Below are 236,036 nucleotides of genomic sequence, written 5' to 3' on the forward strand. Positions count from 1 at the left end.
GGCCGGTCCTGTCCATGTCGTCTCCTCTCTAGCTGTCACATCTTGCACGTGTGGTGCAGCCCCAAGTGCATTAAGCACTGGCTCCTGCTTGCAGGCAAACTGGAACACAATGTGCATCTGTGACCCTTCCTCCACACCGGTGTCTCTGGCAGTTTTTGGTGTCCATGTGCTTCTGTGTTCCTTTTATCTGCAGAAGTGAAATTGTATGCTTGCTTCTTTCTATTGCCACCGCTTCCTTGGTGGCCGAGGTCCCCTGTGAAATGCCTCTGCTCTTCTAGCTGAGACTGCAAGGGGCTGCAGATGGGTGATGTGTGTGTGGGCAGAGGGGCAGGGGCAGCATAAAGAACTACTGTTCCCTCCCTGAGAGGTATAACGTCAAGAGGTTTTCTTACAAAGCATGCTTGCCCTATTCCTGCAAAATTAAAATTAGTTCTAATTAAGTGGAGGTTAACTTCCACTGTGCATGCTGCAAATTAATGGAATGTGTGATTACCTTATCTTGTAGCACTAGAGGTTCTTGAAAATTACTTGGAAAGAAGTTTAGCCCTGTATGTGGCTTGAATTTTTAATTTATGTTAATAGTTCAGGTTTGACTTAATTAATTTCAAATGAAGGACCTTTGATTTTTTTTTTAACCACTCTTGCGTCTCCAGCTTAAATATATCTTTCCAACTTTTCTCCCTTTGTAGTGAGATGAATTGGACAAAAATATGTAATACGATTAAAAATGTGCTAAATAGACCCTGAACCACAACTATGGTAAGACTTGTCTCTGTGATGCAGGGGTGTGCTGTGGGGCCATCCCAGCCGCTGCTGGTGCCCCCTCCAAGGGGAGGGCTGCAGCAGGATCCAGAGGTTCAGGGGAAGACATCGGGTATTATCTTGGCATGATTTCTGAGGGTAAAACCCATCCTGTGGCTTTTGGCTTGCTTTTGGAGGTGGTAATTTGGGTTTGCAGTCATGTGTTTCAAACATAGCTTCATTTTTTCTGGACAGTCATCTTTTGCTGTGTAACTTTCCATGTTGCAATACCCCGGTGAGCACAAGCTCGTCATGCTCCCATTCAGTTTACCAAGCCAGGGCGGACTGAAGCTCCCCAGCATGTTCAGGAGGACAGGGAGGCAGTTCAAAACTCTAACAGTGATGTGTTGGAGCAAAGACCATCCCCCAGCGTGGGGTCCCCCATGGTGTGGTGGCACATGGTTCCTGGCTGTGGCTCAGCTGGCGCTGGCCTCACCTGCCTGTTTTGGGGCTGGGGCAGGGGCTGTTGGAGGTCCTGGGGCCTGAGGAGGCAGGATGCTGTGCTCAGCCCTCTCCAGCCAGCTGGAGGGGCTTTCCTCCAGCCTCGCAGGAACCTACCTGACCTTTAGTGTAGATTTGTTTCTGCATTACTTTTCCTTGTAATACATGATTGAAAGCAGGCTGTAGGGGAGCCGGAGCCTGAGCTCTGTAACTGGGCTGCTGGGGTCAGTCAGGAGCATTTTTTGAAGAAAGAGAGGAGAAAAAGATCACGTAGAGGGAGCAGATTTTGTTAGTGGTGATGGGTTGTGCCTGCCTCTGTGGAGGCTGAGGTGCTGCTGTACAAGCTTAACATGAGGGTCACAGCCCCTCATGTCACCATTCAGTACAGAGGGCTCGGGAACACCCCGTGGTCTGGCACCTGGGGGGGCTTCAGAGGCGGTTGCCACAAACCTCGCCTCCTGAAAGTGCTAGCTCTCACCTCTGGCAGTTGCCTTGCCCATGCTGGCTTGGTCTGCTGGGGTGGCTTCTGCGGGACTGTGGGAACAGTGGTCATTGGCAGGGACAAACTGGTATGTGTGATCTGAACAAGGGTGAGTGGCAAGGGGATGGGGCAGGCTCTCTTCAATGGTGCCCAGCAACAGGGTGAGGGGCAATGGGCATGAACGGCCCATTGCCATTAAGCACCATTGCCGTTAAGCACGGAGTTCTTGGTTCGTTAACTCTTAAGGAGTTAAGCACAGGGAGTTCTTGCTGTGAGGATGACAGAGCCTGGAAGAGGCTGCCCAGAGAGGCTGTGGGGTCTCCTCTGGAGATGTTAAAAACCTACCTGGACGTGACTCTGAGCAACCTGCTGTGCTCTAGGTGAACCTGCTTTATATGGACTAGATGATCTCCAGGGCCCCTTCCAACCCTGACCATTGTATGATTCTGTGATCCCTGGGGCTGGTGACCAAATGGGCATGGGAGCCTGCCGTGGCACTGGCAGTCTGTGTCCCCATGTGCCTGCTGATGCTGTATTGTTTCAGTGTGGCAATGCTGCCTTACTAGTGTTTTAGCCAAAGTTTTATGAAATATTTGTATCTTAAGTGTACACGACCTATCCATTTATCTTTAGGCATTAGGCAAATACAGAAGCATATTGGATAAAACACTACAAATATTTGCAGTTCCTGGAGAGAAGAGCTCTGTGAAACTTGAGATTTCGTGTGATGTGTGGTCCTTTCTTGCTCTGCTCTTCAGGTTCCAATCTTGACTTGTTATGGCAGAGAGACAAGACTGGCCTTTCACAGCCAGGGAATTGAAGGGCTTTGTCACCTCTGCCAGTCCTGTGCCCCACACTTGTGACTGTCTTGCAGCCTGCATGGTGCTGGTATCTGCCCGTGATGTGGGCGCATGTGATGGAGTCTAAACCCATCTGATACTGCAGCCACGTGTGGACTCTAGTAAAATCCTGGCAGCCTGGCTGAGTGCTTTGGGACCTGGTGCAGGGATTTCTGTTCTTCTGGACCCTCCTTTGGGATAGGACACCTGGTAGGAGTGTATACAGGAGTGGTATATAGAAATACTGAGGAGTTAAGCATGCTCTCAGTGTAAAAAGGTTGTGTGATGAAGTGGAGGAGTATGTCTTTCTCAAGGGCAGGGATGGTGTAAAGTATTTGGAAGCCAAGTTTTCCTCTCTGTAACGGAGAGCATTAGAGAAAGCCCCATGCCTGTCTGTGGGCTCGAGGGGAGGGGAGGTGCTGGTACACAGTGGGTGTGAGCGCGCTGCTTCCGCCCTGCTTGAGGTACCACAAGCTGAAACCCAAGGAGGTTGGCTTCAGCCACTGTTCATTGACTGACACACCTGCTGCTGTGAATTCAGTAGTCTTTCCATTCCACTCCTTTTTGAAACATGGAAGAAATTTTTCTGTGCATCTACACCAAGCAGATGGGGCGAGATGGGGAATTCCCAACAGCTGAGACAAGCTGTGAAGGTTGCTGAGGGATGGTGGTGTGGGGTGCAGTTGTGTGCTGCTTCATTTGTAAAACCCAGACACTTAAAACCAAGGAATCGTACAGTTTAAGGACATCGTAAATCTCACCTCCACTCATATCGCAAACATGAAGTATATATTTCATACCCAGTGCAGGGAAGATTACAGCTTTAAAGGATCATAAACTCTTTTTTTTTTTTTTTTTTATTGAGACATAAAAATTCATGCACAACTAGAAATCCTGCTGCAGAAGTGTTAATTGCAACAGGTCTGATCCTGGGAAAACAGTTTAAGTGTGAGTAACTTGGCTTGATGTAATCAGAGGGATTACCTGGGGCCAAATCCAGTGACAGCAAAGTTGCGGGCTGGAGGGGATGTCTTGCTATGGACTTAAATGGGTTTTATGAGTAGAGTGGGAGTATGTGCCACGTGTGTACATAGATGAGCTCAGGATGTGCTAACAGTCTGGGATCCAGCTGAGTGTATCTGAGGATGTTCCCACTTTCCTTTCCCTTCTCCTGTTTGAGCTGCCCGTTTGACCTCTCAGCTGAGCCTGAGCTGTCACTTGTTCACTGTAAGTGATGTGAGATGGATTTTCCATACCCTCAGAGTCACAGCTCAGGTGCTACAAGGTGTCCCAGCTAAGCTATGTTTACAGAAACTTTCCCAAGAAATGTTTTCTGGGATGGTTTGGAAATTCAGTTGTCAACAGAGGTATCAGAAATATGTTATTATATTATTTCCTCTATTTCCCTTGAAACAATGACAGCGTTTCCAAGTGACAGAGCACTGCGGTCCTCCAAAGCTGGGAACTGGCTGCCATCCCCACCGGGTGGCCCTGGTGGCCACCTGCAGAGTGGTGGCTGTGTCCCTGCCTCATGAGGCTTTGCTGAGGTTACGGGGCTGGCATCATCTGGGGCTGCCCTGGGCAACATTATGTCAGCATCAGCCAGTGGCGTTGGGAAGAAAACGGATCCTCTGTGTGCATCTCCAAGGGTCCCATCCATCTTGTTTGGTTAGTGTCATCCCTACCCGTTGGGCTCATGCTGGGGCTCCTCCGTGCTGCTTCCACAGCTGCTGGGGTCTGTGATGAACGTGTGATTTCAGCTGTTCAGGAAAATTTCAAATGTCAGCATCGATGAAATTTCCTAAAATAGGGTTCAGGTAGAAGTTTATATTTGTGTTTCCTCAGTATGTTTTCAGACATGTCCCTCAACAGACACATGTTAAGCTAGGACCTTTGGTCCTTACAGCAAATATCCATGCTGTATTTATATCCTTACCCTTACAGTCTTCTCCCTTCCCCCCCCCCCCCGCCCCGGGGCCCCTTGCTGGAGGGTGCTGATCATTGTGGTGAAATTGATACAAGACTGCTGTTTTGGCAGTTCTCATTTGGGTTTAAAAAGCATTATAAGCTTTGAGTGGGACCTTTGTAAAACCATGAGGTCTCACTAGCTTTCAACAACCATCTTTGAAAAATGTAGAGATTTTTTTTTTTTGTTTCATTTCTTTTTGTTTTGGATTTCTTCCAGAGTGCTTTGGGGTTTTGTGAATGTTGAGAAGCAAAGGTGTCACTTACACTGGGATCATGGAGTGTTTAAGCAAAGCCGCCTGGTGAAGCTGTTGCTGCAGCAATACTCCAGCACAGTCTGTGGCAGAAGCGTCTGGCTTTGTTTGCTGCACTGCTCTCACATGAGGGTGGGTAGCAGCTGTTTGCCCAAACCGTGGTTGGACTGTTGGTCGCAGCAGCAGAAGCGTGAACTGGGAGCTTTCAACCAAAGGATGCTGTGCTCTTTGCACAGGACTGAGAGCGCTCTGAGGCTGGTGGGGCCAGCAGCCAGACACATGAGAGGTACGTGTGTGGGCACCACTCCCTCAAGCTCCACCAGCCAGCTCCCGTGGAGCCTGGCCCAGGTGCTCTCTGGATGCTGGGCTGCCCCTGGAGAGAGACTTGTATGTGCTGGTGGTGCCTGGGAGAACAGCACCCTTTGTCCCATGGGCTTGGTGCCCCTGCAGGGCTCAGCTCTGCTTTTCTTACTGATGGCGCTCAGGCACTTGGAAGAAGGGGCTTCTAGGTATTGGAAAGGGGGTTGTGTGATAGAGGGCAAAGGGTAGGCTGCATGGTCATCTTTGGACTGTTGAGGATGGAGAAGTCAGTTATGGGGTCACCTAAGGACTGGTCTGGGGGCTCCATCAGCAATCTGAAAACAGGAGTGAACAGTGACCCGATCTGGGCTTACAAAATTGTGAAGGTGGTGAGTCAGATGAAGGTACAGCTGCTGCTTTTCTCATCTCTCAATACTAAAATGAGAAAGTGGCAGTGAAACTAGTGGATAGTTAATTGAAAGAAGATGAAGGAAGGTGCCGCTTCACTGAGCAGGTAGTGAATGTGTGGAGCTCGGTGCTGCGGGAGCCTGTGGAGGCAGATGGCTCGTGTGAAAGGCACTGTGCAGATTCTTGGCCAGCAGGTCTTTAGATGGATCCAGAAAGGACTTGTCCAGGATATACCCACTGACATTGCTGGGAGAGTCCAAGGGAATGGACGATGGGGTGCCCAGCCTCCTGCGCTCTCCCTAAACAGCCTGTTTGGAGAAGGTCGGGGCAGAACAGAGGGAAGCCAGGTGTTTCTGATAGTCTATGTGGGGTGCTGAAACCTGCTAGGGGATGCCCCAATATGCCCAGTGCAAGAACTTGTACAGTCTTTCTTGAACTCTGCCCAGCTGTAAGATGTGTCTGTGGGCACTGCCAGGCTAAACTTTCTCTACTCTGATAAGGTTTTCCTCCGGTAAGGGCTCTCGGTTGTAGGCTGTAGATTGGATGTCTCTGCTTATTAAATGAAAGTACTGGGCTGCAGCAGGTTTCACTCGAGGTGTGCAAAGGTACTTTGGGAGCCCAGACCTCACTCCAGCAAGCAGCCTCTCTCTTCCCAAGGCCAAGGGGACCTGTGCAGGGGGCTGCTGGTGGTCCCTACCACATAGGCCTTTGCCAACCTTAGTCCTGGGATGGGTAGAGTGTTGAAGCACAGGAGAGGAGGTTAGGGGAACAGTAGGAGATCAGGCCCAGGAGGAACGATGCTGTTTACACTGGTTGTGTTGCAAGTCAGTGATTCGTTGCCAGCTTTAATGGTTGAGCAAAGCATGTTTACTCAGCTTGTTTGGATGATAACAACTGCTGGATAAGAAACTGTCAGATGGGAATCAATTAGAGGCTTCAGCTCTTCAGTGAAAGATCCTATTTGACATCTGATGCCCTGTGAAACTGAGTAAGGACAATGCTGCTATTTGTACGGCTTTTTTCCGGTCCCTTCCCTTCTTCCCCATCATCTTTGCTCTAATATTAGAGCTTTGACCCTCTGTGTGTTGCTCCCAAGGCAAGCACTGACACCAACCCTTTCACGTGGTTCTGTGAAGAGATCTTTGTGTTTGCGAGAGGGGTGTGTGTGGGGGTGGGACAGCAGTGCTGGCAGGGTGTTACATCCCTCTTCCCTTCTCTCCCTGCGGATGAGGCAGTGATTGCAGAAGGCTGACTTTCTGCTGGGGAGAGCCCAGTGCAGGTACCTGTCTGTGCCTTGCAAGTGGCTGTAGATGGGGTCTGAGTGGCAGCTGGAGCCCCAGCTGCCACACAGTGGGGTCAGAGGGGTGGTGCCTGGGGGCTGGCTGCTGTTTTAGCTCTGGTTCTGCTGCTTTGGGTGGTGTTGTGGCCTTTTACTCCTCTCTACTTGGTTCCTTGGTATGTTCAATGGTGACATGACTTCACCTGCTTCTGCTGGGAGCCACCTTGTCACAAGAGCAGATGAAGTAATCTTCCTGTATGATGATGGTCCCTGGCAGCGTATGCATGGTGTGAAGAGGTGGGAGAGGGTGCAGAAGAGCAGAGGGGGGTCTGATGGTTATTACAAGAACCCTCTGCTGTCCTGGAGGCCCTGCAAGGCTTGTGTTAGGGGAGAGTCACTGTGAGTCTGTGTCACCATGACATCTCCTTGCCTACGACTCAGCCAACGCTGCCCAAGTTGCCAGCAAGTGAGTCAGCAGGCAGTGACTCAATAAGGTCACTGGACTGTATTTACCCTCCAGGCAGAGAGATTCCTGGTTGCATTTGTGATACAACTTGCTTAAAAGCCTCTTCACTAAGTGGTGATGCTTACACCCTTCCCCCAGGCCTCTGGGCTTGGGTACTGGCAGGCTGCCACTGCCGGAGCAGTGTTCAGTGGGGTTCCCAGGACTGTAGCTCTCGGAAAGAAAAGCACGTGTGAACCTTGCCTCTGTCCTGGAGAAATGCCCCATCTTAAACTGTGAGCATCCATGCAGAAACATGATGCTGTGGAGGAGGGGTTTGGAGTGGGCTTGTCTCTGTCTCGCCTTGGTACCACATGAACTGCATTAAAGAGCATTTCCCTTGAATGCACGCAGTCTTGAACACAAATGTTCTTGTGATGAAAAGCTTTTTAGTGAGGTAAAATAATTAATTTGCTTTTCTTACCTTGGGACTTAATTTTGAGGCTGGCTTGAGGCTCACAGAACACACGCTTGATCTTATCTTGGCTTCTTTCTCTCCTTTTCCTCATTTTAATGACAACGCAACAAAGATTTTCAACTACTTTTGACTGTTGGCTTTCTAGATATGCTTCAGTGGAGGTGCAAAATCCAGTAGGAACTTCTTAGGCATGTAGGTTGTTCTGTAGCACATATGGAGCTGTGGTGGTGTCCCTCATACATCCCTTATAAACAACTTTTAGGTTGGAAGGGTCTTTGGTCTACAAGCTGAAACATGCTCTTCTAGTAGGGGTGTGCTGTTAGGTTTGGCAGAACTGGGGAGGTCAAAGCCAACCCTGCCTTCTCCATGCCTGGCTTGCTGGGCTCTTCCTTCATCCCCCTGAGCACCAGCAAGGTCTCTGTTCCTGGAGCTGTCTGCCCCGCTGCTGGCACATCACTGGGCAGCGTGTCCGCCCTGCTGAGCTGGGGATCAGCCTTAGTGCCAGGCACAAGCACTTGTGCAGCTCGGCTCTCTGCAGCACATGGATGTGTGCTTGAAAGAGAAGAGGGGCAGGTGAGCATGCTTCAGAACAGGTCCTGTGCTGGTAGAAATGAGCTGTTGGTGGCAGGCAAAGAATGGCTGGAAGTTCTGGGGCTCAAAACCAGCAGAGCTGACTTGCTTTGCAGTGGTCCGGCCCCTTCACAGTATGGCTGGAGCTGGTGAGTCTTTATAGGTAGAGCACCTGGGAGAGGCAGCAGGACCCTACTTGGCTGGGCCACTCGCATCACCCCTCTGTGCCCTGCTCTGCCCAGACCAGGAGACCTGCCCTACCCTCAGTGTGGGCAGAGAGGGGCCAGCGATGAGCTGGGTCTGCGGGGCAGGCTGCTTGTGGGTCAGAAAGTATAAAAGTGCTTGTACCACTTTTCCCTCCTCCCCTGAATTTGAACAAGGCTGTCCCTGTACAGGAATGTGGATACCTGGCCAGGCAATAATTAACTGGGACAGGTATCCTAGTAATTACCTCTCCTGGGTGCTGTTATGCTGCCTACACATAGCTTAATGTGTGGGGCAGGAGGGGTGAGGGCTGGGTTTTGCCTTCCTCTGTGTTTTCCAGGGAATGCCGAGGGTGTCCTGGCAGCAAAGGTGGGTGCGCACTGTCTCTGGGTGCTGTGGTTTGTGAGGCAGCCACTCTGCTCTCTTTCCTGATCTGCCGGGAGCAGGCAGTGCTTTTGGAGAGGATGTCTGCCGCGGGGTGACAGATGTCCCACAGGAGTGCTGGCTGTTCTTGCTCTCTTGGCTCATCCCGGGGAGCTGGGTGAGGAACGGAGGGGTGGGAGGGCAGCTAAGGGGTCACATGGCCTTGTTGCATGGCATGGTTGTGAAGCTTTTCTGCTCCAGATGTGCACCCCGAAGCAGAGCAGTGCCTGCCTGTGCCTGGAGGGGTTTGGAAGGTGGGATCTTTCTAGGGAGAACGCGTCTGCTCCAGCACTGGTGGCTGCGGGAGGATGTTGGGCTGGTGGGACAGCCAAGACCTGCCTTGGCAGCACTGCCCACACCCAGCCCTGCCCCGGCGTGCTGTCCCTGCCTCCCCTGGCTGCTGGGAGCCACGGCAGTGCTGATAGCTTTGGCAAGTTTATGCTGTTGGTTTTGCCTCTAATGCCAACATGAGGAAGCACAACTGAAATGAATTAAGATGATGACTGGAGGAAAGCCAAAGCCTTTCCACAGCTCCTGCTGGAGTCACTCGCATGGGAATGCTTAAGGTGTGGTGTCCCTGTTGTGCCTCAGTCGGCTCTGGGCCACCAGTCAGGCTGAGATGGGTGCTGACAAGATTCCCCTGGGCTCCCAAGTGATGTGCCTGGAGTAAATCAATCCACAGACTTGTAAAATTGTAATTGCAGAACTTTTGCATTGCAGTTTATCCTGGCACAACTGAGAGATAAGTGTCATAGAAGTTTACAGCCATAATAAATGGGTCCTCCTGTAAGGACAGAGTTGTTCTTTCACACCGCTGCTGGTCGGTTTTTAACTGGGATGTTAAAAACCATGGGTTTTCTTTAGCAAAGGTTACAGTCTGCTTTAAAGCTCCTGGTTAACAACATCTCTGCTCCTGCCAGCTCTCAGCCTGGCCCTGGCTGCCAGTGCATCCAGTCCAGGCTGGCAGCGGTCCCAGAAGCACAGGCACGGCCAGGTCACGTCCCTGCGTTAGTCCCCCCGTGCCACAGCTGCTGTTTGGTTTGGCCCCGGCTCTGTGCCCAGCAGTGCTTCCCAGGCTCTAGGCTTTCTGTAGCGAGCGTGTGTGCTTTGCTGGGGATGAGCAAAGGTGAAAGCTGGCTGGCTGGGCACGCAGGGCTTGTGGCTTGCCTGGCTTTCACCCTCTGCTCAGCCCTGGATGGCTCCTGGAGCTTGCCCTTCTGCAGGGGAGGATGCTGGATGCTCGTTACTCAAACAGCCTGTCTCTTGCCCACGAATTTTACTGGTGTGGCTTGGTTTTCTGGCTCATAGGTGAACTAATGAGCAGCAAAGCTATTTTCCTCTCTTCTTGGTATGTCTTAGAGTTGCTTTGTGGATTTGATTGTGGGGTTTTTGTGTGGTGTGAAATGGCAGCAGGTCACCAGAGCTGATGTGCAGCCTTCAAGAGCTGCTGAGAAGAGGCAGTGGTTGGATGGCTGAGGAAAATGAGCCATTCTGTGTTAGACCCAGCTGTCGGTAGAAAAATGCTGAAGGAGACAAGGGGGAGGTTGCACACTGCTGAGTCCTCAGTCTGTGATGGAGTGCGTTGTCTGAAGCAGCAGGGATGGTGATGGAGAGCCTGGGGCAGGGAGAATTGCAGAGGGCAGTGCCAGCCTGGGCTGGGGCAGGCAGTGGCTTGCACCCTGTGGAGACCCCACAGTCACTGTCTGACACATGTCTGCACATAATGTCTTTAATCATGATTTTTTTTGTACTCTGGTACTCATAAATTGTTATGTCTGCAGTTGTAGAGGCCTGCTGGGCTTTTTGGGGACTGAGCTGTGTTTGGAGAGGGGAGACTCCCCTTCCCCCAGCTGTGCTGAGCTGCAGGAGCATCACACAGTGCCCTGTTTGCTCTGAGGACTGCATCCAGTCTCAGGTCACTGTCACTGTTCTGGGGAGGGGGGTGGGTGGAAACAACCAAGCAAACACATTATGTGTAACTTGGTAGCCAGGAATTGAATGGTTTGGGAGTTAAGGGCATTTTTATCAGCAGGCTTTGCTGTGTGAATTCACAGGCTGGCTTATTATGCAGGGCTGTGTTGGTTTGCTTGTCCAGTGGTGGTTTTGCACTTAATTACTCTCCAGGGGTAATCGGGCCCTGGGGAGGATGTTTGCAATGATGAGCCCTTTTCCTTTGCTTTTTATATTTTTCTTATTTTTTTCTTCCCCCTTTGGAACTGCTGTAATGGTGCTGGGGCTCTGTCAAACCGATTATCTTTTAATGCATTTGTCCATATGCAAGGTGGAGAGCAGGGGCCTATCCTGCGTGCTGGTGTGCAGCAGAGCACATGGCTGGGGGAGCTCTGGGTTGCCAAAGGGGGCTGGCAGCGGTGCTCCACTTGTCTCCTGCCCCTCTGAGTTGCTCCTTGCCTTTGGGATGGATAACTCCCATCTCCCAGGAGCCCAGCTGCTCCTTGCATGTGCCTGAGGGGTGAAGTGTCCTTAGCAGCCTGATGAAATATCCCGTGGTGCTTTCCTCCCTCAGAGGAGGGTTAGAGCACTCAGATGGGGAAAACAAATGTCTCCTTTTTTTTTCTTTTTTTTTTTTTTCTTTTCTATAAACACTGTGGTTTTTGGAGTGGACAGGTTAAAGAAATGGTGTTAATAAGGGTGCAGAGGGAGAGCTTTGCTCTGGGTAGTGAGGTCAGTTGCAGCAGGGTTTAGCTTAGATGAGCAACTTTATAAATCAGGGAGGCTATTTGAAGCTTTGGATCATTAATATTGGATTTGCTCCTTGTGCAGGTCAAAAAAAATAAGATAGTTGTGTTTGTGTCTCATTACCCTGCAGTTTTGTACAGCAGCTCCATGGTAAAGGAAGAACCTGAACAAACAATTGGCAAAGTAGTAAGATACTTAGATTACGACAGCTGCCGGGTGAGGAAGTTTGTGCTTGCTTTTAATCAGTGATGTTGGCTGTGTGGGGCTGGTCAGGGCTTGGCCTCATCAGGCAGCTAACGCTGCCTGCCATGGGACTTGTCAAGAGGCAATATTCAGAAGCAAAAAAGTAAGATACACATCCATATCTCAATCTTCCTTTTTTAATATGTATTTTATGTGTTAAAAAGACCACTGCCCTGGCTTTCCTCATGCTTTGGTGCTTCATTAAGGGGAGTGATGTGGCTTAGACAGAGGTTTCCTGTGCTTTGGGCAATGTCCTCCTTCTCTGACCTGCAGCAGAGGGGAAAGCCATTAGCTTGGCACAGGCAGGAACCCAGGGTGGGTAATTCTCACCATTGCCCCCGTGAGCAGCCTTCCCTATCCAAAGGTCTGTGGGACACCCACCGCTTCTTCAGGACTGCTCTGGTCTCAAGGGAAGCTCCCAGAGGTTTGGGAAGAGGTCCCACAACTTGATCCTACCAGAGAAGTCTCTCTGACACAGCAGAAATGAAAACAAAGAGCTCTTCTTCATGTTTACTTTTATTTTTAGAAGACAATAAGTGAGCGGACCGAGCTGCAGGCGGAAATGGTGTCTCTGAAGTTCAGGCTCCCCCTCCGCCCTCGTCAGGAAGCGCATGCTGCACGTGTGCCTGGCTGGGATGTTTGTAGACAAAGAGTTTCTTGATGCTTTTTTTTCCCTCCCCCCCCCTACAGTTCCCTTGCCCATAGGCAAAGAGGATTTGGTTGCTGACATGCTGGAGTCTTGCACGGAGCTGGGCTCTGAGCGCTGGGGGAACACAGCTGTGCCAGGCTGTGTCTGTTAGCAGCCATTTGCATTGGGTGGGGGCAGAGCTTCCTGAGTTTTCTGTTTTCTTGGATTGGGGAATTAAATCATTACTGATGTGGTGAAGAGAACAGGAGGCTGAGGTGGCTCGTGGGTCCCTCCATCAGGCTGTCCTTCTTCTGTGCGACTGACTTGGACGAAGCTTGTGCTTCCCAGCTCTGCTGCAGCCTGGCTTGGTGGCCTGCAGGTCCCCTGGTGCAGAATGAGTACGTAGCCCTGTTTCTTTTGCTCCTTCACTGTGTGCCCTTTGGGGTGCCAGCGTGTCCCTGGTGAGCCGTGGGGCTCTGTCACAGCGTGTTGTGGCGATGGATGTTTGTGTGTGGCTCGTTTGTGCCTGCTTTGGCCAGAAATCACTGCTGGCTGCTGAGATGCCCCTTTTCTCCTTTCACCAAAAAGAGATGCTGTAAGAGACCAAACTGAAAACCGATGAGTGTTTTTCTCCTGGTCATGCTGGTGTAATGGGGATGGGGTTGGACCTGGGTTTGTGCTTGCTGGGCAGATCGCCCAGCCGGCTCTGCAAGAACCATGCACTCTGTCAGTGAGCCCTGCTCTGCCCCGGGACTCACAGCTTCCCGGGTGCCTTGTTCAGGGCTGTGAGTTACAGTGCTTGCTTTCCTTGGGGGCTGTAGTTTTCTCTCTGTGGTGTCTTCTATTTCTAGGTTGTGGGCAGGTCTGACGTGCCAGATGCCCTAATGATGGGCAGATGCTCCTTGCAGCCACCGTGACTGAGTGCAGGGGCCATGTTCTGCCGTAGTGCTGGGGACAGGGCTGTTGCCAGAGCCGTGGCTAGGAAGTGGACAGAGAGAATTTATGTTCATGCACAAAACAGCATGCAAAGGCTCTGTTATACAGCTGTGACTGTTCTAGCGTGGCACAGTGATCTGGCTGCCCTGAAGACCTCCAGCTGAGGTCCTCCAGAATGAGTATGTAGCCCTGTGTCTTTTGCTTCTTCACTGTGTGCCCCTTGGGGTGCCAGGGTGTCCCTGGTGAGCCGTGGGGCTCTGCCTCCAGCTGAGGTCTGCAGCCCCTGGAGCCAGCTGTCAAAAGGAAAGGGCTGCCCACCTTTGCGAGGGGGAGGCAGGCATGTCTGCCACCTGGGAATGAAATGGAAAAGCTGCTGCTGTTTTGGGGAGGCAGCGATGCAGGCCTGCCTGCCTGCCTCTGCCCGGGGTGTGACCGACAGCACATCCTCATCCTAGTAGACTGCTGAGTGCCTGGGATGGCCCGTTCCTGCCCTGCCTTGCCCAGGGAGCGCCTGTATCTTGCTTTAATGAGTATCTTCCCATCCCCTCAAGCTGGAAGGGAAGGGAGCAGCTTGTTTCTGAGCACTTGCCAATCCTAATAGCATTTTGCATGGGCTTTGTGGCGATCCCACTTCCTGAGGGGTGACGGCGTGGAGGGGAAGCTGGAGAAGAGCAGGGCTGGAGGGTGTCAGGCAGCCCTTGCCTGCTGCTGACCCTGGCTATCGGCTCCCACCTGAGCTCCTCCAAACACCTTTGCCTCCAAGGGATGTGGGGTTAATTCCTTTTTCTTGGACTTTGGCTTGGGATCCCCTGTGCTGGCATAGCAGGTCCTGCTGGTCTGGTGCTGCCTGCTCTGTTCTTGGGGAGTTTAACCCATAGTGATCAGCAGCTTTCTCAAACCAAAGCACCCTTTGCTCATACCCTGGGGAGCAAAGCCCAGCCTAAGGGGGAAGCGCTTTAAAGGGTCCAAGTGCATTGCTGTCTGGCTGATGTTTTGCCTTTCTGCTGTGGGTATTAAGCGGGATGTTGTGTTGTGCAGTCCCATGAGTAGTGTGTCCCTGTCTCTCCCTATGGACAAGTGCATCTCTGCTTCCTCTCTGACTTGGGGGGGACTCTATAACCAGCCACAGTCCTCATCTGCTTGATCCCCACCTCGAGCTGGCCTGTGGCTATGGTAAGAGTTTATGGCATTGCTCTTATGCCATGTGAGGTGTTCACCTAAAAGTTTCTCCTTACTTTGCTTTAATCCTTGTCTTTCCCAGCTGCCTGCTATTGGAAAGGGTAAGGGCATTTGACAGCCTGGGTGGCCCCTTCAAGGGCTGCAGGGCTGTGCAGTGCGTGGGACATCAGCCCTGTCCCTGCCCAGGGGCATGGGGCCGCTTTGCTGGCTCTGTTAGCATGGGAGGTGGGGTTTCCCCTTGCACCTGATGTGGCATGAAGCTTTCCCTTCTTAAGTGGCTTCCACCAGCAAAGGGGTGGGTGGTTGTGGGGGGGCAGGCAAGACGAGCTTGGCCAGTGTGCTGCTGGGGGTGGAAAGCCCTGCCCTGTGCCAGCTCCTGCCCGCTGGTCTGGGGCAGGCTGGTTGCAACGGCTGGCTTGGCTGTTCCTTCCTGTTCCCAAGTATGAATTGGTGTGTAAATGCCTGAGCAGCGAATGCGTAACTCTCGCTTCCTTCTCATTAAGGTGCTGGTTTGGTGGCACATGCAATAGTCAAGGGCACAAAACTCTTTCAGTGGCTATGAATTAAAAGCAAGAGCAGAGAAACAAAACCAACCCAAGCTCCCAGGAATTCCTGAATGGTCTGTATTTGTTCTTGACAAAATGGGATTTTCTTTTCTTTGAAGGAACCTCCTGAAGCTGTTTATTTCCGCACTCTTCTTGGCTGTGACTATTTTATGCAAAGAAGTCAAAATCATTAATGTGAAAGTAAATGGTTGCTAGGCCAATGATCCTCATTCTGCAAATATTGCATGAGATTTGCCTAAAAATGTAGTGACTTGAAACTGTGTGAGTTAAACTTTCTTTTGAGAGAAGACAAGTGTGAATGTTTCTGTAAGGCATCCTGTGTGGGCTGTGGGTTTGCATCTCTGGCCATTGGTGCTAATGTCCTGGTGTATGAAATAATCCTCCTCTAGGAAATGACGGCTGTAAGACCACGGGGCCAAACCTGCAACAAGTATTCTTTTGGTCCTGTGCACGTCCGGAGTGTTTTACTTGTCTAATCACAAGATTCCCCAGGTCCTGTGGCAGAGTTGGGAAGTGGAAAGAGTAACTTGGGTTTTGTCGTACTTGGAGCTTTGCTGCTGTTTGGCTCCTTCATGCAGTGGCAGTGTGCTGGTGGCAAAAGAGAGCCTTTCCCAAGGTCAGTTTGTGCTTAAGCATTCTCTCTGCAGAGGGGAGAAGCCAGTTGGCTCTCAGGAGTCAGAAGTGTGGGGGTTTGTAGCTCCTTGAATGCATCCTCCTCCAGCTCCTGGAGGGGAGAGGAGAGTCCTCTTGGCCCCCAGGACCATGGTTGCTCACTAGGCTGTGCCTGAACGAGTTCCTGAGAGCAAACCCACAGCCAGAGATGCTGAAACATGCTCTTGGCAAAATGAGAAGCAGCATCCCACCACAAGCTCCTTCTGGGTCTGACCATAAAGGGTAAAAGCATTTTATCTCTGCCCAGCGAGAATTTCAATTGTAGTGTCCAGGCAGTGGAGGAGATGTGTTGTTGTGATTAAAACTGGGCTTTGCATGGACTGGGGAGGAGGGCCAAGAACCTCTCCTTCCAGCCCCCAGGTGGTACACTTCCCTGCCCACAGCCACAGGCGGGTTTTGAAGTGTTCAGCACCCGCAGAAGCCTGATGCATAGATAGGGGGTCAGCTGCTCACGCTGTGGCAGAGCACCCTATGTGTCTGTGTCACTGTGTGTGCAGCAGCAGTCAGAGGTTTGGCCCTCAGGTGGCTCCTCTTGGGGTTCCAGGATAGAACAGAGGTAATGAGCACAAACTGAAACACAGGGAATTGCACTTAAACACCAAAAATGCTCTTTTACTGGATGAGGCTGCCTAGAGAAGTCGTGGGGTCTCCAGCCTTGGAGATACTCAAAACTCCAGCAGATGCTGTCCTGCGCAGCTTGCTGTAGCTAGCCCTGCTTGAGCAGGGGATTGAACTGGGTGATCTCCAGAGGTTCCTGCCACTCTCAGCTGTACTATGATCTTTATTCCTGAAACACCAGATGAAGCTGGTTCCTTTGGCTGCCACTGTTTAAGGAGTATCTCCAGCTTTCCTCACCTCTTGCTCTTTCTTCTTTGCCTGAGGTGGGAACCGAGGCTGTAACAGCTCAGCAGCCCAGGTCCCCAGTGTCTGCTGTAGCTGGTGCATGGGACATAGGTGGTGATGTGATGGGAAACTTTCTTCTCTGCAGTGAGAGTGGCTGGATGAAGCTCTGCCTGCAGGAGCCTGGCAAGAGGGAGGGACTGTCACAGGGCACCCAGTTCCCTTCACTGCTGTTCTCTGCCTTACAGCCCTCCCTCCCTCCCTGGCTGTCAGAGCAGCACAGGCAGGAGAGCGGAGCAGCTGGGAGGGAAGTGATAGCCAGTCTTCTCTTTGGTCCTTGTCAGGATGTCCTTAATGGCAATGGGTGTTAGATGTGTAGTCTCATCCCATTTGCTGTACTCTTTGCCTGCATGTTCCCTCTTAGATTCTCTGCCATCTGCTTGACTTGAATATGAAGTAGTTCTCTTTCAGACTTTCTTCTTTGTAAAAAAAAATTTCCTGCTTCCCCTGCACCTTGCGAGGCCAGGGATGCCCTAGCTTTGGTTTAGCTTTCCAGGCAAACCAGGGAAGAGCATCCCTTGGCCGAGAGGGTTTAGAAAGTAAAGAGGGGAGACAGTTTTGTAATTTAAATACCTAACCCTGTCCTGCATTCTGGATGCCAGTTGTAGTGCTGCTGTGTTGTGAGGATGACCAGGAGAGGCACGTGTGACACTTCTCTGTAGGTCATTTTAAGGTAAATCTAAGAGCTGCTCCGCAGGCTTGACTTTCCAGTACCTAATTTGCCCAAGTGATTCTTAATGTTGGGTAATGAACTGGAAGATTTTTACAGTACTTAAGGGCAAACCCCATTAGCTGTGTCATAAATAAAATTTCCCTGGCATCTTTCCCCATGTCAGGCACAGCGATTAGAGCCTTAACTACTTGGCTGAGATTGCAGTCTCCGATCTACAAGCGGAAAAATATTTCTTAGCTGAAACTGGGGTTTCTAAGCTTCCACCTGACAATTGTCCTGGATTTTGCAAGATTTTCTGAGGGTAAAAAAAATCTGGCCAGATGCTTTCTGCTGCTTTAGCAGTCATGGCTGGAACAGGAGCAAGGAAATGCAGTTCACTTGGTTGTGTGCATTAATACGAACTCAGAGGTGCAGTCCTGGCTTGGTGAGAACAGGTTTCCTGATTAGCAACTGTGACTGAGGATGTGGTTCAAATATTTCTTTTGCATCAGTGTCCAGCTCTAGTGAAGCAAAATAATGATTTGCAAATAATGTTCTCTGTGGTGTGTTTTGCTTTGAATATAAATGCTGAAGCAGACAGCAGTTACGCAGTGGAGACTAAATCCAGGCAGATATTTGTCTGAATTTCAGTGATGCTGAAGACTGGCAGCCACCTTTTTCTGTCTATCACAGGGTAAATCGGCAACAGGCAGCTTAGTGATATGCACATTAGGGTTTGGAGGCTAAAAGCAAAGGTGCTCTTAGCTGAAACAGGTGAAAATGGAGCAATGTTGTGATATGGCAGAAAAAGCACTGTGATGCCTTTTTAGTGGGGAAGTTTTTCCTCTATTATCCCTAATGGAGGAAGACTGTCTCTCCTGATAGCTTTTTGTACTTCCCTGTCCTCCATGGTTTTTGCTATTAATATGGCTGTGGAGATCAGCAGCGAGCATCCTCCCAGGCCTGGTGAGCAGGGAGCTTGTAGCTTGTCATGCCACGAGAGGGGTTGAGGGCTGTGCTGTGGGAGGGAGTCATGGCTCCCTCAAGGCTTGCGTGTGCCATGGGTCCCTGTGTGTTAGCTGCTCCCCTTGGGCACCAAAGGCTTCACCCAATGACAGTGTTTTCTGATGGTCTTACCCCATTTATTCCTTTTCCTTCCTATCTCCATGCTGTCCTCGGCAGCGGCAGGCTAGCCCAGAGCCAGGACAGCCTGTTATCGTGGTGTTTAGTGGGTTTTCTGCCCCCGTAGGGTGACCGACCTACACCAGTTTTCTGCTTCTGGTGGAGGGTTCCTTTTCCCCCAGTTCATACTTTCTTCTGCCTTGGCTTCTGGATGGGGCATCTCATCTCTCTTACCATACCAGCTTGCAGACTAATGAGAATAAATCCATGTAATGAACTAATGTCAGTGTGGCAGTCAGTAAATGCATCGGGTGTTCTTGCCAAGCCATGCATATTTACTGAGGTCAGGAGGAAGCACTAATACATTTTGGCTACTAGTGCTAAACAGCAGAGGAAGGATATATGAAAGCAAAAGCCCATAGTTCTTGCTCGCATATCTGCTTTTTGCTGCCAAACAAAAAATTAGTGTAATCTGTTAGCTAATATAATGCATTATCAATCCAGTGACTGATAATCATCTAGAAAGAGGAGAGCACATCCTAGTTCCATGTTAGAGGCACTGAGCAAATGAAGGAAGGTTTGCATCCTACAGAGTATGCTTTTACACCAGCGTGCCCAAGCTCGTGGCTGTTGAGATACCTTAAACTGAGGTAATTGCTCAGGCCTGAGGGATGAGATGAGCCAAAGGCACTGGGTGGGACTGTGTTGGGCTGATGTCTCTATGGTTCTGGGTGCTGTTTGGGTGGGAAGCGCAACCATGCTGGGCATGTGGTAGTCCCCCTCTGCAGGGCTGAGGGTGTTGCTCAGCTCTTGGTTATGTGCTGAAGATGCACTGGGCTCTGTCCGTCTCACTAACGGGCAGGGTCTTCATCTCTCTCTCCCTTCCAGCGGCACAGGGTGGCTAGCAATGGCGGAGCGTGGAGGTTTGCATCACAGCGCATGATCTCTCGGTCGCCTGGAGCCTGGGAGGAGCTGCTGTGGACCCTGAGGCGAGGGGAGGGATGGAGCTTGCCGAAGGGTGAGTCGGGGCTGTGCCATGCTCCCTGTCTTTCGCTCACTGAGGAAGAGGTGTGCTGGTGTCTGGGGAAGCAGAGTTGATGCCTGACCCTCCAACATCAGCGTTCGGCGTGCACAATGCCGATGTCTTTGTTACATTTTCATGTTGCAAAATAAACCTCTGCCTGCAGAGAGAGGTTGTGCCTCCCCATGTGGGTAAGCAGTAAATGCCATGACTGAGGGCTTGCAGCCTTCCCCTGCTTTTCCCTGTTCTCATACAGTCCAACAAATACCTACCAGTACCACAACAGGTGCAGCAGTCATGGGTAGTGGGGGGTGCTGGGCGAGTGTTTTATTTTTTTATTGGTGTAATGCAATGTGAACTAGCTGTGATTAAGGAAGGTGTGAATGACAGGGTTTGTACCAGTAGTGAAAACCTGGTATGTGCGTACTGTCAAACCTGATACTTTCACTGTAGCAGTGGATAAATATTTGTATTTAACTTCAGTCCATTATGTCAGCTTTCCAGAATGAGTGCTGCGTAAAGAAAAAAAAACTCTTTCTGATTCCCTTTATATTTGGTCTTGTTTTCCCATTAACTTGGAGGGAGGATTTGTCTTTTTCAGGGAGGTTCCCCTGGGAAGCATGTGCTGGGCTGAGCTGTCTTGGCTGTGCATAAGCTGTCGGTGGCCACTGCTAAATGCTTCTCACCTTAAGATCTGTACTGAGATCACTTGGGATCAGGATCACAGGGGTGTGGAGGTAAACGCAGCGCATGTGCTGGTTTGCACTGTGGGCTGCAGGCAGGAGGGCTGCTCTCATCCTGGAGCTGGGGAAGGGAGAAAACAGGAGAAAGCCTGTTGTCCTTGGGGGCTTTTTTTTTCTGCACATGGAAATCATTGCTGGCCTGGACATGAAGTTCAAGCACTGGGAAAGGACAGGATGGACCAGGTCAGAGGGCAGAAGTACAGACCCTGCTTGGCTTATCCCTGGGGGGGAATGCTTTTGAGCCCCCAGCTCTCTGCTGGTCTAGGGGCAAAAGAAATGCGGCTGACAAATGGATTTAAGCTGGAATGTGTCAAACCACTCTTGGCTCATTCTTCCTGTTGCTGTGAGTGGGTTTGTGGACTGGTGCTGCGTGCTGAGGGTCCCTGCGTGAGGTAGGACCTGCAGTGGGACCCTCAGATTGTCTTGTGAGTGGGGCAGGCAAGAGAAAGACAGCCTTGGAGACTGCTGCTGTCATCTGCACGTGGGTTAGAAACCTCCAAGTGGAAAGCAGCCAAAGCACAGACTCCAGTCATTGAGCTATCTAGTCTTTTCCCCAAAGCTAACTTTGCCTTTGCAGATACAAAGGCTGGTTTGTCTCCCCCGCATTGGCAGGGCTCGCCATCGGCTAACGTTGTCTTTGTCTGCCACAGGCTCGTGGAGCCACAGATGGGCTGGGGTGAGCAGCCTCTCAATGCTGGGATTGTTTGTAGCTGCCCCCACCTCGCCTGGGGGACAGGCAGGGTGTGCTTGCCATCCCCCCCCCTGCCCCAGCCTCGCTGCTGCCATGGGCTTGCTCTGGGTCCCCAGCACGCCAGGAGCCAGGCCATGCCCCAACAGCACAGACCGGTTGTGCTGGGTCCAGTCCGGCTGCCTGCCTGTCCCTGATGGTCCCTTGCTGCCACAGGGAGCTGCCTGCTGGGTGTCCACCTTCTCGGGGAGGAGGATTCATCCAAGGGGCCTGTGGTCCTGGTTGGTTGGAGGTGCAGTAACCTCAGCCTTTGCCATGTGCACTTTTTGCCACATGGGTGAGAGAAAGGGATGCTGGATATCCATGCTCCAGCAAGGCTTTGGTGCTTTTGCCATGGGACAGAGGGATGGAGCCCCTGGGGGAGTCTGTAGCCCACCAGCTGGAGGGACCAACCATCTGCACTGCTGCTCCTGAGCTCCATGCCCTCTTCTGGGCTCCATTTGTCCATGTCTGTCTTAAAGTGCGGAAGGAGACATTGGAAAAAACAACCTCTAAGTAGTAAAGGGACAAGCTGGGGGTTCTGGAGCTGGGACAGGGTCTTGGTGGTGGATGTGGTACCTGTGTGCAGTCTGTCCTCTGAACACAAGTGTGGACTGCAGGGTGCTGGGCAGATTAAACTGGAGGAAGAGATAAGGTGGTGTGAGGGAGAGCTTCTGAGCAGGCTGCCTGCAGGGGACATGGTCTTTGTGACTGGCACAAGAAGAGGTCGCACAAAGCAGCAGAGTAAGCAGTGGGTGCAGCATGGGCTGGTTCCCTTGCCCAGTTTCTGCCACCCTCCCTCTGAGTCTGCTTGTGAACACTTCTCGGGGCTGGACTTGTTTCCCAGAGGTTGTAATAGTGGTGGTCAGGGTTGTTTTAACATGTGTGAGCAAGAGGGACAACAGCTTTCTATGGGATCCCTCCACCCCAGACTCTTGGCAGGAGCCTGGTCCCTCTGTATTTCCTTTCTACACATCCTGGCTGGATGGGGATGGCTGCGGGGGTCCTGCAGCCATTGCTAGAGCCCTCTGCCCCCTCTTCCATCCTCCCACACTGGTGGTATTTCTGGCTGAACTTTTTAACCGAAAGGTGGGAAACTGCAAGTGCTGACCCTGTTCTCTGATCCCCCACGCAACCCCCTGCTTCCCAGATAGGGGTGGGAGGAGAGGAGGGCAGCACCACAGGGAACAGTGGGAGCAGGACACAGGCTGGTGCTGGGGGGGGTCCCTGTGGGACCGTGGGTGGGTTCCCCACAGTGCATGGGGTCAGAGACATAAGAGGGGAATGCGGCACCATGCTCACCCAGCACCCCCCAGCTTTGGCACTCGCAGGAGTGGGGTGCACTGCTGGTGCTCCCTCACCTGCGCTGCTCAGCCCTCCCACCCTGTCCTGAGCCCTGGTACCATCCTTGCACCCCAGCTCTGTGCGTGTCCTTTCCACAGTCCCAGGTCTTTTTGGGTGGCCAAATACCTATATGTATCGCAGGGAAGATCCATTTTCCTAAATTATTTACTCATTTATTTTCACAAAGGTTGTCTCCTGGGAAGGACAGACCTAGAGCTGTGCAAGCATCAGATACAGCTTTTGGCAAAGGGAGCATCTGCCTCCCAGCACCTTGTGGCAGTTGTTGCTGTCTCTTGGCAGGACACCGAGACTGGAAACCTGTCTGCCCCTTGTGCTTCTGGGCACGGAGACAGACTGTGCCGCAGGAGTGGGCTTAGGGGCTTCACTGGGGGCTGGTCTTGCTTGCTGGTGCTGTGAAATGTGATGCCTCTGGGGCTTTTCCTGCTTGCTTCATCCCTGGGTTACAGGTTTGGGAAGAAGGGAAAAAAAGCCCTCTGCAGAAGATGGCAGTTAAGATGTCAAAGGCATTGAAGCAAGAGGGACATAACAAATATAATTGTCATAAGATGCTTTCCTCTCTGCTTTGAAAAATGAACTGTATGAGATGGAGAGAGATGCTTTGCACAAAAATTTGCTCTTTGGTGATGTCAGAAGGCAGCTGTGGTGTCAGCCCTCATCAGGATGACAAGGTGTGATTCTCATCCAAACTCTTGCTTTGGAGGTGCTGGCCCTGGCTGCCTAGGTGAGGCAGAGCAGGGTGCTAATCCCTTGGAAATGAACAGGAGACAGCCCTAAAGCTCTTTTTTGATTTCCAATATTTTCCACCCCCCAGCCCTTCTTGTAGTTCTGACCTAGAAATTCCTCACTGCATTTGCTGAGTTGGCTTAGTTAAAGACGTACTAATTTCTGAAGGATTAATTATTCAGTGAGTAAGGGGAGGGAGGGCGATGTCTGCTCCCAACTCTGCAGGCAAGCTGGGTGCCTGATGCCCTGGGGTGCCCGGCCAGGGGATGGATGCTGGCCCTTCCCTGGGGAGCCCTTACTGCAGCACTTGCCCTGGACTGGTCACATCTGCTGTGCAGGTGGCATATTGGGGAGCACATCATGATGCATTTCTCTGTGTTGCTCGGGTCCTTTGCTTGTTTTCACTCTGTTTAAGCAGGAAACTGAATGCTGACCTTTTGGTCTTCAAGTGACACGTTTTCAGCTTGTACTGCTGTTCTTCCCTGGAAATCCTTGTGACTGATGTCCCCAAGGCCCAATGTCAGCTGCCCCATTGCTAGCCTCCCTATTCGAGGTGGGCATCTCCGCCTTGGCCAGGGCTTGACCAGAGGGCCTTGGCTGCGGGGGTCTCTGGAGTCCCCTGGAGAAGGGCTGTCAGCAGTAGATCTGCAGAGATCTGATGGTAGTACTGGGGCTTGGAGGGCATCCTCAGCCTCTGTCCCTGTGGGGGGGGATCCTGCTGGCCCTCCCTGCAGGTGTGCATCCTGCTGTTTGGCTCATCTGGGGCCACCTTGGAGGAAGTGTGCAACAAGCTGCAGTTTGGGTAGTACTTATTCCTTTAAAGCCATGCTGTTGTGCTCAGGATAATTCCTCAGATGTGCAGTGACAGCAACTGTTTTTCAGGTTGCAAATAGCTACATGCCCTGGAGAGTGTATGAAGGGATGTATTTTCTTGATCTCACAGGCTCTTGATGTGCTGGTGAAAGTAGATTCCCTGTTTAACAGCAAAGCAAGAGCAGCTTGGCAGTTTTTCCTTTACGTGCTCTTCTGCTTTCCCTGCGGTGTTTTGGGAGGAAACACTGTTAAGAGGCTGGCAACTGCAGCGCGGCTGTGTCAGCCAGTGCAGTTAGTGCTTTTGGACCCAAGCTGCATCACTGTGGGTTTGCTGGGATGCTTGGCCCTCTGCTGCAGCTGTGGGGAGATGGGGGTGCAGCTCACAGCCTGGCTGGACTGGCTGCAGCTCTGCCATAAAGTGCCTGGAGTGAATGTGTGCTCCTCAGGAGAGGGCTTGCACAGAGTCATTTTGCTGCTGTCCCTCTGTGTTAAGGGGTTTGGCAGGAGGCAGTGTTTGTCCTGAACACCTTTGCACCTGTGACAGGAGGAGCCTGGGCCACTGTCAGGGTCCTGTAAACCTGCCTTGTTAGAAGGTAATACCCAAAACTTTTGTTTCCCTGACCTGTTGTGAACTGCCAGGTTTGCTGGTAGCGACCACAATGCTTTTTCTTTTTGCTTGTGTTTTGGCAGAATCATTGCAGTAAACAGCAAATTATTTCATTAATAACCTGCAAATAGCTGCTTGCCAGCTGAGCCATGGGATCTGTCTGTGCTCACTGAAGGGAGCTGCCAAAAAGCACCAGCTTTCAAAGCTGACAAGTGTAGCTAATAAATACTGTGGACAGAGCAGAAGCATGCAGCTGCTGCTGCTGGCTCCCTGGGCTGCAGTGACCCAGCTGCTGAAGCTCACCCCCAAAACAGGCTGTTTTCCCAAAACTGGCTCCCTTTGCAGGGTGCATGGGCAGAACGCTGCACTGTCGGGTAGGCACTGTGGCTTTGGGAAAGTGTTTTTTTGCTGGAACCGTGGCTGATGCTTATAGTGGAAAACTACGGGAGCTAAGGAGTGCTCTGCCTGCAGCAGCCCTTTGTGAGCTTTGCAGGTGCTGGGTGGGGAAACCAGGGGATGTCAGTAAGCAACTGCTATCACCCTGGTCCCCTAAAGGCTCCAGTGCAGTGCCACCAGCCAGCCTGTGTCTCCTGCACAGACTGCAGGAGCTGGCATTTCAAACTAAGTTGTCTTCTCAGGCTGCCACAGACATCTCTGTTTTCTACTTGTCCGACTTTACTCACTGTTGGAGTTTGGAAATCTGTGGGTATCCTTGCTTTGATCAGAGCAGCTATGAATTTTAGCTTTTATTTTCTTCTGTAAGTCCTCCTTCAACTGGGTCCTGTGGGAGCTTCTACATAAGGTTTCAAGGGGGTGAGGCAGGGTTGGGAGAGTATGTGGATGGTTCAGCTTCACCCTTCAGTGGGCAGCTGGGAAGATGGAGTGGGGCAGCAGGGGGAAAATGTGAAGGACAGTCTGTGAAGCAAGGCCCTGTTGGTGCAACACCTCTGTCGCAGGTCACCATGCAGAACTGCCGTGCAAACTTTTCTGATTGAATGCACAGTTGTGTGTACCTTAATGCACATGCCACACTGCTGGGGTACGTTTATGGAATGGAGCTCATGGGCTGACCACGGGGACTGGTGCCATTTGGTTGCATGGCATGTTCCCAGAGCAAGGCTGAGACTGTGGAATGAACTTCCCAGCAGCGAAGGCATTGGAGGAAGTTGCTTCAAGGCGCATGCAGCATGTGGGAAATAAACCCCACCAAAGCAGTTCCCTGCAGTGGGGTGTTACCCCACGGTAACATGCTTGCTGGGGGGAGGGTGGGAGAGCTCTGCAGAGAGGTGCCAGCCGCCTGCCCTGTGTGTTTGTGAAGGTTCCTGGATCTCTGTGGCATGGAGCCTGGCACAGCACCCAAACCAATGGATTGCCTTGGAAAGGAGTGGGAATTGGCAGCTGTGAGTCCAGAGAGCAGCACAGCAGTGCCAGGCGTGCAGGTGGCTGCTCTTTCATGGCTAATGCTGTGGGGCACGCTCAGGACCTGGGAACTCTCCCCACATCTGTGGTCCACACTGAATGAGTTCAGGGGTCTCAGCTCAGGTTCCCTGGGAAAATTGTCTCCAGGTGCATCTTGCTGGGTGGATGGTTTTGCTGTGCAAAAGGGCTCTGTGGATACTGATGTGAGCTCTGGTACGTGAACTCTTTTCCCTGCATCTGTTTCCTTTGGTCAAGTCTGATGTTTTACTGATCAGACTCCATTGTGGTGGAGATGCTGAAGACTCTGAGGGGATGTCAGAGCTGAATTTAATGTAACCAGTGCTGCTGTCTGCAGCACAATACTTCTGCTTAGAAAGAGGCACTTGCTACACCCTGAATAATGCTATATTAAACCATGCTTATCCACCAAAGGTAATAAGATGCTTTAGCATATGGTTTTCCTGTTGCTGTGACAGCCTGCACTCCAGTACTGTTGGCCCTGGGTGAGGACCTGGGGTTAATGCTTGCTTGTGTATCAAGAGAAGCACTAACTAATACTTTGGGTTCCCAGAGTGCTGAGGTGCTGCCACCTCGGGGGAACACACACACGACCGACTGGGGTGCGTCCCTTTGCTCTTCTCTGGAAAGCAAGACCTTATGAGGTGTTGAAAGTCCCCTGGTGCTCCTGGCCCAGGGCTGTTTGCCCTGCTTCAGCAGCCTCCCAAACCCCTGGGTGCCAGTGGGAAACAGCGAGTGATTTCTGCCAAGCACTGTTTTACTTCTTTCCTTGGAAGCAGGGACTGTCTCGCTCTCCACAGGCACGGTATGGCTGTGTCTGCACATTTGCTTTACTGCTAATAGAGCTGCTGCTTTACCCATTGGTTCCTCTATCCAGAAAGGGCTCATGAGAGCAACTGCAGCTTTCCCTTTGCTCTACAGAGCCTATTTAGTTTGCACGTATTGCTGCAATGATTGCTGGATTTCATCAGATGAGAGGTGCATCTTTCTTAATAGCCTGTGTAATTTCTTCCAGAGGGACACATTGCATTAAATCTTTAATCCAGCAAGCTGCTAAGGGAGCACACTCAGACTCTGTGTGTTTGCTATTGATCTCTTACACAGCTCTAATACTACCCCAGAGGCTTTACCCTTTGGAGTAACTGGAGCTGGTGCAGTTGGAGCCTTTGGAGGGGAGCTGGGGTGGCATAGGGTTGTGTTGCTCCTTTGCTTTCTCCCTGTCCTTGGCTGTAATGCCATGTCCATAGGGTGTCAGGGAAGGCAGGTTGCTCTCTGTGCTCGCGTCACATCAGCTGGGGCCTGTGCAGTGTGAAATAAACTGCATAGGAATTGAAATGTGGTGTTGCAGGACTGCTACCAACACCCTGTTCCAGCAGGTCAGTTCTGCATTTGATTTCTTTTCTTCCCATCCTTAAAATCCCTGCTTGCTCCATTTTCTTAAGAGTTTCAGGGTTTCTGACTGTTGTTCTGAATAGCTTTTTTTAAATTTTTTTTTTTTTAATAAAAGGCCTTTTGAAAATCAGCTGGTGTGTTGCTGAGCCTGATGCTGCCTGTGCTGCCCCCTGGGCAGGGTCCAGTGTGCCAGGGCAAGGAAGTCAGAGGGCTGTGCTGGTCCAGCTCACACTGCCCCATCCTACTTCTGAGAATTTGCTTTTATGTTGTGTTCTGCCACATGCCCTTGCTTGCTCTGACCTTTTCTTCCATCCTCTCCCCTGTTTTCTGTCCTTGAAGCCTTCTCTGCAAGGTGGGAGTAATTTGGGAGGAAAGCCTCATTCATTTTTCATGCTCAACCACCAGTACAGCTGTTGACTGTGCTGGCAATTGCCTTTGATATACATTTACAGAGACAGTGACCTGTAAAAGAGTAAATCAAAGACTTGAAGCCAGTGCCTGGGGTGTACCTTAATAGGGTATAATCTCCCCTTCTGTTCCTCTGCAAATAGTAGGCAGATAACAAAGACACATCTGCAAATCGGGCAGAGTCCAGCCACCGGATGCAGCTTACCTGAGAGGAGGTGGTTGAGGATGGCTAGAATGTTTTCGGGCTTGGGGGGTTTGAAGAAGGCATATTGAGCCTGGACTTGCACGGCTTAGCTCCTGTAGCTGTAGTTCTGCATGAGGACTCTCTGTTGATGAATATGATGGTTTACATCTTTGGATTTTTTTTTTTAATTTTCCTGTTATTTACCTTTATTTGCATCTTGGTGCCTTGAAAACGTTTTAGTTCTCAACATCTCTGTGTGTTCATGTGGCTGGGCTCTTGGGATGCCAGAACCCAGTCTGGGGCCAGAAAACCCCTGTCCTTGACTCTGCTCCAGGGCAGAACTCACTGCTCACTTCTTGAGGGGATTCAGAGAGATTTGGGCTGTGACCAAACCTCAGAAGCAGTGGTATCCAATGCGGCAGATCAGCCCCACCAGTGATGTTTGGTACAGACATCAACACTCCAGTTCTCTGGGCTGATGAAGTGACTGTGATGTGAAAGCTGCTTAAATTGCCAGAGCTGCCCTATTATCGGTTAATCTTATTCCTGAGCCCTGTGGGGCTTCTTGTGCTGTTACAAGTGCATTCATCCATGAGTCTTTCACAGGTCTGGCTGCTCTGATCACAGCTCACATCTCCATGTATCTTGGCCAATATTGACCTGCCAGCAGATGTGTGCAGTTAAAACGTGGCCCATTTGATATCCTCTGGTACTTCCCACCTTCCCTGCTTGCTTTAAATTTTTCTGCTCCATGCACTAGATGCAGAGTGACCTTTTAAAATATTTTTTCCTGGATGCACGTAAGGATTTTTTTTTTTCTTCTTCCTGAAAGCATATGTGGAGTGCCTGCTCTGCATCCCTGGGGGTGGTTTTTTCTTCTTCCTGAAAGCATATGTGGAGTGCCTGCTCTGCATCCCTGGGGGTGGCAGAAAAGATGCCAAGGCGTTTGCAGTGCACTGGGGAGGGCGTGGGTTGCACTGGCTGCAGGACGAGAAGATCCTTCCCTGGTACATCATTCCTGCTTTAACCTGCTGGAGTAGGGACCAGGAGGACGCCTTGCTCAGTGGCATTCCTGCATGGTTGCCCCATGGGCTGTGTGTAGCATCGATGAGACCAGCCCAGCTGGGTAGGGAGACCTTTCACAGCAGCAGCTGGTGGGATACCCTGCTACAAGCACCAAGGAAAATCTAACCCATGATCTTTTCAGCCCTGTCCCACTCTGTGGTCAAATCTCTTGTTAGCAAAGAGGCCCAGGGCATGGGATTGCCACTTGCCACTGCGGTGCCTGTCCTGCCATGGCCCCCGTAGCAGAGAGGAGCACATGCTTCACTACAAATGAAGGAAAAAACTGGGCTTTGTTTGGAAAATGAGTGGCTGGAAAGACACAGCTAAGTTGGAAACATCACCCAGCTGGGGCAGAGCCTGGAGATGTTAGACTGAAAAAGTACCAGGTTGCTTCTTGTGACTTGAATGCTGCAGAGTGACACAGGGTGGCCAGTGGCCATCGTGGTTGCTGGTTGCCCACACTGTGTGGCCCTGCTTTGTTTGTGCTCCGCAACAGCGGATGCAAGGAAACCCTGAGGGTTTGCTAGGCATCCCAAACTGCTGCCCCAGGTGTCCTGTGGGGATGCTGCCTGGACCTGAGCCAAGGGCAGAGCTGCTGTGGGACCAGTCGAGATGAGCCACACGAGGCCACGCTGCACAAAGGACACCCGACTTTTGCTTTTAAACTGCATCTACAGTGCCTCACAGAGGCACTTGCTCCTTCCACTGGAAGTGGAGACTGAAGTAAGTTTGAGGGTCTGACAATGGTTGCCACCGTGATGTGACAAAAGGCTTGGTCCAGAGTGCAGAGAGCTACTGCCTGCAAGCTGGGGACCAAAGTGGAGGCATCCAGTATGGGGACAGCAGAAGATGCAGTGTGTAAGATGCAATCTTCCTTTTTCCCCCTCTTTTCTTGATGAGATTTCACAGCTGGGGATACCTCTTCTGTGCCCCTGAAGCAGGGGCAGCCCATCCTGCAGATGGGGAGCTGCTGGGGCCAGGGATAACCTTGCAGCAGGGGAGTAGCCCAAGAGACATTCTTGAGCTCCTCTTGGGAGGGAAAGCAGCACCTTGAGTTTTATCCCCAGGCCTATGGGAGAGGGCGTGATGTTCCCCCCACAGGTCTTCAGGTCACAACTTTGCATTGCACAGCGCCTGGTGGGCGCTGGGGAAAGGTCTGGATGCTTGTGCCCCTGGACCGAGCCACCTCCCTCCACCCCCCTCGTATCGGGTCCAGTGGCTGCGTGGCTGTGGGATGAGTCAGCTCGCTCTATCGCTGAGTGCTGAGGCAGTGTGGGTGGCCTGGGTTGTTTTTTCGTTCATGCCACAGGGGCTCAGCTGACTCATCCCAGGTCCTAATGGCATGGTTTCTGCTGATGGTGTCTTGAGTTTTCTATTCCCAGGTGAGTGGCTGGAACCCAGGGTGTGACAGAGATGTCTGTCCCATCAGCCTGCCCAGGCACATCCCCAGGGTTTTCTTTCCCTCTGCCAGTAGCAGGGCAGCAGCAAGGTAAAGGTAGGAATAGAGCATCGGCTGGGAAGAGCTGATGTGGGCAGAGGGTGCAGAGTGCTGACGGGATCTCCCTCCCTCTCCTCACCATTTCTCCTCAGCAGCAGAAACCTTGGTCACACTATGTGTGGTTGCAGTGTTGGGCTTGGAGCAGGTGTTCGCAGCATGGGTATACTATGAGCATGTGGAAGAGCGGTCTGGGAGCCCCGAGGCTCCTCAGGGCTCCTGCAGGCTGGCCTGATGTACTGGGAGACGGGGGACTTCCAGGGAGCCCAGCATGTGGCTGCCCCACAGGGACACAGCTAGTCCCACCAGCTTCCAGGGCTGCAAGTATCACGGAGGTCCCAGGGGCTGAAAAAGCTGATGTCTGTCCCCTGAGCTGCTGTTTGATCAGAGGTCTTCCACCACTAACTGTATGGTGAGGATCTGAGCGGGGCAAGTGGTGACTTGGAGCTGTATGGGCAGTGGGGATCATCTCGGGTGAGGAGTCTCGATATGCGACTTCTCATTTTGGTGGCATTGGCCATCTGTGTAATTGTCTTTGTTCTGCCCGATGAGGGCTTTAAATATTTTTGTTTATATTGTGAAGTATACGATGTGATCTGGTTTGTCAGTCTCTTTGTTTTACTGAAATAAGTTGAAATATTTGTTTTCCCTTGGGTGTTATTTGGGTTCTGTACTCTGTTTGGCAGTCCTAGAGGTTTTAATTTTACAACTAGCATTTTGGAAGTTTGAAAGGTTTGTTTTTACTTTGTTTTAATTAAATTGCTATAACCTGGGGGAAATCCTTTGGCTTAATTTAAATGGAAAGCCTTATGCTGCGTAAATCCAACATCCCCATCTATCTGACGATGGTGCTGTTCAGAGTTTTGACATGAAAAGTTAAAATTTGACTCCAGGCGTGAAAGTTTGCAATCATTGACTGCAGCAAGCACGGCCAGCTCTGTTGTAAGAGGATTACTTTAATCTATTGTTTGGGAAAGAAGCTGAGATTTTAATAGACTCTGTTTTGATGCAGAAATGGGATCATTACTGGGTGAGAGAAGCTGGAAGTAGAAATGTCCTTCTCTGATGCATGTGGGTGCCTGTCATTGGACCCTTGGCTCATGGCCACTGAGGATGACTGTGTCCCTCTGGGACATGCACCTGGCCCTGGGGAGCCTTGTGCCCCCCTGAGGATGCTGTGCTTATTTGGTGAGTGGGGAAGATGCAAATTCCTGTGGGATCTGAGCGCTGCCTCCTCCGGGGCAGCCGTCCGCTGCTGGTTCACAAAGGTCTGGGCCAGTTTGGATCACAAAGCCCTGGGAAGGGGAGCTGCTCAGGACCATGCTGCTGTGTCTCTTCGATCAGGAGAAGGACTTTGTACAAAAGTCTGAGGGAAGCTCCAGGTCACGGATGAGTAATTTCCCAGCAGGGTGGTTGTATTTATCTGTAGTTCACTTCAGAGCAGGCCACACAGAGTGCTTGAGGGGAGCAGGTCAGAGGCTCATTCTGTCCGTTTTGGTGCTTATGAAGGTGCCCTCCCTTGCCTGGCAGTTAATGGCATTTTTGCCAGCTCCCTTTCCAGCCTGTGGCCGCTATGTGCTACCTCCTTGCCCCGGCGAGCTCCCAGGAGGGCTCACCGCCCAGCCTGGCTTCGGCTTGGGCAGTCTCCATTAGTCACAGACACGTTAGGAAGTCACAAGCAAAGTGACCAGGGCAGAGGAAGGCACGGTGAGCAGCCCCAGCAGCGTGCGCACCGTCAGGAGCAGCAGAGAGAGCACAACACCAAGTGAAAACCATGCAGCCCAGGTGTCTTTGTGGGTTGGCAGTGAGGCACAACCTTTCCATCCCTTTTCTGCCTCTTCTGTGCTCTCTTTCTCCAACTAGAGCACTGCAAGTCCTGGCACCTTGCCAGGTGGGGAGAGGGGCTGGGTGTGGGAGGGGGCTGCTCCTCCTCAGCCATCCAGATAGGGACAAGTAGTTGTTTATGGATACAGGCAGCTGTATTGATTGTAGTCCTGTGACTCTCCCAGCCTGGAGACTGCTCGCTCCATATTGATTATTATTTTTTTCTAAAGACTGACAAAGTTTCCCGGGCTGTAATTGCAAGAATTACTTTCTATTTTCTGAAATACTTTATCATGTTAGTGAATTTTCCAATTTTTGCTTAGGGTTTCGCAGGGCTGCGGGAAAAAGAACTGGTAAGTGCTGAGCTGTGTCTGTTCCCAGGCTGGCTGAGGGCATGGGGAGGGGGATGGCACATGCCTGATTTGTCCCACTTGAGCAGAATCTGGGGGTTTTGTATGAAATAATTGAGTTTTGGGTGGAGCTCCACTGGTGGTGGGGGGCCAGAGCCGAGGTGACCAGGTATGGACACAGGATGGCAGAGGCAGCACCCCTTCCCTGTGGGATAGTCCTGCCAGCTCTGGGTGTCCTCAGATTATTCCATCTTTGTTTCTCCTTTTGCTGTGTTTCCTCCCATCATGTTACTGGTTCTGTTTTATACTTTCTTCAGCCTTTTTGAGCTCAACAAACCATTTTTTTTTTTAGCAGAGACCAACCCATTTTCTCTCTTTTACTTCTTAGCAAGTATATAAAAGTCCCTGTGACTGCTTTAGCTGGCTGTGCTGCTGTCTGCTTTCTCCTGCCCTTATCTTTCCCTTGCAAGCCTGAGCCAGGCTTCTGTGCTGCCATCAAGGAGTAGGCACCAGGGATGTCCCTGCTTTAGGATGTAATTGTCCCTGTGTGCGCTGTGACTTAACTGCACAGTGTTGCATGTGGGGAGAACTTTTAAGTGGGATGAAACAGCATGGCAACTCCCATCGATCTAGGGGGGTTAGAGAGGGAGCTGGATTTCATGAGCATGCACATCCCATGCTGCTTTGAAAAGGGGCAGGTGCTGATGAGCTGCTGAGGTGAGTGACTGGATCAGCACTAGTGTCTCAGTGGTGGGGGCTGTGGCTGCCTCCATGCTGCCCACCAGCCTGGCTTTTGGCAGTGGTTACACTTCTGCTTCCTGGGTGCTTCTCTGTGAAGGCAGATTTTGAGCTAAACTCGCCTTGATACTCACTTGCACCAGAGTGCTTTGGCCTCCGTGCGCTTCACCCTGCGAGGCGAGGAGTCGGATGCTGGGTTCCCTGCTTTTGCAGGGCAACAGGAGGGATTTTGGCAGGCTGGAAGCAGGGTGCCGCCAGCCAGGCTACCAGCACCCAGGGCTGTGTTTAGATGTCAGGTGCTGCAGTGCATCTTAACTCTTTAATGTGGCTAATGCTGGCCCTTGTCTGTGTTTGTGCGCAGGAAAGTGGCCCAAATTACAAGAAGAACATGTCTTTGAAGTCTATCCCTATGAAGTCTATCCTAATTCAATGCTGTTTACAAGAACAAAGATATTTTAACTTTAACTTGGGCAGCACATCTGGATTTGCTGCTGGAATGAGCGTAATTGTGCTAAACGAGTTCTAATACAGTGATACATCAGGCAAATTACTAAATTGATGCGGTTGGTTTATGCTAGGTATCAGCACTGAAATTTCTATGTAATGCAATATAACTGACAATTAAAGCAAAGTGCCTAGTTAGAGTGAAATTATACAGCCTCTTGTATACTCTGCTTTTTATTACAGCTGTATTAAAATGTAGCACTTCTGTAGGATTTCACAGCTCTGCCAGTAAGTGTGTGTTAGTCCCAGGGCTGCACCATTTTGAGGAGCTGGCTTCCAAAAGTCTCAGGCTGCAACAGCAAGGACCCAGTGTTTGTGGTGCTGCTGTGGGCTCTTGCTCGCACACAGCCCAGGCACATCTGCTTGACTTAGGCTGCAAGGATGGTGCAAAAGGAGAAAAAAATAATATCTTAGATTTGGAGCTAAGAATTGTATTGAAAAGTTCTCTGACCCCAGCCTGGTTTTAACAGAGGGGTGTGTGCACGTGTGTCTTCTGTCTGATGCTTTTCTATTCCCTCTGTTCCCCAAGGCTTATTGGTATTGCTGTGGGTGTACGCAGAGATCAACTGTGAGGATGCTCCAGGAGATGGATCTCAGGGGAAACTGTGGGACTGACGGTGTGCCCCGGCTGGTGTCCCTGCAGGCAGGAGGGGTGGGCTCACTGGCCCTCCTGCAGGGAGGCAGACCCACACCTGGCCTGCTGCACCCCTTATTTAGCTGGGGTAGGTCTGAGGCTTCACCAGCACCTGAGGAGCCAAGCGTGAGTGCCAGCATGTAGGATGAGGAAGGGAGCACAGTGCCACACATCTGGGCACCTGAGCTGTCACAAAGTGCTTCTGTCAAATGCTGCCAGCACCCAGGGAGGGACTGTAGCACTTGGGTGTGTTCAGCGCTGCCGCTTCCAGGAGCGGGGCTGAAGTCAGCACCACACAGCTTCACCAAAATGCTTGTAGTGATGCTCTGCAAGCTTCCCAGGAGGCGATTCCAGGCTGAAGATTGTGTTTCAGTTAGTATAGCAGCTCTGCTGCTGCATCTTTGAGTGTCCCCCTTGACCAGACAGCTGGTGGGGCTGGGAGCAGAGGAGAGGGGCTGAGCTGGGAGGCTGGAGGGAGCAGGTGGAGTGGGGGAAGGTCCTGCTAGTGCTGCTGGTGACCAGCCTGTGCCTTGGGTGCTACGGTGGCTGCTTTGGGCTGGTCCAAGGCAGCGGTGGCCTGACACCCCTCAGTCCTGTTGCACATTTCTTCACTGGTAGCTTTTAGGTAGGGAGTGCCTCACACAACCATGTGCTGGTAGTGGGCTGAAGTGATGCTTTCTGTACCTTTGTCCCTTGAAAAAGGGGTCACCAAAAGGGTTTTTATATTTTCATTTTGCATGATCTCTGTGTGCTGCACTGTGTCACACCAATATTTTCTTCTGGTCCAGCTACAAATAGGATGCTTATAGAATTATTTTAACCTCCTAAAGACCTAAATGACTTGGGACCTTGGAGCTCATGTGTAACTGCAATGCAATGTTCTAAGAGGGGGAAGTGTGTGTGTGTGCTTTTTTGGCCTTTTGGGACATTTAATAGTTGCTAGTAGTTTCTTGTGCATCTCTCTTAAATCAGTTCATATTGGCATCTAACATATTTCTTTGTGTGCACATGGTGATGATTCCTTTTGCTCATCCTGTGAAATAATGTACACTAATTTTATTTTTATAACATTTGATGGCACTTCAGTACACTGATTGTGGGAAAAATGGGGCTCAGTCACTGTGGGTGTATTTCAAACAGGGTGGAAGAATTTTATTTCCTAAACCCCAAGATAAGTGCTCAGAACTTACCTTGCCAATCACCAGATAAATGGTGTTTATCAAAATTATTCACTATTGGCTTCATTTACATGAGGCTTAATAGGGGACTGATGTCAGATGTCAGTGGCCAATTTTCAGCAGTTTGGAAAATTCCTGCCCAAAAAAGCTTTACAAATTCCTGTGGTGCTTTCAGCTACTTCCAGGTAACCTGGGGAAGCTGGTTCCTCCCCAGCTGGCACTAAAAGAAGGCTCATGAGAGATCCTCCTCAACCTGATCCAAAGGCACAGCTGTTCTCTGGGGGATCAGGAAGCTTCCCCTCAGTTTTAGGACCTCAGCAGATGTTTTTTCCCTCTGGCTGAGAGGGACTCTGACCACAGCGGATGGGAACTGGGTTACCAGGACCCACAGAGTCCTCCCTGCCCTGTGAAATAGTGCTGAGAAATCTTGCCCTTTGGCTCTGGGATGTCTCAGGATGAGCAGGCAGAAGTGCCTTCTGCTTCAGGCTCCATCCCTGATCAGCTGCTCGGGCTTTGGCTCGGCTCGCTGCTTTTCTAGACTGTTCTGTTGTCACTGCTTTGATTTCCAACCTGTTGTTTGGGACTCCACTTATGCATCCTGCTGGATTCCACCCTCCGCATTGCTGGAGGACCTCAAAAGAGGCAGCAGTTGCTGCTCTCTACTATCAGCCAGACTGGGAAAGGCCAGGTGGAACAGCCAAGGTTTTGCTTGTAGAAATGGGGTGGCTATTCCCAGTATGGCTTAACTCTGTTTTACCTACTTCCCTTAGACACTGGGAGGGCTGGTACTTGTGAGCATCACCTGTGCTGTCCTGAGGGGAGGGACAAGCTGCTAAAAGCAATGCTGGAGGAGAAGCAGGGATGGGCAGTGCATCAGCTGACTGGTTTTTAGGGAAGCAGCTCCCAGAGGAGCCAGGGCTGGGGGAGCAGGTATGTTTAACTTGTCTTGGGTGGTCTTGGCATGGAGGAGTGGAACTGAAGCCCTGGAGAAACTGGGCTGGAGTCCTCCGGCACCGTAGGAGCAGACTGAGAAGCTGTCAGCTCTGAAGAACCCCCTTTGCTTTCTTCCCTGCTTTTGCCCAGCCATACCCGAGAAGTTTAATCAGAATAAAAGCTGCCAGGGGAAGGCACAAAGGTGCAACAATATCTGGTTTGATCACCCAGGGCTCAGGAGCATGGTGACCTCGCTGTGTGGAGACTCCTGGGGATGATGCAAGGGCCACTTTCCAGTGCCATCCAGTGTGTCTCACCATGCTGGCTGGGGAGGGGACCTGGCAGAGATGTCTTCCTGTTTGTCCTCGGGCAGCCCTGGAACTTGTGGTGCTGGAGGTTGTTGTGAGTGAGCTGTTAATGACTTTTGCCTGAAAAAGTGTGGAGGTGGTTTGCAAGCTCGGATTGGTGCCAGTTCCCATGTCTGCGATGGCTTCACAGTGTTTGGGGAGTTTTGAAATGGGAAGTGCTGGTCTCTATGGCCTGAACAGGCACTTGTACAGGAATGTATGAGATGGACCCAGACAACCACATGGTTGTGTTTATAACTTTTTTTTTCTTCCAAAATGTCTGCAGACAAAGGTGTGAGATGCTTGTACAAATGTCTTGGTGATGGTTGCGCAGGACTGGCGATGCGTGTAGCAGTGCTCTGCATTACCTCAACCCAGAAAGTCCCAGCGCTGTACGGATTTTGATTTCTGATTTAACAGTCTCCTCCACAGCTCCTCTTAAAAATCACTTTGTCTCCTCCAAATTAAACTACTGTTTCACTTATAAAGTGTTTCATTCTGCTATTAAGTGAAAGTGGGAATCTGACTTTCACATCACTGCGTACATGGCTGCAAACCCCAGCACAGCAGATTGAAATATCTCCAATTTCACATTAACAGCAATATCTCAGCAGATTGCCTCTGCTGCTTAATAAAAGGCACGGAACTTCTCTGGGAGGCAGGCTTGTGTGACAGCCCTCTCTTGAAGGGATGACCATGTCATTCCTTGAGCAAGGAAGGATCTGAGGTTTGTTCCTTTGCCTTGGAGGAAAGGAGACAGCCTTTCCCTTGCCCCAAGTCACCAGAGACTAAAATGCAGAGGAGAGATGTGGGAGCTTGGGCTGGTTGTGCTTCCAGCCTGATGGCTCCCCCCGTGAGCCTGGTCCAAGAGACTGGGATGCACTGGTGGGGGCTGTGGGGCAGCAGTCCCCTCTGGAGTATCACTTTTTGATCACAGGCAGAGGTGGTCTCTGAGCTTTCAGGCACTGGTGCCTTGAATCCCACCACTCCCAGCTATCCAGACGTGGGGTTTCATGAAGGCGCGGTTTACTTCGGTTTTGCAAGTGCCAGCACTGTTGGGCTTATGAAGTCAGCTTCGAGCCTCGCAGGAGGTCTGACTCTCCTGTGAAGAGCTGTGACTCCTACCTACCTCCTTCCCCAGAAGGGGACTGCAGAATTGTGGGGTGTCCCTGGCCACAGAGGTGTCCCCCACACAGCTGGAGTCCTGGGGAAGACTGGCTTGCTCCTCGGAGTGTGTCCCTCAGTCTGTCTGATCCCCCTGCTGCTTTTCCTACAGTATTCCAAACTGCCCTTTTGTCCCCGAAGAATTCTGCCTTGCAAATGCCAAAGAGGATCCCTGGGGCAGCATTGCTGCTCCTCTGCCCTCCCATCAGGTGGTGAGGAGGAGAAGCGAGGGATTCAAATTAACCCTGCTCATCCTCGCTGCTGCTGCCCAGTGCAGCCCCTCTCCTGTTGCCTTGGCGTAGCTCAGGAGCAGATATCATCTCTGCCAGGTAACTGCTGCCGTCCTCCTCCGAAGGTGCGTGTGTGCCTTAACCCAGCTGCCTCCCAACAAGCCGGCATCACTCTCTTCCTCCAGAGCAGGGAAATGGGAGTTATACCCTTCTGTTTCCCCCTTGTCTGGTCTCCCCCTGGGCTGCTTTTCTGCTGCCCCCTGACAGCCCCCTCCACTATTCTCTGGCTCCCCTGACCTCCTTTGACGTGTTGTGTTTCATGGCAGGTAACGGGGAGCCGATGGCAGATAAGAGGGGTGACAGTGTTACTGGCTCATGCTGTGCCTGAGTGGCAGCGGGCGGGGGCTCTGCCTCAGCCCTTTCTCTGCCGATGCATCGATGGTAGGGAGTGCCCGGGACCCCCCCGGCCGCGGTGGAGCCCATAAGGGAGAAGGTGGGAGGCGAAGGGGGGCGGCTGTGCAGAGCAGCGGGTGGTACAGCTTTATTTTCCCCAGCTGTGAGAGGGAAGCAAGCTGGAGCTCTCCCCTCCTGGTGTGCGAACGGGAGGGAGAAGGTGCCGGGGGACCGTGTACCTGCCTGGTGGAGGTGCTGGCAGGGTCCCCCCGCACATTGCCAGCCCCCCACTTTGTGTGCAGGTTTGTGCCGATTCGCTGTGTTGCTGGGATGAATGTCAGTGCCTGGAGTGGGGAGGCAGGGAGCAGAGATGGTTCAAACAAATTAACCCCCCCACTCCAGAAATGGCAGGCAAGGGTGGTGGCGGTGGCTCTGAGTCCCCGCCAGCAGTGGGCGGCTGCCTGGGGGCCAGTGGGCCGTGGGACTGTGGGACTCCTGCTCTGTGGGGTGCACCCTGCTGCTTCAGGCATTCTGTTCGGAGCGGGAAGCTGAACCAGAGCCTGGAGGAGAGGGAAGAAAATAAAGGCGGAGGAAAAGCAGGCTTGGCAAGGCGCGCGGCAGCTTTCGGCAGCGGATGCTCGTCCTTCGTAGGCTACGTGCAGCGGATGGCTCTAAGCAGGGAAGTAGCGATGAATGGGATTTTGTTTATTTTTTAACACAGCATCCACAATGGAGGGATCAAGAGGACGCAAAGGTAGCTTGCTGGTCTGCCAGTTGAGTTAAAGCCGGTTTTCTTTGCTGTTTCCTTGAGGGTCTCTTGGCATGGCTGTGAGTCGCTGTCAGACAAACCTTCCACTGGATGCGCTTCACTGACTTAATCTGGCTTTGCTCTGTGGGGCTGTAGTGCGATTTTATTTTTTTTTTTTTCTGAAACCCTTGTTTTTCCTCCGCCCAGCTGGCGTCAGGCACTGAGGATGCAGAGACAAGTGCTCCTGACTAGGAGAGGTTTGGCAGTAGGATTTCCTTCAGGTTTTCAGCGTGTGTTTTATCTGCTGCCTGCTGTAGAAAGGCTTTGTGCTGGAGCCTGGGGGGCAGAGCCCGCAGGTGACCTCTAACTGATCAGACTTGCTTGCTTTAAGTGTCTGTCCTCCTTTTGCTCAGGTGTTTGGTGACAGGCTGGAAAATCGTTAGGTAGGTGCTGCTGGAGGCTAAGGGGTGTCTTCTGCCTTAGAAAACAGGGAGGGAGGAAACCTGGTGAACTCTGAATAGCCACAAGAAGAGCAAGCGGGGATCCTCTCCACCTACTGTGCTGGTGTCTGTGTGCCGTGAGAACAGACCTTTTGGAAATCCATCTGAATGGCTGATTTCTTGGGATTTATCATCTTCTGATCCAGACGGCATCCCCTTGCCTGGCCGAGGGCCACTACAGTCACCCTGGGCCACGTCCCCAGAGGCCAGCTCCCTCACCTGCCAAGTGGGCACTTGCTGTGGGGACTCACAGACCTGTGCCGTTGCTACTGAGGGATCCTTTCCAGTGGGCAGCATTATTCCACCCCTTCCTCCTTAATTCAGCTCTGCAGCATCACACTAAACAGGCATGCAGCTGCCAGCCGCTCTCGTGCAGCCTGGTGCCTGCGGCTGGCTTCGGGAGGCAGGGCTTAATACCATCAAAATCTGAGGGATCGGCTGTGGAGTGCGCTGTGGACTGTCCAGCAAGTAATTCCTGGCTAAACTCCTCCTGTCTCTCTCTCTCTCTCTCTCTCTCTGACTCGCAGCGCTCCCTTCCCGGTCCCGTGGGCTGATGGAGCACGCGGGGTAGCGAGTGCAGCTGGGGTGTAGCATGCATGAGCGTGCGGTGGTACTGGCACCCAGGGACACAGGCGTGCGTGCACTTGGACGCCGCAGGGGCCATGGCTTCGTTCGGGAAGCTGACGGAGTACTTCAGTCTGAGGAAGTCAAGGACGGAGCTGCGCTCTGGGCGGCGTGGCCGGCGGAGCGGGAGCTGTTGCTATAGTGTCATGGAGTGCAGGTATGGGGTGGCAGTGGCCCGTCTGTCCTGGTGCCTCTGTGTGTGCCCAGGGGGCTGTGGGGTGGGAGATGCAGTCCTTGCTGCTTTGCTTTCCTTTTATCTCTCCTGAGGCTGGGGAGTGGGCTGGGAGCAAGCCAAGAGCCCTGGAAGCGTCACCTTGATACTGTTTAGGGCTCCTGAGCAGCTTATTGCCACAGGACACCTCTGGCAGGCTTTGTGCCCTGGCATCTGCCTTTCTGCCCAGGGCATGTCCCAGGTGTCGATGTCACATCTCGGATGTCTGTTGGGTGACTGCGTGCACGTGTACCTGCTTGTCTGTGTCTTTTGCTTTCTGTGTTGTGCTGCTGCACTGTCTCCATGTTAGAGGAACGAGATTATTGTGCCGCAATTGCCCTTCCCTCCTGCTGCTCCTTGTGCTGCTGCATGCAAAGTCCTCCACTGCACGGGCAGCAAGAAGTGGCTTTGCAAGTGGACTTGAACGTGCGTGTGTATGCGGGGCTGATGGAGCCTCTTGGCACGCAGCCGCTGTAGGGGGGTTGTGTCTTGGTTGTGCTCGGGGACAAGGTGCAATGGTGAGGGGGCTCCTCTGGGCAGACAGACATGTCGTTCATTATCAGCTTGTTTGGGGTATGGATTGATAAGGGGAACGTGCTGTGGAGGGGTGGCATTGGGCTGGCTGGAAATCCCTTGGGAGCATGCCGCTGGTGCTGTGCTCAGGGTCATGGTGGGAGGCAGCAAGCCCAGCCCCAGCTTTAGGGTGCGCATGTCCTTGTTTTGCATGTAAACACAGTTATTGCAATTAGGAAAACTGCTTTGTGCCTGGGTGGCTTATCCCTCCTTGGATGTTACAAGCAGCTTGTAGGACATGGCTAGTACTTGATGATGCTCTGGGCTTTTTTTCCCCCTCTGTGTGGGCTCACAGTAGGGCAGAGGGTTACCAGCTTGAGCAATGTGTCCCCAGATTCTCTGGCTGACCTGCACATGGTGCCTCTCCACTTGAGGGGCAGTGTGGGTCTATGTGGGGACACGTGGGAGGAGGGGAAAAATAGCACCAAGATACCCACTCACCACCTTCTCTGCTTGTTGAGCATCTTGTACTCTGTAAGGGTTATTAAAGCATCTGCAGATTAAAAAGAAGTTGGAGATCTGTTGCTTGGGCCCCTCCTGCTGCTCTCTGCGATGCTGCTGAGATGGTAAGGCGTGATGTGCTGGTGCTGTCTCCCCTCTTCGCTCGGCGGCTAAAGGAGATGGTCGCCCTTTTGCCGCTCACTCAAAGCACGCTGCGGTTTCTCCGGAAACGCAGAGACATTCGTGGCTGAGCTGGGAGCTTTGTTCTGCTCTTTTTTGGCACTGTGGAGAGAAACCCTGGTTTCTGCCCTCAGGTTTTTGCTGTGCTGGTGCAGAGCTGGGTGTGAGGAAGGTCGATTCCTCAGGTGCTGCGGAGCGTGACATGTCCCTGGGGTTTGCTGGTGTGCAGCCGAGCGCCACATGAGAGCGAGCGTGTGCCACGTCTCGGGCATGAGGGAGATTAGGAGATGCTCCTGGAGCTCCGCACCCTATCGATCTCCTGCGCACAGGGTGCTACAGTCCTGGATCTTGTGTTTTGGGATGAGCCGGGGGGTTTCCCATGTAATGGGAGATGTCACGGTGCCTTCCTAGCTCTGGGGTATTAGTCGCAACAGTGGTGTTGCTGGTGTAAAGCTCATGTACCAAATTTTCTGGGGGGATGCTGGGTATGGATGTATTTTGAGTGCTTCCCTTGTGCAAGAGAGTGGCTCACTGTACGTTGGTCGTGGCTGCTGCCTGTCAAAGCTCAGCTCTGTGTGGGGCTGGTGGATGTGCTTCCCCCAAGAAGAAGCTTCTCCAAGTGCCCAGGTGGTCCAGTGTGGCCAAGCTCAAGATGCAGGGAGCTGTGCTTTCCCTGCTCCTTAGCGTATTTTGCCCCCCGTGCCATGCAGGTGCTCCAGGGCAGCTCCTCTGGACTGGCTCTGAGCATGTAGAGAGTGTTCCTGGTGCCTGGTGCCCCCAGCTCCCCCAGCGCCAGGGCTTGAGTGCACCTGCAGATACTGAGCCTGTTCCTTTGATTGCATGCAGTTGATTATGGAAGTAAAAATAAGTGTTGATTGAAGTATGGGATGCTTTTGAAATCAGTGTCACTTTTAACCCAAGCTACTTGAGATGTTGCCTGTTTCCCCCCCGCCTCCGCCCCATGCCTGTACATTGAGAAGCCCCAGCTGACACCCCTAGCCTCAAGCTGAGCTGGCTGCTGGCATCCTGAAAGCCGAACGCTTCACGGCTGGGATCCAAAAGCAAACAGAAGGCAGCTGTTGCCATGTCTGACCCTGTCCTTACTCTAGAGAGTGTTTTTTCTAGCTCTGTTAAGCAACTTTGTGGTTTTATTTCATTTCTTCATGCTAATGTGGGCAAATTAAACAAGGAAATATGATGCTCAGACCACACATTTCCATGTGCACAGAGGTACTGGAGGTGCTGCATCCCAGGCTCAGCAGCTTGATGTCTAACAGACCCCACTACCTTCTCATGGCTCAGGGCAGCCAGGCTCCCACTGCTCTTTGCCAAAGCCATGCAACCCCCAGGGATGACAGCAAATGAATGGAGGCAGGTCCTCAGTAAAGAGGATGCGCTAACTGGAGTTATTAATATCTAAATGTAGTAGTCCCACGCATTCTCATAGGACCTAACAGGTTAGCAGGGGTGTAGTTATGGTCTTAAGTAATATGCCTGCACTTTTAAGCTACACCTCCAGATAAAGCGATGCATACGAGGTGGGTTGAGTAAGCCTGCTGGATTTGAGAATTCGTGGGCTCAAACTTCTATGCAGAAGCATTGTCTCTTGGCAATAGCATTGTCTCTCCCCATGTTCAAGTGCTGCTAGGCAAAGGTGCTGCTTACAGGAGCTCTTGGGCCTCTGGCGCACGCCGTGCCCTCCTGCTCTGCTGTGACTTATGGCACAGAGCTGTGTTGTGATTTACACCTTCGCTGTTACGTCAGCTGGAGGCTTCTTCAACCTGGGACTTGCCAGCTGTGCTCAGCAGGAGGATGGATGTTCTGCAGAGCTGTGGTGTAGTTGCCTCGTTATTAAATCAATTGGACAGTCAGATCTCCAGGGGCTGAGAGGCTCCAGGTGTAACAGGCTGGGGATCAGTGTCCCCAGCATGCAGCTTGTACTCCTGTAGTGATTTCATGTAAACATACCAGCCAGAGCTGATCTTGGGAAAGTCTGTAAGTGATTTATTTGCAGTAACTTTTTTCAATCTAGGTGAAGCATTGATGGATGAACCAAGTGCTGAACTTGACTGGCTTTGGAGCTGTACCGCTTTGTGCAGGATGAAACCCTGGATCATCACAGGGGTTGATTTCTCTGCAGCTCAGAGGCTGCAGTGCTGGGTGCAGGTGCCTGTAGGAAGATGACAGGAGGGGCTGGGGGTGCTTGCTGGGGTGTGTGGGGTTAGTTCTTTGTATTATCTTGCGGTGCCAGCCTCAAGGTGCTTGTGCCCAGCTCTCTGCATGTTGGTAGGCAGGGCAGAGAGGATCCGCTTCTGGCACGGTGGAGTAATGAAAGGAAAAGGCAGGTTATACAAAATAGCTCATCTATTTCGTGAGCTATTTTTAAACTGAAAGGTCTGGATAACTAATTCTGGGTTCCTGCAGCTTTTCAAAGCGGATCAGAAAATTGAGGAAGGCTATTGTCTTGTAACTGGGCTGAGAAACTGGTCTTGCTCAGCTGTGAGTGTGCCAGGGGAGGCTGCAGGGTGAGCTGGAGCTCTGGGGAGCAGGCTGGCACCTTCCTGGGCTCAGCAGCAGTTGGCCCGGCAGCCCAGCGGTTCTGGGAGAGTGGGGATTTGCCGTCATCTGACAGAGTTAATGGGTTTTGGAGAAATTCTCAAGGAGGCTTGGTGGTGGTCTCTGCCTGAATGCAATGCTGGCAGCATTAGCTGACCCGCAGCAGTAACAAATGATGCATCATTAAAAATCCCAGATACTGACTTTTGGGGTGGCTTTTGGGGAGGCGTTTTGTCCTCTAGGCAGGAACTTGGAGGCTGATTGATTTAGTGGCTTTCTCTCTTGTCCCAGTACTGTTTTGTGAGATCTGCTCACCTGGCTTCAGGAGGCTGATGCACATTCCCTCTTTGATAGCTGCCACCTCTCTGCTCCTCCATGGTCCCCGGACCCCCATACAGTCCTCGCAGAGGGGTTTTGATGTGCATATCTGGAGGTCTCTGCCTAGTTATGGAAAAGGAGATCTTCCCTCCGTTGTCAGGATGGGGGAAGAGGAAGGAGGGATTTGTGCTTGGTTTTGGATCTTGCATCCTGCTGGGGGAGCCCTTTGGCCCTAGAGGCAGCAGAACTGAAGACCCCTAAAAATTTGGAGGGTGGAGAGCCTACATCTTCAGTGGGCTGCAGGAGCGGAGTTTTTCCCTGGCTTTGAGGGAGGCAGTGGCTCACCGGTGGTGAAGCCCAAGGAAGTTAAGCTTGGGAAACGGGGAGAGAGGTGGCTGGTGTTTGCACCAGGGAGCAGGCAGGCAGGGTGTTAGCTTTAGAGGTTCAGTGCCTTTTTTCTCAATACCCAAATTGGTGTTGGAAGCTGGTGTTAATTGACAATGAATTAAATTATATAAGAATTACATTACATAAAAATTTCAAGTTGCCTGGTGTGTTTCACCCATGTCATTAGATAATCTCCAGCTGAGGGAATGATGTTCCAGGAGTTGCTCCACCTTTGCACTTGCAGGGAGAGCAGAGGTGGGTCTGGGTGTCCCTGCTGCTGTCAATCGGAGCCTACCCTGAGCCTCGGGAGAAGCTGGACCAAGGACCTGCTCTTTGCAACAGGGAGCTGTTACCTCCCCTCCTTTGTGGGTATTTTCCACGCTGATACCCTGATCTGTGTTCCTTGCTGTGTAGCTTGATGGGCTTTGAGATGGGTGAGTGGGGAGGGGTAGTGGGCGATGTTTTCCTGGCAGGATTGTGCTTAGTTGTTTTAGGGTGTTTAAAAATATCTCTTCAGCTCTAGCAGCACGTCTGTGTTTAGGCATGCTGGTCATGATGGGGAAGAGGAGGAACTGGCAAATTTGGGGGCTAGAAAACTGCACTGAAGGAGCAAATCCTGTGTTAAGCTACACACAGCATGAGACATCTAAAAATGGTAGCAGGTCTTTCACCTCTGTGATACAGCTCAGCCTTGCAAAAGTCCCCGTCGCTGGAGTGGGACTGCCCTGTGCGTTGTCCTGGTACTGTTGGCAGTGGCACAGAGTTGCCTGATATCACATCAGATGCGGTGCTGGGGACTCAGCCCCCTCATTCCAAGTCTGAGTCCGGGGGTTTGTAGTTGTTGCTGGCTGTTTTAAGCACCTGTAGGAGTTGAGAGCCAGTAGGATGGAGCCAGTCAGGGTGTGCAGAGTGGTGGGGCAGTGCCCAGAGCTCCAGGGAGCCTCTGTCCATCTGCCAGCCTCACTGCGTGCTTGGGGGTGTCTGGGGTACCCACCTGCAGCATTTAGTCTTTTGAATGTGCATGGACCATTTTTCCTAACTACTGTGTCCTGCAGCTTGAGCTGGGTGAGAAGCTTTTAATGTGTGGTAAAACTTGTCCCCAGAGGGGCACCGAGGATCTCTCTACCTTGGCTGGTAGTTAAAGTGGCTCTTCCCACTTTGTTTTTGACATGTTTTGAACAAAACCATTCTGTTTCCAAATGGATGCATCAATATGGAAAAATATCTGCATTTTAAAAAACAAGGAACTTGGAAGTGTTTTGGGTTGAGACATTTCCACCTGCAATTAGTCAGTAAGGCAATTGTGGCTCTTGTATTTCAAACTTACCAGCACTGACACCTTCCTTGCCTGCTGAGAGGCCGGCAGAAAAATGTGTGCGGGTGCACGGATTTGCATTTTTGCTGCATCAGATCACTGTAACCTATTGAAAACAAAACACATTTAAAATTTGATGTCCATCGCTGCTGCGTGGAAGTGCTCTGTGCTGATGCCTAACCAGGCTGAGCTGGAAATAGCCCTAAATCCAGTGTTAGTGACTCAGACCATGACTTGCTTTGCAGAGGTGCTGAGCGCCTGTTAAACCTGTGAAGTGTAGCAGGCAGCAACACTCAGCATCTTAACAACTCGACCAGTATTGTTTGTGTGGCCGTGCAAGAATGTGAGAAAGAGCTTTGCGAGGTGGAGCTCAAGACTTCAGCCTTTTTCGGATATGGAGAGATGCTGGGTCGAGGAGCTCAGTGGTGGGTCTCAGGTTGCTCTCGGATGGCACAGCTGGGTGGATGGCTGTCCCCAAGTGCCGCTGGTGTGCTTTTAGGTGAGGCTTGTTTGAAATTGTGAGTGCTGCTGCTGTGCTCTCCCACCTGGTTTGACAGCGTGGCGCTGTGTGGTTGTGGCTCCTGGGGTCACCGGTGCCTCTCAGCTCTTGCATTTCACAGCTGCCTCCTTTGCCCTCTGCACTGGTGGTTCGTGGTGAGGTGAAGGACTGAGTCTGCCTCCCCTCTCCTCTGCGTCAGCTTTTCCCCAGGCTGTGTGAGCGCTGCATCCCCAGTGTCTCACAAAGATGACAAACTGTCAGACATAAACGGTTCTGTTTTGTGAGCAGAGTGGCAGTGCCACGGGAGGAAATGACATTTAGCTTTTGTTGCTTGATTGAGCTGCCTGGGCTTTGCATATTAAACCTAAAGAGGCTTTTTAGCTTTGCTCTCTCTGGTTGTTTGCATCACTGTGGCTGTTATCTATCAGGAAGGGGCTTGGGAAGCAGCACTGTGAAGAAATCTCTCCCCCCATCAAGCCTGTCCTTGCAAGGGGCCTCTCCACTAGAACGTGACACATCCTCGTTCTCCGTGGAGGTTTCTGTGCCCTGGGGAACACCAGGGTGCATTTCCAGTTCCAGTACCCAGTAGTTTGGCCACCGCTGCTGGTTTCAAAGCGGGCTGCTAGCTCCATCCTCTCCCACACTGTCGTGGTACTGGCCACCAGCACGTCTGCAGGGGGAAGGGATGTGGATGGAGCCAGGCATGCCTTGCTACTCTGGTCCTCCCTGCCTCTTGATGCTCCTCAAAAATCTGCTCTCGTGGCTGTAGGCAGAGATGTGTTTAATATCTCTCCTGTGTAAGAGCATGCATGTGTGGGCCTGGGAGCTGGCTGGGAAAATCAAACGTTCTGGATTTGACAGGCTGGAAAAGCACGTCTGAGCTCTGTCTTATCTCTTTGGGTTTTGGGGCCATGTGTTACCTAAAGACAAGTGATGTGGTTTACACCCAGTGTTCTTCCTTTATGCCTAGTTGCTGGCCTCCTTTAAAAGCTGATCTTTGGGACTGGAGGCGAGGTTGGGAGTTGACTATTTTTTGCACAAGCTGAAGCTAATCTTTGCCTGGATTAGACAGAAAAAAAATGGGTCGTCATCCTTTCCTTTTGGAATGGTTGTTGGATGTGGGGTAGCAGGAGGAAGGGGAAGTTATACTGGTATTAAGGGGAATTACATATGTAGCATGACTGCAGAAAACTTCTTCAGCAGAAAGCCTTGGCCTGTGAGTCACAGTTGCTAGAAAGACTGTTTAATTCCTAATTCACCCACTGTTTTGGCACTGAGTCACAGCTGGGTGGGTGCGCAGGTAGGAAACAGAAGCACCAGCAGTACACACTGGGACTTGTGCATGGAGAAGAAGGAAGTGATTTCAGACAGAGGATGTGTATTTTAACAGCTTCTAATAAAAGTGGTGGCTGGCACGGGAAAAATTTCTGAATGGAGGTTGTCCCTGTTTGCCCTTCTCTCTCTGCTCCTGCCGGCACAGGGCAGCCTTTGGGGTGTGTGAGGATGCCAAGCAGCCCAGCTCCGGGCTTGTGTGGCATGGGGGGCTTGTCTTACTCTGCCCCTGGAGTTACTGCTGCTCTCTGGCTGGGAGTGGGTTTAGAGGGGGGCCCTGCCAGGCACAGGGGAGCTATGGGATGTTGGCTGCCCTGCTATCAAGATACCTAGCTGCATCGGCATCCTTGCCTTTGGAGGTGAAGGGAAGGGGCTTTGTGCCCTTGCATGCCTCAAGGAGATGCTGAGCTGAGTGGTACACAGGGAGCCTTGGAGGAGTGTGGTGGAGCCTGTGGGGGACGTGGGCAGAGCTCTGGGGGGAAGAAAGGAGATGCCATTGTGATTTGGAGAGGTCTCAGCACAGACTGTTATCTATCCATTGCCTCACTGCCACACTCAACTCCCTGGTGCAGGAGGCTGAGCAGGGGATGGAGGACCACACTCGGCATCCCTGGATGCTGAAATACCTCCTAAAAGGGACCAGCCCTGAACTGTCCCCTATGCGAGAGTGGGAAATAGGAGGCAGAGCAGCAGTGTGCCCAGCTTGGCACCCTTCTGTGGGGAAATTTGAGTGGGTTATCTCCTTCAAGTCCCTTGCTGGGGGAACAGCCATCCCAGTGGAGAGGGCTGTTCTTGAGAGAGCATCCAACCGATGCTTTCCTGCAGGAGGTGGGCTGACATGGCGCTCCTGAAGAGTTGGAGAGGAAGGGGAGCGGTGATGGCTGGACAAAGGGTGCTTTTTCCGGACCCAGGAAGAAACATTTCAAACAGAAAAGAAAAAAACAAACTTTTGTTTAGAATATTTCAGATGGGAAGACCAGAATACTTTCTTTAATAATTAAAAAGTTACTGCTTTTTCCCTTACAAAATTCTGTGTTTTCTCCTGTAGGAATAGTTGGCAATTATACAGATTTATGCAAAATATTTTTAGTTTGCATTTTTTGATGGGAAAGAATATGTGCAGGAATAAGCAGCTCCTTCTGGTTAGCTGGCTATGGCAGCTGCTGTAGCGTGGGGGGAGCAGAGCAGAGCCCTGACCCTCACCCCACACTGAGGCAGCCGCTGGGTGCGGGCACTGCTGCCTGGAGCACCCATCTGCTTCCATGGACATTTGGTACTTGAAGCCACTAGGGCTGGTGTTTGTGCCCGCTGGCTGCTTCAGGCCCGTTGGTGCCAGCCCTGTTCACAGGATTCAGGTGACTGCTTTTGTTACCTCTTTTGGTTTTTTTTAATTGTTTTTCTTCTTTTCTTGGATGTACATCCATGTTTATGGAAAAACTGGAAAGCTTCAGTACATTTTCCTGTTGCTTTAAAGAATAAATAGCTAAAAGGTAGATTATGGGATGACTCTGTTCTGGTGCATGTTACAGAAGTCTCCAGGTGTGCACCCACAGCAGGCATCCCCAGGGTTGCAAAGGGCTATCACTTGCAGCAGAAACTCAGAGGTTATTTATTCCTACCACCTTGATGACTTGCTGAAGGCATAAGAATGAGCATCACGTTTATAATCAGGAGGTACAGAGGCCATTTTTGTCTGGGGAAGGTTTGCTGCTGAGAAAGTTCCACATCCATCGTTGCCTGGGCTGGACTGCTTGGGATTTCATCCTCCTATGGTGTCCAGTGCAGGTGGCTGCAGCCTGCTCCTGCGCCACCCACCCAGCAGCCAGTAGGAGAATATTGTCGGGAAACATATGGAGAAAATACATAGCGTAAAAGCAATTCACACTAACGGTGCTATTAACCCCTTGTAGTGCTGTTTGATGCGGTACAGGTAGTGGTGGAGCTGTCCAAGCTTATAATAAAAGTAAGTTTTTCGACCAAATTAAATAATTATTTTTTCCAGGTGTTAGTAGTCTGACAGTCCGGCTTTGCAGTTGTCAGCCTGAGGTGCTGGAAAACTTGGTCATGCTGCAGAAATGATAGGATTTAAAACAAACCAAGCAGCTCTGACTGATGTCTCAATGCCTGTATGCTTTAGGTGATGAGCATGCAGAGTTCGTGCCTGGAGAGTCTCCCCCATGTTTGTCAGGAGCAGCAGTGTCCTTTCCAAGATGATCTCAGCGTCTTTTTGTCTCCTCCGTCGTGTGACTCGGATTTTGAAGCAACAGGGGAGACCAGCCCTGTGTCATGAGACTGGGAACAAGATCAGGAGTTTGACAATGCAGCCAGTGGGCATGCTTGGGGGGGCTGTGATGGGTTGGGGGGGCTGCAGTGAATGTGCACTGTGGCTCCAGTCCTGCCTGGGTGATTTTGTGCTGGTGCAGGGCTGGTGAGAGAAGGGGGTGTGTGCTGGAGTTGGCTGCGGTACTGGGTGCCACACTGGACCCCCCTTTGCACCCTCCCTGAAAGGTGTTTGCAAATATAAAGCATACAATTATGTATTTATCTTGCAAGTTAACCAATCTTTTAAAATTTGAGCCATTGTTGTCCATGTTACTTGTGCTTCATTAGCTTTTGTCTCTGAAATTTTTTGAGGGCAAACAGGAGATGTGTAATCACTGCAAAAGAAAAGCCAGGAGCCAGGGCACAACCTCTATGGTTCAGTGTCTTGTGAACCTGGAAAGGGGGAGGTTTTTGCTCTGCCCCAGCCTTTGGCAGGTTGCCTACTGCCTTTCCATCAGAGCTTCCCCCACCTTTAAACATCAGTATACAGTTAATAATGGCGTGGCATTGCAAGCTTTGTCATCCAAAGCAAGGAACTGCATTAGTGTGGGCATTGCTCTTCTCTGAGCCAGCTTCTCTCCCCTGACTTAATGCCTGTTGTGCAGCAGCTGCATCCCAAACATGCTTCCCTGTCCCTCACCTGCCTTGGCGCTGCCCCTGTTTCTGAGTCATTGGAGTGTCCCTGGGGACACAATTCCAGTGTGCAAATTCTTTAGGTGAGCTTCCTAATTAATCTAAAATACCCTGCTTAATAAGGTGGGGAGGCAGCCTTAGTGCTCTCCTCTGCAGAGTGGTCCATGAGCCTTTTGCGTTGGCTGCGGAGCATCCCAGGTGCCTTCAGCCATCCTCTCCACTTCGGGAGTGCCTGGGTGGCAAAGCCTGGCTATGAGCATGGGGACCCTGGGGCGTTTGCAGCACTGGATTCCTGAGGATGCAGGTCACGCTCTAGAGCTGCTGGGAGGAAGGATGCTCGTCAGCTGTGCCGGCGTGCGGGGATTCATGTGTTCACCTTCATCTGCCCTTTTCCCCCATTTATCAGAGAGAACTCCGTGAGCAGGATAAATGTTCACACTCCATAAGTGCTTCTGCTTCTTTCCCTGGCCCTGGGGAATTTCTGTCTTTGGATTTTGTTTTTGTCAAGGAGGTGCAACTCCAGCAGGTCTAGGCACAGAGCCCTCCCAAAAGGCCCGTGTGTGGGTCAGCTTAGCAGGTGGGCAGGAGAGTGCATGGGGGTCTTCTCCCCTGTGGGATGTGGAGGGGGTGATCTTGTGGCATCATAGGGACAGAGCATGTCTGTGCATTGGCATCTGGTCAGGGGCGTGTGGCAGCCGGCAAGGCGCGGGGTGAGCCTGAGCTGGGGAGAGCCCTGCGGGGGCCTGGGGACAGTTCACCACTGGCTGGGGATTTGATTTGCTGCCTGCAATAGAGCCAGAAAAAAAAGTTCTTTTAACAAAGAAACCAACATACTTTGAATAAATGAATAGTAGTGTCTGGCCCCAAAGTATTTCCTTTTCCCTTTTTAACAATTACATTTAAGTAAACGTTGAAGTGGAAGCGTTGCCATAAAACACAGCCACGATGCTTGGGTTCAGAAGTGCTGGTGTGAAATGTGGTTTTTTACCTTGTTTCCCTGAAGCAGCGTGTGAGGCGGGGTGGCCAGGGGTGGCTTTGCCTGTTGCCCAGCTTGGACTGATGGGATGGTGTCAGGGTGCGGCGGGGTGAGAGGCAGGAGGTGTTTAGCATGGAGTAACTGCCTGGTGTTGTGACGCCAGGGAGCATGCAGGGCTCAGTGGGCAACTGCTGCCACCAAAAGGACTTTTGGTCTTTTTCTGGGATATTTGGTGACTGGTCCCTAGCTCAGCAGGGTGGGTGCTGGGAGCAGGGTCTTGGGGCCATGGCTGGACTCCTAGCGGGCAATGGGTGCTGGATGCTTCTCCAGGCAGCTCTGAAATGTTTTGCTGAGATCCTCCCTGTGTTTCCTGGCACGTGGGGTATGCACCCTTGTCTCCTGCACCTCCTGACAGCCCCTGAAGCCTGTCTTACCCATCCTAATTGAAACACAGTTTTGCAGGAGCAGAAGCAATTTTTCCCCTGATGCTGGGCGATGGTTTGTTCAGTGCTTGGGCAATGGCCCCTGCTGGAGAGATGCACTTCAAGCCTGAGAGGTGGCAGGAGAGGACACTTTTGCAAACCAGCTGGTGGAAATCATGGTATTTACCAGCTCACAGCTGAGCTTGGGAAGGTATTTTTGTAGCTTCACAATTTTTTTTTCCTTGCAAGCTGAATGCTGTTTTGGTTTTTGTTTTGCTTTGAAACTGTTTCACAGCCAGATAAAAGATGCTCTGTTTTCAGCTATCATCCTCTGCTCTTCAGCCCCTGTTACCTTTCTAACAGTATGAAGACAGTTTTGTGGAGGCTTGGCTTGAATTGAGAAGAGAGATGTCACATGGCTGAACTCCCCCTGCATGGGGGACACCAGCTGTGCTTACAGCAGAAGGGGTTACTGCTGCCTGCCCTGCGCTCCCAAAAAGCAAGCGAGGTTGTGTGATCCCCAGTGCAGGACTAGGACTGTCAGAACTTCTCGTGCCCCAGGGGCATTCTTGGGACCAGGGGAGGACATGGCAGAAGCACCTTACAGGTGATGGAGAGGAACTGCCCGGCAGGTGTGCAGGGTGAGGAGGGGGCTGCACACAGGGCTTGGCTGTCCTGTGCAGCGATGCTCAGGCTTCTCTTAAAATGGTTGCCTCCGTTGATGATGTTGACTGCTCCTCTCCTGCTGAAAATGCGGTTCTGTGCGACAGGGGTCCTGCTGCAAGGAAGTGGCAGATTGTCACTGCTCACTGCCCGTGAGATGAGAACTGGTGTGGGACTGTGGCTTCTCGGTTGGCTGCTGGGTAGTTAACTCAGGTGTGTATACTGGGCAGTGAGAAAAGAATTTCTGTTGGGGTGTTTTTTGAGTGCAAAGGGAAGATCTCAGTGATTTTCTCTGGCTTTACAATTCACAGGGTCACTCGATAAGTACCAGTGACTCACGGGTTTGCTCACAGTTGATAAGGTTTCCAGAGCAAGCTGTGGTGGTTTTGAACATGTGCAGGTGCCCTGTGAAGGCTACACTCTTTCTAAATCCTTGGGGTCTGGTTATCAAGGCCACCCTTGTATTTTATCCAGTTGTATCACTTGCTCTCAGACTTCTTCTCTAGGCTTTCCTAATGCTTTGTGATCCCCTTACACTTCACTCCCTGCTCTCCATGGGGCTCTGCTGCTGCTTTGGACCACAGTGACTTGCATCCCAGAGGGTGCTGCCACTGTTGCCTTGTGCTTCTGTCCAGAAATTACTTCTAAGGCAGTACTGCTTCACCTCTCCTGCTGCTTCCTTTTGCTGCGAAGCCCCTCTGCAGAAACCAGCTGCAGATAGGTGTTGTCTTGTCTCCTGCTGCGGTCTGGGTGGGGATGGAGAGCATCGCACAAATCACTGCTCATCTCCCCCCGGTGGCACGCAGCCTCCCCGTAGCAGAGCTTGCACCCAGTGAATGCCGTGCACTCCTGGGGTGCTGGAGGCACAGCTGTGCCTTGCTCTGGGAGCTGGGCTAGCCATGGCCTGCATCCTGGGCTGGTGGGGCATCCACAATCCAGTTCTACTCCTGGTTGCTCCCTGCAGGAGCAGGCTCTGCTTCTCCCCTCTGCATGGACAGAAAGTGGGGTGAGGCACCATGGGGTCCCCACCCCCCTGTGCTGGTCACCTTACACCCAGCTGGGTCTCTGCAAGCTGTTTCAGGGAATGGATGCAGGTGTTGTATTTTTTTCCATCTTGCAGCCACTGCCTGTGGTAAGAGGCTGTGTGGTTCAGGCTGTGGAGGAGGTGAGGATGATGCAGGGACCGGAGCGTTCCCTTATGAGGGAAGGCTGGGAGAGCTGGGCATGTTTAACCTGGAAGAAGAAAAGACTGAGAAGGAATCTTATAAATATCTACAAATACCTTAAGGACGAGTGTCAGGAGGATGGGGCCAGGCTCTTTTCAGTGGTGCCCAGTGACAGGGCAAGGGGCAATGGGCACAACTGCAGCACAAGAAGTTCCATCTGAGTATGAAGAAAAACATCTTTACTGTGAGGGTGGCAGAGCCTGGAAGAGGCTGCCCAGAGAGGCTGTGGGGTCTCTTTCTCTGGAGATGAGCAAAACCCACCTGGGTGTGACTGTGCAACCTGCTCTAGGAGGAGACCCTGCTTTAGCAGGGGGTTGGACTAGATGACCTGCAGAGGGCCCTTCCCAACCCAACCGTGGTGTGGTGGAGGTGCAACACCGCCTTTGCCCTCCTCCCCAAGCAGAGGCTCATCTGCCCTTGCCCCAGTCCAAGAGAGGGCTGTGGTGGGCAAATTCTTCTCCTGGCTCCTAGCATCTCTTGTTTTCCTGAATCCAGCTGAAAGCTTTGCTGAGTTTTTAAGGTCAGGTTGCTAAGTTACACCTCCTTGGAGGAGCAGGCTGAGTAGAGTGTTACAGGCAGGAGCAGCCACCAACACGGAAGATCTGGGAGCAGTGTCCCTTTGCAATTACTGGGCTCTCCTGGCCCTTGTCCCTGCCATGCTCTGTCAGTCCTGGGTGAATCTCAGTACCTCATGTAGCTGTTCTTTCCCAAACTTTTAGCTTTATAAACTTCTTTTGGTCAGCAGATCTAGCAAACTAATTGACTGAGGGTGTAGAGGAGCTACCCACAATTACTGGTGAAGTGCTGTGGGAACCTGCAGGAGGAAGAGCAACATTTGGCTTCTCCATCTTGTGTTTTTGAATCCTTATTTGCCTTTTGGGGCTGTGAGCTCTTTGGGGCATGCACTGTACCCCTTGGAGCTTGGAAATGGCCTTGCATGTCAGAACATATGGCTGTCACCAGGTCACAGCTCTGGAGCAGGCAAGCGAGGTCTGGCGCCACTGGTGTCCTGCTCCTCTGCCCCTCTTGCTGTTTAACCTTGCTCCCGGCTGAACCTCCTTCTCTTCTTCCCATTTTCTGCAAGCAGCCTGGCTCTGGGAAGACTCAGGGGAGCTGGATTAGCACAGTGTGTGCTCGGGTTTGTCTGAGAGCTGCTGGGACTGAGCACTGTGGCAGGGTGAGGGCTTCCCTCTTCCCAGGACTGGAATGTCTTGGGAGGGTCACTGTCCTCAGGCATTTCCAGGAGATGTGCTGGAGGTGTAAATGGGTGAGGTTTACTGGGCTTCTTTTTGGGTTGTGTCAGTAGAGGGTTTAGGGTTATTTTTTCCCTCCTGCTTGCTATCTCTGTTGCGTTGCTGGATTTTTGTGCTATGGCTGGCATGGTGACTCCTCCATCCTTCCCCTGGGTAAGCTGGGGACTCTGTCCTGTCTAGGTTGGGCTGGGAAGTGGCCTCTGGAGAGCAGCTTCTCCCGCATTGAAATAAGCATGGAGGGCAGGCTGGGTGTGTGTGTACAGGGGGGTTGCAGGATCTGGCTTTCCCTGGTTTAACTTGCATTAACCTTTTCTTTATTCCTCCCTTTATCTCTGCTCAGCCCTTCCCCTCTCTTTCCCTGGGGTGATGAAGAGGCCATCTGGTAAAGACATCACCATGGGGAAGGTGCTGGACATGGCACATCTTTTGAGATGTGTTCCGCCTCTGTTTCTTTGTGCCCCCCCCCTTTTTTTTTTTTGTCTGTCACAGTGGCTTTTTTGTTAGCCTGTTTGATTTCAATAAAAGCCTGGAGAAGAAGCATCCATGTCCTCTGTGTGTCATGGGCTGTGGCTTGGGGGGTGGGATGCTAGAGCAGTCATCTGGGCTTGTGGGCTTGCACCCTGCCTGGCACAACCAGCTTGTGGCCTGTGGCTGTCCCCAGGGCTGGTGGCAGGGGACCTGGCCCTGGTGACTGTTCTCATGTTTTTTCCATCTGGCCGTGGACTGGGAGTGATGGAGCTGTCACTGGGCTCCTGCCTGAGCTCTCGCATGCAGCCAGAAGGATTTTTCCACCCTTACCAAGACTTCATTATGTGCTCTCCTTTCTACCAAAATGCTGAACAGTAGCTAAATACAGGCTGTAACAGCATCGATTGTGGCTTTTCTAATTGAGCTTTACACTCCATCAGGGATCTTTACTAATGGGATGTGGTATCCTTGATAACACCTAGCTGTGGAGCCTGCCTGGGAAGCATATGTAGACTTCCCAGTGGTACCAGGTCCCAGCTGCCAGTTGCAGCTGAGGCCTCTGGAGTTGCTCATGGGATGGTGGATCTGCAGAGCCAGAGTGTGCCTGGCAATTTGAGTTCAGATTTCAGATCTAAACAGGTTTCTGACTGCTTTGCTCTTTCTGATATAAATCATTGTCTGCAGCTATGCAACTTAAAAATTGCTCCTCTAAGGGTGTGAATTCTTCTCTTTTTACCCCCGTGTGATTTGTGTGAGTGGCACTGTAGGCACAAAGGGATGTTGATGCTTAAAATGCTAATGCCATTCTGCAGGTGATGGAGCTATACACAGGTGCATTTAAAAGAACTGAATATTACATGCAAGAAAAAAAAAGAACGTTTTGAACTCCAGCAGAGACCAGGACTCAATTATGCAGCACAGTGATGTGTTAAGTTACATCCTTGTTGTCTTGTGCCAGTGAGATGTGTTACAATGAGAGGTACATACGTTTTACTGAAATAGAAACAACTCCGGGTGCTAATTCTGGCTTTGTATATCCTGGTGTATCTTGTTTTCATGTCGACGCAAGTGAAGCGTGGGGCCATGCGCCTGGTGCTGCTATGGCAGTGCCTCTGCAGGGCTGGGGCACTGCTGTCCCTGTTGAGTGCTCAGGAGCAGCTCTGTGGAGCAGAGCAGCATCACCTGGGAATAAAAAGCAAATGTGATTACCACAGGAAGTAATACATTTCTGAACCATAACATCAAAATGCACTCCCTGACCTTGCTCCTACAGACACATCTGTCATCATCTGGGTAGGAGGCCCCAGCAGCGAGTGTGGTGGCCACCCGCCTCCCGGCACCTGTGGCTCCTGTCCTCTGCCTGAGCGCTGCCTGCCCATCGCTCCATGCCTGATGCACAGGCATTGCCATCCCACAGGAGATGGCTTTGTGGCACCGCAGCTCTGCCACGGTCCCCATGTTGCTGCTCGCCCGTGGACTACATCGAACGTCGACACCAGTTGGGAGCTGCTGTCACATCTGTAAAGGGAGAGAAAAGTGATCATAATAAACGTAGCAGTGACAGGCAGCTGCCAAGGGTCAGGAGCTTTTCAATGATAGGCTTTCCCTGCATGACCCTGAGGACCGGCTTAGTGGAAATAAGATACAATTTAGTGCTGTGATAGAGAGGGAGGCAGAGCACTTGCCCTGCTGCCTGCACTGGGAGCTCAGCTCTGCGTGGCGCTCTGGGGTGGGTGGAGGGTGCCAGGTCTGAGCTGGAGGGGGAGAAAGCAAAGGGTGTGGAAACAACCATGGAGAACGGAAGCTCATTTTGTGAGAGGAGACAGAAAGAACTTGCTTTAATCAGCCTAGGAAAACATGGGCCAAAAGGGGCTGTGAGTGCGGTATGATGGAAATTAATCTTGGGAGCAAACACCAGAGAGGGGGAATAATAATTTAATCTAAAGGTTAATATTGGCACAAGAACAAATGAGCATAAACCAGCTAAGAATTACATTTTGGATGGAAATCTGAAGGCTTCATACAATGCAGCGTGAGGTTTAGCAACAGCCTTGTGTGAGGATGGACTCTTGGTCAAGCCCCTTGGGGGTGTGCTGGTGACCTCGGTCAGGCTCAGGTGTGGGCTCTGGAACAGCGGGGCCAGGGGAACAGCTTTGAGGTGGTCCCAGTCTGTAGTCCTTGGCACAGGGTGATCCCCCTGCATCCTTCACACCACACTGCTGCTAGGCATCCTTTCTTTTTTATCCCATTTCTGGGATTTTTGCAGCATGATCTAGGCTAGTGTCATCCCTGAGGATGGCATCTGAGGAGCATCCCTTAAGGGAGGTGGTGGGGTGAAACAGGAGAAAGGGGACCTGCTCCCATGTCCCACTGTGAGGCTCTGCATGCTCTGGGGTTTTGGAGGAGGCAGCAGCTTGTGGTCATGCTGTGAACACATTGACGTGTGTCTTGGTTCCCCCTGCAACTTTTGAGCCTCATCATCAAACTCAGTTGAGCTTTGACCTCGTGGAGATCTTGACCTTGTGTTTCTATATGTTTCACGACACCTTTGTGACTGCTACAGTGCCTGCTGTGTGAGTCTGTCTTGCTGTAGTCTGGACCTTCCCTATAGCACATGTCCCTGGACCTCTGAGTAACCTGATTTCCGCCACCAAGAGCATTCTGGTGTCTCGGACAGTGCTAAGTAGGGCAATCTGTATCGCTTCAGTCTTGAACCCACTGGTTTGTTTACTTGCTTAATTCTGTTTGTCTGAGTTTTGAGGTGGGGTGGGTCCTAGAATGCTTCGTGTGCTTTTTTTGCTGGTTATGGCTTGCAGCTCAAGATACAAATCCTAACTAAAATACACTATTCAAGGGAGAAGGCTCTACTGAAATAGCAGCAGCTTTGCAAATGAAGGGTGCAGTGTGGCGTTGGGAAGGACCGTGTGCTCTCAGGCTGGTGGCAGCATGTAATGTGTGTTACAGAAGGGTTCTGGCTTGAAGGAGCTACTGAAAGGGGTATGCCCTGTGTTTTGTCCCCCCAAGGTCTCTGGACAGAAAGCTGCAGCGACCACTCCTGGGGAAGTCCCGAACGCTGCCCAGCATCCCGCAGTCCCCAGTCCTGAGCAGGCTTCCCCTCCTCGACTCCACGGCGTACAGGGAGGAGATGCCGGAGCAGAAGCCTTACAAGAAGCACTCGGCCTCTGACCACCAGAAAGGCTGCACGGTCCCTTCCACTGGTGAGTGTTGCCGTGCTGTGGTGAGCTTCCACCCCTTTCTGCCAGGCGCCTGCAAAATCCTAGCAAATATTTCCTGCTTCACCAGGGGCACAAATAACAAAATAAATCCAGCTGCAGTCTGTGTGGGGTTTATCCTGCTCCAAAACCAGCCTTTCTTGATGAGGTTTGGGGTGTTTTGCCCCTCTCTGAGCCTTTCTTTGAGCCCGTTACTTAAAGTTCTCTATCTTTCATATTACGCTTGTGAAAAAGCAGAGTTGGCTCGTGGAAACCATCCGGTGTGGGGAGGTGATGCTTGGAGCCTTCTGCCTCTGGGTAAGCTGCATCTCCTGGCTATGCATGCCAGGGTGAGCTGCTGCCTTAGTGGCTCTCCGGCTTTTGCAACAAGCCAAAGTGCTTTTCTATAGTGTGAAGTGGCTTCAGGGCACTTGTTGCTGGTGCCCATCGGGAGCAGTGGCATGGAATGACACTACTGTGCCCTTTCCGTCATCCTGGCCTGGGATGGGGGTTTGCTGTAGCAAACGCTCCCCAGCCTGGTGGTGTGTGTTGACCTTCAGGTCAGCTGAGGGTTTTTATCATGTTCTTCTACTCTTATGCTGATCCTGATGAAATACTAATCTGGCTGGGCCAGCTGCTCTGAACAAGTTTATTGGCAGAACTGCTGATGGCTAAAGCGTTTCAGTGCTTTTGGTGCCAGCAGGATTGCACTGGGGCCATAAGAATGATGGGGAAAGGGATTATTAGCACTGAAACAAAGATAAGGCCTGCAAGCCAGGGCTGACAATCTGGTGCTAAATAAAATCCTTATAAAACAACTCCCTTCAAATGGCACCTTTGGTTTTTTTAAATTTTCTTTTAAATCTAACCTGCTCACAGATCACTGTGAGCTACCCAGTAGAGCAGCTGTCCAAACCCTTGAACAAATAATCCTAATGCTTTGCAGGCTGTGTTTCATTCCCTGGTGCTACTCATTCTCCTAAAAGGCATGCACAGAGAGCATCTTGGCACTTCGCTGAGCCTGTCCTGCCACACTCATCGCAGCGGTGCTCCTGGGTGTGTGCAGGACCCATGTGGCCGTGCTCTGCTGCATGCGGGACCCGTGGTTTTCCTTTCAGCCCTCTGGTCCAGCTGGAGGATGCAGCTGCCTGTATCCCCTTGGAGAGATGGGGGAGAGACCAAGAGTAATGAAATCCTTGGGAAATTGTGTCAGTGAGATCAGATGTGACCCGGTTGGTCTGTGGGGCTTGAAACCCAACTCCTTGTCCTTGGGAGAGGTGTCCCACACAGAGCAGTGGGTACTGCGGGTGGCTGTCCCTTACCTGGTACCCTGGCAGGTGGGCTGCATCCAGCATGCATCCCTGGCCCTCCCTTGCCTAGGGTGGCAGAGCAATGGGGGCTGTGTCTGGGCACGCCGTGGGGCTGGGAGAGGATGCTCTAGGGGACAGAGGGTGGCGCAGGTGGTGGCTGAGCCATCGTAGATGGACGTGGCGTAGTGAGGCTGGTTTCTCCTTCCATGTGTGGCTTTCCTGCGTGTGGGGTGGGCCTGTCCCGGGCTCAGCGCCGGTGTCATGGCGTTTCCTGCTGTGTCCCCGGAGTGATGCTATCTTGCAGTGGCAGTCTGGATCTGGGCTTCGATTGACGTGTTTGTGCGTTGAATAATCACAGCTTTCAAACAGCAGTTCCTGTGTTGTATGAGTTGACATTTGGAGAGAAGCAGCAGCAGCAGCTTATTAAATTGAAAGTAGGGGAGGGAAAAAAAAACCCCACATGTGATGCTAGGTAGTACTGTGCTCCAGGTTGCCTCTTTGTTCGCGTTTTTAAGCTGTCTGCCTTTTCCCTCTTGTCCTTTTGGTTCTGCTGGTTTTGATTTGGTGCCTTCAGATCCACTGGCAGGACTTTGCGTGCAGTGAGCTGTCTTAATACCCTAAGAAGCTCGGGGAGTCTCAGGGAGGGATGTGTGTGTTGAGCCACAGAAGATGGAGCAGCTGGTCACAGGTAGTCCAGCCCGTGTCTCATATTCAATGTGAAGCCCTCAGCCTTGCTGGGTAAACTGGACTTCACTCTCTGAGTTGTGGCTGGTTTTTACCTTTGCGCCTTTATCTGCTTTGAACTCTCGAAGTGTTTTGCTCCTCTGCCTTAGTGTAGCAGGGACACAGTCATTTGCGCTCGAAGATGGCAGGTTTTTCAGAAACCAGAGACAAATGATCTTACTTTGGGCAGAGGCTGCAGGAGGCGGGGAGTTTCTGGACAATCATGTGAGATGCCCTTTGGGCTGCAATAGCTAATAATTGATTATTTTTACAAGAATTGAGCAAGAGGGTTTTATTGTTTGCTATGGCTATTGAGAAGTGATTTTGGCTGGGGGGTGGGAAGCAGGGCAAACTCCAGATGTAAAGATGAGGTTGGCAGCAAAAAGCATGCGGCATCCAAGCTGCTCAGAAAAGAGCAGAGCAGTGATATTATGGAGACATTTCCTGTTGTGTTTTGTTATATTTTTTTCTTTTGTTGCAATGAAATGTGGTTGGTCCTATCCTGGGAGTGCCAGCTCTGCGTGATGCTGACTGTCCTCTGCTGCCGCTGCTTTCTCAACGTCAATGAGGTTTTGTCTCCAGGCTCTCTAGCCCTGCAGTGCTGCATCAGATGGTGCTGCAAGGAGCTTGGAGACCGGAGGTCTGGTTTCTTTCCTTGGTTTGGCTGTTGATTTGCTCTTGGCCATGTCATAAAGAGTTTTCTGGAGGAGAAGATAGCAGTAAATCCATCTGCGATTTGCAACATTTGTGGTACCTCAGTTTTCCCATTCACAAAGCAAAATTTATCATCGCCAAGCACAGAGCACGTGAATACTTGCAGGAGAGAGGTTTGATACAGGTGTGTAACATGAATGCCAGCAGCAAGAGCTGCATGGGGTTCTGACTGTACGATCTGTATTTCTTAAAAAGCAAAACAAAGCCCCAAACATTTACTTCTAATGTGGAACATCTTATTGGACTTGAGGGGAGGAAGAATGAGTGAATTTTTTTATTTCATTATAAGTGACCCTTTTAAATGGGATAAACTTGGAGTTAAATAGCAGGAAATTTTAAAGTATTAGGATTTTGGTCTGCTGATTTTTTCTGAGTAGTAATATTCATACTGCAGTAGCACCTGGAGGCCCTGACTCTGGCCAAGACTTCATTGTGCTCAACTGTATTTGCCCAGTTCCTGCCTGGAGGGGTGGCTGTTGGGGGCTGGGGGTACATGAGGCTGAACAGGGTGAGAGCAGGGGCCATCGCCTGGGGCAGGCGGGGGCAAGGCGTGCACCAGGGCATGCGGCAGGGATGTACCACCTCCTCCAGGGAGGGAGCTCTGCATCACCTGTACCCCATGGCTGGTGGGTGTGGGGTGGGCACGGGGGTCCGGACTGTCCACTGGGCATCCCCACTGTTGGGCTGGAGGGGTAGGATGTGGCTTGGGCTGTGGCTCTGATGGCATGGTGTGTACTTCTGCTCCCCAGGGGAGGCGTGGCGGCTGGAGGATGACTGCACAGACCCCCCCAGGGACCCCCAGCTCAGCACGGCGGTGGAGGATGCCCCATTCAGCTACTTCCGCACCCGGTCCTTCTACATGAGGAAGAGCCTGTCAGTTGACAACCACCTGGGGTCCCTCAGCTATGCCGTCCACCCGACAGAGACGAAGGCTGAGCGTGTCAAGACCAAGCTGCGGCGGCAATTTGTGAGTACCGGGGTGTCTGGCCCTCTGCATTCACAGGCATGTAGCTTCCCAAAACCACCAACGTGTCGGAGAGCTATTTTTATGTGCAGCATTACTAAATCAACAGAAAAAGAGGCTGCTCCAGCCTAGTGGAGCAGATGGTGGCAGCAGCTCGAGTTTGCCCACACCGTGGCAGAGCCCCTGCCTGCTTTGCCTGGCTCCCCGGTTTCTGGCTCCCCGCTTGCCGCCGGCTGTCGCTGGCTCAGAGGTGGCTGTTGCTCAGCCAGGCGATGTGTGGGATGGTGCCTTGTTTCTTGGGCGCTGCTGTCCGAAGTATGAAACAAGGTTGAAAGTAGGAAATGAGTTTTCCTGTCCTCTGCTTGAGCAACTGTGTCTTTGCAAGGATTTGCCCTGGGCCAGTGGACGGGTGCGGCAAGGGGCTGGGGCGAGCAGCGAGCCAGCGCTGAGACCCTGGGGCAGCTCAGCCCTTTCTGGCCCTCTGGAGCATCTTGGTGGCAGGACAGCAGGGACATGTCAGGGCTGCGCTGCAGCTGCAGGGGACTCTGATCAATGTTTCATGGGCTTTGTCTCTTCTCTTTCCCAGAGACACCCGATACAGGAGTTCGTATGGCCTTCCTCCTGCCTCGTTATGGTCCTTGGGGTTGTAATGAGGGCTCAGGTGTCCCTGTGCTGAAAAACACTTGATGTTGGTTGGCAATGGGTGAGAGCATCAGTACAATGGGAGCAGAATGGGGGGTGAGTGCCCATGCAACCCAAAGTTTTCCTTTCCTCCCTGGGAGGACAGTTCCGACCTCAGCAGCGTGTTGATGCTTTTCTGTGCACTGCAGCAGTGGATGCCCATGGGGGTGAGTCTGGGGGAGCTGGTCACAACCCTGGTGCTGCCAGCGGCACCTGTGAACCAGCTCTGTGGGAGCTGCTGCCTTGGGATGCCTCAGCGATGGAGATGAGCAAAAGCAGGACGGGGCGTCTGATCAGTGGCCGAAAGATGTTGGAGATGAGGTGGTCCTGCAGCTGGGTGAGGCACCTATGTCTGCTTTATCTGTCTGTCAGCCTTCTGCAGCCTGAAGCTGCACCCAGGAGAGTGGGGGGGAGATGCTGGGGGACAGTTCCTCTTTCAGAGATGGTCTTTCAGTAACTCGGTGGGATCTGTCACCCACAGCCTCCCTTCTGCAGTGCAGAGTGGTGCAAAAGGCATGGAAGGACTTGGGGCGCTCAGCACAAGCAACATCCTGGTGCTTGCAGAGAGTCAGTGCAGATTACTGCAGGGCTCTGAGTGAATTTGTACTTCTTTTCCCCTTGGCATTTTGAAGTACTCTGTATCTAGGCTAGTCGTTCTGGTATTGCCCAGTGACTTTGTGATGTTCTAAGGAAACCTGTTAAGCTGATGGTGCAGATCTTGCTGCTCCCTGAAGAGGAGGAGCCAGCAGCGCTTGGGGTCCCAGCTCCTGATGGGGCAGGCCCCTGCCGCCTGCCCATGGGGTCAGCCACTGCCTGCTTTGTGCTGTCTGTGGCTGGTTTGCTTTGGCCTTTGACTTCATGAGGTTTTGGGGACTTTTAGCTTTTCTTGGTGTACCCATGGAGCTGACTATCCATCAAGGAACAGAGCAGGAATTTCGTATGATGTGTCTTCTTTTTTGGCTTTTTTTTTTCTTGCTATGTCTTTTCTGGTTTGTTTTAGCAGCTAAAAGATGTTGCTGTAGGCTTGGCCATGGGCTGTGGCCTTGTGAGACCTACTGAGAAAAGCAGACTCGTCCTACCTGGAAGGGGCATCACAGGGTCCTTCAGCAGGGGCTCAGGGAAGCGAGCATGCAGCAAGCTGAGCTGGCAGCTTGTTCCATAGCTGAGGCTTGGGCTGGTATGGGACCAGTGTTCCCCACACAGCTGGACAGCCTGGGTTTTAAGTTCACGGTAAAGGTCCTGCCAACCTGGGGAAGTTATTTCCAAGAACAGGTAGCAAGGGTTGGGCTCCATGTCCTCCCACTGTTTGGTAATTACTTTCTACCTTGGTGCTGGAGGCACTGCGGTGTCCCCCGGTCCCCGCAGTGCCCTGGCTAGCCCCGCTCTGAGTGTGGCTGGTGGGGCAGGCAGTGCCTGCTGAGAGCCACTCTCCTCGTGCATGGCAGAGCATTTACAGGAGAGAATATGATTTGCCTTTTCTGCAGTGGCTCATCTGGGACCTTTCAGGAAGGTCCATGTTTAAAGCTTGATTCATTTTTCCAGGCTGTTGCGCTTACCCAGCTCGTAACATTAGATTTCTGGCTTTGCTCTTTCTGTGCTGACATTCCGGGCTGCCTTTGCCTTGCAATGCAGTTGCTTGGCTTTCTATTTTGGGAAGTGCTGAGCAAGGGGAGAGGCTCCTGATTACAGGGCTTTTGGGGGGCAGCTGGGACCCTAGCCTGGCAGAGTGGATGGGGGATGAGGCAGAGCTATTGCCCACATGGAGCCTGTGCTGTGCAGCTGTCTCGCATCCATTTGATTAGGCTCTCTGCCTAACGAAGGCTTCGTGTTGGTCACAGGCATCTAAGCTTCTGCAAGGGAGAATTTATTATGGCTTGTGTGAAAACATTTGAGACTTGCCTCCCTGCACCCCTGGGGTATGGCATGCTGGAGTGCTGCTGGTGTTGCCCAGGCATCTCTTGGCTTCCCTGCCAGTGCAGAGGGAGCACCTGCAAATTCTGTGTGGCCCTGTTCCCCAGGAGCCGCCGCCCTTCCCCTGTCTGCCGGAGATGAGCATGCCTGCCTTCCACCCTCCTCCAGCTCTAGGAGGATTTCCCCCAACCACATAGCTGGTGGCATGTGTCTTCTTCGGTCCCACTGCTGGCATGTGATGGATCTGCACATACAGATTGCTTGAATTTGCATAATTTGAATTTTAAATTAATTCCAATTTTTGTGATTGTCAGAATGAGTTTTCTTTCTAATAAGTCTTTCCTTTTAACTCCTCTAAGGCTTGTAATGTTGGTGACATTTCCGCCTTTGAGCAAGAGGAGCATTTGATAGCTTTTTGGCACCTGTCTCTCACATGGATCCCCTGCCTTGCCCCCGTGGGTCCAGCACATCCATGCTGTGATGGGGTGATGGCCAGGGGTGGGTCTGTGCTCCGAACCCTTGCGCCTGTTGTTCTGGGTGATGGATAAGGGCCTGTTTTGGGTTTTGTGCCTGGCTGGCTCCACACTGCCTTTGAGATGGGCAGCAAGAAGCAGGGATGGGATCTTCTGCCGTGTCCCTTGCCTGGGGGGAGGAGGAGAGCAACGATGACTGTTACAGGCTGTGCTGAAACTTCTTGTCTTCTCAGGACCCCGACCGTTAAAGGTAGAATTAACCCTATTATAAACTCAGTATTAGCTATAGGGAGCATTAAAAGAGACCCAGAACTGAGTCACTGTCTGTAGTGGCTGCTAGGACAGTCCGTGCAGATTACTGCAGGGCTCTGAGAGAATTTGTACTCCTTCTTTTTGCCCTTGGGATTTTGAAGTACTCTGTATCTAGGCCAGTCATTCTGGTATTGCCCAGTGACTTTGTGATGTTCTAAGGAAACCTGTTAAGCTGATGGTGCAGATCTTGCTGCTCCCTGAAGAGGAGGAGCCAGCAGTGCTAGGGGTCGTGGCATGCTGGTCCTTAGCCTGATTTGCACTGGGTCTCTATCCTGACACCCCCTGCTCCTCTGCAATGAAATGCTGCTGCTCTTTGGTGAACTCTTCCACAATGCACAGTTTGGGCTGGTGAGATGGAAGAGAGCAGCCGGTGGCATGGCTGTGCCACAGCTCTGCCATCCGTGGTGCTGCCACAGCTGGCCTGATGCTTCTGCTTGCTTTAATTCATGCATGTTCCAAGTAGGTGAGACTCAAGATTGTGTTGCTTTCCTGGGCGTGTTCTCATGCACTGATTTTTTTTTTTTTTTTAATTGATTTTATTTTGTATGGTATATTTTCTAGGCAGTCACTCTGTTATGAAATGTCTGTGCCCTCCAGGAAAGACTTAGAGCCCTGTTTATCTTGGAAGCTCTTCTGATGAGTTGAGCAGAGGTAATTCTTGCTTTACAAAACCCATAATGAAGGAGAAAAGGCAAACCGGAACGGTAGGGCCTGGGAACAGGAGGCAGTGAGGAGACAAACTTGCTTTGTGGCGGAAACCTGATCAAATCCAGTGCTCACTGGGCTGTAGAGGGAGGCAGGCACTGGCCAACGTGTATCCATCCAGGTTCGCCTATTCCCGTGGATAATGATCAGTCCAGAAACTCCCCCTGTTCTGATGGACACTGCAGTGATGTTGGGCAGCTGGAGTACCCAGGTCTGGGCAGAAGCCACCTTGCTCCAGAGCACCACCGGTCCGGGGGATGTGAGAATCTCAGGCTGGGTAGTTGCTGCCAGGCAAGCTGGGCAGAGCATGGAGCATGGTTTCTGCTTAGTGGGACCCATCTCTGTGTTATCCTGATAGTTTGGTCTTGTTCCTAAGTGTGCAGGGATTTACCAAGTCTGTTAGGTGCAGTCTGTTGTCTCCTGTATGCAACTGGTGTTGGAGGCTCTGGTGTCCTGCTTACGGTGACAGCAAAGCCAGCCAGGCTCAGCCCTGCTGCAATCCCACCAATGACAATGAAATCACACCAGTGGTAACACTCTTCTGCTTGCTTGCTTTTATTTGGTTATGTTCTGACACTGCTACAAAACCACACACTTTCATACCTGTTTTCTGATTTCAGAAAACATTAGCAAGCAGCCAGTCAATACTTGTTTGTGCCCTGTAGTTCAGTGTAACAAAAAAAACAAGGGGAAGAGGAAAAAAAAAAAAAGAGGCTGGAGCCATACAAGAGGCAAGTCAACTGTGTTTCATGAAGGGGCAGAGTAAAGCAACAAGAATTGTACTGGATCTACACACATGCTGCCCTCAGTTTTGCAAAGAACAATTGCAGTGACTGTCTTAAGGAGGTAAATGCAAAGGCAGGTGAAGGATGTGCAGTGTGTATCATCTAACTGTGCCCAGCCCCACCTTGGCAAATTGCTTGCTTGCCGACTATTGTTCATTGATGAGTATTTAAAAAAACCTCACGCTATACGAACCTGATAAATAATGTGACACCTGAGCCAGACAGCAGCTTACTCACTGGAAAGCAGGCAGCAGAGCAGTCCTGGGAGCGGGGGAGAGAGGCTGCCTGTGAATCACACCACTTTGCAGATTAGTGCGGGAGTGAACTGACACAGTAATGCTTGAAACCAAAATGTACCCGGCTCGTTTTTTTGGCAAGTGTGGTTTTATTTGCAATGACAGCTTGTAGCATCCCAGCAAATACTTGGTGGTGCTGGTAGTAGAAGCAGTGATGGCTTGGGAAGAGGAGAGCAGGTCTGCTCCTAGCATCCCTGTGCAAAAGGAAATGTCTCCCGTGGGGAGGAATTAGAGGGGCAGCTTTGTGGGGGCCACTCAAAGCCAGGCTGGCAGAGAAGGGGTTCCTGGTGGTGTATGTGGGCAGTGCAATACATCCCACTTTTACAAAGCCAAACTGGGAACAGGCGTCTGTGATTAAACAGTGCAAACCAAGCGAGCTGGGGTGGTACACCCATGCAGCTCTTTTGGGGATCAAGGATGTGCTGCACACTCATGATACACAGTGAAGTGGGTTTGAGATGCTGTGCAAGCTCAGTGCTGGCCGAAATGATCTTATGTGTTGTTTGCCACAGGGAGATGCTGTTGCTTTGCTTGGTGGGTGTGAAGGGGGTTTGGTCAGGAGCAAGGGCATCTTCTGAGGATGAGTCTTGGTCAGCTAAGCTTTGTTTTTGGCCAGCTATACTGGCTCCTCTTCCTGCTGGAGCTGCTGGAGCCAGGTGTCTCTGGCACCCATCCCCCATTGCGGGGCAGTAGGTCTCTGAGCTGTAATGGATCCCTGGGATCCCTGAGAAGCAGTAGGTATTTTTCTCAAAATCTGGATTAGGCTGTAGGGTGGTTCTCCTCCTGTTCACCGCCACCATGGGCTGTTTTGTGCTTGGCTGCATCTCTGGCATTAGGGTGGGGGAAAATCCCCCAGTGCAGTCTAGGAAATTATTCTGCACCTTGGGCTTTTAATGTAAAATCTTGGTTACTCTGAAGCTTATGAATGCAAATGCCTTGGAGAGCTTGGCTGAGACAGGCAAATATTTTGTTTACCTGTCTCTGTTGCTTCTGCAGCACATGCTGGTGCTCCGTGCAGTGAAACCTCCTGCCTGGGCTCTGTCAGCCCACCCTTGCCATCCTGCCCATGGCATACAGACCGCTGGGGCTCAGGGCTTGGGAGCAGGATTGACCCCCTCGTTGCAGGAGCATTTTTAGCATGCCTTCCTGGTGGATAGATGTTTATTCTGTTCATTCCCTTCCCCCTCCCAGGCTTCCCAAAGGCTTTCTGTGCCTGTTGGGCGCTTCAGCCAGATGTGGGCAAGGGTTGGGCAGCTTGGAGGTGTTGCCATGGAGCACTGGGAGGATGGCTGTGTGCAGAAGGGATGGAGGGATGCAGCCTCACTCAACACTTGCCCCAGATCTTCCTTGGTACCACGTTGTGTGTGAAAAGACGGGTCTGGGCACATGGGGATGTTTTACCGTGTGCTAAACATCTCTGAAGATGTGGCGGTGCCCTGCTGCATCAAAGGGCTTTTGGTCCCCTGTGCAAAAGTGACTCTGGTGGTTGGGATGGGAGGGGTGTTCTGTTTCGTGTCAGCCAACATGCTCTGCTGCTTGTCAGCTTATAGGGGAATCTGGAGCTGGGTTTTGGTGAGGGGTATTAAGGTGCATTTTGTCGGTCTTAAATGTCCAAATGCAGATCATTCAAAGTCTTGTTTTTCTGGAGCGATGTCTATCTGTATGAATGTCAAACTAATATTGCTGATACCCCCAAACCATGCTCAGCTGCTGCTTTGTGCTTACCTTCCTAGCCTTCCCATCCTTCTGCGATCCATGGGGAACTTGCCTATGAGAATAGGAAAAAGAAAATTAACTCCAAGTATTACACAAAGCCCAGATGGCCAGAAACACTGACAACCTGCCAGGACAGTGGGGCTGTGGTGCCTGTAGAGTTCATTCCCTGGAGCTCTATGAATGTGTGCAGCTCCTGACCCTGCCTGGCTTTGCATGGCTTCCCCTCTTTCCCTTTGGGGACTGTAAATTTGTGGCCGCATTTCCCAGCACGTTGCCGCGTGTGTGCCCACGGTGGGTGGCGGGGACGGGGCTGTGGTGTCTGTGCGGTGGCACCTCAGCTCTGCCTTGTCTTCCGACCCACCCTTGCGTGTAGCTGTGCGTGTTTAATTGCTTGCCTGCCTCTACAGCAGGGATGGGCAGAGGTGTACGGATTTACAGGGTGGGGAAAGCACTAGTGACTTGTCACTGGGAAGATTTACAGCCCCACAGGAGAGCAAGGGGATGCGCAAGTGCTGCAAGCCAGTGTGATGTTTCACAGCAAGCTGCAAACAGGCAAGAAACAGCATTACTTTTTCCTTTCAGAAAACACTGGCTTAGCCATACATTCTCCTGTTGCAGAGGTTAGGTGAGCAGGGCCCAGCGTGGGAGCTGCCTGTAGCAACTTTTGGCTGTCAGGGCACCTCTGTGGTGCTCTCAGCTGCCTTGCTGGTGCCTGTGGTGGCCTTCCAGGACAGCTGAAGAAGGCTTTGCCTGCAGTAAGGGCATGTTTGTGGCCAAAGCCAGCATGTTAGTATGGAAAGGTTACGAGCTTCAGCAACAACGCTGGTGATAGCAGAGACTATCCCAGGTGAGCAGCAGGTAACCATACAGCACTCCATCAGTGGTGGTTTAATGGCTTTGCAAAGGGGTGGTTGAAGACACCTTGATTGCTTACCTCCATCACGTGCAGTAATTTGGTCAGCACCAACGCATGGCCACAGCGGGTTCCTGAAAGCTTGCAAACACCAGCACACAGTTTTTCCCTCCTCCGCTCTGCAAATCCTCACTTCCTGGCCCCTTCCTCCACCCACGGCCAAAAGGCTCAGTGCATCTGCAGGGTGGGTGCATAGATGTTGTAACAGGTTGTATAAAGTGTTTACAGCCAGGTGGGGTGCACCAGCCTCCTCCAGCAAACCTCTTTGGGTTGTGGGAACCTGCAGGCAGAGCCAGAGTGTGTGTTCCCTCCCAGTTCTGGCCTTCAAAGAGATTTTTCCAGTTTTCTGAAGAGAAAATACTGAGTAGTTTGTCTCTTAAATCTATTAGTTGGTGTTTATTTAATGCTTAATATAGGGCAAAACCACATTGCATTCATAAATCACTTGTAGGAAGACTCTCCTGTTTGTTGTAAGTGATGTGAGACCTGCTGATAGGCAGTCTTTCAGGGTTTTGAGAGTACAGTGCTTTAAAATAAACAGTAGCTGTGGGCCCCTGTGCTTGAATCTGGAAGGCGTTTATTGCCAAGGGACGGGCTTTGGTTTTGATTTGAATACTGACATTTTGCAGCCTGGATAGTAGTGCGAACTATATATGCTTTCCCAGGGCTCTTACAAGAGAGGATGCAGGCTGGCTGTGGTCCTGACTTGGGCCTTTTCAAATAACTTAAGCAAACTACTAGGAAATAACCTCTAGATTCAAAGTATAATAACCGCAGTTAAAAACTGCTGTAATTTCCATGCAGACCTGCAGTGTCTGCTCCCTCTGCTGGCGTTGCTTTGGGAAGGAGCAGCCTGGGTTCAGCGTGTGCAGCGTGTGCAGGGATGGGAATGCTGGCCGAGCATGGGGCTGGCTCAGGAGATGGTGGAGGGAGCATCCGACCAGCTGACAGAGAGAAAAGCAGCAACTTCCCAGCCTCTGATGCATTAGAATTTTGCTTCTGGGCCAGGAGCATCAAATGCACAGAAAGCAGCAGGGCTGAGGAGGAGGAAAGCAGAGCACTTTGCCAACTTCCAATTTTACTCTGCTTCTCCAAGCTAGACTTGCTAAAAATGTGCACTGTGTCCTTTGGTATTTGAAGTTTGTGTGAAAGAAGAAAACAACCACAGTGATTTAAAGTAAGTGAGACATTATTTAATGAGCTGGAGTATTCCTCCTTTATGGCAGGACCGGTGCCTCACAATGTGAAGCTTGAATGAGGTGTCTGGTTGGTGCTGTAGCCCGGGCCGGGGTCTCATCAATGTGGGGTGGGCTGGGGGTGCTTTGGGCTGCAGTCAGCAATGGTTCAGCTGCATAGAAAAGCAAAGGCTCTTGGGTGGCTCGATCTTGCTTGAACGCACAAGGACTTGTGCTGTCAGCCCCCAGACCAGTTTCTGTTCAGGGTGTGGAGGTCCCTCTCCCCAGCACAGCTTCTCTGCCTGCCTTTGGCTGTTGTCCCCTCCTGACAGCTGGGTGTGATGGTGACAGTGGCCATGTGTCTGCTTCCCAGGTTCTTCCTGGCCTCTGGATCTAGCTGGAGAAGTCCTGGATGCTGGGGTTGTTCCTGTTAATCCCAAAGTGCACAATCTGGTAGGTTTTGTCATCCCGATTTCTTTCCCTTCTTACTTCTGGGCTCTGTGGTTTGCCAGCAAGGATGGCTTTGTGGTTGTGGGTCCCTGAATCCCACTCTGGTCACTGCTCAGAGCAGGCATTACTAAATCATATCCTCCGCTGACCACAGGGCCTCTTGGTCCACCTACAGACTTCTTTTGTGTTTCCCTTCGTAGATCTGCTCTTTTGCTCTTCCTCTTGAGCCCTCTTACTTTCCCAGATATCAGGCAGCAAATCTGGTTGCTGTAGTCTGTCATCTTACAACTTGGAGCTCACAGTCTGCAGGTCTTTGCATCTTCTTGATCTGAGGAAGGCAGGTGCTTCAGGTACATGAGCAAATGGTGCAGCTCTTGGCAAATGCAACCCCCAAAACGCTTTTCATGAAAAGCTGTTGGAGAGTACCAACGAAGAACGTACTTCAGCAGCCTGAGGTTTAAACACTCAAGTACTTTCCCTGCAAGCAAATTCATGCAGAGAGAGGTGCTTGTGCCCAAATAAGCCCTTTTGGGCACTATTGTGGCTTCATCTAGACTCAAGGAGATGGCAAGTGGATTCAGCTGCAGAACTAGGAGCAGTTTAGTGTAGTGGCTGTCTGTAGATGGCACTTCACATGTGCTGGATGCCATCAGCTGGATGCTGCAAAGCCTCACCAGTTGCAGCCCGTCCGGGGATGCACAGGCTAAATCACCAGCGTGTGGTAAAGCGCTTTTTATGTTAGAAACCATGCAGCTCCAAGGGTGCTCCGTGGTGTCGGGGCATGGGTGCAGTAACAGTTGTGTGCTGCAAGAGGTCTCTGCAGCACTGCGCTTCGGTGCACCGGTACCCACGGCAGCTCCGCGGGCTGCTCGGATTTTTATTCCCCCATCTCTGGAAGAAGGGCTTCGTTTTACCTATGCCTGCCTCACTGCAGAGGTCTGAGTTTCCCTCAGCCTCTGTATCCTCACAGTCTCCCCGTTCCTCCTTGCACCTGGGAGCCTGGGGAAACCTGCCAGAGCTCCTCAAAGCACTGGGAGGTTGCAGTGTCCGAGTGGAGTGGCCACATCTGACTGTTGGCGGTTAAGGAGTGCTGTCAGGGCTCTGCTCTCCCCTGCTGCTGCCCCTGGAGCCGAGGCTTGGCTCTTTGCAGCTGTCTGCTTCCCAGCATGGGCCATGACGGTGGAGAGAGTGCTGGGGTATGAGCCTGCTGCTACCCAGAGTGTGCTCGTCCTGCTGAAGGCGCTCAAGGTCCCAGCACTTGAGGTAAGGCTTGCTGCCTGCTTGGCTTTCCTGGAACCCCCACTGGGTCTGGAAGGAGGAGGTGACTTTTGAAGATGTTGTTAGACACCAGAAACCGTATCTGAATGGGGCTTTTTCTTGCACAGACTGCCCTACCTGTCCCTCCTGCCTCTGCAGCTTCCATGGGAGCTTGGCAGTGGCAGAGATGATTTTCAGCACTGGCCCCTCCTTGTGTAAGCACCATCCCTGGCAGTGTGCTGTGGCACAGCAGTGGTCACCCTGCTTCATGGGACACTGGCACATATGGAGGAGAGGTGATGTCTCTAACTTAGGCTGCTGTGTGTCTCCCCCTCTGTGCATGTGCATTGGTGCCTACCCTGACATGTGGGAACACGCTGGGCACTGTGAGGTCTCTCTGGGTGCAGACTGGAGCCAGTTTGGCAAGTCAGGGGTGATGGTGGAAGGCAGAAGGTCTGATGGGGATGTGTCTCTAGCCTTCTGCAGAAGGACTGGGGATGGGGAGAGCTCTCTGCCATCACCAGAGTCCTTGGCAGGCTCTCTGCAGGCACTCTCGCTCGCTGAGAGGCTTGCAGTGACACCTGAAGCCTCCCAAGGAGCACAGAGGAGCAGAGGTTCGGCGAAGGAGCTGGCGATGATCTCAAAGGGGATATTGGAGGCTGAAGATTAAGTGGAGCATTTCCGGTGGGAACAGGATGATGTCTGGGGTCGGGTGTCACCTCGCTTTGACGGCAACAACAGCCTTGCTGCTGTTGGGAAGGGTGGAAAAAGAAAGGATCCTGAAACCTAAGAGCTGTTTTGCTATTTACTTTGGTTCTGTTTTTACTCCAAGAATAGAAACAAAGACGATGGATTTGCATCACCAGGAGCAACTTGAGGAGGGAGGAGGAAGCGGTGGGGCCTCATTAGCGGCAGGAATGTGCTGGCGAGAGGAGGGCCCCGGTGACAGGAGAGGCAGTTAGACCTGGGGGTTCCTAATAGCATTTTGTTTATCTCACTTCTCCCACCTTGGATTTAATTTTTTTTAATGACTAGTTTGTGAGCCTCAGAAAGCTGAGCCTTATCTCTACAAGGGAGCGTTTGCAGAGGCAGAAATAGCCCAGGCTTCAGTGGAGAGTAAGGCGCCTTTGGAGGCTGCTCCACTTGCATAGTTGAGTCTTGGTCTCCTGGAAAATAAAGGAGACGTACCTCTTTCTGCTCTGACTATTTAGAAGTCTTTGCCTGTCACATGCAGAAGGCTGTTTTTCTTCTCTCCTGCTGCTGCAGTCGCATCTCCAGTCTGAGCCTGATCACACCAGAGGACTAAGAATAGCTGCAGAGGGGTGGTGATGGGGAGGCTGTATGGCCCGCAGCTGTGAGACCTTCAGCCTTGCTGGTCCTCGCCCTGGAGCGGGAGGGTTAGGGGAGGGGGGGCTATGTTGAAGAGGGGTGGGAGGGATGCTTTGGCTGTGGAGCTCGTGATGAGGCTTTGAAGGCTGTTCAATGGCAAGGGGTGTGCTTGCTGCCAGCCTGCTGAATCTGTCCTTGCTGAAGCCTCCAGGCAGCCCAGGAGAAGGTCAGCTGGGGCCCAGGACCACCTGGCAGTGGGATAGAAAGGCATAATTATGCTTTCCTGGGGGTGAGAATTTCCCTCTCTTTTCTTCGGCTATTACAGAAGTGACTTTTCAAGGCAGAGAGAACAGGTTTTCTGAGATGCCCAGCTACCAGCATGACAATATTAAACTTCTGGATCTTCTCGTCTCCTGACAGGAGAAATGTCCTGCCTCAAGAAAAGTTGCAGTGCTTCTGCACACTTTGAGGAAAGCAGCATGAGAGCTGCTGTCCTGGAAAGACCCTATGTGCACCACTTTCCCTATGGGGTGGTGGGGTCTCGATACTCTTGCGTGGGCCCCTCTTATCTCTGGGGAGGAGAGGGAGGAAGCATTGTTGGAGGAAACCAGGTACGGAGCTTTGTGTAGGGAGGCTCCTAGCGACATAGATAGGGCTGTGCTGGACCTGGGCCCTGGTTCAGCTTCTCCTGTGTTCAACTATGGCAATAACTGCGTTGCATGGTGAGGAGGAGACACACGCCTGGTCTGTGGTGCACCAGGGCTGGAAGGGAGCACGTGCCAAGTCTGGTTTTGGTTCCTTCTGCTTCCCCTCTGGCAGGGATCTTTTCCTTTCAGTAGTTGGCCTCTGCATTTTTATGGCTGGATTTCTCTTTCAGGCTTGAAATTCAACAGCAAATCCAGCCCACAGCTCAGCTATTTCATCCGGGTTTTTGTTGAAATGATCACTTACTGTTCCTTGTGGCCATTTAAGGTACCTCTGGTGAGTGTCTGTGGTGTTGGCTCTGGAGCAATAGGTTGTGCAGTGGCTGCTTGGGTGGTAGGACAGAGCATTGGCTGCCCAAAAAGTGGGGAAAATAGAGTCCTAGTGCCTGATGCTGGCTTGAGAGAGGATTTGTTCTGATTGCAGACCTTTGCTTACCATGAAAAGGCACTGACACCTTCACACTGGGATTAAGCCTCGTGATGCTCCAGGAAGAGCACGCAAGCCACACAGCTTCCCTGGGAGCCTTTCTGCTGTTGACCTTGTTTTCACCTGCAGAGAGGATTCAGGGCAAGAAGCAGGAGGTGTGCTGGAGACTGCTAGTGGGGCTTCAGGCCAGGCTAGTCTTTCCCCCAGACCTCTGGCTGGTCTTCTGCAAGGGATGTTTGGTTCTGTGGGCTGTGCAACCAAGTGCCTCAGGGTGACAATATTGGTCACCCAATACAGCATTACCAAACTTTCTGCATCAAACCTGTGAGGAAGCGCCTTCTCAGGTAGGTGCATGCCTTTCTACCATCCTTCCATCTTCTTCCTGTGAGATGGCGTTGGCACCAAAGAGCTGCTTGATGTGGTTACACATCCCCTGGTAAATTGGCAAGCTGCTTTGTCATCTGAGAAGCCAAATGGGGGGAACTGCAAATCTTCAACTTGAGTATTGTGGATGAGTGAATTAAATAACTGGAGCACCTTTGGATATTGCCAGCTTCAAGTCTGCTTCATGCCTGTTTGATAGGACGTAACCGAGCTGAAGCTGGCTGCAGCTGAACACCGTGCTGATGGGAGCTTTTTTTAGTTGGGCATGTTTGCATGGGACTTACGTGCTGATTTAACATCTGCAGGGTAAACCAAACCGGTTTCAGTTCCCATGTGTAGCAGATCAAAGTGTTTTTCTTTCCTACTTGTGGCCGTAGGCATCCATAGATGATATAACTGAGCTTAACAGCCAGCGCTGCCTGACCTCCCCCTGCAGAGGCGTCTGTCCAGCCATGCCTCGTGCCAGGGTCCTGCTTTTGAGTGCCCTGTTATTGCTTATAGGTGGTGACTGGGAATGCTAAGCTCTAGCCATCTGTCTGTTTGGGCTAGATTTTCATGGGAATCCTTCAAAACTGTAAAGTGGTGAAATAGATACGCCCCAGCACATACGCCCGTGGGGTATTGATGGACCCGCTCATTTTCAGTGGTTGTTTTCAGTTTTACAAGGGCAAGCCTGCTCTTTTCAGGCCTGCAGCACTTGAGATGGTGATAGGCACGGCTTGGTCTGGTGTTGGGCTTTGTCCCGTGCCTGGAAGCCCTCCGCTCCTGCCACGTGCTCCCTTCGTGGCAGCTGCCCAGGGCTCTGCCGGCGAGCGGGGCCGGCCACGGTGGGCAGTGTCTGGTGTGCAGAGCCCCTCCTGTGGTTTTCCTTCCCGCTGGTGTGACTGTGGTTGCATTTGGTTTGTGCTCCTTGTCTTCTGTGTGTGTGTGCCATCGCAGGGCTCGCATGTCGGGGGGGGACTGAGGCACAGCAGCTTCCCTCCTAAGAGCATCAGGGAAGTTGCAAGAGCAAGTGGGAGCTCCCAAGCGTGCTGCAAATGCTTTATCGGAGAAATTAGTGGCCATGCTAAGAAAAGGCACATTTTTCGTCTTGGGAAGGAAATAAATAAATTACTGTCGTGGAGTGATGGGCAGACTCAGTGAAGGGGTCTGGGAATTTTTCGGGGCAGAAGGAAGCCCGGGAGAGAGGAGAGGCTGGGATCCAGCCCTGCTCATCCTGCAGGAGTCCTGGCTCATGGAGCCACAAGCTGGGAAGTTGTTCCTTCCTCCCCGGCAGGTGCAGTGATGGGTTAACCCCCCTGCCCACCCTCCCCACCACCCCACCTGTTAGCCTGGGCTGGCAGCAACACAGAGCCTGGCAGAGGGTGGAGGGGGTGAGGCTCTGCTTTGCTTTAAAACATGGGCAGTCAAGGTCCTTAGCTGCTGCGAGTCGGTGTGGGGCCGCAGGAGGCTGTGGGCATGATGTGGCTCAAAGCCTGGTCTAAATATTTTTAATTACCCTACATTTGGAGACCTTTTATAAACAAATCAGTGACAAGCCACCTCCTTCTCTGTTGCCAAGGCCTGTGCAGAAAATATTTAGATCAGCAGCAAAGGCAAATAATCTTGGTCTAGGGATGTGAGGGGTTTTATTTTGCAGGTTCTCTTTGCTTTATTTATTCTTGGTTTTGTTTAGCGGTTCCCATCATACATAAACTCGGACCCTGTTAAGGCATGGACGTGTCTCCTTTCTCCAGGACCATCCGACGCCCCCACGAGCATCACTCCCCCTTTCGAAAAAGTTATTGTTCCTAGAAAGCAGAGCAGCGCTGCTGGAATGTTAATTGGGGGAAGTGAATAACCACCGCTACCCTCCGCCTAACCTTCCCCAGCCCCCTCTTAATGAGCAAATTGAATTTATTTAGGCATTGAAGGTCCTGTCTTTCCCTCCCCTGGGCAGACTGAAGTGTCCATTGTGCAGCTCCACATTGGGATTTGCTGCCATTTGTTCAAGGAATTTTTTTTAAAAAGAAAGGCGATTTTTAAGGGGGTGGGGGGTACCCTTTCTCTCTTGCTGTGGGGAGAGGAGATAAGTTGTGGCGCGAGAGGCGGGCAGGGGAGTGGGTTTGTTGCTGTTGCCATTCCCAGAGTGACTCACGCTTGGCGCGGGGATGTGCATGCTTTCTCATCTTTCCTTGTCGAGCTCGTGGAGGAGACAGGGCACATGAAGCCCAGCCTATGGCTACAGTGGGGAGTAAAATCCACCGTCTATCTCAGTGGGTGCTCAGGGCGCTGCTCTCTGCCAGCTCAGCGCCTGCCCCGGGGCCTAGGGTCCCCGTCCCACCTCCCCCCCAGCCCGGCTGGCGCGGCGCTGATGGAGTGGAGGGCTGCGGTGAGGCCGTGTCCGAGTCTGTGCTGGTGGGAAGAGGTTTTGCCAGTGAGGGTGGGTGAGGCTTTGAGGCTGTCCAGGAAAACCGGCTGATGCCACCACAGCTGGCACAGGGGGACTGGGGTTTTGCATCTGCATTTCGCAGTGGCAAGTACTTCATCAAGTGCTGCTCTGACACCCTGTCCCAGCCCCAAGCTATGGCTTTATGGCCAAGATTATGGTTCCCACAGATGTGTACAGCTGGCCAGGGAGGCCTAGTTGTGTGGCTGGGTTGGGGGGCAGCCCCCCTTGTTGGAGCTTGGACAGCCCCATGGCATAAAGGCTGTGGGTACGAGGGGCTCAGGTTTGCCTGAAGGCTTGAAGGTGGGCTTGTCCATGCAAGCATTGATATTTGTGTTTTCCTGGTCAGTGGGCTTTGGATTTACCAGTTGAACCAGGTGTTTTGCTGGTGGGTGCAGGTGTCCTGGAACTTCCATCCCATACTGGTAATGCCATGACTGCCCTGGGTGTCAGAGCCTGGCTGGGCTGGGGCTCCCGACCCTTCACCATGTGGTACAAATGCTTTTCTTGGATTAAACCCTAGGATTTTAAGTACAAATGAGATTGGCTGGTGGAGTGTCTCCAGTGTCGTTTATTTTGACATTGAATTTGTCATACAAGGTCTTAATACTGTTAATTCCTCTCTCACAGCAGGCTGCTGTTTCTTGCCTGGCTGGCTGTCGGCTGCAGGTGTGGGGCTGGCTCGGGAGGCATGCATGGCCAGGAGCGGGACACTGGCATTTCCATAAGGTGCTTCTGCCAAGAGGACCAGGGCTGATGCGCTTATAAAATCCTGGAGCCTTTAGAGCTGGTGCTAGTGGAGGGGAGGCGTTATGCTTGTCTACTTCCTTGCAGAACTGGGAGCTGGACTTTTTTCTTATGTACACTGATTATTATTGTCAGCATTCTGCTTTTAGTGTTTGGTCATCCCAGGACTGACCTGGGAGCTTGACATACTCTTTGGAGGGAGCCTTGTCTGATGGTCCTGGGGTGGAGATGGAGGTGAGGCAACAGGGTGTCGGTGGTAGGCTGGACCTGGGATGCGAGTGCTGCTTCCCAGAGCTGGGCTGGGGTGAGAGTGTGCACCCACCCTCTGCATACCAGTGTTATGCTCGTGCTCTGCCCTGGCCAAGGCTCAGACCAAAGTGAGCAATTTCCCGTTACTTGGCGCATTTGTTTTGTGTAGGTTAAGCCCCATGGTTTTCCTTTCCAGCTACCTACTCGAGTTGTCTGTGCTGCTCCAGCTGCTCTCAGCCCCTCCAGCCTCTTGTTTCCACCAGCCCTTGCCTCTGCCCACCCTTCCTCACTTCTCCTCCCTCTTCTCTCCCCTTTGCTGTCCTCCGTGCAGCTGTTGCTTCCCTCTTGGTGGTGGGGAGGCTTTGCTGGAGGAGGGAGAGGTGCAGGCTGGTGTTCCCATGTCCAGGAGTAAATGGGAGAGGCACTGCTGTGCTGCCTGGATGTGTGGTGGTAGGTTCTGGCTTTACCGATCCGCTCCTTCCTTTCTGTACAAAGGAGGGAGAGCGGCAGCCAAAGCAGACAGAGTTCTGGGTCTCCCCATATTGCATTTGGAGGCTGTCTTTGTTGTTCATGTGTTGCTGATTTGTATATTCATGATTAAACCTGCAGCTGTCCAGTGCCTGGAGGATTTGGAATGAATTAGAATGACAAGAGACATGGTCTTTACAAATAAAGTAATCATTTTCCCCTGCACTTAGCATTCATCCTCTTTCAAAGGTTCTCTGTGTGACGCAGATTTGCTGCACTTTCTTGCCGGGACTGCGGGGAGATGTCTGGATCTTGCAGTCCCCTTTATTTCTGTGGCAGACGTGGGTGTGATGACGTGGGAGGAAGGGGCAGTGTGTTAAATGCTCTGATAGCTTTTAATGGTGTCAAAGTCTGCCATTTAAATTGGGACTTTCATGCTAGAGAAGACTTGAAAGGGGAAGATGGGCGTGAAAATCAATGCCGTGGGCCTCTGCTCCTCTGCAGCTCCCTGTCGCAGTGCTTGTTGATCAGCCTCCCTCCCCCTGGTCCTGCTTCCCCTCCTGCTGGAGCTTAATCCTCTGCTGATGGCATCCCTGTGTTGCCATGGAAATTGCCATCCAGCTGGTCTGGTGCTTCACCTCTGCCTGGTGGAGAGCTGGAGCTGGGTGGCTGGTGGTGACCCAGCGGCTGAGGTGGCATCACTACTGCTGGGTTGCTGGTTGTCCCCGGGGTGGCTGGAGGTCAGCATGTGCCCCGCAGCAGCAGGGGCTGGGATGCAGGTGACAACGGCAGTCTCCCCTTATAGTGCATTATAGTTGTGGCTTTGACTTTTTATTGTGTGTCTAAAATTTATCAGTCCTAAGAAGCGTTGGCCTGTGGTGTGGGTGGGTGCGTGAGTGATCAGTCACCTGAAGGTCTCTCCCTGACTGCTGGGGCTTGGCTTCCCTGAGCAAGCAGTCCTGCCAGCTTATGTCCCTGGGAGCTGTACTCTCTGTTCATGCTGCTGTTGACTTAGTGTGAGGTTCTTCTGGTAAATGATCCCACAACTCGTTGTAAAGCTTCCTGAAGTGACTGTAGCTTTTGCTCCTCAGCTTCTTGGAGTCCAAGAGACCGTGTTCAATTTGCCCATCGAACCCCCCAGAGATGCCTGCGACCTTTCTTGTGGGTGCTTTACTGGCTCCTGGTGCCTTCCTGGGGACAGTGAGGGGGATGTCTGCTCGGCTCTCCTGGAATGGCATGAAGGGCATTGGTGGGAGTGATGGCAGAGGGGGGGCTTGGGGCCATGGCCTGGGGCTGTGTGAGAGCCGTACCCCCAAAGCTGTGGGACCTGCCAGGCTGAGGAGGGTTGGGGGCAGCCTTGGGAAGCAGCAGAGTGGGGCTGAGATGGGCTCATGCTTAACATAAATGAGGCAGTGAGCAAAGCTGTGAGTTATTTAAACTAGGCATTCCCTCAAGCTGAGACTTCTGTGAGTGATGGCTGTCCTCTGGTCCAGCATACGGGCACGGTCTAACTGGGGATCAGGGCTGTGATGAGAACAATGGTGAGCAGTAGCTGTGTGCCCTCAGGAAGGCTGGAGGGTCATCTCTGCAGGGAGGAGGAGGAGGAGGAGGAGGAGGAGCTGTCTTTACCAGCTGCAAACATTAATCCTCATGACATGGCTGAGGGCAGGCAGGCTGCCATCAGATCCTCAGAAGGTTGGTTGGTTGTTGTGATCTTGTTGGATGTTTTTCATAAGGTCCACTGAGGAGTTTTGAACTTCCACATAACTCCATCATGAGAGGAAGGCTTGATGGGTGGTGGTGGTATTTCTGTGGGTCCTGCTCTTTAGGAATCGCAGTGTCCTGGGAGCTCTTCAAGACAACATGTGATCCTCCTGTGCTGCATGGTGGTGGCAGGGAGCTTTTAGGCACGTCTTCCCGGAGGTTGGTGGTCAAGCCCAGAGGCTGGGTTTCTGGGGAAGGGCAGCTCTTTTGTAAATGGTACATAAGTGGCACTGTTACGGCACTGGCAGGTGACAGATGTGTGGTGCAGCCATGTCTTTGGGCACCAGGGCTGGGTGGAAGGAGATCCAGTGTATTGTGGTCTTGTTAGAGGAGCTGCTCAGTGGCACGTGGAGCCCCAAAGCTGCCACTGCAGCACTGGGGAGTCACCAAAGTCAGGGGACATTATTGGGTAAAAATTAAAAATGCTGTGTGTGAGAGTCTTCACTGGAGTGTGAGAGAAGCGCTTACTCCTCAGACACTTTCTGAATTGTGTTGTGCAAAACCTCACTCTCATTATGTGACTCATCACGTGTTTGAAGGTGGCTGCTCAGCTCTGGGTGAAAGCTGGGGCTGCCATGCACCAGCCAGCTGTGCACCAAATGGCGTTTCATATTAAACGCAATATTTGGGTAGACTGGTCGAAGGCTTCAACTCACAGTGGTAAGTCTTAAAATGTCTTCTGATATTTGGTGTGCCTCAAAAAACTCTCGGGCTATCCAGGCTTTGGTCTAGCAGACTATGGCAGCAGGGTGCTGGGTGGGCTGTGTGCTTGTGCCACCAGCCCCAGCTTTGCCCGTCGGCGTTCTGGTGCCTGCCTTGTGTGGGGCAGGTGGGAGGTGGCGGCATCTCGGGTAATGCTGCGTCTCCAGAAACAGGTCAGTGGCTCCCGTGATTCATTTCCTATAGGAAAAACATCTCTGTTTGCATGATCCGATTATAAAGCAAAAATGGACTGGGCTGTATGGAAAAGCTGGAAGTTGTGTAGTAGGTGGGACAACCTGGAAAGTGGGTTCATTTCTGTGTCTTGTAATTGAAAAGCCAAGCAGATGATGGTTTTACGTTCATCCACCTGATTTAAATGAAGCCATAAAACATTAACATTTCCCAATAAAAAACTGTTGACCTAGTAGCTGCTAAGCTCCCAGAAGCAACAATACTCTGAATTAAATGCAGCGCATGTATTTTGGCAAAAGCGGGCTGAGTAAGCCTCCAAGCTGATTTTTTTTTTTTTCTTCCTTTCAATAGCATGTTTGGAAGATAAGAAAGTAGAAGAAATGTTATTTGATAGTAGGCCTGTTTCTGGTGGGGGAAACACATGGAGCACATGTGGTTGTTTGCTGTGCCTGGGATGTTGCGTACATGTTGGGAAGGACACGTGGTTGGGAGGGCTGACGTGTTGGTGTGGGTTGGGCAGCGGTGGATCTCTTCATTCCATTTTTAAGAAGCGCGTGCATTGTCATTAGAGGCTGGCTGGTAAGCTGTAAACAGAGCAAAGTTTGCTTAATTGCCAAATCCAGATGAGATAAAATAGTTTTCTAAAGTTTTATGGGGATAATAAACTATTCAGGGAAATTTATGACACATCTAGCTGTGATCAGTGAACCTTTAAAGGGTTTATTGGGCAAGGATATTGTCTGCCATAGGCAAGTCTTGCGTGGTGTCAGAACAGTTGGATTTGTTGTGCTGTTGGCTTAAAATATTTCAGTCTAAGTCCTTTATTTGCCAGCTGATGCCTCTTCCCAGAGGCTCTCCATAAATGAGCCTGGCAGAAGCTGCACCTTGTGCGCAGGGAGGGGACTGGAGATCAGTCGCTTCCTAATTCTCATCCAGACGAGAGAGAAGCAGCTGAGGGAGATCAGCTGCAGGAACCTGCCGCAGAGCACCTTGTGCAGTACAAGGCCAGGTCATCTTCTGGTGTTTGTGAACTTAAAATTGTGATAAACTGAATTTATGTGCCCAAGCCATTGACTTCAGGGTTTCTCATTGTCCAGATGTGCACACATCTTCCTGCCAGCAACTGCATAATACCATGGAGTCCTGGGAACAAAAGGAACAGGGGGGAAAACGTAGAGGTGGGCATCATTAGGAGGAGGACCCTGAAGTGAGCATCTCCTTCTGTGTCCAGGGAGCACAGGTGTAATGAACAAACCTGGATTCCTCATGTAGGGACCTGGACCCACATCACACCATTTATAAGAGATCTGAGAGTGAAAGGTGGAAACCACTGACCTTAACAAATATGAGATGACTAATGTGCATGTCTGTGGAAGAAATCCCAAGTCCCCTACTACTATTAGGAAAGTCCCATCTAGATAGTAAGGCTTTGTATAGACTTTGTCTGCTAAATGGTCTCAGAAATCTTGAGGTAAAAGCAGGCTGCGGTATAGAAGAAGCTGCTGTATGTTTAATTTAAACAGCCACAGAAAATACTGAAGCCTCATGTTCCTAAACAACACATCCACTACATCTGAAGTGTGTTCTCCTTTGTAGGCAGCCTTTTCCAAAGGCTTAAACCTGCAAGTTGATCTTTTTTTGTATAACTTCCATATGGTGTGTCCTGTTATGACCAGAAAGCCCAGGAAACGTGTGAGGGAAAGGATGGAGCTGCCTGGGCTTTCTGCAGGGAGCAAAGTGACACCGAGTGGTCCATCTAGCCTGCTGTGGGGCTGCCCTGCATCCCCTGGGTGTGGGTCCCACCAGCTCCTGAGAAAGCACTGTGGGAGCCTGAGGGCCTCTGTGGCTGCGGGGACAGATCCTGTGTCTATCTGCTCATTGTGCTGCCCTGGGCCAGGGCAGCGCTGGGAGAGCAGCTGGGTGATGCAGGATGCCCAGGGCACAGGGATAAGTGGTACTTCCCCTTCCTGGCCATACCTTCAGCCCTTTGCAAAAGTGGTTAAAAAACCAAGCTGTAGGCAGATGTGCCCTCCCTTAGCCCTCCGCCAGCCCAAGCAGCATTTGGGGTGGCTGGGTTGTGCAATGAGGTGGCTTTGGGATGGGTCTGTGCCCTGAGGTTGTCCCTGCTCCCTCCTTGCTGTCTGCCAGTGCAGCGAAGTCCAGGTGGGACCTCTGGGCTCTGCAGCAGCCTGGCACATGAGCTCTCGCCTTCCTCACCTGTTTCGTATCCTGACAAGAACTAAATGTAATTAATTGCATTGATTCTTGCCCACTGATAGCTGGATAATTTTATAGGGAATTGTGTTCCTTTCTGTTTCTTGCTGTTGGGTTGTGTGCAACAGAAGAGAGCTGAAAAGGGGAGAGGCCAGCATGGGAACCATGCTGTTTCCCCTGTTGTTGAGCTCAGCATTTGAGTAGTTACCCAAATGCAGAGCAAGTGCATAAGTCATGGAGATGGACCTAATTTCCAATTGTGTTCTCAGTTCTCTAATGCAGGTGTCTCTCCACCATTTCAGCTAACTTCTTTAAGCACATGCTTAGTGCCTCAGGAAACTTTTTTTTCTTCCCCTCCTGGACTTTCCCAGTGACCAAAAGCAAGGGAAAGCTGGAGCTTTGGGCCCTGATGTCCCCAAATTGGGGCAGTAATTTTACATCGGGTTGTCATTTCTGCCGAGAGGGTTTTGCATGGATGGGTCTGTCCCTCTTGCACCGCCGCCGCCCCAGGGCACAGCTCGCTGCCTGGCATTGGCAGCTTATTTAGTGCCTGCTTCCCACCAGCTCTTGCTTGGAGTCTTCTCTGCTCTGACACCGTGCTGCTGTTTTCTTCCTGATCTGTAGCTCTGCAAAATTCCCAGCCCATGCTCCAGGAAGGATGGCTATTTTTGGTTTTCAAGGTGAATAAGATATCTTTAGCTTTCTTCTCCACCAAGCAAGCACAAAATCAATTTACATGAGAAATTTTCCCCTGTAACTCTGTGAGCGTGATCTCAATCGGTGGGCTGAGAACTGCCTAGAGGTGGAAGTGACACTCGTACGAACGCAGTTTGGCAGCGCAGGGTGCTGTGATGGAGCTGTATCCACTGTGGCAGGCAGGGCTGGGTCGGGATGCTCTGCTTCAGGGTATGGTCTGGCATACAGCTGGGACTCAGGCTCCGGCCAAGGGAGATATGGGAGCTGAAGGATCTGGCTGGGAAGGTACTGGGGCCAGCAGGCCTGATTCTGACTTTGAGCCCTGCTTGCTGCTTTTATTTTTTTTATTTTTTTATTTTAATGAACTTGGCTTGTAAGAGGATTTTCCTCTCTTTGCAATAAACAAGGATTGTATGAAATGCCACATATCTGGTGGTCTCTGCAGAGGGTTCAGTGTGTGCCTCGTGAGGAAACGTGGTGGTGGTTTGCTTTTCTCATGTTGTCACGTCTTCCTTCAATTATGGGATAAATATTAATACCACAACCACCCACTACACAGGCGCTGCCTGCCATGTCTTATCATCCTGTCCCTGGGCCATTGGAACAACTTTACAACACCCTTAAGTTTAAAACAAACACACACAAAACCCAGTCCCTCTGGATATATTAGAGCTGACCAGCAAATGTGCATTTCATTACCTAAAATATGCTGGTAGACCCAGAAGAGCAAGTGAGCCAAAAGGAAGTAGACCTGCAATAGGCTTTGTTACTGGATAAAATAGGAAAAGCGTTTCTTCCACCCCTCCCCTTTCTCTTCTTGATTTCTCCTGCTATGAATTCCTGCTTAAAGAATTGCATTTCTGAGGGAAAGCCGGGCGCCAAACTGGAAGGCGCATTGCGCAGCCCAGGCACAGAAATGGCAGGACAGGAGTGAACCAGCAGATGATTAGAAGAACATCATGTGTCTTATTCTTATTATTTTCTTAAAGGCATCGGTGCTTGGACCTGAGTGCCTGGAGTGGATAGCTGCTTGGTGTTGTTTCCCTACGTGATACAGAGCCTCGTGAAGGTCCTGTGGTGGGAGCAGAGCTCTGACTGGGCTGGCATCCTGGGGGAACATGGACAGGGTGCCCCTCCTGGTTGGAGTGGTTGGCCCAGAAGGGTGGGGATGATGTGGCTGCGGACCCTGCATGTGGACCCTGCATGGCTGGGGACCACTGAGCTTGGTGCTGCCTGGGTCTGGCTCGACCGCCACCAAGGAATCCACCGCTGGCACCTCCATACCCATGCAGTCAGCAGGTACAGCTTCACTGTCAGCCCCATCCATGCAAACGTATCTCATCTGAGGGCTGGTAACACCCAGCTCTCCATTTACGCTGCTTGGTACAAATTACAGACATGAGGGCTCCCCTTTCATCCCTTCTTGGTGGCCTTGGCAGGAAAAGTGCTCACCTTTTGCAGTGGGATTTTGAAGGCGTCCGGTAGTTTGCAGTGTTGATGGTATCTTCTGGTGTTGGGAAGGATTTTGCCATCCAGGGTCGAGCTGTGCAGTGCAAGGATCCTATGTTGGCCCTGATGGGAAGGGGAGGCTGGGGCAGAGATGATTTCCATGGGCTTTGAAGAGCTACATGGCAAAGAAGTGTGTAAAGAGTTATCTTTTTTTTTTTTGAGAAATGTTTTGCCGTTGGATGACTGGCTCGTTGTTAATGTGGAGCAATGATTTTTATTCAGCAACGTCCACATATCCCACTGCTTCCCCTCCAAGAAAAACAGTGAGCTGTCTCACCAGTTCCACCAGACTGGTCTCGCAGTGCAAAACCCGGCTGGTGGCTCCATGCAGGGAGTGTTATTGCATGTGAGAAGATGAGTCACCGTCGGTTGCTTGGTCAACAGCAGCTGTGTGCATTTTCTCTGTCTGTTTTTAGACAGTTTAAAAGAGGCGTACCAACTCTACCCCCTTTTTTAGATGAAGAAAGAGATGGGGAACCCATACTTGATCACACTAAAGAAAATTCTGCCATTCCAGGTAGTAAGAATGGTCGTGGCCACACTTGTAAGCTCTAATGTCAGTTCTTCACAAACCACTTGATGGACACCTCTCTGCCCTCTGTCTCCAGTGCTCTGAGTGCCCTGTTGTCATTACTGCAGCATCCACACCAGATACTTCACTTTTCACATTTAAGATGCCCTCTTACAATTTTATCATCCAGGCTAAACAGAAATAGCGTAAGCTGGATGTTAGTCTGAAAGAAGAGCGGTTTTGTGGGGTTTTGCTCTGTTAGCAGCCGTGATGGGCTGCTTGTACTGCAGGCTGGGGAAGCAGCAGATCCCCTGCTTTGTGGGGATTTGCAGCAGTACTGACAGCCTGAAGTGAAGTCAGTGGTTGGGTTTTCATTTTTTTTTTTAATTTAATTTTATTTTTTTTTGCCAAAGGACAAACTCTCTGAAATGACGGTGGCAAAGGGAACTACTGAGTTGAGTAGCCAGGTCCCTGCAGGTGGGATGTTCTCTGTTACAGAGAAAGGTGGGTTTTGGTCACTGTTGGGGAAAAACTGCAGAAGAGGGTGGTGATGGGGGCAGCACCTCGCAAGGGCTTCAGGAGAGGCAAAGCAAAAGCCTTTGCTGTGGGTGTGCAAGCACGATGGAGAGGTGCAAAGCAACAAGTTGAGTCCCTCCCCATCCCTATGTCCCAGGGCTCCTGGTGCCAGCATCCCCAGTAGCAGTGCTGCCCTCTCTCCTGCTTCCCTTGGGAGTTTCTCAATTCTTAATCATTTAATGCAAATGCAGAGCATGGGGTGAAGCCTGACCCATGCTGCCAGTGTCCCAGGTTGTGCCTTGGCATGGTGATCCTTCCTTGTCCCTTCTCTGTAGTGCCTGCTGCGTGGTGCTGGCTGTAGAGAGAACCTCCTGTCCCCCACCGCCAGGGCTTTCTGCATGCATCAGGGCTTTGTACTGCAGGAGAAGGGTATCCTGAGCTTTGTCCGTGGTGATTAATGCTCCTCGTAGTCACTACGTGGATTACTTTGTGCATGGTTTTCCTGGGCTCATCCCAGCCACCCTCCCTGAGCTCCAAGGGCTGACTTACCCCCCTCCCACTTTGCTGACCAAGCAGTTCCTCCTGTTAGGGCATGGTGTGAGCTGGGGGGGCTCATGCTGCACCTGAGCCCCTGCAGAGCCAGGCTGCTGGGCTGCCCAGGTGGTTCATCTGATGGGGGTGGCAGACGTTGCATCTCTGTATTGTCATATTATAAAATGTAGGAGGTGATGTGCCCGATGACTGGAGGAGTGTGGAGGTCTGGCCGATGGGAGTCAGGTAGATTCCTGTTTAAGGCAAAAACATTTTACAGCCGCAGTTAGTCCTTGTTCTTCCTCTCTTGCAACCTGACTGATGCTGTGACACCATAGCCCAGCTGCACACAGGTACCGTGTGTGGGGGCATGGCCATGCGGGCTGGGGAGGGCTGCAGGCGTGAAGGTCACGCATCCCTTCTTTCCACTTTTTCTCTTAATTTCCCTGTGTTCTTTTCCAGTACTGTTGAGACATTGCCAGGCTTGTCTGGGTGTGATGCTGGGGGAGACTTGGGATGTGCTCAGGGTTTGAGCAGCTCCCCAGCTGAAGCACTGTGGGTTTGGGGGTGCTCATTCTATTCCCCTTTCTCAGCTGCCAGTGCCTGGTCCAGGAAATGCTGGCAGTTTTGCTGTCCTGGTCAGCAGGAGGTGGCGTGTCTCAGTCTGGGGTAGGACAGCAGGCTAGTCCAAACTCAGGGCCCTGGAAAGACAGCGAATGCCAGTCTCTGACCCACTGATGGAACAGCCCAGTTCTCAGCCCTTTCTTTGCACGGAGAGATGGAAGAGCAGCATCCTCGTACTGTTGTTGCAGTTGGTGACAGATTAGCGGTGCCAGCTTGAAAGCAGGTGTTTTGCTTTCACCTCCTGAGGGGGGAATCCTGGTGTCTTTCCACTCTTGGGACCTCCAAGACGTTTAGGGGATGCAACCCAAACCAAAACCTTTTGCCACACTTTTGGTTGCAGGTTGTGTAAGGTGAAGGGGAGAGCAGGTTTCAGAGGGGGAGCAGACAGGGGGAAGGCTCTGAGAAGGTGAGCTGCAATAGTAAAGGCTTATAGTAAAACAGCTGGTGCCTTTGCCCGCTATGTGGAGATGCTGAACCAGGCAAGTGGGCATCCCATGTGAGCCTGTGGTGGGGATTTTGGATTTCTCCCTTTCTGGGGAGGCATTTGCTTCAAAGATCCAGTAGGATAAATTACATCTATACTATTGCATCCCCCTTTGAAACACGTGCACCCTTACTGCCAATTGCCATGAGGATGGGCACTGGTGTGTGCCCCTTCTGCTGGCTGCTGGGACCCTGCTGTTTGGGATTGCTGAAGGGCAGACACAGGGTCATCATTTTATTGCCTTCCTGGGAGGCATTTCTCTTCTTGCGTCATCTCATTGTCTGGCAGCCAGTGGTGTGAGAAACAGGAGAAGGGGCTCTGCTCCATTTTCATGTGTTTCCCCAAACTTGTCGTGCAGCCCAAGGTCACTGGTGTCCCTGCTCACCTCTCGGCTGGTGCTTCCATCACTGTTCTCCCTTGCCTTTGCACTCCAGGTCACGGTGACAGCAACTGGGATTTTTTTTTGCTTTCCCTTTTGCTCTGGGGGTGAAGGAGATGCTGAGCAGTGCCAAGGCAGAACAGCCCATCCCTGTATGAGAGTAAGCCCCAGCCTTTGGCTGTCTCTGCAGAGGATGTATCTCTGGAGAGAGAAACTGGTTAGTTAAAGCTATGAGTTTCTTGTGGTGTGCAGTTAGCACACAGCACGAGCGGGATAGGGTGCCTGGTGGTATGACCCTGTGGGAGAGGGAGACTTGCTGAGCTGAAGACTCGCTGGATCTCATTTTGACGTCCTGTGTGGCTGCTGCAGATGCTCCAACCCATACACTGATAGCTGTGCATGAAAAATGCACCGCTGCATTTTCAGTTGTCTGAGCAGGATGCATTTAATTTGCTATTTTTTCATTCGTAAGGCTGCTTACGTCTGCTGAAGCTGCCTGGTGCAGGTGGGTTTTAGCTGTGATGGCTGAGAACTGGGCTGCTGTTCTTGGGCACATATAAACCTGGGTATCAGCACAAGACACAATAAATTGTTTTGCGGTGGGCTGTGAAGGGTTCCCAATGCAGTGCTGGCTGTGTCTGTTAAAATGAGCAGGTCTAATCCAGGATGCAAAATTCTTGACAGACTGCTTTTTAATGTTCACCTGAAGGTTGCAATAAGGTGGTGTTCTGTACACGTTGGCAGGTTTCTTTATTCAAAATGAACATGTGCTTGCAGCCCAGAAAGACATCCATACCCTGGGTTACATCACCAGCAGCGTGGCCAGCAGGTCGAGGGAGGTGCTTCTCCCCTCTACTCTGCTCTCTTGAGACCCCACCTGCAGTGCTGTGTTCATCTTTGGAGCCCCCAAGATAAGAAGGACATGGACCTGTTTGAGTGGGTCCAGAGGAGGCCACAAGGATGACCAGAGGCTGGAGCACCTCTCCTGTGCCGACAGCCTGAGAGAGCTGGGGTTGTTCAGCCTAGAAAAGAGAAGGCTCCAGGGAGACCTTATTGCAGCCTTCCAGAGCCTAAAGGGGCCGACAAAGCCGGAGAGGAATTTTTACAAGGATGTGTAGTAGTAGGACAAGGGGGAATGGTTTTAAACTAAAAGAGGGTAGGTTTAGATTAGATATTAGGAAGAAATTCTTCACTGTGAGGGTGCTGAGACACTGGCACAAGCTGCCCAGAGCAGCTGTGGGTGCCCCATCCCTGGCAGGGCTCAAGGCTTGGAGCAACCTACTCTAGTGGAAGGTGCCCCTGCCTGTGGCAGGGGTTGGAACTAGGTGGTCTTCAAGGTCCCTTCTAACCCAAACCATTCTGTGATATATGCATCTCAGCATATACCTCAACCCAAAACCTCCAGACTTCCTAATTTAGCGATGTGTAAGCTGGTGCAAACATCAGTGCTGCCCAAACTGTTGGTTTTGGGTGGCCCCACATGCATAGGGCAGCGGCTCGGTCTGGCTCGGCTGGTCCCAGAGTTGCACAGGGGCTTTGCCTGTGTCAGCAGGAGGTGCTGTGCTCTTTCTTCTGCTTTTAGAATTTTTGTATTTCAAATGTGGGGGTGTTCAGAAGCAGAATTCGTAGTTATATTTTTCCTGTCTGTGGAGTAGTTGTGCCAAAACATATTGGATGGAAGTGGGAGGAAAATGGAGACTGGGTTACTTGCCCGAATTAACACTTAGGTGGAGGGCAGAGCCTGGGTATGGAGGATGCTCTGTGCCCTCCTCTGTAGTGGAGTGAAGGGGCTTTGTAGAGCAGTGGTGGGACTTGGGGAAGGAGAACAATTCCAATGGCCTGGGTGGCTCAGCAAGGGTCCCCAGTCAGCGCTTGGGGCTGCAGGTGCTGGTGCCGCAGACCCTGATCAAGGAGTGGGCACCGTGTCAATGCAGTGGGTGGAGTGTTTTCAGGTGACTTGTGCTGCAGTGGTGGGAAGAGATTCTGGTAGCCCCAGCTTGCCAGTGGCAGCCCTCGTTGTGACTTTGGACATGTCATACCTGTTTCTTCTTTTTCATGGGCTGAACTACAAAATCTCTGTCCCTGCACAAGGTGGTGTCTCTGCAGTCTCTCCCTGGGTGTCTCTTACCAAATGCCACTGCTACTTGTGTTTTAACATTTTTGCATCTCATCTGCATCTCTTGCCATCTGTTCCCCTTGCTCTGGGTGGAGAAAATGAACCTGTAGGTGCAACCATGACAAGGAAAGGTAGAGGTCCTGTGGTCTGGCCCGTTGTTTGGGTTTTCCCCCCAGAAAATACATGGCATTGCAGGTAGTGGGTGCCCTGTTACAGTTGCACAAGCTGGGGCAGAACAGAGAAGGCCTTTCTTCAAGGGATACTCATGGCAAAGACCAGTCTGGAGCCATTGTCCCCTGCTCTGTGCTGCCCAGATGCTGTCATCCCTCGCAGGGGAGGGGTGTGAGCTCAGTATCTTGCCCGAGACCGTGTGTACAGGGAGAGCAGACTCAGTGTCTCCAGGTACACTGGATCCAAGTTTGACTCATCAGTCTGTGCTGCCTGGGGGTAGTTCCCTCTGTGAATATATAGTGGTTTTAATTAATCATTCTCCAGTAGAAACTGTATGTAGCTGCTTGTGTTTGTAAGGCGAGTGTGAGCGGGGTAGCTGTGCCTCTGTGGGTGTGTTAGCCTACATAAATATCTTTCTATAAATAAATAAACAGATAAAGGGATTGCTGCTATGGGATGTCCCTGCAAACGAGCTCTTGGTATGTCTGCAAACCCTCTTGTATAAATAACCTCATTCAACAAATACAGGGCTAAGTGGCCCATCTGGGAATGAGTGTGCTGTGGCTTTGAAGGGCGGTTGGGGATGCTGGAGCAGGTGGCACCCTCCAGCACCAGCAGTCCGGCGAGCCTCCCTCCTGGCCCCAGGCATGCCACTGAGGATGGAGGGTGTTTAATCCACCCACAGTGGTGTTGGCTCCAGTGATGGTCCTGCTCCTGGCAGCACGATGGCTCAGGCAGATGTCACTCCTGCAGCGATAGCATGGAGCCGGGAGAAAGGACTTCTGGTGTTCTGCTTTGCTAAATAAGGAGCTTGTTCGTTGGCCTTGCTGCTCTGGCTCTCAAGGGATGTGGCTGTGGCTCAGGTCTGCTGGCAAGCCCCTGGCTCAGGCCTGGCTGGGGAGCCTGGTGCTGGGACTCCCATGGGAGCACTCGGCTAGCTCTGCCTCGACTGTGCTGGGGCATCAGGAGAGCCAGCTCACAGTGCCCGAAGGAAACGCTGTTTGGCTTGGAGAAGCAGAGCTGAACTTGAAGAGATGACAGTATGAGTTTGCTTCAGAAAGTTAAAATGAAGATGCCTGGTTCTGGAGGTGGCCAGGCTGCTTCTGTCTTTCCCCCTGCTCAGTGCAGCTGTTTGTGCCGCTGCAAACTGGAAATGATGCTCTTGCCTGGAGCTCGAAGGCAGGGCCTGGGCGCTGGCACAGGACAGCTGCTTCCCAGCCCCGAGCCCGGAGAGCCGTGATGTCCTGGTGGTTCTTCCTGAAAGGGCTGAAGGTCACAGAGTGGAAGCCATCCAGCCTGTGTAACAACAACAAAAGGCTGCATAGGACAGAGCCTGCCATGGATGGCTTTTGGCTTTGCAGGGGAAAACTGTAATAAGCTGGTGGAGTCAGAGAGGGGGTTTGGATGAGGAAAGGTGGGAAGAGAACAGGGAAAAGCGGTGTGAGAGAGCAGAGTCTCCAGGGCAGGAGGAGTGGAGAGGGGCTGGGGGCAAGCAGGAGGAGCACCCTGTGTCTGGGACCCCCCTGCAGAGGCTCCCATCGCCTCTCCAGTGCCACCTGTCATCATGTCTGTGGTGTTGGGAGTTTGCAGCTCTGAACTGCTCTGTCCCCTTCCAGGTTGGTTCAGTCCCTGCTCAGCGAGAGGAGCTGCTGCAGCAGCCCAGCCTCTCTTCTGTTTGCAGGGGCACAGCTGGGACCTCTCGCAACTTGAAGCTCCCCACAGAGAGTCATTTACACCCCCGTCCGTGGCTTGTGTGTCTGTCTGTACGCTGGGGAGCACTCTTGCCTCTCTGTGCACATCCCGTGGCAGATGCTCAGAGCGTGTGTGCTGTGCAGCACGCTCTGGAGTCATGGGGAGACCTTCCTGTCAGTGGTGCGGCTTTCCTCCTGCCATACGCTGACTCAGAAGTCATTATGTAGACAAGCTATGGTGTCAGTTTGTAACCATGATTCTTCAGTGGACCTGTGGGCCAGAGTTGTCCCATCAAATGCTTTTCCCTAGCTGAGTGTTTTTGTTTCGGGGCAGAGAGAAGAGCTGATGTTAAGGTGGGGTGTGTGCTGTGCAGCTGGGTGCTCATAGGGCATTTGGAAGGTATCTTACTCAGAGCAACCGTTTCATTTCAAGGCTCCACATGCTCAGTGTGAAAAAGTGAAGAGTTGCTTTGACTCCCTTGCTTTTTGTGGGTGAAGATTTCAGCAGCAAAAATGCCCCTTTTTTTTTCTCCTCTCTCAAGAGAGAGAGGAAGGAGGGTCAGGATAACTACTGGTGTACTCAAGTGGTTGCGGAGCGAAGACATCTCTTTGGAAGAGCTCACAGACTCATTTTCTTTGCCGGAGCTGCAGAGCTTCCCCACGAGCCTGGTGGCACTCAGGTGCCTCAACACGGCAATGCTCTTGCTTGTTTTAACGCTTGCCCCTTCCTGAGCTGCCTCCCAGGGCCCTGTTTCAGAGCTGGCAGGCTTCACCCCTTGGCAAGTCTGGATGTGAGGTGGGTTTTGGCTGGCGTGGACCACCCCTGCCCTGGCTGGCACAAGGCAGGCACTGGACTCCACTCTCCAGGCTGCTCCCAGCCCAGGAGGATGCTCGAGGCTTGGTTTTTTTCCATGGATGTACTTTCCTGCTTGAAAAAACATGCAGTGAAGGTAGAAATGCTAAATTAAAGCTATCCATGGTTTATAGCTACTTGGTTTGACTTTGCCTGGGCTCAGCGGAGGACTGCTCCATGAGATGGGCACAGGTCCAGGCTGGGGGACGGTGACTATGGGCATTGCCACCTCTGCTGTGCCTGAGTGGGCATGTGGCAGATGACTCTGCCCTGGTTACACCAGAGGCATGGGATTAAAAGGGCTCTGACCTGCTGGCTGGTGAGCTGGGATGAAAGCAGCAGTCTCACGCCTGGCATCCCATGGCTGCCATCTGAGGCTGTGGTTATCTACCGACTGAAAAATGTTTCCTTGGAACCCTGGGAGGGCAAGCAGGGAGGGTCAGCTTGCTCGTTTTGATGTGTTTTTAAGCACATGCAGAGATGCAAACTTGCATGCTCTTCAACCAGCGGGGAGAAAGGGGGTAGGGTGTTTTTTCCTCTGCCGGTGTCACTTCGTGGCAGGAAGGACGAAGCTCTGAGTCCATCTGCTAGCACCAGCGATGTGGAAGAGCCAAGCGGTTTTTGCTGTCCTGAGTCAGATGCAGGGGTCTGGGGATTTGTCGTGCTCTATTCGTGGAGTTTTCCAAGTGCCAATCAGCTTCAGTGGCTATTCTGGGTACCTTTTGAGGAACAGCAGTGAACATAGCGTGGGCAACCATATTTTAAACAAATACACAACATGTGGTCTCTGGTGCAGCAGTGTTGCTGAGCCTGTGTGTAGCAGCAAGTACAGAAGTAATTCAGTTGTGGTCAAGGAGACGATAAAACCTCCCCAGTATCAGCACAGTCTACTTGGGTGCTCACAGAGGGCAGCGACAGGCTGAGAGAGGTCTCCTCGGGAGAGGTCTTGGGGTCTCTTGTGCTTCCCAAGGTCTGGCAGCCCTTTCTCTTACCACAGCATTCACAGATTGCTCCATTTGATGCTCACTGTTATTTAATCCTCGTGTTTTGGGGAACATCTAATGACAGAGGTCTTTGGTGGGACCAGAGGCTGAGGGCTGATGGCAGTCAGTGAGTCTTGGTGAAATGCTGAGGGTGGATGTGTGGGACACAAAGCATGCTGGAAGCCCTGGAAAGCTCTAACTGCGGTATTTGGAGATGTCATAAGCTGATCAAAACCAGACTATCTGCATTCATCAGATATCTTAAAGGGCCCTTCTTACTTCTTGGGACATTACTACGAAGCTGTGACCGCCATGTCCCTGTCTGATCCTGAAGGATGTAGCTCTGAGCTGAGAGGAGCAAGGGGTGGGAATGAGCAGCCGTGGGGAAAAGCGCTGGTGGTCCCATTCAGTGCTACAGCTCGGAGGTGTTCCTGGCAGCCCAAGGGAGCGGTGCTGTATTAAATGTCATTTTAATGTGGACAGCTTCCCCCTAAATGAAGCAGAACGCAATATGAGATGAATCAAAACTGCGCTAATGGCAGAAAATGTACGTGGCTTTTAAAAACTAATATTACTGTGGGACTGTGTCACAGGAGACCTTGAAAAGTTGGCCCTTCGCTCAGCTGAAGATGGGAGAAAAACTCCTGGCTGCTCAACTGTCCCCTGTTGAACTTGTAGTGGTGGGGCAGAAGAGAGGTAGAGGAGCAGTTACATGGCAGAGAGGGAGAGGTTTGCCAACGGGATACTCAGCCCATGCTACCCTCTGATCAGCAGCGATGGAGAAAAAGGAATGGGGGAGAAGGGAGGGAGAGATCTTCTATTGCCGTAGTTGTGTGGGGTAAAGGGAAAGTCAGACTTTCCCACTCCTTTAGAGTCCACCCATCCCATGGATTTAAACACTGGCTTTAAAAGGAGAATAGAAAATAATAAGGACATGGATAGATGGTTTCTTTTTATCTCTACAGCTGAAGAGATAAATGTGACATTAATTATGTGACACAGCTTTGAAAATCATTATATATCTCTGTTTTTTTTAAAAGGGGGTTTCAGATTTCTGTCTGGGACTAATAAAGAAGGACAATTTGAAAAAAAAACTTTAAAGATGATCTGTAGGGAGAGAATTTGCTGTCTTAATTTTCTCTTCTGTAGATGAAGCTTGTTCAGCTCTCCTGTCTTTTGCATAGAGTGAGTGTGCGTGTGTTTGAAAGAGATGCTGAGAGAGGGAAAACCAGGGTGGCTTGTGAAGTTTAATAGGAGTATATGGGCTTTTGGGTGGGTGGGGGGTGAGATGGGGCTGCGGGAGGGGGAAGCATTGAACTCTGCACCCCTCTGTCCCGAGGAGAGAGGAAATTGGAACTGTTAGCATCGCCGAGTAAGTGGTTTGCATGTTTTTCTCGAGGTCTGCAGGCATCTGCCTCCTGAGCTTGGTTGCGATAGAACGAGCAGAGCATTGGGATGGGGTGGGCTTAGTGACAGAATTTGAAGCAGTGGGTCAGTCGCCATCCCTGTCCTGGCTGCAAGCCGGGTGGCTCCACTGGCCCTGCATGGGGTTGGAGGTTTTGCTCTGTTCGAAGCCTTAGGGGGGGCCAGTTTCTCCTTGAGGGCTTGGCTGGGTGTCAAGTTGCTTTGCTGCTCTGCAAAACTCAGCCAGCGCTGCTAGTGAGTTTGCTGCTGGCCCGTCCCGCATGCAGGTAGACACCCAGGGAGGTGCCTGCCGTGCACAGGGTTGTCCCCGAGCTGGTGCTGGGGTTGCACCGGTCAAGAAACACCTCAATGAGAAGCGGAGTTATGTATCAACACATGGCTCACTGGCCTGAGACTTTTGTTTGCAATACCAAACTGAAGGTTCCTAGCTGGGGTGTTACCAGGTAGGAACAAACCCGAGAAGTGGTATTTGAGCCACCTTCTCAACTGCACCACAATGAGGAGCTGCGGCAGGCTTGGGTTTAGCTCAGGCTTGCCTTGGAGAGGGGTTGGAGCAGGCAGTCTCCTGCAAGCGCAGTGGTGGTTGGTGGTTAGAGGGGATGCTCACTCATGCTACCCAAAGTCAAGAGCTTCTCACAGCAGTCTCTTGGTGAGCATGAAATGGTGTGGCACTAGGACAGGCCGGGGAGATGCTTGGGATAGAGGGAGGAGGTGGACAAGTGTGAGGTCAGTCTGTATCTACAGTCAAATCCTTGTGCCAGAGCCAAGGTGGAGTCAGGACTACATAGGGGGACAAGGTGGTGGTGGAGTCTCAAGCACCCTGTGGAAGGAAACCTTGAGCCACAGGCAAAGAAACTGGTTTTAAATAAATGTTTTATAAAACAGAGCTCAGCATGCTTTGAATGCTAGAGGCTGGGATCTGTAAATTATCTGCAGGGCTCAAGCTTGCACGGTGTGGCGCTTCTTAAAAATGAGCTGGCTACATGGTACAGCAAGACTTCATTGAGGTTGAGCTTGATTCCTGCTCTGCATTCTGTCCCTGCCACCTGAAGAGCAGCTGCAGAGAGGGAATCACTGTCTTGGAAGGGCAAAGCTTTCCAAAGTTTGTTACCGACTTGGTCTCTTGCTTGCTGCTGCTGTTTTGGTGAGGAACCTGCTGCTCGGTGCCCTGTGTGTGTGGCTGTGGCCGGGGGAGCGGTGGGGCACTGCAGGTCCTGCTCCACAGGTGGGAGCTCTGACTTTCTCCTGCCCAGGGACCCACCAGGCATCTGTGACCATGCACCACAGCTCATCTGCACAGGCAGGGCAACTTTCTGGCTTGGTGTGAGCTCTGCCTTGAACATGTCCTCCTGGCAGGAGGTTCCTCTCCTCTTTCTCAATCTTGCCGTGCAATGGGCATTTCTCCTGGGCAAGTGGGCACTGGGGGTGAGGAGTGGAGAGGGCTCTTGGGTCACCATCAGCTCTCTCAGCCAGTGGTGTAAGGGATATTGCACTTTGCCGTTGCCATCGGGCATGCGGAGGGGGAGATGGGGAGCACAGAGATGTAGCAGTGAGGAGGCAATGATGGCCACCGCATGGAAAGGCAGCAGGGAAACAGCCTCGTGAGAAAGGGGGAAGGAGGGAGGAGGGAGGTTCCTGCTAGTGTCAGTGCCCTCCCCCTCCCTCCAGCACAAAATAAATTTTGGAAAGACAACCCAGAGAAGCACGCTGCTGAGTTTGGGTGGGTTGGGTGTCTAGAGTACATGGTGGCTTTGTGATTTTTATAACATTCATCTGCACACTTGCTGATGAAAGGCTAATAACTCCCGTATGGATTCTCTCGAGGGGATTGCATCTTGCTACCAGAGATGGGCTGCAGGAAAAAGCCAGGCAGCTCAGACCCCTTCTGCAGGGGGGATTTTCCCCTGCCTCATGCATGGTGGCTGGGAGTCTGATGCAGCCCTTGCCCCGCAGAGCCTGTTGCATCTTGGCATCTTCCCAAGGCAAGATGATGCCGTGGTCCTCCTCCTCCTCCTCCACCCTGATGGATGGTGGCTGGGCAGGCTGGAGGACCTGCCTGTGGCAGAGCAGGATTAGGTCACCCTCTGCGGTGGCTCCTGCTGTGTGGTGGCTGTGTTTGGCAGTGGTGGCCCTGCATAACCTCCACTGCAGGTCCTGCTAATATTTGCTTTATGACATATTTTTGATAATGTTTCGTCTGTGCCCAGCGAGGCCCTATAACTCAGCAGCGCTGTTCCAGCCAGCATAACTTTAGACCAACAATAACAAAAGTAAATCACTCCGCACTTTCTGTCGAGTATATATTTAGACATTACTGTACGTGAGCCACCAAGAGAAAATGATGTGTTTATTGGGGGCCAGCCTTGCACCTCCCAGCACATGCCCCTGTACTGGTGCTCTCCGCACCCCCCGGTGCTCGGTCACGCTGGGATGCAGACCCCAGGGTCACCCCTCTGCGTGCCTGTCAGCATCTCAGTAAATCGTGGAGATCTCTGTGCCCTGGCCCAGCATGGGCTTGAACTTTCCCTTGAACACAGGGGTTCAGCTGAAATCAGCAGAGCCCACCCAGAAGGTTTTGGCAAGGGGAAGAGGGGAGGCACAGAGATGCCCCCTGCACGGTGCTCCCCCTTCCCACCAGTGAGGCCAAACACAGGCTCCCATTTACGCCTGGGAGCAGCGTCCCTTCTCCTGCGCTGCCTCCCCAGCCTCCTCCCAGCTGTTATTTTAAACATGCCAACCTCAGCGACCACCTTTCAGCTTCAGAGTTTTCTGAGAAAATAAAAAGTGTGCGAGCTGCGGGGTCATTCTTCCCTGCTGCCCTTCCCTGCACGCTCTGCTCCCAGCCTGTTTTCGATGGCAGCTTGTGGCAGTACCTGCTGATTAGCTAAAAAACCTCAGACGTGGCCTATGGTCCTTGTCACTGGGCCAGCTGCCCGTGTGTGCTGCAGGAGAATCCAGGGTGCATCTCCTGCTGCAAGATACTGTCTGGTTTGCAGCATTGTAGGGTGGGTAGGCAGGTGATGTGTAAATGAACACGGGAAGAGAGAGACTCACAGCTCTTATGCTTGCCTGAGCAAGATGAGTGTTCTCAGTGTGGCCAACCTGGCTTTTGTTTAAAGGGTCTGTTCAGATATTTTGTTCTCCAGTAGAGCTGGGCATGCGCGGGTGGTGATGGGACCCCTTGTAGTACAGAAACCCGGGTGCCCTGAATCTTCTGTTGTTTTGGGATACGTGGGTGGGGGAGTCTGGGAGGGGGGATAGGATGTGGCCATTCTTGCAGGCAGCATCTCCGCAGGGGAAGGCTCTCGGCTCTCCTAGGGGAGGGTGCTTGTCTGTGGTAGTGCTTGGGGCTGCAGGGATTGAACCTTTCCAAGTGGTACCAGGGTTTGTCTTATTATAAAGACTTGGTGCGATGTTCCTTCATGTTAGGATACAGACAAAATTGTTCTTTAGCCTCTCCCACGCATGGGACTAGTCCTAGTGCTGACACCAATTCCCTACCCCATCTCTTCTTGTCTAAAGCCCTTATTACCAGCTCTTGGTCTGGCAAACACTTCAGTCCCTGACCTTTGGGTTCATGGTGCTTAATGTGTTTATTTATTTGTTATTAAATAATCTCCAGGTGGTTGCACCTCCTGGCACGCATGGCTGTGGTCTCCATGGCACACCATCCTGCACCCCCTTCCTGCACGGACAGAAGCTGGAGCATTAATATGGGATGGAGCTCTGCTGTCCAGCTCCTTTGAGCTGCCCTGAGCCTGGGAGGCTGCAGCAGGCCCTTTTGCTCTCCCCCCTCCTTGCCTTCCCCACTGGGGCTGAGGAGGGGGAAGCCCTAGCCCTGATAGTGCTTTCCAGCCACCATTGTTGGTAGCTATGCCCTGCTGCCTGAAGACAGGGGGTGTCCCTTTTTGACTTCCATCTGGGTATAGATTAACCCCTGGGTATCCAGAAGGAGTTTCCACCAGCTCCCAGCCCAGCAGCTGCAACAGAGGGTGGGCAAAGTAGAGCGAGGTCTCGAGCCCTGGCTTCTCTCTTGCTGTGGTTCCCTGCAGCAGGGTGCCAGAGGAGCTGGGCAGGGGGACAGCCGCACAGAGCTCCATTTGCCTTCTCTTCCCGAGCCCTTTGCACATTGCTGGTGCTTGCAGGGTGAGCCTGGGTTTGGCCAGTGTCTACTTCACCCTGCTGTGGTCCTCCAAATGTTTTGTGGCTGCCCACCCAAGCCTGGAAAAGCACAGAGGGTTGGGAACAGCCCGGGAGGGAACTGCAATGGGTCCTGGGGTGTTGCAGTCTAAACTTCTGCCTCTAAAAGCAGCTCAGTCCTGGGGTGCGTGCAGGCAGGGAGGAGGCAGCAGGCTGGTGCTCTGGACGAGGCATCGTCTCAGCTCAGCCCAGCTTTGCTGGTGGCCTCGGGCAGCCACTCGGCCTCTGTGTGCTGGAGAGCCCTGTCTCTGTGCTTACATGCCAAGCCCATGTGAATTGCCCGGCTTTCCTCGTGTACGCGTCCAGCCCTAAAGCTGCTTTGCTTGGGTGGAGCAATGCTGGAGCATGAGTAATAATCCAAACCAAACTAGAACTTGGCTCTTCTGCCTGCAGCAAGTCTTTGCCCTGATCTTGCTTTGCCCTGTGCAAAGTCTGTTTTCCACCAGTACACCCACCAGAGGAGAACACGGGAGCTATTCTCACCATTTTAAGCCCAGTGTAGCGTTAGGACCAGACTTAGATATTGCAAAATTTTTGAGGACGTTTTCCCCTCCCCACAGCACCATAGTGATGATGAGAGCTGCTGAACCTTTTGAGTCAGAAATCTTTGTCCTGCTGCATTACTTCTTTGTGGTGGGGATTGTCGCCTGCATTCCTCGACCTCCAATGTGACCTCACTTTAAAATGTCCTTGGGGTCCACCACACCAGAGGGTGGGGACGGAGAGGGCAGGGTGCGCCTGGGCAGTGGGAGGGTGGTGGCTTTCTCGTGGGCAGCTGCCTTGAGGCAGCCTGAGCTGCCCAGGCAGCGGCTCTCCCACACCGGCAGGCATCCTCATGGTGAAGCGACCAGCACAAGGAGAACAAATGCACACCAGGGAGGATTTGCTTGTGGAATCGTCTTGCTCCGAGGTCAGGGCAGAGGTTGCTTCAGGAGCCCAGTGAGCAGGAGGTGGCTGCAGCCTCCAGAGCACCCAAGAGCGGTGCATGGGGTTGCCCTTGAAAATGGCTGGTCCTTGTTTCCCTTGGGGGCAAGCCAACATGATGGGTTTTTAAAGTATCTCCTCTAGACAGCTCAGCCTGGAAGCACGCTGAGGGTTGGCCTTGCCCTGCTGGTTATGGGGATTATCTTTGCTTCAAGGCCTTGACAAAATGGGCAGAGGCTTTTTCACAGTAGCCTGTGGAAGCCGATGTCAAGGTTTCTTTTGGCATCAGTGAATTTTAGATAAGAAACTGTAATTGCTGCTCAGCACTGTAAACCTAATCTCTTTGCTCTTGAGCCTGAACTTTCCTGCCTTGGACTATAAATGATGTGCAGCAGTAAAATGCATGCACATCACGTTTGCTGCAGGGCTGTTCCTGAGCATTTGCAATTAAATATCATTAAATCAGCACGGTTCATAGCCTGCCATCAGTGAAGATGTTCAGGTTTGGAAGTAGACTGTGCCCTGGCATCTGGCTGTGCAACTGCTTATATTCAGTAAATGCTTCACTGAGGGGGTCTTTTCACCTCGGCATCCCTAGACAGGTAGGCTAATGCCTGGCAGCAGGAGTCTGGGTTGCACACGTGGCCTCAGCCATGCAGGAGCATTGCAGTGGAGGAGCGTGGCCGTGCAGGAATGGCAGCACCCAACAGAAGACCTGTGGTTTCTGCCTCTGGCAGGAAAAGTAGCCCCTGCTGTGGTGCAGAGAGTTATTCCGAGATGTCTGCTGGTCTCTGAGATGTCCATGGAGCCAACTCATGCTGCTGCCTTGTTGTTTGGGGGCAGGGATGCCGCTGCATGGTTGGAATGGATGATGCTGAACGGATCTGCATGGCACCATTGTAGGAGAGCCGGTCTCTGGCTCTGCCCTGCTCAGCTGTGGAGCCTCTGGCTCCATCCCCAAATCATGGGTTGATTCCCACAGTGACCTGCCGTCATCTCTGTGGACCTGCCCAGTGAGCACCAGGCCTGATCCTGACCCTATCTCTGGGTTGATGACCCAGTGTGACCTCAGACCTGCCTCATCACCACTGACTTGCTGGTGATCTGGACTCTTGCTTGAACTTGGCCGTGGTCTCCAGGTCTCCTCTGCTCCTTGCAGGGGAGGGATGGTTCTGCCCTGATGAGGTCACCCCAGCTCCTGGCCCTTGCCACATCCTAACAATTCCCGCCGAGGCTTGGGAGCAACTTGGAAGTGCTGCTTGGGGCTGGCAGCAGCCTCCCCAGCATCTGCTCCAGCGGGAAAGCTGTGAAACCACAGAGCTTTGCAAGGATCACCTTCAAAATGCTTCCAGACGCCTCCAGTGTCGTGGGAGAGGAGGTTCTCACGCTGGGTCGTGGTGAGGTCTTCCCATCTGGAGAATGATGTTGCAGGTTTGCTGCAGTGCTTTCCCCCTGCCTGGAGCTGTGCTGGACACTGAGCTGGGTCCTTCTGTGATGGAGCTTGGTCACAGCTGGCTGGAGAGCAGCACAGGGAGACAGTTGGAACAGGGTGTTCTCCATGCCAGAAGTGGTCCCACCTCCTCGAGGTGCAAGAGGGTGGCAGGCCACCCCCAGAAACACATGAGCACCTAAAGGCTGCATGGAGCCGGACAGCTCCAGGATATCTGCTGGATCCTGCTGGCCTCTTAGGGGAGGGGCTGCCCTTGACCACAGCTCCTGCTGAGCTCTTGTCTCTCCTGTTAGAAGGGGTGCCCATGCTGGAGCAGGACAGCTGCTGGAGAGGCAGGGCTGATGCTGCTGGATGCAGACCTTGAGTTTTCTGGCTGCTGGAGGTTTTGCAGCTGACAGAGCATCCCACCTGAGTGCAGCCAAGCCATTGGCAGGAGCTGGGATCTGCAGAACCCAGCTGAGGTCTTGCGGCTGCTCCCCTTCTGCTGAGAGCTTGGGAGCAAGAAGTGAAGAGCTGGAGGTCCAAAGGAAAGCCAACACTGCTGAATATGCAGTGCCATGGTGGCTTGATGGAAAGGAGCGTTCCCTTGCTGGGGAGCACAGGAGCAGGCAGGGTGCCCAGAGCGTGGCAGCCCCTGCTAAAGCGGCATGGTCACCCTGGGGAAGGTGCCAGCACTGATACTGCAGTACAGAGGTCTCACTTTGGGTGTCGGGGGTGTGTGGAGGGGAAGAGTTTGTTCCCCACTGCAGTGAAGTCTCACTTCCCAGCTGCTGAGCCCAGGGCAGAGGGAGTTGGTCCATCCTCCACAGACAGCACTTCTTGAAAGAGCGAATACTGAGTGTGCAAACCCAGGGCAGCCTGGTATCTGGTCTGTTTTAAAAATAACCCTTGTTGAGCTCTGTTCCCATACTCTCCTTGGGAGAGGAATTCATTACTGATGTGCCTATAAAATTAGTTGAGTGTGGCTGCGTTGTTGTTTTTTTGTTTTGTTTTGTTTTTTCCCCCTCTCCCTCATTAATATGAATGTGGCAATGACAAGTGGGAAGGTTTGGTTCCCTCGGGAGGAGAAATCTCACAGGCATCCTCAGCGAGTATTTCAGATGATATGAGTGCTGCTCAAGGAGCAGGGAAGAAATAAGTTCTTGTAATTCTGCCTCTGTAGGAGGAAATGAATGGATTTCTGCCTCTTGACATGACGACATAAACCTCAGACCCCCAGGGAATGTCCTTGTGCTGTTGCCCATCCACGTGCTTCGTAGTGGGGGGGCTGCATTTTAATATAGGTGCAGGTCGTGAAACTGGGTGCAGAGAGTGTAAGTACATGTGTACTGGTGCAGGTTTATGTGCATGCAGGTTTTTTTACCCTAGAAGCATGATTTTTTGTCTTTTTTTTGGCAGGCTTCTCAATAACTGAGAAAGATTATTTAAACCTAGCATTGAGAAAATAACAGAATCCTCTAGCTCTAAGTTCTTAGTTTTTGAAAGTTTGTTTCTTCCTAAGGTTGGGTTCTTTGGGTCTTTAAGCAAAACAAAACCAAAGGATCAGGCTTTCCCTCCTATCTAGTAGCTCATTCCTTTTGGTATGCCATGTCTGTTGGTTCTTAGGAATCTTTGTGGTTTCTAAAGCGTAAAAAGGTTTTTAATTTCTGCTGTAGGAGGACAAGGAAATGGAAGATGATGTGTTTGGAGCTGAAAAAAATAATCACGTGTGTTATGCCTTAAAATGTACTCCATTGCCCTAGATCAAGCCAAGAATCAGGTGGAGATGGTCAAGAGAAACAGCTCACCTGTAGGAAGGTTCAGCAACTGAGTTGTCCTATAGCCAGGCAGTGACTGTCACATTCACATGTGTTTCCTGATCTGGGACTTTCACCAAAGACCTGGAAAGCTGTGGGTTTGGTTTCGAAAGCCACAGAAGAAAGGTTTCCTCCTCAAGCTGCCTCTGTTGACCTGGAACGCAGGAAGTCCATGGTTGGCAGTGCCCACCGGTGCTCCCGTGCTCCTGGCGTGGTCGGACCCCGCTTGGGGCTGACCCCAGCGTGTTTACCTCTGGTGTCATTCTGTTTTCCTCGGCCTGCTTTGGAAGACACGCACTGGGTTTGGGTTCCACTGGGTATTTTGAGGACCAAGAGGCTCTTAGCTGAGGAGAGGTGGTATTGCAAGCCTCCTTTGCTGGTTCAAATATTGGTGGGGGCAGCAGGCAGAGGTATCCTCCCTTGGACAGAGGAGGAGAGGCGTCTCTCACCTGGCTGCTGGACCATCTCCCAGGATCAACCTGAAGATGTGCCCGTCTGTACATCCTGGGGCTGTGCAGTCCAGGCCTCTTCTGCTACTTGCTTTCTGGGGCTGTGCCCGTGTTGTGCCAGGGCACCGCAGCCCTTCTGCAGAGTGCCAGCGGGCTGCTGGCTGGGGCGGACCATGGCTCCTGTCTGCCTCTGCTGCCTGTTCTCTGCACAGTCCTGTCTGCAGAGTTCACATCTGTATTTTTGTTTCTGGCGGCTGCTCAGCCCTGCAGTTACTCTGACATTTTTGTGCTGGGCTTAGTGGCCTTTAGCTGCTTTGTTGGAGGAAGTTTCTATTATCTTTTCTCAACACAGCACAAATGCTTACTGCCTCCTTCCTCCCAGCCAAGAGCCAGCTGGGCATCACCAGACAGCTTTTCCTGATAGAAGATGGCTCCCCCTCAACCTCGCTGGGTTTTCGTACCCTTATTTCATTCGCAGGTGCCTGTCTCTGCAGACAGGCTTTGCTGTACCCAGCTATCCCCTGTGCGTGACCAACATGGGGCAGTTTTGCCCTGTGTCCTCCTGCCCCACATGCTCACAGGTCAGTGGCTGCCTCTGTGGGCTGGGCAGCCCTGCTGGTGGGAAAACATGACATTTTCCAATGTTAACACTTGATTTTGGGAGTGCAAGCATGCACTGCAGGCTCTGTGCTCAAGGTGGCTCTTTCCTGGTGGGGCACAAGGTCTACTCTGGATACAGCTACTCCATAGCATGCTTTCTGCATCCTTGTGGTTTTTGGTGTTGGTTTTGGGGTTGTCAGGGCACTTGGGGCACCCTGGCCATTAACCAGAGTTAACTGCATTTGGGCAGGAGCTGTGCGTTGGCAGGAGTGGGTGGCCAGCCTGAAGATGCCCTGAGAAAGGAAGCATAGTCCTACGGCTGAGATCAGGTAGCTCAGGCAAGCTGGGTCTGACACTTCTGTATGTTTCCTTAGTATTCAGTCCAGTGAGACCCAGACTTTTATTTAGAGAATGTCACCTGGACATCCTCACCATGCTGAACCCTGCGGGAAAGGAGGGCTGTCAATTCGCTCTTCCCTTCTTGGCGGTAATGCCTGTGCCCTTGTTAGTCATGCAGAAGATTTGTACTGCAATTTTTCTTCTTGCAGTAGCTCTTGTTCTTAATTACAGGGGAAACCTGTAATCAAAGCAAAAAGCACCATAAGCTTTGTTGTTGCTTGTTCTCATCTATGACAAGCAGCAATGACAGCAAGTTAGCTTCTGTTTCCACTTTCCTTTGCTGGTCAATGAAAAGTGCAGGGAAGTCCCTTGTCCTCTGGGCTCTCTTGGATCCGGATCATCGGGACCAGCTGGAAACCAGGCACTCATGTTTCCCAGGGTGCTCCCATGTACTGTATTGGCAAGAGCCTACACCTCGCCTAGGTGAGAAGAAGCAGTGCTTCATTGTTAAAAGGACCTGCAGCACTCACAGATGTCTGAGTGGAGATGATACACATCCTGCTGCCATGTCCTGCAGCACTTGAAGATTTGGGGTTAGAGTGATTGATGAGTTTAATTCAGTCTGGTGTTCCCATCCGGATCTCAGCTGCTGGATTGCTCAGTGCTAACCACAATGTGAGCTGGTACCCAAAACCATCTTGCTGTGAAGATGGAGGACCAAATTTATCCAGACAGTCAAAAAGTCTCGCATGTGAAAGCAATGTGTGCTTTGCTGTGCTTTTCTTGCTGTCTGTGGATAAGCAACCTGCCTTTCCTTCATTTGATGATGCCTCTGATAAAAGGGGCAAATGGGAATGAAAATAATTGCTTGGTTATTGTTTTTGCACAAAAAAGCCTTAATGACTGGGTAGTTGCAAACTAATTAACACAATTTGATGGTGGTTGGTGGTATGACGTGTAAGTATCTCTCTCTCCTAGGTAATGATTTAAGAGAGCACCTCCCTGCCTTAGACACCGGTATCTATTCAGGACGGCTTATAAGGTACAAGGGTTATGTTAATATTAAAACTGATAAAAGCGAATGTTTCTTAAATCCTTCTGACTTCAAATACATTCATAGTCTGTAGCACTGTAGTGCCTTTCCTCTGAGGAGCTCTAAGCAGGCAGCAAGAAATGAGGCATCTGGAGTCGCTACACGGCTCTGGGGGGGATCAAGTACGGGGTTGCAGGCAGGGACAGGGCTGGGGACAGGATCTCTCTCCTCTTTTCAAGTGCTTAAATGGCTAAGTATTCAACAGTTGTAACAGAGGGAGAGTGAAGCCATCAAATAGAGCAGATAAAATAATTCCAGATTTGAGTAGAAATTATGAATGCTGTGGTCTGGGTGTAGGCTTATCCTCACTGCCCAGAGGTGAAGATGATCAGAAAAAGGCTCTTGAAGATGCTCTGCTTTCTCCCTGAGTGGGCTGAGGCTTGGTGGCGGTGGCTGTTGCTGGCCAGGGGAAGGTTTGCAAGCAGTCCTTTGTACCTCCTTAAGCAGGCTGCCTCCCTACTAGGGATGCTGTGTTTGGGTAATTGCATGGAGGTGGATCAGAGGAAGCCCTGCGTGGCCTCCCTGCTGCAGTCAAATGGATGTTCAGCTCAGAGAAGTTAGCGGTGACAACTGGGAGACACCCCCGTACTTTCTGCTACTCCATGGGTGCCAGCAGAGGCTTTCTCTGCAAAACAGCTTCCCATCAGAAACTCGCCTGCAGGTTTTCAGAATGATCTCATACACTAGTCTGAAGTAGGATTGGGTTTTGCATTTCTTTTTCATCTCCACTGAGCATCTGCTGGGATTCTTCTCCAGGGTTATCAGACAATAGCAGCTCTTCTTCAAAACAGAATTGCATCCCTGTCTCGAATGTCACAGAAAGTCTGGTAGTTCCAGCCCATTTCACCTCGGGCAGCAGCTGCTGGGAGCTCCAAAATGAAGGGGGACAGGATGACAGAGGACTGGTTATAGAGCTGGAGCTCTCCTTCTGTAAACAAGTGCTTTGAAGCCTGTTCTGGGTGACCAGGAAATCAGTAATTTCCATTTATTAGAATTGGGTCTTTCTGAAAGCAGGTGATAGCTTTGCTCGCTCCACATGGGACACCTGCAGCCAGCTGGGCTGGGGCCTCTCCCAGCAGCCATGAGGACGAGGTGGCTGGGATGTCCCTGCAGCACTGAAATTGGAGTTACGCAGTGTCCTGTCTCGCCCTGCCACGTAGCAGCCTGCCGTGCCGGTTGCTGCGTGGAGGGTATTTGCTGGCCGGTGCCCCATGCTGTGTGGTGAGGGGTGGCCGGAGCACAGAGCTCAGGGCTGGGTGGCCAGGCTGCTGTCACCATGGAGGTGGTATTGGGTTTCCGGGGGTGATGGGACAGGGCCAGCCGGCTGCTTTGGAAGTAAAGGCAGGAAAATGTGCTGCTTCCTGCTGGGCTCCTGCCCCAAATACTCCACGCCCGACTGCGCTATAGGCACAGAGCCATCCCAAACTGAGCTGGTCCTCAGTGCTCAGGTTTGGGATGGAGCAGTGCTGCAGCATCCAGACAGGAGCCTGGAGAATTTCAGGCTTATTTTGCATTTCCGAGATACTTTGGAGCTGAGGTTCCCAAGGCACGTTTCAAATAATCTGCAGTTTGTCCTTTTACTGCCCCTTTCAGGCTTGCAAATGCTATTTGCCTTTTCCACAGAAGCAGTCTTGTACGCAGGGAAGCTGCTTGGCCTCTGTGGACACTCATGGTGCAGCAGGGGCTGGGAGAGGATTTATTTGAGTCCTAGTCCTGACTTCTCCTTTTTGTGCTGTTTCTTCTGGATATGGGTCTGTGGTTCTCCACAAAGAATAGCAAAAGCAAAATAATTGTGGAAATAGATGCTACATGGAAGCACACTAGGTGATGGGTCCTGGCCAAGCTTCAAATCTGCTCCTGGTGTCAGGGTTTATGGATTGCTGTTAATCTGAGATGTTGTTTTGTACACTTAATAGGTGTGTGATTGATCCTGGTGCTCAGGAGATTGGCTGTTTTCATCAGGTCATTTTTTATTTATAACCTAAAGCAGCTGGAAGTTTCCTCCTGGAGGGAGCGGCGGTCCCTGGCGTCACACTGGGTGGGTGGCAGGGACAGGTCCTTTTGCCGGTCTCCAGCTGGCTGTGAGCTGACATTGGGGTGAATCCCAAAGGGCTGTGGCAGCTCAAGCCAGGGGCTCCCTCGCCCTGGCATGGGCATGAAGCAGAGGGGAGCCCAGTGCCAGTGTGGGGACCTCTCAGCCTTGTTTGGTCTCCACTGGAGCTGCTCTGGAGAAGGACCTCCACCTCCTCCCAGCCCATGGCTCCTCTTGCAAGGAGAGGTTGTGCTGGGGGAGATAGTGCTTGAGATTGAGCCTGCTGTCCCAAAGGGACTCCCCTCCCTCCCTCGCCCAGCCCCTTCTCCACCCACCCATCCATCAGTTTAAGAATAGCTTTTTGGGGTCTTTTTAATCTAGAAAGCCTCAGGCCAGTGGTAAGACTTGCTGGGAGAGGGATGGAGCGATGTGCCTGAGTGTGCACACAATTCAATTAACCAGCACAGCGTCAAACACGACCGAGCTCCCCGTCCAGACTCAATCAGCTATCCCTTTAATGAGGGCCTGCCTCGTGCCTTGGTCAGCTAATTAAAGAGACCATGCCAGTAAGCTGTGGCACCAGGTTGACGGTGAGGAGCTTTTCTGAGCAGGATGTGAAGGGAAGAGGGATCACGCTGGCAGCAGCTGCTTGGCTGGGGGCCCTGTGAATTCAGCTCACCCCCACCGAGCTACTGGAAATGGAATATCAGGTTTTAAAACCCAGTTATAAATACGAGCGCAGGAGCTGATGCAACCCCAGCAGACGAGAGTGAGGTGTTTAGAAATGGGAGACTGCTGGTGGGGAAGGCAGAGCTGCCTCACTCCCCCCAGCCGTGAAACCGAGCGGCCCCCCGGCTGCGGGGGGCTCCCTGCCGCTCCCTCCACTGAGACCATGCATAAGGGACAACTTTGGGCTTCAGCAAGTGAATTAGCCCATGTAATTAGTGGGCTAGATTCATTCTGAGTTCTCTCTTCCTCTAATAAGTGTGGGACTCCCTTGTCAGCATGTGTATTTATATATACATACACTAACGTATGTGAGCCATCGTCTTAAGCAGCTGGATGCCTGCTCAGCATGGCTATGCTTATTGATAGATTGTGTTGGATGCTGCTTGTTCCACCCCCAAATGCGATTGCCAGGATCAGCACTGCCCAGCTCCTCTGCAGGACCAGAGACCAGCTCTGGAAACACGATACTGCTCCCAGCAAGGCACAAACCCTGCTCCTCTACCTCCCCACGATGATAAGAGGCAATATGCAAATATTTCCGTTGCTGGAGAATATTTATTAAGATTTCCCCTGCTCTCAAAGGGTGGTTTTCGAGGCTGTGGCTGCTCTGCCCACAGGGAAGTGCCATGGCCTCTGAGTCTTAGGAAAAATCAGGGAGCATCCAGGTTACCATGTCCTGCGCTCGGTCTCTCCTGCGCCCATCACCTCACTGCACCTTTGCTTTGTGTACCCAGCCACAGGGGAGGGCAGGCACTAACAGCAGCTGACATGACTGTTTCCCTGGTAGCGTGCTGCATGTGTTGGGCAGCAGTTTCTGAGGCACTTGGACCACCTTCGTTGCCCCCTGTCCAAGAGCAGATCTGTGCCAAGGTGGGCCAGAGAGGGGCTGGATGCGGAGGACAGGGGGGGCAGTTTTGAGGCACTGTGCACCCATGGGTGTTTTCTGGCTGAGGTCTAGTGTGAGTCCTGTTTGTGGCTAGCTCATCATGTGTGGTGCAGATGGGGTGAGGCACTGGAACTTCTCTCAGTTGGCTGAAAGAAATTACTGTAATTTGTTCAGAATAGATCTTTGTTTGGAATTTAGCAAAGAAACTTGCACCTGCCAAAGAATATTTCAGGCTGGTGTAGAAGAAACACAGAAAAGACTCTTGAGAATAATAAGCTCTATAGGTTTCTAAAGAATTTGTTGAGCAGCCTAATAGTTTGATACCTACAAAGTTCTTTGCAGGACTTTCCCACAAGGCATTTAACAGTGGGAGGAGAAGCACTGGGAAGCAATACATTAAATAGAGTAGGAAGAAACAGAAGTGCTTGGGTGTGTGGGTGGCTGGCTCTTGGCGCTGTGCTGGCACCCGGTGTGCACTGCACCTTTCATCTCACCTATTTTCCTCTTAAGCATATAGTTTTGTTCCTTTACAGCAGGTGCTCCCTGAAATCAAGAGCACGGCACCAGCCCACGAGTCTATATAAAATAAAACATAAACCCTGCTGGGGCTCCTGCAGCCCAGGCGCTGCTCCTCATGCTTGGCATGCGTTTGTCTTGCAAAGCGTCCTGCAGCTTCATTCCTGAGCGTCTGTTTTGGGATACTTTGGCCAGGTTTGATTGTGTCTGCAAGGGGCAGAGCTGCTGTTTCTGCAGCCCCTGGGGAGGGCAAAGAGCCAATGAGGAGATGTAGGTGCCAGCCCCAAACCCACTTTCCCCTTTGGTGACATCATAGTTGCTGGAGCTGCTGTTTGGAGTGCTGGTGGCACCACCCCTGTGCACCCCACATGCATCTGCCCTACCTGCAGACAACTCACTGGGCCAAAAAAGATGTGCTGATATAGGTGAGGTACATGCAGGCACTCTGGTATTTGGAACCCAGCATCACCTCAGTCTCCTCTGAGCCCGGCCAGGAGCCACAGTGTGTAAGCCTTCTGTGCATGTGTCTAGCACTCGTGCCTGCAGCCACAGGGATCAAGCAGGAGCTGGGATGCAGCAGCAAAATCCTCCTTGTGCATCCATGTGCAGAGTCCTTTAGGTGTCGCACTGGAGTGGTGAGTCCCCCTGTGAGCCCTCAGCCTCCTCCTCCTCCTCCTCCTCGCCTCCAGACTGGCCCTCTGGAGACTCCGGTAGCTGTCTTCTGGCGTCTGGCTTGAGGCGAGTCACGAGGAGCCACGACTGCCGCATCGCCTGGCACGCCACGCTGCCGCCACCGGCACGTTGGGAAGGGGCTGGCACGGCTCCGTTCTGCAGGGTGGAAACAGCTTTGGGGATCTGTTGAACTCACAGGGTCTCCCGGGGTACTGTCCCTGTGCTGCTCCCCCCGACCCCGTGGGGGGTCACACTGATCCCCACTCTCCTGGGAAAGGTATAAATCACTTTCCCTTCATTAGCCAGCCGGGTGTCCGGTTACCCTGGGCTCCAAAGCATCCTCCTTGCGGGGCCGCGTGCTGTCTCACATGCCCACGGTTTGCTCAGGGCTCTTGGCTGGCTTTGGGGAAAATCTAAGTTTACTGGCAGTGATGTGTTGTGGGTAGCGTTTTTGGGGCAGAGGGCTGAGAACTCCCGGGGCAGAAAAAAGCATTTCCTGTTGCTTGATGTCCTATGCACTGATGATCAAGAAGAAATTCAGCTCTGGGACAGGACGGAGGCTTGGAGGGGGTCAAAACTAGGAGCTACCCCAACTCTGCATCTGCTCCTAACACTGTCTTCCAGGATGGACTGTCTGTGTCTTCTGCTGGCTCTATCTCACCCTTGTTTTTTTGCCCTGCTGTTGTGTTACCTCTCAGCTTTCCATTTTCTTGGCCTAATTTTTCATTTTCTTGTTCCTTTTGCAGTTTGATACCTGGTCTTTTCTCCTCCCACTGCCAGCTCTCTGTCTGCCCTTGGGTGCTAAGCCAGCCCATGGGTCATGCTGCCCCATGGGAGGGGAGAGCCTTCTGCTGGAGGAGAAGCTAGGGGCTTTCCATGGGGTGCTTCTCGGGGTAGAAGGAGGGGAGCATGGGGGGTCTCAGGGGAGACCCACAGCCCAGTGCAGCACTGCTTCAAGCAGAGTTGTCCAGGTGTAATGTGAACCTTTTTTCTGCTGAAGCACTAAATTGCATCTCTGGTCCTCTCTCGGGGCCTGTCCAGCTGGAGCGGGATGTGTTATGAACCCAGTGGCACGTGCTCAGCCTGCACCTTTGTCACAGCTAAGCTATTTTCGGGCTGGCTCATTTTGTTCCTGCCCTGGTATTTCCAGGGTGAGCGACATCAGAGGCTCCGGAGCTGAGCTGCTGGAGGGGAGGGATTCAGTTGTGGAGTGCTGGCAGAAAGAAAGATTGGATCATTCAGTTCAAAGCTAGAAGATCCCTCTTCTCTGGAGGCACTTCAGAAAGCCCAGAATTGCTTCCACAACTCACATTTTCTGACCTTGGGCATAAATGTGCTGCCTCTCTGCAAGGCAGCCCCTACCAGGCTCTGTGTTTTGGGAGGGAGCTCGCCCCAGCAGGACCCAATGAAGCACTTGGGGCCTGCCAGGGTGCTGTTTGGGGAGCTGACTCTGGTCCCCCTGATGTGATGGTGACCCTTGGAGCCACCTGGTTTGCAGCAGTCCCTGTGCCAGGTGCCATGCCTCCTCCTCCAGTGGCTGGTCCCGGTCCCCATGCTGCATGGCCCCATATGCAGCCCATGCAGTCCATCACCCAGCTGAGGAGGGCGAGCAACACGTGCAGGTGGCTGAGAGTGAGGGGAAGCAGAAGCTGCCTCATCTCTTGGGGCAGTGAATTCAAGACATCCCTCTACAAAGTCCCACCACAGCCACATGGGCAGGATGTGTGATGGCTGGAGGAGGAAGACACAGCAGGTCTGGCCCCATCACCCCAAACCAAGAGCCTTGGGCACAGCTGTCCTGCTTCGCTCCAGCAAAACAAGTAGGCATATCTGTTGCTTGCAACCTGCCTGCCTTCTGCCATCTCCCCTCTTCCCCATGGACACAGGCTTTGCTGAGCCTCCTCAGCACCAGCAGCCCTTTGTTCCCAATATGTGCAGCTTGAATTCTGGCCTTGCAGGTCTGAGATTTGCCTCTCGTTGTCATGGCTTTGTTTCCCCTTGGTTCACAGCAGAAGATGGATGCAGAACAGCTGCCTGCTGGAGGATGCACATCTATGTGTGGAAGAGACAGACAGGTTCTTTTTGATGTTCCCTTGTTAGTCTTAGCCCGTCTCTAGAAGAGCCACTGTTGGCAGCAGGTGGCAGTGCTTGAGAGGTGACAAACATGTCATCTGCAAGCCAGGCTGGCTTTATGGGACACCTGGACATCTGCTTTGTGGCTAATCCCCTACCATAGGTCAAGTCTTGCTCCTGCTCTGCAGAATTCTTGCCATCCATTTCAGCACACAGCAGGGTCTGGGGCTGATGGAGTTAGGCATGGGAGGAACAGAATAAGCAAATAATATTTGTGGCTCCTCCATGGGTCATTGGCTGCTTGGGAGAAGGAAGCTGTTGTGCTGGAGAGCAGGATGGTTCCCAGAGAAAGGCAGACTATGGTGAGAGGGGAAAGCAGAGGGGAGGAGAGGAGCCACATGGATGTGGTGCTGCTGGGAGCTGTACGCCACCTGATGCTGTCTAACGTGCTCCCAGGGCTGGAGTGTGGTCCCTCCCAGCCCCTCTGTGCACCACGCTGGGTGCACAAAGCACCACAGGCAGCTGGGACATGAGTGGAACAGAGAAGACATTCCCGTTCCCTTTCCCAGCAGGCTGGAGGAACAGAAACCAGCAGGTTCAGTGCCAGGGATGCGGGAGTGCAGATGCGTCTCTTCTCCTTTCCTTTCCTTTTCTCCTGAATTTATAGTGTTCTGTGGGGCCAAGCAGGTCCCGCAGCACCTCTCTGCAGCCCTGCAAGGGGAGGCTGCCAGCTCTCCTGCCTCTTGGGAAAGGGCAGCCAAGCATGGCTCACTGGGCTTTTGGGAGCTGTGCATGCTCCCAGGGTGCAACGTACGATCCGTGGGAAACGTGGGGTGGTGGCAGGAGGGGAAGGGGAAAGGAGCAGTAGGAGAAGGGTGTCCCCCCTCGCCCCCCCAGCCCACTGAGCGTGCGGCAAATTCCTGCCGGCTGGGCTCATGCGAGAGTATTATCCCCAGGATGAGCTCATGCGTGAAGCTCGCGGGTTATTCGTGCGATTCCGGGTGCTGGGGGCACCGGTGGCGGTTCCCCGGAGTTATGTGCAGTTGCCATTTCCATGCATTCCTGCGTTAACAGCCGATCAGGTTTCGCTGTTCACAACCCCATTGAGCGCTCAGGGCGATGGCTCCTGATACTGTCAAAGTAGAGCGAAATCCCTTGGCTGTCTGGCTTCTGCTTTCCCGAACCTTGTCTTCCTCCTTCCTCCTCCTTGATGTCCTCCAGACCCTCCCTCCTCTCTCCCATGGTGTTGAACATATTGCAGGTTCTCTTTCCCTTTCCTCATTTCTAGCTGAGCCTTAATTTGTGGTGCTGGTAGAAGCTTGGTTGAGGTCATCACTGTGTTGTGACGCTTGGAGGAGAGCTCTCATGCCCGTGCTGGTGTGTGGAGCAGGCTGGTGATGGGCCACTGCACCAGTCGGTGCCCTTGCTGTGCTCCGATGTAGTGTCCTGCTCAGAGGGAGGCAGAAAAGCAGGGGCTGGAGCAGGGTAACTCCCTGCTGCCACTTCATCTCTGTTTTCTCCACTTGCTGGAGGACCTCAGGGAAGGTGGACAGCTGAGGAAGAAGACTTGGCTGTGATCTCTGCGTAGACAGTTTAGTCTCCAGTAGGTCAATGGTGGGACCAGCCCTGTTACGGTGTCTATGACTAAGTTGAAGGATCAGGTCGCCTCAACCACTGGGGTTTCCTAGGCCATGAGTGGGTCTGCCAGGCTCTGGGGCATCTGCATGTGGCTGCTGTGCCACCCACAGCAAAGGATACTCTTCTGAGCTTGGCTTGCTCAGCTCTTGGCTCCTTTCCCAGTAAGAAAGGGGTAGGGAAACCAGCAGGGCCATAACTTGCAGAAAATGAGCTCTTCTGGGGCTGGTGGCTACCCATGTGCTGGAGAGGCTCTTGGTTGGCACCAGGGTGGGCTGTGTCCGGGCCTGCAGCTGGCCTTGCCAGCCGGGATGGTGGCCCCCCTGCCTACACCTGGCCGGCTGCAGGGGAGCACTCAGGGAGAGCTTGGGTGCATGCCCAAAGGGGTGAAGCCAACTCATGTAGATCAGTGTGCGTCTAATTTAGTAGTAAAGTGGTTGGAATTTGTTTAATCGCTTTCCAAGGTCATCCCAGCTTTGAGAGGGAGCATCTGCATGGAAGCTCTTGGCTATGCTGGCACTGCCCTGTAACTTCATGGGGTGAATTGGCTGCAGCCTCCTAGCACAAACCCTCCAGAGCAGTGACATGCTCTGCCAGCTTTGAAGTGACCTTCAAAGTCAGTGCCAAGCAGGGAGGCCATGGAGGTGATGGTGGGAAGATACCACTGCTCAGATTTCCCTGATTCTAAGTCAGGAAGTGAGGTGAGCAAGGAAAAAGCTTGAACACCCAAAATGAGTTTCCACCCTGAATCCAACGGTCTCTAAGACCTGCAGGGGAGAATTGACTCATCCCTTGGGATGCAGGGGAGCACTTGAGAAAAGAACCGTTGGAAGGTTTGACTAGCATGGAGGTTACATGAATTTTTTGCTCTCCAGAATATTGAAGGTGTTGGGTGAGCCTCAGGGGGCTCATGGGCAGGTACCCTGCAAGTGGGATTGCTGGTGCTGGCTCTCACACATCCAGCCTTGAGAGCCGTGAGCACATCCTCTTTCTCCTGCTCACCTCTGCAAGGATGGGAACTGGATCCCAGTACAACAGGAGAGAGTTGCTGGTCTAAGTCTGCTTTGGCTGCTCTAAGAAGTAGCCTTTTCTAAGAAAAATAACATGATTTGCCCTCACATTTGTTAGAACATGAACAAGAGGAGTTTATAACAGCAGCCTTGGAAAAAATTTGCTGAAACTGTGTCAAATGGAGCAGAGGACTAAACCCACAGAGACTGATTTTATTGTTTTTTCACCTTCTGTGCAAAAGATGGAAAAAAGGTGCAAAAATGCAAAAGGTGGAGAGATGTGAGTAGATACAAAATGTGGTAATGGCACTTCAGAAAAATGTCATGGTGAAAACTGGAAGAACACACCTGTGATTGTGGCAAACGTGTGCATGCTGCCTTCTGCCTGTGCTGCCGGCAGCTAAACCCTTACTATTTAGATGCAGGCACTGGCATGCTGTCCTGCTCTTCTGGCGAGGGGATCGTCTGACACTGATTTTATAAATACTGGCCTTGCATTACAGCTGTGTTAATGTTGTTACATGAACCTTTTTAATTTCCTGCCATTCATTTTTTTTCTGTACAACCTTAGGATGCTGCGAGTGAAGTTTCCTTTGTGTGGGGTAGTGTGTGGAGAAAGAGAGAGGGAGGAACGTGGCGGGTTGGGAAGGAGATGCTCAGCAAAGCACCCTAGTCAGGGAGGGAGACTGGAGGAGACATGGTGAGCTGGGCTCCGACACCTGCCCAGGCCGATGGAGGAGGGGAAGATGGAAAAAAACCACAGCCGAGGATCAAACACAGGAGTGTGTGCCGAGTGGTGCCGGTTCAAAACTTCGCCTTGTTTAGCAGGAGAGAGGTGAAGGGTGTTGACATGTTAAGTGGTCGCAATTAGGCCTGGGAGTTAACACCTTATTAAGTGGGACTGGGGGCAGTTGGCACCTCCACGCCTCCGTGTCTGCTGTGGCTCGGCCAGGACGACAGCACAGCACCGGGAGGCTCGTTCCCAGGCGCTGGGGCTGCATCGCCGATGGTTTTTGACATGAATAAAACTCTTGAGGCTGCCGGGTAAGGCAGCAAACCCTGCCAGTGGTGAAACAGGAGTCCTTCGGCAGGCAGAGGAGGCGAGGGCTGCAGCCTAGCACCGGCTTTAGTGGCCCCTGACAGCCCAGCACTGGCTTTGGTGGCCCCTGGCATCCTCCCCAGCACTCCCCTCCCTCCAGCCAGCCTCTACCACAGCGCGAGGGCAGCTCCGGTGCTGCCTCAGCTCAAGTTTTCTGTCGGGGTTGCCACCGACATTCTCAGCTTCAGAAGTGGGGGCTTGATCCTGTGCCTGCTGCAATCTGGGATGCAAAGCTCCAGGGGGCTGGGATGCGGGGACCTGGGTGGTGTGACCTTTCCTCGCCCTGAGTGACTCCATCTGGTAACGGGGCGTGTGTGTGCCAGGCACGTGCCTTTGCTTCTCCATCCTCAGATATGATGATGTTGATGTGGAAGCATCAGGCATCAGAAAAATCTGTATGGTGTGGGGCTCTTTTTCTCTTCTGGTGCTATTTTCAATTTGCAATCGAAGGGCTAGAATATATACTTCATTTAAAAAAAAAAAGAAGCGAGATGTGCCCATGGCACAACTGTGTGTGCTGGTCAGACTGCCCAGGGTTGCTTTGTTCTTTATTTTGTGCATTATTAGTTTGTGTAGTGTTTGAGGTGTCATGAGCCAAACCAACGACAAGTGGAACTGCTTTGAGATGTCCATCCCCACACCCCACTGCAAGTGCTGCTCAGCCCAAGCAAAGGAATCAGCTCGGTCTGAGGCTTTTTTCGCCTGTCAGATTGCAGCTTCGGAGCCTTTTTCTGCAAAACTTGCCAGGAGGCTGCAACCAGCCAGAAGCAGCTTCATGGCTGATCAGCCAGCCCTGGGCTTGCTGTAGAGGTGACAGCCTGGGGGGAGGGTTCATCCCCTATCACTGTATGGGGTACAGGGGGATGGATGCTAGCCTGTGAAGTGCTGTTAGTCCTGCCACATTGTACTTTTTATTGTGGTTACTGGGACACACATTCCCAAGAGCCTCTTGTGAGACCCAGCCCCCGTATTTACCTGTTGGCTTTTAGTAGCTTTGTTTGTCCTGGTTCCTAATTCAGCCTGTTTGGGTTTGAGCTTTGCTATGAAGAATTCCAGGGATGCTGTTGGGCTTGCTTGGGTTGTTGCCCCGTTTGGAGGGCAAAACCTCGGCCAGTCAAAGGGATGGGCCTGAGGACTTCCCCAGTGCAAACCCTTGGTGTGGAGCAGGATGTGGCCTATCAGGCTGGGGATATTTCGGAGCTGGACATCCTTCCCCAGCCCAGCTGCACAGCTGTTGAAGGGGCAGGGAGGGACGCTGCGCCCTGCAAAAGGATGGGGATGTTGCAGGGCACTGAGCTGCTGCTGCCTTCCCGGCCCTTGGGGCTCTCACCATGCTGCAGGCAGTGGAGGCAGCGGGATGGGCTCTGCAAAGCCAAAGGGCTTGGGTGGGCAAGGAAGGGGAGTGGGATTCACCTCCCTGCGGCGGGGATCCTGCCCTCTGTGGGGACTCTGCCACTTGGACCTGCACCTGGTGGGTCGCTGTGCAGTGCTGTGAACCTGTTGCTTGGCCTCTGGCTTCCCCCTGTGTCCACCATGCCACAGAGCAGATGCAGGGGAGCTACGGTAGCATGGCCCTAAGCTCCCTATGGGAAGATGCTTGTGGTCCTTCCACGGGAACACAGATCATAGCCAATGGGGCTGCAGGGGATGCCAGAACATCCCACCTCCAGCTGGGCATGGCACAGGAAAAGCTGTACCTGCCAGGACACCCAGGTCATGGCAAGGAGGTAGGATTTTCTGATACTGGTGATGGCTGGCATTCCCAGATACAGCTGGGAAATGCTGATTTGGCTTCCAAGGATGCTTCCAGCCTTCCTTGCTGGTCCCTTCAGGGGAGTGACTGCGTGGCCTGGGGTTGGGGTAAGTCCCTGTTTGGACAACCCGTTGTGCTGGTCTGCTCCAGCCTCTGGTGACATCTCCACACCATCCTCTTGCCTTTTGCCCTGCTTTCTCCTCTGCTTCCCTTGCTTGAGAAGGAGGTAGATTTGGTGGCCTCCATGTAAGCTTGTGACCTCACTGTTGTCACCGTGGCAAAGCAGTATGACATCACAGTGCTGCAAATTCCGAGGAGGAGGAGGAGCCTCCTGGCAGGCGTGAACACGTGAGAAGGGCAGGCACACTGGCTGCAAGGGAGAAAACCATTTAACTGAATCAGAATGGAGCAACGTCAAAAACTGAGACAGCATTAAAGATAAACTGCTGTAAATTTAATGGTTTTCAATGTTTGCTTTTATGTGACAGCTGCTTTTAAAAGCTGGCGGCTCTCCAGGCATCGAGAGCTGTGGGTTAGCAGAGCGGCTGGTCCTCCGGCAGTGCGGCGTGCCCTTCAGAGAGAGAGAGGCTCTGCAGTGCGGAGAAGATGCATTTTTGTGGTTCTTGAGGTTCCTTGTGTTTTCTGGGAGAAGGGAAGAGGCGACTGGAGAACAGATCCGCGGCTCAAGCGTGCTCTGGGGCAGGCAACCAGCTCTGGGAGGGTTTGCGCTGCCTCTCCTGGCACAGTGCCGATAGCCTGCCCACCATGGGTGCTGCTGCCAGAGTCCCCAAGGGGAGCCAGGGTGGCTGTACCCCCTCTCACTGGCACTGCTGTGGCTGCTGGCTGAAATGAAGGCATCTAGTGTGGTCACTCGGCTCCTGTGTTCACTTTCAGCTGGCTACCCCGTGAGTGATGGGCCAGGAGCAATGGCCCCTTCCCCTGCTTGCTGGGCCAAGGTGCAGAGCCCTGGGGCCGGGGTAGCCCAGGACATCAGGGTTTTGCTGTAGCCTGAGGTTTTCATGTCTGCCGCTTTGGCACAGGACTGCGTGAAGGCATCTTTTACCCTGACAGCAAACCCATGGTGACAGCTACCGCAAGGGGTAAGATTAAAACCAGATGCACCCCTCTTTCTCAAATGCTAGCTGAGCCAGAAACAGTCCTCTGGGGATGGATCGTCTGGGAAGGGCTTGGACACGCTCCTTCGCCCGTGCTCAGCCTCCGAGCTCGAAGGCACAGCTAAGCCCCGGGTGAGGTGGTGCCCTGCCAGCACTGCCTGCTGCCGGGCAGGAGCAGGCAGCCCCCAGGGCCCTCGCCCAACAGGCAGCGTCGCCTGGAGCTTGCGCGTGGCCCCGGCTAACTAGAAAAGACATCTTTAATTAGAAAAAGGCAGCGCGTAGTATGTGTGGCGCCTGCTTTTAAAGGGCTTTGCGTGTTGTCTTCGTTATGGGTGTGAGAATGCAGCTCACTCTCTTTTTCTTTTAGAACAAATTAAGGACACATTTCACCCATCAGGAGATGAAATAAAATATGAGCAGGGTGTTGAGCATGCCTGGCGAGCTCCATCTCCGAGTCCAGCCTCATCCCTTGTGCCTCCTCCACCCTGCCCATGGCAGACCCTGCAGTGGGCAGGTGCTGCCGGGCTCCTACCTCCCCTGCCCGCAGGCAGGACGCTGTCCCCTGCCTGCTGTCACAAGGGCCGGCAACATTCCCAGCTCGCCCTGGCTGCTCCTGTGCCGAGCAGCTGCAGGCATGCTGCGTTTTGGGGCTGCCATGGGGTTGGCCTGGGTGGAGATGTCCGCAGCTGGAGCAGCTGGTGGGAGCCTCAAGCCCTCGATTGAGCTTGAGGAGGCAAACACTTTGCGGCAGACCGAGGTCTGTAGCATGGTGGGTTTCCCCTCCTCAGTAGGGCTGTAGGGATGAGGCCTCTTCATGGGCACCTGCTTTTCCAGCTTTTTTTTTTTTTCCTTTTTTGGAATTTCCTGCTGCTGTGTTTGAACTCGCCAGAGAAGCACCACATTAAGGCCCTGAGCGGAGGGTGAGGGTGAGATGTGGGTTGGAGGAAAGGGCAGGGAATAAATCTGTTCCTGCACACAATTTTGGTGTTGGTGCTCTGCAATGAATGGTTCCACCTTGGTGCAGGCAGCTGCCATCCTTGGCTCCGTGAGAACCGTGGCAGCCAGAGCCAGGAGAGGTGTGCTCGGTGGCTGTCCTGTGCTGTGCCGCCAGCACTGAGCCTGCCAGTGTGGCTGGGGGGAAGCCCTGCAGCCAGGAGAGCTGGCGGGGTGGGTGCTGCAGGGGGTCCGGCTGCGGGAGCCCTGGCTGGGAGCCCAGGTCTGGCAAAACATCCTTGGGGCAACCCTGGAGGGGCTCCAGCCCCCGGCGCTGCCATCCTGGTCCTCATTTTGACCACAGAGCATCGGAATTGTTGAAGCCTGAGAAAAAGTCCCCATTACATCCATTCCTCCCCCTTCAGTAATCCTTTCTGTGAACTGGATTTAGGGATTCACTGTGGCATTAAATGCAAATAACAAACGAGTTGGTTTTACACCAAATGGGGGAGGAAAGTGAGTCTGGGAAAGGAGTTTCTGTGCGGTAACGTAACCATAGCTCGGAGGGGCCCACGTCTCTGCGGTGTGTGTCTCTCTCTGCGTGCCTCTATTTTCCTCTTAATACTCGTGGATTGCTGGCTTGTAACGTGACGACTTTTCAACGTCAATAATGTATTGAATAACAGTGTAAGAAACTGGGGGAAGCGTTAACTCTTTCCCTAGTCTGCAGCTTGTGGTGGTGAGCCTTTGAGGGAGAGTTGTGGTCTTGTGGCCAGGGCTGGGGATGGTAAAAACCCATCTCTGGGGTGTCCCTCATCCTAAGATTGCTCCCTGCACCCCAGCCGCAGGGGCGAGAATGATGGGCACCTTGTCCCTCCCCATCTGCTGTTAGGCTGGCTGATGAGTGCAGGGTAGTGCATGGTTTTGTCGCAGAACAGTTGAGTTAGCTAGGAGTTTATCGATGCAGTCACTTAGATGACAAGGCATTGCTTCCTGTTCAAATTTGGCAAGTATCTGATTTATTTTCCTGTCCTAGTGGCTAAGGAGCAGCTTTTAGCACTTCCAGAATGGATGTTCTCTAACTTGGAGGGAAGTGCCTCTGCCTCTCATCTGTACCTACCCCACTGGGACCACTTTCCCTGTCAGACTGGTGCGTGCTCCTGCCCTGTCCTTGTCGACATCTCCTGCTCATCAGGACAGCGGTTCCCTCTTCACAGTTCCTTGGTGTTGAATGTAATCTTTTCCCCATCATGGAGACTTCCCTGCTATGGAGCCAGCTCTCCAGCAGTGCTGAGAAACGGCCAATACCAGCAAGCAGCAGTTGTTTTGTAAATTAGTAAGCACTAATGGAGAGGAGAGGTCCATTATAATTATTAAATTTGTGCTCCTCTAATTCAGGCAGGGAATTTCAGCTTTAACACTAGCAGCAGATGTGCAGGCTGGAGGGTGGCTCTGCCCTGAACGGTGCCCAGCACCCTGCTTGTGCTTGGCTGAAGAGCAGCAGTGCCAGGGTTTCCCTTGGGGTGATCAAAATCGAGCTTCATGGCACTGCCCACCATACCTGTGTCTGACAGACCGGCTGTGGTGGGAGTGCCATGCCAAAGCCCTGGGCTTGCCCTCCTCCTCCTGCTGTCCCCAGAGCCTGTCGGCATGATGGGACCAACATGGCCACTTGCTGCATTGCTTGGCACTTGCTCCACATGGGAGAACTCAGCTCAGCACTGTCCCCTTTGCCCTGCCCAAGCTGGGGCTTTGAAATGCTGGTTTATGAAATGGACTTATGGGTTTTGAGCTCTGCTTTAGCAAACCGTGTATCTTCCCAAGCCAGCTTTTATTTGTTTGAGATTTGCAAAATGCAGCCCTTGCACTGAGGCTGCTGTTGAGGAGGGAGAGTGAGAGGGTGGCTTGGTGGGTGTTGGGCAGCCAGCCAAGGTCAACTCTGTCCAGCCCTGGTGGCTGGGGCTCCTCACTGCTCCCTGCCACCTTCCGCTGCTCAGGGACAGGGACAGGAACAGCACATCCCCTTGACCCAGTGTTTTGGAGAGTGAGCCTGCTTTCCAGTTTCTCCTGCCCAGTGCCCCATAGAGTAGCCGGAAGGCACGGGATGGTGCATTTGGGTGTTTGGTGAGAGCAGAGAACCTGTGCCCTACTCTTGGCACCACATCCCATGGCTACCTGCACTGCTCTCGGATGGTACCAGTAGCAGGAGCCTTTGTATAAACGCTGTGAGGATGTTGGAATATGTTAGATGGGGGATGCCAGCAGCAGTGCTCATCTGGGTGACACCGGCAGGACTCGCTCCGCCGCCTCGAGGTGCGATTTCCTCCTCTCTTCCTGGGCCTCATTCACTGTGATCCCAAATGCCATGCTGAGGACAGCTTCCAGTTCATTTTCCCCATTCCTCAGAAAGCCCCACAGCTACTGGCGTGTCTGCTGGGTGGGTAAGACAAATGCAACTGATGCTATCACTGGAGTGGCATCACCTCTCCTGTCGATTGCTGTTCCCAGGGAAGTTTCTAAAGCCCTATAAAGGCGGAGGTCCCGGCTTCCCCACGATGTAAATCAGCGACGCTTCTCTGGCTCTGCTCTGAGTGGCACTGATTTACATGAGCCAGGAGCAGACAGCCTGTTCCTGTGTGCTTGCTGTGTGCCCTGGCCCCGCAGCATCACCCCACGCACTGTGCTGTGCTCGCCTGGGTGCTGCTGCAGGAGGGGGCTGCAGGGGACGAAGCTGGGGGCAGTGGCAGGAGCCGGCTGAGATGAGCAGCTTTCCAGCCAACAGGACTTTGGCTAAGTACGGTGGAGGGGAGACCTCCTCCTCTTGTTTGGCCCCAAGGAGAGGAGGGAATTAAAGGAAAAGAAAGAAAAAAGGAAAATGTTGGTTTTGTTTTGGCTGAGGAGCTGGAGCCACGAGGAATGTTGGGTAACCCACAGCTCGGGTTACCCTTTTCCAGCGCACGACATGACGCTCGGGCGAGGCGGCAGAAGGGGCTTCTCTCTCCTCACCCCTCTAATACAGAGCACAAAGCAAAGCCCAGCCCTGGCCCACGGGAGCTCTGTGGGAAGAGGGGTTTATGCTGAGAAGCAGCAGTCCACAGGCAGGAGGCTGCTCGCTCCAGGTGCCAAATGGGGTCCTCTGGGAGCAGAAACCAGTACAGGTGGCACTGGGAAGCCAGTGGTGTCCTCACTGTTTGCTGCGACCCACTCCCTAAAATGGCCAGGACTCTTTTTTGACTCTCAGTTTTGAGGGATTTACTTGTAGGTGAAACCTCTCAAGGAAACCAGAGCTGGTGGGTAGTGCTCAGGCAGGAGGGAGGTGTTCTTCTCCAATGGATGCAAGTGGGATCTGAACTGCTGAAGAATCCCTCTGGAGTCAGTGACTCCCATAGTGAGCTGATGGGTGCACTTTTGGGTACCCTACGCCAGGCACCCTGACCATTGTCAGAGCTCGGGCTAGTTGGGACCCTTGGAGATAGTGCAGGTAGGCACTGGTATTACAGGGGATGGGTACTTCAGCTTTCTGTGTTATCCCCTGTGACACAGGGGGTCTCACCAGACCAAAGGCTTGGAGACTGTAGGATCAGTGAAAGCTCATGCAGAGCCTCGCGTATCCCACTGAGTCTTTTCTGTTGAAGAACCAGTATTTTGGTATAGGATACAACAAGAAACCTTTTTTTTCTAGAGCATGTCTAAATGCAAAGACGATGGGGACCAGGGCAAGGGGATAAGCAATTTTCCTGAGTTAGGAGCCCTGCATGACCACGGTGCAGGGACTTCAGCTGAGGAACTGTTTCAGTACCAGGAAGGTAGAGCAGGATTTTATACTAAGTGCTGTAGGCTTTTTCCATCGTGATAACCGTAATTCAATGCAAGTCATCTCCGGCACATCCCTGGGCAGGCAGGGTTGTAAGTCCACAGCAGCTGTGCCACCCTGTGCCGGAGAAGCACTAAATCCTTCTCCTGACATACAGGCACAGCGTGTGTCTGTCCAGGTAGGCTGCAACATGGAGAGAGAGCTTGTGTTGCAGGTGTAGGCTGTCGCATACACCATACTTGGCTTTCTGTGGTGTGACATGTTGGGTGACAGCAGGGACACGCAGTGGAACAGCTCTTCCACTGTGCTGCACATTGCTAGAGGGGAACGGGACCTCATCTGCTGCTGCCCCATTGTGGGCGAGCAGGCAGGAGGGAGGCAGGAGCATAGGCAGGGTTCAAGGAAGGTCTCCTGAGCTGTGGGATGTGGCACCCACCCTGGGAATGTCTGTCCCCCCTACCCCTTGGGTGCCATCAAGAGCTTTCGGAGAATGACAGCAGGGACCTGAAATCCCCTTTTCAGTAATGGAGAAGCAAATGGCATTATTCTTTAGCCCCCAAACCCACGAACTTCAGGGAGGACAGCCTGAGAGGAAGGAAGGAAGACCTGAAACTGGAGGAGGAAGTTCCTGAAACACGAGAGCAGCCTTCATCCCGATGTGCGGAGCCTCTCCTTTCCTCTCCTGATGCTTTTGGCTGCACACTAAGCGGTGTTAAATCTTAGCTGCAAACTCCTTTGAAGTTCAGACCCTCCCTCGTGGTAATAAATCCAGCCGTGGCAGTTTCTGAGCTCCTGACGTGGATCTTCTGACTTTACCATATCCTCTCTTGTTTGGTTTTGTTGAGCTTATTCCGACCCTTCATCACTGCAGGGACCCCAGGGTCTTGGTGATGGGCACGTCCCCCTGTGGGGTTGGCTGGAAGTGTAGAGCAGGTTGAAAGCGGGGTAGCTATGAACTCCTGGGGGGAGCAGAGGACCCGGGGTGCGGGATCTGCAGGTTTCATAGGCTCCTTAGGTGTTGCAGCTGAGCATGTCCCTGCAGTGGGACAGGGGACACAACCTCCCATGGTGCTGACCGTCAGTGTGCCAGACGTGGGGCGGCAGCTGGAGGCGGCCAGAGAGACAGCGAGGCGGCAGGGCTTAGTGCCGGGAGCAGGGGCTTGCTGTGGCCTGGGGGAGCCATGCCTGGGGGCTGCGGGGTGCCCATCGGGATCTTCCCTGCTGCGAGAAGGGAGGGCTGGGACAAAACCAGTCAGCACAACAGGTTTCTGGGCAGCAAGGGCTGTGATGAGATTTGCAGTGCCCAGGCTGGAGAAAGGGCTCTGTGGTCACGGAGATGAGGTGCGGCAGGACGATGCTGTGGGCAGCTGCCCGCGTGCCAGCATTGCCCGGCACCGGCAGGGAGGTGGCGCAGGCTGCCTGGCGGCTCTGGAGCTGGCTGGTGCCTCGCAGCATTTCTTGCTGATTCAAGGGCAGGCAGGCAGGTGGGGATGACTTGATGGGGCTGGAAGTTTTGATAAAGATAGCATGGTTTCCAGCCCAGTGGATTAGGCTGGAGCTGGACATGCTGTGTGTAAGTGCTCCCAAGCATGCGCCTTTCCCAGTATTTCCCATGGCTGGAGCTACTGTTGAGTGACTGTGGAATTAAAGTATCGTTTGCAATTTTCTACATTCCGGAGTGGTGTCAGGTTTTGATGGAGGGCAGGCTCCGTGTGTGCCTGTGTGCTTCGCTTGGCCTACAAGCCCCCGAATATCTCAGAGGCCATGCACATCACTGTTGTCCTTGCAAACTCCTGGTTGACTGAACCTACGGAGAAGCGTAGGAGAGCCAGACTGAGGGCAGGGGGGAGGCTGATGGCTGGATAACTGGTTGCCCCCAGTCTAACACATTTCCAAAACAAAAATGTCACCCCAGCAACACATATTCATTTTCCCAGGACTTCGAACGATGGGAAGATTGGAATCCAAATAAACCCAACTGCCCGTGGTTTTAGACATCTTGTACTCCCCCAGCATCAGGCGGGTGGTTGTCTCCAGAACGGCTGGCCACAAAACGTAACCGAAATCCCAGTCTAAACCCCAGCTAACTCCAGCGAAAAGAAAGAAGGAAGTTGTTGTTTCACAGCAGCCGATCCATCTGCTACCCCTTGTGGGGCCGGGGCCGGCTATGAGAAGCCAGTGGTGCTGTGGCTTTGGGTGCCTGCCTCCATCTGCGCGGCAGGGTTAAACAAATATCAGCACTGGATTTATATAGCAGTGGAGGATCTCAAAGCGGTTTGCAGGCTGTAATGAATTAAACCTCGCTATGTTACTGTGGTTGGGTTGGAATGGCATTCACAGTCTGTTTTTCTTTTGCAGCAGAGGAAACTGAGGCATAGAAACATGAGGGGTGGGATTTGTCTGTACAAATAGAGACACGGTGGTGCAGATGTACGTGTCTGGGCTGGGTGTTTGGACTCCCTTTGTTAGGTGATGGAGAACTATGGACATCACTAGAGTGTTGTTGGCTCATGGGAATGGGTGCATAAAACAGAGGAGAGGAATGGTGGTTTTGGAGGTACCCCTGTCTTGACATTGACTGGAGCAGATGCTTCCATTGCAGACGTGGAAAGGAAGATGTCAAGCCTGTGCCTGGTGACATTTTTCAAGTGACATAAGAAATCTCCAACAGAAATGGAAACAAAATTCGGCTCTGTTGTGAGCCCTGGGTATGTTTTAGTTGTCTTCCTTCACAGCTTGCCTGACTTCACTTCCGCTTTGGGCCGAGGACCGTACTTGCTGTTATTGAAGTAAACTTGCAAAGGGATCTCTGTAGAGGCTGCTTCAGCCCGTCTCCATTACCTTACCCCATGTGTCCGTGATGGCCACCTGGACCCTTCTCCCATTTTTGTGTTGAGCTGTGCAGTGCTCTCCTGGCAACGCTTGAACTCAGCAGAACATGACCTGGAGCCTTAGTTGAAGATGTGCATAGGACTGTATTGCTGTTGGTGGAAAAGGTGCTGCTAGGTTATCTTTCATGGGAACTGTGGGGTTGTTAGGGTGTAAAGGAGGGATCTGAAGCAGGCAAACCCTTGTGTTTGTGCTGGAGCAGCTCCTGAGGCCTCCCGTATCCCGCGGGAGACATTTGTAAAAACCAAAATGCAGTGTTAGGTTGTAGGGCTCTTCATTGTCTCTTTGTGAAGAGTCAATCAAAAGTAGGATTGACTTGCTTTAAGGTGAGCAAAGGTTTCTGTCTGAACAAGGGGGAAGAGGGAAGCCCAGCACTGTCCAGTAGAGATGAGTGTGTAGGGATAAATGTCTGTCTCTCCTCCAGTGGACTAGGGAGGCATCTCTAGAGGCCTCCTCCTGATTCTTCACATCCACTGACTTCTTCTGAACGAGACAGGTCACGTCAGGTGTAGAGCTCCTTCCGTGGCATTGTGGGGCAGCAGTCAGTATTCCAGCAAGGTCTCCAAGGTTGATCTGGAGATCGAGACATCCTTAATCACCATATTCCTCAGACAGACACCTCTGCTGTTGACTTAGTTGATTGCATGGCTTTGAAGCAAGTCAGATGATATCTCCCTGTGGACTGTTTACCATGGTGGTGTGGCTAGTTCATGGGAGGGATGTTGGGAAGAGTAAGTAGGTAGTTTGTATATTTGTATATATACATAAACAGCAATGCATGGAGAAGAAAATAAAAACCAGCTGGACTTTCCTCCTGGTACTCAGATTTGGCAGGTGAGAGGGGACCTTTGGTGACTTGGTTATTCCACTTGTGTCCTCCCAAGAGATCCTTCTCATTCACATCCTGTTCTTGGAGCATCTGTGAAGGCAGCTTCTAACTGGCCTGCCCCCAGGGCAGAGAGGCGACTCTCCAGGTCTTCTTTGAAACACTTCCCTCTGGTCAAGGTGCTTGGATTCCCAAGGTCTCTTGTTTTCAGAAACACTGGATAATGTAGAGGTTTTCCTTCGAAGATGCCTGCTCAGTGTGGCTATTTAGACACTCACCCCCCTCCGCTTGCCTAGCACAGTGCCTTGTCAGGCACTGGGAATGTTTTCTTATCCCTTTGGTATGTCATTCATGGCAGGATGATGATTCACTCTTAGGACATGACTTTGGGGTAGAGCTCTGGTTATCTCCAACCCCATCCAGCTACCCAGCTGGGGTGAGTAGCTCCGTTGTGACGCTTCCTTAGTGCATTTCACTAAAGCACCGCAAAACCGAGGTTTGACACGCCAAGGTTCCTCCGAGTGAGGCAGATGAGCTCATAACACAAGTTTGCCACTGGGTTTGCCGAATGCTGAGTGAACGTTCCAGACTCTTGACTCATTTCCCAGGACCGAAGCGTGCAGCCCACTGTCTAACCCCGAATTCCCCAGTGTGCCTGAGGTTAGGAAGGGAACAATAGAAGGAAAGGACCCTCTTGGATTTCCTTTCTTGATATTTTTCTCTGCATGCATATTCATTTTTGCTGCTTCTATTTTTAAATTGTTTTCTTGTGCAATCTGTGTGGGTATGTGCTGCTATATTTAATACTTTGCTAGTATCAGATTTTGCTTTCAAGGGCTTTCAAAACAAAAACAATAAAATAAATCCTCTTGCAGGAGGTCACAGAGGTGGAATGGCTTTTTCCCAAGTGCTGACATGCTTTGGACTTCTCCCTGCTCCCTGTTCAAGTTTATTTCCCCCTCGCTAAGAGGCCCTTTCCCCAGCTGTCCCTGTGCCCAGCGATGAAGCCGACGCACGGTGCGTGCGGCTCTGGGCGCTTGGCCATGGCTGTGTGGGGCCAGGTGACTGGGTGACTTCCATTTTGCCCATTGTGGGGTGCACAGAGGGTGCTTGGGCAGGGCAGTGCCAGAAGCATCTGTCCTTAGTCTGCTGCTCTTGCAGGACTTGTGCTTGCAGGCTCCTGGACTGTGGGAGCTTGTTGGTCCCTTAACCTCAAAACATCTTTTGATTTTTAACATCGAGGTGTTGGGCCATCATGGCAAATGCGTCTCCAGCTTCTTCCAGACATGGCTGGTTTCTGCTGGAGAAGCTGGTGGGTGAGAGGAACTACTGAACTGCACCAGCTGGCCAGCCCAGGCAGATGGAAAGCCGTTCGCAATCCCAACTGGAATTGTCCCGCTAGGAGTCCACCGCTCCAGAGCTGCTGTACCAAAGCTGGGGCAGAGCCAACCTGGAGAGGTCCTGCCGAAGCCTTGGCCTGCAGGAGGGCACCGCTGGTGCCCAGATCTCTGAGCACAGGAGGACGGAGGTCCCAGCTCCCCTGTGCAGCTGTGCCAGTTGCTTGGCACTGTCTGGCAGGCGTAGTGGAAGTGGCTGTGCTGTATTCTGAATTTTCCGAAGTCAGGTTATATAGGGACTGAGGCTACCACTGCTCTGTTTTATTTTTATTAGCCAAACTCTTCAACCAGTGGAATTGTTTGCAGAAGCAAAGCACTTTGGTCCCCAAACCATCGAGCTTCCGGCTTCCATCCGCTCGCAGTAGGACAGTGATCATGTGCTAAATCCCAATTAATCATTAAGAAGATACTTGAGGTTTAGCAGCTGTGTTATAAGATACAGTTTTTACTAGTTTCGACCTCAGTTAAATATGTTTTTAATAGTGGATGGTATTTAATTAAACATAAAATAACAGAGACTTATTAAATCTAGAGAGACCTTTCTTAGCAATGGATATTGAATGTTAAGTAAATACCAGTTGGTCATTAGAAGCATATTCACTGTGGTTTCACAGCTATGTAATAGGCAGGTATCTTGTTACCCATCTACCCAGTTTCAATGAATACACTCTTAATAATCAATTGCCATTCATTTAATATATAATAATAACTGTCCTATTACAGCTGAATTAGATCCTTGTAGGAGAAAACAAGGCTAACCTGGGGCTCACTGGTTTTTTGAGTGCTTGTTTTGTTTCTGGTTGATGGTTCGTTCAGATTAGCTTTTTCTAGGGTTGTTGAGGATTGGATGACACTGGGCCGAATGATGGACAAGTAGGCTTCACTTCGTGCTCCTGTTGGGACCTGCCCAGAGCTGCCGCCGCTACAGCAGCCAGTTGGGCAGAGGGTGACAGAGGGGCTGCTGGCAGCGCTCGGGGCTGAGCCTGGGCAGCTGCAACCATCTGTCCGGGATGCAGGGGCTGGCAGAGCAGCACTGGAGTCTCGGCATGGTGGGGCTAGTGGTTATGGGGTGACGCCGTGAGTCACGGAGTGTCCTTTGAGGGCTGCTGGGTCTTTCTCTCAGGCAGAAATACATTACACAGGGCTGCAAGGAAGGAGATGAAGTGCTGCCATGGGGAAATGCTTTCTTATACAGGAGGCATTAACCTGCAGAACTTGCTGCCACGCAGTATCTTCAAAGCCAATTCATTAGCTGGTGTCAAAGGAGGATGAGACTCATTTGTGGATGATATGATCAGAAGGAGTCACTTAGGGCACAGCAGATATTTCTAATTCATGTTCATATTCAAGGACAGACCAGCAGCTGACCCCGTTTCCCAAGCTGTTTCGCATCTTTCTGCTCAGTGAAGTCTGGTTCTGGTCCCTGTTCCTCCAAGTTTTTATAACCTTGTCTTGTGTATGAGCTAAGTACTTTCCAGGTTGGAAAGCATGTAGATTACCAGTGAACCGGGACCCTAAGAGGACTCGAGACATTCCATCCCAGCCTTAAGAAGCAGGTTGTTGCAGCAATTGGAGTGCAGGAGTCTTGTTTTATTTTGTGGCGAAGTATGGTTTATTTTGCAAATCCCAGCTGTAGTAGCTGGTGAGGCATTACTGCATGGAAGGAGCTGGTTTGGGGTGGGAAATGGGGGCTGGCATGCTTGGGAAGGGCAGGCAGGGCTTCCTCCGTACCAGGGAGAGATGGAGCAACCTGGCAGCTTGGCAGCTGGGGAAGAGCTGCAGGGTTTTGTCCTTGAGAAGGGGCATAGTCCCATGCCCTGAAACAGAGCTTGCTCTGGAAGTTACTGTTTTCCTCCTCCTCAGCCTTCAAAATCCCATTTTATACTTCTGGAGGAAGGGATACACCAGGGCGGTGAATCAGGTCTGTGGGGAAGGCATGGACTTGTGTGGCCCGGTCGGGGTGGGAAGTACGACCAGACCACGTCATTTAATTAAAGTTGCACATTTAAAATGATAAATACAGAGGTGGCAGTTTTTAAACAGAGAGAAAACTGATGCTGCAAAGCATGTTGCTGGTGCTGCAGGCAGTTTGATTTCTGGTGGGGGGCACATCTGTGGAGGGAAAAGCTGGAGCACAGAGCATTCCTTTTCTGGCACTCTGTGGGTAGTCCTATTAGCTTTCTTACAGTAGCACTTCTTTTTTAGTTTCTCAGTGCAGCTGCATTTCATAGGCCATAACTTTTAATTTCTCCCCTTGTTAACCTGCACAGCAGTACTGACTCAGTGCTGGAACAATGCATGAGACAGTCAGGAGAAGCAGTGATTCATGCTGCCTGGTGGATGGGATGAGCCCGTCTTCTCTGCTCGCTTATTAATTCCTTCTAGTGCGTGAGTCAGGCTGTCCTCGCCCCCAGGCAGGAAAGCAGCCATGGTGAGTTTTAAACAGGGAGCTGGGAAGGGGACCGTGGGGAGGCTGACAGGTCAGGGCTTCTGCTGTGGCCACCATGCTCCCTGGGTGCTGCCAGCTCCAAGTCATCCAGAGTTTGCAGCAGCCTGCACCTACTGCATCTCCTGCTGGCTCCTGCATAGCTCCATCCTACCGATCCCTTCTGTCACTAGCTCAGGAGTCTCACTGCCTTCCCAAGGATTCCCCTGAGCACAGGGGTGAAGTCTGCAAGCTGGGCTCACGGCCAAGCCAGCTGTATGCAGCACGTGCTCTCCTGCTGCTCAGTCACAGGTTTGGAGGCAAAGAGAGCCAATTCAGCTGGCTTGCCCTGCACATGGCTCTTGGTGTGTGGCACAAGGCTGGGAGCCCCTTTCCCCACCTCAGACCTGTCCACCAGCCTGCAAGCATGTCCTGACACCCATCCTGCTCTTGGCCAGCACTGTCAGCAGCGTTACCTGCGTACTTCATCTCTTGGCAGAAGCTATGGGAGCAGCAGGACAGGACTAAGGCCAAGCAGGTTCATCACTTGTGCAGCAGTGGTTACAGAGTAGGCAGCCTTGTGTCCTGGCAGGATCAGCCCCAGGACAGCCCCAATTACAGCTCTGCCAATTAACGACAGCCACGGGCCCACGAAAGCTGCCTGGCTCCATGTTTGCAGTAGGTAAAGCAGTGAAAGCAAAGGTGGGGGAGCACTCAGGCTGCTGACTTTGGCTTGGCTTTGACCAAGCATGCAGCAAAGAAGCTACACAGCTGCCCGCAGCCCATGGCAGGTTGCCCAGTGAGTTGCTGAAAACACATCTGGGCTTGGGGAGGCAGGAAAAGTCAAAGCTTCCCTAAACTTGCAGGCATAAGAGTGGTAAGAGGAACAGTGGGAGAGCAGTTTGTGAAGTCCTGGCTAGCTCTGATCTTGGAGGATGCATGTTGAAAATAACCCCATGCCACCAGTGTTGTACCAGGAGCCACTGCGCCAGGCACCCGAGCTGTCTTTGGGGCCATCAGAAGGCTGGGGATGTTGTGGGTGCTGTGGGGGTGGCTGTTGAGGAGGAGGGTTGAGATTGACCAGCTCCCAGTCTCAGCTGGACCATGGTGGTACAAGTGGGGACCTCAACACACATGCCTGGGCCAGCCTCACGAAAGGGGTCCTTGGGCCACAGGGTGTTCAAACTGTGGCTCCTGAGGAGCATTGATGATGCCAGTCCTGGGGTTTTGGCATCTTCCTGACCCTTGGCAGCACTGCAAGGTGAGATGCAAGCAAAGGCATCGAGCTGGGTTTCTGTCATCTGGCTGGCACCATTCTGGCAGAGAAATCTCTTCCCCAAGGACTTTCTAGAAGTTGTGCTACTTGTCCCTGATGTCAGGGTCCTGTGCAGACCCTGGGAGGAGGCGGAGGTCTGTGCCAGACTCTCCCTACCTGAAACGAGGGGCGAATCGATTTCCTTCCACAGGCAAGGAGCTGCTTGGTCACCAGGTTGTCCACACAGCCAAGAAGTTGCCTTGTGTGGAGTCGCCCTGGCTGTTGAGTTGCGGTCCCTCATGCACAGGGTGGGCACGGGGGCTGCCGTGCCCCTGCCTGCCCCTGCCCCCTGCGGTGGGCTGGGGACATGCCAGGCAGCTTCTCATCGCAAACCCCAGGCAAGGGGCATCACAGCCTGACCTTCAGGGGGTTTGCTCCCTCTTCCTCTCATTTTGTTCTCTACCCTTCGTGAACAGCCCAGGAGCCTACCCAGCCGCCTTGGCAGGCCCCCCCATGCGTCCTCCGTCCCAGCCAACACAGCCATAAAACCCTCTAATCTGAACAGGCTGGGGCAGAGCAACACCACTGCCATCAGGACAACTCTCTGTGTGTGGTTTCCATTTATTGCAGATTTATTTCCTCTGGGTCGCCGTCTCTGTTGTTGCTCACTCCTTGGCTCTGCTCCTTGGGAGCATCCAGCATTTACCTTCTTGCAGAAAGGGGCTTTGGGGGACTGTAACTTCATTGTATGTGTCAATTAGGAAAACACCCTCAGGAATTTCCTTTCTGATGCTGCCTGGCTCTACAATAACCTCTGTCTCTGTGTCTGCCGGCTCCCCAGAGCCTGTCCCGCCAATGCAAACCGAAAGGGAGCCGGCAGCAGGCTCAGCTCTGCAGACTCGTTGAGCTTCTGTTCCAGCTCCCTCCGAGTGTGGAGCCCCATCGCGTTTCCACTTCTCTCGTGCTTCTCGGTCCCTCTCTGGGCACTGGAGTTTGGAGTTGTTTTGGAAACCGCTGCAACTCCGGCATGACGTCACTGCGATTTTGTAGTATCTCTGTCTCCATCCTAGTTAGGCGCTTCCTGCTCTCTGGCTCTCACTCTGGCTCGTCTGGCGTATCTACACTCTTTCTTCTCCTCCACAATTCCCCAGGGATTTCTTTTCAACTTCTCCGCTCCCCCTGCCCCCCCCCCCCCCCCCCCGCCCCCATCTCTTACACAGCAGCTTTTTCTTCCCTATTTCTTTTTTTCTTGGATTTCCTTTTCTCCCCTCCTCTTCAAAAAGGCCCCTTTTGCCCAAACCTGGCTTTCCCAATTCATTTTTGTAGCAGCTGGCCATACCCACTCTGCTACTGCCAGGGCTCCCAACATGCCAGGATGCTCCTAGCCGGCTGGTTCCCGAGGGCAGGGGACAGGCATGGGTGTGGGTGACCCCCAGCTGCAGCAGTGCCCCCGTTGCTGTGCGCACAGACACAAGGCAGTGGCATTTGGGCAAGGTCTGGTCTGCAGAGAGTGTTTTCTGTTGCCCCTCTCTGTGCCAGCAGCAGAGCTCAGGCTGCACCTTCCCTCTCCTCCCTCGGCTCCTTTTCCACCAGCTCAGCTCAGCTCAGCCCAGCTTTTCTTTCACAGCACATCTTTTGCTTCACCCTGTCAAGCCCTCTGTCCCCACATCCACACCCAAGCCTCCTTGTGCTCTGACATCCCTGTCTTCATCCCTCCTGCCCCACAGCGCCTGTCCCGCTCCCCGCCTCAGCACCCAGCTCCCTGTGCCAGCCCAGGGCTCCCGTGCCACCCTGGGACCAGCCTGCGATAACCAGCACTGCTGCCTCCTGCCCAGGCTTGGGGAAGAGCATATGCAAGGTTTAGTCATGACTCTCTAGCGAGTGTTTACTAAGCATGAACAAAATACGATTTATTTCTTTAATTTCATCCCTCTCAACAGCTTAAATGCTGCCTGATTGCAGGCAGACCCCCCGGGGCCTGCTGAAGGCACGGCTTGCCTTCCTCCTGCTGCCCGCGCATCCCAGCTCCCAGCCAAAGCAGCAAGGTGCTTCCCATGGGAGCAGTGCTAGAAACTGCGCTTTTAAACAAAACGAACATATCTATCTACATATATGGTGTGTGTACATATATATTTGCCCTGCTGCTGCCCTGCAGGAGCTGGGTATTGCTGTACCTGTCTGTAACGAGTAGGTAAACTGAGGCACGCCGTATGAGGGCCAGAATGTTTGTGTGATCACACCGTTGTGAGGCAGACTATTTGTTTTCCATCCGTGTCTGTGCCTGTGGCTTGCCAGGTTCAATACCTGAGGTATCTTTTTGATGTTATTTGGATTAAAATTCGTTTCGAGCAGTGACTGTCTCTTAACATGTGAATACATGATGCCCAGTGATGAAGCCCCAGCAAAGATCAGAGGCTTTAATGCAAACTCCTGTTAAGGTTTTGGCTGTTGCTGGGGTGAAATGGGGTCTGGATGCAGGGGCCTTTTTATCTCAGTTCAGTCACTTCTTCCTCTGGCTTTCATCTTGTCACCCTGCACAAAGATATATGTGCATATTTTTTTTGAAGTGAGTCTCTCCATCAGTGGATGGTGCTTGGTGGATAGCTGTGGTCAGCGATATTTGGGTGCTTTTTGCTTGCCATAAGCTTGTGCTGGACCAGAGGCTCCTGCACCCTCCCCAAGGTGCTTGGAGTCCGTCTGCCTCGTGTCCCTAAAATAAAGGGGCAGAACAGCAGCAAGTGACCTGGGTACATCCTTGCAGTGGGGTTGCTGCTTCCTCCCAGCGGGCAGCAGTGGCTGGGTGGGACTGGGGTCACTGGCCACCTGGTGGATGTTTTGTGAGGGGTTTTATGGGACCAGCTGTGGGAGGTGGGAAACACAGGACACTGTTCAGGGCACAAACCCTTCCTCGGGTCAGAGGCTGCCGTCTTCAAAGCAGAGGGTAATTGTGGTGAGTTTGCATCAAGCGTTAATCTGGCAGGGCTGGTGCAAGTGGCAGTGAGGTTAAGGCAAGGGAAGGGGTGGTGAGTTCATTCTCTCTTGTGGGACAGGAGGAACAAGGTAAAATGGTCATTTATCGCTTGCGAGTATGGAGAGGTTTCTGGGAAGGGGAGCTTTAAACTTGTCATACCCTATAAAAGCAGCTTCTATAATGAGTGTTGTTTTTGTTGTCCATTGGAGCTATGAATTCCCAGCTTTGCCCTTTGGATGGAGTTTCTGGGCTTTCATGAGGATCGAGCCCAAGAGATCAGAGGTGGAGCAAGTGCTCCATGAGAGCCACAACACTGGTGTCCCTGCTGACATCAAACATGTCCCGTGCTGCCATCGCCCCCCCCCAGGCTGTGCCTCTTTGGGGTACAGCTGTAGCCCTAGCTCAGGTGTATGAGGCTTCTTCTGCAGCCGCCGGCTGGGGCTGTTCCCTGTGCTGCCCATCCCGGTGCGCTGGCATCCACGTTTTGGCACAGCCAGACAGCACAAGTGTGCCTGCCCTGTATGGTCCTGTGGGTTAGAAAAACCTGCCCATAAGTGTTTGGGTGTCAAATTAAAGGTTCACTTTATCTTCGCAAACGCAGGGCTTGCACAAACCCTGGGCTGTTTCCAGACATTACCCAGCTTTTGGGGCAGCTGGCCCAGCCGTGCAGACCTGCCCTTGCTGGCAGGGAGCCAGCGGGGCTAGGGGCCAGGGCCACTGGGGTGATGCAGGGTCCCAGGGGAATACCCATACCCTTGTTTTTAAGGGACGGGTTGAGGTAATTTTGCTGCTCTCCACCTGGCTGTTCGGATCACCGTGCAGGATGCTCTTCTCCAGGAAAGAGAAAGCAGGAGCAGATAAACCTGCCTCTGAATAGAGACATTTCCATGGAAGTTGCCTCAAGGTTTGTCATTGCTGCTTACCCTGGGACAGCCACGGAGGCCTATAATTGCAGGGAGAGGCTGCTGGAGAGGAATCTTGGGACAGGCTGCTGCCCTCCTGTCAGGGAGAGTCTGGCCACCCCGGGAGGGAGGGGAGGAGGACAAGGAAGAGAAGGAGAAGGAAGCAGAGGAGGAGAAGGAAGAAGCAGGGTCCTTGTGCAGCTCTGAGTGTTGCGGAGATGGTGAGTGATTTAATACCAGAACTAGAGGGGTACCAAAGAGATTTGCTGGGAAAAAGCTTAAATTAATTCAAGGCAGCTATTCACGTTGTTCATGAAGACATTGTGGCTCTGGCTGTGATGAAGCCCAGAAGGGTAGATGGGCTCAGCGAGCAGCCTGGAGGGCTGCTGCCCTGTGTGGTACAGAGGTGACCAGTACCCAGACCCCCGTGTGCAGGAGGATGTGCTGGAGGAGGGACCGCGCCAGATCACTCCAGCAGGCATCGCAGCAGCTGGCCCCAAGCCATCGTGGCTCCCTCCTCCGAGCAACGGCTGCTAGGCAGGCTGTTAGTTTGGCCCAACACGTTACCCTAGTTTTGAAGCTTCCCCATGCCCACTGACCCAGAGATGGGCAGGAGCTGGTGGGATGGGGTGAGTGTGAGGGCATAGGCAGGAGCTGCAGGGTGTGGACCAGGGAGTAGGTGCCACAAGGAAGGGCCGTGGGTGGGGGAAGGAGGAGCGGTGGAGCCCTGCCCAGCCCTAAAAGCCCCAGCAGCTTTTAGAGATGTGCATTTTGCACGCAGCATGTGTCACCCACCGCCCGAGCGGCCGCTGTGTTTCAGCACAGTCCTTCCAATATGCATCACTTGCCACGGGAGGATGCCCTGCGTGAACGCAAGAGTTGCTTTTTTGTGTGCTTGTCACCTTGTGCGTAGCTGCCAGGCTTGGCTGCCCTCTCAAGCACTAGCTCAGCTCAGCTGACGTTGGCAGGAGTTTTACCGGAGACTGGATGCAGGCAGCACATCACCTTTCTCCCTGGTCTTTACATCCATGGGGGCATGAGGACCATCACCACACTGTCACTCAAGGGGCAGCACGCTGCTACAGAGGTCCTTAATGGGGCTGGGGTCTTGCAGGGCGCTTACATCACCCCTTCACCCCAAAGGGATTTCTTAAGCTTGTTTGATTATGCATTAAAACTGGACCACAGGTCCCGAGTGATGTAGGAGAGGGGACCAGGTGGGTTTCAAAAGGGGCCAGGCAACAGCGAGTTGTACTGGGTCTTGTGCTGGGCAGTGAAGGGGAGTTTGATTTCTTGCTCTGCGGCACAGCACCTCAGTGTAGCTTGTTTTGAAGATTTGCAAATAAGAAGGATGCTGGAGCTGAGAGGCTCTGCAGAGCCCTGGGTCTGACTGACTGCGAGAAAGCATTATATAAAATCAGATGTGGCTATTATGTCGCCTGTGTTCTTTGCAAGGATTTAGCGAGGCCATATCATGTCATAGATATATGTTTTGCTCTTGGTTTCCCCTGATGTTTCAGATGAAGCTGGATGCAGTCTCTGTAGCAGTACATTTATTTAGAGCTCTGCTGTGCAGCGTTTAGGTTGTCGGGGGAAAATCTCCTCTGCCTTCAGGCAGCAGGTGTGTGACAGTGGTGTGGGGCACCCAGGGGAGCCTGCGGGGGCCTGGGCTCTGCAGAAGGGGCTGGGGCTGTCTCCCCCTGCACTTGCTGTGGACGGCTGCCACCATCTTGGGATTTTGCGACACCTTAGGTGGTGTTGTACAGAGTCCTGCCTGGCTCTGAGTATGGCCCTTGAAAACACTGTTTTCTGAAGGCCCAGAAAGGCAAAAATAAATAAAAAGTCTGTTTCTGTGATAGCTGCTGGTGATAACCCCCACCCTCTGTGTGGACTCTGTGGCAAGGCCTCAGGCTGCTGTCCCATCGGTTGGGTGTGCTGGTCCCTGCATTGGGGTATGGGGGTGCTGCCTTGCCCCACTGTACAGGGGGACTGTCCAAACCAGGCAGTGCAAGAGTCACGGGCATTTGAGCAGTTCGTCACATTTCAAAGAAAGTTGGAAGGGCTTCCAAGTGCCGAAGAGTTCATCCATTTGTGCTTCTCAGTCTCACAGCCCTGGGTAAATCTCACATGTGCCTTTATGTTAAATCCAGAAAGGGGTGGAAGGTGGATGATGCTCCCTCGCGTGCGCTTTTTTATTCTCTGTGCTGACAGCAGTAATACCAATAAAACACAGTTTTGTTTTCTGTGTTCATTTGATCTGCTGCAACAGCAGCATGTGGAGCTTGTACAGCCCTCCACCTCCCCGGAGCACTGCGTGAACATGACGTGCGTCTTGTTGTAACCAGTAAATAGCATTTGAGGAGTGAAAAGAAAAGCAGAAAGGTTAGTTTGTTATTCTTTGTGATATATGAAAGAGCTGTCAGCTCCATCCTGAAATCGTGAATCCCTGGGTATTCCTGGGACAGGGTGAAGGAATGCACCCTGCAGTATTTTTTCACTTGGAACAAAAATTTGGCTCTTCTGGGTCTGAAAAGTTTAACTTTGGCTGAGTAACAAATTAATGCCGTCTCTTAGTCACTGTCTGGCTTGGATGGAAACACTTAGCTGACCTGGTTTATCTGTATCCATCCCGATGGCTTGGACAGGTCTCTTTGCTGGCTGCTGGCTGCGATTCAGGGTGCTCGCTTGCGGTGCTGCTCGCCTGCTGCAGCGCTGGCGATGCATGCGGTGCTGACGGGCCTGGGGGACGTGCTGCTGGTACACATTGCCATCTCAGCGTGTGGGCAGAGCTGGTTTCTGGGAGGTTTATATTTATTTATTTATTTATGTATTTAATTAAATTATTTTTATTAGACTGGTAGAGCTGGAGAAAATAAGCAATTTCTTCTTCAGGCTTCTGCTTCAGACTGGTGACAAGGGGACTCTGCACGCCAAAACTCAGCTGGTTTAAAAATTGCAGGTTGATCTAATAAAAGCTGAGCTCTAGCCCTCGTTTCCATCTCCTTGCCTCATGCTGTTGGCAGGGGGTCTACAGGACTGGCAGGAGGCACGTGAAGGTGCTGGGGTGCTCCCCGGGTCTCTGCCTGCCCGTTATTTCTGACCTGGAAAGGGGACTTGGAAAGATCCCTGCTGAACTTGATATATCATTTGTTTAGTTTAGGTGAGGAACCAGCTTGTTGTGTGGTTTCAAACATAACAGCGTGGTCGCTGGGGGCTTGGGAGCGGGCGATCAGACTGTGGGATTGCATCCTCCTTCCCCGCGTGCCGCATCGCCTGCACCTCACCGCAGTGCCTGATCCTGCGCCAGCCCCGGCGCTCTGGGGGCAGTGACGGGCTGTAACAGGCTAACAGCAGCCAGGTTTCTGATGATGGTTTGCATCTGCAGAACTCTGTGAAAAGGGAGGATTTTATCTACCTCGGATGTAACGGAGGGTACAGGGAGAGCTTGGGGTTGCCTGTGCAGGGAGGGGCTAGTACCAGCATGGCTGGGTGCTGCACGCCAGTGCCCACATCCCCTCCTGGGCTGGGATCAGGGCATCTCCACGTGCTTCAGGCTGAGAACCCTGCCTGGCTCCAGCCCTTGCACCCCTGCAAGATGGGCTGGAAAGCTGGTCAGAAGCAAAGTTAATTTAAAAAACCCTGACGAAGAGCTGTTTTTCTAGTGCTGGCCAAGAAACGTGACACTGAACAAATAGTAGAAAATAAAACAAAAAAATAACATTCACATTGGATCTAGAAACAGCCTTTTAATTTGCAGAATCTACGATGTCTGCGTGCAGAAATCTTAATTTCAGATCTGGTCTTTCAATGCAAATGTCACTTTAAATAGATATTCCTGTGTGCACGTTCTGGTGCCTTTTGCCATGTTGTTAATGGATTGCGCATTCTGTGAGTACATTCTTGTCTCATTTTGTATCCCCATACATTAAATTGATAGTTTGGGGGATTACTGCTCGTTCCAAGATTACATGGGTGGAGTCCCCTTTATATGGCCATGCTGGTATGTAGTGAATTTGAATTGGCGCAGCAGAAAACTTGAAAATTTGGAACAGATAACTGTCTCCTATCTTTATATGGGAACATCAGAGTTTCTAGCTTTATTCTGGGGTTCTTGCCATTCCAAATATAATTTATTCTTTTATATAACTGTTTTCATATGATACACTCTGAAGAGTGGATAATGGTTTGGGGAGGAATATAATCGGGGGGTTTTTTCCCCTCCAGGGCTGTCTTCCCAATTAATGAGATTGAGAACACATTCCAAAAAATCTATTTTTCCCCTCCGGGCTTTTTCTAATGTACTCGATTTATTCTGTACTGTGTCTTGTGCTTCCTTTATGGAGTTTGATGCCTAAATATTTAGTGGTGGCTGGCCGGCTGGAGCCTGTGTAAATACTTAGCACACTGATGCAGTCCCTCGGCAGGCGTGGACAGCGAGAGAAAGTCTGGCCGTCCCAGTTGTCCCGGTCCCTTTCCACCCAGGCAGGTGGGCTCGGGGACATGGCAAAGTCTCCCTCCCTCCCTGTGTGCTGACCTGAACCTTATTGCTGCCTGGGTTTGGCTTTATGGGGGATGCTGCTTGCTTTTGTGGGGTGGAGGGGTGTCCTTGTCTCCCTTCTCTGTTTTACTGTCCTGCCTGGATGAGAAGTGGGTGTCTGGGAGTGAGCTGGTGCCTTCTTCTCTCAGCCTCGGGTTGGCAAGGAAAGGACATGCCTGGAGAAGCATGCAAAGCTCAAGGGCCTTTTTCTACTTAAAACCTCACCTGTAATGTACATAGATAATGTTTTTGTACGTTTTCCTCTGTTTAAACATTTTTTGGGGGGGGATATACACATTTCTTACAAACCAATCCAAGTAAGCAGCCCCAGTCTTTCTGCCCTGCTCTGCCACAGGGGTTGGCATCGCCTTCCAAAGATGCTCGTTTTGCAGCTTTCCCTGGCAGTGCCGCGGGATGCAAATCCAGCCTAAAACCCCTGCCTGTGCTGAGCAGTTTCAGTGTGGGCTTCAGTGCCCCAGGGCTGTTCTTCTGCTGGTCTCTCAGGGCACCTGGGCTCTCCCAGGGCACTTTGCACTCCACTTTCTCTCTCCCACCTCTCCTGAACCCATTTTTGTGCCCCAGGGCAGTACTGGGTAACAGGGACTGTCTGGCAGAGCTGCCAGCTGCAGCAGGGGTGCAGGTGAGGAGGATGAGGCTGAAGAATGGGGCTGGTGTCCCTGGGGTCTGCAGAGGGATAAGGGCTGCACTGTGGCGAGGACTGGAGGAGCGCAGACATTAGCATCTTCTCCCAAAAGCCTGCGGCACATTAATTTTGGAGAGCCTTGCAACTCCAAAATGGCATGGCTGATACACTTCAAGCCCTGTTTTTGAAAGAACCACTTTTGGTTTGAGACTAAATGTGAATTTTTAGGCCTAGAGGAGTTACCTGGAGTCAGTGACAGTAGGGAAGGGGTGCCCAGCACAGACTCTCAAGTGTTGCCCCAGGCGCCAAAGTCGTGCTTACGGTTTTGCTCTGTGAAGTGTCTGTATAAATATCACCCCCGCACTCAGGTGCTCCCTCAGAGTCACATCTGCTCCCTTTCCTGACCAAACCATGTTTTTGCTCCAGTTGGCACAGGACAAAACCGAGGCAGTGCCCAAAGGGCATGTTGTAGCCTCCTGTGGCCCCCAGCTCGCCCAGACCCATCAGCTCCGTGGGGATGAGCAGTGCAGGAGCGGGTTTCCCAGTGCAATGGGCTCACTGCTGGCCATCAAGGAGCAAGGGGAGGATAATGAAGAGGCCAGCATTATTTTGGGGTGACTGTGTTGTTCTCCAAGCAGCTTCGCTTTTCTTCCAGGGTTAAATGCAGTTAAGAGCATATCACGGTTGCGTTTGTGTCACGCGGTTGTTGATGGGGACAGAGCTGGCTGCCGGCAGCCAGGTTCCCAGGAGTGGGGATTTGTATTTACATAGTTTGACTCAGACGTTGTATAACCTCGGGGAGCCACTTTCTGGGCCAAAAGAATGAGAGACCTGCTCTCCGACGGCATTTTGAGCTCTGGCTGGATGATGTCCCATGTAAGGGCTGGGTTTTATTCGGTCCCCTGCTGACAACCCGGTTCATGTTCCTGCAGGTCTTGCGTGCGCAGTGGTTACTAATAGCTCATCGGTGGGTTGGCCAGATCCCTGCTCCAACGGGATCCTCTCCCTCTTCTAGGTGTGTTACCAAAGGGCTGATTTGATGGCAGAGGGCTCTTCCCAAGGTTGCTGTGCTGGGGTGGCCTGGTCCTGCTGGTCGGACCAGAAGTATTGCTGCCTGGGTAGGGGTCTGTGGTGCCCAGGCTTCCCTGTGGGACAGCAAACCTCAGGCAGTTGGGGTGAGGGACCCCACTGTGGGGACAACCATGCTGTGGTCCACTTGCATCTGGTGGCTTGTCCCTGCTGAGGGGATGAGGCTGCCGGAGGAGAGGGGGTTGCGCCCAAGCATCTGAATTTTTCAGACAGAGTGGAGGGGTGCCCCCAGACCCAGTCCCTGGGGCAGATGAAGGCAGAGGGAGGAAACACGGGAGATGCAGAGGTCTGTGCGAGGAGAGGTGGGTTGGCTGATCGGACAGCAGCCAGGCTTTGGATGGGACCAGCCATGCTCAGCCCGCTCCGGTGGGGCAGGGCGAAGGGTGGGGTGGTGGGTGGCGAGCCTTCTCCCTGCCAAGGTGCCCCTGGGGGGTCAGGGCCCTTGGACACCACCTGAAGTACTCTCCTGTAGACCCCATCCTTGCAGAGCCCACTGGGCCCCCTGGATGCCGCAGGGGAACGGTCTTTCCCAGCCCAAGCTGCCACCCTGGGTCTTCCACGTCCCGGGAGGCTGCAGCTGATTGAGTGGAGCATGCGACGGGGCGGGCGCCCGCTCATTTGCTCCCCGCACTATAATTAGCCGAGTTGGCGGGCAGACCTGCTGTCAGGCTGCCTGACACCCAGCCAGGCTGCGGGACTTGTGATGCAGCATGTAAAGTACATGCTGGAGGACAGGGTGTAATTAACTGCAGGCCCTTGGAGCTGAGAGCTGACTACTCGGCTTCCAGCCTTTTCTCTTGCCTTATTTTTTTTTTTTTTTCCCCCCAGTGATGAAATACATAGCTTCACCTATAAACAAGTATAAACATGCATGAGCTGGTATGCCCAAAGATTAAAAAAAAAAGATGCAAAATGTTTGAAAATACCAGGAAGTGCATGAATGCAATGTTAAGACACCCCCCTGCAAATGAGGCAAAATAAAAAATCCCAGGCTTTAACAGCAACACGAACTCGGCCGCGCTGCACCCCCTGCGCGTGCCGTGCTCAGGGCTTAATGCTATAAATAGCAGCATATTCAGCTACGCATCTCGGCCCTGATTCTGCAAACACTTAAGCCCGAGCACAGCTCTTTCCCGACGTGCTTAAAGTTGCAGTAATAGTTTGCAGGCTGTAATCAAGAAAAGAGAAGAAAAAATAGGTAGAAAACAGAATGTGTGCAGCACACTGTTGGTACCAGCCATCGATGGATATACAGCCTGGGTGTCTGCTGCTCCTCCCTTGCAGCTCCTGCGCCCTTACCTACCTAATTAAGGATTTGATTAATGAAAACACAGAGAGAAGGTGCCCACGCCTGTGCGTGCGTGTCACCCTGGATGTTGTTGTTGAGCTGGCAGAGTTTACAAGCTCCGGTGTTTTTGCCAGCAATTTGACAATTTCTTTCATCCAGCGAAGCTCAGATGAGCAGCAAGTGCACGGCTCGGGCTGTGCCAGCCCTCAGCCCTCCCCTTCCAGAAAGGGGAACTTTTTAATAGGGAGGCTGTGCGTGCATGCATGTGTATATGTGCATAAATTAATTTTTACAGGCATGTAGCAGTACAATAGAAGTTGAGAAAACAAAGTTTCCTGGATGAGCTCTCGGAAAAGAAATGCTTTGAAGTTTGGGTCTGCCTTAGCGTGGTGTGAGCTGCAAGGGGTCTGCGGGTGAGCAGCCCCCGTTGGCATGGGGAGTGTGGCCTGGGAAGAAGCTTGGCTGGGGAAAGCAGGGGCGGGAGGAGGCTGGGGGAGATGCTGAGCGGGGTGGGAATGCGAGGGAAGGTATGGTGGCAGGCGAATGAAAGATGGAGTGCAAATGGACTTGTTTATTGGGGGTGTTGGCAGATGCTCATTAGCAGGCTTACTTTTCCTCCGGGTAGGATGGCAGGCTCAGGGACGAAGCCTGTCCTTGTTGCCCTGGCTGATGAGAAGCCCAAAGTTGGTTGTGAGGGTTCGTGCTGCATCCAGCTCACTTGTGTGTGATTAATTGCTGAGTGGAAGGAGACTGAGGGAGGAGGGGGGTCGTTGGGCTCTGTGGCTGTGCCAGTGTGCCTTGTGGCACTGGGGCTTGGTGCCCATCCTCTGTGGTCCAATATGCATATTTGTGTAGATCTCTGCTCCTCTGTGCAATGCACCTGCGAGGGTGTGCTCTGAGGAGGAGGAGGAAGCAGAATTTGATGATGTTGGGGAGTTCAACAGGGCCAGGGTGAGCTGCTGAGACGTGCTCTGGAGCAAGGGGCTGGTAATGAGGCTGCCATCCAGGAGAAGCCATCTCATCACTTTCCTGGGGGTCACAGTTTGGGTGAAGATAAAGTCCATTTTCCAAAGAACCAGGTTTATGTTTGCATTTCAGCCCCTAGGAAAACACTAACGTCTCCCCTCCTGGGTCCTAGACATGAGGGTGGATGAGCAACTAGAGAAGAGCATTGAGTCTCTGGTAAGAGGACCTGGGGGGGAGTGTGGTGTCAGGATGCGCTGGCCAGGGGAGCCAGTGAACACGGGGCCTCCTCCTGGGTAGGTCTGTGGTGTCTGTGGTGGGGAGAGCTGCCTGGGGGTCACCGCGAGCTCCTCCAGCTCCCAGGTGCGGGCTGAGCTGCTCTACTGGGGGGTGGCTGCAGGGCTTAATTTCTGTTCCCTGCATCGCCTCAGTGTACCTCCTGTGCATAGCCATGTTTCCCTCCTCCTACCTCCCTAAATGGTCCAAAAGCACTTTTCTCTAGTTTTCAGCATGTTTTCCACCTTCCATTGGACTCAAAGCCCATCCTGGATGCGCATCAATGCCCCATGTGCGTGCACAGGGTCAGCGCTGTTTGCAGGCGAGTGTGATAGGCTCTCGCTCCAGAGCTGGGCTGGGATGAGCTAGCCACTGAAGAATGAACGTGTTAGAGCCATTGGCATCCTCCCCTGGCTGGGTCGGGTCTGCGGGGAATCGTCCGCCCCCTCCTCGGAGCCTTTGTAATGGAAGCAGGAGGAGGCAGGATCACGACAGGAGAGGCTGGGGCTGGCACTTGCAGAAACGCTGGCTGCTCATGCATCCCTCCATGGTCCAGTGGTGCTTTGCCTTTGCCAAAATGCCATCCTCCGACAGACTGAGGCCCTTTTCTGATTCCCTGGGGCACGTGTCCTCCTCCCTTCTTCCCTCAAGGCAGCCCCTTCCATGTCTCCATCTGCGCAGGCAGTGCTGCTGCCCTGGCCTGATTCTTCCCCAGCCACCAGATTTCGTTCTGCCGTGTAACCTACCCTTCCTTGACCACCCCTGTTCTCCATTCCTTAATCACCCCCATAGTTCACCGGGGACCTACTCTCCAGCAAGGCTGACCTCTGGGGTGCAGAGCTCCCTCCCGGGTGTGAGCTGGTTTGCAGCACCACCACACTGAAGGCAGGAGTTATAATCGTGATCTGGGACTGAGCAATCTGGTTAATCCAGCCTGAAATTCAGGTTTAGGGTTTGAGGGTTCATCTGGCTTGAAATTCATGTTTCAGGGACACTCAGGGCTGTGTTAGCCCAGGGCCCTGGCAGTGCTGGGGCAGGGCTGTTTTGAGGGTACTGGGGGCAGGTGGTGATGGCAAGCAGGATGGGTGCTGGCACCCATGGAGGGGCACTAGTGTCTGCAGGGGAGGAGGCTGCACTCCCACAGCCCTTCAGTGTCTGGGCCAAGCCCGTGCCAGAGGCAGGGGGCTGGAGGGAGGTGGGAGTGTATGGTGTATGGTGTGCTGAGCGCTGGGATGCTCTGGGTGGGCCAGCCCTTGCTTGGAGGGATGCTGCTGGCTGGAGCAGGGAGCATGACATCTCCTTCCTCCTCCTCCCAAACAACCCTCCCGCATCCCAGGCTCTGAATTTTATTCCCCTTCCAACAGTCAGGCATCAAGTCCCGATTACTCATAAATGCAGCATGTTGCAGATACGCGGAGCCTGACGAATGGCTGCGCCTGAGAGCACAAACCGCCGAGAACCAGGGTGAGAAGCCGGGATGGCAGGGGACAGGCTGTGCAGCCTTGGTCCCCCAACCCTGTCCTGCCCTGGGGGCCAAGTGCCTGCAGCCGCTGCCCAAATCCCCCTGGAATCTGCCCAGCCCAGCTTGGGAACCCAGCTGGGGGGATGCTGTGGCCGCTGGGGCAGGTGCTGAGGTGCCAGCAGGTGTCCAGGCGTGGATGGCAGGTTTATGGCATAGACTGCTGTCGGCGATGGCTCACAAGTTTGTTTTGCAGAATCCTCTTCTAGCATGGAAAAATAACTCATCCCTCGGTTTTTCTCTCTTTTGTTTGTGTGGGCATTGATTACACTGGGAGTTACTGAGCCAGATTTTATTGGAATGACTTAGAAAGCTGCCACCTGCTAGCAGCCGCTTGTCTTTGGGGATTATTTTGGTGTAGTATTTGTAGTTTCTAAATAATTGCATGAGGCTTCTTCAGCCTTGCTAAGAACTTCATTCTCCCAGGGACGCAGCCCAGAAAAAGATGAGCTGAGATTACGCTTGGCAACATTTAGTAGAGGAAAAAGTACAACAGGATTGATGTCTGCTGGCATGAATAAATAAATAATACAATACTTCTGCCTTAGCCCCTCCAGGAGCATCCTTGTTTCCAACCCCATGTCTGTTATCTCCTCAGCCTGGCTGAATTTCGGAATTCAGAGCAGTCCTTAAATCAGCGTCATCTCTTCTGCCTGCAGCATGTTGTGCTAATTCTTAGCAGGGACCAGCGAGGCCGGCTCTGGAGATGAGCTGTCCTAGGGAAGTCTGCCTGGTAGCTTATGTATGTTGTGTAACTTGGGCTTGTTAAATATATGATTCTTGCAAAATCATTTACTTAGTGCCTGAAACGTGAAATTAAGGGAATAATTTCAGGCACTCATGCTGGCCCAGATTCTCACAGGTTTGCAAAGTCTGTGAAAATCATAGGTCATGTTTTAAATAAAGAGACAAGCCCAAACGTTCCTTACATTTTGTACAAAATGTAGTAGGTAAAGAAGCATGTTTCGCAGTGCTGGACTGAGCTGGGTCGTTGCATGCATGTCCGTGTGATCACCGTGCCCTGGTGAGAAGGGTCGTGAAGGACAGTGCTGGAAACACCACTGGGAAGACGAGAGGTCTTCCCACTGATTCTGATGCCACTGGACAAGCCTTAGCAATGGCCTAGCTGCAGCTGGGTGTTGTTCTACTAGTCAGGGAGGCTGCATTTTTACACCTCTGCAGAGGTGCTTTTTGAGAACCTGGGCATGGGTCTTTATGGATAACAAATTCACTCCGGCCTCTCAGTTCATCTTGGTTTTGTGTAAAAGCACCAGGAAAGGTGGTGTCCCATTGCCTTCCTTTTCCCTCATAGCATTTCCAAGGTGTTCCTGTGACACTGCACTTTCAATGTTGATCTTGCACTTTTCTGCAAGAGCAGAGGGGCTCTGAGCATCGCACAGAGCGGTCCTGTCATCAAAACGAGGGCAGTGCAAGCCTGGCTCAGGTATTCCTGTATGGGGAGGCGCAGAGGGTAGCAGTGGTAATGACCTTGAGACAACACTTTCTTAGTCATATTGGCAGTCAAACCCCGCTCCTTGGCAGGCTGGGTGCTGGCACCCATGAGCTGTGGGCTTGGTGTCAGTGTCCCCTTCTGCTGCTGCTGCCTCTGCTTGGGTGGTTTTTCTCTCTGCAGAGGAGAGTTTAATGACAGTGCCTGGCTGCATCCCAAAGGGCAGAGTCTTGGGAGGCATGCGCTGGGGGGGGTGGGGGGAGCGAGGCTCTGGGGGCAGCACCAGGCTCTGAGGACATCACCTGGGACAACATCCTGGTGTCCCACCTTCCTCTCCTGGCCCTGCTGGCAGCAAGAGTGTGAATGCCAGAGCGATGGAGGGTGTATGCTGGAAGCTTTTTGGCAGCTGCCTTGCCCAGCGCCAGGTACCGGGGCGGTGGGGGCTGCTCCTGCCCTTCCATATTGCCCCCATGCTGCCACAGTCACTTGCCTGTCTCAGGAGGGAAGGGGGGAGATGGGCGTAAGCATCGTTTGGAGTACTTGTTTTAAAAATACACGCTGATAAAAATTACTCTCTCCATTATTTCATTAAGGGTTTTAAAATGTGCTTCCTAAACCCTGAGTCATCAATGAAATGAGCAAGTGAGAAGCAGCGCAGCGGGTCCCGCTGGAGGGTGACTCATGCTGCAGTGGGGCTTGGGGCTTGCAGGGCGCTCTGAACTGGGGGGATGCTTCCCTCCCTCCCTCCCTTTCGGGAAGGCCAGGGACTCCCCAGCATCCTGAGCAGCAGCAGGAGGTCTCTAGGAGCCTGTGGGGCTCCTGGACTTCTGGGAGCTGAGCTGTCACACTGAAGCTGTGCCTCTCCGGAGTCCCCAGCTATGCCTTGATGCACAGGAGCCACCAGCAGACAACTCTCCTGGAAGCCTGTAGATCAGCCAACAACAGTGCATGCATGCAGGCAGGCATTTGATTTTTTATTGTATGCTTGCATAGATAAAAGCCTCCATATCGGTTCAGGAGGAATTGATCTTTCCTCCCAGAAGCCAGGTCAGCTTTTGATTGTTTTTGGGAGCTCTCTGCTTCTTTCAGTCTCCAGGCACAGGCAGAAGAAACAAAACCAGTCCCAGCTCACTGTAAGGCCAGGAACTGTCCTCTCTGTGTTGGTTTATCTAGCTGGCTTCGTAAAAGCCCTTAGAAATGCTGCTGTATCCCTCCCACTGGAGTTGATTCAAACTCTGTTCAAGCTCAGTGCCAGGACGTTTTCCTAAGATCCAGGCTGTGTGTTCCCTTTACCCCACTCTGCTTCCTTACATCCCATCCTTCCCTTGACTGCTTTTCCATAATATTCCCCTCCTGCGGATGCTGGCTGAGACTGTGGTACCCAGTGCAGTGGGACCAGGGTGGTGGCTGGTGGCACTGTCACAGCCTACACTGCTGCCCCGGGGAAGATGCTTTGGCTGCTGCCCCTTCATGTAGCGCGCACACACTTGGTCTTGCCCACAGCCTCCCATCGCCGATTCCGTAAGTGCTTTCTTATTAATATCTTCACGCTGTCGGTGAAGGCTCCCTTGCTTGGGAGGACCTTTCCAGGTGCTGCTCTGAGCTCTCTCAGTGCTCCTGGCGGGGATGTTGTGGTGTCTCTGCCCTTGGCAAAATGCCTTGGGCATTTTATTTTTACTACAGCTACATTTCATAGTGAACCACTGTGCAGTCAGGCCAGCCCCAAGGTGCCCTGTGGTCACTTAGGGCATCACTGCTTTCTTGTCTCCTTCCTCCTGCTGATGGCTCTGTGCTGCTTTACTTGCAGTTTTCAGTGTCCTTGGTTTATCCTCTACCTTGGTTTATTAATCTCCTTGATGGATGGTCCCTGTCCGCGGCTCCTATTGTGACACCATGTGTGCCTGTGCTTATTCTTCCTTCCACTTCTTCATGAGGATTTCGCTTAGAGGCAGTTGAAAACATGTCCTTGCCTTGAGTCTTGCTGCTGGCCCTGACCACCTTCTTCTGCCCAGGCACTACCTCCACCAGTCCCCAGCAAGCTATCCTGCCCAGCTGGTGATTTCTGTAGCCAAGTGCTTCCCTGCTGCGCTCCCAGAGCCCTCTGGATCCACGGCCACCTTGGTGTTGTACATGTTCGGGAGAAAGAAATGGAACGCGGTGGGATGGACCTGCGTAAATTCATCTGACTGCTGGCCATGGTCCCTTTCTCTTCTGGGAAGAGAGTAAGGAGGCAAAGGGCTGTGCAGGCAATATGGGGAAACTGAGGCATGAAGAGGGAAGAAATGGCTCAAGGCCAAACCTTGGGGTGGTGGTAGAGCCAGGAGCTGATTCACAACTCCTGGTCTTGCTGCAGGCCAGATTCCTTGGACACATTGCTGGAATTCTGCTTTTCCTCCTAATTTGCTATTTTCTTAATAAGCTTCAAAATCAGCTATTTTGGCTAATCATTGCTGCGATCACTCCTTGTTTTGTTTGGTGTATTTTTTTTTCCTCTTTGCAAAGTTAGTGTCTCATTGTTTTATTCCAGATAAAAACTTCTCACTTTTCCATGACTCTTAAAAAATAATTGCTTGATAAGCTCAAGGTAAGCCCTTCTCTTAGCGTGCTCATGTAGCTCATCCTGCCAGTGGTTTGTGAGCTGTGGAGCGTGCGGAGGAGCGGCAGGCTGCCGTGCCCGTGGTGCTGCTTGCCTGCAGCCATGGCATGGCACCGGCACAGGGTGCACGGCTTTGCTAGAGCTTCTTCCACCTCCCTTCTGCAAGACCTGAACTTGCAAGGTGGTCTTTTCTTTTTCCCCAGGTTTTCCACGTGGCTTTTCCTTGTTAGGGATTCATTTCAGAAATCTGCACCTCCATCCTAGCAAGAGTCAAGGGGAGGTTAATGTTTGTGACACCTGTGGCTGTGTGAAGGGGCTGCTGCAGATTTTGTCATCTTGTGTGCTGGGAATATTGGTGACAGTGATAGTCCTCGCAGCATTTCAGAAGGGTAGAAGAGTGCCAGTGTTGTTTCCTGCTGTTATCAGTTATCAGAAAGGCCAGTTACTTTGGAGCTGGCTGTGCGGTTGATGGGAGCTTTTCCCCACAGACTTTGGCTGTGGCTGGGTGGAGAGTCTGACTGTGTGGGATGCAGGTTTTCCATGAGTTGTTTCAATAACGTTAAGAAAGCTGTTTGCAAGTGATTTCTTCTTAAATGTCAACAGTTCTCTGTGATCGCTGCTAGCACAGGTAGCAGAAGGAACTGAATTTGTCCTGGCTCATGAGCCTTATTGCAGCCAATCCATAGCACTCTGTTTTAGGTGTCGAGTTTAAAGAACTAAGGAAATACCTTACAGGAATGCTGTGCCTGAGGGAGAGAAGGTGTTCCCAGATGGGCTGTGGGCTTAAAGGACAGGTCCCGTCACTCAGGGCATTTGCTCTGTGCAGTTATTGCTGTACTTGTTTCTCTGCTGCTTCAGGAATGCACAGAATGGTTAAGGAGATCTGGGGATCTCCTGGTGATCACCCAGTCCAATGCCCTGCTCAGGGCAGGGCCACCTATGCCAGGTTGTCCTGGACACCCAGGACCATCTAGTTGGATTTTGAATGTCTCCAAGGCTGGAGACTCCACCACCTGTCTGGGCAGCCTGTGCCAGTGGTGGAGCACCCCATTCTGGTGACTGGCCACCAGCCCTGTGGGGCCTTGCTGTAGCTTCTTGCTGCTGTCGTGTCAGAGGAGGGGGAGCAGGTGGGAGAGCCAAAGGGTGCTGCTGTCTCTGGCCAGTGGGGATAGCTCAGAGATTTTGCACACTGACATGGCGGTTGGCACATGGGCAAAGGAGATCTTCTGACCTCAGAGGGCTGCTCCTCGTGTGCTCCCAGCTCTACCCCACAATGGAGCTCAGATGTGTGCCCATAAGATCTGCAAGAGGGTGGCATGCATCCAGACCCAGGTAATCCCGCACTACGGGTTTGCTTGCAGCCTCCCCATGCTGGTGCCCGAGCAACACACCTGTTCCAGGGAGAGGGTCAGTCACCAGTGAACCACAGCCTCATCTCGCTGGCTTGGCCACAGGTCCCTTTTGGAGGGATCTTTTGGTGACAGTGGATCCCTGCCTGCTTAAAGCCAGGGCACTCCCTGCTTGCTTTTCAGTCCCAGGGTAGGAGCACCCGGAGAGTTCCTGTGCCCCTGATTAGCATTCGGCCCTGCTGCTCCTGCTGCTTTGGTGTTGCTGCTTGCCATTGCCTGGCAACCACGGAGCAAAACTACAACAGCAGCCCCAGAGCCTGAGCCTGAGCATGCTTCCCGCGAGCGTGCACGCACACTGGCACACGCTTGCTGGGGGACGGGGGCAAGGTGGGTGGCTGGGCATGCCCACCGCCCCCCATGTTGGCAAGGCGCGAAGGTGAAGACCATCCCCGAAAGCAGGAGGAGGAGGAGGAGAGGGCTCTGGTGGTGCAACAGCTTTGCTGACACCCAGGTTTGGTGGGTCTGTCTGTCTGTCTGTCCCGGCACTGCCCACTGCGAGCATCCTGCTATGTCAGGCACAGCATGCCCCTCCACATCCCTTAGTGGCGGGGGCTTTTTCTGTGCTGGGCAAGCGCATGTCACGAACTGGGAGCTTGCAGCAGGGCAGGGGGCCAGCCTCCACCGCACTGCCTCCAGGACAAGGCACATTGGGGGAGAGATTTGGGCATATGTGGGTGTATATGGCCCCGTTGGATAGCGGGGCAAGGCATGGCAGGGCATGCATGCACTCTGTGTGTGTCATACATGTGCCCCGCTTTGCACCCAAAGTGGGGTCTGCGGCATGCCCACAGTCCCCCAGGCTCCCTGGGGGGAGGCTTAGCCTGGCTGGGTTTTCCTAGGGGACCCTGGTGCTCCGGCAGCCTGGATTGTGACTCTCTCAAACTTTCACTAGACCATGCTATTGGTGGATTGGCAGCGCATGGGAACTTGAGCATGCATCAGGCTGTCTCTGCTACCCAGGCTTGCATGTGTTTGGGGTCTGATGTCGTTTTTCTTGGCAGAAGAATTTTGTGGTCCTGGCCTTGGGCTCAGTCCCCTGTCCTGCCAGAGGGTCTCTGCAGGAGGTGATTGCTCAGACCCTCTGCCAACCCTGCACTTTGTCCTCTTTCCAGCTGGGTGGGCTCAAGAGGACATGTGTCCCCTCCTGACACAAGGTACCATGCTTCTGCAGGTGATGGGAGAGACAGATGTGCCTGAATATGTTGGGTTCAGACTTAATGCATCCCCACACTTCTGCTTTGACTCTTTATTTTTACATCCTTAGCTGCTGTGGGCTCTGTCTACTGTGTGCTTGGTAGCTGGAGGTCCGAGCTGCCTGCCCTGTCCAGCCAGCCCACACATACCCTCTGGGTAGCAAAAAGCATCATGCTTTTTCCTGCTCACCACACATCTTTTTGTCAATGATACTTGCTTGGCTTAAAGGGTTAAAGAAATACATCTGTCTTTTGTGTCTTGCAGAGCCTGGGGTCAGCAGACAAGAAGGACTTTTACCAGCCAAAGTAAGTGCCAGTAGTCGTGGTGAGTAATTGCATGGAAATTCCCGGTTGGTCCATGTTACTGAGCAGCTCTGTGGCTTGCTAAGATTAGACATTTCAATGTACAAGAATAGCTGCTGCAATTACACGAATGAGGATAACAGTACAAGGGCTGTCAATCATTTTGGCTTCAGGGCATATGCAAATCATTAAATCAGGTCAGAAAGAATCACAACAGCTTGACTGAGCCTGAGGGACAGAGCCGGGACCTGGTGGCTGGGAGCAGGGGATGCAGGGGTGACCTTTCCCACCTCTGGCTCCCTCTGCTCCAGGGTTTGTATAGCTGAGCTGCTGTGGAGAATTGAAGGGTTTAGTTCTGTGTCACAACGGGCTGATATTGAAGCACGTCTTCCACAGCCCATGCTTTGACGTTGATGCCTGTTGTTTTCCATCCGTTGTGTTTTGTAAAGCACGGTGAGCTGCAGGGGTGTGAGGAAAGGAAGAGGCTCTCTGGAGCTACCATGTTCATGAACACAAACAAAGATCTGCAAATCACCCCCCTAACATAAGTGGCTGGTTACTTAGTGGGTGCCCTCGGCCACGGCTCTGAGCTGATTGCAACATCCGTAAGTGAGCGAGTAGAGAGCGGAGTGTGTAGAGCTGTCAGCCTCTGAGACCCATATTAAAACACAAGCAGAGCTTGCACTCGCAGGCCAGTTACGTTGTTGCACCCAGTGTTTGCAGACCCTCGCTGCAGCACTGCACCTTGAGGCAGGAAGGTTGTCTCTGTGCTGGAAGGATGTGTTTGATACCGTTGTTGTTTGGATAATGGCAAACTCTATTAAAAGCCATGCTGAGAGGTTTGGTTCTGGCCCTGACCACTGAGCAGGTGTGTATTGTGCTGCTGGCACGTGGGACCTTGTGTTGCTCCTGCTCTGTTTGGGGAAGTGGACATCTTCATGTTATCACCTTTTTTCTTCTGAAAAAAATGCCATAGGTGGTTTTGAAGTTGTGCAGCAGTGCTCTGATGTACAGGATTGTCAGGGGAGAGCATTTTTGGAAGATGCAGAAGGAACTGGGTTGGGGAAATTTCTCCTCCAAAACTCGCTGTCTTTCTGTACTTGCTCTTTTCTTTGCTGCATTCCAAAACATTCCTGCTTCCCAGCGGTGTCCGAGCATGCAGTGAGCACCCAAGGCAGCGTCCTCGGTCTGAGTTACTCTTGGCATCAGAGAAGGCATGTCTGAGGCACGCTGGGCATGGCAGGCTGTGTCACAGGGCACCTCATGGAACTACCTGCTCGCTGTCTGTGATGGGGAGCACAAGTGTTGAGTGCCGGTGTGTTCTTCAGTTGTTTGCTGGTTCCTCTTCCTTTATGCCACCAAAAGTTTTTAAAACTCAGTGCTGCTCTCCTGGGTCCGTACTGAAAAGCCTGATTTCAGGGCGCTCCCCTGTCCCCTCACCCCAAGGCAGTGCTGATCGACTTTTCAAGACCGTTGGCAGCTAAAGACTTCTGAAAACACAGCCAGAGCCATTTCCCAGGCTGTTTAATCCTGCGTGGCTTTCTGGGAGATCAGAGGGATATCCCAGGAGGTTGTGGAGTCATCATGGGCACAATAAAAAAATGAACACACATTTGGCAAAGGAGTTAGAATTCTGCTTTTGTGACCTCTACCAACAGTTGTCTAATATTTCGATGCTTCTTATTGTAGTGCTGCTGTGTGCTTGTGTAGAGTGTGTGTTTTGACAAGCAGGCTTAGAAAAGATGGAAGCACCTCTAGCATCCGTGTTGCAGCTGAATCATCTGTGAGGCTTTGAGTAAGAGATTTGGAGGAAATATATAAAAAGCTCTTACCCTTTGGTTTTCTTTCCTGAAGGGTGGTTTTAACAGTAGGTAGCAACAATTATAGTGCTACTTTTATGGCCCATCTCATCAAAGAAATGAGGGATGTTTCTCTGCCTTTAGTGGGAGAACATGGGCTTCCCACCTCACTGACGTTGCAGAGCTGTTGGGTCAGAGCGGTGGGTGCTGGTGCAGAAGGTCTCGTGAGCTACTAACTCTCATCTGATGCAGTTTGGGCACTTACCTTCCCCATCACAGTGCTGCCTGCAGCTCTGCTCTGCCTGGGATCTGGCCAGCGTTCATAGAGACCAGGGAAGAAACACCTCATGGGCTAAGTCCAGCCCCTGAGCTGCTTGCTCCTTTGTCACCCCAATTTTGGAAGCTGCTAATACAGCTGTAACATTGTTAGAATATCTGGGCTTCCAGAGGTCCTTCCAAATTTCTGACAGAGGGCTCTTGACTGCTTTGTCAAGGCTGTTCCCTGAGCAGGGACCTGCTGGCTGAAGACCCAGGGGCACCATGCTCAGAGACAGGAGTAGGCTCTCCAGGAACAGGTGCTTTTGCCTAATAACTCTCCTGGCAGGGCTGGTTGGAAGTGTCTTGACAGGAGCCGAGAAAGGCTGGTTGTTTGCTAATTCCCCCTGGCATACATTTGCTCTTCAGTGTCAGGCACCAACTGGAACTCGGTTTCTTCAAACCCAGAAAAAAACTCTGGTACTAATAACAATCATAAAACCCCTAGCAAATGTAGACTGAAATACCTGGCTTTAATTAAAGTGTCACTGATGTGCTGCAGGAGCTGCTTGTGCTCCCTCCCCATGCTGTCCCCTCTGCTGAGAGCAATGCTCATCTGTCAAGAGAGTCGTCACTTGGGAACAGTTAATATTTGCCAGGCACTTTGAGGTGTCAAGAGAGACACTGCTGTAGTGACACAAAATGCTCTCCATTGATCCGCTTGCTTGGTCCCTTGGGACGATGTGGCCACGCTGAAGAGACCTGATGTCTCAGAGCCCATTCTTGCTCCAGCAGAATCCCACAACCCTCTTATACAGGCATCTCGTGGCTCTGTCTCCATTTCAGATTAAAGACTGCCACCCGCCTTCTGTGCTTAAGCCTCAGAGGTGTAAACACAGCAGGAACCTTTGAAACCACCTTATATAAAGCAGTAGCTTGTGTTTGTTTTGCCTTGCAGTCTTCATTACGCCAAAATGTCTCTGCAGCTAATTCGTTGTCACCCTGCTTTTAAAGCAGAATGTTTCATCTCTTAGACTAAAACCTTTCCATGCCAGCACTTAGATGAAAGTGAGTGTTGTGTTGCTGAATCATTATCTTGTAAAACCGTGGTGTTCTTAAGGATCTAGAAACCAGTATTTACATCTTGGAAGCGTTAAGGGCCATCATAATAAGCTAGATGTGTTCCTAAGCTGGGTGTTCATTTTCTTGCCTCCTTAACTCAGCTGTTATTTTATAGTAATGATGATAACACGCAGATACTCTTTTGCAGTGGCTGAGAGTCATTCAGCTGGGATGTTCTTAAAGTAGCTCAGGTTCACCCACAAAGCACCAAGCAGTGGGAGGAGGATGCACAGGGAAAGGGGGGAGTAAGAAATGGGGCAGATGATGCAAGGGGAGCGGTGGGGTAGGAGAAGCAGTACCAAGGCCACCTTTCTGTACTGAAGCCACGGGATACGCAATGCTGCAAGAAACTGCTCCAAAACCACCTTCAAAAGGTTGGAGAATGCTTCTCCCAGCTTTGGCCATAGGAAAGGACAAAGTGCCGTCACCAGCATCACTGGTGGCAGTGGGATGGCAGCATGGTGGAGGGTGGAAGAGAGATGCTGGGTTCTGTGTGTGGGGTGGGTGACCCCCGAGCAGGTGCAGGTTTGCAGCTGAAGGGGTGCAGAGCCCTCCAGATGGGACCATGAGCATGGGCTCCTAGCTTCCAACCCCAAAGCCTGGCTGAGCCAGTTTTCTGAAGAGTCGAGGAGTTAGCTCCTCCACACACAATGTAATTAAGTAAAGAAGATTACAATGCTGGTCAGGGTATCCTAGCAGCAGGGTCTGACCAACTGAAACTTCACAGCAAGCTTAAAAAATATTGCCTCTGGGGTTTGGCCGGCGGATTCAGAGCCTGAGTTCCAGGCAGGTGGAGGGGCTTCAAGCCGCTCAGAGTGCTGGGAAAGGAAGGGGCTCCTGGAAAGGTGCTTTGGAGAAATGTCATGGTTCAGCAAATGCCAGACTGGGGGTGAAAAGCAGAGATGGCCCAGAGAAGACAGGGAGCAGAGGGTTAGCAGAAACAGGTGTGAGTGGTGGGAGGTAGCTCACGATGTGGCGGAGAGGTGGATGTTTGCGGTAGGCGCAGGAGCCTCTGAACAGTCCTGCTGCTTTCCTTCTGGCTTTCTGAAGGCGTTTCCTGCCCTGTGGCATCCTGATATTTTAAACTAAGGTGGCCCAGTCTCTTTCAGTAACGCCTTGAGCCCAGAAAGGCTGCTGGAGACTTTGCTGCTCTGGGGCAGGGGTTCTTCCCTGGGAGGGCTGGTGCTGCTTCTTGCCCTGGTGGAGGAGGTCCAAACCTGGTGGTTTGGAGGGCGGTGGGTGCTCTGGTGTGCCAGGCTGGGGCTGTGCAGTGCCTCCAGTCGTGACAGCTCCCTGAGGGGCAGGAGTGTGCCATTGCAGAGCCTTGGATAGGACAGGAGGGTCGTCTACTTCTCCAGCCTCTTGGGAATGGTTTTGTCCCCCAGGAACGCTTGCAGTGCTGCCAGGAGCACTGGCTGTGGCTCCCCCTTGCTCCGTGCCTGCGGGGGGAACGGGACACAGCCATGGTGGGAGCGGTGCTGGCAGAGACCAGCTGGAAGCTTGGGGATCAAGGAGGCAATAGCCCCGTTGATTTGCCCTGCGGTGTCTGGGCTGTTTGCCCAGGCTAATATTGCTGTTTGCTTCTGAAGCTGGGAAAGTTGGTGCTGAGCTATGCTCAGTGAAGCGAGCGGGGCCCCGTGCAAAGGGTCCAGCTGCCCTGCTGCTGCCCACCTCTCCAGGCAGCCTGGGAGAGCAGCACCAGCTTATGTGCCTGATAGCTCCTGCTGAAGACCACTGTTTTTGTAAAGTATGAATGAATACAACTCTTATTAATTTTCTTTTTTATTGCTTGTTGTGTGGGAGCGCTCACCCTGGACCCCTATGCCTGCTGGTGCTGGAGGACTGTGGAGGGGTGCTCTGCATTCCCGCATAAATCTGCAGATTTATGAGGACAGAGATGCCCTGGATGGCACCAGGGCCCTCGATACCCAGAGTTAAATATCTTGGCCCGAGGGAGGTCAGGACAAGGAATCACTCCATCTCAGCAGTCCCTCGAGCCCAAGGGACAGAAAGAGGAGATGTTGGGGCTGCTTGGACCCCTACTGCCCTGCTCTGGGTGCCCAGGCCAGGGGACTCCGGACCACCCCCTTGCAGCATGCTTGCCCTCTGTCTGGGAATGGCCCTCCCAGACCTGGTCGTAGAGCAAAGTTTTGGGTTCTGTTGTTTCTGTGCAGCTTTTAACGTGTTAAGCAAGGTTGCGATGTAGGCTCCTACTGTGCCGGTTGTCATAGAAACTTGAAGGGCTTTTTTCTCCTATCCCCCCAGCCCCTTTCTTTATACCAAAGCAGGGTTGGGGTTTCCGCCCCCCCCTGTAATTTCAGTTTCAGTCCAATTAAAAACCTGCCTGGCCCTGATTCCCTGTCTCCAGTACTGCCACACAAGGGCTCGGTGTCTTTATGTTGTGCTTCCTTTTGTCCCAACCAAAGGGTGCGTGTTCCCATCAGCTGGGCACTTTTCTGGTAGTGCTGGCTGGGTTTTTGGCCGCATGGATCCCTGACCAGGGTTGGGGCTGGTCCTCAGCCCTTGTCCCTCTGCCGTGCTGTTGGGTAGGAGCAGATCCCCTCACTCACCATGGGGTACCTCTCCTTGCTGCTGCTTCTGAAACCGGGGAATGGTTGGCTGCTTGGTGCCCAGTTGCTGGAGGTCCATGGTCCTTTGGTGGAAACATTGAAATGGCATCTGCCTGCCTCTGTGGTCTGAGCCCGTGTCTGCCTTCCCCTCTTGGGCGATGGGAGGACGACGCTGCCAGCTCAGCTCCGAGACCAGCACAGAAGCCACCTATGCACCAGCTGCAGCCCTTCCACATTTGCTACGCTCTGCATTAATCATGGAAAGGGAATTGAGCGTAGGAAGATGGGCATTTTTTAACAAAATAACCGAGACTGCATTCTCCCCTAAGCAAGAGAGCAAAGTGTTTGCTGCAGTGAGTCAACACAGATGCTTTTGGCATGGGATGTAAGGCTCCCTCCCACAGCAGCCATCGGTCCCACAGCCAGGTCCCAAGAGGGAGAAGTGGGTCGAGGTGTGTACCGAGCTGCTCAGCTGCTGGTGTTTCTCCAGGAGCTACAAGAGATCCTTTCCTGCATGCTTTATTTCTGGCATGAGACTTGACAGGGACTCCTCACAGTTAGCCAGATGTCTAGCTCTGAACCTTGCCTTCGAGGAGCTAGCACCCATTTTTGCTGCCCTGTGCCACCCCAGCTCCTCATTGCTCTGAGGCTGGTGCTATCTCCTGAGTCACCCATCTTCACCACAGTCGCAGGGGTTAGCCTCAGAGCTCGTGCTATCCACTGGGATTCACTTGTGTGGGATTTAGGTATGAAAGGGTCTATTAGATCACGCCGTTTGGCCTCCCATGTGCTGTAGGGGTGTAAATGCTGCCCACACACTTCTCGGCAAGCTGAAGAGGTTGTGATTGCCCTCAAAGAGGTGTCTAATCCTCTGAGGATCTCTGAGAGGTATCTAATCCTGACCCAAAACTCATTTGAACTTGTTGGGTTTCAGCTCCCAGTCCCTGGATCTCTGAGCGTCTCGCTGGATGAAAGTGGTTGGCACTGCTTTGGTTTGGGGGTGGGGTGGCACAGTTTTTGTCAATAAACTCAATATAGCTCATTTGCAGTAAGATATTTTCTCCATCCCTCGGATCAATTTTGTGACTCATCCCTCCAGCCTCTCTGCTTTTTTAGTGCCCCTTTTAAATGTGGGCACCTTAATTGCAGGAGTGTTTCTGTGTCAGTCTCAGCAGAGCAATACACGTAACTCTCCTCTCCCCAAAGAACTGCATCAGCTCTTTTCATCACAGCATCACATTAGAGCCTTGTGTTGGGTTGGTCACCCGTGGTGACCCTTGAGCCTTTCTGGAGGCTCTCTCTTGTCTGGGATACAGTCCCTGTTCATAAATACGGCCTGAAATCCTTCTCTGTAGGTGTGTCATTCTGCACTGGGCTGGATTAACATCTACAGTGTTTGAATGGGTTCAGCATTACCAAGCAACCCACATTTCACTCTCTCCTCATCAATATTTACCATTACATCAATCTTCCTGTCATCTGCTAATTTTTTTGAGCAAGGATTTTGTATTTTCTTCTCGATCATTGATGAAAATATCAACTAGCATGCTCCCCATGGAGCCTTGCTAAGGATTCCCCATTGATGACTTCTGTTTGAGACCTGTCAGACAGCTCTTAATCTATTTAATGTGCTTTATTGATACTGTATAGCACTATCTCCTAAAATCAGAATGTCAAGAAGCACTTAGCGCTCTGCCTGCACAGCCATAACGTACATGGTACCTTTCTCAGCTGAGCCTATATCACTAAAGAGTGACATTTGGCTCATTTGACAAGATCTCTTTTCCACAAAGACAGGCCGACTGACTTTAATTATAACTTACATCCTTTAATTATATCTTAATTTAATTCCAGATGAGCCCTGCCTTCTGGGTCTTCTATCAGGCTGACCATTTAGTAGTTAACTAGGTCATCTCCACTGCTGGTTGTGAATATAGCTGTGAAGGGGCCATTTGCCATCTGGACGTGGCAGACCAAAGTTTGCTCAAAACAAGCAGCAGAACCCAGAAAACTCTCCCCAGCTCTGGGTACGCGTTATCTGTGCTGGCTGCTTAGTGCTGTTTGGCTGCCTTGGGTGTAGGTGAGGATACTAATGGTTTAGGAAAACTTCATCTTGTCTAGGAAGTACTTTACTCTCCTTTTTCCCCAAACACAGAAGAAATATCTATCGACGGTTTGCTTTTTCTGCATCATTATGAGCAGTCCTGCAGCCTCTGCTTGAAAATGGTCCTATTGTTCCTTATAAATGGACCTATTGCTAGAATTTGTTTGGCTCCCAATAGTAGATTTTGCATGTCCAGCCATGCATTCTCCCCTTCTTTAGTTTCCCTTATCAGTTTCCTACACATTGTAACTTGTATTGACCACTCTTTAGTGTGTATTCTGTTTCCCCTCTGAGCCTTCATTTGGCAAAGGGTATTTTTAACCGACTTGCTCATTTTCCTAACCATGAAATTAGGACTTTACAGACATTCAGTGAACTCCCCTTAAAGAACTCTATTTTTTCGCTCTACTTTTGAAAAAGTCTTTCTTGACAGTTTTATCCCATCTCCCTGGGATGTGGAAAACAGGCATTTTGCAGTACTGAGCGTGCGCAGTGCTGCCTGCCCCACCTTCTTGCTGGCCCGTGGGGACTGCTGCCAGCCTCTCCGGGCGGCCAGCGACTGCTTGACCTTCTGTCACCTGCTGTGTGTTGACTTCTGCATTGCAAAGTTATCAACTATAGTGTTTAGAAATGCATGTGGTGTTTTACTGCTGGCTCTGTGAGTCTCCTAGCATGTGCCTCGCAGACCCAAATCCTTTATAACATGTTACTTCTTTCTATCCGTGGAGAACATATATTTCAGGTTGAGCTGCTGTAGTCCTGTGCTGGCTCAGGTATGATGTGCCGTGCCTCTCCCCAGTCCTCGGTGAGAAGATAAAGCTGTATTTCTTCAAGCACTGACTGCTAAAAGATCTGTGATTCTAAAGAAAAAAATACAATGGCATGTATTGCAAGTATACAGTGCCCTCCTCTTCCTTCCCTGCCACCCCTCCTACGCAGAGCTTTCTGATCAGTAAATCATCGTAGCAGGTTTCAGTGGTGTCAAGTGCATTAAATTTCTGCTCAGGAGTAAAAATTTCCCATTCCTTGCCCTCCTTTCTCAACCTCGCTGCTTTGCATCCTCTGAAGAGCTTGCTGCTTTGGCCACCAGCACAGCACGAGCAAGGTCTCTTGATTCCCTTTCCTGGAACAACCTCAGATTAATCTAGCTTTTTATTCAAATACGCAGTTCTGGTATTTTCCCTCCATGCTTTCACCTGCAGTGCCAGACAGACAGCTGGGCCACAGAGCCATCAGTAGTGCACCAGCCTGCACTCTGTTCAGAAGCTTACTCTTGCTGAGGACCATGCTCCCCATGGCCACCTGGCTGGTATCTGAGCCCCTCACTGTGCAGCAGCACCGGAGGTGCCTGGGGCTCAGCTGCCGGTGATGCTGTTCTATAGAAGAGCATTTTGTGCTCCTAAGACCCCTGGCAGGCAGGGAAGGACCAGCTGTTTGCAATGTCCTTCCAAACACATCCACACTCTTCCCAACTTCACAGTCGTCTCCCTTGCTCCTCCTGGGACCTCGTCACAGCCCATGCTGTAGGTAGTGACTCTGCAGCCCTTCTCTGAGCAGCCTGAGCTCCTGAGAAGCAAAAATTGCCGGTGGTGGTGGAAATGACAGCGTTAGCCTCAAGAGCAATCAGCCGGGTCTCCGTGAGCTGCGGTGTTGGTGTTTATCCCCTGGCTCCTTCCTCTGGGAGGATAATCAGGCTGAATATGCTGATTTACTTGGGCTCTACAGAGCAGACTGTGGGGAGACATGTAGATAATGCTAAATTGCTCAGGGAACAATATGTCTAAGGACATAAAAGGATGAAAATACCTTGTCTTTGCTCATCCTGACAAAGCGATGTGCGCAGAGGTGAGATCTAAGGCTTTGAGCTTTCCCGTAGGTTTCTGGCGTTAACAAAGAGAGGATTCAGAGTGGTGCGGTCACTTCTGGAGATGTGCAGTGGGCTGGGACGAGGGTGCAGGTACTTGGTTGTCTCTTCAGGCTTGGGACATCATGCAAGAGGGCACCACCTCCAGCGTCACCATCTAATTTATGGGGAAATTAGTTCCTCCTCCAGAAGTGCCTCACCTCTCCACAGACTGTATAGGCAGCCTGGGCAGCTGGCTCAGATCTCTGCCATCAGCCTTGCCACTCATGGCTTTCGACACACCCAGAAGATGCAGCTGAAGGTAGGCTGAGCCTATAATAATTCCTGAAGAAACACTGAGTAATGGTATTTATAACTAATTAAAGACTTGACTGAATCGATCTGCGGACAGTATATACAGGCTGATTTCAGGGAGACTTTGGGGCATTTTACTCGAGGGGTGTGGGAGTGCTGCTATAAGCCCCCAGCCACAAGAAAACACCTTGTCCTGCAGCAAATGGAAATGCATGCAGTGCTTTGAGGAACTGGGCTGGAGAAGGAGGCAAAAGGACCCCCAGGGCCTGCAAAATCCCATTTTTACATTTAAAAATAGAAAAGCCAAGCCTTCCAAAAAGCTTGAATGCCTCAACAAAACTTCTGGAGCTGACGGTGCTCAAGCGGGGCTGTTATGGATTTTTCTTTGCGGTATGAGGTAGGAAGGAAAAAGCACCCAGGGAGGGAAAGCTCAGCTGCATTCATTCTTCCCCTCACATGTCAGAGATGCTTTGTTTTCCAGAAGTGCTTATTATTCATACAGTTATCTCATTAGACAGCTGAAACACAGCTCCAGCTTGGGGCTCGTCATGGTGCAGGCCCTACCATGGAGCTGTGCAGTGCCGCAGTTCTCCACCCTGCAGGAAGTCCGGTGGAGACAGCAGCGTGGTGCCTGCCCTGGGCCACCAGTGCCAGCGGTAGTTCAGTCATCTTTTCCCCACTGCGTTCCTCTTTTGTCCCTCTTTTAATCAAAGATTTTGTCCTGGATGCTAGGCCACCATCTAGCAGATATGTGGGCTTAGCATTCCTTGTCCTGCGGGTCCTTCAGCTCTAGGCAGCAATCTTTCCAAAGAAGGTACAGCACAAGAGCTGCTATCTCCAGATGTTTCCATTATTCCCAGATGTTTTCAGTAAGCCCCTCTGCTCGCACACAGCATCTTGACCACCTGTGTCAGAGCTGGGTTGCCAAGCCCAGTTGTGCTGGATCCCTATTCTGCAATGCAGCCACTCAGCTTTGCCATTTCCAGACCAACTGGATGGCTCTCAGGATGAGGAGGACTCTGCTTCCGAGCTTTGATCAAACTTCTGTGTCTCCCCACCTCCCCCCAGCTGGTGAGCATTGCTGGAAGCTCTGGTTTGAACCAGAAACCAATCTCAGACTTCTAACTTGTTTCTAACCGTCTTGGGTTTGCTGCTGCAAATTACTGGCTTTGCAAGTGAGGAAGTTGATTTCTGAAGGTGGGAGGAGGCAGCATGGCTGCTACTAAAGGTGTTGGTCCTGTTTCATTGAGAGCATCCTGTGGAGTCCTGCCTTTGGGGTTTTGTTGGCTGGCCGGAGCCCCCAGTGCTGTCACTTGGAGGGACCACGTGCATCGCGGTGTGCTTCACTGCAATTGGCAGCGAGTGCAGCATGATGGATCCCACCTCCTCCCACCGGTGCACAGCGTGGTCCTGGGGGATCTCTTAGCCACCAGACTCTGCTCACCCAAGCAGCAGAGATACTGAACAGGGTGTCAGCCACAGCGAATGTGAAATCCTAAATATTTGTACACAAAGGCCACGCTGAAATCCCCATCCTGCTCCCGACATCAGAGGTGTCATTTTTGATTTCCCAAACACAGAGAGAGCCCTTTCAGCCCTGGCCTGCTCAGACACTGCAGCTTTAATGTCCAAGCACCCAGCGTGTTTCCACTCCCCTCAAATGCATCAATCAGGTCTCGGTGAGGCTCTGAAAGAGCCAGTTTGTTAAAAAAATACACTTAGTGTAAAAAGTTTATTCCAGTTAATTAGGACTTCATTGCAATGGAAACAAATTACCCAGCTGTCATCTGCCAAGGCAAACAGCAACGGGAGAGAGGGGGTCCTGGCCAGGCGGGAGACAAACAGCCATCTCAGGCAACCTTATTTATGGCCTTTTTATGTATTTCTGTATTTATTTGGACATTCCTGAGCTGGAGAGCTGGGTTATTGCCGAGCCACATGCCCCCCCAGCACTTGCCCAGTGTAGGCTGTTGCTGGCGGCAGGTTATCTGCCTGTGGGGCTTCCCGGGCAAAGAACCAGCACTGGCCTGGGTGGGCATTCCCATGGGGACCCAGGGGCTGGTGTCCCTGTCCCTGGGCACATCCCTTTTGACCTTGTCTGGGTCTCTTGTTTCAGAGATGGAGGTGAGATGCTGGATGTGCAGGCGATGGGCAGGTTAGGGCGAGCTGCTTGTCCCTGCTCGGTGATGGAGGTAGGGGATACGGGGGTCCCTGGATGTGGCAGTGGCGTGGGGATGCACTCAGGAGGGCTGGGGACTGGTGGTCACAGGGAGATTTGCCCAAGCCAGGGACTCACACGCTTCTGTGGTTCCCTGCCCTCACGGCGGGGTGCCCTGCCTCTGCAGTGACCCTGGGTACGAGCCCCCATCCCGGCTGTAGCTTTACTCTCCCCTTCCAGCACAGGCAATTAGCTTTTAGGCAGGAGAGGCGTAAGTGCTGGCTGATAAGGCTCCCACTCATTTCCAGCTCATTTTCATTTCGTTTAAACAAACACCCCATCGACACCCTTTTTTCTTTCTAGAGCTTTTATTGAAAAAGAGGGAGAAAGGAGGAGCTGGGATGGGGAACAGGGAAGCTGGGAGGCACACTGGGAGCAGAGCTTGGTAGGAGCCGGAGGCCATGTGATTCCCGCGGGAGTGCTTGGGGAGCCAGGCAGGATGGTGCTGGCTCCCGCAGCTGGTGCTCGGAAGTGACAGATAAACCCGCAGGATTAGCAGCGTGTGGCGTTGCAGGAGAGCAGCATCCCCTTCCTGGAGCATTAGTCACCCGAGCCTGACGCCGGGCTGGGGGAGGCAAGTGCAAGTCATCAAATTACCTCCTGCTCCGGTCCCCCTGCTCCCAGGTGGCCTGTCCTTGCTTGTCCCTCCAGCTCTGCCCTTTGTAACCAGAAGGTGGGCTGTGCCAGGGCTGCTGTGGCCAGGATGGGGACAGGCCCTGGGGACAGATGGGTGCAAGCAGCATGTCTCCGCTTGGCCACAGAGATGTTCCCCTCAATGTAGCCACAAGCATGGGGGCTCTCCCCATGAAGCCTTTGGGGCTGCATTCTCCCCTGCTGGCCTTGGGGACATGGAGGACAAGAACAGGTTTCTGCCCTTGCGCTGGGACCTTCCAGTGGGCTTGGATTTCTCTTGTGTACCTGGTGGATAAACCCAAGGCTGTTCCACCCTTCTCATCTACCATGATCACATCCAGACCAGATTTTTCTGGTCCTGTGAAGTCCTGAAATTCACATTTGAATTTCACATTGCAAGCAAATTGCCATCCGGAGTCTTTTATACACTCTCCAAGAATGTTTCTGTTGCCTTATAGCTGTGAGATCACCGTGGCCCCCACTCCGAGGTTTCTGCCTGTGATGGCACGTGTTCAGGAGGGAGGAAAGCCTGGATTGGGGCAGGCATCATTGGAGGGGCCTGGAAGGAGGTGAATAGCAGAGCCGAGCACTGATGGCTACAGAGATGAGTCCTGAGACCAGACTGATCTCATCTGAGGGATGTGGGAAAGATGGTGACCAGCACTGGAAAGGACAGATCTGGCTTTGTTTCTGGAGCTTGGAAGGGAGCAGAGGAGGGATTGGGGAGTTTGGCGCAAGCTTCTTGGTTCCTTGCAGTCAGCTGGCCCATCTTTAGAGGGAATTTGAAAACGCAAAGATAAAAATCAGCAAGGAACCTCAGTGGCCAGTTTCCCTGCCTGAGAGCTGGGCTCTGTTGGAGGTAGCCCACCATTGCTTCAGAAGCAACGATGCCCCCTCGGTCCCACAGTGACATGTGCAGGGGTCCCCATGCTCCCACTCTTTGTGGGAGCCTCAGCAGGCAGAGCCAGAGCATGGGGTACCGGGCATCTCCTTCCTCCGGCTGGCAACCCTCTATTATTAGGGATTTTAGTTTTCTCTTTCTAGATTGACTTGTTGTCAGCATTTATTTTTAGCTCCTCCAGTGCCTCGCAGATTCCTCGAGGGATTCTTTCTTTCCCTCTCCCTCCTACAGGTTTGTTTGTAATGTAGTTGCGCTGATTTGAGCCATGAGCAGGAGGTTTCAGCACCGGCGGAGGCTGCACTGCGGTGCTTGCAGAGCAAATTACCTTTGTGGGTTTATCTAAGGTTGATGGGTCCGTGGGGTCCAGGCACCCTGGGGCAGCCACTCCAGCAGAGACTGGGATGCTGGGAGGGAGCTTTGCTCCCACCTACAGCCACTGGTGTGGGTGCCTTGCAGTCATCACTCAAAATCACTGTCAAAGCTTGCTGGGTGGCTGTTGTCCCCCTTGCTCCTCTCAGCACTGCCCTCCCTGAGTTTTCTCTCTTTTCACTACTCAGGGGAAAAACTCAGATCAGCATCACCACACTGGCTATGTGGAAACAAAACCCAGGGTCCTCCTGCAGCTCCACAGCCAGGTTGGATGGAAATTTTTAAGCATTTTTTTAAAGCTCTGCATAAAGTAATTCAAAACAAGTTGCAAGTATATTTTGGACTCCAGTGGAGCTATCGTCGTCGCCTCACTTCGCTCGCTGGCTGCCCCAGACAAGGGCTCACTTTGAGCATACCCTTCTGCCGAGCAGGGGGGGAATGTTTTCATTCCTAATTTAGAGCATCCGTCTCGCCGGGGTCCAGCCCCCCGTCTCCTGCTGAGCCCGGCTCAGCGCGGGGAGCCTGGGGCTCTCTGCAGCGAGTTTACCTGTCACCACCAGCTCCAGGGCTGTGCTAATGTGTTCATTAGAAAATGTGACTCTCTTTGGACTTAGCCTCCTTCTTCTCACCCTGGGCTGGCGCTTGGTGGGGGATGTGTGAAGGTACAGTTTGTGCTCTGTTTTTTTCCAGAATTTCTGTTATTTTGTAGAGGAGGGTAAGTCTGCTTGTTTTTAAACGCCTAAAATATAGGTTGATATTCAGTACAGTTTTGCTGTTTTTCCTGGGGAGAGACAGCACTGGGAGGTCCCGTTCAGGTATGTCTTTGGTGGTGGTAGCTCCATCACTGTGGCGCCAATCCAGGAAAGTGCATTTTTCTGAAGCATTCATCTTCACAGACCGCTCTTACCTGGGAGATGCGCACATGCTTAAGTGTTTTGTTGGACCCGGTCCTGTAAAAGCAGGATCCCTTCAGCAGCACGGGGAACCAAAGCCAACAATCCAGGCAAACCTGAAAGCCACTTGCAAGGCCACAAGAGTTAGATCCCCTTGCAGCAGCAAGGCCTGAGCATTGTGGTGTGGCAGCTTCTTTTCCTCTCTGTGGATTAACCAGCTGCGAGGGAGAGTAAGGAGAGCAGGCATCGCAGCCACACATCCCTAAGGAGTGGGTGGTGGGATGTGCTGAAGGAGAGGGCAGGGACTGGTGCTTCAGGGTTGCTCTTGGTGGCTTGTGTTTTGCAAAGCCATTCATCAGCTATCGCCTAACGGTACTTTCAGTCATGATGGGGTTATGGCTGGCTGAAGTCATGCCCAGGGTTAGCAGAGGGGCTTGGGGTACCTCTGAAATGAACCTAATGTCAGACTCTGCTTTCATCAAGCAACCAGGTGCTGGAGGTGAGAGGTTTTGAACATGGTCCCAGGTGCTGTGAGGTGCTGGGGCCATGGTGGACTTTCCCCTCTTAACTGTTTTGCTTTGGGGTCTGACTGCAGCATTTCTAGGGTTGATGTTGTTGTTGTGGCTTTTCTGATCCTTATTTTTATAATGTTCATTAGCACAGTTCCTATCAAAGAACAGCACGTTCCCTCCCTGTCCTCGTTTTCTCCCTGGTTAATAACCCTTCGTTGCTTTGGTTCATTCGGAAAAAGAGACAGTAGGTTTGGGAACAACTCCTGGTCGTCCTAATAGACAGACATCAGCGTTTTCAATCTGATCTGAAAAGTGGTGTTAATTCAAAGCGAGGGCTCAGTGAAATGACTGCAGAAGGCCCACGTTATGCGTCTGGGGAGCATTGAGCCAACCTGTATCAAAACGTGGCAGTGTGCGTGCGTTCCTCCAAGCTGCTGAGAGATGCTCTGAACCCAGATGGTTGCTTATCCTTTCAGAAATGGGCTGTAACAGCAGCCAGAGCTCCCTCCATCCCTCCCTGAGGCTCTGCTTTGGAGATACCCATTGCTGAGGTCCGTGGTGCAATGAGAACCCTTCTAACAGGGTTAACAGTGCAGGAGAAGAACTAAGGTGCGAGACACTGTATAGCAAAGGCTGAGCTGTTGCATGTACTGTGGGGTTGGAGGCATGTGCTGGGGAGCTGTGTTGGGGCTGGGATGGGATGGGAGGTCGTTATGGCTCCTGGGCATCTGGTCTGCTTCTGAAACCCCCACCATCTTCCTCAGCTGGGTTTTATTGGTGCTGAGGAACAGACGGAGGACACCAGGCTGAGGTTTGAAGCTCTGACAGCCTGGATGGAGTTGCAGCAAGATGTGAAGGGTGTTGTGTCCTGAGGGACCTGCCTCCTGTGGTGACCCCACCCCCCAGGCAGCATTTGCCATGCACGGGGGTGCTTTTTTGGCAACGACCTGCCATGGGCTCTGTGCTGGAGGATGAAAGGGGAAGACAAGACACCCGAAAACCACCCATGCTTCTATTGCCAGCATGAATAATGCACCTCTTCTTGATCCTTCAGGACTGCAGGTTTTCTCCAAGCACAGACTCTCCCATGGTTTATCTTTCATTGCTAACTCTTTGCTTTCTAAATGTCTGAAACCACTTTTGGAGACTTTGGGCTCCCTGCAGCCCATGCTGCAGAGCACACCACGCTGGGGTTTTAAGTCAGCTGGTGCAAAGTCTTGCATCATGGGTTTGTCATCGCGTTTCTGCATTGCGCTCGCGTTGGTGGGCAGATGTTGTCCAATGGCAGAGAGGGCCTTGCACAGCTGTGGAGCAGTCTCACAGTGTGACATGTGAAGGCCAAGCCCATGATGAAAGGCAGGTAGTGAGAAGGTCACCTGCCATGGGTCACATCTCTCGCATTGGCTTCGCCCAGTGGTTGTGGTCTTTGATACAGGATTCCTTGGTTGGAAATGTGTCTCATCTGCATCACTCCAGGCTCAGTCCAGGATGAGCTGCCACCCTCTCACACTCTGTCCCCTCACCACTGCCCTCAGTCTGGTCATGCATGAAGGGCTTTTCAGCTGCAGGAGCTCTACTGATGGGCAGTGCCTCCTCTGGAAGATGTCAAGTGCTGCTGGTTCTCCTGCTGGGAGGTGACTTTCTTGGATGAAGAGAATCCTGTGTTGGAATAAAATTCCTGTCACTGGCCTTGCTGGCACGGCCATCCTTTGTGGAGTCTGAGGAAATGGGCCTGATGGTGATTTAGTGATGCTTGGCATGGTGCAGTGCAGACAGCTGGCTTCCATGGGTGTTCAAATAGAAAGGGCCGGTCCCTGCAGCCCTTGGGTATAGGTGGATAATAAGAGTCCATGGGGAAACTGAGGCATGGAGACTTTGGCTCACAGATGAGGCCATGCAGCCCAGACTGGTGTCCTTTGGTTTTCATAGTGCCAGATGAAAGCCATTGTGCTGGGCCCTCTCACAGCCCGGCCTGGAGGAGGACCCATCCCTGTGCTCAGTCCCTTGCTGTGGTCCCCTACCCGGCCGGTCCTTGGCCAGATGCTGGCTGGAGATGTGCCCCCCACAGGAACCACATCTCTTACAGATCACAGCAAGGTTCCCAGCCCTGGAAATGGCTTTGGCCCATCCTGCTTGGCTCCCGCTGGGGCACATCCCTCCTCCCAATCATTGACGCTTGGCTTTTGGGTTGTTTACTCTTCCCCGAGGGCAGCGAGTGCCTCTCGCTCTCCCTTGCCTCTTTGCTGGAGTCCCTTGTGCCCCAGGCGCCAAGGAGCTCTCCTCTCACTTGGCTGCAGAAACAGGCTCAGCATCCCAGAAATTCAGGCTTTCATGTGGGAGCCAATAGTCACACAACCTCCATCCAGAAACCATCATTATCGGCCGCTTGCTTTTTCTTGGTTTCTTTGAACTACAGCTCCCAGGATGCCTGAAGATATGCAGACATCCTGAAGACAGTGGTTTCCCATAAACTTTTGGGGTTTCATGCTTTGCAGGCAGGAATGTTTTTATTGCGTCGCAAATCCCTTCAAGTCCCTCAAACCTCCGTGGCGCTTCCCCGCCGTGGGGCAGACGTGGTGGCTGGAGGCGGCCGTGAGGGAGGCACGCCAAGGGCTTTTCTCTCCTGCATTTTTCCCCTTCTTGCAAGAGGGACCTTTGTAAATCCTCATCGTGCCTTTTCAAGGGGACTTTTGGACTGGGAGGAAGTTTGGACAAGCTACAGTTTGCCCACAGGGATGCGTTTCCCATTCTCCTTGTCCCCGTTATTTCAAAGGCTGTTAAGCAGTCCGGCATCCCCATGCGCATTGCTGGGCAAAGCAGGGGAGATGCTAATGGGCAGTGCCTCGGGCAGGGTGGTGAGGGGTTTTCACTGTACTGGGAAGAACTGGAGGTGCAGGGAAGAGAAAAAGATGCAAATTCATACACCACTGCCAGAGAGCCCAGCATGCTGGGTTTTAAATCCTGATGTGCTCAAAGACCTAAGGGAAAACCAGAGAGGGAAATTTTCCTTTGGCACAGAAAGATGTGACTGTAACTGCGACCTGATGAGTCCCCACTCCCAGCCCCCAGTGCAGATCTGCTTCTGGGCCAGGTGAAACATCGGGGGATGGTGCATGCTGCGCATGAGCCCCACAGGTGCCCCTGCAGCTCTGCATCTTCCTGCTGCCCACCCTGGGACTGAGAGGAGGGTGCTGGGAGTGGAGTGGGGTCCATGGCATGGACCCGGCTGCCCCTAATTACCGCTTACTTTCTGTAGAAGAGGAAATGCAGAGGGCAGAATAGGGCTGTGTATAACTCAGTGGCATTTTATAGCATTATTCTTCTGACCATAAAAATAATGAGTTTTTCCCATTTGGTGCTTGGTGGACACCAGTGTTATGTTTTCTAGTCAGACTCGTGGTGTTTTGCCTTCCTCCTTCTACCCTTTGGCTGGTTAAAGAAACCTCCAGAATCCTCCATGGGTTGAGTTTTAGTATGTATTGCTTCTGTAGGTGCTACTTTACCAGTTTGAGGAGCTTTGTGAATGAAATACAGAGGTGCTGGGTGCCCTTTGGGGGCCACCAGCATCACCAATCACCCAGCTCTTGCAGGAGACAGCAGAGCATGGGTTAGCTGTGTGTGGCCATGGGACATGTCCTGGCTCTGCTCTGTGCCATCCCTGAGCAGCGAGGCCAGCGGGATGCTGCTGGGGATCTGTTTCTGGGTGGGTGTCTTGGTGCCTCCAGGATCTAGGCTCATTCCCTGCTGCCCCTCTGCCATCCTTCCCTGAGGCGCCCTGTGCAAGCACACCTACACGCATAAGCACCCCCGTGTGCAGCAGCACGCCCGTGTGCACACATGGCTCCTGGCACCTGCTTGCCTGTCCCGACAGCAAGCAATGGTGGCAGGCAGTGTGGTCCACTGGAGGAGGCGGGTGCCAACCCAGAAAGGAAAACCATCGAGGCTCTGCGGCCGGCTCGCGTTAACCACATCACTCCTCTCCTGCACTTGGAAAAGCCTGGCCGACTGGCAGCCCAGAATAACAAGCTTTTCCATTCCTGCGCGCAGCATGGGATGCAGGGCCATTTTAAACAAGAGTCGGCTCCAGCGTGAATGCAGTGCTCAGACTAAACAACAGCACGTCCCCCCGGAGCGCCTTGTCCCCTGCAAAGGGGGATCAGGCTGCTGCAGTCACATCTGCTGGGGCAGAGTGGGTCAGCCTGAGCAGGGATGCCGGGATGGTGTGGTGATGCCTCACTGTGTGTGGGCTCAGCCTGAGCAGCGGCCAGAGCAGGTGAAGGAAGATGAAGGTCCCAGGAGGGCTGAGCTCCTCCAGGGACCTCATCCATCCATGCTGATTGCACGCAAGGGAAGAGATTTGTTGTGTTTTGTCCTTTTCTCTTTTTCTTTTATTTTCCCTGGTATCTTTCTAATTAGAATAAAAGCTTTAATTTCTATAGAGGAAGTTCTGAAAACTAGCTGTCAGGGCTGTATGCAGAGCTTATGTCACCTTCAGGATCCCACCTCTTCCAAAGCCCTGCAGTTCATGGGCCACGTTCATATCGTTGGGCATGAGGTCTGTCGGCATCATGTCCCACTACCTCCCTGCTGTGCTCGCCCGTGAGATGCTTCCTGGCTTGTGCCCACATGGGGATGGGTTCCCAACAGGATTGTGCATGCCTGTGGGTGATGATGCCCAGGGAGGGAGATGATACAGGTGTGGGTCCCGTCCCTCCCAGTGGTCTGAGCGTGCTGGGGGGCTGCAGGGCGCAGCGTGACTCACCAGGCTGTGGGCACGCATGCTCAGCATCTCTGTTCCTGCATGGACAGCTGTTGGTCAGAGGCGGGACAGTTGTTATTGTCAAAATGCAAATGAATAAAATCATTGTTTTGGCAGAGAATTTTTAGGGGAAGGACATGCAAATTTACCTTCCGTTCAGAGTGTACATTGGTATTAAAATACAATGTTTGAAAGCCAAAACAAAGGAACATTTTAATTTGGGACTATCAGATGGTTCCTTCTGCTTGGATTAGCATCAAATTCTTTGCAGCAAATGCTGTAAGTTTGACAAAACTAGTTTTCAAAGAAAACAAGAAAGTTCTAAAAATGCCATCCATTTCTAGGGATTGTTGCTGCTTTCACTTGCCTCCGCTGTCGTGAAGCAACTGTCCTGGTACTGAATACTGGACAGGCCAACAGGAACAGGTTTTGGGAAATGCGAGTAGGATGTGTAGTTTGGTTTCTTCCTGGATGCTGCTTTAATTTGGCCTCAAAGTAGCTCATGAAAAAGAAAAGAAGCCTGGGGTTCTGCTCGGAGGCACAGGGCCTGAGAGGTCTGGTAGGACCTTGGGGTACACCTGAAGGGTGCTGACAGACCTCACTGTCGTGGTGGGAGCAAGTTGGAGGCTGAGCTGAAGGGATGTGTTCTGTTTCTTTCCTTGGCCTTCTTTGTAAATACCCTCCAAATAAAACCTACTTTTCCACAGTGCTCGGAAACAGCTGCGCCACTTATTTAAACACATCCATGAGGTATCTCCGTCCTTCTCCCCCTGCTTCCCTTCTCCTTTCATCCTTGGGTATACCTACCCGCCTTGTGTTGCAGATCAGAAATAGAGACTAGCCACCAACTTGCTAATTGTAATGCAGCCTGATAATGCCATCTATAATTAGCTGTACGTATCAAAGTGGTTTGGCTGGCAGAAGGTTTTTTGTGACCCTGTTATCATACTTTAAATAGAGGATCCCATCTGCTCTGCCCGACTCCTTGCTACAAAGCCAGGTCCTGCAGAGTCCAGCTTGGTTCTTCCCAGGGAATCCAGCCCAGCACCCATCTAGGTGCCTGCATCTGCCAGGCTTATGAAGAACCAGGCCTGGTAAAGCAGTGCTCGTTGACAATCTTTAAGTGTTGTTTATGCCCCTCAATGTGGCAAATTTTGGCAACCACCGAGAGATCTGCTGCTGCAAAGTCTCTTGCCTGAGCCCCTGGTCACCACAGCTGTCTGGACATGCTGTCCCAGTGACACGGGGCTGCCCTGGGTTGTGGTTATTGGGGTTTTGCAGGTCTGACCCATCTCTCCTTTCTGGCTTTAGGGTACTCATCAACCAAGAGGCAGCTCATGTTGATGTGTGCTATGGCACAAGGAGCAATGGTTCAGGTTCTCTGAACCACTCAGGGTCAACTTGTCTAGAGTTGCAGCATTGTGTCCCAGGGCTGTCAGACATTGCTCCTTGTTCCCTTTTGTCGAGACCTCTAGCTTTTTTCTTTACCATCTTATGCAGCTCCTGCCATGCTTTCCCCATCTGCAGCATCCCCACTGTCCCTTTCTCTGGCCTTGGGAAGCCTCAGCGTGCTGGCCAGCTGTCCTTCCTTGCAGCAGCTCACTCGCTGGGTTAAAACAGGCATCCCCAGCTTTGCTCAGTCCCACCAGACTGGCTGGTTTAGCTCTTGAGACTCATCCTTGGCAGGTGGGTGAGCCAGCACACTCACAGAGCTCATCCCCGTAGTAGTGCAAAAGCCCTTGACTTCTCTGCAGTGTCACCCACCCTTGGCACATCACAAAGCTCACAAGCCTGTGTCATAACAGATGGAGAAGTTTGGTTGGGTAGATATGCCTGAACTCATCACTTGCTCCAACTGTGGCTGCCCACAGCTACTCTGTTGCACTGTCTAATCTGTCCTGAGCTCCTCAGGGAGGTAAACGAGCATGTGTTCCACTGATGTGCTGTTCAGAGCTGCTGTGCTCTGGGCAGGGGCAGAGATTTCCTAATGTAATAACCCGCAGGCAGACCTGAGGCTGTAACAGCATCAGATCTCACAAACTAATCACGGCTGAGTCAGCCCAAGAAGTGGGATGCTGAAGTCCCAAAGGAAACCCAGGGACTTGGAGAAACTGTGGGTGAGTTCCTCTCCCTGCACAGAGCCAATGCCCTGCCCTTCGGGTGAGGAACTAAACCTGCCGAGATGCTATCTGCTGCCCTGCCACAGGGAGTGAGAGCCCAGCTGAGCTCCTGTGCCGGTGCCCTGGGGAAGGCACCTCACTTCTGTTTGTGTTGAACCGTTGCATTTTGTCAGGAGATCACCCAAGCTTCCCATTTCCAGCCCTGGGCAGCATCTGGGGAGTAGGAGGTAAGCCCCCAGAAGTGCAGCAGAAGAGCAGCATCCCATACATGGGATGTTCATCAGCAGAAGCCTTGGCTGGGCAGCCTTTGCAGGCAGTGGTGGCCACGTGCCGTCAGCATCTGTCCTTGCGCTAAGGGAACAGCACGTTGAGGACAGGCTATGGTCAGGGGGTCCCCAGTGCTTCCCCCCCAGCACTCACATGGAGCTAAGGTGTGCAGCACCCGTTTGGGCTTGGGAAGTCCCTGTGGGCAGTGTCCTGTGCCGGTCACCTGGCAAACCAAAATAGTGGTAGAAGAGCTCTGTCCATGGCTTGTGCGCCCCAAGCCTGGACGTTGCTCAAGGATTTAGGAGACTGAGGAGGAGGAATGTGAGGAGAGTGGAGTATGTGGCTGTGTGCAGCTCACCAGGTTCCCTGCCTTGTCACCCATGAGCCCAGGGAGATCAGAGAACAGTGGCCAAAACCACTTTCCTGAGTGATGAGGGCAGGGGCAGGGCAGACTAGCAGCAGGAGGGGCTCTTGGAGCTTCCTCCTCCAAAGCTCACCTGGGGACCCCAAAAGTTTTGGTGGGAGTCAGGGCAGTTTTCAACATCACTGCCTCTGCTTCCTCCCCTTCTCAATAGGAACAGATGACGAAGCAGGGCCATGCAGGATGGCAGGGGCTTGCAGCATCCTCTGGGGATGCCCGTGGGGTTTGGTGGCATGTTGTTGCATCAGGAGTGCCGCAGAAAGCCCAAAGCAGGCAGAGGTGAGCTTGAGGCATTGCTGCCTTCTGCCTGGTAGTCCCTTCACAGCTCAGTGTGGTCCCTTTCATTCAAGCCCAGTCCCTCTCATGTGAGCCTGGTTCCGCCATCCAAGCCTGGTCCCTTTGGTCAAGCCTAGTCCCTCCACCCGAGCCCAGTCCCCCCGGCCCAGCCTGGTCCCCCCAGCCAAGCCCGCACAGACTCGTGGTTATGTAAAGCCCCAGCGAGCACGGCTGGGAGATTCTTCAGTGTCGGAATCTGAGTCACATGGGGCTGTTTTATTTCCCCCTCTGCTAATCTCGTTTCTATAGAAACAAGATTGAGAGGAAAAAAAAAAAAAAAAAAAAGAAAAGAAAAAAAAGAGCCAAGCACAGAGCGAGCGAGAAACCTGAGGTGATGGGTGAGCAAAGCGGAGGTGGTGGATGAGGAGGTCGGGCAGCTCAGTGGGAGAAGGGGATCCCACTCAGGATGGGAGCGTGCCTGTGGTTGTGTGAATCGAGGGGACAGGGACTCTCCCAAAAAGCCACTCTCAGATGAGCTGCTCCTCCGTCGGCGGGCAATCAGCGGAGCCCAGAGGGAAGGGAGCAGAGGCTGTGCAGGTGAGTGAGCATCGCTCGCGTGGCTCCTGGGCATCTTTCCTCAGCACGGCATGGCACAGCACGGCACACTGCAACTGTGCCTGGTTCACTGGGGGTCCTGTCCCCGGCTGCTGCTTTGAGGACACGCTCACGGCTGCAGCCACTGTCGGTGGGCACTGTGCCCGTAGCGCACCACTGCAGCGGGCCGGTGAGCAGGTTTGCCGGAGCGGCATTCACGGTTGACACTTGCCCGGAGGCTGGCTGCATGTGTGCGGTGTGCACGTTCCCTTTCCGAAGCCTCTGTCTCCTAAAAGACTGCTGCCTGCTTGGGTGGGAGGCACCTTCCCAGCTTCAATTGTTTTTCCTCTGTTTTATTCTAACTGCACCTGTGCAAATAAAAATCTCAGGGGAGCCAAGCCCCACAGCTGCAGGGAGCTCAGAGAGCTTTGCCCGCTCCCGGCCCCGCTCGCCCCGTGGCAGGTCCAGCTTCGCAAGATCAGGCTGCAGCTGGGATGCCTGTGGGGATAAGCCCAACTTGAAAGCTGGTTTTGCAGTGACTGTTCTCAAAGGGAGGACCTGCTGAAAATGCTGCTTGCTTGGCTGCTGCCAAGTGCCTGGGCTGCCCACAGCCACCGCATGGCTTGTCCCAGGACTTTTGCTTGCCTGTGCTTGATTCAAGAGTCTGGCAGCTGCCTGCCAGGAGCTGGGTTAGATCAGAACCACATACAAGCACGTGCTGGCTCCTGAGTCTCGGGCTAGGGAGTGCAACAAGTGGGAGTTATTCCTGCCTGTGCTAAGATATCTCCATCTCTGTGGGATGGATAGCTTGTGCCTGTGCGGTGGTGACAGCTTTGGCTGGGCATGTTAATGGAGCAGGAGCATTGCCAGTGCTGCCAGTCCCATGCCGGTGCCCGCACCAGCCCTGCCTCATGACCTCGCTCATCCCACACCTGTGGCACAGTGCAGCTGTACTGCATGGACCACGGTCTGCCTGCAGCTCCGGCCATGCACGGCCAGGTCTTGCAGTGCCGGCAGCTGGGTGAGGTGCTGCACAAGCACCCGGGTTTCTGCAGCCACACGCTCGCTCTGACGGCTGCAAACCACTGAAATGCGCTGCTTTTTGTAGAGGCAGCCCGCGATGTCTCTCCAAAAGCCACCACAGGGGAGAGGGAGGGCTGCAGAGCCAAGGAGATGAGGATTTTGCTTGTCGTTGCTTTCCAATTGTGGCATGGCGTGGGGGACGCAGTGGTGAGGCATTGCAAACCCCCGGCCGGATTCGTGCCTGTGCACGGCTGGTGAGGCTGGAGGGATGAATTGAGCCCCTGTGTATTTCTGTACTAAGTCAGCTTTGGGAAATGTCATTGCTCATCCGCCTGCCTGGCCAGCGAGGGGGTGGAGGGCGGTGCTTCAGACCCTTGTCCTCATCTGAAAGGGCAGCTGAGCAGATTTTTGTGTTGGGATGCTGCGTCCTGTGATGGCCCAGTGAGCTGGCTGAGCCACAGGCAGCATGGGGCCAGACTGCCAGCCACGGTGTCTCTGCTCTGCCTGCATTCCTCAGCAAGCGGGGGCTTCAGCAGTCACTCATGCTGGGGTCAGACCGCCAGAAAACATGCCTGGTGAAGAGATGGGCATCAGGCTGGTGTTACATGGCATGTTTGGGCAGCACAGCTGGCGTGGAAGCTGTGCCCTGGGCTGAGCCTTGCCCGGGCTGGGCTGTGCCAGCAGTGAGGGTCTGAGTGCTGCTCTGGGCACCCTCTGCTCATCCTGGTTCAACACCCTGGGAGGCCATCAGCACAGACCAGGCTAGGGACAGCAATGTCCCCATCTCCCTTCAGCAGCAGCATCTGCCTCTGGCTGCCCCTGCTTGTTCCATGCCTGTGGCGAGGGGTGGGTGCTGTGGCTGATGCCAGGGGTGTATTTGCCGCACCGGGTCCTGCCACCCCCGCATGCGCACGAAGCAGTGGATTTATGGGGGAGATGTCACGTGCAGGCTTTGCATCCCCATGCCCCACCAACAGCGGTGTTCCTGCCTCCCCAGCAATGCCAGCTCTGCTCTGCTGGGAGGTTTGGAGGGAAGAGCTGAGAATGGGTATTGCTGCAAGTATCTCCAGGGCCAATTATTTCTGGGAAAAAGATGCTGTGTTCTGACTTAAACGCTGACATGGGACTCTGAACATGTGTAATCTGGCTGACAGATGGCAAATCATAGAGGTGTGATTTATGATACAGCACAGTAGCTGAACAACCTTCTCTGGTTGTCAGGAGACAATTCTTCCCAGTGCTGCGGTTGATGTTTCAATTGATGGTTTTTCCCGTGTGTCCCTTGGCTCCTTGGCAGCGTGCGGGGACCACCGGGGAGCCCTGGCAGGTGCTGGTGCAGCAGGCTGGGTCCACCAAGTTGCTGCAGAGATGCTGCTTCTTATTGTGGGGTAGGCAGGTCACCCCAAATCCTGCCCAGGCTGGACCATGCGCACTCCAGGCAGGGCTGGGAGAGTGGTGCTGGCCTTGTCCCTGTCCCATGGCTGGAATGAAGTAGGCTCAAGGCAGCAGTGGCTCTCTGGGGCTGCCTATTCCCTAGATTGACACTTGTGGTGCTAAGTATGCTGGTACCGATGGGAGAAGGCACGAAAATCTTGTCCATCAGTGAAGTGCACAGAAGGATGGATGCTGACAGCCACAGGGAACCTGCCTTGCTCACACAGCCTCTCTGTGCCTCAGTTTCCCTGCCTCTACCTTAAGATCCCTAACATTGGTCTTTCTCAAGGGACAGAGGCATCTATTACTGTTTGGAAAGCCCTGGGAAGGAAAAGTATGGTTCCAGCTGCATCCTCTTCCCAACTCGCTGCTGCTGTCCCACAGCGCACAGACCCCAGGCACAGTGCCCAGCATGGCTGTGGAAGCATCCTGACTCTGGGAGCACCCCAGCCCCAGGGGACCAGAGCAGCCCCAGCACCAGGAGCTCAGGGAAGCTGACCCACAAGCAGGACCTCGGTGGGGCAAGGGGAGAGGGGCAGAGGTGGCTGTTGGCGTTGGGTTGCATTTGCCTGAGTGCAGCCATGGCAGAGCAGGTATGATTCATTCCCTCTTCTGCAGTACAGTTTATGTAAAGCAGCACTGTATAAATAGCCAGATGATATGTAACGTGCTCCTGGCTTTCTAATTAGTGATGCTTCTGCTGGAGCTTTTGGGTCTGGCAGAGGTGAGAGGATGTTTGTTCATTGCTCAGTGATGGATGAATTGCTGACAGCTCTCAAGGAGGATGTACCGGCCCATCAGAGCAGTCACAGCCATCTCCTTTAACCTGGCTGTGAGCAGCTGGAGGTGGTGGGTGAACCAGCTGGGTGACTGGTGGGTTGGAAAGTTGGTCTGGGGGGTGAAAGCAGCATACATGTCAAGACTCTTGGTCACCTTTTGGCTTATATGTGGCCTTGCTTGTCCGCCCCGGGTTGGGCAGATCTAGGCAGCACCTGCCCTGAGCCAGAGAGCATCGCCTTTCTCCCTGCGCCTTCCTCTTCGATGCCGATCCGTGCCACCGGGGGAGTCAAGGCAAGGCCACACGTCCCAGAGCACCCAGGTGGCTCCACCCCCACCAGCACACCCTGCTGCCAGAGACTAATGCTTCTTCGCTTCTTCGTTCCCAGCCCTGCTGGTGTGTCACCCTGTTTTCCCCCTGCCAGCTCTTGGTGGATGCTGTTGGCTCTATCCAGTGGCTGCTTCTTCCCTGCCTGGAGCAGTGAATGCGTCCAGGTAAACCTCCTGGGCGTGCAATTGTCCTGGTGGTGCTGATCGCAGGAGGCATGTACCGGCATGACAGGCACTTGTTTGTTGCAGGGGGCAGCTGCCTTCTTGCATCTATGCAGGTGGTTTGGGATTTCCCAGCCCCCCATCCTGGCTGGGGACCAATTTGGGAGGGGTGGCTGTAATGGCACAGGGAGCATGGTGGGGATCAGGGAGCACAGCAAACAGGACAGTGTTCTCCAGGCAGTCCCCAAATATCTTATAAGATCAACACCTCCAGCATCCTGGCAGCTGGGGATGGAGCCCTCACCCCTGCAGGGAGGCCGGAGCCTCTCCTGGAGAGGTGGAATGCTGGGCAGCATAGGACTGCCACAGCGGGAACAGTCAAATGCCACCGAGGAGATGCTATAGGAAGCCAGCAGCATCCAGTCCCACCACCCATCCCCATCCCTGCGTCAGCCCCAAGCCCTGCTCGCCCCAAGGTCCACATCACACCGGGGGCTGCTGTGGTCAATGCTCATGCCTCTCTAAATTGGGATCCTATTCATTGCAGCTGAGCTTTGACACCAGATCAAGGGAGAGGCGAGGTGGCAGGGATGGTGGTAGCACAGGGCTCTGCTCGATGGGCTTTCATAAGGCACCTGGGTCGCTCCTCTTTAAACACCTCTTCCTCTGGCTGTGATCAGGGGAAAGCTGGGGTTTGGGGTTATTGTTGGGTTTCTTTTAAGGCAAACCTCATCCTTTACATCAAAGTAGTATTTCTTCTCAAGAATGTAAAGAATGACCCTGGAAGGTCTGAGCGGCTCTTTCCCAGCGGTGATTGGAGAAACGAGAGCCTTCTCCAGAAAGCTGTCTCCACCCCGTCCCCAGCAACAGCAATTCATAAGCTGAAAAATAAATCAATAACCAGAGTTAATGAATTGAAGATGTCTGTGTTTAAAATGTATCAGGAAAAAAACGGTTAGCTGGTCGCGGTTGCATAATTATTGTGAGGAAAGGCAGGGAGCTCTCATTTCTGAGAAATACCTTCTTTTTTTCTTTCTTTTCTTGGAGGTATTTTGTTTTGTTGGAGCTGTTCAGGAATCAAGAGGAGGGGAGGACTGGCTTTAACAATGTGTGTAGGTTCAAAGTCTCCCCCCAGGTCTGTCCCTCATCCCCCAGGACCTCTGTCAAATCACTCTTCCCCTTCCCTCCTTAGCCTGGAGCCAGCTGAGCAGGAGGAGCTGGTCCTGCTAGTGCAGGACCGAAGGAGGAGGAGAGGCAGTGGCTGTGCCAGCGTGTGTGGCAGGGCTGGCAGACAGCACCAGTGCCACCAGCCTGGTCGTATGCCCAAGCTGGGTGTCCCAGCTCCCCATCTGCTCCTCCCTCATCACTCCTGGTGAATTGGCAGCAGGGACAGGTTGATGCGCTGTGTTCAGCTGCAAGCCAGAGGTGCTGGCCCTTGGCACAGCCAACACCAGGGTCTCTGTGTGCTGCAGGGGAAGGCAGAGGGCTGCAGGTCTCTGCAGGGCAGGCACCTCCCAAGCAAATCTCAGGGCCAGCTTTCTGCATTGCCCCTGGGTTTGGAGATGGTGTGGTTGTGCCTTGGGACAGCAGTTCTTTTACGGAGAGAGCTGGGGTGGAGGTGGGTGTGCAGCATGACCCCGGAGCCTGGGGATGCTTTTCTTCTGGGTCCCAGGGACTGGCAGTGATGCTGGAGCATCCTGCCCAGCAGGAAGGGGCTTTCTTTGTGCAGACACATCTTGCAGCTGAACCAATTTGCTCACAAATATTTCTGTTTCCTCCTCTGAAACATCTCTGTCATGGGCTGATTTCCATACCAGCCCACCTCAGGAAAGCTGTCCCAGTGTTTGAAGGCCCCAGCTGGGAGGCCACAGGGGCTCTGGGGTTTCTTGGAAGGAGTGTGCAGCGGTAGAAGAGGCCTGCTTTGATTCTGTCCACTGATGCTTCCCCAGCTGCCGGACCCCTCTCAGGTACTGCAAGAAGCAGAAGCAGCCGGCGTTTCTGTAGCATTGGCCATCACCAGCTGGCATTTGGGCAGGAGCATACAACCTAGGGAGGTGATTTTGTCGCAGTGGGGAGCAAGACCCAGTGCTCCCAGCCTGCCAGGCTTGCAGCTTTGGTTTTGCTAATAGCACACCACAGACCCGTGCTGGTCCTGGCCTGCTGAAGTGATGCTAAATCTGCTGCAGCCCTGCTTCTTCCCCTGAGGCTGGTGCTATCCTGTCCCGGCGCTGCTGGCCACCCAGCAGCCCCCTCCGTTCAGCTCCGAGCTTCACCTGGCTTTGTGCCGTGGACCTGCTCCTGGGAGCTGGGGTGCTTCAATGACATTAATGCCTTTCCTCTCCCCTTCCCCAGGTCGGAAAGCAGCCTCTCTAGGTTTGCCCACCGCTTGTCAGTTAAGCAGAAGCAGGAGAAGAGAAGGAAAGCTGAGTATGCCTCGGCTGAGCTGTCTGCCTTCCGGCCCAGGTCTCTGAGCATTGAATGGTAAGAGCCGCAGGACAAAGCTGGGGGAAAGGAGCTTGTGCCTCTCCAGCCCCGCTGCTGTCCCCTGTCCCCACTGCTGCCACTCTGTCCCTGCCCAAGCAACACCCCTCCAAACCCCTCTCTCTGCAGGAGCTCTCGCAGGACATCAAACCAAAACATCCCCCCTTGCCCCAGTACAGGGAGCAGCAGGGAGCCCCAGGTGGCTCCTTCCTTGGGGCAGCTGAAGGAGACCCCACAAACTGAGCCATGGGGGTCTTTCAGGGTTCATGTGGGATGTGGATGTGCGTGTCTGCTGGGCTGGGGCACATGAGTGCACAGCCTCTGGCAGCCCCCACCGCCAGCTTCTCCTCTCCCCTTCCCTTCCCTCCCCACCTTGTGCTCCTTATAGGAGCTGCTGGAGGAGGCATCCCGCGGCCCCTCACTGCCCAGTGCACCTCTGTTGGATAAACCAGAGCCCAGAGCTGCAGCGAGATGGCCGCAGCCAACGTGGTGGCACTGGGAGCTTCAGGGGCTCCCTGCTAGTGCTGTACCCGGGGTGAGTGGTGTGAGGGTTTGGGGTGGTCCCAGCACAAGCCACCCACCAGGCAGCCCCGTTTGCCCATGCTGGAGTGATGCAGTGTTCCTTCCTTTCCCGATGCTGCTGCTGCTGCTGCGGTGGTGCCTGTGGGGCCCCTCGTGTGGAGCACAGGCTCAAACTGCAGTCCTTGCTGGAGCACGGAGTAATTTATCCTGGGTTTCTAAGCTCTGATGCAACAGCCTTGGAAGCAGATCACAGTCAACCCTCCCAGCGTTAGAGGTGACCTGCTAAGGATATTTAAAAGAACTGGAAATTACATTGCTTTCTGTTTCCTTAGATGGGTAAAGGAGGGTAAAACTTTTATTTTTTTAAAAAAAAAAAAAGAGAGAAGAAAAGAAATGCTTAGAAACTGCAAGAATGTCAAGCTTGGTTCTCATTTTCCCTGCTTTTTTTGGAGATCTTTCTGGCTTTTATTGTATGTTCTAACACTTCAGTGTGAGGTTGCAGAGTCCTCCTCAAAGGCTTCCTCTATCTGTGAGGTTAGTTAGGCTTCAAAGCTAACTAGGTATTAATGAGGCCAGACAAAGAATTTAAGCTATTTGGTGACAGATAGCTTTCTTCTCCAGTTGCACAACTTTCTTCCCTTTGCCGAAACGATGTCATCAGGAAAGCTGTTCTGCAATTGCTGTAAATCTTGTAAACAGACAAATGTGAATTTGTGATATACCGAATAGGAACACAAGCAAAGAACCCACTAAAAACGGTGTTTCTCTTTATTCATAATAAAGAAGTCAGAGAAGTCAGTGAATCTCTTTTCTCCCTTTCAATGTCTCTCTGAAGCCCCCAGACCCCGTTTTAGCCCTGCAGTGTAAAGGTGTATTTGTGGTACATTTTCACTCAATCTGTAACATTTTCCTGGGGGAAACCATCTATCTTGTATTATTTTGCAAAGCACCTTGTAGAGCAGTGACTCCACAGCAGCGGTAGATGATGCTGGTTTATAGGGGGTTTGTAAGCCAGCTTGGAGCTGAGCTCTGGGTGGGCAGGAATGGCCTTTGCCTTCAGTTTGCCACGTGCCATTGCACCGGAGATCAAGCTGGAAAGCATGAGGCCTGAAAGAGAAGGACCTGATGTCATTGTTCCTCAGGGGCATGGCATGGCTGGTCTGGCTGGCAGGAAGACGACTGCCCTGCAGTCGTGGGATTTATCTATGCCTGGAGGTGTCCTGTGCTGGGGCAGATGCCCGACCTGGCAGCCAGCTTGGGTGGGCCAGGGTGCTGGGGCTTGCCGGCACTCACTGGCCAGGCACAGAGGAGGGGTGACCCGGTGGGTTGCAGTGACAAGGAGCCAGGCGGGCAGCAGCAGGGGGAGGACCCTGCCCACCACCTGCTCCCTGCCCATCTCAGTGCGCTTGTTGATCCTCTCCCCGGTGCTGCTGCCGTGGTTCAGCAGACAGCTAAGGGCTGTGCTAGCTGCAGTGTTGCAGTGCAGGTATTTAATGGGCTTTTACATGCACACAGCCTGATTTTCAGAGAGTGGTGGGGGCACTTGTGCACGGGGCACGGAGCGCTGCCTCCCCGGCAGCACGGGCATGCTGCAGGCAGGCTTTCACGCGTGCCAGCGGTGCATGCGCCTGGTTCACACATGCACGCTTGCCTGGGGAGGCACTTGGAGGCTTTTCCCATGCAAGCACCAGCCTCTTCTGCAGCTGTCTCCTGCAAAGGGGGCATGTGGCCTTCTCCCTGGTGTCAAACATCATTTCTCTGCATCCCCTGTACGTCGTCAGGGATCTGTGATCACTATAGCAGGATAAGTGTCCCCGGGCTGCTGCACAAAGGAGAAGGGCCTCTGGAGCCATGGGTCTTGCTGCCCCTGCTCGCCCTGCACCTTGCATGGGAGGTCCTGGGCTGCAGGCAAGGCTGCTGGGCACTGTGGCCAACAGAAAGCATGGCTTATGTACAGATGCCTAATTTGGCTTTCAGAGCAAATATCTACGTGCATCAAATCTGTATGTATTTATAAGCTTAAACCAAGGTCACCACTGCATTATTTTACCTGCCTCTGTGCAGAAGATGAACATTCACACTGCGTATGATGGCGGGTTCAGTTCATCCCATGCAGGTAGGAGGGGGATAGAAAAGTGATGGACTGTGTTTTCCCAAATCAGTGGCTTCTGAGAATCCTGCCCATCTAAATCCCAAGGCTTGAAGCCAAACCAGGGCTCCTGGACCTGCTGTTACCTGTTGCCAAGGAGGAGATAGAGATTATAAGCAAAACATCATCAGTGCCTGTTGCTTTGAAAAGCTGGGTGTCAGTCCAGAGCAGCATTTAGCATTTTCTGCCCAAAATTCCTACCAAGGCACTGTTAATCCAGCCCCTCGTGTCTCTGCCATAGTGGAAAGCATCCTTACCTCTCATTCCCATGCAGGGCAAGCTGAGCTAGTTTTCCAGAATTCCCAGTTGTTCAGGTGCTCAGGTAGGGCTGGATGAAGCTGAGGTAGAAGAGGAAGAGCTGTACAGCACCACAGGATCTGCCTGACACTGTGTCCCCCGCACTGAGCGCTGCCAGGTAGGATGGGGACAACAGACCCTTTCACCTCCCCTTGGCCCTTCTCCCCATTGCTGGGGACCTTGAAGCCCTTTGGGGCAGGGTCACCAGGCAGTGGCACCTCTGTGGGCCAGGAGGTGCAGTTATTCACTGCCACAATAAAGAAGGTGCTGAGTGTCCCGCGCTGCTTACCTGAAGGCGCAGGGCTGCTCCTGTCACAGGTCTCGCAGTCCATGCATCCGTCTGAGCACATCTGCCCTGCTTGCCGGGTGGGACATGCTCGTGGGTCGCGTTTCTCTCCGGGCACAAGGCAGGCTTTATTTGCACGGCACGTGTTTATGTGCTGCACCAGGCAAGCAGAGCACGGTCCTGCTCCCCAACTCGGCCGTCAGTGAGCGAAGCCTCGTTAGTTCCACTTATTAAAAAAAATTGCAGGGGGGAAGGGAGGGAAGGCAGGGAAAAAGTGAAGTATTGAGAAAACACTTCTTTCATTCATATGTTGTTTACTGAAATAAATACTTCATTATTAGGCTTTTTTTAGGCTATTTTTTTTTAAAGCCAGCACCACAAAGTCCCCAGTGTTAGGGCCCATGAATGTGCCGTACCACCTCAGCCCATTGCCCCTGTGAGCCGGTGTCTTGCTGCCTGGAGGTGCCCAGAGAGAAGCACCGCAGGGAGCGGGGTAGTGCCAGGCTTTCCCAAGCTTGGGGCAGAAACCCTGGGGTTGCTCATGTCTGGTTTTATTTAGGTTTGCTGATTCCTTCCTCCTCCTCTTTGCCGGACGGTGCATGCTGTGTCTCACAGGGCATCGAGGCCGCTTCAGCTCCAAATGAGGCAAAAACTGGTAACTGAGGCAAGGAAGGATTTGGGGTCTGATTTATTAAAGCTCTGCTCTCTGCTAGTCTGTGATACTAATCTAGCTCCAAAGCCTAAATAGCATGAAGGTGTGCGAGACAAAAGCACTCTTTATTTGAAGCTCGCCACCTTCTGCTGTTGGGAATGAAGATGAAAGCTGGCAGCTCCTGTGGAGACCTGCTGTCCTTACAGCAACCCTGAAACACCAGCAATCCCTTTTCTCCCCAGTTAGGGTGAACTGAGGCAAAGAGAGCCCCCTCTCCTCATGTGCGTGTCACCTGAGAAATAATCCACGCTTATCTTCCCTCTTGAGTGAGTCCTAATCCACTAAAAGACTGCTCTCCGCTGCTTTACTCTTGTGCCTGTGGAGCCTGGGAACCTCTGTCCCCCTCTTGCATCCTTCCAGCTCTGGTGCTCATCGGCAGTTCCAGCCCTGGTAGGTTTGTCTTCCTGGCATCCATTTGTCTCTACTTTTTCCTTTCCTACCTCTCAGTCTGGTTTTCCTTCTCCCATCTGTTCCTCTGCTTACTTTCCCTGCCGCGCTCCTTTCCCCATACTCACCTCTTGTTCACCCTGATTTTCTCTCTGTTTTCTTCTTGATTGTTTACTTCTACTTGCTGCCTTTTCTACTTGGACTCCTTGAGTTTTTCATGTCGGACAGCCTCCCTGCGATCCATGGTCAGAATAGCATATTCCCATGGTGGCTCAGGAAAAATGTAGTACATTCCTCACTTCCCCCATCCCATTATCTCAGTTTTGCTCGTTGGCTGCCCACCACGAGCTGTTGAAGCAGCGCTGGCAGGAGCATGTTGTCTAGTGGTTAGAGGCAGGCAGCCGGCTTGGGTTCAGTCCTGCCTGCATCTTGTTTTGCTGCCTGACCCCTGGCACGCTGCAGAATCTCAGCTCTTTGCTTCTCCTATGCCGAAAAGAGGGATGTGCGGAGACCTGCCTGCTCCGCAGCCCCCAGTGCCGACCATCCTTGCCCAGATGGGAAGGTGCAGACTGGTTTTCCCATGACGTCCCAGCACCAGGGCTGGATGTGACAGCTGGCGGGTGTCCTTCTGCAGTGGTGGTGCCAGGAAGGCAGAAGTCGCAGCTGCCGAGTGTGGGAACCTCACTGGCACCATGGGGCTGGCAGAGGTGGCACGTGCAGCTCTGGGGCTGTTCTCTGCCCCATGTTTTGAGTTGGTTGTAAAGCAAAAATTTTTTAACAGAAGTGTTTTCATGAAAGTTATTTAAAATTTTGTGATGTAAGAGAATTTCCTCTTTGGGTTTAAGTGGTCTCGTGTGGTGTGGAAATTATCCCTAAATTGCTGTGCTGGGGGATGAAATCCATGCCGTGGAGGTGCCTGGCACTGCTCAGCCTTCTTCCACGGCTGCTGCCAGCTGATGTGGGCAGGCAGTGAGGATGACTTGTCCACAGGCAGGCTCCTCGCCCTCTGGTACACAAGTGCCATGGTCCCAGGGGGCTGCAGAGCCCGAGGGATGCACTGAGCTGCCGGCTGATCTGTCTGACTGTTCCTGAGCCAGTGCACTGTCGGGCTGCTGCTTGCAGAGCTCGACAAGAGGCTTGGGCTGTTTCCATCATAGCAGTCTACGGTTGTATAGTGCTTTCCCCAGGACTCTTTGCCTGACAGTCACTTGTGTGCCAGGGGGAACCAGCACAAAGTGAATTGTCAGCAACTTTTTGGGAGGTCAGGAGGAGCAGCACTGTAAAGATAGAGGGCTCAGAGCTCCTCTGGGTTTCACAGCCCTCCCCAAGCTGTCTTACTCCTAACTTAACCTGCATGTCCAAAAGGAGGCTTGGAGCCCCTTCTTTTTCCCAGCCAAGGAAGCTTTTAGCCTCAGCAAGGGAAAATAAGGACAACCAGTCCCTGGGCCTTTCAGCGGAAGAGGAGGAGTGCCAGCACCTGGGATGTGTGTGGGCATCTGGAAGCAAAGGGATGCTCTGGGCAGACTGAGATGTGGGCACCGTGTCTGCACCGGCTGTGGTGTGGGGCAGCCTGCCTCGCTGAGAGCTTCACCTCCCCCATTCCACTAGTCCCAGCCATCGGTCCGGGCTGAAACACAGCCGCCCCCAGTTCGGTTGTGCTAAGCACAGGTCCTGGATGGGCCAGCATGGTGTTGAAACGAAACGCGAGGCGCTTTGTCTCGACTGGGAGCGCTTTAAGCCCTCACTCGGGAACAATGGCCAAGCTATGGGGTCATTTGTTCTGGTATTTCAGCAGCTCCTCATGATTTATGGGATGTTTTGTTCTGCTGCTTGTCTTAGCTTCCCCCTCTCCACCCTCCCCGTCTCCATCCCTTCTCCATTTCAGCTCCTCCTCCCCCTGCTCCCAATTCCCCTAATAGCTGTGGAGCCTCTCTGCCTTATGAAGTCATGGTATCTGTGACTTATTGAATTAGCTGTATGGGAGCTGGACTTCCACACCGCGCTGTGGTCTGCTGGGGTGTCCCAGCTGCCCAGGGAGCCAGCCCACAGCAGGGCCCCTTGCCCAAGGGCTCCAGGCAACCTGAGCTTCCCCCTGGCATGGCAGATGGACGTTGCCACCAGCAGGCCATTCAGAAGTTGGTTTACAGGCGATAAATGCGGGCAAGTGGAGCTGCAGCCCCAGTGAACAAGGAGACCCTCCTGTACCAGGGCAGGGTGGGGGCTTAGCTGCATGCTCCTGGTGCTGCCATCCCCCCACCCTCCCACGACACCTCTCCGTGGACAAGTTGGACAACGCTTAGGGAGCTCCAGAGCTTTTGATGATAAACTACACATGGGGCAATGTGGTCCAAGAGCTTGGCTTTACCCCTGGCATGCTGGGGATGGCCACAGTCAGTGCGTCTGGTGTGTGGGGAGAGCAGGAGCTCACCCGCCCCGAGCTGGTGGGACGGTGACTCACCAGTGACTGTGGGGGACTCACTGATGGGGATGGGGAGGAGCGAGCCTGCAAAATATCTCCCTGAAAGTTGGGGTTGCCTTTAGGAAAGCATTTGAAAGGAATAATTTATTTGTGGAAAATTGCCTTTTATCCTCACTGCCTGCAAACAGAGAGGGGCTCAAGGGCAACTGCTGCTCGTGGTGATACCAGCATGCTTGCTGCAGCTGGTCCTTAGCCCAGAGAGGGCTTGCAACGGCAGAGGAGCTGGGGTCTGTGCAGCTCCACTTCTGCTGCCCCGCAGCACTGGCAGTGAGCTGGGAGCACCCGTCCCACGGGCGCAGTGGGGGGAAGAGGGCAGCGTGGGGGAAGTCAGGGACTATCCAAGTCTGTACGGTCTGTGTGAGACTTGTGCCTCCCCTCCTGATGCCACAAGCCTCCATCAGCCCAGGTTCTCTCCTTGTCTGCAGAGAGGCAACTTGGCTTGCAATTACGATGAGGCTGGAGAGGCTGGGAGAAGACCAAGGGCCTGATCCTCTCTGTGTGCAGTGTTGGGACCTGCTGCCACAGGCTCCAGCAGTCCCATCTGCATTTGTTTCTCATGTCACTCCAGCAGGAAAAATTGAGCCTTCTGAGAAAGTGATGGAAGGAAAATGTTCAGAGAAGACTGATTTCCAGGTTCTCCCTGTCTGGGACCAGAGCCCTCAGCTAGATCCCTTCCTCACTGATAGCACAGGAGGCAAATGTCATTTATTTAAAAGACAAATTTAAAATATCGTGCTGATGTGTTATTCTGGCCACTTCCCTCTGCTGGTAGCTGATATCTCCAAACCCCAGTAAGTTTATTTTCCAGTGCAGCATTTCCATTATCCTGAGCACAGTTTGATTTCTCTCAAATAGTCCATTTGCCTGATTTGTTTTGGTTTATTCTCGCCATCTCTATTCCACTTCCCATGGCCTGGATCTGCAAAGCAGGGTGGATGCCTTGGTCCCTGCTGAGGAATGTGGAAGATACTCTTCATCCTGCAGGATCTCCACAGGTTCTTCTTCATGGCTGTGTCCATGCCCAGGTGCCCGTTGCCTGGATTTGTACAGCAGGCAGCCCAAGCCCTACGGTTGTGCTGGGGTAAAGTGCAGAGATGCCACAGTCCTTGGTATGAAAGGGAAGCCTCATGAATGTCTGAATCTCAGTGTGAGTCGAGCCCTTCCTGAAGGGGCCATGGGTCCTCCACACCAGATGGTATTCCCATACACTGGATTTGGAGGGTCCTTGCTCTCCCAGCCCTCTTAGCCAGCACACAAGAAGTATCTCCATATATTTCTTTCAGTAGGGATAGCAATAATAGTTCTGGTTTCTACCGCTAGCAGGACCTGCCAGCTTTGAACCTGGCTTCTCGGTGAGCCGATCTGCACCCAGGGGAGGGCAGTACTGACAAGTTGTGTGTCTGGAGCAGCCCCAGCAAGGCAGGCAGTCTGCCCCAGCCCCCACGCTGCCAGCCTGCGCCTCCCCCAGCCCTGGGGACAGCTTCTTCCTGGGAGCAGAAGGGATCGCCGGCCTTGCTACTGATGCTGCTGGGGACACTGGGGTCGGGAGACACAGAAGCATCAACATTTCCAGATAGTCCTGACAGCTGGCACTTGCAAGGTATTTGAGTACTTTTGATCCTCCCTTGTCCCTTAAACAGTGGTAGTCCCTGTTGCGTGGGTTTTCTCTGCTCTTAGATAGTTTCCTACTGGCTGAGATGCTTCTGCCTGCCAGACCTTGAGAAAACTCCTGTTTATCTTCCTGGAGAGCGCTTCTCAGTGCCAGGTCAATGTTGGACCTACTGACTTGGATGCTGCCAGGATGGGCAGCGCTCAGCAGGGAGGACAAACTGGAGGTAGGAGTCAGCCCAGGACACTCAGGACACCAAGGAACAGGTCCTCGGGGGTGATGGGATCTCTTTCCCTCTTTGCTTGAGTTTTTCCTACTGCCTGCACACTCACTCTTCCCCATCTCTTTGCTTCACACCCATCCCTCTTACCCACCTTTCTTCTGCTGGCTTGCTTGCTTCTCAGAGACCTATGAGCCCAAGTGAGCTTCGCATCTGCTGAGCCTCATGCCTAATGGAGCTCAGGGAGGAGTTATGTTCCCCTCTGGTCCTCACTTCCAGATTTCCTCCCATATTTGTCCATATACTCCAGTGTGTCCTGCAGTAGCTCACTCCCCAGGGGCATTCCTCCCCTCATCCCACTTGGCCTTCCTTGCCTTTATTTGCACTGTGAACAGGGAGGGTTGCAATCAGATGAAGATCTTCCACCACAAAGAGCTGTTGGGCAGTGTGGAGGAGGTTTTTCTATGTGGGCAGTGCAAAATGGTGCAGATGAGATTAAAGTTCCAGTTTTGGGGGCCAGGAAAAGACAAGGTTCATGCCTTGCTTTGTCCAAAGTGGAACTGGACACTTGGCAGCAGCCACCAGCATCGTTGTGAGACTGCACATGGTCTTCATTCTGCCCATGGTGCGGAGGTTCACCTGAGCCCCCTCCCGGTCTGCTCAGAGTCTGGTTTCCATCCAACAGTTGTCCCAATGAGCCTGTGAGGGCTCACCAGTTAGCAGCTGGGAGGCAAATCTCTCCTGCCTAAAGTCAGGGCAGGCTCCTTACTGATGGTCTGCTGTGAAAAGATGTTGTTTCGGAGCTTTGAGACATGAACGTACAGCATTATGTGGTAGCATTTGTTAAGCATGGCCACCAGAGCAGCTGCTGAGCTGAGCAGAGCTCCAAGAAACATCTCTTCTTGGCGCTATCAGGATCAGCTGTGGCCCACTGCCCCAAGAGGAGCCATCATCCCCTTTGGTGGGATGCTGTGGCTGGTTGAGTTGATGTTCCCTGTGCAAATCCTACAGGTTTCTGAGTGCGTAGCTGTTGCAGCCTCTGAGGTGGCAGGGACTGCAGGTAGATCTGGCAGTGTGGTTACTCAGCTCTTCCTGCAGCCTTGTTTCTCCTCTCCACCCTCAGGCTCCTCCTCTGCCTCTGTTTGTGCCTCGGTTTCTCACTCTTTAAAAGCAGCATAGAAACACTGACCTGTTCTCTCAAGAGCTTTGAGATCTCCTGCTGAAGGAGCTGGCTGTTGCATCAGTACTCTTGGTAACGGGGGTCTTCTGCTGGCAAACCCATTCCCCCACCCCCAGGGACACGATGGGGGCTGGCTCTGAGCTCGGAGCTAACAGGTCGAGCTTTATTGTTAGGGTTTGTAAGCTTGGGATCCCCACCTGGAGCTGTTAGTTTATGTTACCACTTCAGCGAAGAGCACCAAGATGAAGGTGTCTGTGCCACGTGTGGCACCCCAGGTGGCTGGAACTTACTCTGCCCAGGAAGCAGATGCTAAAAGTCAGTCCTTTTTCCTCCCCTCCTCAAATGGTGTTCTCCTTCATCAGCATCTTTGCTGGGGAAGAGGTGGTAGTTATTCTGCTCAGAGGCAGTGGCAGGAGCAGAGGTGGGCAGACAACTTTTTCTAGGTCTGGGGAGGTCCAGGCAGGTAATGTCTTAAAAACAAATTCTTTTGGGTTTAAATGTCACTGTGCGCTGGGGGTCACAGAGGGTGCTCGTTCCTGCTGTGTGGTAGAGCCTTCAGCCTTTCTACAGGCCTGGCTATGTCAGGAGACCAAGCCTTGAAGGGGACAGCCACCAGGGGGGCAGCCCCTGCTGCTTGTGGCCAGGAGCAGCCCCGAGGGCAGGGGCAGCCCGGTGGGGCTTGGCTGTGTTTCTGCTGCTGGGAGGGACTGCTCTGCTTCTGGACCTCGTCAGAAAGTGAGGCCAGGTGAAGCATGCATCTGCTGGTGAATAAGCAGGTCGTCTGAGGTCTAACACGTGCCAAGACACTGCCGAGGTGCCTTGCCACTGCCCCGTGCCCCTCGTGGGCAGCCAGCCCACCTCCCGCTCAGCCTCCCTGCCGCAAGCCGGGCTGCCAGCGCTGCCGGGCTTCGGGAGCAGCTCGGAGCCAAGTCCCGCTGTGCCCTGCGCCGGGCAGGTGCTTGCGTTAGGAGAGCTGTGCAGGGTTCCTCTGTGCACCGAAATCCTGCAGAGCAGTGGGCCAAGTGCTGGGAAGCAAGGAGGCTGCTTCTGGACACAGATAGGCTGGTGTGACATTTGGCTAATGCTCCTGCTTTCCTTGTCTACACGTGGTGTCTTGCTGCCTGGCCAAGGGGGTGCCTGAGTGAACCTCAGCCATGAGCATGTTCTTGGAGCTCCGTGGGGTGGACAACCCAGTGGAGTGCTTGCCTGCTTTCTGTGCAGGTGGAATGCTGATGCTGCCAAGAGGTCTCATCCTCCCAGCGGTTTCGTGGCCCTGCTCTGCCCTGGTCACAAGCTCTGGAAGGCTCGTGGCAGGCAGAAAAGCAGTTCTGCTTATGGAGCAGAGCTCCACTCGGGTGAACTTCACGTGAACTCATGAAGTTTCTGCGGCCGTTTTCTGTCCTGACGATGCAGGCAGGTCAGGAGCGGGATGCTGTATCACACAGGGACCCAAGGCTGCCTTTCTCATGCACCAGCACACTCATCTCATCCTCCTGCTGTGCCGTGGAGGAGGTATCTGCTGCCTGAGCAGTTGCTCTTCACCCTGGGTAGAAACGCCAGCAGACAGACAAGGCTGTCCCTGGACTATGCTGGGACCATGCTGCCGTAACTGCTGCTCTCCCGGGTCTTGGTGGGGATGGTGGGCACCCCATTGCAGCACCTTGGCTTTAGTGACCTGCTCAAGGTCACCCATGTGGTCTGTGACAGAGGTAAGAGTTAAATCTGCCTGCCTTGTCCCGCTCCCACACTTCACCTGGGGATCACGCTTGCTAGCTTCTGTGTCTGTGTCACGCCACACTATTTGGTCTGTCACCAGAAAAATCGGGGGTAATGGAGGAGAGAAACCCTCTGGGCTGAGGGCTTGTTGGCACAGTAGAGTGGAAGGTGTGACTGCAGCCTGAGCCAGCCCGTGTTAACATGAGGGACAAGGTGTGGCATCCCAGGCCAGCGTGTGCCAGGATGCAGTGGGTACCTGGAGTGGCTTTCCAGGTCCATGGGCATCTTGGTCCTGAGGAAGCTGTCTTGCAGTGCACAGCCAGGAGAGGCAAGGTGAGGAGCTTCACTGGATGATGAGAGTGTCTCAGGAGAGTGAGGATGTCTGGCCCCATCTCTCACTGTTCAGGGCACAGTGAGGGGGAGGAAGGAGACACCAGCACCCACCTTGGGTTGGGGCCACCAACTCTGTGAGATGTTTCACAGCCTCTTGGTGATGGAGGAGCCCAAGCTATTTAGGTCTGGCTTGAAGGTCCTGCTCTGTGTAACAATGTGAACAGGAATCTCCTAAGTGCTTTGAGACATCTCTGAGGTGCTGGGGTCGGAGTGGTCTCCTCTCACCTCATGCTGCCACCTCCCACCTCCAGGGCCCCCTGCAGCCATTGGCCCCTGCCGCCCTTGCTCTTCTGTGCTGCAGCGAAGTCATCCTCGCGTGCTGCCATGGAGGGGCGAGGAGGACACCTCTCACCCGACATGCTGGTTGCAGATGGAGCCAGCAGACGTCTGTTGTTAAGGCTGTCTAACACTTTCCAGCGGAAGTTTGTTTGCTTATACCTTTGCCAGACTTTAACTGTTTGGGCTGGATTTTTCCATGCTCACTCTGCCTCAGGCTGAACTTTCACTCTCCCCTCCTCACCGCCCACCCCCCACCCCACCCTGCCAAGTTTCAGCAGAAGACTGGGGGGAAATGGTAGCTTTGCCATTTTTTATTTTTTTTTCCTCCTGTCTCTTTGTTTGAGGACTTCTGGTGCCTCTGCGCTTTGGAAAAAAGGTTTGAAATTTGGCAGGGTTGGTGCATTCCTGGTGGAAATCAACACGGATTTGGTCAAATTGTTAGCCTGTGGAAAGCATGGTTGTGCACGTCTGGAAGAGCTCTTCACAGGCTAGCTGCTAAAGTCCCCAGCTGCAAAGAGACTCTGGCCACTGCACCCGCTGCTCTCCAGCTGCACCCAGCACCTCCTGTTCCCATCTCTGGAGGCATCCCCTTGCTCACACGAGTCCAGGTCAGGCTGGTGACTGCAAGGAGCCCAAGCAGTTGCTTGGTGCTCCTCACTGGCAAGTTTCAAAGCACTTTACAACAAATGACGTTGTCTTTATCTCCATTTCCCATGCATGGAAGCTGAGGCACTGGCTGTGGGCATCACCTGCCTCTCACCCTCAGTGGCAGAGCGAGGAACAGAGCTCAGGTCAGCTTGGGTAGTATCTTGTCTATGGACCAGGAGAAGCTGAGGCAACACTCAATGAGAGGAGAGAGCATTTCCCAGTGCTCCCATGTTTTGTGAGACCTCAGGAAAGGGCCTTTGCACTGGTTGCATCGATACATGAATGGATTAGAGTGTCATGATGACTGGAGATCTGACCTGATGATTACTATGATTTTTAACGTTGCTTTTTTATAGTAGGGTGGAAATCTTTTCTACTTGCTATCTTGGGGGCTCTGACAGTTCCTCCACAGGCTCTGTTATCCTCAGCTTGAGCTTATCTACCTGATAATATCTCAAAGCTTTCTTCAGCTAGAGGGAGGATAAAATGATGCTTGAGGTGGGAAAGCTCTGGTCTGATGGAGGCAGCAGGCAAACCTCTGCTGGAAGGAGGCCGGGCTGGTGGTGAGGTCTCCCCAGCTAGTGCTGTTACAAGAGTGCTCGAGCATTTGTGGGGTGTTTTCTAGCAAAATGGCAAAAGAAAGTTGGCTTCCTCTCTTGGACTGCAGCCTTTCGACCCTGACTCCACTGGAGATGCATGAAGGGAAGGTTGGCTCTGGCACAAATGAGTGCTTTTGTCGTTGGATGGCAGTCAACCAACTCCTTTGGCATTGCATTGGGTGGTGCTGGCATGAGATGGGCACCAGGGCTACGTGGTGGGGTTGGTCAGAGAAGACCCCAGTGAGTGCTGGGCAGGGAGCTGGTTGTGGAGCAAGCTGGGAGTAAATCCTGGCACAAAGCTGTGCCAAATGGGGAGCCAGCCTGGGACACGCCACCAACAGTCCAAGGAGATCCCCAACAGGGAGGTGGCTGTTCTTGGTAGCGGTGCCAGGGACACCCTGTGGGTAGCGGCCAGTGTGCCCAGCACGGCTGGCTGGCTCCTGCTGGTTGCCTTCCAGCGGGAGAGGGGTTTTCTGACTCCAGTAACATTTACCAGCTGGGCAGCAGCTCTGGAGCCGGGTGTGTGCGTTTGTCTGTTCCTCCATTGTATCTTGGCCGTCGTCTCCTCCTCCCTGCCGAGATCAATGTCTGTGGCCTGCCTTTTATAACCCCTTTGGGTGCAGCTCTGGAAGTCTTCAGCCAGCGGAGCTGGTTTCCATCGTGCAGCTTCAGTGGCTTGAGCATCTTGGTCCCTGTCTAGCTGGATGGCTTGGGTAGGGTGATGGACTGGAGGTGGGTTCCTACCAGAAGGGACATCCCAGTGATGGGCTGGGGACGTCCCCTGGAGGGCTGTGAAGTGCAGGTCGGCTATAGTTGGCTGAGGATGGAGACCAGCCACAGGTATGGGGGACTGAGCTTGGATGACCTCCAGAAGTCTTTCTTGGGCCAATTTTCTACAATTTCATGGTTTTGGAGAAGAGGTGGTTTCCAGTGAAAGCCGGATCTCACTAGCGTATTCTTCCTGGTGGCACCAGGTGGCGCAGGAGGTTAAAGGATTTGCTTGTCATCCTCGCAGGCCTGGGTTCAAATTGATTGCCTCTCACTGCTGTGATGAGTCTGTAGGTCTCAACCCCCACGGCATGTGGTTATGCCCCCGTGCAGGGCAAGCTGCAGCCCCAGGGCCAGGCAGCAGGGATGCGGCTCCCAGGAGCCCTGTTTCCAGCAAAGCGAGGAGCTGAGCCAACCTTTGAACCATAGTGGGCGGCTTGGGTGGATGGGTGCTGCGGAGCCCCAGCATCCCATGAGCCAGGCATGGTGGTGCAGAGGAGCCAGTGTCAGGGGAGAGAGCCCCAGTGGGTCTCAGTGGGGGTGAGGAGGAGGCAGGGTGGAATGTTACCCTGGTGTGAGGCCATGCTGAAACGCATGTTTCATTTTTGGAAGGGCTTAAAGATCCCTCCCACGCGTGCTTGAGCCATCATGGGGGAAGACAAATTAGTGCTTCTTCCTGGCTGCTGGAGGGTCCTGGGCATTTCACTGTGGTGCAGATACATAGCGGCAGCCCTCAGAGGGGCTGGGGCAATGCCATACCGGCCCCCGTGGCCCCTTCTCCCATCAGGACAGTCTCAGATGCAGCTGCTGGCCCTGCGCAGGCTGGTGTTGCCACAGCAGCTTCACCAGCAGCCTGCCACACTCCTGTCCAAGCAGTGGGTGTCAGCACCTGAGCGAGGGGACAGGAACAGTCTTGGATGAATGTGGCCTTACATCCCTCCTCACAGCATGACAGCCTGGCCCTGGTTGCCCACATGAGCATCCCCACACTGAGCATCCACTTGCTCCAGCTGGGTGCCTGTGACCCCACAGAGATATTTCTTTCTCCCTCCTTTTACCTTCAGTGATCTTTGAGACCAGGCGTCGTATGACTCAGCTTCTGCATTTGATACCCCCTGAGAAGCGTTTGCACACATGCATCTGTGGCACAGAGCAGTGCTTGTTGCTGGCAGGCCAAGCAGCGATAGGATTTCTTCCTGAAAGAGGGGCAGTGAGTCCCTACTGCTTATCCGCTTTTAATATGCGGAAGTCTGATTTAGCCGGGATGGTGCCAGCAGGTCGGGGGTGGCTTCCAGAGCGCTGTAGACCTGCTTCAGCATCCGGGCTTGTGAGATTTTGGAAGAAGGGAGGAAACACCATTGTAATGCAGAGCAGGTGCTCAGCTGGTCCCTCTGTGCTTTGAAAATCCATCTGTCCTCCTGTCCCTACCTGCAAAGGTCCAGCTGGTTGCTGGTGCCAGAAGCATCAGGCACATTTTGGGTGCTTGGGCTGAACTGCTAGTTCTGGCAGTCACTGTGGGGCACGGTCAGCAGAAGTTGACACCGACGTAGATCCTGTGAAGGGCAGTCTGGGTGCTGACCTTTAGGTCCTGTCCGTTTCTGCTGCCTGGTCTTTGCAAGCAGCTCAGGTCTGGAGGCAAGTCCCGGCTTGGGCAAGGAGCACCCAGCCAGCCACAGGGACCAAGCAGCCTGGGCAGTGGTGCTGAGCTCCCTCTCTGGGGTGCTGGGCAAGCACAAGGTCACAGACCCTGCAGTGCAGAGGTTTGCAGGGCACAGCAGTTTGCAGGGCACAGGGGTTTGCAGAGTGCAGGGGGTTGCAGGGCATGGGTTTGCAGGGCCAGAGGTTTGCAGAGGGGTTGCAGGGTGCAGGGCGTTGCAGGGCACAGGGGTTTGCAGAGTGCAGGGGTTGCAGAGTGCAGGGAGGTTGCAGGACACAGGGGGTTGCAGGACGCAGGGGGTTGCAGGACACAGAGGATTGCAGGACGCAGGGGGTTGCAGGGCTCAGGGGGCTGCAGGGCTCAGGGGGCTGCAGGGCAGCTGCAAACCCCAACCAAGCCAGGCCCCAGGGCTGCGTGCTTGGCTCCTGGCGCTGGAGGACTGGCTCCATCTGCCTCCTGCCCAGCAGCAGCAGGGTTTTGGGTGGTCATAGGTGTGTGGTCGCTCCTGGCGCTGCCTGCTGCTGCCATGGGTACCTGGCACCGGGGCGGCCACGCAGGGCTTCTCCATGAGCTTCAGTCACAGCTTGGGGCAGCCCATTCTGCTTAGTCCTGTCTCCATCAGGTTCCAGTTAAAACCAAATGCGTTCTTCAGCCTAAGCTGCGCTGCTGTTTAAGCCCTTCCAAAAATGAAACAAATACCCACGGACTGCAATCCGAATTGCAGCTCAATTAGGGCTTGTTCCCAATACGATCATAAAACCTCCAGTATGAAAACAAACAACCCAACCAAACCACATCCAAGCCTGACAGCATCCTCTGGAATGCCTTTAAAATAACAAGGGAGGCAGAGGAAGATGAAAGCAGCATGGCCGGTGGGAAGAGGGCTCTTTGGCCCCGAGGGGCAGCTTGGAGGTGGGCTCAGCAGGTGAGGGCCAGGCGCTTTGGGATGGGGACCGGTGCAGAATGATGGGTATGATGGAGACAGGGTGGGATGGGGACCAATGTGGAAGTGATGTGTGTACGATGGAGATGGGGCAGCTTGGGGTCCGTGGAGCAAAGGGTTAGGCTGTGTTCCCAGCAGGATTGAGTGAGGTGAGGAAGAAGAGGTTGCATAGGTGTTTCAGAGCGTGGTGGTTGTGCTCTTAGCTGCTTCGATGGCGGGTGCTTGAGCAGGACAGGGGGGTGTGGGGCCGGAGCAGGACCCAGGCGGCTGGAATGCATGTCCCGTAACCCTGGCTTGCACCGAGTCCAGCCAGTCTGGTGCCGCGGTTCGAGTTTCACGGCGGACTTTAAACCCGGCCATATTTAGCGTGCGCTTTGCTGGCCTGTCAGGGAGGGGAAGCCACAGCACAACTAATAAAAAAAGCCAAACAAAAACAATGTAATTAAAGAGACTCAGCACTGTGTGTTCCCATAGCAAGAACATTTACCCAAGACTTCCTTGCTCAGATACTTAATGTCAAGCAGCAATTAAAGGCTGGCATTGTGGGGAGCAGCGAGGAGGGTTTACCCTGGCTGGGAGGTGGGAGCCCAGGGCTGAGCCCAGCTTCCGAAGGCAGAGATGCCATCCCCCCTGCCATGCTGATGGGGAGGGACTGGGGGCTTTTGGCACTGGGAGGTGCCTTAGGGACATGTGGTGCTGGTGACAGGGAGATGCTGCACCCTGAGCAGTGTCCCCTGAAACCCTCCAGGCAAGGGACACCCTCGGTCTGTAATGTACATACCCATTTAGTTCAATCCCCACAGTAATTTGGTAGTGCAAAAGCAGAAAAGCTGATTTTCTAGGTGTGAGCCTCCAGACATGGTGGGCCAGGAGTTCTGCTGGGGTAAATCCTCATGAAACAGTGAAGCCAGCAGAGCCGGGCTGGGGTGCAGAGCTGAGGGCCTGTTGTGGACATCACTTCTCCCCTCCAGCATCTCCTTTCTGACCCAGGTCTGCGACTGGAGCCTGTATGAGCCTCTGAGATTTTGTTTCCCCTCCCGCAAGGGGTGACTCAGGGTGCCCGGAGCCAGGCTGTGCCAGCCAGTGCCACCTTCAGAGCAGCTCAAGGCTGGTGCCCATGGGCTGATGGTGCTGTCAGCATCATCTGCCTTGGCTAGAGAGACAACCATCATGCACTGTCTCTTATCAGGGTTCCTGACCAGAAGCGCCCCGGTGTCCTGGCGGTGCTGTGTGAGGTGTGTGTGCGAGCAGGGTAGGAGCTACCCAGGAGGGATGCACGTGTGTGGGCACAGCCAGGATGGTGCTGCTTTGTGACTGCAGTGTGCACGTGGCAGAAGTCCTAACCATGGTGGCAGACTGTCACGGGGGACTGAGGAACTGAAAGCCTGATTTTGGTCATCTTTTAATTGGGGGTTGAGCCACAGGCTCCTTCTGGACTCACTTAAAAACAATGATCAGGATGCTTAATTTAAAAAAAAAAAAAAAAAAGAGAGAAAGAAGCAGCAGCATTAGCAGCATTATCGTGTTGCAGTAGAATTTGCTCCAGCGTTTCTGCTCCCTTCCTCCCACAAATGTACCACTGGGCCTGCAGACACAGGGTGTTTTATGGGAGGCCTCCACAGACTGTCAGCAAGTGATCTACTTGGTTGGCTCCGAACCTCCCTTGGAGTCCTGAAGTCTCCGTCTCTCCCAAATTCAGAGCCTGTGATTTAGGAGGGAGGTGCAGTGGGGGCAAGCCATGCAGGCAGGCTCTTCCCTGCTGTGCTGCACTGGGCAATGTGGCCGTACCTTGGAAGGACACCGCTGCCTCACCAGCTGGCCCTGTGATGTGGGACATCGCATGTCCAGCCTCATGCCTCCCTGCTGCCACAGCCTCTCCAGCAGCCGAGTGAGGGCTGCTCCCAGGGGGTCCTTACTACATGCTGCAGCTGCTGCGCTCCCAGCGCAAACATTCCCCAAGGGCTGCAAAAGCCTCCTGATTCAGGGAACAGCCTGGATGGCAGGTGTGACACTGACCCCTCTTGCTTCGCTGGGAGAATCCTCCACTTCTTCCCCTGCAGAGATACAGAGTGCTGAATGCTGGCGGGATGTTGCAGATCATGCCCAGGATGCGCTTTTCTCCTCCAGTATGTTTGGTACTGATCTGCTGGGAGTCGGCTTTCAAATCCAATGCTGTGCCATGACGCAGTGGGCTGTGGGGCCATGGGGTCCATTCTCAGCTGCTTTGGGTCATGAGCTCCCCAAGAAGCACCTACATGCACCGTGGTGTGCCTGGTATGGAGACAGCAGAGACAACGTGAAGCCATACCAGCATCACCAGACCAGTGCCTGGGGCTCGGGAGGCTCTGCACTGACCTGGATGCTGTGCAGCAGCTTCTGGTCTTGCATCGTGCTGAGCTGCTCCAAGCGTTGCACTGAGAGCGTTGGGCTTGTGGAGCCAAACAAAAATGTACTGGCAGGAGCAGGAGCTATATAAGTTAGTTGTTATTGCTAAACAAAAGAGGCACGCTCATTTAGACTCCATTCAAAACAAAATGCAGCGGGTTTGCCAAGTAGGGAAAAAAGAGAAAATCTGTAGGAAACAAACAAACAAAGCCCTGGATCTGGTTTGGTGCCTTTTCCCGGACCCAGGTTTCAATATGCAAGTGCATTTTCCAGGCACGCAGATGATTCCGTGGAGCAGGAGTATTTTGCTCCATCTTTGCATGGCCAGGTCACTGAACAATATTTAAATACCTTTGAGGTCTGCACACCTCAGGATGGGTAACTGGTGTGCAGGCTGCTCCTGTGAGCCCTGCTGCCTTGCAGGGATGCCGAGCGCAGCATTTTGTCCTAGTTTCGAGTGTGCCTTTTGGTGGGTTATGAAATCCCACTCTTTTGGAAGGGCTCCCCTAGTCATGCTCTGTTTTGGATCCAATCTCTGTTTCACCAGTCCTGAAAATTTGCTTATACTCAGGCATTAAGAGTGGAAAATGGGAGTGCATCAGCAGCTCCTCTTCGTGCTGGACGCTGTGCTTCTGGTTCATGTCCCTATGAGCCGAGAGGGGCTCCTTGCCGTGTTAGGAGCTTGACTGGTCTCTGCTGCGGATAGATCAGTGTCAGGTGTTAGTGGCTGTAGCATCTGGTTTCCTGTGTGCACCCAGGGTGAGCGTGGCCCTGCCCGTGGGGGCGGGCTGAGTGGGCTCAGGCAAGGAAAGAAACTTCACACTCATGTCTTTGGAAACAGCCTGTATGTTGACCTTGCCAGCCAGTCTCTTGATGCAAGCTCTCGCTTTGGGGTGAGGTTGGTGGGGTGGGGTTGGGTTGGCTTACCCTCATAACTGTTTTTTAGGCTGCTCCTGTCCTGTTCCTTCATTGGATAACCCTATGGACTGAATCGGACCGCAGTTCAGGAGAGCATCCCTGGCAGTTTGTGCTAACGTACCACTGACATCCACGGTGCCATGAGGCTACAAGCTCTGCAAGGACCCAGTCCTTCTCCTCCTCCCCCACCCCAAGCCTTGTCCTTTCAAAGCATTGACACCATTCATCCTCCACCCTTCGGGCTCCCTTTCTCTCATGCGTGGAGCCCTGCACCTTCTCTTTCCGCTGCATCAGGCTGCAGACGGTGGGGAGCAGCTTCCTGAAGTGACAGCCACCCACACCAACCCTGAGGACGGGAGTGTGGTGCTGAGCTCATGTCTGCCGCTGCGAGCTGGAGTCTGCCCTCTTGCTGCCAGCACGGGCAGGCACCCATGAGCTAATCCTTTCCACAGCCAGCGTGGGGGGCGGCAGGGACAAGGCAGGCTGAGTTTTTGGCTGGAAGGTCATCGCCACCACCAGCAGCATCGCTTTCGCATGAGCCTTTTCACAGCCTGGGTTCCCACTGGTGGGAGATGGTGTGGGACGGCCACCATGGTTCCCACCAGCCACTTCATAGAATCGTAGGCTGGGTGGGTTGGAAGGGAACCCAGCCCCCCTGCAGGAGCAGGGACACCTTCCACTGGATCAGGCTGCCCAGAGCCCTGTCCAGCCTGACCCTGGATGTGTCCAGGGACGGGGCATCCACCACCTCCCTGGGCAGCCTGTGCCAGTGTCTCACCACCCTCAGCGTAAAAAGTTTCTTCCTTACATCTAGTCTGGTGACCTCTGAGCCTCTGAGGACGATCATTGCCTGCCTGTCCAGGTGCCTCTAGTCCCTGAGACAGGAGCATGTGGCAGCAGGGAGGGCAAAGTCTCCCCGGAGTTTGCACATCTGGTGCAGTGGGTGCCCGGTGTGGGCCCTCCTCATGGGTGCTCAGGGAGGGACAGCCAGGTCCTGCTGGGCTCGGGGCGAGCAGGGCTCCTTACAGCCCACCTGGGCTCTGGGCTCCACTGGCAGGATGGATCAGCCCTGTCTGACATGGGCTTGTTCTCTGCTCAAGACTCGGAGAGGCTACACCTACCCTTAAACAAAATGCACTTAAAATCATATACTTACAACAATTATTAACACTGTTTACTAGACCAAGATCTGCAGTGTTGGAAACATTAAAACCCAGCATATGCAGGAACCACAACGTTATAAACTACCCAGCTTGTGTTTGTTGCAGAAAGAAGGATAAAAAGAAGTTGTCTTCTGCACATCTATCCTCACGTGAATTTTAAAAAATATCCTCATTACATAGGTTTCATGAGGTGGGTCTGGCCATCCCTAACACATCCTTTTGCAGAACCTCAGCCTTTTCTACGGAGAGGATGGCAGAGTTGCTATATAGGGATTTATGGCATCACAGACCTGATGGCCACACCATCTCCCTGATGGTCACAAACACATCCCATGACCAGAAAATGGAACTGCTGGGGCAGGCAAAGCACCTGTCCCCTGCTGCTGTGTTTGCGGTAGGTAGGTAAATTATTAGAAACAACTGATTGTAGTTGAGATAAGTTTAGTTCAGCTGCACTGACACTATAAAGGCAGGGGAGTGGACCCTTGTCCTACCACCTCCCTGCAGGATGGGGCTTTGCTGCCTGTGTTGGCTGGTTGTACCTTGAGGGCATGTTGTCTGTGGGTGTTGTTTTCGGCTATCAGTTGCTCCACTGCAAAGTTTAGTTCTAGGTAAATCAAGACTATTTCACTGAGTCTGGATGAGTCATAACCACAGGGCAGGAAACTCTTTTATCTTTGGGGCAGCTGGTTTAATATAGATAGATGTTCACTCCTGAACTCTGAGTAATTTCCATCTCTTCGCTTCTCATTAAAAGCAGATCAGATGAGGGGAAATAGTGAGATGTTTCTCTATGTTGCCTCTGTTTCTACCATCTTTGAGAGAACTTTCTTTAAATTGTGTAGCCTGCCTGTACTGGGTCATTCGCCATATATTTTAATTGGTGATTTATTTGATAATTACAGTAAAAATTCAAAATGCTTTTGCTCCAAAGTACCACTCCTTTTTTTAAGCCTTGATTCTGCAGGCATGGAGGGAGCAGGGATCTGCTACAGCAAGGTCTATTCCGGCTTCCAGAGAGGCACTTCTGGGATCTTCCTTCCTTTCCTGATGTGGGAGCACATTGTTGCCCCCTTGGGTGAAGGGGAACTGCAGTACAATTAGGCATCTTGTTGACAAGCCTGCTAAAAGAGCTGCCTTTGCCACCAAGCAGCAGCTGGAGGTGGAGAGAGGAGGACTTGGTCAGCATGGAGCTTTTAAACACAAGAGAAAGGGCAAGGTTTTGCTGGAGAGTCTCTCGAGTCACTTCTCTTTCCAAAGTGTGTCCAATAGCACTTTTCTTCTTGGGCTTGGTCCAAGGGTCAGGACTTGCCTTCCTGATTGCCTTTTCCTGCCAGAGTGACCTGCCTGCACAGGCATGGGTGGCTTTTCGCTCCACCAGTGACAGCAGAGCTGTGTGATGCTTTTCCACACCTTTGATAGCTGGAATCTTATGCATGCCATCTGTAGAGGCTTGTATGTGCCGTATGAGGAGCATCCAGTAGCAGCCATGCCAGGAGCTGCTCCACGTCAACAACGAAATACAAGGTGCTTGGGCTACCACATCTGTAAGCTGAAGACTCTGCCCACAGCTGGGTAAGTCCCAGCGAGCCCAGGGCTGGTTTTCTAGCCCTTCCCTGCATTGTGCAGGTCTCTCCCCCCATGGTGATGCCCTCCTGCTGTAAAGCTGCTCCCTTTCTTCCCCACCAGAACCAGCAGGACCCCACTGCACAGATCTCCCCAGCCTCCCTGTGGTTGCTCCGGGTGCCTTGCCAGCTGAAGCTCACGTGGCTGGTATTCACTGCCTGTCCGGTCCACAAAGCCCTACATTAAGATAATGCCCGTCTCTGGAGGAATCTAGGGCAGCAACTTGACACCGTGGCTTGGACCACGCTCAGGACCTCTAAATCCATAAGCTGAAGCCAGTGAGAGGAGCGGTTGGCAGGAGCCAACCTCCTCATCATTTTCTGCTTTTAAATATCACAGTAATAAAAGGTAAAATTACGAAAGGCCTCCTGCAGCCCACTGTGCCTAATCTGAAATCGGGAAGATGAAGAGCATGTAGTGAGGTTGTTATTAATATCCGGCCTCCTGATGATGGCTTTATAAACATCAGCATCACAGGCACAGCCTTGTGGTAGCATTTTGGCATGACCTTCTAGACAACTGTTGTGCTTTTTATCACGCTTACCCCTTGCTTGATCTTTAACCAATGAAGCGATACAGGGGAGACCTTGCCCCTAAATATCTGACCTTAGACACAGCGGTATGAAGTCAAAACTGAGAGAAACTGTGTTAAGTGTAGTTGTGCTAAATGCTCTTTAGCCCTGATGCTCCTTGTCTGGGAACTGTGCCACAGGCTATGGCAAGAGGGGGATCAGATGTTTGACGCCAGTGAAAGCCCTCTGTGCTGTAAGGGATGACTCATGGGCAAAAGCCCCATGCAGCAGCACGGCCACGCTCGCCGGGGACTTTGCCTGCTGGGGATGAGGTCTTGGTGGGGATATGAGGGTCACAGCTCCAGGGAGAGGGGCAGTCCCTCCCTCTGGGAAGCCATCAAAAGATGTCAGCTTTCCTAGTGACTTGTACACATTTATCATGGCTATTTAAAGTAGAAATCAAAATCGGAGTGGAGAAAAGATTTTGTAGCTTAGTCAATGTGGATGGAGCAGGTGAGGGCAGCTGTGGAGTCTGGGTCTGCTGGTAAGCAGGAGGCTGGAGTTCACTGGTCCCTATCAGGACCTGATGCTGTTTTGGTGCCATTAGAAATGGCCTTCTGTCCATCCCCATTCTCACTTCTCTTTCAGAGGGTGCCCTTTGCTGGAATAAAGGCCCTGAGGAGAGTCACGTACCACGGAGGGCTAAGGGACACAGATGAGCACAGGAGATGGGTTCCTGCTAGAAGAATGGATGTGGAAAGGATGTGCGAGGCTGTCCCAAACCAGCTGTGTGGTGGGCAGCACTCACCCAGCACAGGACTGGGGGACTCTGTCCCTGTGGCCCCCACAGCTGAGGGGGACGGGGCAACCCATCTCTGCAGAGGCTGGATGGTAGAGACTGGGAGTAAGGAGAGATTTCCTGGTTGTGATGGATGAGGGACTGGTATCAGAGCTGAGCAGCCTGAAGTTGCTTGGGGCATCCCAACTCAAAGACAGTGTGAGGCCAGACCGGGAGCTGGGTCTGGAAGGAAATGTCTCACCCGCAGGGTTCATACGAACCCCTTGGGACCCCCGCAGAGCCAGCAGCAGTGATGGGGAGGAGGAATGGACCGACCTCAGCTGATAACAGGTGGATGAGGACATTGATGGCACAAGCATCTGCCTTGCAGCTGCTCACATTGGTGCTGTGCTGGCACTGCTCTGGCTCTCTTGGGTCATGCCTTGGTCCCGGTCCCGATGCTGCAGATGTGCCTCTGCCTTTTTGGCATGTCTTCCATGCCTCATTGTCCCACATCTTCTTGCCCTTTCCCAGGTCATCCTCCCCTAAAATGACGCAGCAGATGCGGGACCTGCAGCTGGCACAGGCCAGGAAGCCACCGGGCCCTTCCTCACCAAACGCAGCCAAGAGGCTCTACCGAAACCTGTCAGGGAAATTCCGAGTCAATTACACTTCCTTCGATGAGGGCAGCCTGGTGGGACGGGGCGAGAAGGAGAAGCTCCGCAAGTCCTATGTGGTGAGTGCCTGCTGGCTCCATCCAGCACTGCTGTGGCTGGGAAGGCGGGGATGGGGGTGTCCCTGTGTGGACAATGCTGTCATCTGGGTGGAAGCACAAGAATGTATTAAGTGAGGCTGCCCTGGAGCGAGTTCAGCTGGAGCTGGTCCAGGTGTTTGCTCAGCATCATTCGGTTCTGCCTGCAAAGAGCTGGTGCTCCCAAGCCCTTGGGACCAGGGCATCCCCCTCCTCATTGGGTTTGTGGGATGCTGGTGAGGGACTCTAAGGTGTTTGGTGGGGTGGAGGAGGATACCCCATGCTCAGCCAACCTCTGTTTCTCCTTCCACCCAGTTCCAGAGCAATGCTGCCCTCTTTGAGGCTGTGGAGCTGCAGGATCTAGACAGGGTCCAGGAGCTGCTGAAGCAGTACAGCCCTGAGGAGCTGGACCTCAACACCCCCAACAGCGAGGGGCTGCTGCCCCTGGACATCGCCATCATGACCAACAATGCTCCCATCGCCAGGGCCCTGCTGCAGGCAGGAGCAAAGGAGAGTCCGCACTGTGAGTTGGTGTGGGGAAGCTGTGCCATGCCTATCACCTGGGTCTCCATCTTGGTGGGGTGGAACACCCCAGGCAGTGGGATCTGGGTGGGGAGGTGGTCACTGGGCTCTGGGAAACTGGTACATTCTGTAGCATAGGCTCAAGTGGAGCCATGCTCTTGAGTGGAGCCCAGGAGCAGGACACAGAGGGGAGGACGGAGTGTTGGGGTGGGGACTTGGTGCCAGCAGAGCCTGGGCTTGCTCTAACCACCTTCTCTTCCCTCCTTCTGGCTCCCTGCCCTGGACCCGTGGCCGTGCTCACCCACCCCACAGTTGTAAGCCTGGAGAGCCGCTCACTGCACCTTTCCACGCTGGTGCGGGAAGCAGAGCAGCGCGTCAATGAGCTGACAGCGCAGGTGGTGAATGAGGCGCCCAACGCTGACTGCTCTGAGAAGGAGAAGCAGCTCAAGGCCTGGGAGTGGCGATACCGGCTTTACAAGCGCATGAAGGCAGGGTTTGAGCATGCCCGTGAGTGCCCACAGGAGGGCTTGGAGGGCTGGGGGGCAACCCCCACACTGAAGGAAGGAGCCAGGGCTGGGTGAGGTCTGGGCACAGGGCTGCACCGGCACCCATCAGATAATCCCCATGCCCTGTAACTGGGTCTCGCTGTACGGTTGCACGGGGTTGAGCACTCTGGAAACATGTCCCTGGGAGTGGGGGGAGGCCCAGGAGGGACACTGAGGGGTTCAGGGTGACCATCCTCACTGTAGTGGTCGCTGCCTTCTCTGCCCCCAGGAGTGCCAGATGCCCCCACCAATGTCCACCTCTCCGTGGCCAGCAGCTCCTCGGTGCAGGTGACCTTCTGGGAGCCCCTGAGTGTCAACTCGGCCGTTGTCACCAAGTACAAAGGTAAAGACCGGGGTCTCCACAGCAGTGCAGGGGTCATGTAGCTGTGGCAGGTGCCTTGAGTGTGCCAGTGGGGTGTACTGGGGCGCTCACCCCATGCATGCCACACCAACGTGCTGGGAACATGGGCAGTGCTGCCAAGCCGCTGTCAAGCCACCTTTGTGCTCAAGTGCAGGAGTAGCTAGGGCTGCCTGCTGCTGCACAGCCTGGTCACCCCCAGATGGTCTGAGCTAGACCAAACCACTGTCCTACACCAAGGCAAAACTTGAGGTGCCACTTGTTTGCTGCCCACTCACACTGCACGCCAGGGGGGAGCTTTGCCATCCTGCCACTCTTGCACCTGTCACCCACTTAAACCAGATATTTTTGGCTTCTGGAAGAATTTCCTCCATCCCCAACTAGTGACCTGTCGCTTGAGGGTGCTGACCCCACCTGATGTGGCTTGGTGAGGAGGACTGCAGCTCCCTGTGCCGGTCCCCCTCTCCCCTGTCTCCCCTGCCTTCATGCTGCTGCCCCTGCTCCCTGTGCAGCTGCGGGCCCCGAGAGGCTGCAGCCAGCCCTGGAAGCCTGTCCCAGCTCCGGGGCCATGTGGCACCTTGGGGTTCTCTTCTGCTTTCAGTGGAGTGGAGCTGTTCCCCCACCTTCTCGCCACCGCTGGGGGAGGCCGTGATTGATAAGCTGAAGAACCTGCACTTCACCATCCGGGGGCTGGTGTCGGTGAGCTCTCAGGGTGCACCACGGGGGTCTGCACTGCAGGGGGAGACCCCACAGCTGGAAGAAGCCGTTGGCCACGGTGCAGTCTGTGGGGTCGTTCCCTTCAGCCAGTGCGGGGAGGGAACGGGGCTTCACTGTGAGCAGGAGGGGTAGGGTTGTGCCGCGGTGCGTGCCATGTTCAGCACAGCCTGCGGGCAGAGCTGGGAGCGTGGGGCCAGGAGAGGCGTCTGTCTGTCCCTGCATGGCCACAGCTGCCCTGGCAGTGGGGAAACCCCTGCACAGGGTGCCTGGGGACTCTCGAGTGAAAGGCAGAATGAGCCCATTCACCGAGCGCCTGATTTATCCTCTGTCCACCACCTCGCTCCCGTCACCACCCCTGCTCTTCCTGGGCAATAAATCAGTGGCTCGTTCCTCTGCCACCTGCACAAATCGACCTCTCACGCCGGTCCCGCTGCTCATTGGAGAGAAGGGACCAGCCCTGTCTCCATCCCTGGGAGCCCAGCAAGGTCACAGGCTGGTTGGGTCTGGGGCTCCCTGCTGTTTTATCTCCCTGAGAGCCGCAGGGGCCATGCTGCCTGTCAGCTGTCTCCTCCCCGGGGGCTGCCATCCTGTCCCCAGCACACACTGGACCAGTGGAGGGCAGACGGGGCAGGATGGGGACTGTGGTGGGATGGAGCTTGGGATGGGAACACGGGGAGATGCTGGGATGGAGAGGGTTGCCCTTACCAGGGGGCGCAGTGCCAAAGCTCTGGGGCAGGCAGGGACCACTGGCTCGAGAAGCAGGGAAAGCCCTCAATGTAGGTAGAGGAGCTTAGCCCAGGCAGTGATGCCAGAGCCCAGGAGCTGCTGTTAGGGCAGGAGCTGTCCTGGTGCCTGCCAGAACGGGGCTTGAGTTGAGCCCAGAGCAGCGCCGCTGCAAGGAGCTGGCCCAAGCCCATCAATCATGCTTTCAGAGCTGCTTCACAGGCTTCTGTCCACCTTCATGAGTGCCTGGAGGCTTTGCAACATCTGGCAGCTTGACTGGGCTTTAATCAGAGACCTTTAATCACTGTCGCCGTGCCACAAGCCCTCAACAGCACTGGGCCAGCTCCATGTCTCCTTGCACGTCGCAGCAGGAAGGCAGCATCTGACCCTCCAGGCTGTGGAAGCCCCATGTCTTTGGGGTCAGCACATCTCCTGGCAAGGGGCACTTGCAATGTCCCATCCTTTGCTTCCCCCCAGAACCACCCACCCGGGCCGTGGGACTCTCTAGTGTCTGATAACAAGAGCTTTGTACAGCTAGGGAAGGTCAGAGCCAGTGGGCTGTGGTCTCCCAGTTTAGTACTGCTTGTGGTGTACTGGGCTGGGGGGAAACGTACCCCTGCATGCCGAGCTGGGAGAAGTGCCGGTGCACTGATGTGGCTTCCCTCCTTGCAGGGCACAGCTTACTACGTTCAGGTGTCTGCTTATAACATGAAGGGCTGGGGTCCCCCGCAAGCCTCCGTGCCCCCTTTCGCCATCCCTTCCAGTAAGTACCAGTGGGAATGCCTGCGGTATCTGGCACTGGCTGCAGGGCAGAGGTGGGGAGGTGACAGCTCCTTGTGCCATCTGGGGGTCCCTCTCACTGCTGGGATGGGGTCTAGTGGGCCTGGGAGCAGAGGCAGCATCTGGGTCTTAGGCCAGGCAGGGAGGCTGTGCCCGGGGGTCCAGGTTTCTGCCTCCAGGTAACAGGAGCTTTGCCAAATACTGATTTTTCAAGCTGAAATCCTCCTGGCTGCCTGACAAAGGCTGAGCACTTTTAGACCACGTGGATCAGCTCATCATAAGGAGGAAGCTAGGAGAGCGGATGTTGTGCTTTCTCAGTTCAAAGGAGAGCAATGCAGCCATCTCCTCTGTAGGAAGGAAAAACATCCCTGTGTTTTTTAGCAGAGGTTCGTAACAGTGCGGGGCAGCTTTTGGGGAGGGGTCAGTCCCTACTGCTCAGTGACATCTGCCCCAAAGTGGCCAAGCTTGTGCAAAACCACAATTGGCATATGCTGAGGGGAGATGTGGTGGGATGCCCCAACTCAGCCCCTGGAGGTGCCCTCCCAGTCCTGGGTGGCAGTGGGCCTGGAGTCCTCCCTGTGCCACCACATGCTCTTACCCATCCAGCCCAGCCCCAGGGACCTGCATTCCCTGGCATCGAGCTGGGATGGGGGTCACAAGCCCCACCAGAGACCAGCTGTGAGCTGTCAGCACTCTCCTCCCCATGCTGGCACCAGGGCAAGTAGGGGAGGAAAAGCCACCCTATATCACACAAGTCACCCCAGGGTGCTAGGGGAGACAGGCCAGGAGGACTGAACTGGAAGGAGCAGCCCCAGAAGGTGAAGCTCAGGGCTGAGCGATCTCTGAGGTGGCCTCTGCCCCTCGCCACCTGTCCCAAAGTGGGTGTCCACTGTGTGGCAGTCCCACAGGATCAGCACTGGCGGATGTGTAAGAAGCAGCCCCCCGCACATCCGGGGAGGTGGAGGCTGAGCCCAGCCTGACGGGCAGGCAGCAGGGTGGTGGGCACGTGGCCCCTGCCATCGCGCTTGCAGGCAGTGAGGGACCGAGCATGCTGCTGCACATGAGCAGCAAATGCACCGCATATGGGTCAAGGTGCAGGTCTGGCAGCACATGAACAGCAGTGGGGCCAGAGATGTGCAGCCACCATGCATAGCTCTAGCTGTGGATACGGCGAGTGCTATACTGGTATGGAAAGGTGCAAAAATATATTTGCATGTATATGAGTGCATATAGTGAGCCTATGTGTGCACTCCATCGCCCTGGCTTTACCCTGTCCTGCCAGCGGGTGTTGGTCATGTCTGCACCCACTTTAAAGCCCCTTTGCAGTCCTGAATGTGTCACACTCCCTGTGACCAAGATCCATGCATCACTGATACTGTGAGTCTGAAGTAAATCAGACATGAGTGAGATTTATTTATTTTTATCTCCATTAATATTTCTTCCTTCGGTAAAGATCCTTCCCTGGCCCAGCAGAATATAGTCAGGCACCTCCCTGGGTGTTTTTAAAGCTCCTAAAAATAGTGGCAAGCCCCAGCCAAAGTTAACAGAGCTGAACTTTCCATGGAAAACAGCAGCAGGCAGGACACAGGGGGTGTTTAAAGCAATTAATGTAAAGCTAACGTAGAAGCGCCGGTGGGTCCCCAGCCCTTCTCCCAGTCCTGCTGCTGTCTCGCAATGGGTGGAACTGGCAGGAGAGCTTATTTATGTGTTTGCCGAGGTGAGCCCAACTCTCTGCACTCGCCTGGGGAAAGCTGCAGCTTTGGGGAAGACCTGGAGGAAGACACTGGAAAGAATTTTATTTTTTAAGGCCAGTGAAGTGTGGCAGCAACAGACGGGACCTTGTTCTTTCCCTCTGCCGCATCCTTGCTATGCTGTGGGGTGGCCAGTGGCCATGGGGTGCTGTGCAGAGCTGGGGTGGTCCTGGGAAGAGTGGCACAAAACTGGGCATCTCCCAAAGCCTAGCCCACCCAGAGGTGCACAGCACCCACAACTGCTGCTGTGCCTGTGGGACACACAGGTCGGGTACCAGGAGGTGACGTGACATGGGGAGGAGGGTGCAGAAACCATTTTTCCCCCCAGGCCAAGGGGTGCTGGGGGTGATGCTGGTCTATGCCCCACAGACTGGCGGGAGTATGATGGCCGCGCCCCACGGAGAAGGGGACAAGCTGAAGCTCTGGACCACCTGCTGGGGCAGGTGAAGACTGTCCACCAGCACTGTGTTTGCCACGGTGAGTGCATGTCACGCCAGGGTTGTGGCATGGTCCAGGGGGCTGGGGTGGTGCTGGGAATAGATCTATCCCATGGATAAGCATAGCAGAGAGACAGCTCAGGCAGTGGAGACCTTGGCAGAGCCTTCCCACTGGGCTGGCATGCTGTGCCACAGGCTGCTGGTGCACCTCTTCATCTCCTGCTGCAGCATCCTCTGCTCTCTGCTCCCCAGAGCCCTGCAAGAACCAACCCCAGAGCAGGAAGCACTCTGTCTCCAAGAGCCTCAAGCACCTCTTCCACCCTGGCAGCAAGTTTCTAAAGACACTGAAGCGGTGAGAGGCTGGTGCGCGGGGGTGATGATAAGACCTTCCCCAGCAGGGACATAGGGCTGTGCATCCTGGGTACAGCTGGGAGCTGTGCATGCAAGGTGGGGGCTGGGCATGCTCAGAGGTAGGTCCTTGCCTGTAGCAAGCTGGGAGTGTCAGTGGAGATGGGTCCTAGTGCCCAGAAATCGGTTTCTCCTTGGTGTTTCTATTTGGGCTGGCCAAATTGCACCCGTACCCAGATCCCTGCACCATCTCTGAGTGCCACACAGCACCTTCCCCTCCTCGAACCCCACCACCTTTCCACTGCCCACCTTCACACTTGGCATCCAGGTACCCCAGTGTGTCTCCTGCACAAGCCTGGCCCCATTGTCCTCCCTTGTGCGGGCTGTGGCATTGGCCATGGCATCAGCTGTGGCATCAGCCAGGCTTGCCTTGCTGGCAGCATCATGTTCCTGTTCCTGCTCCTGTACGGGCCGTGTGCCTGCTCTGCCATGGGCTGTTGGAGGGGAGCTGAGACCTGGGGCAGCACATGTTGTCTGCCCTTGGGAGACGGACCCTTTGGGAAATGAAGCTGGTAGCTGTGGGCAACACTGAAGTCTGTCATCCCTCCCATGCAGGGGCCTCTACCTGACAGCCATCTTCTACAAGGATGATAACATCCTGGTGACCCATGAAGACCAGATCCCCTTGGTGGAGATTGATGACACCTACTCGTGCCTGCTTATGCAGGATTTTCTCTGGTTCACCAAGGTGGGTGGCCCAGGGACCTTGTGCTGTGTGCTGGGGCATGCAGCAGTGTGTCTCCTGACACATCTCTCTCTGCCTGGCCACCACCCTGGGTGCTGCTGATGATGACCACCAACCCAGCCACTATGTCCTCAGGGGTGTCACCATCTGCAGAACACACTCATTGCAGCACCTTCCCTGGCGCTGCCCATGCAGGCAGAAGTGCCTGTCATGCGTGGGGCACTGCGGGGCTCTCGCTGGGGCTGACTGGGTCCAATATGGGGCTGGGAGCAGAGTCGGGGACCCTCCACGGGCACAAAGTGATCATGAGCTACTCCAGCTGTTCGCACCAGACAACACATCTGGCAGCGCCTGGGCTGTGCCATTGCCCTCGCACACTCCACAGGGCAGAGCACTGAGAGCCAGCAGCAGCCCAGGATGCCAGGGTGAGCCAGGCAGGCATCACACACCACTGCTGCCTTTGACTGGCAGTGGCTTCTCCTGCATCCCGGGCGCTGGGGCTTGGCAGCACAGGCAGCTGCAGGCTTGCTGCTCACCAGGGCTCAGCACGGACCAACAAACCACCAGGGAATGGCATTTCCACCCCAGCTCCTGGAAGCCCAAAGGTGGGCGATGGACCGGCGCCGCGCTGGGCAGGCTGTGTGCCATGATGGGTGGGCGATGGACCAGTGCCACGCTGGGCAGGCTGCGTGCCGCGACGGGTGGGCGCTGCCTCTCCGTAGGGATGCCAGTGGCTTCTCAGCTGTTTAACTGCTTCACCACAGCATCCTGCCATGGCAGCTCTGCCTCCGTTTTAGAGAGCAGGATGTGCAGGGTGCTGCTGCCAGGTCCTCTGCTGTCAGGAAGCTTAGTGAGAGGGCAGGTGGGCAGCTCAGGGCCAAAATTTTTTGCTGGATGGTCCTTATCTACTGAGGGAGAAGGCTGTCTTCTCCCTTCTTCTCTTGGCTATTTTCTACTCAAAATTAAGGAAGTCTCAGTCCTAGATGCAGATGGATAACTGAGTGGACACAGCGTGATGCTTCCCTCAGGTACAGGCTCTGGAGGCATTTTGGGGTGCCTTTGGCACAGGAAATTGCACCCCTGCTGTGAGGCAGTATGTGCCCATGCACATTCCTAACCCAGCTCAAACAGAAAGGCAAATGGATTTCCCCCAGACACCTTTGTGTGAACCAGCTGTGGGCAGCGGCAGCTGGTGGTGATGGCTCTTTGCTGTGCTGCAGGTATCGTGCATGTGGGATGAGATCCTGTGGCTGCGGCAGTGTGTCACCGTCTCCCAGTCGTCCTGCTCCTGCATCCTGCAGACGCGCTTCAAGATGCTGCTGGCCATCTCGCAAATGCAGGTGAGGGCAGGCCTGGGCAGGGAGTGAGTGCTTTTTTGGGGGCACTGTGGGCTGGGCTCCCTTAGGAGCAGCACATGGATGCACCACAGGCAGGAAAACCCCAGGCTCTGCTTATCCTGCCCAAAGCTTGGTCAGTGGCAGGCCTGGGTGCCCCTGCCTTGTCCTACCTGGCAGGACCCTGGTCATGGGGCAATGAGGTGTCAGGCTTCATGGTAATCTTGTGCAGAAGAGCTGGGGGCTGCCAGAGAGTGCTTTGCCAGGCAGGCTGGTTTCCAGCAGGCAGCTGCCAGTCATATCCCAGCTGCCCAGACCCACAGAGCACTGTGCTTCGAGGATGTCCCCTGACATTCTGCATTCTCCTGCCTTCCCATCCCATCGCACAGGGGCTGCTGGGCATCCAGGACCTGGGACAGGTCTTCTTTGAGCCCGTCAAAGACAAGCAGGGCAATATCCTCATCGTCACCCTGAAGGAGGTGAAGACCAACCAGACCTTTGAGAGCGTCCGCTGGGTTCCCATCTGCAAGCTGCAGACCAGCCGCAAGTCTGTGTCCTCCCCGGAGGAGCCCACTGCTCTGGACACACTGCTGATCTCCATCCAGGTGCTGCTCTGGTGCCGTTGTGGTAGGGTATTGCAGTGGGCTCTGTTGTGGGACCACCAGCGCTCCCTGCTCCCCCTCAAGCTGGAAAGGCCACAGCAGAGCCTGGGCCACCAAGGGTTCAGCCCTGGCTGTGGGTAGAGGGGGAGCAGAGCCCAATTATCCTGCAAAAATCCTGTTGCTTTGAGGGGAGGCGTCAGGCTGGTGCCGGATTCATCCCAGCAGCACTGGATTGTACTTGCTCTACTACTTCCCATCCACTGGCTGGGCTGGTTGTGCCATGGGAGGGTATGAGAAAGCCCTGCTGCGAGGGCTTGCTCTACCCAGCGGTGCCTTTCTCCTCAGGACAAGTTGGCTTACCACCAGCGGAGCAGCCATGCCCTCTCCCCGGGGCTCTACCTGGGCTACTTGAAGCTGTGCAGTGCTGTGGATCAGATCCGAGTGCTGGTGCCGGAGAGGGTCCCCAACATCCTGTGCCATGTCAAGATTCGCTCCAACCCCAACATCTCCAGGTGGGGCTTGCAGGGCAGCTCGCCTGGAGCAGCCAGGCTCCTCTGTGCCACCTAGCCTAAGAGCACCTATCACCTCCTGCTTCTGCTCTCAGGCTCCTGGCAGCCATGTAATATTCCCTCTCAGCTCCACTGCCTGCTGTGCAGGAGAGCCTGGAGCTGGAGCAAATGCAAGGTCCCTTCTACCTCCGCAGTTCACACACCCCTTGGGGTGCCGCACCATCTGGGGGAGGAACAGCTGAGCAAACACAGCTCTTGCCCCAATTGCATGTTCAGATCCACCCTGAGCTGCTCCTTCCTTCACGTGTGTCTCTGTCCTCCAGGGAGGAATGGGAATGGCTGCAAAAGATGGCCAGCGTGGAGGAGCCTGTTCCTGCAGAGCCAGAGGCTGAGACCTCCCAGAACCACTTGTTCCAGGAGCTCCAAGTGGCCATCAAGGAGCTGATGACCCTGGTCAACATCCCGTTGCAAGAGGTATGGGCAGGTGCCAAGGTCTGGGGAGGAGGGAGGGGAAGAGGCTGTGCAGCACCACGTTGGTCACTGTGGCAGGCAGGGTACCACAGCCCTAGTCCCTCTTTAGGGGCCTGAAGCATTGATGAGAATTTAGTCCCATGCAAATAGAAGGCACGTGGTGGACAGCCAGCATCTGAGGCATCTGCCTGCCCAGGGACAGTGTCCACGGGAGCTGTTTGTCTTACCCTCATCTGTACCTCCGAAGCAAGGACGGTGAATCTGGGTTTGCATTATAGTCATGTGGTTTGGTCCTGGTTTCAGCCCTTGCAGCATGAGACCAGCCCAGCTCTGCCCCTCCAAAGTGGGATGGTCCTGGCCAGTGGTGGGATGGAGCTGCAGCCCCCTGGGCCAGACTGCATGGGGAGAAATCCCTCCTCCACCATGCTGACTATTTGCTGGGAGGGTGCCCACCGGCCCTAGTGCCAGACACGTGCTTCTGGCCGGGCAGCTGTAAGGGCACCCCTCTGAGCAGGGCTGAGGCCATCACTGGTGGCACTTCTTCTGCGACCCTGTCATATTCACTTTGACTAGTAATTTGGAGACTTTTTGGAGAAATAAGACAGAAAGGCAGATGTGCAGATTATGCCAGAAGCAAGGAGTGTCTGGTTGTGTGCTGAAGCAGCAGTGTCCCCTGTCTGCAGCTGGTCCCTGAGGACTCCTCTGTGGATGAGGACTCGGTGGGGGGCCCACTAGGTGAGGTTTTCAGCTGTGACCTGCAAAAAAATGTGTCTTCTTGCAGGCCAAAGATTTCCGTCTGTACAGCCAAGAGGTGCTGGACTTTGGGGGCCAGGTCTCCTTCCTGCTGCTGCTGCCTCCGTCGGATGATGTCTGCACTGCTCCAGGGCAGAACAACCCCTACACCCCTCGTTCTGGCTTCCTCACGCTGCCGTTACAGATCTTCGAGCTAGGTGAGGAAAGGGAATGCCAGAACCCAGCCTTGCTGGTCTCTTTGTTCTCTGAGACCACCTGAGAGACAGGCAGCGGGGTGGGCTGGAGCTTCCCCAGGAGAGAAGGGACGGGTAAAGGGGGATGCTGAGGGCTGTCCACGCAAGCTAGAGGACAGCGTTGCCTCCTCCCTGTGTTGGGTGAGTGGGGAGGAGCCTGCAGGGCATCCACAGCAAGGGACATGATATTTTTCATTCCCCCATCTCTTTTTACCTCTCCTCAGTCCACTTCTTCACATACGACCGGGAGTTTATCACCCAGTACTGCCAGGTGTCAGCCCTCCTGGAGCTGGAGTCGCTCCTCTCTCAGCAGAGCCTCAGGGAGGCATTCTCTGATGCTGAGCTCTCCACCGCGAAGCAGAGGCACCAGCAGGTTCAGGACTACATCCAGGTACACGGAGTGGGAGTGCGCTGGGAGGGAGCCAGGCTCAGCAGTGCCTGTGGGATGTGGCCAGAGCAGTCATGCCCTGGATGAGCTGCAGGAGCATCCGCACTGGGGCTGTTCACTGCTTTTGGTGGCTGTGACCCCACGGCACTTCTCTGATGTGGCAGATGGGTAGCAGCAGACAGCGCTTTGTCTAGCAACTTCATACTGCAACAGTCAAATTAAAAATGCTGATTAGAGAGCCAAAGGCTCCTGCTCTGCAGGTCCCCACCTTGGTAGAAAAGGGCCTAGAAGTGCTCTTGGGATGGACGTGCAAAAGAGCACCTCAAGCTGCCCCTTTTCCCAGTACCCCTGCCTGCAGCAGGCAGGTCCTGCTGAACCAGCAGCCACTGGTGGTCAAAGCAGCATCTTCCTGCCTGAGAGCACTTTCTTGGGATTTTCTGGCTTGAGGATTCCCCCAGAGCTTTCACCTCTGGTGAAAGGTGTCTGAGGAGACCCTGTGTTTTGCTGTGGGGCTTTTTTGTTGCTTGCTTTTTGAAAGGGATCCTTCATTTCCTATTCTGGCAGCAAATGGAGGAGATCTGGCGTGAGATGCGCTGGATTATGGATGCCCTGCAACACGCCCGGTACAAGCAGCCCTCCTGTGGGGTGTCTCTCAGTGGCTTCCTCAGCGAGGCTGGCGGTGCAACAAAGGAGAAAACCCAATCCACCTCGTCCCACCTCGACTACCTTCCCTCCCCAGCACCCTCGCCAGAGACAAGCCGTAAGCTCAACTTGGGTAAGGACCCAACTTTGCAAAGCTCATGCTAGGTGGGCTCAGGGGCTGCCCGGGTTCAGGGGGGCCAGGATCTGCTCTGGCTGGCTGCACTGTAGCATCGCAGGCTGAGCCAGTGTTGGGAGTTTGGGCAGGGCAATCAGTCTTGACTGGGGCAGAACCTGCTCTGCCTGCGCCTTGGCAAGCACAGCACAGGTGTATGGCAAGGGGGTAAACGCTTGGGAGCTGCCTTGGACTCTGCCTGGTGTAAACCCTCTGCCAGGGCTGCCAACAGCAAGCCTGAGCCCCTCTTTGTTTCTCTTACACTCCTCACAGACTCACATGGGCTGTCAGACGAGGAGGGCTCCTCAGAGGTGTTCCTGGCCACCGACAGCGACTATGACTCCAGCAGGGCACAGAGCCCGAAGGAGCTTGACCTGGTGTACTCCTCCTCTGGGCCCGAATGCTGCAGCAGGAGAGTTGCCCGCACCCTGCGGGACAGTGCCCCTGATGTCCTGCAGACCCACGAGCTCAAGACCCCACCACCGCCGCCACCACCACCACCACTGGAGGAGCCCCGGCCGCCCCCTGAGCTCTACGACAGCGACTTCGTCCTGCCCAGCCGACAGATTGAGCTGCTGCGCATCACGGAGAAGCGGCAGGCTTACTGCGTTCGGACCAGCAGCCTGGACTTCCCCAAACCGCTCTGCCAGGTGGCCAGAAAGTCCTGCCCTGGCTCCGTCGACAGCTCCCCGACGGAGAGCAGGACCGTGGGCCACTGCAGCCAGCTCAGGCTGGGGACTGGCTCGACACGCAGCCCCGAGCGTGGCCGGGGTGGGCAGGGCTCTGAGCCTGTCTTCCGGACGCGCTCAGCTGAGTGGACTCAGAACTTCCAAGAGCAGCCGGAGCAGCCTGGGTGCTCGGCCAACCGAGGGAAGAAGCCGGGCTCTGTCGCCTTGCAGGTCTGCCCTCAGTACGAAACTGGACTCTCCAAAGAGGCCAGTGTCAAGGTACCAGAGCCTGCGAAGGGCAGCATTGCGCTTCTGCCATGCCCGGACAAAAAGGGCTGGCAGGGTGGGGAGGCAGGCAGCAGGGTGTCGTGTGTCCCTTGCCTGTCACTGCCCTCTCCATCCTCCACTGTCCCAGGGGTGAGGTCCTCTGGAAAGCCACAGCCCTCCTGCCCTGCATCCCTCTGTCCCTGCAGTAGTCATGGGGCTCCTGGCAGTGCGGCACAGAGTGTGCAGCTTTGCAGGAGCGATAGCCGGTGCTGCAGAGGGAGTGAGCCAGGGCCAGGGGTAGAGTATTTTGGGGGGACAAGGCAGTAGAGCTGCGGTTCAGTTCGTGGTCTGTGGTTCAGCAGCTGACAGCAGGCTAGTGCCACCCAGCATGGGCAGGCAGTGAGCAAAGGTCACACTGATGGGTTTCCCTTGCCATGTCCTGGTGTTCAAACAAATCAGCCCCCTAGCTGAAACCCAGCCATCACCCGCCCGTCCTGTCCCCACCCCCCCACAGCCTCCCCTTCCTAGGGTCTGTGCTCCCCCCCACCAGCCCCTTGTGCCTTTGCGGAAGGGAGAGCAGGAGCCACTCATCTCCAGCCCACAAAGGGGAGCAGGCAGGCAAAGCTGCCTCCTTGCTGCAGGCATTGGGGTCTGCTGGAGCTGCTGTGCAGCCTGGTTCCTCTCTGTGAGGGCTTTGCTACCGAGAGCTCACCCTCAGTCTGATCATCCTCACCTGCTCTGGGTGGGATCCCTATGGAGGAGGTATCCCAGGGCACGCATCTCGGACAGGTCCCCCTCCAGCTCTGCCACGTCCTTTGCTCCCAGCAATGAAGCTCCTTCCCCTGTTGAAATTTCCCTTCCCATGTTCCCAGTGCCCGGAGCCGAGGCTGACAGAGCAGCCCGAGCGCAGCCTGCCCATGAAATGGCAGAGGAAGGACAGAGCTGATGGACTGATGGGTTTTATTGCTGGGGTGTTTTGATAGCCGGTTTCTCCACAAACGGTGAGGACATTGGAAGCAGAGGGGAATCTGACTTGCAGTATTTATTTTCCATTCGAAAAATTACCATAGATTTCTATACAACTGAAGTGCAGCCCTCGGGTTCCTGGCGGGCTGCCCACGTGGCTTTTGAAGTTGCAAAGCTCTGGACACGCCTGCTTGAAAGCGTTTTACGATGTTCTTCTCAAAGAAAGCCAAGTTCAAAGGAAAGGCTCCTCGGCTGGTGTAAATCAGCTGAGCCCTGCGATGATTGTTCGGAGCTGGCAGAGTTCACGTGGGCTGAGGGCTCGGACCACCCTGACGGGGCACTGCTCGCGGCGCTCTGCAAGCCCTTACGGATGTGCCAAAGGAAACTGTCGCCCTGCCTGAGTGAGGATGGATGTCCCGCTTTAGGGCCTTTGAAGTCAAGTAGTGGGCTCCCAACGGTCATTAGCAACCAGAGCCCAGATGGGCTTGTTTTCTTGGCTGGATTTGGGATTCAGCGGGCAGTCCCCAAGGAAGCAGATAGGCAGGGTGAGGGTAGCTGCTGGTGGGAGAGCCCTGAGCTTGTCAATGGGACGAGGTTTAGTGCTGATTCCCAAAGAGGCTTCAGCTCAGCACCGCTAGTTTGGCAGAGCCCTTGTGGTTCAGCTGGCCTGAAAGTCTGGATTCTGCTCATGAGAGGGACTTGATGCAGATCCCTCCATGGTGCCAGGAGCGAGGCTGAGACTACCCCTCTCTGGCTGCAGGTAATGGGGTGATGGGGCAGCCTGAGTGGAGCAGACGAGCTGCAGGTGACACATGCAAGAGTTGAGCTGCAAGGACTCGGACAGTACAGTGGAGGCAAGAAAGCAGTGCATGAGTTTGGGTCCCAGGTCTCCAGGTGCAGTGTGCCCACAGCTCTGTGCCAGGATGCTGCCACTGGCTCACCAGGCGCCATCGCGGCAGCTCTTCCTCCACCCTAATGACTACTGTAGGACACTCTGCGTGCTACCTCTGTCCCCCAGTTCCTCCTCATCCCTCCCCCTTATCGTCCATTTCTCCCACCTTTCTCTCTCCACAGCTGCACATCACCAGCCAGACGTCCGCCGGGGAGGTAGTGAAGCTGGTGGTGCTTGAGATGAACGACGTCTCCCGCAGCATGTTGGGGGGCTCAGCTACCTTCTGCTACAGTGAGGAGCAGCTGGACCACTTTGGACTGGTGTTCGCCTCCGACGAGAGCGAGCGGTGGCTTCCCAATGACTTCTTGCCTCTGTCCCTCCAAACCACCCAGCCCGAGGGGCGGTTCTACGTCCGGATCAAGGAGACGTCCCCTCTCGTGCTCCAGTACGGACCAGCGACTACTGTATGAGAGGAGGAGAGCTGGCCGAGGGGACCTCAGCTTCCAGACAGCAGACAGCTCGTCTCTGATGCTTCCTTCTTCCACAGACACCCTCTCATCAGGCGTCCACGGGGTGGAATGGGATCATACTGGGCTGTGTGTTATTTGTGTTATTTTTTTATTTTTTTTTTCTTTTTTTAACCAAAGAGACATCGAGACTCAGTTTTTCTGACTGCAGAAGAGGAGGGTGGAGTGCGGAGACCTCAGAGCTTGGGAGGAATCTCTGCAGGAATGGAATTTTTGAAAGTAAACATTTTTAAGGGGAAAGGGGGGGAGAGAGAGAGGAAAAATATTACAAGAAGAAGCAGCAATACTTTTTTTTTTTCTTTCTTTCTTCTTTTTCTGAAAAGCCTTGTTTGGGAATCACTGAAGGCAAAGCCACAGAGGATTGCTGGGGAGGGTTGTGGTGTCAGTGAGGAGAGTGCACGAGTCACAAGGGCAGCACTAAGAAGGGTGCTTTTCTGTCTGCCCTCCTTTCACTGTACCTGGAGAAACAATTCTTGCACATAGTTCTTGGAACAAAATGATATTATTTTTTTCCTGAAAAAAATTAATAATTGTGCTAGAGACACTGGAGTTGTGTAAGAGGTGAAAACCCTTTGACTTGTTTTAAAGGCAAAAGGAGTCCACGCAGCCAGCCCCATGCGCACACAGATGTGCACGCAGCTGTGTTGATACCACCGGTAGAGGTTTGCTATAGGGCATCCTCTGCAGCACCCTGCGCACCACCCTGGGATTTCCTTTCCTCCTCGGTTGCCGTTTTGTTCTGGTGATTGTGCTTGGCCTCTCTTGTTTGTCCTATAGCATGACATTTTGTTAGCCACTAGGTCTCTTGTTAACAAGGTTATTTTTCTGATCTGTGGTCTATAGTAAAAATGACTGCTGCTGACTGCGTATCACTCTTTTCCTTCTTGCGGCTTGATGTGTGGTGTTCCTTCATCCCCCAGATTAGCCCTGATTTCAAGGACTGAGCTCATCTTTCCTGGAGTGTTTAATGGGATGCTTTCCACTCAGTGGAGGTTTACGTTAATGTGTAAATCACATGTGTGGCAGCAAAGTGCAAGTTAAAAATGTTTTTCTGGGCTTCGTTGTTCTCTAAGGCAGTAAAAAAAGCTTTGGCATGCAAAGGCAGTCACCTCCACGTGGTGTTGGAAACCCGATGGTCATAGGGCCCGAGCATCTGCAGTTAAATGCGTTAATCCGGTCCTGCAGCCTCCACTGAGGGAAGAGCACCAGGAGAAGAGCGTGGAAGGCTGTGAGAGCTCACAGCTGTATTGCAGCTGGTGCAGACACTTTCAAGCGAGTGGCAGCAAGCAAGGTGTGAGGCTAGCGGTCCTTCACAAGGTGAGGCTCATGTTGCTGGTGCCTCTTCAGCAGCCAGCTCCCTCCCCTTCCCTTTGCACTGAGGGGTTAGGGCTGGGCAGCAGACCCCTGTCCCTGGGTGCTGGGGTGAGAGTGGGGGCTCTGCAGGCAGCTGTGCAGGGTCTGCCTGCCGATGATTGCCGTTGCTCCTTGCAAGTTCGTTGTTCCTCGCCTTGCTGCGAAGAGCCGGCGGCACGCTGTGCGGTGCGGGCAGGAATATGTCCCAGCACGAGCCCTTCGCCACCCCGCGTCAGAGCCACTCTGAAGGGGAGGATCGTGTGCCAGCCCCTCAGCTGGTGCAAATCAACAGCACCGCATTGACGTCAGCGCAGACACCGCCATGGGACGTGGAGGCAAGCGGCAAAGGAACATTTAAAAAGGCATTTCTCCCATCTCCTTTCCCCTTTGCTCAGCTCCTGCCTCAAGTTAAAACCAATCCCACTTCCCCAGGTCAAGGAAGAAGCAGGTCAGGGTGGGCAGAGGTTCCCATGGAGTTTGTCTGTGTTGGGCATCCACGGGCATTGACATCCCGAGGAGGCAGGAGCTGCAGGGTAGCCCTTCCCTAGCAAGAGCTTGTTCACACACATCACCTACTGATGCTCGGAGCCTGGGGCAGAGGAGAGGGAAGGCACAACTGGTAGAAAACTATTAAGTGGCTTTCTGGAAGTCACACAGTGAATTCAGTATGAGAGCAGGGCTATGTACAGAAAGCTACATCTGTGTTCCTGATGCTCCTGAGCACAGATCCATGCAACTCTTACTGACCTTTTATTTGACCCCAGAGGGGAAAAAAGCTTCCCCTTTTCTTAAGCAATTGTTCTCCATTTCTAGAGCCCTGCTCCATCAAGAGAGATGGGGCTGTGATGCAAAGCCAGGCGCTGACTCTGGCCAGGGTGGGCATGGGGCCAGCTCTGCCACTAGACCCTGCTGGGGTCTGGTTACCCACATTTCCCAGTGAAGATCCCCTGCCCATGGGAGGGTCTCGCTGGCCACAGAGCAGGGTGTATTACTTGGCTGCAGGGAACAACAGCAGTATGTGGGTTTATGGGAGTTCCTCCCTTTGCGTGGAAAAGGATGGTGGAAAGAGCAGGGGCCTGTGTAGAAGCAGAGTTGGAGGCAGCCGGAGTGGGAAGGTTGGGAGTTGAGTAGCAGTTGTGTAGGAGATCCCCTACCAGGGGCACTTGGGCATGGGATGTCTTGGTGAAAGCTTCAGTCCTCCTACAAGCATGTCTTCAGCCCCGTGAGATGGACTTTACAGACACCTCTGCCCTGTGCTGGTAAATGATGCATAATAAGGTGGGACTACCACAAGAGCAGAGCAAGGTGGCCTGGGTGAAGAAGAGGGCTTTCTGGGGCAAGCTCTGCTGCACAATGTTTCTTGAAGAATGGCTTTTGCAAGGGGGTTACATCTTTTCACATTCACCTTCTATCCCTAGGTGGCTTCATGGGCACATCCCAATGTTTTCTTTCCAAACAGGTCTTGAAGCCTTCAGATGCTCTCCTGCCCTTCCCCATGGCCAAGGAGTAGGAGCAGAAACCATGCAGGCTCTGTATGCAGCAGTCTGTAAGGCTGTAATCTCAGTGTTAAGGGCTGGGGAGCCCATGTGGCTGCTTGAACCAGCCTGGAGCCATGAGCTGTTTACGTGGTGGCTGGTTTTTAATATTTGAAGGCTGTATCACACGTGGGTTTTGGGGTCTTAATGGCTCAAGGCCTTAAAGGGCATTGAGGCTCTGGGTTAGGCCACTCAAGCTTTGCTCTGTAACTTCTTCAAACACATTCCCATGACTCAGCTGCTCTCTGTTTCCTTCTTTCTTCAGCCCAAAGCCATGCACCTGGCTGAAAGTGGCCCGAGCAAGGCTGGTATGGGGCTGACAACCTCCCACCAGCTTTGGCAGCCAGCATGGTGTGATGAGCTGTGCTCTCAGGTGAGGAGCAGCCAGGGCACTCATTCTCAGCAGCACAAGGATTAACAGCGTTTGTCCTGGTAGGTCTCCTTGCACTAGTGGCAGAGGTTTGGTGAAGGGACTGTCTCAGTGGGGACCAGCCTGATACTCGCTCTGGCATGTGCACCACAGCACAGGCGATGAAGGAAGGTCCCCCAGGCACCTGATCTCAGCCCTGCTGTCTCCTGCCATGGGGAAGCAGTGGAGATGGAACTGGAAGAGGCATAATTTTACTTGTAGAAATCCCTTTTCTCCAATATTTTAATGAGCAAAGCAGGCTAGAATCCTGGGAGACTGTGCCTGCACAGACCTGTATCACCAGGCAGAGACACCTCTGCCCCTGCACTGCCCACGTCTCCAGAACTGCCAGCCACGGGTGCTGCTGATGTCCAGGCCCAAACACCGCTGTGCCCACACATGCATGCACCCACCCACTGGGCATGCACCCCACCTGCAGTGTGCATTAACGCCCTCCCCGCCAGTGTGCCACCCAGATGCCCTGCACGCACATTGTCCCTACCTGGTGCTGTGCACTGAGCTGCCCTGGACAACCCCACATCCCGGCGGGAGGCACCCTTAAAAACCTCAGCTGGCTTAGAGCAGAATGAGCAACACTCGTCTGGGAGATGGGACAGAAGCAAAGGGCTGGGAGGAATTGAGAGCAGCCCATTGTCCACACACCTGAGCTCAACAGGAAAGCTGGCTATGCCAGCGCTGTTTGTCCCCTGCCGACCTTCAGGCAACAGCAAACCAAGTGGCTCTGGGGTTTCCTTTCTGGCTGGCAGCATGCAGGGTCCGAAGGCAGCTGTGGGCATCGCATGGGGATGCGCTTCCTACCTTCCCTGGGAGGCAGGGGCCGGTCTCCTCAGCTGAGGCATGTGGCCTCCTCTTCCAGGAGCTCTGGAGAACCAAAAGATGACGCTGCAGAACAATCTGTGAGGGTTTTTTCATCTGTTTGTCAACATCACTTCTGTCAGTAACAGCAGTTAAATGCAGATCAGTGTATTACTTTTTGCTGTTGGGGACAGTGAAAGCAAAATATCAACTTGGCCAATCTGGCAACCAGGTCTTCTCCTCCCTCCCCTTGGAGGTAGACCCAGGTCCAGAAGTGCAGCAGGAGGAAACTGCCGTGCTTCTGTGAGGGTTAGGGGGAAGGTATTAATTTACATCACCAGAAGAGCCGTGCCTGCATGGTACTTTGCTCACATTGTACAGCTTCATAGAAACAAGCTTGAATTGTGACATTGAATTTCCTCCCCAAAATCAAGAGCTTGTTGGCATCAGTTCTGCATTTCTTTTCTCCCATCCAAAGGAAGTTTCTCGGTTTACTAGAAACAAATCCAGCTTTGTGTTTCCCAAGGTTTGGTCCTCTAAGTCTGGGATGTGGGATTTTTTTGCTTTTTTTTTTGCCTTTTCCTCTGTCCCATACCGCATCTTCCACCCTCCTCCCCAGACTCTTCTTCTTTGTTCTGGTTACAGGGGAAAGCCGAAGTGTTACCCTTTCTATAAAGCAGCTGCAGTGTCCACAGAGGAGAGGTGCTTTGAGCCTGATCTGTTGAAGTCAGTGGAAGCCTTCCTTCCCTCAAACAGGAGGTGAGAAAGCGAGCAAGAGTCATGCCAGCCATCCAAAACGCAGTGGAAGTTCTAGGGCTATTCCAGCACATGCAATTACCAAGTTAATTATTGCTCTATCATCTGTAGGAACTCGGTACAATTACTGTGCAGTTACATTGACTGTTTACCCACGTAGCTTATAAATAGAGTTGCCACTTAATTGAAATGTGGTGCCGTCAGATTTATGCCGGGTGAATGAGGGGGTTGCAGAGTGCCCACACTTTCCATCCCCAGCACAGATGCCCACGGAGGACGCAGCTTCGCCGAGCAGCCGCTGAGCAGAGCACTGTTGGCCTGAGGCTCGCTTTCAAGCAGCCTTTACCCAGGTGGCTGAGGTTTCTTCGAGAAGCCACACACTGGTCTACTCTGTACGCTGTGGGCAAAGCCACTTCCCATGTGGAACTGGGCTGGGCAACACAGATTTCAGACCAAGGTTGCAATTTCCCAACCACAAAGACACTTGGACTGGAGGAGATGAGAGTCCTGGTAACGTTAGCACCATCGCAAAGTTCCGGCTTTGGTGTGTCTAGGTTTTCTTGGCTTGAGGTTCTCCAAACCCACCTATAGACCAGGCAGCAAACAGCTCTTTCCACCCCATGAAAAATCTCAGGTCACAGGAAAGTTTCCTGTTCCAAAGCAACCTGAAAAATAAAACAACATGAAAACAGTAACTGAACATACAAAGGCAAAAATTCATGAGGAAACGATAGTGCTTTATTTGATATTTTCCACTCTAAAAAAAAAAAAAAACAACCCTGAAAACTTTATTCTTTAATCAAACTCATTTTCACTTGAGAAACCAAAACACGGCAACAGGCCAGTGACTATCTACAATTCTGGTTTTGGAGGACAGCATCTGGTGAAATCAAACAGTCCCTTATGGACGTTTATATTATGGCTAAAGTTGCTTTTTGGTGGGAAGAAAAAAGAAAAAACCCAACAGATGACGTGTTAAAACAACATGTTTATATGGTTTTTCCCTCCAGCCCTAATCCCATAGATTGTAAACCACGTGCCTAAAGCTGAGCATGCACTTTGCTGACTCAGGCTTCAAAGAACCTTTGGAGATGTGTTTGTCCTGAAGTAGTTTAATGTGATCTGTAAATGAAGATAGCAACAAAAGTATGATTTTGCTCTTGTTTCTTTGACAGTTTCTGAGCTGCTGGACCACATTCCTAGACTTGCTGTGCCACTGTTTGAAATGGCTTGGCAGGCAGCAGGAGCCACAGCCGCTGGCTAAGAGCAGACGGGTGATGGGCACATCCTGCAGCTCCTTGCTGGGGAGTCGCTGGAACCCACTTTTCCCCTGCCCCTGCCCCCAGGAAATCCCAGGCTGGAGCCAGCTGCCCAGCCCACAGGGGAGCACAGCAGCTCTGCTGTCGAGGTGCGGTTTGCTGTGGCAGAAATAGCTGCAAGAGCTGCTCCTGAGCCAGCTGCATTCCTCTCTTCCCCCAAAGCCCCGTGTGGTGCTGGCCACAGCCAAACCACAACAGAGCCCTCTGCGCAAACAAATGTCACTGCTCCTGTTTGCAGTCATAGAGGGCCCATCGCTGTGATGGTATCAGTTGACCTGATTCCCAGTATTTTCCCTTAAGACATCTAGTTTCCAACAATGCCTCAAAACTGGAAATTAAATGCACTAGGTGCTTCTGCCAAGGTCTGGAAATGCATCCCACCCCGGCCTGTGCTGCCTGGAGAAGGAGCAGGAGAAGGGTGAAGTGTCCCAGAGAGGATTAACAGCGTGTGCTGCGGTTCACGGGTGAGTGTTGCAGTGGGGGAGCGTACCGGGAGATGTTGCCTTCCCAAGTGTTGTGCTATTCCTGGACCCAGCACTGCTGTTCCTGCTCCTTCAGGAGCAGCACACTCAGTTAATTGATCTGCCTTGAGAACAAACCCAGCCTGGTGCCCTGCAGGGGACCTGCATGGTCCTGCTTTGCTCATCGATGCAAAGCTCAGCAGGTCACAAGGTGAAGACTTTCAAACAACAGCACAGCTTGTATGAAGGCACCACCTCTGTGCATCTTAGATTTTCACTCTGCCCACAGTTTACCTTGTAACAACACCAGTAAGGTGAAACCAGGTGCTAAACTCTACTAAATTTATCTTAAAGGATATGGAAAATGACCAACTAATTATAGATCCATATATCCGTAAAGAAAACATCCTTCGGGTGGCATTTGGTAGAGCAGCCACAAATACCGCGTGTGTTTGGGCACAGGAGAAAGGGAGGGAGAATATGCCAGGGCCCCACTGTCACGCCCTGCAGCCAGTGTTGGTAAAACATGAGCGTGGCTCACACCACCAGGCTGGTGGGCAAGCCCTGGCCATGCCTGGTTGCATCCTCTCGCAGGGGCTGCCTGGTCCTGCCACGCTGCCCATTGCCAGCACCACGTAAGAAGCCACTGCAAGGCAGTAGTACCCAGCACCCTCACACCAGGGCGGAGGGTGTGAGACAGAGGCAGCCGGCCTGCCTGCATGGTGGGACCCGGTGCCGCGAGGTCTCACCCCAGGGTTTGGCTTTCTTGGCGTCTAACGAAGGGCTCTGCAAGGGGCAGACCCTGTGACACAGGCTGCATCACTCCACTCGGCTGAGCACTGAGCATGGATTAACGGTGCACCCCAACTGCCACGGGGACTTAAATCCCAGGTTTTGTTGTTCTGACTGTAAGTGGAAATGTACCTTTTAGCACCAGACTGAAGCATAAATATTGGTACAAAGTCTAGGGTGCGGGATTGACCGGCTCAGGGCCATCTGGTGCCATGTGCTGCCATGGCAAGCAGAGATGGAGCCAGGCTAGCAGAAGGCTGTGGCCCCTTGCTGGGCAGGCCTGATTGTGCAGGGATGTGCACAGTGGTGCAGACAGGGAGCTTGTATGCTGTCAGAGGTTGGGATTCCTGGATGGCCACAGGTTAACTAAAATAGAGGTGGAAGATACATTAGAAAGTCTATAGGAAACACCCAACTGGACGATTTTGTGGTGGTGTTTCCTTCCAGACGACTTTCCCAGCCCTCCTGCTTTGCTAGGTTGACTCAAGGTCAAGTCTCAATGAAGTCAACTGGAGACTTGCCCTTGGCACTGGTGGGACCAGATATTTGGCCTGGGAGCTGGCTGCTGGGCAAGTGGTGGTGAACCACCACTGCAGGGAGTGCCTCTCCCAGTGAGTGCACATGCAGCAGGTCCCTCATCCCTTGCCATGGCTTGGGTCTTGTATCCTCATATCCTCGTATCCAGGCAGTTATCGCCTGTTTCCGTGTGTGGTTGGTACAGGACAAACCAAGCCCTTTTTGATTTGTCACCAGTTGTGGGTGACTTCACGAAGCTGAGCTCTGTTGCGCCGTCATGCTCTGGCTGGAAGAGGCTTTGATCTGGGTGTTTAATGAAGACGTTAATTGATAGCACGTGGGGAGGAATCTGAGCTGCTCTGAGCTGTCTCCAAGCCCCTCAGATCCCAGAGCCATCATCCCCTTCAAAACAGAACAGAAGAAGAGTTA

General features: G+C 53.0%; 1 protein-coding gene across 1 annotated transcript; it reads left to right on the top strand.

Moving 5' to 3' along the window:
• Positions 1-19,377: 19,377 nt before the first annotated feature.
• On the top strand, positions 19,378-228,512 carry LOC101917653 (ankyrin repeat and fibronectin type-III domain-containing protein 1-like). The gene is made up of 23 exons (XM_027791883.2): positions 19,378-19,498; positions 59,427-59,620; positions 63,111-63,328; positions 157,108-157,148; positions 187,195-187,323; positions 212,084-212,285; positions 212,616-212,823; positions 213,135-213,329; positions 213,597-213,710; positions 214,327-214,424; positions 215,838-215,928; positions 218,066-218,173; positions 218,386-218,485; positions 219,097-219,229; positions 220,447-220,566; positions 220,950-221,165; positions 221,508-221,674; positions 221,995-222,145; positions 222,924-223,092; positions 223,353-223,519; positions 224,081-224,291; positions 224,604-225,277; positions 227,306-228,512. Exons 1-23 carry the CDS (start codon positions 19,482-19,484, stop codon positions 227,591-227,593), a joined length of 4,011 nt encoding a protein of 1,336 aa, XP_027647684.1. The 5' UTR covers positions 19,378-19,481; the 3' UTR covers positions 227,594-228,512.
• The last annotated feature ends 7,524 nt before the right edge of the window (positions 228,513-236,036 follow it).

This window comes from Falco peregrinus, chromosome 5 (genome assembly GCF_023634155.1).
Source record: "Falco peregrinus isolate bFalPer1 chromosome 5, bFalPer1.pri, whole genome shotgun sequence".
In the NCBI taxonomy this organism is placed as follows: Eukaryota; Metazoa; Chordata; class Aves; order Falconiformes; family Falconidae; genus Falco; species Falco peregrinus.

Coding starts and splice junctions, on each gene's coding strand:
- LOC101917653 (XM_027791883.2), top strand. Junction 63,329..157,107: donor CCAAGCTGCGGCGGCAATTT/GTGAGTACCGGG, acceptor TGTGTCTTGCAG/AGCCTGGGGTCAGCAGACAA. Junction 218,486..219,096: donor TTTCTAAAGACACTGAAGCG/GTGAGAGGCTGG, acceptor CCTCCCATGCAG/GGGCCTCTACCTGACAGCCA.